This window comes from Leguminivora glycinivorella, chromosome 5, assembly GCF_023078275.1.
Source record: "Leguminivora glycinivorella isolate SPB_JAAS2020 chromosome 5, LegGlyc_1.1, whole genome shotgun sequence".
NCBI lineage: Eukaryota > Metazoa > Arthropoda > Insecta > Lepidoptera > Tortricidae > Leguminivora > Leguminivora glycinivorella.
In genome coordinates, this window is record NC_062975.1 from 24980232 (window position 1) to 25250936 (window position 270705).

The window sequence follows — 270705 nt, forward strand, 5'->3', positions numbered from 1 at the left end:
TCTATTCATTATACATACTCGTATTATAACCAAAACAAGAAACCGCCAACATTGCACTGTTGCACTTGTTAAAAAGTATCAAATTTTGCTAGATTTGAAATAAAACTATGGAAACGGATTAAATCGCGTATAATGAATTTAAAATTAATGAATTTAAATTTTGCTAGATTTATTGCCAAATCCTACGTATTTTTATAAAAAGGTAATATCCATAATAAATCACAAGTACCTAAAACTTATACTCTGTACTTTCAGGTTCATTCAACCTAAGTACTTAAAAAAACTAAAACAAAACAATGACATATTTTTTTTAAAACTTGATAACAATAAGTCCGTTTCCACACTTTCCGATCTGATATCGGATGTCGGGCCGATATCCCATACATTTAAGCCGCCATCTTGGATTTTGGCCTTTGAAGTCCTTCCGACATCCGATATCGGATCGGATAATGTGAAAACGCACTAAGAGTTCAGACTCTAGTTTCTTAGATACCTAAATTAATTGTATTTGACCTGAAAAACCTACTTTAAAAACAGTACTTATAAGTAAATCGTGCCTAGATATTTTACTTAGTGTAGAAGTACCTACTTAATACTAATTATAACTTTACACGTAATATTATCATAGTGAGCAAAAAAAAGCGAACGCGAAGGTCCTTTCTCATTTAGTTCTTAATAATTGCTTATTCTATGACTGTCTTTCTGAAGTGTGTACCAGTCTTCTTAGCCTAGAATTTACATAATTATTAGTTATTCTTTACTGAACTAGAGTTTACTTTTACAATTCCATTACTTTTACCCTTAAGATAACTCTGCCTATAAAACTGTCCAAAGAGCACAGTCATTAATGCTACATTGGACACGAAATATATTGTATGTGCCATGGACAACGGACACTCTGACACCAGATCAGCAGCTATGGAGTAGATTATGAAGAAGATGAATTGTACCTGAAAAAGAAAATATAATATTACTTTTAGATTTGACGACCGGTCTGGCCTAGAGTGCGTGCGTAGGGCCTTCCTGCTAAGCCGAGGATCTAGGTACAAATCACATTTATTTGTGTACCTATTTCTGCTTTCTGACGTATTTGTGTGATAGACAAACGATTTTTATCGGCTTGTTAACTTTAGTGAACGTTTATGAATAACCTTACTCGTTACTTGGTATTGGTAGACATTCCGCGAATTCACACGAAGCGCCTTGCTTCTTCTGTTCTTATGCGCACTGTTAAGGAGTGGAATTCCTTGCCGGCGGCTATATTTCCGAGCTCATATAACCCGGCAATCTTCAAATCGAGAGTGAACCAGGCACCTTCTGGGCGAGCTCACTCCATCGTAGGCCACGTCTTTGGCTATGGCTAGTCTATGGCCAAGAGTAACCCGTTTGTGCCATTATCTGGGTAAAGGGACCTTATATTGTCGATGGCGCTTACGGGGTTATGAGCAATGTTTGTGTACAAATACGACGCCGCGGGACGTAAGCGCCATCGACAATAAGCTCCCTTTACCCAGATAACGTCACATTTATAATAAAAAACCGGCCAAGAGCGTGTCGGGCCACGCTCAGTGTAGGGTTCCGTAGTTTTCCGTATTTTTCTCAAAAACTACTGAACCTATCAAGTTCAAAACAATTTTCCTAGAAAGTTTTTATAAAGTTCTACTTTTGTGATTTTTTTCATATTTTTTAAACATATGGTTCAAAAGTTAGAGGGGGGGGGACGCACTTTTTTTTTCTTTACGAGCGATTATTTCCGAAAATATTAATATAAAAACGATCTTAGTAAACACTTATTCATTTTTAAATACCTATCCAACAATATATCACACGTTGGGGTTGGAATGAAAAAAAATATCAGCCCCCACTTTACATGTAGGGGGGGTACCCTAATAAAACATTTTTTTCCATTTTTTATTTTTGCACTTTGTTGGCGTGATTGATATACATATTGGTACCAAATGTCAGCTTTCTAGTGCTAACGGTTACTGAGATTATCCGCGGACGGACGGACGGACGGACGGACGGACGGACGGACGGACAGACAGACATGGCGAAACTATAAGGGTTCCTAGTTGACTACGGAACCCTAAAAAGAGGTTACTTAAGTATTTATTTTACTCACCAACTGCAACGAAGTAATATACTTCTTCCACGTCAAATATTTCGCCACTCCAGGTCCCATAGCCGTTAATGTATAATAGCCATACATGACCACATGCACGGCGGAGTTCACCAGCCGTATAATAGTGGTCACGTGGGAGGGGTGGTATTTGAACGGGAAGTAGCTGACCACCATACCAGTGTGGTGATATACGTGGAGGAAGGAAATCTGGTTGTTCTTCTTTCGGAGAACGAAGAAGACGGTGTCGAGAAGCTCGGAGACTTTGGCGAAGAAGTATAGACGGTTGCCGATGTAAACCTAGAATAAGGAAAAGAAAATCACTGTCATATTTTAACGTCACATTGACGTCTAGAAATAGTTATTTGTTTTACTAAGGGTCAAAGTTGTTGTTCAACCGGCAGGTGCCAATAGGCAAGACGTGTAAAAAAAACTAATTAGTCTGTCAGTTAGATTATCAAAGAATTTTAGACACATATTTTTTCTTTTTTCTCGTAAACGAAAAATGACGACGGTACAGTGCGGTGAAGTTTCGCGTGACGTCACGCCTAGGTACAATTTTACTTAGAAGTGACGTCACAAGCCCCCACTCCGGAACTTTGATGCTCTATATCTTAGTATATTTTCATTAATTAGAAAAAGCGAAAAATATGTGTTCAGTATTTTTGGACGATCTAACTGACGGAATAAACAGAATGCCATTTTTTATGTAGTCGTCAGCCCTATACTACCCCCAAATCCCCGGCACTCCCAGCAAGCGAAAGATTCCAATATTAAGAAGTGGAATCTGGAGCGTTTTTGTCACAGCTACAACACTTTTTTCTTTCACCATAAAGTGGCGCTGTAACTTGAGGATTTTCGTGGCTTTTCAAATCATCAAATAATCAAATAAATCGTTTTAGGGCCCCCCTCTCACAGCGTCTCGTGAGCGTAGCGGCGGGCCAATGGTACACTGAGAGAAATTTACATTGTGAATTTAACAAGTTCGACTTGTTGCGGTTTATCCGTTTGAATCAGCCAAACGTATGTTTAAAACAATATGTGTCAGGTTGTTTTTATAAAATCGACTTGTTGATTCAAATATATTGCCGATTCAAATGACAAGTAGCTTGTTTGAACCAAAGAGCACGTAGGCGCTATTTTAACCAAAAAACTTGTTGAACGAACATGAAAACTGGTTGTATTTTCTCTCAGTGTATGGCAAAGCCAAAGGACGTCGACGCAGCGTCTTTGTCCATACAGTTGGTCCGACGCTGCGCTCGCGAGACGCTAAGAGGGAGCCCTTAGGTACTCACTAATTTCCAATGGTCTTCAATGTACATGTGACATTTTCTGGGCAACAAGCCGGTCTCCAAGACTTCTCGCAAGCACTAGAAAAAAAAACATTTTTTCTTGTGAATTGAAATAAACAAACACATTATAGGAGGCAGAATTCATTAAAAACTTATATTGACCGGGATCGGGATTATCGGGAGCTCGAAAAAAATCGAAAAGGTAATCACGGTCTATATCCCGGTCAATATAAGTCTAATGAAAATAACCGTGATTCATCCAAAACTCTCATTAAAAGCTGTTTAGTTACCTACATTAATACCTATCCAATCCTATCTTAAATTTAACACCTTATAAAACAAAGTCCTCCGCCGTATCTGTTAGTGTGTCTGCGTGTGTGTTCGCAATAACCACTAATATCCAACTCAAAAACCACTGAACGGATGCTCATGCGGCTTTCACCATTAAATATTTTTTTTATATTATTAACAAAGATTACTTATACAGTTTCTAATCTTTTCGCCAAACTTACGCTTAACGGCAAAATGAAGCACTCATTTTTAAAGTTAGTAAAATTCTTGAAGAAGAGGAGGAGATTTTGTGTGAATTGGTTGAAATAAGACTATATTTCAAAATCGAGTCGTACGAAGTCCTGCAGGCTGAGAGCTTTCTTCTAAAACGCTGCCCAAAACGTTTGTGCGCTATATTAAACAATGTATGGCGAAATTATGTCTATCAAAGATGTACAGGAATGTCCGGAATGGCATATATCTATCTTTTAAGGATAACTTATGCCTCCTATAGGTGAAAGCAAAGCGCATCGTCTCCGTTGGCTAGGTCACCTTGAAAGGATAAGTGAAAATCGGGCAGTCAAAAGAGCCTACTTGGGAAGACCGGATGGACGCCGTCCTGCCTGGTCACCCAAAATATCGTTGGGCGAATAGAGTGGAGGTAGACCTCCGTGAACTCGACGTCGGCGAAAGCTGGCGCGAACCGCTCAGGATCGAGCAATGTAGGAGGCCAAAACTCATTTTGGGTTATCGCGCCAGCCATGTAAGTAAGTACACTACCGTCAAAAAGTTTAAGACCAAACACGATATATGCAAATAATCAACATTTCATGAAGTTCCTATGAGAAATGAGAATATTACTTTTCAGTACCTACAACCGACAAAATAAAGCGTATAACAATTTTTAAAAAGGGATCATAATAAGAAATAAAAGCTAAACGTTTTTCTCATCGAAAAATCCTCCTCGACGCTTTTTCACTTCCGAGCAGATTCTTGGCATTCTTGCTATAAGTTTGTGTAGCGTTTCTTGGCTAATGGATTTCCACTCGTATTGCAGTATCTCCCAATAGAGCTGTTGCAGATGTCGGACATTGTCTTCGGACTCTACGGTCGAGTTCATCCCATAAAAGTTCGATCGGGTTAAGGTCTGGGGATTGCGGTGGCCAAATCATATTTTTTAACACACCTTGGCGTTCTTTATTGACTGTGTAGCTTCTACAGATCTTTGCTGAGTGTTTGGGATCGTTGTCTTCTTGCAGAACAAATGGGTTGCTGATCAATATAATAAGATTACGTTGTTTTCTATTGATTACAAATTTAGTTTGATGATTTTTAGAAAGGAATGACACTGAACATTGTGTTTGGTCTTAAACTTTTTGACGGTAGTGTAAGTACTATAATCAGTTTTTACCCGACTACGGCAACGCAAAAGGAGGGTTATGATTTTGACCGGTATGTATGTGGGTATGTATGTATGTATGTATGTATGTTCATCTGTTCCCTCATAACTTCTAAAGTACTCATTAGAATTTGACAAACGATACGTCATTCGAATTGTCTTAATCGTCCGCTGGTTATAGGCTATATGACGTCACCGAAAAGGAAACATGGCGCCCTCTAGAGGTCATAAAGTAACGAAGCAAAAAAATAAAATGAAGTTAGGATGACATGTTGTATATCATTTGAAAGGTCTTGATTAGCACATTTCAAATATGTATATATTATTAGCTTTTATTCCCAGCTTTACTTGATTACACCTGATAATTCATTGATTTCTCGGAAAAATTGACTATTTGCAAATCCGCAACGCCGACTGCGTTTACACAAGAAGGCTTTTGCCAAATAAACAAATTTGCCTGCTTTGTATATTAATTTTATTAAAGATTTGCAATATTTTTTCGACCTAAAGCTCAATTTCGTACAGCAAATTGTCATGATAAGAACTAGATGAAGTTTGACGCTGTTTTGACATTCTGACGTGTATCATAGACTGCAGGAAACCCTAGACGAATGGTATGTTACGTCATCGTGCCAGAATGACTTTCTACTACGACCATATATTATTGAAAGCTAGTTAATCATCTAAAGTTATTATAATTTTCACAAAGAGAGAAAATACGGTACCACGATACTGATTGCCAGCTATAACTGTCTCTATCAGTATACGGTATGCTTTATGAGGTTGTACATACCGTAGACGCGGTCCTAAATCTACTTAACGAGTCCTTACAGAGTTACGTCCTAAACCAACTTAAAGAGGCCTTCGGCGCCCTCATAGGCTCATATTTAATGTGTCACGCAGTCCTAAGCTCTAACTTAAAGTGTCAGGCGAAGCCCGGCGCACGCGCACCTAAGCCGGGCGCCTTCGGCGCCCTCTAACTTAAAGTGTCGGGCGAAGCCCGACGCACTCGTGCCAAGCCGGGCGCCGAAGGCGCCTCTAACTTAAAGTGTCGGGCGAAGCCCGACGCACTCACTCCCAAGCCGGGCGCCTTCGGCGCCCTCTAACTTAGTGTCGGGCGAAGCCCGACGCACGCGGTCCTAAGCCGGGCGCCGAAGGCGCCCTCAAATTTAAAGTGTCAGGGAAAGCCCGACGCACGCGGTCCTAAGCCGGGCGCCGAAGGCGCCCTCTAACTTAAAGTGTCGGATGAAGCCCTACGCACTCGCTTCCAAGCCGGGCGCCTTGGGCGCCCTCTAACTTAAAGTGTCGGGCGAAGCCCGACGCACTCGCTCCAAAGCCGGGCGCCTTCGGCGCCCTATAACTTAAAGTGTCGGGCGAAGCCCGACGCACGCGGTCCTAAGTCGGGCGCCGAAGGCGCCCTCAAACTTAAAGTGTCAGGGAAAGCCCGACGCACGCGGTTCTAAGCTGGGCGCCGAAGGCGCCCTGAAACTTAAAGTGTCGGGCGAAGCCCGACGCACTCGCTCCCAAGCCGGGCGCCTTCGGCGCCCTCTAACTTAAAGTGTCGGGCGAAGCCCGACGCACGCGGTCTAAGCCGGGCGCCGAAGGCGCCCTCAAACTTAAAGTGTCAGGGAAAGCCCGACGCACGCGGTCCTAAGCCGGGCGCCGAAGGCGCCTCTAACTTAAAGTGTCGGGTGAAGCCCTACGCACTCGCTTCCAAGCCGGGCGCCTTCGGCGCCCTCTAACTTAAAGTGTCGGGCGAAGCCCGACGCACGCGGTCTAAGCCGGGCGCCAAAGGCGCCCTCAAACTTAAAGTGTCGGGCGTAGCCCGACGCACGCGCTCCTAAGCCGGGCGCCTTCGACACCCTATAACTTAAAGTGGCGGGCAAAGCCCGACGCACGCGGTACTGAGCTGGGCGCTAAAGGCGCCCTCCATCCTAAAGAGTCGGGCGAAGCCCGACGCACTCGCTTCCAAGCCGGGCGCCTTCGGCGCCCTCTAACTTAAAGTGTCGGGCGAAGCCCGACGCACTCGCTGCCAAGCCGGGTGCCTTCGGCGCCCTCTAACTTAAAGTGTCGGGCGAAGCCCGACGCACGCGGTCCTAAGCCGTGCGCCGAAGGCGCCCTCTAACTTAAAGTGTCGGGTGAAGCCCTACGCACTCGCTTCCAAGCCGGGCGCCTTCGGCGCCCTCTAACTTAAAGTGTCGCACGCGGTCTAAGCCGGGCGCCAAAGGCGCCCTCAAACTTAAAGTGTCGGGCGTAGCCCGACGCACGCGCTCCTAAGCTGGGCGCCTTCGACACCCTATAACTTAAAGTGGCGGGCAAAGCCCGACGCACGCGGTCCTGAGCTGGGCGCTAAAGGCGCCCTCCATCCTAAAGAGTCGGGCGAAGCCCGACGCACTCGCTCCCAAGCCGGGCGCCTTCGGCGCCCTCTAACTTAAAGTGTCGGGCGAAGCCCGACGCACGCGGTCCTAAGTCGGGCGCCGAAGGCGCCTCAAACTTAAAGTGTCAGGGAAAGCCCGACGCACGCGGTCCTAAGCCGGGCGCCGAAGGCGCCCTGAAACTTAAAGTGTCGGGCGAAGCCCGACGCACTCGCTCCCAAGCCGGGCGCCTTCGGCGCCCTCTAACTTAAAGTGTCGGGCGAAGCCCGACGCACGCGGTCCTAAGCCGGGCGCCGAAGGCGCCCTCAAACTTAAAGTGTCAGGGAAAGCCCGACGCACGCGGTCCTAAGCCGGGCGCCGAAGGCGCCCTCTAACTTAAAGTGTCGGGTGAAGCCCTACGCACTCGCTTCCAACCCGGGCGCCTTCGGCGCCCTCTAACTTAAAGTGTCGGGCGAAGCCCGACGCACGCGGTCTAAGCCGGGCGCCAAAGGCGCCCTCAAACTTAAAGTGTCGGGCGTAGCCCGACGCACGCGCTCCTAAGCCGGGCGCCTTCGACACCCTATAACTTAAAGTGGCGGGCAAAGCCCGACGCACGCGGTCCTGAGCTGGGCGCTAAAGGCGCCCTCCATCCTAAAGAGTCGGGCGAAGCCCGACGCACTCGCTTCCAAGCCGGGCGCCTTCGGCGCCCTCTAACTTAAAGTGTCAGGCGAAGCCCGACGCACGCGGTCCTAAGCCGGGCGCCGAAGGCGCCCTCAAACTTAAAGTGTCAGGGAAAGCCCGACGCACGCGGTCCTAAGCCGGGCGCCGAAGGCGCCCTCTAACTTAAAGTGTCGGGTGAAGCCCTACGCACTCGCTTCCAAGCCGGGCGCCTTCGGCGCCTTCTAACTTAAAGTGTCGGGCGAAGCCCGACGCACGCGGTCTAAGCCGGGCGCCTTCGGCGCCCTCTAACTTAAAGTGTCGGGCGAAGCCCGATGCACTCGCTGCCAAGCCGGGTGCCTTCGGCGCCCTCTAACTTAAAGTGTCGGGCGAAGCCCGACGCACGCGGTCCTAAGCCGGGCGCAGAAGGCGCCCTCAAACTTAAAGTGTCGGGCGTAGCCCGACGCACGCGCTCCTAAGCCGGGCGCCTTCGACACCCTATAACTTAAAGTGGCGGGCAAAGCCCGACGCACGCGGTCCTGAGCTGGGCGCCAAAGGCGCCCTCCATCCTAAAGAGTCGGGCGAAGCCCGACGCACTCGCTCTCAAGCCGGGCACCGAAGGCGCCCTCAAACTTAAAGTGTCGGGCGAAGCCCGACGCACTCGCTCCCAAGCCGGGCGCCTTCGGCGCCCTCTAACTAAAAGTGTCGGGCGAGGCCCGACGCACGCGGTCCTAAGCCAGGCGCCTTCGGTGCCCTCTAACTTACAGTGTCGGGCGAAGTCCGACGCACGCGGTCCTAAACCGGGCGCCTTCGGCGCCCTCAAACTTAAAGTGTCGGCCTGTCGGGCTTCGCCCGACGCACGCGGTCTTAAGCCGGCCGCCTTCAGCGCCCTTATATTTAATAAATAAAATGTAACCCCAAAGTAAGTCAAATAAAAAATAAGTTCAAAAACTAAAACCCGACTACTATAAGTAAAATGTGCTCTAAAAAGTATGAAACAAGATAGAATTACTTTATGAAATTATCATGCATGATATTCACAGATGTGTATTCTTTTCAATACGTTAATTCAATGTTATAATAAGTTTGTAAATTTTAAATATACTTGCAAAGATGCCGAAGATAACCGTGGTCGTATGCCACTTATGTACTTACCTTTATAATTGTGGCATACGACCACGGTTATCTTCGGCATCTCTGCAAGTATATTTAAAATTTACAAACTTATTATAACATTGAATTAACGTATTGAAAAGAATACACATCTGTGAATATCATGCATGATAATTTCATAAAGTAATTCTATCTTGTTTCATACTTTTTAGAGCACATTTTACTTATAGTAGTCGGGTTTTAGTTTTTGAACTTATTTTTTATTAATTACTCCCCTAGCGAAGTCGGGGCGGGTCCCTAATTAGGAAAAAGTAACAGTACTTACAAATAAGATTAAATACATCGATATGAAGACTTGCATAGCATTGTAGATCAGTAAAGGGCCAGTCAGTTTGTAAGCTGGTCGCTTCTTCATGTACGCTGGTCCAATGAGGAGCACAAATGCCAAATATGCCAATATCAGAATAACAGCCAATGAGAATTCACCGTCTCTCCACCCTGAATTGAAAAGAAATAATCATAAAATTTATATACGTAAGGAAAGAGTTTTTACTCCATACATCAGTACCTAAATGCAAGTTATTTGTAGTGACATGTAGCGTCATCCACGCGTCAATCATGCGTCAATTAGCGTAAATTATCAGTACTTACAGTACAGATATTAGGTACCTACGTAAGCAGGTTCAACCTTTCGCGTAATGTCGTCGATCTCAGACGGTTTAAATCGCAAAATGACTAATGTATATTAATTATATATCACTATTAGTCTTCATCGCAAACGGCCTAGAACACAAATAGATCACTTTTTATATTACCTAATTGCGATGTAGACTAATAGCGGTATAATTTAAGTCATTTTGCATTCTAGACTACGAATAAATACGATAACTACGAATAAATTAGATGACCAACTGTTCAAGTGCCCGACAAATTGGAAAATTTTATAAATAAAAGCGAGGATAGATAGTAAGTAACTTACATTGACTCGTGTCTAAGGTCCTTATCTCCATGTTGATTAAATACCTAAAAAAAAATGGTTATAATATTATTCATCATACTCGCAAAGGCGCGAGGCGTAAGAATAAAACACTTCAAATTCTCGCGTTTTTACACAATTTTAGAGTCACACACGGGTCGAACGCCATAAAATAACATTTTCCCCTCACTAGCTCGGAAACACGTGTTTTATCCTTCAATGCCAGCGGGTAAAAACGCATTTTATCCACTAGTAGATAAAGTAATTTGACCTTGAATATAATCAAATTTTCTGATTTGATGAAGATGATTTACCACCTGTGGAACTACTGAAAGCAGTGATATACTCGTTTTTTTCGTTGTTCTTTCCTCGCTATAGTGAGGGGAAAAGTTTTGTGTTACACACGGGTGCAAATGTATTTTACTTCTCGTGTGTTGAAAATACAACTTTGCACCCTTATATAACAAATAACAATTTTTTACCTTTTTCCAACGTTTCCCAGGTTGCACTAGCCGTGGTCGCGGAAGACCTGGCCAAAAAAAACGATGTAAAAGGTAAAAAAATGTTATTTTATGGCGTTCTACCCGTGTGTGATTTAAAAAAGGCGTTAGAATATTGCAAACTGAAATGAGAAATGAGAAATGAGAAATAATAAAGAGTACTATCGTACAGTATGGCCACTCCCGCTCCCCGCTGAAAGTGCCGCCCACCCCCTCTCGGTTACCTCACAGTTACCGCCTGTCAAAAACGCGAACAGTCGACCTGTCATATTTCACTCATACAAGCATAATACGCGTTCACCTACACGAGCTTAGACTGTGTGCTAGGAACGCGCCTCTTTCAATATATTAAATTTGATCGCCAGTGTCCGAGGTGCGCTATACAGGGTGTAACAAAAATGGTGGTGATCCGTTTAAGGGCGTATTCAGTATCGTATTCTCATCAGGAAAAAGTAGGATAAAAATTTTTTTTCGCAAAAAATTTTTTTATCTTTGTATGGAGATTCGACCGATTCGCGCGGCCCGGCTCATACAAAAGTGAAAATTTTTTTAGCGAAAAAAAAATTTTTCTTCTACTTTTTCCTGATAAGAATACGATACTGAGTACGCCCTTAAACGGATCACCACCATTTTTGTTACACTCTGTAAGCAGAGATCGGATTTTTGTGCGTCATCTCATACTAAAAGTCATTAAAATGACGTAAGTCACTAAGAATGTCGCAAATCCGTCCGATCTCTGGCTATAAGTCATCTTCTAGCGTGCTAGGTCACCTGGGGCCTATTGCATAACAATTTACAACTCATATTACAAACGGTAGTCCCCCTCCAATTCATTTTATAAGAAAGAGAGTTCCACTTGTAATACAAGTTGTAAATTGTTATGCAATAGGCCCCAGGTCATATGTGACTTAAGCACCTTTTTTCGTGAAACGACACATATGGTTGCTATCAATTCCCTTATGAACGATCCTTATGAACAATTAACCTTAACAAATGACACCAGACTGAGTGTTATTGTTAAAAAGCTAAATGTAAGAATAAATTACAAAAAAATGTAATACAATGTAATGTTTTGTGTATTGTTAAAGAACGTGTACGTACAGGCCCCGCAGCCGAATGGCATTTCTGCAACGCGAAACGAAAACGAAACGCCGCGAAAGGTAGTCTGGCTCTGTCGCGCCATTACGCAAGAGCGATAGAGACAGACGAGCGTTTCGTTTCGTGAGCGTTTGTGCCATTCGGCTATGTACCCTGTAGATACTGGCTTTGACCGCTGACTTTAAAAAATACGGTGTTGATAACCCCGGCTTGCAACAGTTGAGGAGTGTCTTTTCAAAAGGGCTTATTTCCACTTTGAACTTTTTTTGGGAAATCGAGAAAAACATAATTCCACGGTATTGATTTTGATAAGATAAGATAAGATAAGATATAATTTATTGTATAACTGTGTACAAAGATATTTACAATACTACAATTTGAGAACCAACAGTTTATCCATCACGGACGTACATGTAATATAATTGAAATTGATATTTAATTTGCAAAATTGTAATATTGTAAGTTGACGTTAATGCTATGATTACATCAAACGTAACATGTGTACCTAAATAAATATTTAATTACCATATGTTTTTGAGAATTAAGCACTTTTGATGCGAACTTTTGGGAATTACGCCCTTTGATGTGTCCTTGTAGCGTAAATGTTATTATTTTAAAATAGTTTTATTTTATTTTTGGATTTTGTATTAACGTTAGTTGATATCAATTTTGTTGTACTACATACATTGGTTTATCCACATAAATAATCATTACACATTTTTCAAAATGTGTTCTAAACTTTGATGTTAATCTTTTTTTTAAAGATCAAAGCGAGACTTTTTGAACGTTTATCTCAAAACAACGCGCAATTTTCTATACTAAGAAAAACTGCATTCATAGTTTAAAAAAAAGTAAAAATCAAATCAACCTTCAAATCAAGAGTGAACAGGCATCTTCTGGGCGAGCTCACTCCATCGTAGGCCACGTCTTTGCCTTTGGCTAGTCTGTGGCCAAGAGTAAGCCCATTTATAATAATAAAAAAAAATGGAAACAAGCCCTTTTGAAAAGACACTCCTCAGTTATGACGTGACTGCACAAACAATCCAGCACATGCAGCCCGGCAAACTAACCTAAACACAAAATTAAAATTTTGAAAAACCCCCGACATAGTAGACAGATTTTCATGAAACATGGCTAAGAACACTCCCGACTAATTCAGCTTTCAAACAAAAAAAACCTAATCGAAATCGGTTCATCCGTTTAGAACTAGAATTTCCTTATACTTAAGCTACAACGTTGCACCTACATTTTTCGCGAAAATTTCGGAATTATTTCTAAGGAAATACAATTTTTTTTTTACACAAATGCAATGCGCTCTGTCCATCTATCACGGATATGTACACTCTTGGTTTGATATTGATAGTTTACTGTGGGGCCATAGCTTTGACACTCACGATTTCTTATTAACACCAAAATATCCAAAATAGAAAATATTTCACAGAACGACAGTTACAACTCTGATTTTTAGATCAGGTACGAAATAGCACCTAATACTTACAACAATCAATATTTCCTTTAGACAACAAGGGTGATATAATAATATTAATAATTATTATATTTACAATTATTACGCACTCGTCGCACGTATTGAAATACACCATTTGAAATAACAGCAAAGATCACTTTGAGTATCTAAAAGTACCTAAATATTATGTGACGATATGTACATTGAGACAATACACAAGAAAGCGTGTTTACACAGTTTTGCGTTTACGTAAAAATATTGTGTTAACGTGTAACAAGCAAGCAATGATAAAAGGTTAAATAAGATTTTCATACAAAATTTACATAAGTATTTTGTGCACATGTTATGCATGACGTGACAGTTTGATAGAGCTGCCATTGAAGGTATCTGGGGGCACGGTAGCGCCCTTCGCCAAGAGCCAAGCGAATCACAAGAGCACTACCAAGGATTATTTATATAGGAGTGACGACCGGTCTGGCGCAGTCGGTAGTGACCCTGCCTGCTACGCCGCGGTCCTGGGTTCGAATCCCGGTAAGGGCATTTATTTGTGTGATGAGCACAGATATTTGTTCCTGAGTCATGGATGTTTTCTATGTATATAAGTATTTATATATTATATATATCATTGTCTGAGTAATAATAAATAAATATAAATAAATATTATAGGACATTCATACACAGATTGACTGAGGTCCACACGGTAAGCTCAAGAAGGCTTGTGTTGTGGGTACTCGAGTACCCACAACACAAGCTTTCTTGAGCGTGGGTACTCGAGTACCCACAACACAAGCCTTCTTGAGCTTACCTTGTGGGCCTCAGTCAATCTGTGTAAGAATGTCCTATAATATTTATTTATTATTTACAGTCTCCATACTAAGAATCATACCTCATTTTTTAGCGCGACTTATTAAATGCTATCATAACTACACTGATGAGGCCTACAAATTTATTTTCTTCAAGATGTGTATAGACGTGATATTATGATATTAAAATAAAGAAGCATGTCATTTTTACGTCTAAAAAATAAAAACACGCAAAATATTTCGGGAAAATAGGCTGCGAACAGTGCCATCTAGTTTTAAGATTAAGAAACCCATACATTTCTGGGGTACGCTTTTTTGTATGGGCTTTGTTTGTCCCGTATTATGTGGTCATTGCCACTACCTACCTTTTTCTCGAAGTGTTTCTCCCTCTTTGCCTAGCCACATCCCACATCCCATTTCACTTGGGGGTCGGCTCTCTTCGTCAATATTCACCATACTCTTCGGATTTGCGTCATCGCGTCATTGACTTTAATGGCTTTCTTTAGGCACAGAATAATAAAGAGTACTATCGTACGTAATGGCCACTCCCGCTCGAAAACGCGAACAGTCGACCTGTCATCTCACTCATATAAGCATGGTACGCGTTCACCTACACGAGCTTACAATGTTTGCTAGGAACGCGCCTCTTTCATATATTTAATCGCCAGTGTCCGAGGTACGCTTTAGGTCATCCTCCTCCTCCTTCATGTGATCCTCGGATCTCCTCATTACGTGTCGTGCGACGAATCCCTTTCTTGAAGATGAAAGGTATGTACTTAAATATTAGTAACTACACACACAACTAGAAAATTCTAAACGTTTGAACTTCACCCCTAGCTATCGCTAGTATTTTATATTATATTTGGGACACCTTTACACAGACCAATCTAGCCCCAAACTAAGCAAAGATTCTACTATGGGTGCTAGGCGATGATATACATACTTAATACTTATATAGATAAATACATACTTATATACATAGAAAACATCCATGACTCAGGAACAAATATCTGTGTTCATCACACAAATGACTGACCTTACCGGGATTCGAACCCAGGACTTCGGCTTAGCAGGCAGGGTCACTACCGACTACGCCAGATCGGTCGTACAAGGTAGAGTTTTTTTCATTAAAGAGAGGATTTTTCATTAAATTTATCATTATTTCCAACGCTTCAGTCGTGATGAAGTAAGATTACCGCCTGCAATACCGGACCGGTTAGAAAATGTGTCAATTTTAAAATTTGATATTTTATTGTATCGTCTTGGCAACATTTTACACGAACATGTTTATGGTGACATTTTAATTTGCTTTTAATCAAAGACCTGTATAACTTCGTAAGACTCTATTCTATCTCTATTCTCATTGCTTTTAATGTAATGAAGTATTGACAGTATTCCAACCTCCTCTATAACGACCTCCTTTTGACGTTTTAGATCAGAAATTATGAGAAATGCGTTGGATTAGCTATGAAGAATAGAGGTATTGGCAGGGTGCAAAGCGGGTGGAGGGGGTCAAATCCATATTGCAGTAAACATTTTCATATCGTTTTTGAGATAAATGTAATATGGGCCTAGTAAAATTTGTTATGGTGAATTGTAATTACTCCAAGAAAAATAGCGACTAAATTCTAGCAATTTCCAAGACCGTGGTGGAAAGTGGAAACGTAACCACCGTTAAAGTGGATAATTACCGTAAGAAGAAAAGTATCATCTAACCTCTGAAGTTGTACTCTTTAATACTTTGACAATTTCGTATGACATTTCAAACAAGACGTTAATGTGACAAGGTCAAGGAGATAAGAAGATTAGCGGTGAATAGTAAAGCCTGTGTGCGTAGCCGAATGCACAAACGCTCACGATAATAACCCTTTCGTAGCTATCTATCTCTATCGCCCTTGCGTATTGGCGCGACAGAGAGACTACATTTCTGCGGCGTTTCGTTTTCGTTTCGCGTCGCAGAAATTCCATTCGGCTACGGCACCTGATTAGCAATTTGTTACCGTTTGTTCACTTTGTCCATACAAAGAATATAATTTTTCGTGAGTATACCTGTCGTGTAACGTATTATAAAACGTAAAAAAGTCATGATTGATAATCTTGTATCTAATTTATACAATTTACAAAACATAAACTTCCATAAACTAACACTTTAACTCGACAGTCAAGTGCAAAAATTTTATCGCAAAAATCGTCTAATAAATGGGCCATTTTTTTTTCAAAGTTGGACAACCCCACTTTTTTTTTAGATTTGGAAATTTGTATGTCGATGTAGAGAACAAATCAAATTTTTCTCAGAATTGCGAGCTTTTTCAATCCTAATAGGAGAAAAAAATGTCCCGAGGTTTTTTTCCCATTCCATTACCAATTTTTCATACATTTTGTATGGCGGTAACGGAATGGAAGGTTCGGAAAAATGTATGGAAATATTGGGACATCTTTTTTTTCTCCTATCAGGATGTGATTCTGAGTATGAATCGCGTAAAAAATACCCATGTTACAAAAAAGTGGGGTGGACAACTTTGAAAAAAAGGGTCTAAATATGGTAATATGTACTATTACGTTCTTATTACACCGAACTAAGATGCTATGGGACATATTTTTAGGGTTCCGTAGTCAACTAGGAACCCTTATAGTTTCGCCATGTCTGTCTGTCCGTCCGTCCGTCCGTCCGTCCGCGGATAATCTCAGTAACCGTTAGCACTAGAAAGCTGAAATTTGGTACCAATATGTATATCAATCACGCCAACAAAGTGCACAAATAAAAAATGGAAAGTATTCTTTTATTAGGGTACCCCCCCTACATGTAAAGTGGGGGCTGATATTTTTTTTCATTCCAACCCCAACGTGTGATATATTTTTGGATAGGTATTTAAAAATTAATAAAGGTTTACTAAGATCGTTTTTTGATAATATTAATATTTTCGGAAATAATCGCTCCTAAAGGAAAAAAAAGTGCGTCCCCCCCCCTCTAACTTTTGAACCATAAGTTTAAAAAATATGAAAAAAATCACAAAAGTAGAACTTTATAAAGACTTTCTAGGAAAATTGTTTTGAACTTGATAGGTTCAGTAGTTTTTGAGAAAAATACGGAAAACTACGGAACCCTACACTGAGCGTGGCCCGACACGCTCTTGGCCGCTTTTTGAGTAAGATTTTTACACCCATATTTTTACAGTATTTTCATAATATTTATGATTTCTTACAATCCATAATAATACTAATAAACTTGGCTTGGGCCTTTTATAATTTGTTTATTGTTTTTGTATTGTTTTGTAAGTAAGTAGTTTTGTATTTTACGCGTAGGTATAACCATATTATAAATAACATAATCTAAGATTGAAAATGAATTAAAAAAAGAATTGTCCTTAAGTAATGGTTCTATACAACAAATAAGTTTATTTTTAATTACTTATCCATACTAATATTATAAATGGGAAAGTGTGTGTGTCTGTTTGTTTCTCCGTTTTTCACGGCAAAACGGAGCGACGAATTGACGTGATTTTTTAAGTGGAGATAGTTGAAGGGATGGTGAGTGACATAGGTTATTTTTTGTCTCTTTTTAACGCGAGCGAAGTCGCGGGCAAAAGCTAGTGTTCAGATAAAGTATTTTTTTAAAGAAAAGTTATTCTTTAAAAATTTATTCTTGCTATTCAGTGCCCCAAAAGTCATTGTGTGCGATCATGGAAAACAGTTTACGTCGCACTTATTTAAAGGTTTAGCTTTATCACACGGTGTGAAGATTAGGTACACGCCGCACTGTGACCCGCAGAGCAATCCGACGGAAAGGGTAAATCGTGTGGTGGTGACAATGATTTCCTTGAACCTACATAACGTCAACAACCAGTGGCAGCGACTGGCCGAAGACCGACCCACGTGGCGCCGTGTTGACGGTCAATCCAAGCACGACAATGCCTGGTTATCCTCCTTGAATGATAAACGCATGAGGAGTCACGAGCAGGCCTCTAACCCCCGCCCCGCCCATCTGGGGGAGCATACACCTGCCGTGTGTGTGGACGAGGGATCCTCTCTCGAATTGGGCTATACAGCCACGAACGTAAGTGTCGCAAGGATGCTGCTTGAATCATCTGTTATAGATGCAAAGGCCAGTTATTACATAACGTCAAACAAGCGTAACAAAGTGGCACGTTGTGGTACCTAGTTATAGTTAATTTAAATACAAAATCAGCAGTCTAAACAAACAAACATAAAAAACAATGGTCATTGAAATTTGTGGGCGTTTCGCAAAAAATCTATTTGCCTAGACAGTGTTTCACCTTGACTTTATGTAGATTTTTCTTTTTGTAAACCTTATACGGCTAATACATTGAATCAGACATAGAGGTAGAATTAATAAGTTACACTTAGGGTTGGAAATAGAAAAACAAACAAATTTGAATTGTGAAAAAACCTAGCATTCGTTGTTTTTTTTTTTCTGAATAAATAGTACAAAGGCTTATTTCGTAGAACAAATTACATAATAATTATTATGGAGAAGGATAACCAGTGATACAAAAATTAATTTTTAGATCAGTTTTTCCTTATTTCTGTGCTCGATCCTGAGCTGAAACTTGTCGCAATGCTTCATCATGATGTCGAACTTGAGCCGCAGCGGGCGCGCGAGCTCCTCGGCTGACACGCCAGATGGCGGCAGCAGCGCGTAGCGCCGGAGCAGGTTGGTCAGGTTCGTCTTGTCGACATTATGGCGTAGTTTGCACCTGCAACGATAATACCTACTAGTTAAAATATTATAAAAACTCTAATTTATTCTACAACATAGTATGTCAATTATTAATATAATATCTGATTAGAAACGATCATCGTAAAACTTAAAAGTCGCACAAAAACTTACAGGTACTTTATTATGTCCCATTATCAGACACTGGCCCAGTAATAGACACAATTAGTATTCAGCAATTGTGCAAGTACTTTGTAGCACATCATGAATGCACGGATAAGGCTAAAAAAACTGAATATTATTCTATTGAGCGACAAATGTATCAAATGGATAAATGAAATTGTTGAGGCAAATAAAAGGCTTATGTAATATTTTAGTCATCGTATACGGTTTTAGCAGAGTATTGAGGTTACATCAACTCAGCCAATCGATTAAATAACACAATCTTATCCCATCTTAAAGGCCGGCAACGCACCTCCAACACCTCTGGTGTTTCGGGTGTCCATGGGCGGCGGTGATCGCTTACCATCAGGCGACCTGTCTGCTCGTTTGCCTCCTATCCCATAAAAAAAAAATGAGAAAATCAAGTGCATGCAAGTTCTCGCACCGTCTAAAAGGGTGCGAACATACCGATACAGTTTCGTAGCGAGTAGCTGAAGGGCGCGAACTGCGCGGGGTGCCGCAGGGGCGCCAGGAAGCGCTCCGGGCGGAAATGCTCCGCGTCGGGACCCCAGTACCGCGCGTTGCGGTGCGTGCCCCAGAAGTGGAGCGCAACTCCTGTGCCCGGCACTAAAGTCGTCCCGTTAGCTGTAAACACAACTAAGGGTTAGGAAGATCTGCTCGAAGCCACTTCCCTATCGAGAGACTCAAGCGCAACTTCAAGCAGATATACCTACATTCACGTGCGACAACGAACGTCACGAAAAATGGTCCGATACTGAGATGTATCTTTTAACTCATCTCGCTCGAATCTAGAGCAGAGTCCAACTGGGGAAGTACCTCCGCCTTACAGAAAACCACACCCAAATAGCACTAGACCCTACTCATAGTGTTGTGTTCCTGCCGGTGCTCAACGAGGGTGCGGTGTAATGGTGACAGAAGGACCTACGTACGGAACTAATTTGTTCCGTCTATTGTCCTTTGAGTCGTCGGCAACCCGAACCCTCCTTAGAATTTGTCCTCTCCTTTTTGCTGTGTACTTAACTCAGCAAAAAGGAGTGTACAAGTTTCTAATGGGTTGACAAAGCGTATGTGACACTCCCCGAGTTGCAGGCGACCACTTTCCATCAGGCGGACCGTATGCTAGTTTGCCACCGACATAGTATAAAAAGAACAGACTAATAATTTTAGTGCTTACGGTAGTAGATTGTAGTAAATAGGTAGTTGCCGGAAACATATTTTAGAGTAGTATATACTAATATAAAATGATAAGTAAGACTATCCACAAACATCTCGTCCATTAAATACAAAAGCGACACAACTCAAAAAAAATCAAAATTGTTTTTATTGCAAAAACGATATTATCACGTGGCATAAAGACACCTGTCGATTTGTCGTCAGAAACTACCAAAATCATGCAGGTGCCCTTTTTGCACTATCACGCCTTCGTGACTAACTTCAGTGCTAAACGGCCATATTGTCATTTACTTCTCGGCCGTCGACCCGATCGCACGAAAGTTTTGTGAAAAAGGGCCATAAAACAAAATAAAACGTGATTTTATTCAGAAATATATAAGCAAAAGTGCCATATTTGTAGATATATGTCTGTACGTACGAAGTACAATGGTCTCGTGAACATCCCTCACGACGACCGGCGCTGGTGGGTACAGTCGCAAGGTCTCCTTTATCACCATTTCTAGGTACCTCAGCTTTGGTAGGTCTCGCCAGGTAACAGGCCGGTCGGAGTCGCCGAACACTTCCCTCAATCTGGAAAAAAAAAACATGTTGTATGTAATACGTGGGCCATTTTTTTTTTTCAAAGTTATCTACCCCACTTTTTTTGGATTTGGAAATGTTTATGTGCTTTCCACTCAGAATCGCGAGCTCTTTCCATCCTAATAGGAGAAAAAAAGTGTCCCAAGGTTTTTTCCCATTCCGTTACCATTTTTTCATACATTTTGTATGGCGGTAACGGAACGGAAGGTTTGAAAAATCTATTGAAACCTTGGGACATTTTTTTTTCTCCTATCAGGATCGAAAGAGCTCGCGATTCTGAGTATGAATCGCGTAAAAAATACCCATGTTACAAAAAAGTGGGGTGGACAACTTTGAAAAAAATGACCCACGTGCTTCCAGGGGCTTACTAAATGGTAATGGTTTAATAGAAAAGTATAATTCGTGGGTCGACGGTGTGAGTGAGGTTGATGCATTCTGGCTTACTGGCCACATTTGTGTACGGTTTTGTTTATAGTTATTAGTTTATTTAGAATAACGTTTGAATGTTTTTTTTTTTAATATACAGAATTCTGGATTGATTCATTTCCACAATGGTCTCTTGAATAAACACATGTCTTCTCAATTAAACATGGTGTTAGAAGTGGCATGTTTAATTGAGAAGACCGTTTTATAAAGACATTCAATATATTTAAAAAGTATACCTGCCTACCATTCAAACGTTTTAAATACCCCCTTTTTAATAAAAAAAATATTTGACAATGACAAGTGATATGACATGACATCTGACAACTGCTCATACCAGCCGGCGTATCATGCTGCCAATTTTATCACTTATCCACGTGAATAAGACATCTGTCACTCTCACACAGACATACTTGCTAAAGCGTGACGGATGCTTTATCCACGTGGATAAGTGATAAAATTGGCACCATGATACGCCGGCAGATGATAGGCTAAAGTGTGGCAAGGAAAGTTATTCTGTGGCAAATCTAAATTGATAGCGTCAATGTATGGATGGTGTTGATAGAAGTAGTTACATAGTGCAACTTACTCATCATACACCTTCTCTTGAACCCTGGGGTGTCTGGACAGCATGAGAGCAGTGAACGCAGTGCCGACAGCGGACGTGTCGGTGCCAGCCGACACTATCGACAGTATCTCCTCGCGGAGCTCGACGTCCGAGTAAAGGGCTTCTTCGGAGGACTCGATCATCTTGTCCAGGAAGGTTTTACGCTCTGTGACAGTTTGAAAAATTGTATATTCTAGTACAGGTCAATTCACAAGAGCTGGCACGAATGGAACGAATGTTTGAATGAAAATATGCATGTGTGTGACAGATTAACCAATAAAATGGTGGCTCTTGACAGTTACGAGGTTACGACTGTATACCAATACAGGTGTCACTCACACAATCAAAGTTTCGTTCATTTCATTCGTGCCAGCTTTCGTGAATCGACCTGTACTATGTATTTTTAATCTAATAGTATGTGAGCATCAGGAATGTACGTATTTGGCAAAATGCAATATAGACATGTAAATTTTTAAATTTTATAAATTGTGGGTAGATATAATATTGTCTACATTAAGCAGCAACATCTGCTTAATGTATTATCTTAATTTTACTTGTTTTATTCTTTACTTCCAATTTAATTTAGTTTACTCACCATGCTGAGATGTCTCGCGAAGATGTTTTCTTTTAGCTCGTAATGTCTAAAATATAACAATAAAAGAACCTACAAATTGATATCAATCAAATATCGTGCATTTCGTTATTAGCCGTACCAGTATTCTTAGGGAAAAAATTTAAAGCGAACATATTTGATTCTTATTTTTTTTAAATCGTATCATGAATAACTTATTATTTCCAAGTCATATTATAAGTATTTATATTTTCAAGAGATGACTGAAATATTTGATGAGACTCAGGTAAAATCGACCGTTATTACTCAAATCTTTAAAAAAAAACCGACTGTAGCGCGTCGAGATGCAAGATAGCTAAAATTACATCATTAAGATATTTTCTGAAGTCAGTGTATTGAGTGTAGGTACAGTCAGCCAAGCAAGTGGTTTACCACTTTTCGACTCTATTTCAAACTCATAAGGTCGAAAAGTGGTAAACCACTTTTTTGGCTGACTGTACAGTACCTATACTGAATTGGCCTCATTATGTAAAGTGTAGCGGTATCAATGTTGGACACTATAAGCTTACGACCGTTACGTGTACCAGTAGTGGATCATTCTTTATGCAATAACGATTATTAGGTACATTCAGTTATGAATTTATTCATGCAATAAGTACATAAATAATATTTATATAACCATTACTTTCCTTTACATTACAAAATCGTTAAAATAAATAATAAAGAGTATCAAAAAATGTTAATGAATAGGTATACATAATAGAGAGTCTCAGAGTTAACTTTTTGTGATTGTATCGCACGATCCAAAAACTTAAGAAATGTATACTTACCTCATCAAAAAAGTCGTAAAAATATTTTTTTTTATCTTCATAAATCTTATACATTGATGTTAGTCGGAAGATCCAATCCCAATACAACCAGGGTGACAGGATTCGTTTCGCAAGGATGTGAGTGATGGTGTCAAATGCGGTAATAAAAGGGTGGTTTTGATGCTTCTGCGCATTTAATTCGATGCCGAGGACTGTCTCTGAAAATTTATACCTCAATGCAATTTTTTTATTGTTTAGAGTTAGGTACAACTAGGGAACAAATCAAATTATTTTATTGAATATTTTTCGATTTGTTCTTTTTTCAAGTAGTCACACTACTATATATAAATTATAAATTTAAATAGATATCATACACGAAAGAAAAAACGACAGGGCCCACTGGCGGCCGAGCCGGGAATCGAACGCCTGGCCAGGCGGGCGGGTGGTCTAGTGGTGAGGACGTTAGCCGCGTAAGCTGAAGACACGGGTTCGATTCCCGGCTCGGCCGCCAGTGGGCCCTGTCGTTTTTTCTTTCGTGTATGATATCTATTTAAATTTATAGAGTTAGGTACTTATTAATAAATAAAAATGTAAAAATAAAATTGCCATCAAATACGTATCGATGTCTGTTGTTCAAAGTTGACATATATTTATACTTGATGGCGTATTATTTTTGTGGCGGCATTATTCAAATCACTTTTTAGGACGATACGATACAGGTCAATTCTCCATACAAACGCTCTCGACTATTTTCTCCCTGGTTTTTGAAGATAGAGCAATGAGTTTTTCAACCCAGATTATTATTATTTTTATCTGTGTCGGACCGTTTTGATTTTTTTGCTATTTTTATTTTAAAAGACGCTAGAGCCAATCAAAAATTTCTTAAAACGGCCTTTTTTAATATGGCTCAAAAAAAGGTGTGATACTCAAGATCGGTAACAATTAGCCAAAAAATCTAAACGGTCTGACACAGATTATTTCATTGTTATTCAGATTCTTAAATTTCGTCTAGTTATAAATCTAGTTAATAACACTAGTATATTTAACTGGGATTCCCAAATTGAAAGGGGGATTCCTTAAACTTTCATGAAAACAGTTATTACAGGCATCTTTATACAATATTGTTCGATCTTTAGTTTTATTCTCTCTTTTACTTTTTTGTTCTACTTTTTATTTTATTTACACCGTCGATGTTCTTATTTCTTATGATCGGGATACGTAGATAGGGAGGAGTAGAGTTGTGCCGTTCCCGAGAACATTCTCCCGCTTGTATGGGAAATGTTCTCTTAGGAGAATATTCTCCATAGTCAAATGAGAACGTTCTCGAGAACGGCACAACTCTAGGGAGGAGTACCCTGCAGTGGGACACTCAAGGCTAATATAAATGACTAGCTTTTGCCCGCGGCTTCGCTCGCGTTAGAAAGAGACAAAAAGTAGCCTATGTCACTCTGCATTCCTTCAACTACCGCCATTTAAAAAATTACGTCATTCGTCTCTCCGTTTTGCCGTGAAAGACGGACAAACAAACAGATACACACACTTTCCCATTTATAATAATACATATTAGTATGGATATAAAGTAACGGACCCAATCATGGACAGTTTAAGATAAAATTTTGCCTATTTTTGATATTTCACTGATACATGTAAAAATTCTACCGATAAGCGTGTTAAAACTTGAATATCTTATCCTTCTTTTACATTTCAAGCGTATTGCAGAATAGATACTCCTATTGGTTTCTTCATAGTTAGTCAATTTTATATACTCGAAATAAAATTAGATTGGGTTATTTTAACATAGGATTGTTTCTTGTAAATTTTGGTTTCGTAAATTGATCCTTGTCCATCATAGGAGGTACGAAGTTTTCCGGTTCCAGTTATGGACATTCGCAAAATAACACTATTTCTTCATATCTTTGGAGTAACAAACTAGTTTTATACCTTATCTTATGGTTAATGCAGTAAGTAAAACTCATTCAAGTTTACACCGAGTATTATTTTATTAATTTAGCAACATTACTAAGAATTCGTCCAGATATTTTTTTCAGTACACTGATGACTTTTATCTTGCCGCCAAATCATTTAGAAATAACCAAACTAAATGAAACTTTAAAATTAAGCAGCTCTATGACTCTTGTTTATGATACAATGCCGTCAGTTTTTAGAAACTAAGTACTCATTTTTAAGGATGTGTGTTTTTTGTCCATAATGGCATCACCGTCCATTATAGATAGGGTATTTTACATTACACTTTACTTTATGTCCTTTATGTCGTATGTCAGGCGTCTTACCACAAATAGAGTCAAAAGTGTAAGTTGTGACATAGTCCCAAAAGGAAAAGTTGCCACGGCCCGCTTTATCACTCAGTTTCTCCGTCATTATAATGCTCTGTTTGTCAAATATCGGCACGAACTCTTGGAGATTTTTTATATTGAATGTAGGAGCCATGACTTTGCGACGTGCACGCCAGATTTTACCTGCAAGTGAATGTTTTTTGTACCATACACATTAAATACTTATCACAATAAAAAAGCCTAAACTGATCGCACAGAAGATCTTCTGCATCCTATATATAAACTTACCTATTAGGCAGATTTGTTTATTATGGTGACATGACTGTATATATACTTACACACATATATATTATATTCACAAAACATAATGTACATGGGTACAAACAACAATGGGTAAACTTTAACACACACACACACACACGCACGCACGCACGCACGCACGCACGCACGCACGCACGCACGCACGCACGCACGCACGCACGCACGCACGCACGCACGCACGCACGCACGCACGCACGCACGCACGCACGCACGCACGCACGCACGCACGCACGCACGCACACACACACACACACACACACACTCGTTTGTATATTACCGTTTTACTTTGGCTTATTTTTCTTTAATTTCTAACTTTTGTATCAATTGGCAACTAATAATGTCTCTTATTACATAATGTTTTAGACATAATTATGGAAGAAATTGATACTTGTAGCACAGGTTCTCCTATTGCAAGTATCAAAGTCTCATGATTTTGTGTATCGTTTAACTATTCTATTGTAAAATAGTTGTTAAGTGATTTAAGACCAATAAAATACTTATGTATGACTTCAAAGATTGTTCTGAAAATTCCCCTTTTATCTACGTACTTTCTCTAAGAAAATTCGGTCAAGGGTCTGGGTCTGTTACCTGGGGCAAATATGAGTCCGTTGCCAAGCAAAAGACGAATGAACTTCATAGTGGCGTGGTCTTTCTCAAGGCATGTCTTCGACAGCAGCTCCAGTGTCTCAGGGTCTGTGATTACTGACAACAACAACTGCATGATTAGTAAATAATACAGTTTCCATAGTTTTATTTCATGAGTAGGTAACTATCGCGGTAACCGAAGACAATAATAATAAGTTCAGAAAAAAGACATGTGAACCTTATACATGTTTTCAAACCGTCAAACTTTGTTATAAATTGAAATAGATATCATACACGAAAGAAAAAACGACAAAGCCCACTGGTGGCCGAGCCGGGAATCGAACCCGGGTCTTCAGCTTACGCGGCTAACGTCATTACCACTAGACCACCAGCGGAAATATTCAATAAAATAATTTGATTCGTTCCCTAGTTGCGTCAAACTTTGTGTCAAAATTCAGGAAACAGTGTGTATTTCACGAAAGTAACATTAGAAAACTATTGAAAAAGTAAGTGCATAGTCGTAGGAAAAGTAGGCGTATACAACGTTGTTTAACTCAGTCAAAGGATACCTAATAATGGTACTTATCTTTATTTTTTAAATCTGCTTCGTCTCAAATTGTTCCCCACGCCACTCACCTTTTTGGACCTTTCTTAACCACCGGTTGCATAAAATACTATTAGGGCTCATTTAGACGGTACGAGAACTCGCATACGAGTTTTATTACATTGCGGTATTTGATGGCTGTGCAAAACTGTATGTAAAACAGCCCGCAAAGTAACTAAAATCGCATGCGAGTTCGCGCTCCATCTAAAAGGCCTATTATACAAATAACATTTATACGCATATGACGATGAACATAGGTAATGGACGTATAGAGTCTTCTTACCGACGTATAATTTTGGACCCATCCAGACACTACAGATGCCGCCATGTTGAAGGGACGCATTTCCTATATACATTAATGAGTTCATTCGGTCTGAAAAGGTAATAATTTTATTCGTAAAAGCACATACAATAATATTCAAGACTCAAGTAACCCAAAATTATGCAGTGTGTTGCCAACAAGTGGGCTTTTTTAAAGGAACGTAATCTTACATAGTTATTTAACTTAACCATGGCCTTAATTTAAAGGTGATTTAAAGAATAATTAAAAGAATTGACTTTAAGCTTTCTAACAAAAATTGTATTGCCAGCAATTAGGGATTGCAATCCGGTCCGGCGGATCCGGTAATCCGGCCGGATCCGGTGCTTTTTTCATGCTACCGGATCCGGTGAAATTCGCCGGATCCGGTAATGACACTCAGTATGTTAAAATAGTGCAAAAAAAATAAATTTATGCCAACATTTGCACGTTGCTCAACAGGGGATTGCAATACGGTCTGATTCCCAATCAAAAAATAATTTAGTACGTATGTTCTTTCCATTACAAGGCCGTTTGCAAGTCAAATATTGTACTTTCTGTCTTTGAATCCGTAGTAAAATCTGTGCAATTGCTTGTTTGGATGCAAAATGTGGAGTGGTGACAAAAAGCCATAAGAAAAAAACTTCTCGTTAACATGTCCCCAACGTTTTCTGGCCAAACACCCATTGGTGAGGAAGCGACACAAAAATGAACATTGATAGCACACTATTCGAAGAGGGTAACGGAAGAACGCAACCATTGCTTTCGGCTGGAAACCGCAAAACGAAAGCCGTGGCTCCGGGCGCTCTGTAAACTCATGAATGCGGTGCGTTGGGGATGAACTACGAGCGACCGCGTCGAGCTGGAGCGAGGCCACGAGGGTCGAGGGTGAAGATAGGAAGGCGTGGCGCGAGATCGTGAAGGCGCTTTGCACCTCTGTGGTGACGTAGGACAACAACAACAACAGGTTTTCAGCATACATTTTTATACAGACTGAGAAAAGGTTAACGCTGACTTTTAATAATTATGCTTAATATATGATACCGTAAACCGGGGTTACTTTGAGCAATTTCAGACTTTGACACTATTTTTTGACGACCCATTATATACTTAAAAATATGAAATTAAAATATAATAATCGGATTTTTCTCTTCTATAAGCCTGCCAAATATAAAAAAAATAGGATCTACAGTTTTTACGAAAAAAATAAAAATAACGCGATCAAAGTTATATTGTGAATGGGGTTACTTTGCAACCCCTACTTTTTTACTGGTAATCTAAAGTAAACCCGCTAAAAAGCTAATAAAAAATAAAAAAATAAAAATCGGTCAAGTACTTTTTGAGTTATACATATTTTAAGTGTATGGGGTGACTTTGATAACATACCAAATGATACAAATTATAAATTTTGAGCCATTTATTATATTATTTGCCAGGAATAACATAAAAACATTACTTATAGGTACAGATATATTATCTTTAATATCTGATATCTGACAACAGCAGCCTTACCACGATCTTTTTAAAAACGATTCAAACGCAGAGCAGTTCAGTTTAGGTGCCTAAACTGAGCGTCTCAATTTGCTACCATGACCTCCAATGTTCAGAGTCGAAACTGAACCGCGTACAAGTGAATGAAAGACCGATATTGTCTCTGGTCCGCAACTGAATCGGTTTGACAAGAAAATGATGACGCTATAGGAATCGTATAAATCTATCTCGTTTTCCCCTTGTGACGCTTGATCGTTCGAAAACCAGGAACGATTTGTAGTTAACTTACTAATTTTAAATTTAATTTTGTCCTTATAACTGGAAAAGGAAACATGTAAATGTAAAATTCATAATAATTGCAATGTTTTTTGTAAGATTTCGTATCTATTTCAGCAAAAATATAAATAAATGAAAAAAAAATATAATGACAGTTCGTTAAAGCTTATGTTTAGAACGTCGCGCCCTTGACTAGTAGGTAATAATAAAGTTTTTGTTTAAATGTATTTGAAGTGCTGTGCTCGGCTATAGGACTCGCAGTGTTTGGATGATATTTTAACAAATACGTAAGTCATTGGTATTTGTAGGTAGCTCACTCGTGTCTAAATTTAATGTATATCGCTAAGTTATGCTGGACCTAGTTGATTCCTTAGCCATCCTAGTTCTAGGCATAGTTTGTCGCAAGTGTTAACATGACTCCTTGCCTACCGACTAAAAAAGGATCAGACATTTTCTCGTTCCTTTCGATTTGCGTTTTTGCGAAAGTTGCGAGATCATAGGGCACTCTAAAAATGTAAAAACGTGTAGTTAGTTGGAATAGTTGGTCCGTAAATATTACCAAATATTACTAAACAAAATCATAAAATTTTATTTTTGTTATCGAATCGGTAAGGATCGAAAAACCAAAATAATAAATTAATCAGGTGATGAAACCAGCTTTAATTATATTTTCCATCTCCTACTCCTTATAAAAAACACAAAACTATTTAGTATCGCCAGTGTTACAACAAAGCGATTCAGAATAATGCGGTAACTGAGTAACTTTTTATGAACCGCTAAATTTGACATTCCTGCGATTCAGTTTAGGCTCAAGTGGCATGTCATGGTACGAAATACACTTGAGATGAGTGAATGAAACGGCTGGGACGCTTATCGCTCGCTCGGTCGAAATTTGATCGCAATAACAATGTCGTGGTAGGAAATAGCGACGCAGTTCAGTTTAGGTCCTAAACTGAATCGCGTTAAGAGATCGTGGTAAGGCCCCAGATATGTCATAATCAGCCTTTTTTATAAATCAACATACTGTTTTAGAAAAAATAGGTACTGAACCCAAAATATTGTCGCTTCTTTGGTATGTACTGGATACGTCCGATTAAAAAAAATATTATGATTCTTAGATATCCTAAATCTTAGATTAAGATTAGGTTTCTTTTACAATAGCTTACACACATTTTGGTCACAAACATAATCAGCTTTTTCTAAAAATCAAATAACAAATAACAACAGCAATGTAACTTTCTTCTTTGCATGTGATATCTGTTGCGCGTGGATATGGCTCAGGATTCAGCTCGTAGCCTCAGGAACGGGATCAGCAGCAAATAATGTAGACGACGCCTTTTATGATTTTATATGAGTTTAATCTTAAGAAGTACATTAGGTACAGAAAAATATATTTAAAAAAAATTAGAATAAAAAAGGCACGTATGCGTGCGTCTAATTGTGAGGTCAGTAGCGAATCCTGGCGTGGGGTCCGATCTCTTATCTCCTCTTCGTAGCAACACCCTGGACCAATCACAGGGCGCGTACATGACGTGATATGGGCGCTGATTGGCTCCCGATGATGCGATATGTGTACGGTAGGCTGCATAAGTTGCGCAGGTACACTCTCCCACATAAGTTGCATTGACATACTCCCGGCCTTGGAAACTGGTGGTTTACAAAACGTCTTGAATAGATGGCGCAGCGTGGCTAAGAGTCTGGCTGAAGAAGCGGACACAATTTGGAGAAAGCGCGCCTTACAGTTCCTCCTGAGGGCACCCTTACGTCGGCCACTCTCGAGACGCCGTCCTTGCCCGGATACGTTTTGGCGATGCGGCCTAAACTCCATTTAAGCGGGGGAGTGTTGTCTTCTTTTATGATGACGAGCGTGTTTTCTTTGAGGTCATCAGACTGGAACCTCCATTTCGATCGGGTTTGTAACTCCGTCACGTACTCTCGGGACCAACGACTCCAGAAATGCTGGCGAAGCTGCTCGACTCTCTGGTAACGCGTTAGCCGATGCTCAGGAACGTCGCTCAGGCTAGCGAACACAGGTGCGGTTAGCGGACGACCAATCAAGAAATGCCCTGGACTAAGCGGTAAAAAATCGTTGGGATCCGATGACATAGGAGTAAGTGGCCTGGAATTAAGCAAGGCCTCGATTTCGATCAAGGTCGTGCTTAAATATTCGAAGGTCAAATGTGCGTTGCCTACAACGCGTCGCAAATGGTATTTACAACTTTTAATACCTGCTTCGTACATTCCACCAAAATGACTGGCATATGGAGGATTCATGCGAAATTTAATTTTTTGAGATATGGCGTACTCTTGTATAGCGCCAGATATACTTGAAAGAAATTTTTCAAAATCATTCATTAGTCCGACAAAGTTTTTTCCGTTATCGCTTATTATTTTAATAGGTTTACCTCTACGCGATATAAAACGCTTTAATGCTAATAAGTAACCATCAGACGTGAGGTCACTGACCAGTTCAATGTGAATCGCGCGCGTCACTAAACATACGAATAAACAAATATATGATTTTATTAATTTCGCGCCCCTACCTTTGCGATTCAAAATAAGCACTGGACCACCGTAGTCCACGCCGCAGTATATGAACGGATACCCTGGTTCCAAACGCTCGCGAGGCAGATTACCCATGATAGGCGTCAACGTTTGACCTTGCATGCGCTTGCACGTGACGCAATCGTGCACAATCTTCCGAGCTAAGTTTCTAGCACCTACTGGCCACCAGGTTTCCTTTATGTTAAACAACAACAGCTGAGGCGGCGCGTGCAACAGTCGCTTGTGTTCATAACGAAATAATAACACGGCTAAATAATGTTTACATGAAATTAAAATGGGGTGTTTTTTCTGATAGGTAAACAGGCTAGCATTATCTAAACGGCCGCCTACTCTTAGCACATTCCTTTTGTCAAGAAATAAATTTAATTTAGTTAGGCTTGCACCGTGTTTATTAGTTAACATCTGTTCACGTAATAAGCAAGTAAACACGTCCCGGTATGACTCATACTGCGCCAGCCTGGCTAGCAACAGAACGGATTCATTCAATTCATCGATACTTAATGACCCAGTTTTTTTTTTTTCAACTTTATTTCGCGCATTATAAATGAATCTCAAAACGTACGCCGCGGTGCGCTGTAAACGATTGAATTGAGAAAATCTATGGAAAGGAAAACATCCCTCATTCTCATTATTTTGTACACAAAAAAGTGTGACATTAGCCTTCAACTCCGGTAAATCGTCATTATTTTGATCACTTAGTGAATCAGAGTTAGGTACAAAATTAATATCGTGAAGAAAATCTGGGCCCTGTCCCCAAAATGTAGAAGACCACAGCGAATTTAATGGCCGAGATCGTGAAATCAAGTCCGCGGGGTTATCCTCACTTCTCACGTGGTGCCAGGGATGATTTTGCGTTAATTCTTGTATTTCGGCCACCCTATTTTGCACAAACGTTTTAAGTAAGTTAGGTGGAGTGCGTAACCAACCTAACACGATTGTCGAATCGGACCAAAATATGACTTTATTAAACCGACTGCGAAGTGAGCTATCTATTTTTGAATAAAGTCGTGCTCCAACTAGGGCTGCACATAATTCTAATTTTGGCAAGGTCACGGGTTTGATTGGAGTAACTTTCCCCTTCGCGCATAATAACCTGACGGTGACACTGTTGTCGTTATCAATAGTGCGAACATATGCGCAAGCACCGTACGCGGTTATGGAACTATCGCAAAATATATGTAACTCTAAATGCATAGGGTTGTCGCTTAAGACGTAACGCGGAATACGAATTGATTTTAAATTCGAAAGATCAGCGACAAACCGTGTCCATATTTTAGCGATGTCGCTTGGGACCGGGGTGTCCCATTCGACTTTCAAAAGCCACAATTTTTGTAAAAGAATTTTCGCGATCATGATAATAGGGCTGAGCAAGCCGAGCGGGTCATAGACTTGAGACGAAACCGATAAGATAATGCGCTTTGCTATCGGCTTTGAATTTGTTTCGATTCTAGTGTGATAAAATAATTCATCAGAGCGGTTATACCATCCTAACCCTAACGTTTTATTTTGTACGTTATCACCTAACGATAACTCTTTCGACGAGTCTATCGATTCGGAAAATTCATCGAAATCGAAATTGAAAATCCATTTACGCAATGGAAAACAACCCGACTGCAACACCCTGACGACCTTTGTGCAGATTTGCTTTAATGTATCTTTATTAGGGTTGCCACAAATAAGGTCGTCAACGTAAAAATCTTCATTAATTACGCGGGCTATTTCAGGGTCACCACACTCTGACCCTAACTGCTTAAGGCACCTACAACTTAAAAACGGGGCGGAATTCGTGCCGTAAGTTACAGTTTTTAATTGATATACTTGTAGGGGGTCAGACGGATTTTCTCGCCAAAGGATTAATTGCAAGTCGCGTTGCTTTTCATCGATTAATACCTGGCGATACATTTTTTCAATGTCCGCGCACGCCACGTACTTGTTTTCCCTAAAGCGCATAAGTATGGATAACAAATCACCCTGTATCGGAGCGCCTACACATTGCAAATCATTTAGTGAAAATCCCGATGTGGAAACACAACTACAGTCAAAAACCACTCTCAGACGTGTAGTGGTGGCGTGTTCACGAAACACGCCAAAATGTGGCGTAAAGTAGTGTGGCGTCCCATACGAATCTATTGGCGCCATGTGACCCAAGTCGCAATATTCCTTGATAAAGTCACTATACATCTTTTTATAATTCGGATAACGTTCTAACCGTTTCTCTAATGCGTAAAATCTATTTTCGGCTTGTTTGCGCGAATCGCCTAAAATATCAGGTGATTTTTTAAAGGGAATGCATACACAGAACCTACCATCGTCGAGTCGTTTGGTGGTTTGCGTGAATAATTCCTCACAGATACGTTCTTCCTCACTGCGCGGTTTGTTAACCCGTTGACTTATCGGCGTGTCTTCGAGTTCCCAAAACTTACGTAACTGCTCATCTATAGAAACTTGCGGACTGTCTATAGTTTGCAAAAAATTACATACAACGTGAGTGTTATTTGTATTTTTGCGCGTATTGCAAGGATTGTGCGTACGCCCGGATACGAACCAGCCAAAATGCGAATTTTGCATGACCGCGCCGTTACCTAGGCGAATAATACCTTCTTGAACCACGTCCCAATACCTATCTGCACCTATGATTAGGTCTATCGGTTTCTTTTCATGGAAATTGGGATCCGCGAGTACGATTCCGTCCGGTATATCGAATTGTTCTTTGCGCATATTAACGTATGGCCGCGGGGGGGTTACGCGTGGTAATACCAAACACTTAACGCGCGTAGAAAAAGTGCTAGTTAAGGATTTGATGCTAATATCACAGAATCGCGTGTGCTGTGATATCGGCACCACCCCGACCCCATACAAGCTTCGAGTGGACTGTATAACGCGCGTATTTAATTTATCGCATAATGATTGAGATATAATGCACCGTTCGCTTCCATTATCGAGAAGCGCGCATGCCTTCGTAATTATACCTAAATCGTCGACTATTTCAATGAGAGCGGTTGTCAACAAAACCGGTTCATCGAAATCATCGACTGATGCCTGTGCGCATTGGACATCTGTGTTTAAAGATACATGACCGCTGTCAATGTGTGCGTGATTAGTTATGGAATAACTACTCGATTTACCTGTGGAGGTATGGGGCTCATTAGGCTTATTTTGGCTTGCCTTAGACGTGCCAGGACAGCTGTTCGTATTGATAACATTAACTTCGTCGCGATGAATAATTGAGTTATGTTTTTTGTCGCATTTCCTGCACGGCCCATACCTACACAAATCAGCTGTATGACCAGTTCGCAAGCAATTTTCGCAAAGATTTTTATCACTTACTAATTGCAAACGATCTTTCATATTCAGATCCAGAAACGACTGACATGAATATAAAGGATGTTTCTCACTACACATCGGACATAATTTAAATTGTTTTTTAAATGGTGTTTTCACCTGCGGTTTTTCCGTCGCGACGTTGCAGTGCACCTTTGGAGTATAATTGCTATTTGTATACTTTTTTGAGTCTTGCGAATTGGTCTTACTGTGCGTTACGATTAAAGTTTCAAGCATGTCTGCCCTGCCTCTTAAAAATGATAATAAATCGTCGATAGTTAATTTTGACTCAATTGAATCCGCCGACAAGGAACCTTTATGTTGCTCCCACTCTCGCTCAGTGGTGGAATCTAATTTCGAAACGATCATATAAATTAATAAAGTATCCCACGAGTCTACAGGCTCCTTTAGGGCTTTAAGAGCGCGAATGTTTTTCAACACGTTATCTACAAGTTTCCGTAGCAACACCGGTGATTCCTTTTGCAACGTTTGCATTGAGAATAAAGCCTTTACGTGGTTATGAATAAGTAAGCGGTTATTATTATACCTATTCAACAATAACTCCCATGCGATATTGTAATTAAGGTAACTGTACCATATTACGGGAACTTAAGACGTTTCCTACTTTAAGTGAGGATTGAAACAAAAATGCGAGGTTTCTAGTCGTGTGACTTATTTTATTTTGAGGATAAGTCTTCTACGATTGATTTAAGACACTATTTTGCATCGTGACTTCTAATTTATAGAAATTACCGTTGTTTTACTAAACCCTTAGTTTGCCCATTATTCCGGGGTACAATTTTGGTATGGCTTTAATTCCGGGAGTCGTTGTACATTATTACGGGATATCTTTAAAGTCCACTTTGTTGAAGCATAATGTAAAGAAACGAATTAAAAATATTGTTTACATAAATATATAATGCACATATCGTTTTGATAAATGCTTATACAGAGTGTATTTTTTATTATTGGCAATATTTTGGTGAGCTGGAATGGGAAGGGAAATATGATATTTTACGGTATAACGATTATATGATATAACGACAGGGTGTTATAAGTTTCACTGTCTGTCTGTCTAAGGCATCGCTTTCGAATGGATGAACCGATTTTGATTAGTTTTTTCGTTTGAAAGAGCTGAATTAATCGAGAGTGTTCTTCTTAGCCATGTTTAATGAAATCGGTTTAAATAGGTACTATTTTATATTTATATATGTCTATCCTATTATGTATTGTCCTCATGTAAATTTTAGCTTTCAAGTACTAATGATGATTGAGCTAAATCGTAGACGGACAGACTAACTGACGGACAAACCAATATGCGGTATAAAGATTTTTAGCTAACTAAGGAAGTTTAAAAACATAATATCCGGGTCTCTGTACCTTATTTTATGAGTTTATATATTTTAATATACTTTATATAAGTATACCGGAATAAGATACACTCATATAAAGTCGTGTACTTAATTACGGCAGTCAAAAAAGGGCTATATTAAAACATAAACAAGATTTTTTTCTTAGTATATTGGGAGATTATATAACAATTACACTTAAAACATTTAAATAAATAAACTTTGTGCTTTAATTTTATGAAATAAAACAAATTTAATGTTGATGCCACAGTCCAATATTTCGCACGTATTACTCAATGAGTATACATTTCGTATTCAATTATGAGATTAAAATCTAAAAAATATATGTACCGTAATTATGTCACTATAATCTGTAATCTTTACTTAATGTATATACATCAAATATATAAATATACTTAACCGTAAATATTAATAGGACATAAAAACATTACGGACTGTGTTTCCGTTATTCCGTGATACTCCCGCAATTATGTACACCTCGTCAAAATGGTGTACATTATTCCGGGAGCGGGCATTTTAATAAAAATATGTTTTAAATTAACTTGAAAAGATGATATAAATGTCTTTTAATAACTATAAGACAATTATGATACAAATTTAATATCAATAAACTTACCATCATCACAGCAAACCCTTACGAAGTTCCGCTGCCGCGTTAAGCTCACCGTCAAACACGCCCATAGAAACCACTGCGTGGTTGCGACTGACGCATTTGAAGGTACCTCATGGCTTCAAAAGATAAGATAAATATCCGAAAATCGACTTTTTCGGTTCTATTTGATCTATAGTTAATTAAATACTGCATTAACTTAAGATTTTACTGATAGTTTCCTTATTTTGCGACAAAAACCAAAGTATCCCGGAATAATGTACCACATTTTACTATCCCGGAATAGTGTACAGATACCTTATCGGTAGAAAATTCAATTGAGTCTATAACTAATTGCGCGCTTCCAGTAAGTGACGATTTAAGATAATGAAATTTTTGAATATCTGAAATTTCTTGCGAATTGTGTACTAATGACGAAAATGTATCTCGAAAGGCGATCCAGTGCTCATGTGAACCGTCAAAGCTAGGCATGAAATTGTAGGTAATTTTACCGATTTTAATGCGTTTGAGGATTTATCGGAATCGATTTTAACCTCGTCTTTCACTAACTTTTCAGCTTGGGCCATTATACTATAATACTCGGCTTCAAACTCGTCTCGCGCGTCGAGTTGAGCGTCTAGATCGGTTTCGGGAAGAACATCTTCGATTTTAGATTGAATATTATTAAATTCCGTATATAAGCCCGTCGCGCCTTGAGTGCGTAGCCTAACTTCAGCCATTTGATTAACGGATAAACCTTTGTCGAACGTTTCTATATATTTTATAAATTTAGTGAGTCTACCTTTAACAGAACCTCTCTTTTTAATAAGATCTTTTAACACCTTATCTTCCGCCATGTCGGTAGAATGTAAGAAGCTAGGTACTTACAGTTATCCGGGTTAGGTATTCTCGCCGCAGCTGCCAACGATGCAGCTACCAGCCTGGCGACCTTTGCGTGTGTAGGCAGATCACAAAGACGTTCGCGTTTAGGCACTGGAATTGAAATACGAACACGTGTATCACAACTATAATGAGACAGGGCCGCTAATCTTGATTGATTCGCCTCACCAGAGCACTGTGTAGCTGCCGATGGCTATCTTGCCGATTGCGTTACTCTGGCCAAGTATCCTGGAGTAGGTATGCCACGTCGCTGGTTGCATCCGGCTCGAAGGACCAAAATATGTTGCGCGTAGATATGGCTCAGGATTCAGCTCGTAGCCTCAGGAACGGGATCAGCAGCAAATAATGTAGACGACGCCTTTTATGATTTTATATGAGTTTAATCTTAAGAAGTACATTAGGTACAGAAAAATATATTTAAAAAAAAATTAGAATAAAAAAGGCACGTATGCGTGCGTCTAATTGTGAGGTCAGTAGCGAATCCTGGCGTGGGGTCCGATCTCTTATCTCCTCTTCGTAGCAACACCCTGGACCAATCACAGGGCGCGTACATGACGTGATATGGGCGCTGATTGGCTCCCGATGATGCGATATGTGTACGGTAGGCTGCATAAGTTGCGCAGGTACACTCTCCCACATAAGTTGCATTGACAATATCCTATAATTATGGTACTTACCTATTATATAAATTAGGTAGGAACAACATTAAAAATCGAAAACATAACCTTGGAAGGTATTGGGTTGGTAAGAAAGTAATGAGCGATCGATTGAATTCCACATAAAATTTTTGAGAGAGTTCTAGAATCTTCTATGGTCGAAAGTATATAAAGGGCGAGTCGCACAGTTTCTCGTCAGTCATTCACTAGCTGTCGCCGAGCTAATATAAGGAAGAAAATGGACGAATTAAAAGTGCATGTAAGGCATTGCTTACTATATGAATTTCAGTCTGGCCATTCAGCCGCCGAAGCAGTGCGTAATATATGTCAGCGTGTTGCTCCTGAAGTTGTGTCTGAGGCCACGGCGAAACGATGGTTCCAGCGGTTTCGTAGTGGCGACTTTTCATTATCAGATCAACCTAAGTCTGGTCGACCGGTGATGATTGATGTAGCCAAATTAAAAACCTTAATTAAAGGAGATCCGAGGCTAACGATTCGTACTCTTGCTACCGAGTTAGGCTGCTCTCATGTCACCATAGAAACACATTTACACGAGTTGGGAAAAAACTACAAATACAGTGTTTGGATACCGCACGAACTTGATAGACATCAACTAAACCGCCGTGCCGATATCTGCATACAACTTCTGTCTTTTCGCCGCACATTCAACTGGTTGGACCATCTTATCACTGGAGATGAAAAATGGGTCTTATATATAAATCACACACGCAAACGTCAGTGGCTAGCTCCAAACGAAAAAGGAATAGAGGCACCAAAAACAGAGCCTCACCCGAAAAAAGTTATGCTGTCCGTTTGGTGGGATATTCATGGTATTATTCACTGGGAACTCCTACCAAGTGGAATGACTGTTACCGCATCAGTATACTGTAATCAGCTTGAAAATTTAAACCAAAAAATCTGTCAGAATCGTCCACAGCATGCTAAAGTTTTTTTCTTACACGACAATGCTCGCCCACACATTGCAAAAGTGACTCGGCTAAAGCTATTGGAGCTAGGTTGGAAAGTGATACCTCATCCACCGTACTCTCCAGACTTGGCACCTACGGATTACGCATTGTTCAGATTGCTAAGCAATGCCTTGAATAAAAAAAAGTTCGATGATCAAGCCCATCTACGACAGTACATAGCTGAGTTTTTTTAATCTAAACCTAAGAACTTCTTCACCGATGCTATTCATTCTTTACCAGAACGATGGAGACAAGTAGTAGATAACGAAGGCCGTTATATTTTTGATAAATGATTAAAATAATAAATTAAATAAAAATTACAATATTGGTTATAATTCGCTCATTACTTTCTTACCAACCCAATATTATAAACTCTAACAAACTACATTTCTAAAATGTCGATGAAATATCATCAAAATGAACTTCAACAACGGTTTCGACATCTTCATCAGCCTTAATTGATTTTGGTCGAGGTAAAAATGCAATTATGTCAGTCTCATCTATCTCTGATATGTGTCCTATTACTCTCTTAAACCTTTTTTTGGTTTGCCATGCCTTTGATAATTCGATCAATCTAACCACGTAGAAGTGATCAAAGACACCCCAACCCATGGATTCCCCGATAGCGTGCACGTGTGTCGGTTGTTGAACTGAGGTTATTTTTTTTAACTTCACGAATAAACACTGATTAACCTGAGACACCGTGAAAATCACGTCTATTTATTAAAGATACAATTACAGTCAAAGTTTTTCACGCAATCAAATTAAGAAGAAAAGCGTACTTACCATAAATTTTTTTTTTCTTACTGAAATAACAAGTATAAATGTGCACCCGGTCAGTATGTGGTGGAGCAACTATCAGAGTCGACATTAAACAAAAAAGAACTCCTTAGACGTTTTTCAATTCGGTTAAACGAGGACTTTAGTATCGGAAGGAAATTGTTATCAAAGTCGACCCACAAATCAAAGTAACCCCGGTTTACGGTAGTGACACTATTATTTTTTTGTTCTTCTTTGCATTTTAGTAAAGTTAACTGTAAAATAACACAATACATTATAAACTGAAATATATGTCATACACGAAAGAAAAAACGACAAGGCCCAGAGCCGAGCCGAAAATATTTAATTAAATAATTTGATTTGTTCCCTAGTTGAACACAATTCATTTTTTTTAAGTGGTCTCATAATGCATGTAGTTATGTCATAATATCCGTTCTTAATCGTACCTATCTTTAAAGGTCTAGGTGTGCTGTAAAAGGTTACACTAAAAATAATTTTGTTATCCTATGAAAGTTTCAAAAGAACGAAAGAATTTGATTTGCGACTGATTATTATAGTAAAATTTACTTGTTACCTGGTAAATATATGTTGATTTCTATGCTTTAAACTGTTGGTTTATTAATCGTGAACCAAAATGCCTACATACTTCTCATATAATGCTGAAAAACGGTACTAATTTGGTACTTTTAACCTTCAAGGCCAATCCGGCCGGATCCGGCCGGATCCGCCGGATTAGGGCCTGAATCCGGCCGGATCCGGCCGGATTGGAAATCAGACCGGATATCAATCCCTACCAGCAATGTACAGCACACACACTTGTCAAGTGAGGGCATAGACATAGACATAGAATGGCTTTATGACAATGACAGCTCATAATTATGAGCGATGTGAATAATGACAATTAAAGTGCACGCGTTACTTTGAATGTTGGGATTTTGGAAAGTTATTTTTCAGTTAATTTAAATAGGTAACGATGATTTGCTGATATGCGCAAACGATTGCTAAATGACTGTATTATTGGTTTTAATAAAGGTCCGGGTGGTGGTAACACACTGTATAAACTAGTAACTCTAGTAAGAACTAACTAACTAAAATAATAACATTAAAACTAAAATGTGTCGCTTAACTTCAAACTCGGGTCCAAAATCCATTCTGCTTTTCAGTTGATAATGTATAAAAATATATATCTGAAAAAATATCAACCTTATAGCAGAATGGATTTACCCGAGTTTGAAGTTAAGCGACACAAATAATAGTTATTTGTTATACAAGGGTGCAAAGTTGTATTTTAACGCCGAGTGTGGAATTGAAAAACGAGCAAGTCAAAGGATTCTATAGTTGAACCACGAGCGAAGCGAGTGGTTCGAAAATAGAATCCTGAACTTGCGAGTTTTTTAACACACGAGAAGTAAAATACATTTGCACCCGAGTGTAACACAAAACTTTTCCCCTCACTGTAGCGAGGAGACTACAACGCAAAAAATGCGTTTATCACTACTTCCAGTAGTTCCAACAGGTGGTAAATCATCTTTATTACTAGATTCACCTACTTTTATCAATTTTAAAGCAGTTAATTTGACTTTATTCAAGGTCAAATTACTTTACCCACTAGTGGATAGAATGCGTTTTTACCCGCTGATATTAAAAGACAAAACACGTGTTTACAAGCTAGTGAGGGGAAAAATACAATAATTTTAACTGTAAAATTCCAGTGAGACAAAACATATTTCATAAGATAACATTAAAAGTTTGCACTAGATTTAACTACCTACTTACTGAAAGTTAATTTCTGGTTTGTTGTTTAGGTACATATTTTTGGTTACTAAACATGTTTATATGAAATTACTAAAAATGTTTTTTACACAGACACTTTACTCACCAGTCTCACCATACTTTTAGAAACTTGACTGGTATCTATGTTAAAATGTTGTTAATACACCCTGTTTTAATTGAATTCCGTTAACTTTAAGGGAATAGGTTCTTTAGATCAAATACAATTAATTTCTCTAAGAAACAAGCGTCTTAACTTTTACGGTTATCGAGTTATTAAAAAAATTAAGATAATTACTGAACACGTGTGTGACAGCCTTTACAAATTTCTAATGTTATTTGTTTTGACATGTGTCGTCAATCACTTGACACTAACTTGAATTTAATTCTTAAGGGTCTCTCACAATAATATATTCATTTATTAAGTACCTAAGTATGAAAACGATGAAAAAAATTTTTTTTGCGAATTTCATTAAAACTGATATACAGGATGGTTCCTGATAATGAACCTAACGACGTATCGAATTTAACGGAAAACAAAAAAAAACACGGTGTATAATTCAGCATAAACAGCTACCTAATTTTTAATACATAACAGGTGTATATAAACAGCTACCAAATTTTTAATACAAATAATACTACGCTTTGACTATAACAGTTATCACAGAATACTTCAGTTAATGTATAATTCCCATAATTGGGTCATCGTCCATTATAGGGGCTCCCTAGGTTAGATGTTAGATGTAAACTTTTTTAGAAAAACTTTCCAAAAAAGTCCTTTTGCGGGGTGCCCTCTATTTCGCCTATCATTAATTCGCATAATTTGAATTCGCATAACAGATTTGGCATAACATAATTGTTCATAACATTGAATAAGCATAATATTAAAAATGCATAATTCTTATTTCGCATAACAATGAATCTGCATAATTGAAATTTGCATACTATTATTTCGTATAACTTTAATTATCCTAAAATGAATTGCCATACTTACTAACTGTATGGAGCAAGCGATTGGATCAATCAGGGGCTGATTTTCCAATTTCGAGCGCTCGATTTTGAGTGTTTAATTTTATACTGTCTCATTTATTAAGCATGAAAAAAATAGGGGTAAGTAAGGTACAGCGGGGCAAATCTCGAGTGGGCGGCAAATGTAACTGTGGTCAATTTCTTCCATGTTTTACAATGTTTGCATTATTAAAAAAAACTGTTTATTTTTAAAAAACATACATGCATTTATGAACTTATCTGCTAATCTTAAATTAAAAAGATTATTTGAGTTAAGGAGTCTTTATTTTATTTATACATTAGGTACTTATTAAGTTTTTTCGTTTTTCATAAGTGTTTTTCAGAAAATAGAGTGTCTACCAGTTATGTAGTAAGCGTGTTCAGTGGGTACATGTAATAATGGAATAATGGAAATAGTGTAATAATGGAAAAAATGGATTAGTTACAACTGCCTTTTAGTCTAGATTTGCCCCGCTGTACCTTACTAAAGAAATTGAAAATGGATAGTATTTAAATAATATTATTTCATCGTTCAGATTTTCGCAGATCGCGCGTGCCAATACCCGAGCAAGCGGAAGATTCCAATATTGAACCGCGAACGTAGCAAGTGGTTCAAAAAGTGGAATCTTGAGCGTTGCGAGGGTTTCAAGGCACATTAACCTTCGTACGACACGTTAAACATTGCCACCGAGTTTGAAACACAAAATTTTTCACCACCCCAACACGAACAAAATACTGACTATAAAACATCAAACTAAATCAAATCCATCGATTTCTTCAATATTTATGATTCAAAATCATCATTTATATTTAGGTAAAATTCTATCAGCTAGCTTAAGATATCAAGTTAAAATTTGTATGAAATTACTTTGCACTCTTGTGGATAAAATGCAATTTTGCTATCTGTTTTCGAACAGAAAAGTAAGCCGTTACCCGTTAGTGTGGTGAAAATATAATTTTCTTGTATGCCATTTAAACATTCTACGAAACAAAGTTATGCTTATTATACTTATACCAATTCATCGTTATAACAATCTACATTATGCGCATTAGCATTATACGAAATCTGTTATGCGAAATAATGATATGCGTATTAAACGTTATGCGTAATAAACGGTATGCCAATTCATATTAGGAGTATTCAGTTATGCGAATTAATATAGACCCCCTTTTGCGTCCATAAAAATGGGCAGTTAATAATAATAATTACTTACTTCACTAGGTACATTAGGGCCCCCCACCACTCGAACATCTCTCGAGCGTACCGTCGGGCCAACTTTATGGAAAAAGACGCCGCGTTGACGTCGCGCCGACGCGGCGTCAGGACCATACAGTTGGCCCGACGCTACGCTCGCGAGACGCTATATTTATAGATGTGGGGGGCCCTTAACTACGAATAGTTATTTAAATCATTTTAGTTTAATTGGTGATCTTTTTGTAAGTTCTCCTAAACTTGTTATTTTCAAAATTTTGTGTTTATATCTTGATAATTTTTGCCGTCTTTAATTTTGTGGTAATTATTTTGCTCATGATAAGACTAAAATCTATGCCATCAATCACGAACATATCAAACATAGGCTAAAAGTTGCCATGACAAATAAGTTCAAAATATCTCAATGTTGAAATGAAGAGGCACACTGACATTTTATCCCGCCAGGCGGCGCCTGCGCAAGTGCCTAGGCATGTCGCGGCTTAAGATATGTCTTTACCTTCATCTGTTCCCCTAAAGATGTACCCGTGTCCGATGAGAGGGTAGCTGGTCTTGCCGAGTGGGTACTTGGCGTAGACCTGGTGCAACCCTCGCCGCTGCCGGTGACGCCGGTAGACCGCCAGGGCCGCCGCGCTCACGAGGAGGACCCACCACAACATGCCGAGGTTGGCGCTAGAAGTTTGGGCAATGATCTGAGGGACGGTTGTTTTGTCTCGGGTAAAAATGGATCACTTTATGCCCTTGTTGTACAATTTACTATTTTTATAGAAATGCTCAGGTAATTTCGAAAGGGGAATCTTGATGTGATGAAAATAATGGTGATTTTTATGCGACTTTTGAAATTAGACGACTTTCGGAATTACCCTAACACATCTTACGTGTTTTGTTATTTTTTCTCACTTGTAAAGTTACTGTAGATAGTGTCTATAGTACCAGTGTCTATCGCCAACTACCTTAACTGCAATATGTGAGTGTGCACGCGAAAACGTCCCACTTTGTCGATTGCTATAAAGCCGCTTTGTCAGTTTATTCATATAAAGATACAAGTCAATCTCGCCTTAATGGTAACCGACAAAGTGGGACGTTTTACTAAACACACTCACATATTGTTTCGTATTATACTTACCTCAGTTGTTTGTTACAATGTAAGATTATAATAACGTATTAAGGTTAAGGTTCGTAAACTTTAAGGATCGGTCTAGGGTTGCTTGGGTGAGCCTTAAACGCGTTAGATTACTATTAATTACTACTACATATACAGGATGTATTGTGATTAGGGTTCAGTGACGGCAGCTACCAGAGCCCGGCGCCCTGCTCGCGAAAACGGCCTTAGGAGTTTTCTTTATTATTTATTTGGATTTATTTGGCGTTGGAGGCGTTACGGGAGAGTAGTGAAAGCCGTGACTATCCAGTATAGAATCCTTTATTAAAGTAAAAGATTTCCCTTATATACTTATGTAAGTTCTTTGTTCATGTGCAGTCACGTGTAAGATTGACCCTGATAAAGACAATAAAATTATAATTAAATGATAAATTAAAATTAAATCATTTTTTTTTAAAGATACCTATGTTTATTGTTTATAATTATAATTAAATGAATAATAATGAATGCAGTAACAATCAGCCAATTAGAGAGTAGTAAGGGGCATCGCAGCGCGCTCTGAATGTCGGGCCTTGCCCGACTCTTGTGGGGCGCGGAGCGCGCTCTGAATGTCGGGCGAAACGTTTTAGTGTGAAGGCGCCCTAAATCTCAAGCGAATTTCGGGCTTCGCTCGACTCATTGGAACATAATAAGGAGACACGCTCAAAGGGTTTTATGATAGATGGCGCCACCCTATTAGTCCATTGCACTTGCATTGTACAGATAATGAATTTCATACGTGAGAGCGAGAAGATGATGTTTTTTCTCTCTCACACATATGAACGACAGTGACATGCCTAGACACTTGCACAGGCGCAGCCTGGCGGGATAAAATGTCAGTGTGCCTCCTCATTATGAGAGACCCATTTTTACGAATTTGAAATCATAAATGAATGGAACCACCATTTTTAATGTATTTGTTTTTGAGCCGATATTTATGAAAATTACTTAGTATCTGACGACCCGAGAGGCGCTTGGAATTTTGCTCGGAATTAATTGCAATTTTACTTTTTTTTTTTAATGGCATCGCGCTCCTGGCGCATTCAGCCAGCCGAGTAAAACGGGGAAACGGAATTAAGGATTTAGAAAAAAAACGGGACGGAGGAAATTTTGAAAAAGGATCAGGAAAAGGTAACATATTACAAGTTAAAGTGATATTATGACATAAAATAAACGAATATAATGATTTAAATATATATGGAGAGGAATCAGTAATAATCAGGAGTGCTGTAATGGAAGTGGGAAACGGAACTTTTAGAAGTGACAGTTGACTTAACAATGTAGTACGGTCATATAAGTTACAAGAAAAAAATATGTGATTAAGATCAGCGGGGTCAGCTCTGCTCCACAAATACATGCAGAGCTGTCCACGCGACCTTGCAGTTTTAGGTGTTCCGGTGTATATACGTGGCCCAATCTCATTCTTATCAACATACTAGTAGCTGGTTTTGGCAATGATATTTTAGCAAACCAAGGTCTGGCAGGAATTGATTTTGAATGCTCCGATAATGTAATGCAGCAGCACCCGCACCAGATGTCCATAATTTTGTACAATCCTTTCGTAAAAATAATTTGGGTAGAGCTAACAGGTCTTCAGCAACATTCATATATGGAAACATGTCACCACAACGAATAGCATCTCGTGCTAAGTCATCTACCCGTTCATTGCCTCTAATCCCTCTATGTCATGGCAATGGATACTATGTACCCTTAATTGATTGTGACATTTTAACAGAAGGTTACGAATTTGGTAAATTATTGGGTTATGAGATTTGGATTTAAAAGGAAATTTAGCTATAGCCTGAATTGAACTTAGAGAATCTGAGAATATTATAGTTTTGTTGAGATGCATTATAATGATGAATTCTATTGCTTTCAGGATTCCAAAACACTCACCACTGAACACAGAGGATTCTGGAGGCAATTTTATTTTTTGATAAATATTAGATTGGGTGTGAAGTATACCAATGCCAACACAACCATTAGCTGATGGTGATGTCTTAGAAGCGTCTGTGTACCTATATGTGATGAGCACCTAGACCATCATCATCATCATCATTCGCCTGCCCTTATCCCATTCATTTGGGGTCGGCGCAGCATGTCTTCCGCTTCCATACCTCCCTATCATCCGTCATTTCATCATTCACTTGCTTTCGCTTCATATCATCTCTCACGCAATCCATCCACCTTTTCCTCGGTTTTCCTCTCCCGTTACTTCCTTCCACACTCATTCGCAATGCCTTTCTCGTCACATGACTTTCATCCCTTCGCATCACATGCCCATACCATGCCAGACGATTAGCTCTTACTTTTTCTACTATCGGTGCAACTTTCAGGCTTCCTCTTATATACTCATTTTTTATCTTATCCATCCTTGTCACGCCACACATCCATCTTAACATTCTCATCTCTGTTACATGCAATCTCTTTTCATCCATCACCTTTAGGGCCCAGCACTCTGATCCATACATGACGACAGGTCTGATGATGGATTTATAAATTTTACCCTTCAATCGAAGAGGCATCCGGGCGTCGCAAATAGTTCCCGTAACCTGTCGCCATTTCATCCACCCTGTGCTAATCCGGTTTTTCACGTCCCGATCGATATCGCCATCGCACTGTACGAGCGAGCCAAGGTACTTGAAGTCGGAGCAGACCGGCAATAAAGTGCCATCGAGTTCTATGGCAGCAAAACTAGAGAGACCGCCGAAATCACAGAACACCTAGACCATCTGTACCAATGAATTCAAGAAATTGAAGATTTTGTTCAACATCATTCTTAGAGACACCAATATCTTGGAGAACTGACGGAACAAATGTCAGAGTTTCATATTCATACTTGAATATGGGAAGAGTGGAAGAGCTAATAGTGGGAGCTGAAATAGATTTCAGTTTTTGAAAACTTTTTATTAGACATGAGGGATTTTTGTGTTTCCAATAGTTGGATGAATATATTTGAAGAAGGAGGTTAGACAGGATACACCAGAGTTGATGGTTAGAAAATTGAGAACAGCGGAAAATAAATCTATCACAGAGATATTGGCGACGTAAACGAAGTGGAGGCTCAACACACTCTACTTGCATTGCATTAATAGGACTTGACTTCATGGCACCACAAATAATTCTCAGTGCTTTTGATTGTATGCGATCTAGTTTTTGGAAGCCAGCTACATATCCTGGCTCTAACAAAAATGTACCATAATCTAAAATACTTCTTATTAAGGCGTTATACATTAGTTTCATGCAGAAACGATGTGAACCCCACCAAACTCCAGAAACACACCCAAGGATGTTAATATTATTTTCACATTTAGAAACTATGTACTCACAATGTGGGAGGCCTGTTAATTTACTATCTCAGATTACACCAAGAAATTTAGTTTTATCTTTTACTAGAATAGAACAGTTGTCAAATTGTACATTGATTGGAGGAGGAAATAGTTTTCTGGTGAATAAAACTACAACACTTTTAGAAACAGAAAGCTCTAAACCATTAGAATCTAGACTTATATTGACCGGGATTGTCCGGGATATAGACCGTGATTACCTTTTTGATTTTTGTCGAGCTCCCGATATTTCGACGCAGTTGCATGCATCATGATCACGGAAAACTCAAACAACAAACACAACAAAAATTAAAAAGGTAATCACGGTCTATATCCCGGTCAATATAAGTCTAATGAAAATAACCGTGAATCATTCAAAACTCTCATTAGAATCTAGCCATGACTTCAAGATACTTAACGAACAGGTGATGGATCTACTGGCATATTCAGGAGAAAGATTTGGTGAGTAAAGTAATAAGTCATCTGCATACTGTAAGACCCTAACTGTACCATTTGAAGACAACTCTAAGTCAGATGTATAAATATTATATAACAGCGGACTTAATACCGATCCTTGTGGAAGTCCTCTCCCACTAAACGAGATATTTTATTGGTATCATTTATTAGTAGACTAATGGACCGTTCAGATAAAAGGTTTATTACAAAGTTACTTAACATTATTGGAATGCCTAACTTAATAAGCTTTTCTTGTAACACTGAAACCAGAACATTATCATAGGCAGCGCTTATGTCAAGAAATGCAGCTACTACTGACTCATTTTTAGAAAAAGCCAATCGAATGTCTGCAACTAATATAGCCAAACTATCATAGGTAGATCTACCTTTACGAAATCCAAATTGACTATAGGATAATAATTGTTTTTTTTTTAACGAAAAATTCTAGTTTGTTTTTAATTAAATGTTCTGCTATTTTTGCAAATACTGATGAAAGTGCTATAGGGCGATAGGAAGAAACCTCTGATGCTGGTTTGTTAGGTTTTAAAATTGGAATAACTATTTGGGACCTCCATGAATCTAGGACTACACCAGACTGTACAACTGAATTTATTATGCTAAGGTAATAAGAAAGTATGCCATCGCTGGCATTAACCAAAAACGAATAAGGAATTCCATCTTCACCAGGAGCACTATCTTTTAAATGACTTAGTACACCTTTTAATTCCTCTATTTTAAAGGGACAATTAAAGTTGGAATGTAAACAACGACCGACGACCGGTCTGGCGCAGTCGGTAGTGACCCTGGCTGCTACGCCGCGGTCCCGGGTTCGAATCCCGGTAAGGGCATTTATTTCTGTGACGAGCACAGATATTTGTTCCTGAGTCATGGATGTTTTCTATGTATATAAGTATTTATATATTATATATATCGTTGTCTGAGTACCCACAACACAAGCCTTCTTGAGCTTACTGTGGGCCTCAGTCAATCTGTGTAAGAATGTCCTATAATATTTATTTATTTATTTAAACAAGGATTGTATAAAAAAGTAGCAGGTTGATAGACATATTTTTCAGGGATTGAGGAAGGAGCTAGTCTATCTATAAATTGTTGAGCAAGATTATCAGGCAATGAACGTCTGAGGCCATTCAACGAAAACGTCGTAATAATGTAAAATTGATAGTTTTAGTCGGCAAAATGCTACACTTTCCGTCATCTAAAAGACTTATTAAGTTCAGGATTCGATTAGGACATCTTCTTAACTTACATGTTGTGAGACTGGATTTTTAAAAACTAACTCACTTAATTAATTATGATTTTTTTTCTGGTGCATGTTTAGGAAAACCCGCGAAAAGTGCTGACTTAGTCCGTCTAATTTGTAAAATTTGGATAGTTTTGAATGCTTTAAGTGGTAAATTTGTATTATGTATATCCTGTACTACAATCTTCTGAGACTACTTCTTTGTTATAAGGCTTTAGAATAGAGTCATCATCATCATCATTCGCCTGCCCTTATCCCATTCATTTGGGGTCGGCGCAGCATGTCTTCCGCTTCCATACCTCCCTATCATCCGTCATCTCATCATTCACTTGCTTTCGCTTCATATCATCTCTCACGCAATCCATCCACCTTTTCCGCGGTTTTCCTCTCCCGGCTTTAGAATAGAGTAAATGAGGATATGATGAATCCAATTTGTTTCAGAAATCACCTCAGAATAAGTGTCAATTTCTTCGAAAACTTACGTGTTTTTGAAGTAGTTTTAATATAAAAATAATCTGCAACGCTTACTCAAACAGATTTTATGCAAAAGATTTCTATTAATTGCAATTTAATATTTTTGACGATTTTTTAAAAATGCCTCCTTATTACCGGTTACGCGCGCTTGCGATGTCAGTACCGCGGCAGAGCTTGTAGAGGCAGGACGTATGTCAGTCCGCTCCGCACGCGGCTCGACGATCGCGAAGTTATTTTGTCATTGTGTGCGGCACCCGCCGTATCCAAAACCGCACTTGTGTGCGTGTTTGGCTGTACTGATGCATGTATACTGCGACCACAGATTTCGGGAGATAGGTCATGCCGGGCGATTTGTATAGAATACGCCTGTCGCAAGGTCTGCGCAACCCACACAAAGCACCAGTAATTGTAAAGATAATGCACGCACACACACTTGTAGCTGGACGCTCCTACTGCGCAATACACGCGCATCATTTCAATGGTTGTGTACATGCGAACGATAACGCCGTGGCTTGCGTGGGCGACGGTCGCGCGATGGTCGCGCGACGGCGATGCGACGCATACGAAATCAAACCTTATCGATATGGAAGTATGAGACGCGACGGCGACGGTCGCGCGACGATCGCGCGACCGTCGCCCACGCAAGACACGGCGTAAGCGAGCGCGATCGCGCACGCACACAACGATAAATAGCGGGAACGCCTCGCCTCGTTTCCGAGAAAAATGTCTCACTGAGTGAATCGTTTTGTACACCGTACATTGCGGCGCAAAACACTACACTGTTTACAATATGCTCCTTGTGTAGCCGCAATGTATAATTAACGTTTTAAAGCACAAGCAAACGTAAGGTTACATGGTACAACTCGGAGTATTACGTTGAATTCGTGTTTTATGTGAAATAAAAGGAAATAAATAGTATTTACCTATGAAATGTTATCCTATCGGCTTGGAAATTATTCAGGTCACTGCGATGTTTGCAAGTTATTATTGCATACTTCGGCATTTTGGATAAAACTCGTTTTTCGTCGGTGAACAGCGCGCGTCTACACTCGATGACAGCGGACGGCGAACTGGCGGCGGTGTAGGCCCAATGGGCCTACATCTGCGACCAGGCCGCGCGCGGCTTGTCCCCTCTATAGAATTTTTTCCTCTGAGACTGCGACCGAAAACTTTGATCCTTGGGTTGACGACTTTGGTAATTAACTTGACTAATATTTTTAGTAAGTATTATTTATTATTGAATATCATTTTAGGTTACTGACTCGTCTCAACAAAATCTTTGACAATAGATGGTACTCAGGATCTGATGATGAAGTCAGATGGTAGTCATGAGTTCTCATCAACCAGGTCTTGAAACCATTTCGTGTTTGGGCTCGTTTGATTTGCCTCAACAAGATCTTTGACAATAGGTGATGGTACCCAGGATCTGATGATGAAGCCGGAAGGTAGTCAACAGAATTCATCAACCAGGTCTTGAAACCACTCCGTGTTTGGGCTCGTTTGGTTCGTCTCAACAAGATCTTTGACAAGAGATGGTACCCAGGATCTGATGGTGAAGCCGGAAGGTAGTCAAGAGTATTCAACAACCAGGTCTTGAAACTCTTCTGAGTTTGGGCTCGTTTGATTCGTCTCAACAAGATCTTTGACAAAAGATGGTACCCAGGATCTGATGATGAAGCTGGAAGGTAGTCAAGAGTATTCAACGACCAGGTCTTGAAACCACTTCGTGTTTGGGTTCGTTTGATTCGTCTCAACAAGATCTTTGACAAGAGATGGTAATCACTCTTTTATACTCTGGCGCATCCACTGTCTCAGTGTGTCACCAGTCAATTAAAGCAGGTAGGCGTAGCGTAGAGTTGTATTTCCTTACAAAAAACTAATACATAGATGTGGACCTTCCTGTGCTCCATGCAATTAAAACAACATGATATTTAAAAACCGGCCAAGAGCGTGTCGGGCCACGCTTAGTGTAGGGTTCCGTAGTTTTCCATATTTTTCAAAAACTACAGAACCTATCAAGTTCAAAACAGTTTTCCTAGAAAGTTTATAAAGTTCTACTTTTGTGATTTTTTAAATATTTTTTAAATATACATAATTATGGTTAAAAAGTTATAGGGGCCGGGCACACTTTTTTTTCCTTTAGGAGCGATTATTCCCGAAAATATTAATATTATCAAAAAACGATTTCAGTAATTCATTTTTAAATACCTATCCAACAATAAATCACACGTTAGGGTTGAAATGAAAAAAAAAATCACTCCCTACTTTACGTGTAGTTTTTTTCCACTTTTTATTTTTGCACTTTTTCGACGTGACTGATATACATATTGGTACCAAATTTCAGCTCTCTAGTTCTAACGGTCACTGAGATTATCCGCGGACGGACGCACGGACGGAGGGACAGACAGACAGACATGGCGAAACTATAAGGGTTCCTAGTTGACTACGAAACCCTAAAAACACATTTTAAATATAAAAAAAACTACTTAAAATTAAAGAAAACCGATCTTAGTTCCATTATATATATGTACCTAGAAAACATCATCATCTTCCTTGCGTTATCCCGGCATTTGCCACGGCTCATGGGAGCCTGCGGTCCGCTTTGACAACTAATCCCAAGATTTGGCGTAGGCACTAGTTTTTACGAAAGCGACTGCCATCTGACCTTTCAACCCAAAGGGTAAACTAGACCTTATTGGAATTAGTCCGGTTTCCTCACGATGTTTTCCTTCACCGAAAAGAACCTAGAAAACATATCATATACAAAATGAAATAAAACTAAGAAAACGGATTATATTCATTATACGCGATATAACCTGATTTCATAAATTTATTTCATGAGTAACTATCGCGGTGACAGAAGACAATATTATATACACAATTTATTATATTATAAAAGTTTTTTAATTTATTTCTTCCAAGGCTACACACGTTTTAATAGAAAAAACTGTGATAAGTTTAATAATTAAACTAAAAGGTCAAGTATTTATGCACGAAATCATGTATGCAAATATGTAATATATATGGTGGTGTTTTTACGCAAGTATCAATAATGGTTAGTCCGCAACGCTACTGACGGCGTGGCGGTACCGACCATGAATGCTATCCCTTTCGCTCTAGCCGCACGTAAGGTTGGTTCGAAGAGGATCGCACGCTATGTCTGTACCGCAGGCTACAATCGTTATGCATCTGGTTATAGTGTGCGTCTGCACACAGGCGCACGCCAGCGCCGCCGGCGTCGAAATGCGAGCAAGCAGATGAAGCAGATTTTTTGAAAGCGCTCTTAAAAGCGTGTCTGAATCTTTTTATATTATTTCAAACTACGGAAGGCTTTACATTAGGGTTAAGGGATTCGCAAAAACGTCTCCAACCCTCATATTTTTTTTTTCGTAGGATTTTCTTAGTGTCACGAGCAACTTGCATACAAATGAAGAGAAAAATTATATACAATTTCCTGATCTACACTATTTAAATTAAAATTATTTTCACGAGAAACTAAAAATGAGACCGACGCGTTTCACGTTTCCCGCGCTTTTTTTTAGGGTTCCGTAGTCAACTAGGAACCCTTATAGTTTCGCCATGTCTGTCTGTCCGTCCGTCCGTCCGTCCGTCCGTCCGTCCGTCCGTCCGTCCGTCCGTCCGTCCGTCCGCGGATAATCTCAGTAACCGTAAGTACTAGAAAGCTGAAATTTGGTACCAATATGTATATCAATCACGCCAACAAAGTGCAAAAATAAAAAATGGAAAAAAATGTTTTATTAGGGTACCCCCCCCTACATGTAAAGTGGGGGCTGATATTTTTTTCATTCCAACCCCAACGTGTGATATATTGTTGAATAGGTATTTAAAAATGAATAAGGGTTTACTAAGATCGTTTTTTGATATTATTAATATTTTCGGAAATAATCGCTCCTAAAGGAAAAAAAAGTGCGCCCCCCCTCTAACTTTTGAACCATAATGTTTAAAAAATATGAAAAAAATCACAAAAGTAGAACTTTATAAATACTTTATAGGAAAATTGTTTTGAACTTGATAGGTTCAGTAGTTTTTGAGAAAAATACGAAAAACTACGGAACCCTACACTGAGCGTGGCCCGACACGCTCTTGGCCGGTTTTTCTAATTGCAAATTTGACACTACCGCCGCTGCAAATAGGTTTTTAACCCTTAATTTGGCAGAGTCCGGTGGGACGGACAGGTGATAAAAAAAAATATTTCGCTTTTTAGGTAGAATTTTATTTAATTTAACATATGGAAAGAGACTCTTTTATGATACATGCTTTGTATAAAAATACTATTTGACCACTGTCAACACTCGTTTGACAGTTACTCGTCAAGATGGCACCGCATCAGAAGTCAACTGTTTTTAGCAAAATATGTATGCGTTTTTCTTTTGGTTTTTGTAAGAACAGGGTATTTCTGTTGTATAAATAATAAAATATATTACATAATAGTTGCAAGTGGTTATGTTTTCAATTAATTTCTCAATTTCTAATACTCATAATCATCATCTAAACAAGTTGTCCGCCGCACCGGACAGTGCCAAATATATACTAAATACGATTTGTCCGCCGTGGCGGACTATGCCAATGTTGCGGTGACACGTGTTGTAACAAATTATTATATTGTTTTGTTTATTATTTTGATTTTCTTGTTTTGGTGGCCTGCTTTTATGCTTAGATTTTTTATTTAATCCAACAGCGTGTGGTGCTGGAACAAGCAGTTAAAATTTTGGCACTTTTAGGTATACGTAGTGCGCGGATATCGTGAATGTTACATGTCGCGCGAGGGGCAATAAACATTAAAGAAAACCGGGTAGATCAAAATTTATAATTTCTTTGTCTGCCCCGAACATTGATATAATTAATTTCAGGTAGTTTTGTGTTATTTACATCTTCGACGACATTTTGCTGGGACATAACTGTCACATCAGTCTCTCGTGATCACGGCCTGTGCAACCTGGCCAAAAAGTCGGAAAAAAGTTAAAATAATGATATTTGACTATAAATATGTGTCAGTTTGATTTTCATACAAAATTATTATATTTGTTAATTTTTAAAATAAATATATGTTAAGAAATACTTGTTTATTTTAAATGACCGTATGTTTGGCAGTGTCCGCCTCAGCGGACATATTAATAGGCTAGTTTCCTACTAGTCAAATCAGCTCCTTTTTAAGAACTGTCAAAACGATTTGCTAATATGGAATTACTATGAAATACTGAGGAGTGACGTCACGGTCAATTCATTTACTTTATATCTTTCTGTTTGACTTATTAAATATAAAATTATGTTTAAACATAAATACTGTCCATGTTTTTCTTCTAATTATGTGGTGCTTTATTTCGTGCACTGCATAAAATAATTTATTTTTATTATAGGAAACTAGCCAATTTATCCCAATATTTGGCAGAGTCCGCTGTGGCGGACATATTTTTTTTCCAAAACTAATAAATCTAGATTTTTTTAAATATTTTTCGGACGCTTTAAAAACACCTGTTATTCAATATATGAAGTAAAATCGGAAAATTTTTGTCACCAGAGTCTCTGCCAAATTAAGGGTTAACGGGCTTTAAAAATGGTATTCCAATATAAGTAATTAAAAATGATTTCTGTGTTATTATTATATTTTTAAATAAGAAATATTATTAAAATAAATAAACATTTAAGCCGCAGCAGCTTGTCACTTGCTTGTCATCGAATCGACATTACAATAGTTAACCAAAAGTAAAATACTCTTTAAAGCTGTCAAAACGCTAATCGCTTTTCGGTGGAAGTTAATTTTTACACTTTTAGGTTTTCTTCGGACTTTTCAGTATCGCTTTATTTCTAAAATTACAGATATGATTGCTCAGCATCTTCTGTAACCTTCTCTATACCAGAATTGTCTTTTTCATTAATATATCACCATGGACGGTATGTTACTTACACCAGTTTTAAATTTGCATGTTTGAGGTAAAAACCTTTATTAAATCTTATTATATTTTAATTACAGGCCCTTCTGCTAAGAAATCTAACTCGCTTGAAACGCTGGTTATACAAAATATAACAAACGTTAACGATTTGAAGGCAAAATTGAGCGATATCATCAAGCAGGGAAAAAACTACGATTACGATGTTTCAAATTGCCTTACAGCGTTATTAAAGAACAGTGACCACGAAATTGTGACATTGGCAGTGCAGGCGATCTCTGAGTTAGCGAAATGTGAAGATAAAAGGGAAACATTTGCTAAGAAAGATGTGATAGAACCTATAATGGACATACTAAGTAAGGATATAACTTTGGACAGACTTGAGCTTGTCAAGCAGTGCTGTCGAGCTCTCGGCAACCTGTGTTGTGACTGCGACACATCGCGGAAGCTAGTCCTTGACCACGGTGTCAACATACTAACAAAACTGCTTAAAACAACTTTGGACAACTCAAATTTAAGTGAAATTAAAATCTTTACATGCAAAACACTGTTGAATTATGCCATTGGTGGGCAACAGTTTACTGAGTCTCTAGTGGAGAGCGGTTTAATAGAGCTGATGCAGCGGATCCTGGCTGTGGAGTTGGCGGGAGAGGACATGGACGATGACCTGGTGTCCACAGTGCTGCTTATCCTCAGCGTGGTGAACGATAACACTCCGGAGTTTCTGTTCAGTGAGGAAGTGAACTTGTTGGTGCTAAGAGTGCTGCGGGAGACGGTTAACATGGAGATTTCTGAATTGTGCTTAGACCACTTGCTCTTGCAGGCTGAACATGGTAAGTTGTAAATTGTAATACTATTAAAATAACTTTTTACTTATACATATAAGTACAAGTCAATAAGTTCTTGATAAAAATGTTTTCATGATGTTATCAGGTAAGGCCAGTAACACAAGCATATTATTAAAGAGAATGTAGTCCTCAAAAGTGACATTTAACATACGAAAATGAACCCAGTTTTTGGTAAAAAAATGTTTGGAGTTATATCTACTTATGGATAGAGATATTTATTTTCAGTATTTATTTTCTTTCTTAGGCTAGGTATTTTTATAATATGATTATAAAAGTAAAATACAAAACCACATACAAAACAATACAAAATATATAAACACATTATAAATACCCTACATTGTATATTACTGACTCTGTAACTGTGTCACTTTTGTTTCCTTTATGTACAATAAAGCTTATACATACATACATACATTATAAAAAACCTAACCTAGGGTGCCGCCAGCAGCGGGGCAGGGCCCAAGCTGCCGGTGGTTAGGGCTGCAGAGAGAGGAACTGTCAAACTATCCACGCTGTGTCCAAGATCACCGCCTTCTGCATCTGGCCCTTGATCCAGCCACCTAGCGAGAGTCTCTTAAGATGTTGGTCGAGACTCTTCGCTATGAGACGGTTTGCTGAAACGACTATCGGAACAATGATCGTTGATTCAACATCCCACATGGCGGTTATCTCGTGAGCCAAGTCTAGGTACTTACTGGACTTGTCCTTCTCGGCTTTCACGAGATTCTCATCATGGGGGATGGTGATGTCAACGAGCACTGCCCGGCGTTGCGATCGATCTATTATCAGAATGTCAGGCTTATTGGCTACAATATTTATTTTATTATTATTATTTGTATGTCTTTTGTTTATCTCGGGACCATGGGGTCCCAGACATTTGGAAGGCGTGCGTGGGGCCGAAGCCAACAGCGCAGAGGCCCTTTAAGACAATTTAATCTAAAAGGTGATGTGACACCGACCGACGCACCTGCCTTGATCATATGGCCAGTGAAGGCAAGCCGGAGGGCGGGGCCTAACCGACTCTCAGGGGCGTGGGACCCAAGGGACGCCACTTCCCATTCAGCTCGCCACAAGCTGCCCTGGGGGTTGTTTATTATTATTATTATTTATTAATCAGGCAGGCAGTTGTAACAACTGACGAGGCAACTTTTCATAGAATCTCAAGAGACAAAAAAGTCACCAGTGGGCACACCTTTAATAAAATTGTCAAGAGCTTCCATTATATTGGTGAAGTTCAGTTTATAATTGAAGAAGTTTTGACACACATCATTCTTCAAAAAAGGAGTGTACAAGTTTCTAATGGGTCGGCAACGCGCATGTGACACCCCTTGAGTTGCAGGCGTCCATAGGTTACGGTGACCGCTTTCCGTCGACCGTATACCTGTTTGCCACCGACGTGGTATAAAAAAAAAAAGCATACAAATTTTCATTCACTCAAATTTGTTCCTTTTGTGCCAGTTTTTATGAATTGACTTTATCCTCGTAACGCCCACCATACAACATTTTTGCTAAGGAATTTTCATTCTAGTTGTACTTCAAATTGAGTTGAGTTTCATTTGTTCGAAAAATTTTAGAAACAAAAGAAATTATACTTTATTTGTTTACATGAAAGGTAAAATTCCATTGAAGCCAAATGTACATCTGATTGTACATTTGAATCAAGAGATCAAGAGGATATAGTGAATTGATTTGATAGTGACCCAACCCAAATGATGTTATAAATTATATTCAAAATTCACTTTCCCAGAGTCAGTAAAGACGCTCCTGGCCCGTCAAGAGTGCATACAACATGTGTGTTCCCGCCTGGAAGCTCTGCTGCGGAGGCAGGCTTCAAGAGAACTCCGGGCTTCGGACTCCGAGGTGGATGCGTTGGTCAAACAGGCCTGCGATCTATTAGTACTTGTTCTTACAGGAGGTTAGTGTGACTTTAGATGTATTTTATTTATTTATTTGACTTTGACGACCGGTCTGGCCTAGCGGGTAGTGACCTAGTGACCCTGCCTGCTGAGCCGCGGTCCTGGGTTCGAATCCCGGTTTGGGCATTTATTTGTGTGATGAGCACAGATATTTGTTCCTGAGTCATGGACGTTTTTCTATGTAAGTATTTGTATAAATATTATGTATATCGTTGTCTGAGTACCCACAACACAAGCCTTCTTGAGCTTACCGTGGGGCTCATTCAATCTGTGTAAGAAAGTCCTACAAAAAAGAAAGCAGGCAGGCAGTTGTAGTAACTGATAGTCTGTATCCAGTTGTCTGCAGAGGTTTCTGTCTGTCTGTGTCTGTGTGTGTCTGTGCCATCGTAGCTCCCAAACGGATGAACCAACTTTGATTTAGTTTTTTGTTTGAAAGCTGAATTAGTCGGGAGTGTTCTTAGCCATGTTTCATGAAAATCTGTCCACTATGTCGGGATTTTTTTTTTCCAGACGAAGCCATGCACCTCCTATACGACAGCGGGCACGGCGCTGTGTACGAGACCACGGTCCGGTGGCTCGAAGCCCCCAATCCGCACCTGCTGAGCGCGGCCGTACTTGCCATCGGCAACTTTGCTAGGCAGGACGATTACTGCGCCGCTATCATGGATACGCATATATTTGATAAGTTGCTCGGTAAGATTTAATGTAATGGTTCGGCATGAACGATCACCAGATATTTGATATCCGGTCTTAGGCACTGGTCCCACCGCGAGCTAGTAAACTATGAGCTATCGGCTATAAAAACTAACAAAAGACAATCACTCCCGTGCAAATAAAAGAGACACGGCGATGTTTATAGTTACTCGGCCAGCGGTGAGGTATTAATATCGCCGTGTCTCTTTTATTTGCACGGGAGTGATTATATTTTGTTTGTTTTTATAGCCGATAGCTCTTAGTTTATTAACTCGCGGTGGGACCAGTGCATTAAGTCTTTACATAAGTAGAATAAATTCCATAAATACAACGGATAGTGGTTTGGCCGGATACCGTATAACGAATATTCGGCAGGAGAGACCACCGGATATTCGGCATCCGGCCTTAGGTTTTTACTTTAAACCTAATTGGAATAAATTCGATGGCCGGACTGACTTGTACAGTCACCAGCAATAACATGTTACTCTTTGAAAGGCCGCAAAAATATGACACGCTTTTAAGGCCCTACACATACAGGGTGGCCCAAAAATACGTTGAGAAACGTTTGTATAATTATTTTTTTATGTTCTTACACGAATGATTGTCCTACACATTAAAATGTGAAACCTTAATAATTTTTGACCAATAAATCGAATTGTCTTCAAAATATCCTCCTTTGGCTTTGAAGTACAAACGCAAATATTAGAACAAAATATTAACGATATGCCGCTGCACCTCTAGTATGACTTTCGTCTAACTTAACAATAAACGGCTAGCCCGTTTTAAGATTGATTACAAAACTATCCATACTAATATTAAAAATGGGAAAGTGTATGTGTCTGTTTGTTTGTCCGTCTTTCACGGAAAAACGGAGCGGTGAATTGACGTGATTTTTTAAGTGGAGATAGTTGAAGGGACGGAGAGTGACATAGGCTAGTTTTTGTCTCTTTCTAACCCCCCACTTGCCTGAAATGGGGGATGGAAGTTTGTATTGAGCATTCCGCGATTTTCTAATTTAACGCGAGCGAGGCCGCGGGAAAAAGCTAGTAATTTATAGTTTTAAGTTAGGTGAATTTGCGTAAGTAGGCTGACGTATAGAGCCTATGAATCTGGAAAAATAGTTATTTGTTATACAAGGGGGCAAAGTTGTATTTTACCGCCGAGTATGGAATTGAAAAACGAGCAAGTGAAAGGATTCTATAGTCGAACCACGAGCGAAGGCGAGTGGTTCGAGAATAGAATCCTGAACTTGCGAGTTTTTTAACACACGAGTAGTAAAATACATTTGCACCCGAGTGTAACACAAAACTTTTCCCCTCACTATAGCGAGGAAACTACAACGCAAAAAATGCGTTTATCACTGCTTCCAGTAGTTCCACAGGTGGTAAATCATCTTTATTACTAGATTCACCCACTTTTATAAATTTTAAAGCAGTTATTTGACTTTATTCAAGGTCAAATTACTTTACCCACTAGTGGATAAAATGCGTTTTTACCCGCTGGTATTAAAGGACAAAACACGTGTTTCCGAGCTAGTGAGGGGAAAATGTCTTTAAACAATTAGTCTACATTGCAAACCTAGCTAAATGGACATGAATGCTGTTGAAATATCCATGGGGAATGTAGAAATATACAATATAGGGCCTATAATATATAGGCCCAAAAATATTTACGGTAACTTTGATATTTTGGTTTATTTCAACATTACCCCATTCTTCTGTCAACGTAATTTTGGGCCACCCTGTAAGACCGTGTCGCAATACATTTTGTACCATAGGAGGCTAAACTTTTCTTTGTTTCAGACATATTCGAGACACACCACAAACTCGGCCTGGAGCTGAAGCAAGGCGTCACACACTCCATCGACTTGGCCACGGCGACGAAAGTACAGCACGCGGCTTTGTCTGCGCTCAGGAACTTGACCGTCTCAGCCGCTAACAAAAAAGCCGCTGCTAGCAAGGGAAGGTAAGGCAGAGCAGTACATAATACCAACCCTCGTGGCCTAGGGTTTGTATTCTGTATGTAAAGTTGAAATTAAAAGAAGACCGAGATGAAGTATCTATTGAAGTAAAGTGCTTCAAGCATTCTGTCTACTTGGACACTAAGACAACACCTGGCTTTGTCTGCGCTTAGAAATTGAACCGTCTGGGCCGCAGAACTTCATAATTTGGGACTCTGTCTTGCAATTTGGTTCTAAGTATGTGTCTTAGACATCTCAGATGATAGGTATCCAGCTTTTTTATATCAAGTAGATACGTTTGAAAATTCTTCCTAGAATTTTTCTGTTTGGCTTTACAGAATTTGATCTTATCAAATTTTCCAAGAGAACGCTCTTGAACAAATTTTGTTGTAAATTTATTTTGCTCCACAAAAGCTACCTGCTAGATTTTTCTCAGAAGTGAAACTGCGACAGTCTACAGTAATAGAAAAAGGCTACTTTTGTAAACTGAGAAGGTACTCTTAAACTGGATAAGGTACAGCGGGTCAGAATTGTTTTTGTTTTTCAGAGCGGCGCCGGTGTTGCTAGGCGCCCTACCGAGCGTGGAAGACCACCACGTGGCCTACAAACTGATCGCTGCGCTCAGGATGCTGGTTGACGGACAAGGTACGATTCTTATTTTATATTAATGAATGAAGAAATAACCTAACCACAAAATTAAAATTTTGAAATAACCCCCGACCGCGACATAGTAGACCGATTTTCATGAAACATGGCTAAGAACACTCCCGACTAACTCAGCTTTTATACAAAAAAAAACTAAATCTTAATCGGTTCATCCGTTCGGGAGCTACGATGCCACAGACAGACAGACAAACACGTCAAACTTATTAACACCCCTTCGTTTTTGCGTCGGGGGTAAAAAAAGGGAATTAAATGATCAGCCGTTTTTAAAAGTGATCTGCAAAAAAAATCTGCCATTTAATCATTTGGGCAGTATACAAATAATAGGCCGGCAATAAAAAAAAATCAAGCTACAACTCGTGTTCAGCAAATAATTCACAAACGGTCAATAATTCACAAATAATCAATATTGATCTGCATTTCTGCTATGTTATCGGCTTAATAAATAGTTGATCTGCAAAATAATTATTTGGTCAGCAACATTTAAGAATTGGTCTGCACCAAAAAAAAATCGTTAAGCAGTTTAATTATGCAGTCTGCATATTAAAGGAACGGTCATCTGATTAAATAAGTTGGGTTACGTTTTATTTGATAAATCGGCAAAATGGCATGTGGAGCGAAATTAGCCCACGTGACACGATCGACGTGAATTGTGCGCGCGCATTTCATTCTATTTAGTAACAGCAGAACTCATTTATGGTCGATATCGGTCGGTCTAGAACTCAAAATTACCGCTTTTTAGGGTTCCGTAGTCAACTAGGAACCCTTATAGTTTCGCCATGTCTGTCTGTCCGTCCGTCCGTCCGTCCGTCCGTCCGTCCGTCCGTCCGTCCGTCCGTCCGTCCGTCCGTCCGTCCGTCCGTCCGTCCGTCCGTCCGTCCGTCCGTCCGTCCGTCCGTCCGCGGATAATATCAGTAACCGTAAGCACTAGAAAGTTGAAATTTGGTACCAATATGTATATCAATCACGCCAACAAAGTGCAAAAATAAAAAATGGAAAAAAATGTTTTTTTAGGGTGGCTCCTACATGTAAAGTGGGGGCTGATTTTTTTTTCATTCCAACCCCAACGTGTGATATATTGTTGGATAGGTATTTAAAAATGAAAAAGGGTTTACTAAAATCGTTTTTTGATAATATGAATATTTTCGGAAATAATCGCTTCTAAAGGAAAAAAAAGTGCGCCCCCCCCCCCTCTAACTTTTGAACCATAAGTTTGAAAAATATGAAAAAAATTACAAAAGTAGAACTTTATAAAGACTTTCTAGGAAAATTGTTTTGAACTTGATAGGTTCAGTAGTTTTTGAGAAAATTACGGAAAACTACGGAACCCTACACTGAGCGTGGCCCGACACGCTCTTGGCCGGTTTTTTATAGTTAATATCATTTTTATAAGTAAATTGAAATGAATAGAAGAATATGGTGTGGGCAGACGGTGTAGCGCGGCAGTTAGCTAGCGACCGGGCGGCGCTGGCGGGTGTTGCTCGCTGGGGCGCCAGCGAGCACGCGGGCGCGGCCGGCGAGGCGCCGCGCCTGCTCGCGTGGAGCGCCAAGCTGCTGCCGCAGCCGCAGCACTGGAGGAACTATGTCGAGGCGAGTACATAACTTTTTTTTTTAAATAATAAATGGGCTTACTCTTGGACACAGACTATAGTCATACTAGTTATGAAAAAAAAGCTGCACTTTTGGATGGAAGCAAGCCGCTTTGCATGGTAATGAAATTTTTATATCCTCGTAAAAAAATGTTTATAATGATGTCTATTACCTATGCATACTTTTAACTGTAAGAAAAATATAATGTTTCTGACTTTCAGGCTAAGGAATTTATAAGCGACCATATAAACAAACTAAGCCAACTTTGACAACTTCCATCTTAAAAACTACTGATTCGATTTCGATTCGGTTTTTAGTTAATAATCATGCATTTATTTGTCTTTAATTTTAAAAAATCATATATCGAAATTATACACCGTGTCTACCGTTTTTTGCGGTTATTCAGTGTGATACGAAAATTAAGGTATTTTTTTAAAAAATCTTACATTTTTTTTCAAATTTTTTTCAATATTTTTTTTTAAGTTACATAAAGCAATAACTTTCAAATGAAACATGTTTTGTCAAAATCGGACGACGTACAAAAAAATGAGATTTTTTTTTCGGTTTTCGTAACCGACTTCGCTACGCTCGTCGTTCTAAGGGATGAAATTATAATATCCTCGGAATTTTTAATTTTATTTTGATGTGTACTGTTACTATGTATTTTTCTGTGTCAGAAAAACATATTATTTCTGACTTTCTGGCAAAGGAATTTCAAAGTGGCCATATAAAGCGATCTTTCCCAACTTTGGCAACTTGTATCTTAAAAAAATGCTCATCTGATTTCGATGCGGTCTTGAGTTTTCAACTAAAAATTTATCTGTCTTCGATTAAAAAAAACTCGTATATCGACATTGTACATTTTGTCTGTCATTCTTTGAAGTTATTCAGTGCGAGACGTAAATTTACTTTTTTTATTTTTTTCTTACTTTTCTTTCAAATTTTTTTTCTTTGTATTTTTTTTAATTACACAAATCAATACCTTTCATTTGAGATACGTTTTGTCAAAATCGGACGATACAATAAAAAGATAGAATTTTTTTAATTTTCATAAAACACCTCGCTACGCTCGGCTTCCTAAGGGATGGAATTTCGATATCCTCGGAAAAAATCGTTTACTATGATGTCTACTATCACCATGCAAAGCGGCTTGCTTTCATCCAAAAGTGCAGCTTTTGGCCAAAAATTCTCCATAACAAGTATGACTACTAGCCAAAGGCAAAGACGTGGCCTACGATGGAATGAGCTCGCCCAGAAGATGCCTGTTCACTCTTGATTTTTACTTCATATTTTTATTATTTTTTCCCCTCACTAGCTCGGAAACACGTGTTTTGTCCTTTAATACCAGCGGGTAAAAACGCATTTTATCCACTAGTGGGTAAAGTAATTTGACTTTGAATAAAGTCTAATTAACTGCTTTAAAATTGATAAAAGTAGGTGAATCTAGTAATAAAGATGATTTAACACCTATGGAAATACTGGAAGCAGTGATAAACGCATTTTTTTCGTTGTAGTTTCCTCGCTATAGTGAAGGGAAAAGTTTTGTGTTACACTCGGGTGCAAATGTATTTTACTTCTCGTGTGTTAAAAAAACTCGCAACTATATTCAACTATAGAATCCTTTCATTTGCTCGTTTTTCAATTCCACACTCGGCGTTAAAATACAACTTTGCCCCCTTGTATAACAAATAACTATTCTACTCCCGAACTGTTGTTCGTAATTTCCAGGGTCGTGCATAGATCTTCAAAACCCTACATTAGGCCGGCAACAGACAGTCTTAAAAATTCATAATCTTAAAAAAGATTTGTATGCAGATTTGTCAGTGTTAGTTTGCATACAATCTTTTCTAAGATTATGAATTTTTAAGACTGTCTGTTGCCGGCCTAAAAGTCTATTCCCCTCAGCCAGCCCTCGCTGGCTTCCCGCGCACCCACGTAATAAATTGAAAAAGCATTGTTTGTCTGTAACTATGGCAACGCATTGTTATAACGTTACTGGGCGGGTGCCGGGGCGCCGGCGGGCGCAGATCATTCCTCATTTTCTCAAGGATGAAACTTTGGGTTAATGTAGAATTCGTATCGACGTTTAATGTCTGCATAGTACAGTCAAGTGTAAAAATATGGGTGTACACATCTTACTCAAAAATATGTCCTATAGCATCTTAGTCCGGTGTAATAAGAGCGTAGTACCATATTTATGAGACGATTATTTCAATACGTATTTTTGCACTTGACTACCTACCTGGTTCGACCCGTCGTCGACCAATCTTTTGCTATAAGGTTTTTTTTAAACGTTAACTTTTCTTATATTCTCAAGGCTGATTTTTATATATTATTTATTTTATTTTATTTATTTATTTATTTAATTCAAGCAGGCAGTTGAAAAAACAACTGATATGGCCTGTATCCTGATATCTTTTCCTAGGTTTATCTCATATTATTATGTTTGTCTAATTTGTTCTTAAAACTGTTGATGTTGGGTGCTGAGACTACTTCCTCTGGTAGCTTGTTCCAAGGCGTGACTACTCTGTTAGCAAAGAAGTGTCTATGTGGGTTGTTTGACATGCAGATTGTTAGAAAATACTGCTAGGAATTGATAATCATCATTTCCTAACCATTGGTCGCAGCTTGAGAAATTAGGGTAAGTTAGACAGACTATCAAGCGCCTGGTAAAAGTTACGGCCGGCGGAATTGATCTGGAAATCATGATTATCAAATTCTTACAGTATCTCCTATTCTTCTTCTAACTTAAAGGACCAGCCACGACATTGGTCTAAGCGCGACAGCGGTGAGCGGCAGCTATACGTACGAATGAAAAGTCCCATCGCTGTGTCTCGCTTCAATGTATGGCCGCCGCTCCCCGCTGTCGCGCTTAGACCAATGTCGTGGCTGAACCGTAAGAGCTGTGCTCTTGTCGGTGGAGCAATCTCCAACTCGTTCGGTTCTCTGCCAACTTCTTCACCTTCTGGTATAATTATGGTAGTGATAATTATTTTTATTTGTTTTTTTTTTTGTGGAAATCTCACCGACCTCATTTTACTAATATCTCGCCTACCTTATCTAATAAAATATTTTATATCTGCACTCAATGTACACCTCTCATGTTACTCGTAACTTATAATTTTTCCATTATATAAAAAAAGTCCGTTTGATGTTGTCTATACAATACAAGTTATAAAGGAAATCCTGTACACTAGCATAAGATAAAATTGCTTTGTATCGCTGTTGGTTTTCTCAATAAAATAAACAAATAAATTATGGTATCAGAAGGTACAGTCAACCAATTGGAACCGGAAAGAATTTTAGACACCTATTTTTTCTTTTTTCTCGTAAACGAAAAATGACGACGGTACAGTGCGTTGAAGTTTCGCGTGACGCTACGCCTAAGTAAAATTTTTACTTAGAAGTGACGTCACAAGCCCCCACTCCGGAACTTTGATGCTCTATATCTTTGTATTTTTTCATTAATTAGAAAAAGCGAAAAATATATGTGTTCAGTATTTTTAGACGATCTAACTAACGGACTAAATAGAATGCCATTTTTTTTAATGTACTCGTCATCCCTATTGACAATACCATATAAATATAAAAAGATCATTCCATTCCATACATTAAAATGCGACCGCCTAAGAACGCGCATACACTACACCACACATAGATGGCACCACAAAAAATGCCTTGTTGCCATCGATTATTTGTAGATTGGTGTCACTTTCGAGCCATAAATCTATGTCAAAAGTGACACTTAACGCCACCTACAAGTATAATCGAAAGCTACAAGACATTTTTTTTGTGGCGCCATCTATGTGTGGTGTAGTGTATGCGCATTTTAATGTATGGGATGGTATAATCTTCTCATATTTAATTTATGACTACAGACAGCATGAGACAGGGCCTAAATCGGGAGCTCCTGGATTCAGGTTGGCGTCGCCTAGCACCTAGCTAAATTGATCTGTGTAAGGTGTCTCCCAATATTTATTTATTACTAGGCTTCGCTCGCGTTAGAAAGAGACAAAAAGTAGCCTATGTCACTCTCTATCCCTCCAACTATCTCCACTTAAAAAATCACGACAATTCGTCTCTCCGTTTTGCCGTGAAGGACGGACAAACAAACAGACACACACACTTTCCCATTTATAATATTAGTATGGATTATTTACAGGTCGACGGCTGCCTATCCTGCCTAGTCAACATGCTGATTGCGTCCCACTCTGTCATGCAGAACGAAGCCATCCTCGCGCTCACTCTGCTCTCAATCCACTGCCTCAAGGACAAACCGGACATCGACATCGAAAACACCTTCATCGCCCGCCTCCTGAAGTCAGAAATAGGTAAGCACGTGTCCGTACTACTCGAGACTAACTGCGCGAAAATGCCCATTCAAGTTGTAGAGAATCTGCTGGCGTTCTTGGACGTGACTAGTAAAGTGAATCAGTTAGCGCTTGATTTTAAAGACGCTAAAGTCGGTGAAGGGCTGCTGAAGCTGATGGATGCGCGGAAGGATTTGAGCGATGATTTGAAAAGTTGCGTGTCGAACGTCATGGCGGCCCTGGCTGACAAGCAAACGTAAATAAGCATTTATTCGTTATACTCACGGATTTTGTTGACTGGCAGTGTTATTAAATATGGGTTTTGTTGATTGGAAGTGTTATTAAATATGATTTTAGACAAAATATTATGTAAGGTCAATACGGGCTACTAATGTGTGCTTGTAACATGTTATAATATTGTTACTACCACAGATGTCATATATACCATAGATCAAGCAAACGTATCTACTTAGCGTGTCAAATGAACTCAGTGAAATCCACTGAGTTGTCCGTCTTTACTCGCAGCTTGCAGCTTTCGGGCGTCAATTTTTGTAAGTTGAAGTCAACCAAAACATAAAAAATGCCTCGTTACGTGATATTCAATTGCAACAACACAAAAATTATGAACAATCAAGAGCCTGAGACATATTTAAAATTACAGGCAAGAATCAACTTCAGTACAAAATTTGACACGCTCGGCCCCTATACAAATATATGAATTTGTTTCTTCTATCTAAATTAAGTTCTGTGGTTACTACTTTGAAAAAATCTCGTAACTCACACAGCTTCTCAAAGTTGAAACACAGTAACCCCCTATGCACCTCCTATATAGTTACTATTACTACATTTGTATTTTCAAAGACAGAAGAAGATACGAGTTTTTTTCAAAGTTAGTGACGATATGTTTTGTGCTACGAGTAAATGTGTCACATGGAAATATGTACGTTTTAACATCCATATCGAATGTAGGACCGACATCCTATAGGTATAATTATGTGAGTGTGCACGGGAAAACGTCCCAATTTGACGACTGCTATAAAGCTTTGTCAGTTTATTCATATAAAGATACAAGTAAATCTCGTCTTAATGGTAACCGACAGAGGGACTGAAATCGTTCCTACATCCAATATCGGATCGGGTAATGCAAAAACGCTCTAAGTGCGTCTGACCTTTCTACTCATTGCCACAGCTCATTCAAAACCTTTTTTTCCAAAATAAATAAATTTAATGTATTTCCTACTCAGAATCACTAGCTCTTTCGATCCTACTAGGTAAAAGAAGCGCCCCAAATTTAATTTTTATACTTCGTTACCATTTTTCAAACACTTTGTACAGCGGTTACAAAGTGGAAATTATGCAAAATAATAGAAAATTTTGGGACCATTTTTTTGTCTCTTGTTTTTTGTCCTGAATGAAGAGGGCTCGGGATTCTACGTAGGAAAAACATAAAATATACCTACCTTATAAAAAATATTTTTGGTGAATCGCTCTCGCGATCGCGATCGAGGTCACACATTTTGATCATTGTTTAAACTGGCCAAAGTCTCACAGTACTCCGTATGGCATACTCGTATAAACCATACTGTTTTTACTATGCACGTGTTTATGCCGCAATTGACTATGGGTACATCCTTTGGGGTACCACTTGTTTCAAATGTCAGTGTTATTTTGCATTTTTCGAAGACTTGTGTGAAAGTAACAAGTAAGTTACCATGTCGAACTATTGTTTATTTATTGCTATTATTATTCTTGGTATAATTAGTTATTCTTGTTATACAAGTTGTAAGAAATCTAGTCATAATTATGGATTGTTTTATCTTGAGAATGATTTTCTGAAATATATTAGTGGACACGGCACTTGATATAAATTTTATAAAGTAAAGTTTTGTAGTTCACGTGTTAAGGTATTTCGAGTAACTTTTTTGTTTAGATACATTAACCCTTAAATGCATAGTGTATATATGCTTCATGTATTTTTGACTGTATTGACGGCATGCCAAAAGTCAAATTTGATTAAATCTTTGTCAAGTCCATGCATTTAAGGGTTAAAGTAGACTTCGAATTTGAAATACATTCACTTTTATTACACATTAATAGAACATATTCTAAAACTTGATCTATGACACTTTTTAATATGCATTGTAATGTAACAAGTATTTTATAAGATAAGACAAAGAACAATTTACTCGTAAGGATAGAGGTAAATTACCATTCCACTTTACTATGCACATAGGTACATATTAAATATTACTGTAATTTAACTTCAAACCCAATTTTTAATGTTTAAAATAGTTCTGCTTTATAGTGTAATTATAATATATAAATTATATTTTAATTTACGAGTTGATGTAACTTAAAATAAATACTGCTTTTTACGAAAAATCTTGTCAAGAAAAGATAAGTATCCTTGTGAGACCCAACGTGCATTATAAAATACATTCCATTTGGATATTAACAATAATTCAAGTTCAAATATTTAATTTTCAATTTAGAAACCTAATTTTAATTTAAAAAATTAAAAATACCTAGTAAAAAATTGCACAGTGGGCTTTGCGAGCTTAAAAAAACATGCAACAGTATATATAATTAAATCACATGACACGTCTAATTCATGAAAGTTTTGAGTTGCAGCAACTCTGTAAAAAAAATGTACATTTAATAAAAAGGTACAAAATATTGAGCTTATAATCTGAATATTGTACATATAAGCATAAAAGTGTAGACTTTTCTAAAAAAACCGACGATCCCTTTTTAATACATATTCGATACTGTCAACCGGGGTGATTAGAGCTGGCCAAGGTGAATAGAGACAACGTTTTGTACAATAATAATAACAGGCCTTTGCATCTATAACAGATTATTCAAGCAGCATCCTTGCGACACAAGTTCGTGGCTGTATACTTGTATAGCCCAATTCGAGAGAGGATCCCTCGTCCGCACACACGGCAAATGTAAGCTCCCCCACATGGGCGGGGGTTAAAGACCTACTCTTGACGCCTATCGAATGAAGCGGACTCGTTAACCTCAATCCGGCTGGGAGAGGTTGCAGATGCAAAGAGACCGGTTGGACGGCCAATGCTGCGCTTTAAAGATTGCGTGAAGCGTTACATGGTCACATTTGATATTCCATGCAACCAGTAGCAGCGACTGGCCGAAGACCGACCCACGTGGCGCCGTGTTGTCCATGACGGTCAATCCAAGCACGACAATGCCTGGTTCTCCTTGAATGAATAGGGTATAGGCATGATGAAAACGACTATCTTTTACGGGCAATTTAAACGCGGCCATTTTGGTGCGCTCGATCGAGTCTTATCTGACGTCACACGTACGCCCGTACATACGAGTGGGAGCGAAAAAAGAATAACATGATTTACATGAGTAACATGACGTCACGTTGCGTTTTGACAATTTGTGCGGGAATTCAAAAATCCCACTTTATTTAATTTCACTATTAAATTACTAAAAATTTCAAAAGTATTTTGTGAACGTATGTTTTTTAGCTATAAAGCTTAAAAATTTTAAAAAATGTGCCATTTTGGAGTTACGTGCATATTACAATTGTGGCATATTGCAATTTAAATATAATTTACTTACCGAAAATCAAACGTCTTCAGTGCGTGACAGAGTGGCTCTGATTGTCACAAATACACGTAATCTTACGGGCATGTCCAACACTAATGCGAGTGGCCGCCTTTGGAACTAATGTGACACCACCACTTACCATCAGGTGTGATCGTGGTCAAACATCTACCTATTCATACTAAAAAAAAATACAATTCAAAATGGAAATGCCGACAAAATGGGGGCATCACCAGTCGTGCACTTGGCAAATAAGTGTAAGTAACGCGCGAAATCTCTAATCGCTAATTCTATTTGTTAAGATATTTTCAGGTATTAACATTTTAAGTCATATCCCTACTCACCCCAGTCAGCTCTATTCACCCCGGTCGAACTTTTTTTTATTAAAGTCAGCACGCTAAGCGTTGATAACTTAGTACATTAACCCGTCGATTCCTATCTCGTTCGCTCCTGTATAATTATATTGCTCTCTTGCTTGCAATGGCATTGACCGTTGGGATTATGAGCTAATTAACAATATGTTCGAAGAGGAAAAAGTTTTTTTTAATATAAAATACTGTACAAAATCAGAGTTGCACAGTACAGCGACTCGTAAATTTAAGTATGAAGAACCATACAAATCGACAGCAATACAGATAAAATACTCAAAGTACAATATTATTAAATAATGCATTGTATTTCTATTGGCAAAGATTCATTTATTGTATAAGATGTAGAAGAAAATATTAACTACATACATATAATTACATCAAACTGAACGAAATATTATGATTCAAAATCATCATTTGAAAGTCAATTCTACCAGGTAGCTTGGGCATCAAGTTAAAATTTGTATGAAATTACTTTGCACTCTTGTGGATAAAATGCAACTTTGTCATTAGTTTTTGTGTGGTGAAAAATAATGTGCCGTTCTGATGTTCTCAAGTACATTTTAAATAACTACTGAACGTCACATACTCATATGCCATACCAATTCGAGGGCCACTGCTTTACATCTTACTACAATAAATATATCTTTGTCTACAATAAATATATCTAATTAAGTCGGCTTTATATGGCACTTTTTCAATTAATATTGCATTATATAGTGATACACTTAATTGATTAGTATTAAGAATAGTGGCTATTGAAAGCGAAATAAAATGATTGTATTAAAACTACTGCTTAGGGCGAGCAACGACCAAATAAGTTAGGTACAGACACATAATCTACACGTATACAAACAACAGTGTACCTGAACTAGATATGCAACGGATAGTGGCCCCATAATCGGCTGACAAGTCTTCCGGATATCCGGTATCGGCCGCCGAAATTTCCGGTCTACAGTTTTTACCATTTTTTACATTAAGGAAATTCGTCGCGAATGCAAAGCATACCTTAGGAAAGTCGTTGCTTAGTTTTAAAGACTACACAAAGAGGAACATTTTTCATAAATTCATATTGACCACCAACACTGGGAGAGGGTCGCAGAGCAACGAACGGAGTGTCGCAAATGCGTTGTGGAGGGTCGCAGAATTTGTGATGAGACAGTTTGCTGCACTTGCTGGTAAGAGACAGAAGCGAGGCGTTTCAACTTCTCTTGCCAGTCCTGCGGTAGACTATGACGGTCTCGCATCAGTCTATTAAGTCACCAAAAAAGTTGCCTTTCGAATGGTACACCGTAAACCGTCTGCAATAGACGTTAAGGCCAATGAGATGAAAGAAATTCCATGGCGCACGGGCGCGAAAGTTGCTGCAGGTTGCAAGGTGTTTCGAATCGACTCGAAGTTGTAGGCACTTTGAGTATGTTAGGCACTTTCAGACAGATAGGTGTCACTCAGTGTCAAAAGTGCCTGGCATCCGTTGGCTCGTCGGGTCGATGACATCCGAAAAATTGCGGGTCACAACTGGATGAGACTAGCCCTGGACCGGGAGGAGTGGCGTACTAGAAGAGAGGCCTATGCTCAGCAGTGGGCGATAAAGGGCTGATATGATTGTCTTTTTTTTATACCACATCGGTGGCAAACAGGTATACGGTCCGCCTGATGGAAAGCGGTCACGGTAACCTATGGACGCCTGCAACTAAAGGGGTGTCCCGTGCGCGTTGCGGACCCATTAGAAACTTGTACACTCCTGTCTTGAAGAACTCCATACTGTAGTTCATCGGGAATACCTCGGCAGGGAGCTCATTCCACGGCCGGAGCGTCCGCGGGAGGAAATTCCTCTGAAACCGCACGGTACGCGACCATTTAGGTTGCAAGGTAAAAAAAAATTAAACTGTTTATTTCTATAAATAATTACAAATAACATGTTTTTTCTTAACTACTAATCTTAACTAATAAAGATTTGAAGAGGTGTGTGGATGAGCTCCCTGTCGATGGCGAGTCTATTTCATTCGTGCCAGTTTTCGTGAAACAATCTGTGTAGGTGCATATGTATATAGATAATCAAATTTACTAAACATATTGTGTCTTTTTGCCTAGCTTAATATTGGTGGGTGATCAGCCTTAAGATAATATTTAGTAAATTTTGTGTATTCGTGTTAAGATTTAGAAATCCCAATAGTGCACTTATAGGTTGAAACGAAGCTTTGATATACACTAGTTATTTAATAACTTAGTCTTTAACTATTAATTATAATATTTAAACGGTTTTGCGCACCATTAATATTAGTCCAAAAGTGTAGTGAGACATTAAATTGTACGCAATAATTTAATGAGTGAACATTTTCATGCGAAATTGTTGCCATGTTTTTGTTTTATTACATTAAAAATGTGACAGTTACGAAGATAGTGGCGCCCTCTTCTATGTTTTCAAATGTTGTCGCGCTGTAGATGGTTCAATACAGATATATTGTATCAGCAAGTAAAAGAAAATATTAAGGCAATATGTGGCACTTATACACACAGTGAACCACAGAGGAACTTAGAAATACTATGCCCTAAACAGTTTTTTGAATTTTTCCCTGCAGATTCGTTTTATCGAGGTTCCTCTGCAAATTGTAAGTCTACTCATAAATTAAATATAACAAGATCATACCATCCCATACATTAAAATGCGACCGCCTAAGACCGCGCTTACACTCCACCACACATAGATGGCGCCACAAAAAAAATGACTTGTAGCTTTCGATTATACTTGTAGATGGCGTTAAGTGTCACTTTTGACATAGATTTACGGCTCGGAATTGACACTTAATGCCAATCTTTAAATAATCGGTGGCAACAAGGCATTTTTTGTGGCGCCATCTATGTGTGGTGGAGTGTAAGCGCGTTCGTAGGCGGTCGCATTTTAATGTATGGGATGGTATGATCTTGTTATATTTAATTTATGGTCTACTTTAATTTCAGTTACGTCACAATGATTAGGCACACTGACATTTTATCCCGCCAGGCGGCGCCTGTGCAAATGCCTAGGCACGACACTGTCATTCATATGTGAGAGAGAGAAAAAACATATCATCTTCTCGCTCTCACGTATGAAATTCTTTATCTGTGCAATGCAAGTGCAATGGACTAATAGGGTGGCGCCATCTGTCATAACCTTTTAGTGTGCCTCCTGTCTTCTTAAAAATTAGTTTTTTTAACCGACTTCCAAATCGCAAAAGGAGTTTATCAATTCCTCTAAAGCCTGTCTAGAGGGCGCTGTTATTTTAATGTATGCGGTGACAGTTCGGAAAAGTATGAAGAAAATAGTTCTAATGAAATTCCGCAAGATGGCGCGTAGTCATATACATGTATTTCTGGTCATGTTTTCATGTTTTTTTTTTTTTTTAACCTGATTTTAATTTTTGGCAGATATGTAGGTACATATGTCTCATTTTACCAAAACCTAGTTCTGATGATGAGATCCTGGAGATTTTGTATTTCCATCACATAATCAAAGCTTTACATTAAACACGTAAAATAATTAACAGTGTTCGGTTTTTTGGATTCACCCTCGCGGGATATCAAGTAAAAAAGTTAATATTGATACGACGAAATTATCTCTAAGGAATTTTTTACTCTTACATGGCAACCAGTTGAGACAAAAACTTCGATTATGAAATCGCATGTTATAAGTAAGGCCTATTACGTTATGTACTATTTTTAGTTTAAGAGATTTTGTATTTCCATCACATAATCAAAGCTTTACATTAAACACGTAAAATAATTAACAGTGTTCGGTTTTTTGGATTCACCCTCGCGGGATATCAAGTAAAAAAGTTAATATTGATACGACGAAATTATCTCTAAGGAATTTTTTACTCTTACATGGCAACCAGTTGAGACAAAAACTTCGATTATGAAATCGCATGTTATAAGTAAGGCCTATTACGTTATGTACTATTTTTAGTTTAAGTTTATAATGTTAATGTTGTTGCTTTATATTTTTGGTTGAGCAATAAAATCATTTGGCATTGTGGACATTGTACATATTTTTTTGCCTTTTCTAACAACATTAAGCCCGGATTCCCGGGGCATATCCATACTAACATAATGATTGAGGTCGTTCACCCCATATCGAATCCAAAAAAACCGATCACTGATAATTAATTAGCCTCTCCAAAAAATTTGGAATTTTTCCTAAAAATTATTTATTGTTAGATGACTGGACCAAGCGCAAATTCATTGGAAATTATAAAATTGGGAATAGGTGCATTGTTATACCTAAAGCCGTGGCTTGCGTGGGCGACGGTCGCGCGATGGTCGCGCGACGGCGATGCGACGCATACGAAATCAAACCTTATCGATATGGAAGTATGAGATGCGACGGCGACGGTCGCGCGACCGTCGCCCACGCAAGACACGGCGTTAAATCTAGAAAACCCGCTGGAATAAAAACCATTCAGAAATTACTCATTCGTTTCATTTACTCTCAGCCCAGCATACTACAATTATATTTTTTACATTTGACTTTTAGAATACCGAAGGGCATATTATATACGACCTTCAAGAATAGACCCTACAGTCCCTACACCCATCTTTAGGACCGGCAAAGAGGGCTCAGCAATCGCTTACCTACCATCAGGCGACCTGTTTGCTCATTTGCCTTCTGTAACATAGTATATGCATATGCGTTATCCCGGCATTCACCGCGGCTCATGGGAGCCTGGGCTCTGCTTTGAGAACTAATCCCAAGATTTGGCGTAGGCGCTAGTTTTACGAAAGCGACTGTCTGGAATTGGTCCCTTCTTGTCTCAGGCGAAAAAAACAAGATATTTTTCAAGACTGAATCAAAGACGACGTTCGAAGCTAGCCAGACTTAACATTATACATCAAAATATTGCAGGACTAAGAAATAATACTGACATGTTAATTATTAATATAAATGACTTGTATAAAAAACAAGTTTCTCCAAGCCAAGCCAAGCTCCATGCAAGAGAACAATCTCACTCCTAACGGCCCAGCCACGACATTGGTCTAAGCGCGACAGCGGTGAGCGGCAGCCATACGTGCGAATGAAAAGTCCCATCGCTGTGTCTCGCTCCAATGTATGGCCGCCGCTCACCGCTGTCGTGGCTGAGCCGTAAGGATGCCGAAGACCGGGCGAAGTGGAGAAGTCTGAGCAGGGAACGTAGCCGAATGGCACAAACGCTCACGAAACGAAACGCTCGTAGATATCTATCTCTATCGTTCGTGCGTATTGGCGCGACAGAGCCAGACTGTCTTTCGCGGCGTTTCGTTTTCGTTTCGCGTCGCAGAAATGCCTTTCGGCTACGGCACCAGGAAAGCGGACCCTGGCGCTAGGCTGGGAAAACGGTATACTGTTCGTCGGTCGACTCGTTAATTTTTCGTCTGGTTCCTAAATTTGTACGATTCTGCTTTCGTCCGCCATTCTTCATTCGTCAACTTAGTCTGCAGTACTGATGTGCCGACGGAAAGTTTTCAAAATTCTGAAATGTTCATATAGGTAGGAAAAGTTCGGAAACTTTCTATACTTTGTATGGACAATTGTATGGATGGAAACTTTCCATTTCATAAATGTAAATTCCCTTTATATTTCGTGAAAGTTTCATGAATTTTTCAAGACATTTAAGATTTTTTTGGAAAGTTTCCGCAACTTGCACATCCTTAGTCTGCAGTCATTATCGTCTTTGACCGTAAAGAGTTGTTGGCCTTTTTCTTATTTCGACTCAATCGTTTTTCGTCATTTCGTATTTGGTCGTAGTCTAAATTTGTACCGACCTAAGACTGCGAAAAAACACGAAAAACGTAGATTTAACAGCGAACATACCGGAAGGAGATTATGACGAATGAAGAACGAGACGGATTAAGATAAAGATGAACAACGAAATTGACCGTAGTTGAGAAAAATTATAGACGACGACGGTACAGTCAGCCAAGAAAGTGGTTTACTACTTTTCGACTGTATTTCAAACACGAAAAGTATGGTAGTAAACCACTTTTTTGGCTGACTGTAGGAACCTGTAAAACATCGATGTACGATTACCGTGCAAAGTGGGAAATCGTGGATTACTTATTACTAACTCCCTTCAGCCATGTCTTAATTTATCGCCACTCGCTTCCGTCTTTACCCGTACTTGTATCGTAATTAACTAATTTACATATTTGAACTTGAATACGTATCACTATTTGAACAATGATTACTTGTGAACTACGAACTTTTGTTAGAGGTACATGTGGGTGTTTCTGATATTTTATTTTACAACTTCGGCCAAATTCAAATTACTAAATAACGAAACGAAAGCTTCACTTTTCACACTGGAGATATATATATCCGATCCATTATACCATTAGGTACATTATGTATACCCGGGTATTTGGGTACCCGGGTCTGATCGGAAGGAGGGGAGGTAATTGTTATTTTCATGACACCAACTGGTAAAGGCTCTCTTGAGTCTTCGAACGGTGTGGTGAAAAATTGTGCCTTGAAACCTTCGCAACGCTCAAGATTCCACTTTTTATATTGGAATATTTCGCTAGTTCGGGTATCAATATTTGCACGTGCAGTATACCTACAACAACTTTGCCCCCTTGTAGATAAATTAATAGTTATTTGTTATACAAGGGGGCAAAGTTGTATTTTAACACACGAGAAGTAAAATACATTTGCACCCGAGTGTAACACAAAACTTTTCCCCTCACTATAGCGAGGAAACTACAACGCAAAAAATGCGTTTATCACTGCTTCCAGTAGTTCCACAGGTGGTAAATACTACTACTTACTAGATTCACCTACTTTTATCAATTTTAAAACAGTTAATTTGACTTTATTCAAGGTCAAATTAATTTACCCACTAGTGGATAAAATGCGTTTTTACCCGCTGGTATTAAAGGACAAAACACGTGTTTCCGAGCTAGTGAGGGGGAAATTACTTTATAGTATAGTATATTAGTAATTGTTTTACATGGGACAAAGTTGCGGGAGTAGGCGAAAGACTACATTTTTAATTTATAGTACGGTTTTGGGTGCCATATCTTTACTTATGCATAAAAGCGATTTTGGCTATATACTTGACAATTGACATCTAGAAGGTGGGGTTTTAAACAAGGGTTTTATACAAGGGGGCGAAGTTGTATTTTAACGCCGAGTGTGGAATTGAAAAACGAGCAAGTGAAAGAATTCTATAGTTAAACCGCGAGCGAAGCGAGTGGTTCGAGAATAGAATCCTGAACTTAGCGAGTTTTTCAATACACGAGAAGTAATAGTTATTTGTTTTACAAGGGGGCAAAGTTGTTGTTTAACCGCACGTGCCAATATTGATACCCGAGCAAGCGAATGATTCCAATATTGAACCGCGAGCGTAGCGAGTGGTTCAAAAAGTGGAATCTTGAGCGTTGCGAGGGTTTCAAGGCACGTAGGTTAAACAAACTTTGCTACCGAGTGAAACACAAAATTTTTCACCACACCAACACCAACAAAATACTTGAAAATACTGACTATAAAACATCAAACTAAATCAAGTCCATCAATCTATTCAATATTTTTGATTCAAAATCATCATTTATAGGTAAATTCTACCAGTCAGCTTTAGATATCGAGTTAAAATTTGTATGAAATTACTTTGCACTCTTGTGGATAAAATGCAATTTTGTTATCTGTTTTCGAATAGCAAAGTAAGCCTTTACCAGTTGGTGTGGTGAAAAATACATTTACACCCGTGTGTAACACAAAACTTTTCCCCTCACTACAGCGAGGAAACTAGAACGCAAAAAATGCGTTTATCACTGCTTCCAGTAGTTCTACAGGTGGTAAATCATCTTCATTACCTACTAAATTCACCTACTTTTGTCAATTTTAAAACAGTTTATTTGACTATGTTCAAAGTCAAATTACTTTACCCACTAGTGGATAAAATGCGTTTTTACCCGCTGGCATTAAAGAATAAAACACGTATTTCCGAGCTAGTGAGGGGAAAAGAAATTTTGCACGATCCTGTAAATGACGAATAAAAGAGGGTATAAAATATACCGGGTGTGGTGTCCCTAAAGACAACGCCAAAATGAAAAGGGATGACTTTTTCCTCGGTTCCTGAGGGTCACGACCACATGAGGTCGTTATTTTGCGCACCAAAGCTCTCCATTGAGTACGGTTTCTGCAGTCCTAATAATAGGCGCCTGTGTGTCAATACCTGGCAGGTTTTCTTAACGCTGTCGACCCAGCGGGCTGGTGAATGGCCACTCCCCGTCCTCTATCCATGGTCCTCCAACCATAGTACGTTTCTCAAGGTTTTCCGGCTCCCGTCTGGCCACGTGTCCAAAGTCGTACAGGATTCGCTAGAGGCAAAAATCAGACAAGCGGCAGTGAATTTTAAGTTCCGCCAGGATCGACGCATTGGTTCGGCGCGCCGTCCGTGGAATAGGCAACATCTTGCGCCAACACCACATCCCAAATGCGTCGATTTTGCTTCGAGTACTCTCCTTCAGAGTCCAGGGTTGCGAATGCGAACCATACGAATATAGAAAAGACCGGGGTACGCATTGACAATGAAAAGAGATGATAGGACATCTCAAGCGAATTTGACCTTAATGAAAATGTAATGGTTTTTGAGTTATTGGCCGTTTATACTCGTGGTTAATAAAACGTAAAGAAAAAAAATCCACATTGCGCTTTTGATTCACCCAAGTAGCTATTTATCCGCGTTCATTGTTTACGATACACGAAATATGTTACTATGTATCATTACTAATGTACTCTCAGTACAAGCGATACTGATTTCGGTTCGTTTGAACAAGATTACTTTTAGTACGCTTGCGAAGCCGAGGGAAAAGCTAGTGCGGTAAGTAAAACTCATTCAAGTTTACATCATTTTTAATAGTTATTTGTTATACAAGGGGGCAAAGAGTCTAACACAAAACTTTTCCCCTCACTATAGCGAGGAAACTACAACGCAAAAAATGCGTTTATCACTGCTTCCAGTAGTTCCACAGGTAGTAAATCATCTTTATTACTAGATTCACCTACTTTTATCAATTTTAAAGCAGTTAATTTGACTTTATTCAAGGTCAAATTACTTTACCCACTAATGGATAAAATGCGTTTTTACCCGCTGGTATTAAAGGACAAAACACGTGTTTCCGAGCTAGTGAGGGGAAAAAATTATTTAATAGGTACATGAACTCACGTCTCTTAGCATCTTTCCTAAGAAATCGTCCTGATATTTTTTTTAGTACCTAAGCTTTAAGCTTGCACCCAAATCCCCGAATTAAATGAATTTAATGAAACGTAAAACTTAAGCAGCTCTATAACCGTTTCATAAAGTACAATGCTGTCAGTGTTTTGAAACTAGTTTTAGATACTTATTTTTAAGAACTTGTTTTTTTTGTCCATTAGTCACTTTTCCGAAATTTGCACTAAACATTTGGCGGTAATTTAAACTTTTATAAAGCCAGCCCAAAATGAGTAGGTATCCAATCCCAAAAGACGTTTTGACCCACCATGCCAAAGACGTGGCCCACACATGGTCTCGAGCAATATTATTTTCCCCTCACCAGCTCGGAAACACGTGTTTTGTCCTTTAATACCAGCGGGTAAAAACGCATTTTATCCACTAGTGGGTAAAGTAATTTGACCTTGAATAAAGTCAAATTAACTGCTTTAAGATTGATAAAAGTAGGTGAATCTAGTAATAAAGATGATTTACCACCTGTGGAACTACTGAAAGCAGTGATAAACGCATTTTTTGCGTTGTAGTTTCCTCGCTATAGTGAGGGGAAAAGTTTTGTGTTACACTCGGGTGCAAATGTATTTTACTTCTCGTGTGTTAAAAAACTCGCAAGTTCAGGATTCTATTCTCGAACCACTCGCTTCGCTCGTGGTTCAACTATAGAATCCTTTCACTTGCTCGTTTTTCAATTCCACACTCGGCGTTAAAATACAACTTTGCCCCCTTGTATAACAAATAACTATTCCTTTATTCATTTTAATTCTTAGGCTAGGATTTTTTTATAATATGATTATAAAAGTAAAATACAAAACCACAAACAAAACAATACAAAATATATAAACACATTATAAAAAACCTAACCTAGGGTGCCGCCAGCAGCGGGGCAGGGCCCAAGCTGCCGGTGGTTAGGGCTGCAGAGAGAGGAACCGTCGGACTATCCGCGCTGTGTCCAAGATCACCGCCTTCTGCATCTGACCCTTGATCCAACCACCTAGCGAGAGTCTCTCGAGATGTTGGTCGAGACTCTTCGTCGAACATAATAATATTATTATTATTATGCTGAGGCGGGACCCTTTCATTTCGTTTATCATGAATACATGCTTTGTACTGCATTGCATTGTATTGTATTGTTTTTGTTGTGTTTTTAACTATCAAATCATATAATACCCTGTAGATAGGTTAGGAAATGTGTTAAGCAAGCCCTCTCTCAGTAACAGTGAACATTACAGGTCATTGAGCTCAAACTCCTAGCGCAAACCTCGGCATGTTGTGGTGGGTCCTCCTCGTGAGCGCGGTGGCCCTGGCGGTCTACCGGCGCCACCGGCAGCGGCGAGGGTTCCACCAGGTCTACGCCAAGTACCCGCTGGGGAAACCCAGCTACCCTCTCATTGGACATGGGTACATATTTAGGGGCACAGATGAAGGTAAATTTCTTAAGTACCTAACTACCTATTCATTTTGGGTGTAATAAAAATGTCATATTAAAATTACAGACTACCACGAAAATAATTGTTGAAACTAGCGCTAAGTAGGTATACCTATTCATTTAAAGATATTGATATGTCTATATAAATGAAACACACACGTCCGGTCAGTTAAACATTTATTGCGAGACTGGGTGGCCTGCAGAGAGCGCACCGCGACATAACAGTAAACAAGTATATAGGTACATACATTACACTACTCTCTTCTAAAACTTAAGTGACTACGCACCCATAATGGACGACGTCCCAATCATGGAATATTTACATTTTGTAGTTATTATATTTTATTTGTTTATATCTGTGTTGTGTTCTGTTAAAATAACGACAACCAAAATGTTCGTAAATTTCTAGTAGGAACCTCATATTCTTTTGAGAAAATAAATGTCTTTAACCCGATATCTTAAAATATTAACCTATATAATATGAATTTGGTCAGTTATATTCAATAATTACGTTATTAATTTATTTATGTAAGTATAACAAACTGTTAATATTTTGATATTTTTAGACCGAATGAACTCACTGATAAACCTAGGGACTGTATCACTGCAACATGGCGGTCTTGGTTGTTTTTGGCTGGCTTCTAAACTATACGTTGGTAAGAATACATCAATTAACCTTACATTGTTTTGCTTCGATGTTTTGTGATTTAAACATGTTTTTTTTAATATTAGAAAAGGAGTAAGGCTTGATAATTAACGTTTCAAATAAAAATTCACTTAATTCTCTATGGTTGCCAGTAATCACAGACCCTGAGGCGCTGGAGCTGCTGTCGAAGACATGTCTCGAGAAAGATGACGACATGGTGAAATTCATTCGGCTTATACTTGGAAATGGGCTCATATTCGCTCCTGGTAAATATTTTCAAGTCCATTCATACAAACTCTCGTTAATAGACCAGTGTGCGTAGCCGAATGCACAAACGCTCACGATAATATCTCTTTCGTAGCTATCTATCTCTATCGCTCTGGTGCGACAGAGACATACTACATTTTCGCATCGCAGAAGTGCCATTTGGCTACAGGGTCTGTACTTAGAAGTATTGTTTTCATACGGATTACCCTCTGATAATAGGGATGACGACTACATAAAAAATGGCATTCTGTTTAGTCCGTCAGTTAGATCGTCCAAAAATACTGAACACATGTTTTTCCCTTTTTAATTAATGAAAAAATACAAAGCTATAGAGCATCAAAGTTCCGGAGTGGGGGCTTGTGACGTCACTTCTAAGTAAAAATTGTACCTAAGCGTGACGTCATGCGAAACTTCAACGCACTGTATCGTCGTCATTTTTCGTTTATGAGAAAAAAAATACTTGTCTAAAATTCTTTGATAATCTAACTGACGGACTAATTAGTTTTTTTTAGTCGTCTTGCCTATTCAACTTACAGGAAAAATTTGGCGAGGTCGTCGCAAAATCATGGCTCCCACGTTCAACATGAAGAATCTCCAGAACTTTGTGGCTGTTTTTGACAAGCAAAGCGTTATTATGACTGAGAAACTGCACGCGAGAGCTGGCAGCGGTGATTTTTACTTTTGGGACTATATCACGACTTACACCTTTGACTCTATCTGCGGTAAGTTACTTTACCTCAGTATTATGAAATCTCAAATCAGTGTTAGTACTTCTAGAAATACATTGTCGAACGTCACAAAAATAGTTATTTTCCCCTCACTAGCTCGGAAACACGTGTTTTGTCCTTTAATACCAGCGGGTAAAAACGCATTTTATCCACTAGTGGGTAAAGTAATTTGACCTTGAATAAAGTCAAATTAACTGCTTTAAAATTGATAAAAGTAGGTGAATCTAGTAATAAAGATGATTTACCACCTGTGGAACTACTGGAAGCAGTGATAAACGCATTTTTTGCGTTGTAGTTTCCTCGCTATAGTGAGGGGAAAAGTTTTGTGTTACACTCGGGTGCAAATGTATTTTACTTCTCGTGTGTTAAAAAACTCGCAAGTTCAGGATTCTATTCTCGAACCACTCGCTTCGCTCGTGGTTCAACTATAGAATCCTTTCACTTGCTCGTTTTTCAATTCCACACTCGGCGTTAAAATACTACTTTGCCCCCTTGTATAACAAATAACTATTGTTATACAAGGGGGCAAAGTAGTATTTTAACGCAACGACGCGTACAACGGGGCAAAATTGAAAAACGAGCTAGTGAAAGGATTCTATAGTTGAACCACGGGCGAAGCAAGTGGTTAGAGAATAGAATCCTGAACTTGCGAGATTTTTTTTACACACGAGAAGTAAAATACATTTGCACCCGAGTGTAACACAAAACTAATCCCCTCACTATAGCGAGGAAACTACAACGCAAAAAATACGTTTATCACTGCTTCCAGTAGTTCCACAGGTGGTAAATCATCTTTGTTACTAGATTCACCTACTTTTATCAATTTTAAAGCAGTTAATTTGACTTTAATCAAGGTCAAATTAAAAGTAATGGGTAAAGACCCACTAGTGGATAAAATGCGTTTTTACCCGCTGGTATTAAAGGAGGAAACACGTGTTTCCGAGCTAGTGAGGGGAAAAAGTATAAATTTTTTGGTTATTACATTTTTGTTTTCTATTGTTAACTAAGTATCCAAATTCCAAATCATTAATACCATTCTGGTGTAAACATAAGTGCATTACTTTAGATACCTAGGTATCTGCATTTGTGAGTGTGCACGGGAAAACGTCCCACTTTGTCGATTGCTATAAAGCTGCTTTGTCAGTTTATTCATATAAGGAAACAAGCAAATCTCGCCTAATGGTAACCGACAAAGTGGGACTACTACTAAACCCACTCACATTTTTCCTTTTGTATTATTTCAGAGACAGTTCTCGGGGTTGAATTAAATGCTCAGGAGCACCTGCAGCACCCTTTTATTACCGCGTTTGACGTCTGCTCCCAGGTCCTCGCAAAGCGAATGCTGTCACCCTGGCTGTACTGGGATTGGGTCTTTAAACGGACGTCTCATTTTAAGCTATTTGAGCAGTGGAAAAAAAACGCTTATGACTTTTTTGATGAGGTAGGCACTTTTGAAATGAGCGCCAAAAGATTCACTCTATCTATCTATCTATCTATAGCAGCCTTTAAAGCGCCCGTCTTCGGACATAGGCCTCCTCTCCATTCCTCCATGCTTGTCGGTCCATTGCCATCCGCATCCACATACTACATAAAATACTACTTATCTTTTTTTATAATATGGGCTTACTCATGGCCACAGACTGGCTGAGGCGAAGACGTAGCTTACGGTGGAGCGAGCTGACCCAAAAGTTGCTTAGTCACCTTTGAGTTGAAGGTTGCGAAGTTATATGAGCTAAGAAATACAGACGCCAGCAAAAAAATCCGCTCTATAAAAAACATCCAAAAAATATATTTTGAAGGGTTGTGTTATAGATACTAATGGTAGTTTCAATTTGTATTGTAACAATGTACTTAATTAGAATATTTATAATTGACCGTAGTGTCCATTACTCGAGCATAATATTAGCTTTAACCTGTCCAACACCACACCACATTGGTACCGCTACAATTCATATTAATTTAATCCATTTTTATCAATTCATATCATTTTTATTTGTTTTAGACATTACGAAATAAAAGAAAACAATTAGAAAGCGGGGCGGTTCAGTCTGGTAAGTGACAAATAATTAAAGAAAGAAAATGCATTGTATTCATACTGTATTGTTTTATACTACGTTTTTGGCAAACAAACTTGCGGCCAGCTTGATGGTAGCCAGCTAGATGGCAGCACTATTCGTAGTCTATACAACTCCACAGTCCAGAGATGGCAGAGGTGCGCGTTGCCGACCTGTACATTCGGCGCCCTCGTTCACCGTACATACTTGTGTATTTTCATTTGTCTTGTGTTCAAGAGAATGTTCATTGTTCATCTTAGGGCATTTTAAGAATTTGGGACCCAAAATTAGCGTAAGTCGATAACAAAAATTAACTCGCTGTCAGTTTTGTGACGATAGTTAAGCATGAAATTTCAATAAAAATATTGTTTTTGTATTAAGTACATAAACTTTAAGCAGTAATCTACATTCAGAACGTAAAAAAAGTTAATTTTTAGATAGATTTTATGCTTAATTGTCGTCACAAAACTGACAGCGAGTTAATTTTTGTTAACAACTTACGCTAATTTTAGGTCCTCAATTCTGAAAATGCTCATTATCAGGGAGCGTACTTTTCATGCCGATGACATTAATCTGACGTCACGCTCCGTATAGGATGATCCCAAATAGTTTTATTGTATATTATTAATCATTAGTCGTCAATCATTTTAATCGTATACAAATTACTTCAAATACAGTAGTCCATTTACATGTGGCATAAATAATACCTACTTGAAATGTGAAACGTGAATAAAATTATTTGATTTGTTTTTATAAATAAATTTAATTAAATAGTATTGTTAACAACACATTACAAGAAATACGTAGAAAAGAGAATTTATCTCTAACGTAAAGCACACCATCCTCCTTGCATTCATTACCATGCAAAGAAATTCATAACTTAAAATGATTGATGACTAATGATTGATAATTAACAATAAAACAATTTGTGATCACCCTATATGGAGCGTGACGTCAAATTGATGTCATCGGCACGAAAAGTACGCTCCCTGCTTATTATCTAAGATAGTATTTAACCAGGTAGCAATACTTCATTTTAAGATTTTGATAAACGATAAATTTAGAACATGTGACGAATCACTAATGTTTTTACGTATCACAGACCGTAAAACCTTCCTGGATATGATGATCGAGTCCTCCGAACAAGCTCGATACTCGGACGTCGAGCTCCGCGAGGAGATTCTGTCGATAGTGTCGGCCGGCACCGACACGTCCGCTGTCGGCACTGCGTTCACTGCTCTCATGCTGTCCAGACACCCCAGGGTACAGGAGAAGGTGTATGATGAGTAAGTTACACTATTATATGCACATGCTTTTGTATATATCGAAATGGCGTTAATGTTTTTACTGTTAGTTATCTGGTAGTGGCAGAATAACAGCACCTCTGTGCCTCGAGGCCCTCTGGCACAGACATTAGCTGAGCCACTTACCGTTTCAATTAGTTTGTAAGCATGCCTGTGTACTTTTATAATGTACCTGTGTTCAAACTTTTGAATAAACGTCTTTATTATTATTTATTATTCTCTTTATTTCTTTTAAGTCTTCTAAGTCTCAATTATTATTATTGTATCAAAACTACTAAGAGAGACGCAGCCTTTTTCTAGGTAGCAGTGGCGTGGCGTGAAAATTTTCGTTGGAATTTTCGGCATCTGTTTTATATGGACTGCTACAGATCCTGGAGAATTTTAGGGAACCCGCTGGGAATCGAGTTGTATCGACGCTACGCCACTGCTAGCTTTCCACTTTGGATCGCATGTCTTTCCTTTCCATACTTTTAGCGCATCACCTCCTCCTTTACTTATTACTAGCTTTTACCCGCGGCTTCGCTCGCGTTAGAAAGAGACAAAAAGTAGCCTATGTCACTCTCCATCCCTTCAACTATCTCCACCTTAATAAATTACATCAATTCGTCGATCCGTTGTGCCGTGAAAGACGGACAAACAAACAGACGCACACACTTTCCCATTTATAATATTACTATGGATTGTCATTTGTTAGCACTTGGGAGTAAGTACATATGATATTGTTTTTACCAGATTGAAGGAAGTTTTCGGCGACTCCAACCGACCAGTTACCTGGCAAGATCTACCAAAGCTAAATTACCTCGAAGCCGTGATAAAGGAGACCCTTCGACTGTACCCACCAGCACCCGTTGTCGTGAGGGATGTTCACGAGGCCGTTGTACTGCGTACGTACAGACAGATTTTTCGTTGCAGCTACCGTACCTACTTAAAGTTGCGCTTGAGTCGTTTGATTGCTAAGTGGTCTGGGGTTTCGAGCCGGTCTTCTTAACCAGGGTGTCCACTTTCTGGAAAGTCAGGGAAAGTCAGGGAAAAGTCAGGGAAGCTCATAGTGGTCATGGAAAGTCAGGGAAAGTCAGGGAAATTATTTGGAGGTCAGGGAAAAATTTGGCACCAAGAAAAAAATTAAAAAGTATTGAAATAATAATATGATTTCTTGGGTTGGCCATATCCATGACAGCAAAGATGGACTTTTTATGACATCCTCCATCCCAGTGATTGCTAATGAGGGATATGTTCATGCTCTAGCTGACCTTAATTTATACGGCCCAAAATCGTAATTGCGGAAAATCCAGGTTTTTCTATTTACATTGCATGCCCCACCCTCATATTCCAAAATGGCGAGGGGGTCGGGAATAAATTCAATTATTGTGATTCAGATTAACTGGAAAGTTGCACCACAATGTTACATTCATAAGGTATTATGTGCTTTTGCCAGGGCAACTTGAAAACGATAAAGACAAACTTAAAGGCATGTATTGGAAAAACACCTAAATGGGCATCCCGACACTGACAACAGAGAAAAAATTTCGCGCTCGCTTCGCTCGCGTTTACTATTTCTACATAATAGGTAGTATATTTTACTTACTTACTTACTCAATACTTCGCGCTCACTACACTCGAAATCTTGTTTTCATTTCAAGCCTGCTTTCCTGTCTCTGTCTTGATAGACTAGGTACTCCATTTTGTTTGTACATAATAACTACTACCAGTCCCAGGGGCGTATAAAAAAGGGGAAAAATTTTCGCGCTCGCTGCGTTCGCGCGATATTTTTTTCTAGCGTATTACATCCAAGGACGCCGAAACTCAAACTTGCTCTACCCTGATGTCCCTGTTAGAGTGCACAGACCGGCACTGGTACAGCCAAAAGTAAATGGCGATAACTACCAACTATAGATTTCGTTAATGTTAGTTTTATAAAACCAGAAATTAAAGTTTAATAGCTAACATAAAGGTAAATAACCGTAGGTACAGTACAGTATGAACTGCCTTACAAATTTTAATAGTTCGTACTTTAGAAAACAAACATATTCCAGAAAAAAATTGACTTTGACAGACGGACGAGTGATCCTATAAGGGTTTTTTTTCCTTTTTGAGGTACAAAACCCTAAAAAAAACTGCTTTTTTTAGTTGTTTTTATTCAAGACAAAAAAAAAACGTTTTTCTGCTACCCTGAGCAAAATTTGTAAAAATGTCGTCAAATAATGAAAATTTGGTCAGGGAAATTTTCTTTAATGGTCATGGAAAGTCAGGGAAAAGTCAGGGAATTTTTTTTGGGTTTAGTAGTGGACACCCTGCTTAACCCTTAGTTGTGTCTGCAGCGAACGGGACGACATTGGCGCCGGGCACAGGTCTCATGCTCCACTTCTGGGGCACGCACCGCAATGCGCGGTACTGGGGCCCCGATGCGGAGCAGTTCCGCCCGGAGCGCTTCCTGTCGCCCCTGCGTCACCCCGCGCAGTTCGCGCCCTTCAGCTACTCGCTACGAAACTGTATTGGTATGTTTGGGCTCATTTAGACCACATTATAAGACCCAGAACCACAGAATTAGATTTAGATAGAAGAAACGAGTTCATTTATTTGTATGGCGGCCGAGCGTGTCAGATTTTGTACTGAAGTTGTTACTTGCCTGTGATTTTAAATATGTCTCAGGCCCTTGAGTGTTGATAAGTTTTATGTTGTTGCAATTAAATATCATGTAACGAGGCCTTTTTAATGTTTTTGTTGACTTCAACTTACAAAAATTGACGCCCGAAAGCTGCAAGCTGCGATTAAAGACGGACAACTCAGTGGATTTCACTGAGTTCATTTGACACGCTAAGTAGATACGTTTGCTTGATCTATGGTTTATATGACATCTGTGCCCAGAACGCAATATAAGCTAAATTAATAACTCTTCTAATAAGCGTACTTCGTGCGGTATGTACATACGACGTCTACGTATACAATACCTTAGTCTGGACCGGTCTGGCGCAGTCGGTAGTGACCCTGCCTGCTGCGCCGCGGTCTCGGGTTCGAATCCCGGTAAGGGCATTTATTTATGTGATGAGCACAGATATATTAGTTCGTGAGTCGTGGGTGTTTTCCATGTATATAAGTATTTATATATTATATATATCGTTGTCTGAGTACCCACAACACAAGCCTTCCTGAGCTTACCGTAGGCCTCAGTCAATCTGTGTAAGAATGTCCTATAATATTTATTTATTTATTTTATTTTATTTATAATACCTGAAAGCGGATGGAAATGAACGAGAATGGATCATTCTCATCCGTTTACGTGTGTAAAAAAAATATATTTGCGTAAGTAAAAAAAAAATTCAGCAAATAGGCCACAGGGGCACTTTTACACGGCACGCATACATGCATACCGCGCGGCGGACGTTTATTAGAAGAGATATTACTTACTGGTTTTATCACATGGCGTTTATTCAATCGATCGGCTGAGTTGATGTTACCCCATCTTGGTCTAAAATGTATTGCTTTACCTACCACCCACACCTTGACAATTTCTTTTGTTTGTCCATTTGTCACATCAGTTCTGTTGCTTAAAATACAAACATATTCATATTTTTTTATATTAATACTAAGAACACCAGACTGCTAAATATGTATTGTGTCCATTACTATACCTGTGTCTAATTGTGGGGCAAAATACGTTGGTAAAGGTTTTATAAGTGTTCAAAAACCATTGTATTTTTTTATTACTAATATCAATGATATTTATGCTAGCCAGATTAAGAAGAAATGAAGGTATTCCTTTAAGGAATGTTTATATCATTCATCTTTTCTTACTTAACAATAAACTTTTGATCTCTACCAACGCCATCTATCGTTACAGGTGCAAACTACGCCATAATGTCGACAAAGACGAACCTGTCCAACCTGCTCCGGCGCTACGCGCTGCTGCCGCCATCTGGCGTGTCGGCCGAGGAGCTCGCGCGCCCGCTGCGGCTCAAGTTCGACATCATGATGAAGCATTGCGACAAGTTTCAGCTCAGGCTCGAGCACAGAAATAAGGAAAGCAACGAATCATGATCATAATAGTGTGTTTATTTCTAAGAATATACCAAGTGCTAGTCGGACTCGCCCACCGAGGGTTCCGTACAAATTTTAAATAGTTAAAATAATCTCGTTTTTCAGATAACTCTAAAGACTGTATATTATGTTTATGTATGTACTAAGTATAATGATGAGCATGATTGTGTACAGCGCCATCTCTTGGTGAATTCGCTATCTATATTGCGCGACCTGTATAGAATGTTGGGTTTTCAGGGATAATTTTTTATAATGTTAACCGATTTCGGCAGTTTTTATTTTATTTGAAAAAAAGATATTTTACGTAAAATCTCGTATTCATTTCAAGAACGGTATACATCCGCAAGGGTGGGTAAATCGAAAGTAAAAATCTGAAAGTTTTTTGTTAATTAAAAAAAAGTTTCCAAAATACAGACATGATTTTATTTTTCCTGTAATATATGGGATAAAACCAATGTTTCGTAAAATTTTATATTTTCCTTCAAAATTATTTTTTTCCGCAATGAAACAATTATAAAAAATAGTTTTGATATTACAATTTGAGCTTTTTCTAACGATACCCCACTTGCCTCCAGGACCACCAAGTTGAATTCCTAAAATGTTGGATTTGCAAAAAGTTGAATTTGCAGGATGTTGAATGTTAAAATGTTGAATTTGCATTATGTTGAGTTCTTTTTATGTCCAAATTGCATAAAGTTGAATTTGCAGCTTGTTGAATCCTAAAATGTTGAATTTGCAGAAAGTTGACTTTGCGGTATGGTGAACCCTAAAATGTTGAATTTCCATAAGATTAAATTCGCAGTAGGTACCTACAGGGTATAGCAAAGGTCCCGAGTGATACTTTAACAGCTGATAGGGTTACTAATGACCCTAAGTGTGATACAAGTGAAAAAATTTCGTAGTTCGAAAAAAATGAGTTTCGATTTTTTCCGCTTAAATAGCAATCAGGGTATTGGTCTTGTCGGCTGTTGAAGTAAGGTGCATTGGGGTAATTTCGAACGTAGTCTAATTTTGAAAGTCACATAAAAATCACCATTATTTCCCTCATATCAAGATTCCCCTTTCGAAATTACCCGAGCATTTCTGTATGTCGAAATTATCTCAAAGCAACCTATTGACTTTTATTTATTTATTTATTTATTTAAACTTTATTGCACAAATTATCAATAAAAAGTACAAATGGCGGACTTAACGCCTTAAGGCATTCTCTACCAGTCAACCATTGGGCAAAACAGAGATAGTTAGTTTGGTGCACAATATTATAAAGCCAGTATGAGATTGTAATGATTAAATACAAGTCGATACCTACTATTATAAAATAAACATACACAAATACAATAAATAAACCTACATATATATTAGTATAATACAAATATATAAATAAAATACACATACATAAATAAATAAATGTACCTAGTGCGAGACATCAAGTAGACTTTAATTTCGAATGTTTGCAAATAAGTGCTTACGCAACTTGCTTTTAAAAGAGAGTTTACTCTGAGCTTGCCTGATAGGCAGAGGGAGGGAGGGAGGGACTTTTGTTACATGCTATATAGTTTCAGGGCATATTTAAGTCCCAAGACTCCACTGATGAGCCTTTTCGAAGCATAATGCCTTAAAATTTTGTTCCCCGTTACAGCAATGGGTTAAATACAGTCTGAAGACTGAAATTCATGACCATCAAAGGTACATTTTTTTCTCCTATTAGGACCAAAAAGCTCGCGATTCTGAGTAGAAATCATATTAAAAAATACCCATGTTAAAAAAAGATTCCAGGAATATAAACTTGAGTTCCTAAAATGTTGAAATCCCAAAATGTTGAAAGTATACATTTTGAGAATTCAACTTTTTGATATTTCAACGTTATGAGAATTCAACATTTTGCGAAACTGAAAAAAATCAACATTCTGGGAAAGTCAACGTTTCGGGATTTCAACATTTTAGGAATTCAACCTGGTGGTCCGGGAGGCCCACTTGACCTAGTAAATTGACATTTACAGTTTGCCCCCTTTTCATTTTGGCCAATTGCTATAATTGATATTAATAAATTTAAAAAAGATATACCTTCAGCTTGTAGAGGTTAACAATGTTCATAACTATTCCAAATTTCAAATCGATGGCATAAGTATCGAGATATTTAGAAATGTGACAGACAGACAGACAGACGGATAGAGCGGCGCCATAAGGGTTTCTTTTGTACCTTTTTGGTACGGAACCCTAAAAATACAAATACAAAAAAATCATAAATATTTGTTGGTAAACGAATGTATTTTCCTTATACGAGTTTGTCGCTCTAAAGTCTAAAGTTATAAAGAAAGTAGTATTTTTCATCCATTATTGGAGCTGGAAAACTGCACACCTTCTGTGATGGAACAAGAATAAATAAATATATAAATATTGGGGATACCTTACACAGATCAACATAGCCCCAAACTAAGCAAAGCTTGTACTATGGGTGCTAAGCGACGATATACATACTTAAATAGATAATTACATACTTATATACATAGAAAACATCCATGACTCAGGAACAAATATCTGTGCTCATCACACAAATAAATGCTCTTAGCAGGCAGGGTCACTACCGACTGAGCGGTCGTCAAGAAAAAATGTAGGTACGATCAACAATTTACAAGGAACATTAACAAATTCAATTTGGGGTTGTTGGAATTGTCTCGAAAGTTAATGTTATTAGTAGTCTTTACAAGTAAAATATTTATTTGCCGAAAACATATTTCATATTCAATTACTGGGGGTCCATTACTGGAGATTTGACGTCCATGACTGGAGAAAAAACACCTAGTATTAATTTGTATAATTATATAAGAAACTAAGACTAAACGCTAGCTAATGTCTAAAATAGGCCCTTGCGGCATTGTACCAAGGATACTGGCGACATTTCCTCGCTGAATCGCAATGCTGATACGTTGTGCGAGGAAGTCGCCAGCTCTTCGGTCACCAGTTACCTCAACCAGATGCTTCGCGATTTCTGTGAACAACTTGTTCGCGCTGGGACCCCATGGACCTAGAGTTTCTACGCCAAAAGGTACAAAAATGTATTCTTTGCCAAGACTTTTGTATTTATTACGTTTCATAATTTCGGCACTTTCTGCCGCTGCGCCCGCTTTTATCTTGGTCCGTTGGAGGTGAGACGGTGCCAATGTGTCTACGCAGGTAGCATCCCACGCTAACATTCGTCCCATACTATAAAATTTATAGTATGGGACGAATTATAGTATAAATTATTAGCGACTAGTTTCAATCTCATTTCTATCGGATTACCGTCCATTAGCCCAAGTGTTATATTAAGATTAAAAGGCACAAAATATTGTAATTAATATGTGTAATTTCCTGACTTATTAACCTAAAAGAGGTTCAATGAGATTCTTATTACCAGTAAGTGTGTTGAAAAATAAACTACAAAGTGCATACAAATAATCGGAACGTCTAAATTACATACAAAAGTTTCTCGTGCAGGAAAAAACCGGCCAAGAGCGTGTCGGGCCACGCTCAGTGTAGGGTTCCGTAGTTTTCCGTATTTTTCTCAAAAACTACTGAACCTATCAAGTTCAATACAATTTTCCTAGAAAGTCTTTATAAAGTTCTACTTTTGTGATTTTTTTCATATTTTTTAAACATATGGTTCAAAAGTTAGAGGGGGGGACGCACTTTTTTTTCCTTTAGGAGCGATTATTTCCGAAAATATAAATATTATCAAAAAACGATCTTAGTAAACCCTTATTCATTTTTAAATAATCACACGTTGGGGTTGGAATGAAAAAAAATATCAGCCCCCACTTTACATGTAGGGGGGGTACCCTAATAAAACATTTTTTCCATTTTTTATTTTTGCACTTTGTTGGCGTGATTGATATACATATTGGTACCAAATTTCAGCTTTCTAGTGCTAACGGTTACTGAGATTATCCGCGGACGGACGGACGGACGGACGGACGGACGGACGGACGGACGGACGGACGGACACCAAAGAAAAAGCGATTAAGGCCACTGGTGGCGAAGCCGGGAATAGAACCTGGGTCTCCAGCTATCGCGGCTGATGTGCTCAATCCACTACACCACCCCGACCGTTTTCTTTGGTGTATGTTATCTAAATATTTCAGTTTATAATTCATATATAGTAGTGTTACTAGTAAAAAACAAGTAAGTAGGTTATGTTCAGTGTCTTTTGTGTAGGTATATTTTTACTTTGGTTAGTAAAAAAATATAATAAAATAATTTGATTTGTTCCCTATATCGATAGTTTATTATTTAGTTAAGTTATTTTAGGCAAATCTTCTTTGCACGTCTATTCATACTACCAAATACTACAATATAAGTACCTACCATAGATGTCATATATACCATAGATCAAGCAAATGTATCTACTTAGCGTGTCAAATGAACTCAGTGAAATCCACTGAGTTGTCCGTCTTTGATCGCAGCTTGCAGCTTTCGGGCGTAAATTTTTGTAAGTTGAAGTCAATATAAACATTAAAAATGCCTCGTTACGTGATATTTAATTGATACAACACAAAAATTATGAACACTCAAGGGCCTGAGACATATTTAAAATCACAGGCAAGTAACAACTTCAGTACAAAATCTGACACGCTCGGCCGCCATACAAATAGATGAACTTGTTTCTTCTACGTAAATCTAATTCTGTGGTACCTACTGAACTGTCACCGCATGGTAGGTACCAGAATAGCAGCGCCATCTTGACAATAGTCATATAGGCATTTCTGGATGGGCTTTACGCCATTTGTACCTACCTACTTTTTTCTTGTGCAATAAAGATTAAAGAAATAAATAAATATATAAGCACAGAAACTCAAAGAATGGTTTTAAATGGTGGAATGGTTGGTTGGATTGTGTGTGTTTTATATTTAGATCGAGTGCAAAATGAGTATGTTTTTTTTTTCAATAATTTGAGCAAATAGCAATGTAAAATATTTTAAACAGTAAAAAGATGGACGTAACTAAACGCAAAAACGTGATGGTCACTTGACAAACTGTTTTTGAGGTGTCACTTCTAAAATTGGCATATTCCTGGCACTGGTGTCTAGCATTTTATTAGTTGGAAGTGGCAATACTGAACGTTAAGCATTTAACGCTGCTCGGTTACCTCACAGTTACCGCCTGTCAAAAACGCGAACAGTCAACCTGTCATATCTCACTCATAAAAGTATGGTACGTGTTCACCTACACGAGCTTAGACTGTGTGCTGGGAACGCGCTTCTTTCATATATTTGATCGCCAGTGTCCGAGGTGTGCCAAGGGTGTGTAAGTCATAACATACCTATTACATTTCGGTATGTATACTCGTATCCACAGTGTATAGATGGTTGAAGCAAACACGAACTAGAACGTAAAAAACCGGCCAAGAGCGTGTCGGGCCACGCTCAGTGTAGGGTTCCGTAGTTTTTCGTATTTTTCTCAAAAACTACTAAACCGATCAAGTTGAAAACAATTTTCCTAGAAAGTCTTTATAAAGTTCTACTTTTGTGATTTTTTTCATATTTTTCAAACTATGGTTCAAAAGTTAGAGGGGGAGACACACTTTTTTCCTTTAGGAGCGATTATTTCCACAACTATTAATATTATCAAAAAACGATTTTAGTAAACCCTTATTCATTTTTAAATACCTATCCAACAATATATTACACGTTAGGGTTGGAATGAAAAAAAATATCAGTCCCCACTTTACATGTAGGGGGGTACCCTAACAAAACATTTTTTTTTTCACTTTTTATTTTACCACTTTGTCGGCTAGTGCTTAGTGCTAACGGTCACTAAGATTATCCGCGGACGGACGGACGGACAGACAGACATGGTGAAACTATAAGGGTTCCTAGTTGACTACGGAACCCTAAAAAGCAAACTTCATACCTACGTTATGTTTGTTTCTAAATTATGACTAATTTATAAATCAACGTAGCCCATTGTTTAGAACATGGTTTCAGCAAGGTGAAAAGTGTATACGTCGTGGTTAGTTTATGTGTTATTTTATTATTATGACGCCTACGAATTCTATAAAAATCGGATAACAATGTTTTTTTTAGTTTAGTTTTTGAGTCGGCTGGTTCCTGGTGCGCCGAAGCCAAGGATTTTCTGAAGGCCCTGTGGGTAAACGCTTGCGGGATAGGGGTTGTGATCCTAGATCGGGTTCATACCTGCAGGGTTAGCAACTTAGCACATGATTGTCGCGAGAGTATGTCGCCGCGAGATAGACTACCCGTCCTTATGTTATTAATACAGTTAGAAGAAGACGTGTCAATCTATCTCGCGGCGACATACTGCTACTGCTAGGCCTACTGGTACAACGTATAGGTAATTAGGTATCTTTGGCTATGCGGCGCGGCATCGCCGCGGCTGGTATTTTTGGGACGTTTGTTCCGGGTAGGTACTGACCGGGTTAGGATAATAAGGTTTTTATTAAGTGTATTGTATGTTATGGTAATGTTTTATATTGACGAAACCTTAGGTGGATGAACACTCTGTTATATGACGAAGCTTGCACTGTGGATCTGGACGTATGTATTTTTAAATTATTTCTTTTGATGAATAAAGCATTTTCTTTGTAAGTCGGTACGTTTTTTATGTTCTTTACTAACCACCGTTAAGACATTCGCCCGTAGAAGATTTACACACTGTATGTCTTTGCCACAAGCAAAACAAGTGGCTCGTCGCAATGATTAAAGCATCAATTGCTTGCTCCAGTAATTGTGGTAATTAGTTATATTCGGTTCCCGCGGGTTCGAAGCGGTTCTTAGGCCGCTCGAATAGTGTTGTCGCTTAGTCACATATTATTAAGTTAGCCGCACGTGCCAATATTGATACCCGAGCAAGCGAAAGATTCCAATATTGAACCGCGAGCGTAGCGAGTGGTTCAAAAAGTGGAATTTTGAGCACTGCGAGGGTTTCAAAGCACGAAGGTTAAACAAAATTCGCCACCGAGTGAAACACAAAATTTTTCACCACACCAACACGATCAAAATACTAACTTTAAAACATCAAACTAAATCACATCCATCAATCTATTCAATATTTATGATTCAAAATCATCATTGGTAAATTCTACCAGTCGGCTTATGACATCAAGTTACAATTTGTATGAAATTACTTTGCACTCTTGTGGATAAAATGCAATTTTGCTATCTGTTTTCGAATAGCACAGTAAGCCAGTTGGAGTGGTGAAAAGTCATTTATTTCTGGCCAGGTTTTATATCATGAAATTCTTGCTCTCCTGCTGAGAGTGCTGAGTCTGCAGATACCCTAGCAATAACATTCTATAAAGTACAGGGTGTTTAATGTATTAAGTACATTACATCTTGAATGATTATTTGTACTCATAGGTGTATTTGGCATTGGCATTTATCACATACCTAGTTTGTGGTTTGCTTAGTAGGTATACAGCGCGTAAACCTAATAAGGGCGATAAATGAAACAAGGCATATAATTCAATATTGTTATCATCAATTAAGAGGTGTTTTTGAGTTACTCTTAATTTTTAGCCCATAATTAATTTTTGAAAAATTTCCCAGCAGCAATGTACTGTAAACGTGGTTGCGATGACAATCAATGACAACTGTCAACGAGCGTTTAACGCGAGTGTGTTTGCATTACGTTGCGGGCCGAATTAATTTGTATGGATAAAAAAAATATTTCAATTTTAAGTAAAAGTTATCTAATTCCATTTTTTATGTCCTATACTCACCACCGTCAAGAGGTTCGCCCGTTTACACCCTGTATAGGAAATTAAACACTTCTTTTATTATTTGATTGCCGATTTTTTGTGTTACCACGTATGTTGTGGTACATTTTAATGTTAAATACGTATAATGAGGAGGCACACTCAAAAATTATGACAGATGGTGCCACCTTATTAGTCCATTGCACAGATAAAGAATTTCACACGTGAGAGCTAGAAGAAGTTTTTTTCTCTCACACATTATGAATGACAGTGACATGCCTAGACGCTTGCACAGGCGCCGCCTGGCGGGATAAAATATCAGTGTGTCTCCTCTTTACGTCACGCACCACCTCAACTAGTATATTTATGTACACATGTAAGTGATATCGATATCGGACGTAGGACCTATATCTTATGTATCAAAGTCGTCATCTTTGATTTTAGCAATTGATATCCTTCCTACATCCGATATCGGATTGAATAATAATATTGTGAAAACGCTCTAAAGTAAAAGTACCAAGTAATAGTAGATGGGGATCCATTACTGGAGCACTGATGACCAAGACTGGAGGAAATACACCTTGTCTTAATTTGTTAACTATGAGGAAACCAATAGCAGTATCTATTCTGCAATAAGCTCGAAATGTAAAAGATGGATAGGATAAGTTTTAACACGCTTACTTAGCGGTAGAATGATTGCATGTATCAGTGAAATATCAAAAATAGGCAAAATTTTATCTTAAACTATCCATGATTGGTACCGTCACCCTACATACAAAACAATCAATTTAAATTCCATTGAAAAAAATGTCAACGTATTTTTAAACTTCGAACGAATTATTTCCCAACGCCCTGTATCAACATTCCGAATCACCACATCTCAAGCGAGAAACTGCCATATCTCAATGTAGTAGTGTTTTGAATACGACAGATAATTAAGAAAATATTGAATTGCCCTCTATGATATCGGCAGTTGTGTTTATGTACCTTCAAATGTTTTTAATTTTCGAACTCGGTGGTTATCGGTCAAGTATTGTGCTATCTTTTTTTTTAATTATCCATATTAGTGCAAAGGTGTAGTGCAGTGAGTGACATGTATTTGTGTGGTATATCGGATTTTTTTAGACGCCGGCATATTTCTATAGAACGGGTGAGTTTGTTTTAAATAATACGTAAAACGTATTTTAGCGAACAGTTTTTTAAAGTGCGATTCGTAGAATGTCAGTCAGAGATTGATTGGTTACGGGACATTAATAAAAGAAGAGTATATTTTTAAATGTATTGTTTAATAAAAGATAAAATCACTCATTTTTACACAAGACCCCGTTGGTAAAACCTTGAGGTTTGTGTGCCACGGGGGAGTTAGGTTTAGGTATACACGAGTGTCTATGTATATCTTGGTATCTATCTAACACTAGTCAGGATTATTTGATTAAATAATTTCGAACATTTCTCCAGTGATTCGTAATCTACTTAATAGGCCTCGGCTTGACTTCGGCCCGAAATTTTGAAAAGTTTTCCTGTCAATCGAAGAAAACCTCAAATTATTTATTTTTTATTTGTTTGAATTCACTAGTTTTGTTTTGTGGGGTACGGTACCTGAGCTAAGATTCTTTAGGTACGTATCTGAGTTAACATTTCTCAGTATAAAGCCAAATTTTATAAATAATTTAAGAACGAACATGTAATCTATCTCTAGGTATTATATACAAGCCTGAGTCCTGACTGGCTGACAAATCAACGTACAGCATAAACATTGTTTTTAAAGAAGAGTATGACATTTGACATATCACAGTATAAAAAAGAGTACTATCGTACAGTATGGCCACTCCCGCTCCCCGCTGAAAGTGCCGCCCACCCCCTCTCGGTTACCTCCCAGTTACCGCTACTGTCATATTTCACTCATACAAGCATAGTACGCGTTCACCTACACGAGTTAAGACTGTGTGCTAGGAATGCACCTTTTTCAATATATTTGATCGCCAGTGTCCAAGGTGTGACATTATGTTAACTAGGAATCCCTTATAGTCTTATATACAACGTATTGACATCTTAATTTGAATTTGAAATATTTTTTTATTTATTATATCGCTTTTTTTTACTTTCTTATCGATTTTTTATTTATTGTTTCATGATTAATATTATTTTGTATACATACGACGATCTTTTTGTGAATTTTAGCCTAGGAACCATCCGATCTTGCTACTACTGGGAAAATAACTTAATTCTATAACAGTACTTTTTATGTCACCAAAAATTAAGTTTGGTAATTTGAAATAGTATTTTTAGTTAAGCCACCAAAATTTGTGACAAAAAACGTATAATAGAATAAAAAAAATATTATTTTAATTCACTAAAAATCAGGCGAAAATGGAATCAGGACTTTTGTTTTAAATTCGACTACTTTAATTTATGACCTTTATAACACATTAAGAAACCACCTATTTTTGTGAATGATACTTCGTAGTAGCAAAAAGCGGACTAATTAAATCAGTTATGACACAAGCAATAAAAGGACAAGTGAAGTTATGGTTGTTTTGTATATACATTATATGTTGAAACACTATGAAAACTGAAACCACCCCAAAAACAAGACGGATGTTCAATATTTTACTAGCTCGGAATAACATTCACGGCAAAAATTACATAAGCAAAAAAATTGGAACAGACTTTTCGTTAGGATCATAATAAAGAAGAATAAAAATTAATCCACCTTTAAATGCTCGCCAAGAAGCGCTAAAACCACATACGTACGTACTGAAATAAGTATTTTCATATTCTTCTTACCTACAAACTCTCCACCATTGACGATGTAATTTCCTGCATTATTTCAAAAGTGACTCATGTGTTCAACCGCATTTTCATTACATCATGGTATAATAATATATTTCGTCGCCACTACTATCGCTTAAATAGCTCAGGTTGTACTAGCGTAACGTAAAATGACGGACGGTTTTGATGTCGTGGGTTCGATCCCCGGCAGTCGAAATGAACTTTTTTTGGTTTTTATTTTTATTTTATTTTTCTTTTACCGCCTTTTTACCCCCTTTATTTAAAATATTGTTTTTTTTTTGTTGTATATAACATTTTATTTAATGCTGTGAGTAATTTAGGTACAGTCAAGATATTTAATTCCCTAGCCATTTTAAAATGTTATTAGACACATGTAGAGATGGGTCGTGGGTAAATACCCAATCTAGCCACCCAGGTATTTACCCGGTAAATACCTATCTACCCGGTATTTACCCGTATCTACCCAAATTGACGGGTAGATTCATTTCATGTTGCACATGCTGATTTGTGTTAAAATGGAGATAAATACTAAGTTAGTGGTTGTAATTATTATACACAATTCAAAACGAAACTGTTCAGTCAAATATACAATAAAGATTACAGGAGTTTTAATGTATATTTTTAAAAATAATTAAAAAAATATGTTTTACGTGTGCTTTTTAGATTGCATTAAATAGTCGTATTTATACGATAAAGATAAACTTCCTAATACTGGTTGGAGGGGGTTATGGTGGGGTTAGGGGGGGTAAAATGTATTTTTTTCATATTTCATGGAAACTATCATGAATATCGAAAAGTTTTGTATGTACGAACTAAAGTAGACAAAATTTCCTACAAAAAAGTTTATATACATTTTTGTCATAAAATATACTATGTATGAGTTATGAGCTTCAAAAAGAGTTTTTTAAAATATTTTTATTTACATATTTTCATTTACAGTTTTAATTTATCAGACTTATAATTTATATTAAAAGCATTTTAAATTATTTCCGTGTGTCAGAGAATGATATTACACCATTTTTATAGTTGGGAAGATACATTAAAATCACATTTTATCTCATAGCAACCTATTCGTTCTCAATTTGAATAAACATTATGTGTAGAATTACAAAGACTGACTTAAATTAATCTATTTTAGCCCAAAACACCATTTAAAACGTCAAATTTAGAAGAAAAATGAAAATACCCGCGTATTTACCCGCGGGTAGGTAAATATCGGGTATTTACCCGGTAAATACCCACCGTCGGGTATTTACCTGGGTAGTTACCCATCTCTAGACACATGTAATGCAATAAGGTCGAAAACTGTATTTCAGTATTAATATTGATTGAAGGTAACCTAAGGTTCAACATCGTTCCTCCCCGCAACCGCAATACTCTGTCTTAGCTAACCATCGCTAGACGTTATGCCCTTGTAATAAGGATTACAAATGTACAGTGACAGTTGTCTCTCTATAGTAATCTCTTTAACACTGGTCACACGTGCGAGAGGGACACCAGCCCCAACTTTGACCCTCTCATGTGGATACACTTTTACTATCCTAATAAGAACGTTTTTCTGCACCGGTGATAAAGTTCAATTTATTATGGCAAAAAAGTGTGAGCTCAGTCCCTATTGAAAGTCCATGGTAATGGTATGACTCAATGAAAAATTGGCTAAATAGTAATCTGAAAATAAGCAAAAAGGGTAGAATATATTTCTATAGGTTATTTCGTTGGATTACATTACAAAATGAATGTATAATACATTATAATACTCGTTGTAATTGTATAGATTTATAGTATTTTATGCAACAGGCGTTTAAAGGAGGTCAAAAAAGACGAGTGGCGTGGGTAACTATTTGAGGCGAAGCCGAAAATTGTTATTGAGACGACACGAGTATTTTTTGACCCAGTTAAACACCGTTGCATACAATACTTTTTCTACGACCATGCACTTAGTTTTTAATAGTTTTCTTGAATAACTTTCGTGAAATTCACACTGCTTCCTGTATTTTGACGCAAAGGTTTGCACTGTCAGCTCAGCTGCCCAAAGCCTTTCCGCGCACTCGCGCAGTGTCGTTATAAGGCGTTGCCATGGTTACAGAGCCAAACAATGCGTTTTCAGTTTTTTCGATACTGCGCGCATGCGCGGAAAGCCGGCGGACACTGGCTTTGGGGAATAGACCTTTATGTAGGGTTTTAAAGATCTATGCACGACCGTGTAAATGACGTATAACAGTTCGGGAGTAGAAAAAATAAATAATTTTATTAGTTCAAATTAATGACCGTCAAGGAACAAAAACTAATTGAGTCGCTATTAGACCGTTTTCACATTATCCGATCCAATAACGGATGTCGGAAGGATATCAATAGATGAATCCAAGATTCCGCCTGTAATGTATGGGATATCGGTCCGACATCCGATATCGGATCGGATAATGCGAAAACGCACTTTGGTCTACATTTTACACTTTTGAAAACCAAGATTAATTAGAGTCTGTTGTATGGTCGGTATGTAGTGTAAATAAAAAGTCGAAAAGTAGTAGGTTCTTTCTATACTTTTTGCTATGTATTTTATATTTCAATAGGCAGGCTTCTGTCTGTACCCATATTACAGTACTTTCAATATGTGCTATCCTATAATTAAATTCGGACACTCGCGTAGACACTTCTAATATAATTTGAATGGCATTATTACCAACATTAAATCTCCTTTTGAAAATAAATTTTAAAGAATATCCCACTATCAGATCAGAGCCACTGGTATTTAATTTAAAACAAATGCCTATAATAAATAAATCCGATTAACCTTTGGGTTGTCTGCTGTCGAATTTAATTATTTTCATAGAAAATATTTTTATTTGTATCCTTCCAGCTCGAGATTCTTGGAAGCCCTGTAAATTTTTCTCTGTGACAACAAGATATGACATGTCAGGAAATTTACACATACATACATTACATAGTACATTTATTGTAATAAACGTAGTACAAGTGACCAAGATAAAGATGATACAGTAGGGTATTTTTAAAGTTTATGTAATGAAGAAGTAAAATTGCGGCCTTTTTTAGGTATTTCTATTTATGAAATAAATTGGAAATATCTAACAGCAGCGGCTGGTCCATACAAGCCGATTCCCACCGGCTTGCCTAAAATTGATTACCTACTAGTAAAGTACCTAATGTTAAGATAGGTTTCTTTTTGCTCAGTGTTGCCTAGCAGAAATTTTCACCAGCCGCCACTGATATCTAATACCTACATACTTATTATATATTGGTAGCGGCTCCATTCGTTCAATATTCGTTCGCAATTCATTTTGACATTTAAGTCATTTGAGCATATTATGACAAAAGGTATTTTGATAAAGAGTTTTTAGTGTGTCGCAGTTCCATTTGCAATTTTGATACTTAGGTCTTTATACACTAAGTTGGTTATGTTATAGCATGAACGATTTTTTCCTAAGCAGATAAGAAGTTAACGTTATTAGCATCAACAAGAATGTTATAAATGTAATTGAGACCCAGCTTTTTAAAACATTTTTGTTATGAATTGTGCGTCCTTGTATGTAATGTCATTGCAGTAGCTTGTACTTATCAACTTATAATATAAATAAAACATAAAAAAATGAATTAAAAAAGCTGTAATATCTACGGCCTACATATGCGACGACTGAGATTTGAACCCGTGACCTGTGGCTTGTAAGTCTATCGATAATCGCCGGGGCTATACCTGGCCGTGACATATGGGTCGAAATTAGACTTTGCATAGCTTTCGCGTGTTTGTGACAAGCGTTGCTTCAACGATTCTGAAGAATGGAAGAATACATTTCACAAGATGACGGAGATCTGTCAAATGGTAGAAGAGAAAAACGTGAGATAGATGTATGTACTGACAAGTATATACTCTTTTCGACGACTGTCAAATCGCATGCCTAAAATAAATATGTAATTTTTTAAATTACTTTGAACTTTATTATCGGTGGAAAACGTCTGTTTTTAATCTACCTAAAATATTACTTATGTAGAAATAGGCATGTAATGAGGAGGAACACTCAAAGGATACGACAGATGGCGCCACCCTATTAGTCCGTGAGACGTGAGAGCGAGAAGCTGATAATTATGTTTTTTTTTTTCACTCTCTCACATATGAATGACAGTGACATGCCTAGACTCTTGCATAGGCGCCGCCTGGCGGGGTAAAATGTCAGTGTACCTCCTCATTTACGTTAATGTGTAATAGAAGAACAGAATAAAAAGCATGCGACACGGCTCATCACCTACTCTCGGCCCAGCGCCACTGGCGTGGTGGTTTGCCATATGGATTCCTAAATGTAAGACACTAAGGTCCAAACCAAACCACGCAAAAATGTAAATATATTATTAAATAAAGGTCAAACTTATTGGTTGGATTATCATGCTGTTAATATTGTTAAATAGGGACAGTAAAAGTCAACCTCGTACTATTATCTGTTCCTAATTTGCCCGGTCAAATATTTAGATTTTTTTATTTCCATATAAATATATTGGTGGTTTTTATATGCTAAATATCTGAAATATTATGTGCTATTCATTTCTGCTTAAAAATATCTGTTGTTATATTTGCTCTAGAGCACGTTAGAAAAAATTCAAAAATTCTATATCATTAAAAAAAGTCTTATTTCCCGTCATATATTTAGGTGGCTTCGGGTTGTAAACCTTAAAACTGATTTTTTTTACATGTGTCCACCATTAAATTACTGTGAGGTATTTTGCTGAAAGAAAACGCTTATTTTTTGGGCGTAGTTTTTTTTAATATCTTCCATTCCAAACTATTGGTGGATTCGAAAATATAGGTTTTTTAAATTGCGATTAAACGCTGTATATGAAAAAAAACTACTGTTGTAGAATTATTTTCAAAAATATCGCACCGTTCTTAGGCTATTTGTGCTATTTTTAAGTTAAAATATCTTATAACTTTCAATAAGAAATAAAGAAAATCTAATCTAAACCGTTGTGTTTGCATAGGTACAACTTATGCCATCTTTGTATTTAGGTCTAATTTTATTAAGCAACAAAAATCTATAAAGAGATCATCAGACATTGTGTTTCTGAGAATTAATTAGAACAAGGCGAAATCGAATTGGTAATAATAATATTTTCTGGATCTATTCATGATTACGATCAACTTTTACTATGGGACTTAACGAATTCGGCAGAAAAATAGGCGAGACGACTAAAAACTAATTAGTCCGTCAGTTAGATTATCAAAGAATTTTAAACACGTATTTTTTTCTTTTTTCTCGTAAACGCAAAATGACGACGGTACAGTGCGTTAAAATTTCGTGTGACGTCACGCCTAGGTACAATTTTTATTTAGAAGTGACGTCACAAGCCCCCACTCCGGTACTTTGATGCTCTATATCTTTGTATTTTTTCATTAATTAGAAAAAGCGAAAAACATGTGTTCAGTATTTTTCGCCGATCTAACAGAATAAGACTATAAACAGAATACTATTTTTTATGTAGTCGTCATCCCTATATCGTGTTCATTAATATGTATGCAAATTGCAAGGGAGCTGTATAGAGAAATGGATACATATTAATGAATCAAAGTTGGTTTCATAATTTGTATGGAGATGTAGATTTTGAAGTGATGTTTTCGAAGATGGTCCCATAGTAAAAGTTCGCTGTAGTCATGAGTAGATCCAATAGGTAAATATTATTTTGTATTACCAATATGATTTCACCTAGTGGTTTGAAATCGCTTCTATTCTTTATTCTCATGTTTGCTGCCGCCAGCCCATTACATATAACGACGCGAAATATTAATATCGTCCAAACCTGTGTCACTGAATTATAGCACGAGAGTCGTAATGCGAACTGCTAAGGAATGGAACATGCTCCCCTCATCTGTATTCCCGGACGAATACAATCTGGGTGTATTCAAGTCAAGAGTGAATAGGCTATTATTGAACCAGTGAGCTACAACCTCGGCCTTGTCCTCAACTCGTCACTTTCCATCAGGTGCGACTAAGGTTTATAATAATAATAAAAAAATACACACCTTATTTTCTCGAGGGATTTTTTTTGCCTACTCTTTCTTTTCTCGCGAAATATAAACGAATCTCAGTTTTGAGGTTACGGTAGTATTACCTATTTGAAAAAATTTAGATTCATATTTAACCCCCGACGCAAAAACGAGGGGGTGTTATAAGTTTGACGTGTCTGTCTGTCTCTCTGTCTGTCTGTTTGTCTGTCTGTCTGTCTGTCTGTGTGTGTGTCTGTCTGTGGCATCGTAGCTCCCGAACGGATGAACCGATTTAGATTTAGTTTTTTTTTGTCTGAAAGCTCGGTTAGTCGGGAGTGTTCATAGCCATGTTTCATGAAAATTTGTCTACTATGTCGCGGTCGGGGGTTTTTTCAAAATTTTAATTATTCTGCTCAGTGTGCGTAGCCGCGCACAAACGCTCACGCATAATACCTCCTTCGTAGCTATCTATCTCTATCGCTCTTGCCTATTGGCGCGATAGAGCTAGACTGCATTTCTGTCGGCATCTGGCGCCGCAGAAATGCCATTCGACTCGCTTTATTCCATACATAAAGCGTTTTGATAGCGTAGCGTCAGCGGAGCGCAACGATAGCGGTGCGCCGGACGAACGCTGGCGTTTCGCTCGCAATCCGCGCTCTTTAGTTCCCGCCGGCGTCCGCTGGGCGCAACGCCAGCGTTAGTCCGGCGCACCGCTATCAATGAGCTCCGCTGATGCTCCGCTAACGCTCCGCCTACGCTCTCAAAACGCGCATGTGTGGCCGAGCTTTAAGTCCGTTTTCGCATTATCCGATCCGATTCCGGATGTCGGAAGGATTTCAATGGAAAAAAATCCAAGATGGCGCCTGTAATGTATGGGATATCGGTCCGACATCCGATATCGGATCGGATAATGTGAAAACGGACTAACACCACACTTCCACAGTATGCAGTCCTAATCATGAGATGACGGGTGATAGCCCTATATGGAAAAGAAAGACATTCTGTGACGATCCCTAATATCCCTATAGTGACTGGGACAACGGCAAACGAATAATAATGATGATTAATTATAAGATAAGATAACATTTAAGTACCTTTGGAAAGTTAAACAATAGGCGAGACGACAAAAAAAAAACTAATTAGTCCGTCAATTAGATTATCAATAGTATTTTATACAATCGTGATATAATACAAAGCTTTTCAGTCGAGTACCATATAATTATATCACTATTGTATACAATACTTTTTCTATGTGTCATCATCTTCATCATCAATGAACGAAAAATATCATCATTCAAGTTAAAATTAATGTTAATAGAGTCGTTCACCGTTGTATCAACATCGAATTACCTGGCAACTAACTGTTAGTAATAACCGTCTTTGATTGGTCGATAACGGGATAGATAATTTAAAAAAATGTGTTTCAAATGCAGAAAAAATTGCCAGGTATCGCAAATTAGTATAGAACTTATATGAAGTTCTATTTTTGAATTTTTTTCAGTTACCTAAAGTGAAGCGTAATGAAATATTATTAACTAAGTGTCAAAGACTATCCAATACTGAAAAGTCAGCACGTATAGTTTAGTCTGTGGTGTCCTAATTGATAGATTAAAGTCGACGAGTAGAAAAAGAATATTTGACACGTACGTTTTCTTTTTTCTCGTAAACGAAAAATGAAGACGGTATAGTGCGTTGAAGTTTCGCGTGAAGTCACGCCTAGGTACAATTTTTACTTAGAAGTGACGTCACATGCCCTCACTCCGGAACTTTGATGCTCTATACCTTTGTATTTTTTCATTAATTAGAAGAAAGCGAAAAATATGTGTTCAGTATTTTTGAACGCTCATAACTGACGGAATAAACTGAATGCCATTTCTTTATGTAGTCGTCATCCCTATTGTAACAGTTCTTGCAATAGGCTAGTTTCCTATTAGTCAAATCAGCATTTTTTAGGAACTGTCAAAACGAGTTGCTAATATGGAATTAACTATGAAATACTGAGGAGTGACGTCACGGTCAATTCATTTACCTACTTTATATCTTTCTCTTTGACTTATTAAATACAAATTATGTTTAAACATAACTACTGTCCATATTTTTCTTCTAATTATGTGGTGCTTTATTTCATTCACTGCATAAAATATTTTATTTTAAGTATAGGAAACTAGCCTATTCCAATAAAAAATCCGTAGACATTCAAGAGACCGGCTCCCGCGTCCCGTTCCTATTTTAAATGTCAGATAGATAATTGCACAAGCGCTGGCGACGGCTCAAAACTTTCATTCGAACACTTTACACCGCGCTGAGTTCGCGTTTTAACCCGTAATCGCGATTTCACTCAAAACTCAGTGTAAGGCTCACCTAGACGTTAATAGGGTTAACGTTCGCGTTCTTTTTTATTCAACGCCGAAACTTTGCTCGATTCGCGCATTCGCAAAGTCTTCGCGCGTAGTTTTCGTTGCGTTGAAAGGTGACATTTTGCGTGCGTGCGGCGTACACGCTGCGTTAGTGTTTGTGTGGATTGTGTGATGGTTTAGTGTAGATTGGAAAATGGAAAGGAGAAGGTGATTAGAAGAGATTCATACAGAGATTTAGATTCATGTCTCATTTAAATGATAAGAGATATAAAATATACATTTTTGTTTATGTCTAGATCAATCCGGATTATTTTTAGTTTGAGAATAGTCATTCTTACAATTTTTAAATTTGATAACGGCTGAGAATTTGATGACTTAAAACCCCTTGGGACTTTTTTGAATCTCAGTCTGTGTATGACATAAAAGTACTAACCGTGCATAGCTATGCTTACCTATGAGTTAAGTCTGAATTGACTTAGCTTGAACTGAACATATGAAAATACTTCGTTATGATTTTAATTATCTTTTGTCGTTAGGCAAATTTTCATATCTTAAAATTAAGAATTAGTTTAAATACTTATTTATCTGAATGTTATCTTAAAAAAACACAAGATCATTAATTTCGTGTTTGTAAACCTATAAATGAAATGATAAATATACAAATGAATGTCAATAATAGTTAACTATAGTCTGTGTCTCTAGGTATTCAGATAAATATAAACAAAATCTACCCTCACTTCGAAAATATGGTTAAAGACCACTCAGTGACAGATCTACGTGGTTTTCTATTTACTTGGTTAACCCACAAATATTTTAACTACCTAACTAACTTACTTACATAACAAATATATGAAATAACAATACGATGCCAACACCCCCCTGTCATATTTAATATACCTACATCGTGCAACATTAAGCGATTGTTTTCCACCCAAATTACACAATGTTTTCACCACGCTTGCAATATAAAAATATGTAAAAAGATAAATATCAAAGTTGATTACGGACACGAGAAATTTCTTAATTTCCTAATAAAAATGCATTTTTCTATAACTTTCGCGGCGCCTGTGTTGCATTTACACACTTACTGAGCAAGTGTAATAAAAAATAACTTGACGTCTCCATAATATATCTAAAAATAAATCTGTAGATTATTATCGTATGAGACTTTGTCATAATTAACCGTATAAACAAACAAGCATGTTTGCGTTCAAGCATAAGCAATTATGAGTAATTTACGATACGGCTGTCTCGCGCACATCTGTTTGAAATGAAAAATAAACATTTCGACATTTTCCTACTAAAAATGATTGCATCGTTAATATTGATAATCTTAGCGTAACTAAACTAAGTGCCATTTCTGGAGAATCTTAGCGTAACTAAACTAAGTGCCATTTCTGGAGATAGTGCCTATTACAAATGAAACTACTACACTAACTACTACACTAAGTGCCAAAATAAGGTCATGCTTAATCCTTGCTTGAAGTGATTAATTATATTATGGAACCTGTCTTCTGAAATAAATGTTTTTTTTATTTTTATTAATTAAGTATCGCAAACACAACGATTAATACTACTGCAGCTGCTGCTAAAAGTGCTGAAATGTTATTCGATAGCTTTGTAGTACTTTTTACTACATTGACAATTATTACAAAACTTAATCAGTAAAAATCGTCAATTAAGATGTTACATTCAGTGTAATTTTTTACAATAATTTGTTAATATTCCACGCTTCTAAAATCTCCAATCATATCTACCTAAAAACTTGATACATGCTAGTTACTAAAGTGCCAAATGCCTCTTTAAACCGTAATATAAAACTAAATCAGAAAAAGCTTTACTTAAGATATCAGGTTTAGTGTCAATTTGTAAGAAATAATTACAAAAAATTCACGCTAATAAACTCTTCAATCTTCTCGATCTAAGTTCTAAGTAGGCACCTAACACATAACACATAACCTAAGCTACGGTTTAACACAGCTCCGTTTATAGTGTCACTAGGCATCATAAGCGCCGCTAAGCTAACAAAAGTGCCGCTAACCTAACAAAAGTGCCAAATGTTTCGACGCTCGCAACGCTCATCCGCGGTGCGAGCGCCGATTTACCTGACGTGTCCGGCTATGGTCTCGGCAGGAGTCTCCGGGCTTCGCTCTCAGCTATTATTAACAAAACAAATCAATACAAAGCGTGGATATTCTTCGGATTATTTTAAGTCGCCTTTACATTAAGAACTAAGTAACAAATCAAAATATAACTGAATACACGCAAGTACTAAAGTGCCACTAGGCTAACAAAAGTGTCAAATGCCGCTTCAAATTGTATTATAAAACTAAATCAGCAAATAGCTTTAGTTAAGATGTCAGGTTTTGTGTCAACGTGTAACCAATAATTACAAAAAAATCACGCTATTGAACTCTTCAATCTTCTTTATCTAAGTTCTAAGTAACAAATAACCAACGGTTTAACACGCGCAAGTGCCACAAGGCTAAACAAAAGCGCCCCTAAGCTAACAAAAGTGCCGCTAACCTAACAAAAGTGCGAAATGTTTCGACCGACGCTCATCCGCGGTGCGAGCGCCGATTTACCTGACGTGTCCGGCTATGGTCTCTGCAGAAGTCGCCGGGCTTCGCTCTCGGCGGAGCAGCGCCGCAAGCTGTCCATGATCCGGACAGCCAGCATCCCGAGCCCGCTGACCCCGTGAGTCACATTTACCATTTGGTACCCTGCCCGAGAAAATGCTGTTCACAGGTATAGATTTCCTTTCATTTTAACTACCTTAGGGTGTGTACTAATTGTGTGGTTATCGAACTTTTTCATATAAGGATCTTTGCTTATAATATGCAACTGATCCTACTCACGTGTCGTCATTTTTAAAGGATAATTCAAGCAAATATCGAATTAGTGCATCTTGTAACGATGTCACCGAGTTACTGACCTATTAATTTAGCCAGTATATCTCAAATTCATAGTTTTAAATAGCTTATGCTATTATGTAAGTAATATCAAAACATTTGTCATTTACATACAGACTTACATGATTTACATTCATTCGCAACTTTTGGTTGTTCGGCATGCAAATTTTCTTAGATTTTTTCGTATTAGGAATGTTAGTAAAAAGTACGAGTATTTTTTTTTAATTATAAATGGGCTTACTCTTGGCCACAGACTAGCCAAAGGCAAAGACGTGGCCTACGATGAAGTGAGCTACGAGTGGGTGGTTTGTACGAGTATATTGTAGTAAATGTTAAATAAAAGACGTTGATATATTTCAATTATAAATATTTCAATTCAACTATGTTTAACAGTTCGATTTGAACTAAAAAACACAATTTTACATCATAAACTAAGTTTAGTGCCGTGTTAAATGCCAATAGAGAAAAGTGTTGCAGCACTAAACTAACAACAGTGCCAAGGGTCTCCCCACATTTATCGACGCAAAATCTTCAAAATCCGACAAAAAGTGTCCTTCATTTAAAAGTTATACGAATGATTATTTTTCCATGTAAAGTGTTGTTTATTGACCGGTTGTCACCCATGTCTGTACTGCGGTCGCAGACTAAACATTTTACATCGCAATTGTGTTGCCGATTTAGAAATAGACGGTCACACTATTTCAGGGACTATTAACGCAGACTTGTGATTAACGGTCATAGAGGCCGATTCTGATTCATAAATTTTGTTAAAAGTTTGATCTTTTGTGCGCTTTCACATTGGATCCGATATCGGATGTAGGACTCACCTGTAGCGCGGCATTTTGAGTGTGTCATGACCGCCACATAGTAACATCGATGGCCATGTTTAATGGATTTGTATTATCCGGATCCTATGAGTCCTCGGATCCGGATCTCAAATTCAACGGATATCCGGATAATTCGGATATCCGGATATCCGGATCTCAAACCCTATTAGCACATGATTGGCAATTTGGCACGACAGTATGTAGGTATATTCTGATTGTATCAATGACATAATGTCTATCTCGCGGCGACATTATACCGTTCTAATAATGTGCCCTGCTAATGCTGGAGAGACTAGACGTAGATCTCATGTTTTTAGGGTTCCGTAGTCAACTAAGAACCCTTATAGTTTCGCCACAGAATATATAATAGTACAAGTACAGAAGGCCCACTGCTTTGAAGTTCACGAAATGCCGCCTTTTTAAATGCCTACAAAATGATTACAAAGAAACGAGCCGCACGTGCGCAGCGTCGGACGTTAGGGTTGCCTATGGATTAAAAAATAATAATACTCAAATAAAATGTTATGTTATTATATTCAAGTCTTGGGTACTTTCTAGGTATATATACAGTATTTATATATTTTTGTTTAAGTCCCAACGTCACAAGTCTGATTGAACGTTTCCGTGGGGCATAAATGACATAGTCAATAGTAGATCTGTGTAATATTGTCCTATTTTATTCATGATGTTTATTTAACTAAGCATTATTAGCCATTCCACACGCGGATATCGCATATGAACCTTTAAAAAAACTCGCGACGTATAGTAACAATAGGAAGTGCGAACGTGCGTTCCGTGAGAATTCGAGCCACCCCTGATTAGGCCGCGAACTCGCGGCCGCCCGCATGTACTTGTAGCGCGGCTATGGAATCGCGGAGTGAGCCGCCCCTGGTTTCGCCATGTCTGCCTGTCTGTCCGTTCATCCGCGGATAATCTTAGTGACCGTTAGGACTGGAAAGCTGAAATTTGGTACCAATATGTATATCAATCATGCCGACAAAGTGGTAAAATAAAAAGTGAAAAAAAAAAGGTTTTATTAGGGGAAACTACGGAACCCTACACTGAAGGCCACGCTCTTGGCCGGTTTTTGTATACTAGACACCGATCAATCGGACGTCTGACTTATTTTTAGGGTTCCGTAGTCAACTAGGAACCCTTATAGTTTCGCCATGTCTGTCTGTCCGTCCGTCCGTCCGTCCGTCCGTCCGTCCGTCCGTCCGTCCGTCCGTCCGCGGATAATCTCAGTAACCGTTAGCACTAGAAAGCTGAAATTTGGTACCAATATGTATATAAATCACGCCAACAAAGTGCAAAAATAAAAAATGGAAAAAAATGTTTTATTAGGGTACCCCCCCTACATGTAAAGTGGGGGCTGATATTTTTTTTCATTCCAACCCCAACGTGTGATATATTGTTGGATAGGTATTTAAAAATGAATAAGGGTTTACTAAGATCGTTTTTTGATAATATTTATATTTTCGGAAATAATCGCTCCTAAAGGAAAAAAAAGTGCGTCCCCCCCCCTCTAACTTTTGAACCATAGGTTTAAAAAATATGAAAAAAATCACAAAAGTAGAACTTTATGAAGACTTTCTAGGAAAATTGTTTTGAACTTGATAGGTTCAGTAGTTTTTGAGAAAAATAAGGAAAACTACGGAACCCTACACTGAGCGTGGCCCGACACGTTCTTGGCCGGTTTTTCAGTCCCGTTTGATATGTCAAACACTGTCTCACGGCTATTCTATTGTTTACCAGTTTTACCACTGAGGTCGGCGCACGCGTCACTCGCTAAATCTGTCCAACGCACTAACTATAATGCACCTTATTCGAACGAAATACAGCACACTAGTACAATGGTAGTAAAGTTAACTTATTAAATATAGATACGGACAAAGCGCTAAAAATTATGTATACACCGCTTTTACGTTAAGACGTAACAGGAAGGGTCAATTCTCCATAAAAACGCTCTCGACTATTGCCTCCCTGGTTTTTGAAGATCTAGCAATGATTTATAGATTATTATTATTTTTATTTGTCGGACCGTTTTGATTTATTTGATATTCTTATTTTTAAAGACGCTAGAGCCCATCAAACATTTCCAAAAACGGCTTTATTGATTACGGCGCAAAAAAGGTGTGGTACCTATTAAAAATTGGTAACAATAAGCCAAAAAAAAAACTAAACGGTCCGACACAGATTATTTCGTCGTTATTCAGATTCTCAAATTTCGTTACGACTTATAAAGTTTTGAAGGAGGAAACAGTCGAGAGCGCTCAATTTTAAAGATTTTTCGCAATATCTTTTAACTGAGTTGTTCTTAATAGACCCAACTCTTCGATAAATCTAGTTAACTAAAATTCCCAAATCCTTTAATTTTACGCTCCTGTTTCGCCTTAACCCTTAAATGCATGGTGATGTATATATGCATCATATATTTGATGGCCTGTGGCTCAATATGTAGCTATCCAAAATCGCATTTATAGCTTAATTATTATTCAGTATTTCTTTGCCATCACGGAACAATGGTATTCCGGACCTTTGGGAGGCGTGCGCGGGGCCGAAGCCAACACGTAGAGGCCCTTTCGACACTTTAATGAAATGTAAGGGGTACACCGAGCGGATGTTGCCCTTGCCCGTATCATGGGACACACGCAGAGGCAACACCCGCCAGGGTGTAAGGACTATTTGAGAGTTAATGGAATCTAAAATGAACTTATTCAGTATTTATTATTATTTAATAAAATTAAAACATATAGTGATTTACTATTTATTATTTAAGGATAAAGATGAAATGGCGAAAAAGTGTGAAAAAACAGGATGATGGCGATTTTTAGTATGTGATTTAGGCAGATTTTTTCGGAGTTAGTAATTAGTTTATGTTTAAACATTTTATCATGGGGGTTTCACAAATAGTGAACCTTTCTAATAGTAGTAAAACTTACCAATATTTATATATTTATATAAATAAGTTTTGGCCTATTTAACTTCTAACACTGATTTAGTATTAAAATCGGTATTCAATATTTTTTTAATTATTTTTCCCAGAAAACCGTTGTCTATCACATATATTAATATCTCTTTAAAAGAAAAAACCATGCATTTAAGGGTTAAGGTTGTGGATACATAATTTTGGCGCTTTGTCCGCATCTATATTTAGAACTTTGACTGTTGATCGAGTTAGCCTAGCAAGTCCTGCAACGTTGTATTGTTTGATTGTTACGATTTGATGGTTTGGTGTGGTGTACGTCAGAGCTGCAGAGGTATTTAATTTAGGTTAGGTACTATTACGCCGTGTCTTGCGTGGGCGACGGTCGCGCGACCGTCGCCGTCGCGTCTCATACTTCCATATCGATAAGGTTTGATTTCGTACGCGTCGCATCGCCGTCGCGCGACCGTCGCCCACGCAGGCCACGGCGTTATAGTAAAGGGAATTAAATTAATACAGGGTGGTCAAGAAATACGTGCATAAACAATTAAATTAAATTTGTTATAAATAGCTACTTTTTAATTTTACAACATTAGTTACCTTACATTATCGCTCGTTGTATCATATTTACGATACAAGTGCGTAAAAAAGGAAGTTCGAAACGAGTGGCGATAAATTAAAACACGGCAGATGGTATTTTTTAGGCACTAGTGCGAGAAGTGGTTAATTATATGCCAGGTTGAAACTTCGGAGGGCCACCTGTACTGAAAAACGTCGTACGATACACATGCGAAAAGGAAATACTGCCTTTTTTACGCACTTGTATCCTAGTGTGGTATTATTGTACAGATGGAGTTATTTTTACGCACTAGTGCGAGAAGTGGTTCATTTGAAACAACGACCTATTTACATATCCTATTAAAAAAATTAAAAAATCCGATGACACTTCCTTTCAGCTAACTCTGTTTTTTATATCTTTCTAAGAAACAATATGCTAAAGAGACAAGCATAATTTGTATCTGTACACTTTTCAGCCGTAGGTATAACAGGCGGATCTCTAAATCACCTGGTGCGTGGGAGTGGGAACACTTAATAATATTAAACTAGCAAAGAAGATACAGCGATAAAAAATGTAAAAAAAAATGAGAGCGAGTAAAATTAAGTTTCTAAATTTTTTACATTTTACTTTTAATGTGGAAGTACTACTAGTACTAAAACTGCTCCAATACTCGTCATCATAGCTAATATTATAGAGTAGGGTAGGGATACATTTTATGTTACATAGTCTCCTGTCACTGGTGTAGGGAATCTAGCCTTCATTACATAGCTTAATTTCGTCTTTCTGGAAAGCGACATTATGTTACCTTTAACATAAAAATGTCACGTACATACCTTTTGCCTAATTGTAACATTGGTCTATTAAAATTTTATTTTCTTTGTAGCACACTACACGGACTCACAAACTACTTACTATTAAAAAAAACTTATATTGGCAAGCGTTATTTCCGTAGAACCCCTGTTGCACATTAATTCCTGTGAATATATCTGTTTATCTCATACTAATAACAAAGTATATTTAGTTGTGTTATAGTTTAATGAAACTGCGGAGCGACTATTTCTCTCTTAGCGTTTTAATTTGTCAGTGCGCTAGCTGATCTATTAATCTGTCAATAGTGGGTGTATTAATAGGTATGTATTCGTAATTCAATTTGTATCCAGAGCAATATTAAGTAATCAGTTAATGTAGTAAGTAAAATATACTTTATTGCACCATTATTACATGTAAAATTATACAGAATGTTAAGGGAAAGGAAGGGGACGGTTATGTAGAAAACTATATTACAATTGGTTGTGATGGATGTAAAGAAAGATGGTTTCCGTTTGAGGTTTCATAAAAAATGACTTGCAACTATTCGTCGTAGGTACATGTTTTCGAACATAATATTGCATATTGCAGTATTGTCGATAAACTTCATCGGTCGACGTGTCATTAGTTACCTACTCTTTACTTAGTGGAGATTTCAGACAGAAAGAAAAGTGAGTTTACTTATATAATTAAGTTCAAATACAAAATTTTGCTCTGCATTCTAGTTGCCTGTTAAATCAATGTGTTTCCATTAACTGGAAGAGATCCCTATCAGGGATAACTTCGCCTTTATAATTTCTTCTTCTTCTTTCTTTATATTTGATGTCTTGAATATTCTATGTTGGTGGTACAGTCGACTACAAAGAGATGTATCCACTTTTTCAACTTACTGCATTGTAATAAGGTGAAAAAATGGATACATCTCTTTGTAGTCGACTGTACAATAGAGCTAGCTTACTCATAAATCAAGCAATTAATTTCGATTTATTTCGATACTTCAAGCAAATAATTTCGATTGATCTTTAGCGTTTTATTTTATCAGTGCACTTGCTTCCGCTGATTTATCTGTGAACGGGTGGGCGGTCCACTTCAGGTAATTGTGTAAAGCTATATTTAGCGTAGGTACTTCTTATTGTGTGTGATATTTTTAACCTGTTATGTAATTATCAATGCATACGTATCAGATCTACGCACGGTTAGCAACTTTACCGACTACTTTAGTCGACTGGCGGCAGCCTAAGCCGTGCAGTCCACATGGCTTATGACCGCGTTCAATGGAGACACGCTAGCTACTTGTGGTCGCGAATTTAGGGAACGAGGAAGAAAAAGAACTTTAGTTAGACACAGATATTATACATTATTGTCCTATTGCGACCCTAAGTAGGTTTCGCCGAATACCGTAGTAACTCAGAATTTTTTTGGCAGATTTCACAATCGTCCACATCGTATTGCAAGAAAATCAGAGTGACATAGGCTACTTTTTGTCTCTTTCTAATGCTAGCGAAGCCACAAAAGCTAATCCATACTAATATTATAAATAGGAAAGTGTGTGTGTCTGTTTGTTTGTCCGTCTTTCACGGCAAAACGGAGAGACGAATTGACGTGATTTTATAAGTGGAAATAGTTGAAGGGATGGAGAGTGACATAGGCTACTTTTTGTCTCTTTCGAACGCTAGCGAAGCCGCGGAAAAAAGCTAATAAGTAATAATCCACACCGCGTGCGACCCGTTTACTTTACTATCGTGTTTACAAACATTGAACGCGAACATTTATTGTACAATTAGCCATTCTGCGCTGCCAAGTCTATTTTAAGATCTGTTTAAAGTAATTTAAGAATTATCGCGAATTGCTGAAAACAATAAGTTTGAAAACAAGTCTTACAATATAGGAATAAGAATAGGAAAACATTTTTTCCCCTCACTAGCTCGGAAACACGTGTTTTGTCCTTAAATACCAGCGGGTAAAAACGCATTTTATCCACTAGTGGGTAAAGTAATTTGACCTTGAATAAAGTCAAATTAACTGCTTTAAAATTGATAAAAGTACTTAGGTGAATCTAGTAATAAAGATGATTTACCACCTGTGGAACTACTGGAAGCAGTGATAAACGCATTTTTTTGCGTTGTAGTTTCCTCGCTATAGTGAGGGGAAAAGTTTTGTGTTACACTCGGGTGCAAATGTATTTTACTTCTCGTGTGTTAAAAAACTCGCAAGTATACAACTTTGCCCCCTTGTATAACAAATAACTATTTCTACTCCCGTACTGTTATTCGTGAGTTACAAGGTCGTGCATAGAACTTTAAAACCATAAAAGATGTCAAGACAAGTCTATCTAGTCTATACCCTGAAAACATTTTGTAGCAGTAGCACATTATAGCTGTTAAAGTTCTGTAATACATTGCTACCAACTTAACAAACCACTCACTTCATCGTAGAAAATTAAAATATTGTATGAAATACATTGTTGCCAACCTTAGAATGTCAGATAAAGCCTGGCATTCGCAGAGTCGAGTCTCGTTCGTTTTCTGCTGCGTTCATTGGCGACGCGTCGAATCGCATTCAAATGTATGAGAACTCGATTCGACGCGGCTCGATTCGTCTTAGTGGCCAGGTTTCAGAGAACCATACCATAGACAGTTTTATTTTCATGTTTGCACTCAAACTGCATATTCAAAATGGTGGGTGGTCCACTAGATAACTAAGATGCCTAAAAGTAGGTATCTGTTGAATTTATAATTTTCTTTCAAAGTAAGTGCTTGGTCGTAGAAAAAGTATTGTATGCAACGGTGTTTAACTGAGTCAAAAAATGCTCGTGGCGTCTTTATTAACAATTTTCGGCTTCGCCTCAAATTGTTACCCACGCCACTCACCTTTTTTGACCTTTTTTAACCACCAGTTGCATAAAATACTATATTGACACACAAATAAAAATTGAACATTTAGACAAATATCCTAACCATAAAATAGAAACTTTGAAAAAACCCCCGACCGCGACATAGTGGACCGATTTTTATGAAACATGGCTAAGAACACTCAGCAACTAACTCAGCTTTCAAACAAAAACAAACGAAATCGAAATCGGTTCATCCGTTCGGGAGCTACGATGCCACAGACAGACACACACACCACACATAGCCAGGCAGACGAACAGACAGACAGACACGTCAAACTTATAACACCCCGTCGTTTTTGTGTCGGGGCCGGGGGTTAAAAATAAGATGAACAATTTGCACGCGTGTCAAAAGGAACGGACTCAGCATGTTATGCTGCGCAGCCATTTTATTACAAACAAAGCCTGACGCCGCGTCGCCGTCGGCGCGTCGTTGTCGCAACCAGTGTTGTCACATACAATTTGAACAAAATGGTAGACCAGGGTGAAAAAATAGGTAGAAACTGGTAGAATTAGAAACGAAAAATAGGTAGATCTACCTGTTTTAATACCATCTAAGGTAAGTCCAGTTTTAATGATTAAAAATGCTTCTAAACTATTAAAAATATATTTATTGGTTTACTTGGTGAGTTCTTTATGGTGTTTATACATGTTTTTGTTAAAATATTTTAAACACAAGCTAGCGTCTCCGAGAGCTGCCACTGTCAGGCTGTCAGAAGTGTCAGTGTCATGTCATTGTCAAATGACATTGTCACTGTCACTACCAGGCTGTCAGTGTCAAAACTGACAAACATCAAGATTTTCAAGCTGACAGCCACAGATTATTCACTAAACACGTTCCGATTTAAGTAAAATGCTGTAATTATAAGACAGGTAAAACTTAATTTCGTAACACGCATGGAGAATTTTCTACAATAGTAATATTTTAGAAAATAGGTAGATTTAGGACCGAAATAGGTAGACAGGTAGACGGGAGGCAAAATAGGTAGATCTACCTATAAATAGGTAGATGTGACAACACTGGTCGCAACGTCGACGTGGCGTCTTTTTCCACACAGCTGGCCCGACGCTATGCTCGCGAGACGCTAGATGTGAGGGGACCAACCTGTCATACGTGGTTCACGGTTCATGGTTCCATGAAATTGCAATGAAAAAATCATTATAGTTTCTATATCTGTAGACATCATCATACTCCTTGCGTTATCCCGTCATCTGCCACGGCTCATGGGAGCCTGGGGTCCGCATTGACAACTAATCCCAAGATTTGGCGTAGGCACTAGTTTTACGAAAGCGACTGCCATCTGACCTTCCAACCCGAAGGGTAACTAGGCCTTATTGGAATTAGTCCGGTTTCCTCACGATGTTTTCCTTCACCGAAAAGCGCCTGGCAAATATCAAATGACACTTCACACATAAGTTGAGAAAAACTCAGTTCGAACCCGCGTCCTCCGGATCGAAATTCGCACGCTCTTACCGCTAGGCCACCAGCGCTTATCATACATCTGTAGACATTACAGGTACAATTAAAATTACGCTCTCTATTTCCATCCCACCTTCTGCGGCCATCAAAGCCAGTTAAATGAATATAAAACATCTTCATATGCGCCGTCCTGGCGAGCGTTTCCTTTTTAACCCGCGGAGAGCAGTAGAATACCTGCTAGATTAAATGGGAGACCAGAATGGCAACTATTCAGCATACTACCAAGGTATACAGATAAACCAGAGATAAGACCTGTGGCCCGTTTCTCGAAAGGTACAAGCCTTGTATTACAAGTGCGCGAACTGTCAAATCGTATGGGTTGTCATGGAAACACACTTGTAATACAAGGCTTGTACCTTTCGAGAAACGGGCCCCTGGTGCCGTAGCCGAATAGCCTTTCTACGACACGAAACGAAAACGAAACGCCGCGAAAGGTAGTCTAGCTCTGTCGCGCCAATACGCACGAGCGATAGAGATAGATATCTACGAGCGTTTCGTTGCGTGAGCGTTTTTGCCATTCGGCTGCGTACCCTGAGTTGCTTACGTGGTGGCTTGCGTGGACGACGGTCGCCGCGCCGTCGCGTCGCATCACATCGATAGGTATGTTAATAGTTATTTGTTATGTAAGGCTGCAAAGTTGTATTTTAACGCCGAGTGTGGAATTGAAAAACGAGCAAGTGAAAGGATTCTATAGTTGAACCATGGGCGAAGCGAGTGGTTCGAGAATAGAATCCTGAACTTGGCGAGTTTTTCAACACACCAGAAGTAAAATACATTAGCAGCCGTATGTAACACAAAAATTTTCCCCTCATAGCGAGGAAAGTACAACGCACAAAACACGTTTATCACTGCTTTCCATAGTTCCACAGGTGTTAAATCATCTTTATCAGTAGATTCATCCACTTTTACAAAAAACCGGCCAAGAGCGTGTCGGGCCACGCTCAGTGTAGGGTTCCGTAGTTTTCCGTATTTTTCTCAAAAACTACTGAACCTATCAAGTTCAAAACAATTTTCCTAGAAAGTCTTTATAAAGTTCTACTTTTGTGATTTTTTTTATATTTTTTAAACATATGGTTCAAAAGTTAGAGGGGGGGGGGACGCACTTTTTTTTCCTTTAGGAGCGATTATTTCCGAAAATATTAATATTATCAAAAAACAATCTTAGTAAACCCTTATTCATTTTTAAATACCTATCCAACAATATATCACACGTTGGGGTTGGAATGAAAAAAAAATCAGCCCCCACTTTACATGTAGGGGGGTACCCTAATAAAACATTTTTTTCCATTTTTTATTTTTGCACTTTGTTGGCGTGATTGATATACATATTGGTACCAAATTTCAGCTTTCTAGTGCTAACGATTACTGAGATTATCCGCGGACGGACGGACGGACGGACGGACAGACAGACATGGCGAAACTATAAGGGTTCCTAGTTGACTACGGAACCCTAAAAAAGCAGAAATATTCAAGGAAAATTACTTTATCCACTAGTGGATAAAATGCGTTTTTACCCTCTGGCATAAGAGTATAAAACATGCGTTTCCGATCTAGTCAGGGGAAAAATCATGTTCTATCTGTATGGAAATATCTTAGGGGTAAGACACTTCCATAGAGATCGAACACTGATCGAAGGTTTGGTTCCGTCGCGCCGCGTCGCGTCGCATCGTGTCCATCGTGTCCACGCAAACCACGTACTCCCGTTCCATAATATAATATACTATCGATACGTCTAATAATTCTATAACAGATTATTAATAAGTTACTAACGTAACAAATCCTTCACTTGCCCGCAAAACGACAAATATCTACGCTTTATTTAACTAATACTTTAGATTCAGATTCAGATTCAATAGTTTATTCATGGTAACCACAATTATTTACATAAGTAGTTTCATAATTACAAAAAAAATAAGCCAAGAAAAAAAAAGTATGTCTGGTTTACCACGAAATGGTCCTGCCTCAGCATAAATGCTGAGCCAGGGGCCAGCGCTGATCTTCCGGCGAGACCGGTTTGTGGGCCACGAACGCAGCTGTACGGCCTGCCCTTCAGAGATATCTGAACGCGAACTTTAATAACGTTACTGCGCAAAACTCGGAAGATTAGTAGGTACCTACTAATCTTTCGAGTACCTACTACGACGTCAACGCGCGTGGCGCCCCTCGGCACTTGTTACCTCGAGGCAACTGCTAGCGATAACTAACCTAACCTACCGCGCGATCGCGAGCGGGTGACGTAGGGCTGGCTCAATGTATGATAGCAAAGACATGTATAACTCCGTATAGACAGATAAAGTCTAAGAAAAAAACATACCTCAGTACCATAGAGAAAAAGGCTGTACCTAGATGGCATTACACCTTTGGGGTACGCTCAGCTAGATGGCGCTAATATTAATATTTGACATTTTAACACATATCAAGCTAAGAATATGGGCCAAATTGTCAAAACTGAGGTTCAAAAGTTTTATGCCTGTGTCAAGAGATGGCAGTCTATGCACTGTGATTACACATTTTACTTCGACGGTAACTCTCTATAATACTCAATCTTCTTTGATGATAGACATAATGTATAGTACCATTCAGAGATGTTGTGTGAAGAAATATTGCAAGTAGACCGTTACGCCTCAACAATGACACGGACTGTAAAGTCCCAGTCTGTGCCAACTGGTCTACCCCCGAGTATAATTGCGCGTCTATTCCTGGCGAGACGCAACAATTGCAGTGGGTGTGCGCGCGCGCAGATATAGCTGTCCTGCAGACTATGATTATGTCTTCATCTTTTGTTGACAAATTCTGGACTTCATTATAAAGAGTTAGTAGTCCATTTTCACATTATTCGATCCGATATCGGAAGTCGGAAGGATTTCAATGGAAAAAATCCAAGATGGCGCCTGTAATGTATGGGATATCGGTCCGACATCCGATATCGGATCGCATAATGTGAAAACGCACTTAAGGACAAAAAACTAGGAATAGTCAGTTAGGTGTCTCGTTGTTAAAAGATACGAATAGAATATATTAGCATAATTATGGTTAGCATTTATAATTTTGTATTATTTTTATGTTCTACCATATGGATGGAATACAGTGTACCAACATTTTAGGAGACAGTATTGTTGGAGGATTCCACGAGAAAGTCGCTTACGACATGCTTTTGCCTTGTATGGCATATCAAATCCGTAAAGCTCGAGAAAATTCTGCCAATTGTGTACGAGCCGGGGTTCAAACCCACGACCTCCGGAGCGAAAGTCGCACGCTCTTACCGCTAGGCCACCAGCGCGTTCTTCGTCATCCTCATTGAAAAGATTCTGACGTCAGTGATCTATTTTCTCGGCCTATTCGAAACTCGTAGACGGTTTCCCGTCCGTCATATCTTTTATTGTCAACATCAGAAGATTTCTTTTCTTTATAGTTTGGCACAATAACGTTGCGAAAACTGTTGTTAGATACAGGGTGGTTACAGTACCATTAGTACCTAAACTGATTTTTTTTAGGGTGAGTTTATCATTATACTTGTTAATTTTATTATATTACTAGCTTTTGCCCGCGGCCTCGCTCGCGTCAGAAAGAGACAAAAAGTAGCCTATGTCACTCTCCATCCCTTCAACTATCTCCACTTAAAAAATCACGTCAATTCGTCGCTCCGTTTTGCCGTGAAAGACGGACAAACAAACAGACACACACTTTCCCATTTATAATATTATTGTAGTATGGATCAATCAACCTTGAAATTGCGAAACCTTCATAGAATTTTCCGAAAACCATGAATGTAACATATTGGTATGAAACATATTTGTGATTTGATTTTCAATGAGATTATTTTTTTTTTTACGCAAAAATTGCCAAATAACAAATATCCACTCCACTCCATAAAAATGAAATAAATTGACAAATATTCACTATCTTTATATAAACACTTGTGAAGGGAAAACCAAGGCACGGTGCGGGACGTGGGTGACGTCATTTCCAAACTCAAATGGAATTGGGCGGGGCATGTTGACAGGCAGAGTGATGGCAGGTGGACCAAAATGTTGACCGAATGGTGGCCGCTATCGGATGTAAGAAGCGCCTGGCATCCGATGGCTCGTTGGGTGGACGACATTCGAAAAACTGCGGGGCACTTCTGGATGAGATTAGCCCAGGACCGGGATAAGTGGCGTACACGAAGGGAGGCCTATGCTCAGCAGCGGGCGATTAATGGCTGAAATGATGATGATGATGTGTAGGGGAAAAAAGTGGGAGACCGTATGAATTTCTTACAACGTCGTCAGAAAGTGCAAGATTAGCGTTTTTTTTAGGGTTCCGTACCAAAAGATTGAAATTCTTCTGTAGTTTAAAAATAAATGATACATGTGTCCAAATGCATGTCGACCATGTCCAGATTAGGGTACCGTAGTTACACATTTGTCTCAGTAGAAATACATACAGTGTTGAACGGGGAGTACCTATTAGTAGTAAGCGTCAGCTTATTGTCAGCTTATTGTAATAAGTACAAGAAAGTGATTTCAAGCCTCGTTTGCAAAAAAAAAAAATCTAACAAAAAAAGAAACTATAAAGCTACCTACGTACTTACATAATTTTTGTAAGAAGTACATTGTTGATAGAGGTTAAATTGACTATTGATGGTAAATCATTCCCGAAAGAGATATGTAAGTGTCGTTACTTAATATTGTTTAATAACTGATCACACATTGTTGATTGTTATCGAATGTTTATTTTGTACAAATAAATATGTACAAAATAAACATTGTTTGTGTTTCCCGTGTGGTGACGGGATAAGAATTTAACCACCCCCTTTCTTCCCGTGGGTGTCGTAGAAGTCGACTGTGGGATATGATATGGGTTAAATTGTGGCGTAGGCGAGAGGCTGGCAACCTGTCACTGCAATGTCACAATTTTGATTTCTTTCAACCCCTTTTTGCCAAGAGTGGCACTGAAACTTAGTTCATGTGCTCTGCCTACCCCTTTATGGGATACAGGCGTGATTATATGTATGTATGTATATGTATGAACAAATTTTTTATCAGTTTGTCAATATTCAACCTTGCTAATCAAGTCTTTTTGAGAGAAATATTGTCTTTGTATAAAACCTTACTATAAAATCCTGTCTCTTAGTATAAAACCCGGAGTTCTTAAAAATAAAAAAAATTAGATTCTCACTAATTTGAACATGCACTGTCATCAGAATGATATTTGAATTATGTTATTTTTATATAGAAATTGTGTACATTTACTTAAAGAGACTGGAAAAGTACGAGCGAATTGTCCTGTATATATAGACATCAGTTAACCCTTAATTAAATAGGCAGGGGGCAAATATTTAGCAGCAGTCTAAATTATTTATCAAATTCGTTGAGTTCAATTTTGAATAATTTTTGACATTCTTCTGCCCTAGTTTTATCTTTCCTTATAAGTGCGAAAAAGTGAGATAACTGAGCGAGGGAGCGTAAGCGACAAACATCTTGTCTACGCAGCCTGCTTTCCTATTTTCCGTAAACACGTTATGTGTCGCCATCTCTCGGCAATCTCTGAAGTCACGAGTGACGATAAACTCGGGAAGATTATCGTCGGCTGAAGCTGAACACAAATATGTTTTCAGTACTCGCCTGAAACTGTTTCGTTTTAGTTTTGCGTTTCGACGCCAGGTGGCAGTGGTTTCATGGCAATTGTAAGCAATCTTATGTTTTTTAAAGTGTCCTATTTTCGGAACTTCTGAATTATTTGTGATTTAAATTATATTACAAGCGGATTTTTTCTGTCTAGGAGGGATCAATGTGACATTTTCTTCCTTGCCAGGAGGGAAAAAATGTGAACTTTTCTGTTTAAGAAAACATATTTCATGGTAATTTTTTTAGACTAAGTAATGTTTTGGAACATAACATTTTTCTCATAGATAGTTGATGTGAAAAGCAGTAGGGCCAGTAGGTGCAGTCAACCAATTGATGGAACCCTAGGCCACTGTAGAATTTTAAAGCATGTAATTTGACTACTGAGCCTGTGTGGTGACGGGTTAAGAATTTCACCACCCCATTTCTTCCCGTGGGTGTCGTAGAAGGCGACTATGGGATACGGGTTAAATTGTGGCGTAGGCGAGAGGCTGGCAACCTGTCACTGCAATGTCACAGTTTCGTTTTCTTTCAACCCCTTATTTGCCAAGAGTGGCACTGCAGGTTTAGTAGTTTCATGTGTTCTGCCTACCCCTTTATGGGATACAGGCGTGATTGTATGTATGTATGTAATTTGACTATATTCAAGGTCAAATTACTTTACCCACTAGTGGATAAAATGCGTTTTTACCCGCTGGCATTAAAGGATAAAACACGTGCTTACGAGCTAGTGAGGGGAAAAATAAAAGACTGTTCAAAATTTGCATAGTGACTTTTGAGATCATAATGAACAACTTTTATTATAGGACCAATGCTGAAATCAGGAAATAGTACATTTCGATACAAGTGCCTAAAAAGATAGTTCGAAAGGAGTGGCGATAAATTAAAATACGACCGAAAGGGAGTCTAAATCGACTCGAGTTACAAATTTCCTTTCGCACGTGTATCGCGTGTGTTTTTCAGTGGTATGGCCCTCCAAAGTTTCGACCTGACATATAATGAACCACTTCTCGCACTAGTGCGTAAAAATACATAATCTGTACTGAAAAGTGGCTGTTCCATAGAAATGAGCTGCATCAAGACATTCGAAACAAAATGTATGAAACAACTTAATTTTTTGCGATTTTTGGATTGGTCCCATAATAAATCGTGTTCATTATGACCTCAAAAGTCACGGTACAAAGTTTGGTCGATCCTTTTTGGGGTTCCGTAGTCAACTAGGAACCCTTATAGTTTCACCATGTCTGTCTGTCCGTCCGTCCGTCCGTCCGTCCGTCCGTCCGCGGATAATCTCAGTAACCGTTAGCACTAGAAAGCTGAAATTTGGTACCAATATGTATATCAATTACGCCAACAAAGTGCAAAAATAAAAATTCGAAAAAAATGTTTTATTAGGGTACCCCCCCTACATGCAAAGTGGGGGCTGATATTTTTTCCATTCCAACCCCTACGTGTGATATATTGTTAGATAGGTATTTAAAATGAATAGGGATTTACTAAGACCGTTTTTTGATAATATTAATATTTTCCGAAAAAATCGCTCCTAAAGGAAAAAAAAGTGCGCCCCCCCCCCCCTCTAACTTTTGAACCATATGTTTAAAAAATATGAAAAAAATCACAAAAGTAGAACTTTGACTTTCTAGGAAAATTGTTTTGAACTTAATAGGTTCAGTAGTTTTTGAGAAAAATACGGAAAACTACGGAACCCTACACTGAGCGTAGCCCGACACGCTCTTGGCCGGTTTTTTATTTCTTCCTGTATAGTGACCTATATCAAACCTATGATAGGATACGCATTAGGCAGGTAAGTGCGGGCATGCCGGTCGTGGGTTCAATTGGCCAGTAATTAGGTCGCCGCTAATTGTAAGACTTCCTTCCACTTGTCCGCCTACCCTCTGATCTGATATTCAGTTTACTATCAGGGGCGGCTCACTCCGCGATCCTATCGCCGCGCTACAAGTATATCCTGGCGGCCGCGAGTTCGCGGCCTACTCAGGGGTGGCGCGCATTCTCGCGGAATGCACGTTCGCACTTTCTATTGTTACTTTACGACGCGAGGTTTTTTTAAGCGATGTCTGCGGGTGGAATGGCTAATAATACTTAGTTAAGTAAGTAAGTAAGTAAACACTTTATTGTACAGAAAAATAATACAGCACATAATATTTAAAATAAAAAGTTTCAGTACAAAGGCGAACTTATCCTTGTTAAATAGACATATTGAATAAAATAAATACCAAAAGACATTCTTATACAGATCTACTACTGATTAAGTCCCACGGAAAAGTTCAATAAGGCTTGTGATGTTGGAACCTTGAACAAAAATATATAAATACAGCGTATATACATAGAAAGTACTCAAGACTTGAATATAATAGTATAACATTTAATGTGAGTATTAATTCGTTTGGATCCATTGGTAACCCTATCACCGGACGCCGCGCACGTGCGGCTCGTTTCTTTGTAAGAATGTTGTAGGTATTTAAAAAGGCGGCATTTCGGAAACATCAAAGCAGTGGGCCTTCTGTACTTGTACTATTATATATTCTGTGTTACTATTATAACAGGAAACTTCTGGAAAATCAGGATGCGCCATAGAAAATATCTACACGGTCATCACCCTCCTTGCGTTATCCCGGCATTTGCCACGGCTCATGGGAGCCTGGGGTCCGCTTTAACAACTAATCCCAAGATTTGGCGTAGGCACCAGTTTTTACGAAAGCAACTGCCATCTGACTTTCCAACCCGAAGGGACCTTAGACCTTATTGGAATTAGTCCGGTTTCCTTTCCTCACAATGTTTTCCTTCACCGAAAAGCGACTGGCAAATATCAAATGACATTTCGCACATAAATTCCGAAAAACTCATTGGTGCGAGCCGGGGTTCGAACCCTCGACCTCCGGAACGAAAGTCGCACGTACTTACCGCTAGGCTACCAGCTACACGGTGAAACCACAAAAATTTTTTTGGAAAAACCTCCGACATAGCGGACCGATTTTCATGAAACATGGCTGGGCGTTTTCCAAATTAATTCCCGAATATCGAATTTCACCAGATCTGGACGTGTTTGGGCTCATTCTTCTCAGAATCACGAGCTGATTCGAACCACTAAAGTTTAGGATAATATGTTATTACGTTATTAGGTAAATGTTTTAATGACGAACATTGGTTTTATTTGTTTGAAAGCGGGAATATAACCCCTGATTACTATTTAGCCTCCGCCACACATAAATCGTTTTGATAGCGTAGCGTTAGCGGAGCGCAATGATAGCGGTGTGCCGAGGGAACGCTGGCGTTCCTCTCGCAATCCGCTCACAATCCGCGCTCGTTAGTTCCCGCCGGCGTCCGCTGGGCGCAACGCCAGCGTTCGTCCGGCGCACCGCTATCGTTGCGCTCCGCTACCGCACCGCCTACGCTATCAAAACGCGCATGTGTGGCGGAGCTTTTAGGGTTTGGTTTCTAGGAGGCAAGGTATCCTTTATCTTCCTCGGTACTCAAAACTTTCTCTTATTTTTTACCTTCCCATGTTTAAAGTAGGTAATAGACTAGACCTATCGCGTAGGTATATAATGTTAGAATGGATAGGTACTTTTAGTTTACTTTCTTCAAAAGGACTTTTATAAGTAGGTACTTACCATCTATAAAAAATACGCTACGAAATCTACATTGGGTTTTACGTGTAGGTCAATTTTGTGTAAGTAATAATGTTAGAATGGATAAGTACTTTTAGTTTATTTCTTCAAAGGGACTTTTATAAGTACTTACAATCTATAAAAAATACGCTACGAAATCTACATTGGGTTTTGCATGTAGATAAATTTTGTGTATGTAATATATTTTCTGTCGATCCTTGCACACATACCTAACTGTTAACTGTTAAACGCATTTAATTTAATATGTTGCTGTCGATAACGTATTCCCATTTCTAACAAACTACTTTTTATTTTTATACTTGAACATACGTTTGACCTACAACCTAAACGCGAACTCTCTAAATTAATTGTTGAGCGCTCGGCAGAAAGGTCAAAACGGTTAAGTTCCACCTCAAAGGCTGAAAGCCTAGCTTCAGAATAACTGGTCCTCTAGCCAAGATTGTGATGCTTACTAACAAACCTTGTTTGCCACCATGTGGTATAATAGTTATTTGTTATACAAGGGGGCAACATTGTATTTTAACGCAGAGTGTGGAATTGAAAAACGAGCAAGTGAAAGGATTCTATAGTTGAACCACGAGCGAAGCGAGTGGTTAGAGAATAGAATCCTGAACTTGCGAGTTTTTTAACACACGAGAAGTAAAATACATTTGCACCCGAGTGTAACACAAAACTTTTCCCCTCACTATAGCGAGGAAACTACAACGCAAAAAATGCGTTTATCACTGCTTCCAGTAGTTCCGCAGGTGGTAAATCATCTTTATTACTAGATTCACCTACTTTTATCAATTTTAAAGCAGTTAATTTGACTTTATTCAAGGTCAAATTACTTTACCCACTAGTGGATAAAATGCGTTTTTACCCGCTGGTATTAAAGGACAAAACACGTGTTTCCGAGCTAGTGAGGGGAAAAAAAAAGATATGGACCTTCTTATGTAAATAATATACAGGGCGGAAATAGTCGAGAGCGATTGTACGGAGAATTGACCCCTCCTGTGTCGTCTTAAAGTACACGAGTTTTCGTAGCTTAACATTTGACGTGATTACGAAATTTCCTCATTGAGCTATTTGGCTTTGACGGACTCTTATACACAAACACAAAAAAAAACTTACTAAATATCGACATCTTATTCAAATATCTCTGACCAATTATTTATTTAGACATCACAATCGAATTACAAGTCATTTTTACAAAAATACAGGGGATACAAAATGATATTGGGGATGGAGTCGCCAGTAAAGCATAGAAATGCTTGTGTCGGGAGACGTCGATCACCCTGAAGTAGGTACAATAACATTATACATTATTTCTTTAGCATAGATTTTTAAGCTCATCTTATTAAAATGTTTACAGAGTAGAATTTTTAATGCATGCTATGTTAATCTGTAATTGGTGGCGCAATCACAATTAAGTTGTAAAATTTTTGTTTCTTTATGTTAAGTTATTGTTGCCACTGTTGGTGAACCCTTCAACAAACAAAAATTTTGGAAAAACCCCCGACCGCGACATAGTAGACCGATTTTCATGAAACATGGCTAAGAACACTCCCGACTAACTCAGCTTTCAGACAAAAAAATCTAAATCGGTTCATCCGTTCGGGAGCTACGATGCCACAGACAGATACACAGACAGACAGACAAACAGATAGACAGACAGACAGACAAACACACAGACAGACACGTCAAACTTAAAACACCCGACTTTAAATTGATTGGTTTGTTCTAATTGTCGTTTTTGCGTCGGGGGTTAAAAATAAAAAAAATTGCCCGTAATCCAAGACCACCCGGTATAAGTATGTTTAGTTTAATATAAACAATAAGTGGGTTAGTAGTGACCCGAACGAATTCGGTTTTATTAAACACATCGGATACGGATACCGATATATTCACAGTAATACCTATGTGGATATACGGTGATTAGGCGCGACGTACACTGCGCGATAAAAACGCGAAGAAAGTGTTAATTAACCCCCGACGCAAAAACAACGGGGTGTTATAAGTTTGACGTGTCTGTCTGTCTGTCTGTCTCTCTGTCTGTGGCATCGTAGCTCCCGAACGGATAAACCGATTTATATTTAGTTTTTCGAGTTCCGTAGTCAACTAGGAACCCTTATACGGAAAAGCTGAAATTTGGTAGCAATATGTATATCAATCACGCCGACAAAGTAGTAAAATAAAAAATAAAAAAAAAATGTTTTGTTAGGGTACCCCCCCTACATGTAAAGTGGGGACTGATTTTTTTTTTCATTCCAACCCCAACATGTGATATATTGTTGGATAGGTATTTAAAAATGAATAAGGGTTTACAAAAATCGTTTTTTGATAATATTAATATTTTCGGAAATAATCGCTCTACTAAAGGAAAAAAAAGTGTGTCCCCCTTCTAACTTTTGAACCATATGTTTAAAAAATATGAAAAAAATCACAAAAGTAGAACTTTATAAAGACTTTCTAGGAAAATTGTTTTCAACTTGATAGGTTTAGTGGTTTTTGAGAAAAATACGGAAAACTACGGAACCCTACACTGAGCGTGGCCCGACACGCTCTTGGCCGGTTTTTTTTAAAGCTGAGTTGCTCGGGAGTGTTTTTAGTTTTTAGCCATGTTTCATGAAATTCGGTCCACTATGTCGGGGTTTTTTCAAAATTTTAATTTTGTGATTAGGTCATTCAGACTATTCAGAGGCTGAAAGCGCTTGTGGAGTAAGACCATGTGACTTTAATACGTAGGTCGCGAGTTGAAGCCGCGGCTCGTAATACCAATGAGTTTTCGGAGCTTACGTAAAATTTGCCATTTGACAGTGGCCGCTTATTTAAAAAATAGTGGCTGTGCCAATTTTCAGGGTTAGATGCCAAGGCGGACCTGAGTATCTGCTAATATATGTAGGTCAGAATTTATTCAAGCACCCATAACATAAGATAAACTCATGCCTGTATTCTCAAAAAGGACAGAGCACTAAGCAACTTCTCAAATTTCAGTGCCACTGCTGTTAGCATAAAGTGGTTGAAAAAAAAATTTTTGGGGTTCTGGTGATAAATACTTTCAAATGTTGGATTATGTTATCAATTCGTCTGTATATTTTTTAATGTTTGTTATTCGATATCTCCGTCATTTCTGAACCAATTTTGAAATTTGGATGATTCTGAAGTACTTACAGATGAGAATGATTATCAGAACGGAACTCTAACCAGAGGCGGCTCACTCTTCATCAGCAGTTCCACTGCACCAAATGTCACTGTTCTGGACTTAAGTGCATGCTGTTCTTATAAAAATACCAAAGTCACTATAAGTGTGCCGTTAGATTTGAGGAGTTCCGTTCTGACCATCATCAGTAGTTCCACTGCACCAAATGTCACTGTTCTGGACGTAAGTGTATGCTGTTCTTATAAAAATACCAAAGTCACTATAAGTGTGCCGTTCAGATTTGAGGAGTTCCATTCTGACCATCATCAGGAGTTCCACTGCACCAAATGTCACTGTTCCGTACGTAAATGCATGCTGTTCCTGATATGATCGATCTTCGACACTCAAGGGAGGAAAAAGGGTTGGTGGTGGGAAAAGGCTTCTGCCTATTGGGCATCTATTAAAGAGGAACCTCGACACGAAAAGAAGAATACAAAAATCGAAGTAGACTTGTAACAAGAATGCCGAAATTGAACATCTAACAGCCGAACCGAATATAGGTATATAGGCATCTCCTCTGGCTTGGCCATCTTATAAGGATGTGTGAGAATAGGGCAGTCAAGAGGGCCTATCTGGGATGTTTCATTTCATTTATTTGTTGTAGTCATGTACGATAAAATTAGGATGTTACATAATAAGGTACAAGTAAGGCCATGACACCCTGGAAGGGCATGCAACAGAAACTTAAAACTAGACTAAAAGCTAAACTTTAGGTATTATTATATAATAACAATTAATTTAATGATTTAATTTGATTACATTCAATAAATACAATTCATTTAATATTCTAATATTATTTGAAAGATTATGGTATGCTATCCAAACTATTGTCATTAAGGAAATCCTTAACCGAGTAATAGCATTTATCAATTAGTAATTTTTTAAATTTGCTTTTAAATAATTCATTTCTAGGTTCTAATTTGATTGTGTTAGGAATTTTTATTAAATATCAAAATGCATTTATATTGGGGACTATTTTTACACATTTCTAAATTAGTTTTTGGTAAAAGGAGTTTATTCCTGTATTGCGGTCTAGTATTTTCCTTATCTTTGTCCAATCATGTCCAACTGGACGCCATCCTGCTGGCCATCCTAAATATCGTTGGGCGGATAGAGTAGAGGCAGATCTCCGTGAACTCGACGTTGTAAGGGCTGGCGAGATGTCGCTCTGGACCGCGTAAAATGACGTGCTCTTGTGTTGGAGGCCAAAGACTTACTTTGTGTCGTAGCGCCAATAAAGTAATTAACAATAATTTGAACAAATAAATAAATAAATATTATAGGACATTCTTACACAGATTGACTGAGGCCCACGGTAAGCTCAAGAAGGCTTGTGTTGAGGGTACTCAGACAATGATATATATAATGGGTTCCCTCTATTTGGCATACCTAACTTTAATTGTCCGAAACGATTTTCGCATAACAGACTTCGCATAATCGATTTTCGCCGAATGTTAATTTGGCAGAAAACTTATTTATCATAATCGAAAATAATACGAATAACACATTGTCCGAAAATAAGTTCGCATAATTCTGTTTACGCCGATTGTTTTTATGAATAAAATTAATTCGCATAATTGTATTTGGCATATTTCTTAAAATCAGAATATCCACCCATACTAAATGCTGTTAAGAGAGTCGGTTTGGTTAGGTTAGAACTGCGACCTCAACAAATAAAACATTTTGTCAAGAATTTCGGTTAGGTTAGGTTAGAACTGAAACATTAATAGAGTAGTATTACCTATGATAAAAATTCTGCGTAGTAAATTTCCACTAAACCATGTTATGCAGAAATAATTTATGCATAAAAACCATTCGGCGAATAACCTTTATGCATGAAATATATTCGGACAAACAAAAATATGCCTAGACAAATTATGCGTAACTATACTATGCCATAACAGATTATGCGAAAGGTGAATTATGCCAATATAGATTATGCCAAAAAGAATTCTCGATTGTAAAATTATGCCAAAACAAGGGGAACCATATATAATATATAAATACTTATATACATAGAAAACATCCATGACTCAGGAACAAATATCTGTGCTCATCACACAAATAAATGCCCATACCGGGATTCGAACCCGGGACCGCGGCGTAGCAGGCAGGGTCACTACCGACTGCGCCAGACCGGTCTTCAAACAAGCGTTTTTCACGGCTTGTGTGCGCACGCCGCGCCTCCGTCTCACGCCATCCCACCGCCTTGCTCACTGCACTCCCAGCGCGCCGCTCGGACGGTCTGTAAGGTGCTTTATAATAGTATTTGTATACCAGTTTGTTGCAAGTTCAGTGACGATATGCCTGACCAGGAAGATAAGGGTATTCAGGTGAGTGAGATTTTTTTCCAATTAGTTTTTAAGTTTTTCTCTTTTGCGCCTGATAGATTTTTTTGTTATACGCAAATACGAATTAGTATTAATAAATAGTTTTATTAATTATAGATTTTTTTGTTATACGCAAATACGAATTAGTATTAATAAATAGTTTTATTAAGTTTACAGTGACAATAAAATAAATAGATATTGGGGGACACCTTACACAGATAAACCTAGTCCCAAACTAAAATTTGCTTATATAAAAAGTTTACATATTTATTTACTTTTAGTTTTGCGTAAAAACGAAAGGAAACTACATATTACCCTGTAACTCAGGAGCTCAACTTTGGCCTAGTTTTAGTATTTTAGACATTTGTTTTTAAAATTTAGACATTACTACTTAGCAACTTTTGCGCTGGTGGCCCAGCGGTAAGGGCGTGCAACTTTCACTCCAGAGGTCGTTGGTTCGAACCCCGGCTCGTACCAATGAGTTTTTCGGAACTTATGTGCGAAATGTCATTTGATATTTAAATACCAGTCTCTTTTCTACTAACTAATAATTCCAATAAGGCCTAGTTACCCTTCGGGTTGGAAGGTCAGATGGCAGTCGCTTTCGTAAAACTAATGCCTATGCCAAATCTTGGGATTAGTTGTCAAAGCGGACCCCAGGATTTTGATCGAAGTCCTTCTCAGTTATTTGGTTGTTCAGGAACTTCTCAACTATTACGTCATTAACGTACTTGTGTGAAAAATGATGTGCTAAAACTATACCGTTTACGTTGTATTTGAAACTTTCTTCGCTGCGGAGGTAAAAAATCATAACTGCGTCTTATCTGTTGAGCCCGTCGTTATTAAGCCAGAGGACTTCGCTTGATGGGCTCTTAAATTCATTTCAATCGTTAAAATAAGTAGTACGAAGTAGTGCGAAAAGATTTGCTTTCGTATTGTTACTGAAACGTAAGATAAGATAAGATAAGATAAGATAATTCTTTATTTGATAATTTATTTGGTAATACGAACGTGTCATGCTATTTCAGCCAGTCTCAGTACAATTGTTTTTATAGCGTTAAGGAATATTTATTTGACTCGTGAAGCTTATTATAATTGTTAATAATTCCGATTTACTACTTTTAATTTATTATTTATTGTAAACCTTTGACATTTAAAATCATTTTAGTTTATTTAGAAATTTAGAACTTGCAGGACACCTAATTAATTTGTAGTTTGTTTATTCAATGCGCATGAGATAAATTATTTAATATTAAAATGTTAAAAATTTGCACGCCTACATGCAGGTTGAATATGCATGGAATACTTAGCCATAAGACCTACCTTGTTACCATATTCAAGCAAATAAAGATATTTCATTTCATTTCATACAAGATGTACTGACATTGACTGAACTATTAGCATGACAAATACGAGCGTTTCCGGAAAAATGCGAAAGAAACCCTTTTCTCAGGTTTAAAGCATGTTCGTTAGTATACCCAAAATATTATCTTTGTACGGAAAATATAACGAACGTATCGCTTCAAGTGTTTTTAAAAATAAGCAATTTACTTAATAAATTTCAAAAAAATCGACAACTACTTATGTAAATCATCATAGTGCGAGAAATTACCTTATAAAACTACTTATCAAATATCTGGCTTTGGTAGCTAGAAGTACCTAAAGATTTTCTTTTCAAATATTCAAAATTTCAGTTTTGTGTTCCTCCAATGTTAATTGGATGCTGATCCGCAATAATGTGTTAATAATTACATGCATTTTGCAATAAGATGTCAACTCAAAAATTTGACGGTTAAAGTTGACATTTTACTGAAAAATTCATGGCGGATAACACATTATTGCGGATCAGCATCCAATTATGAATTATATAGTTGTCTTACAAACTTATTGTTTCTTTGTTTTCATTCACCCTATTTCAGCTTTATATTCCGTTACTTTTTGTGTTAGAAAAAAATTAAAAATTGAATTGCGTTCAAAAATTTTACAGGATGCTCTTCGTTGGTTCAACTTTCTTCTCCACAAATCCTCTACGCGAGATTTTGGCATTTTAAAAAACGTTACTGCGCCTTTTCACTTAATCTGTCAGTACTGCGTCGTTCGGTTACCGAAATTGACGTTGACAGGTTAATTTACTCTGAGTGACAATTTACGGTCCCGGTTTTGTTTACTAACAAACGGTGACTCAGATTTGGTTCATCTGAAAATAGAATGGAAGTAGACGTTTAACTCATTAAATAAAATGTAAAATAAATAAATATTGGGGACACCTTACACAGATCAACTTAGCCCCAAACTAAGCAAAGCTTGTACTACGGGTGCTAAGCGACGATATACAGTATACTTAAATAGATAAATACATACCTATATACATAGGAAACATCCATGACTCAGGAATTGTGGCAATGTTAGGATTCATACTCCTGCCAGCTAGCCAAAAGGACAATCGACACTGATCGAACTGCAGTCTGGCTCTGTCGCGTCAATACGGGGTGCGTATCGATCGATATAACTTTTTTTGATATATTTTTAGTCGTTATAACGATCATTTGATATAATTATTGAATCATATAACAACAAATAATATACTAACAAATTGTATAATTCTTTTTTAATATAATGATCATTTTATCGAATAACATTTATTATAACATACTTTGAGTATAATGCTTATTTCCGATAATAAATAAATTGTATAACACAAATTCTTTCTAAAGCACAGTTAGAATAACAAAAAAAATACAATAAATTAAATCCATCACTTACTAGAAAAGTAAATTAGGTTAGAACTGTGACCCCTACACACAACGCGCTGCTACCAGAAAATAGGTTAGGTTAGGTTAGAACTGTGACTCTTAAACATAGGTACTGCTATCAGAAAAGTAGGTTAGGTTAGGTTAGAACTGTGATCCCTTCAAAAAATAATAAAATTAATTCATGAAATGTTTTATACTGTTTGCTAGTTATATTATACTAGTCGTATATCAATAGATAGTTATACCATATAACGGTTGTTATAAATAAGTGTTATACAAAATAATGATTATACAAAATAAAAGTAGATATTTTGTGGTTATACCAAATGTTAATTATGTCAAATGAGTAATTATATCCTTTAAATATATACCAAATGTTGTTATATTAAATGTTACTATACCATAAAAAGTTATACCAATCATTACACACCCGTCAATACGCAATAGCGATAGAGATAGATAGCTACGAAACATATTATCGTGAGCGTTTGAGCATTTGGCTACATACCCTGTTATCCCTTAGCTCTCAGAACAATCATTGACTTTCCACGATTTGACTTATTTTATACCTACAATCTTACATATGTACATACATACATTAAACTATCTTGGTATTATATGTATTCAACTTTTGGTACTGCGTTGTTAGGTTACCGAAATTGACGTTGACAGGTTAATTTACTCTGAGTGACAATTTACGGTCCCAGTTTTGTTTACTAACAAACGGTGACTCAGATTTGGTTCATCCGAAAATAGAATGGAAGTAGACGTTTAACTCATTGTGGCAATCAGGGCTTACGTTCAAAATTATATTATGTGTTTACGCTCTTTTTACCCCCGACGCAAAAACGACAGGGTGTTATAAGTTTGACGTGTCTGTCTGTCTGTATGTCTGTTTGTCTGTCTTACTGTCTGTCTGTCTGTGTGTCTGTCTGTCTGTCTGTTTGTCTTTCTGTCTGTGTGTGTGTGTGTCTGATAGATAGAAGTTGCCTTGCGTTCAGTTTTTAGCCCCCGCCACAAAAACGACAGGGTGTTAAAGTTTGACGTGTCTGTCTGTTTGTGTTTGTCTGTATCTCTGTGTGTGTGTGTCTGTCTGTGGCATCGGAGCTCTCGAACGGATGAACCGATTTAGATTTAGTTTTTTTGTCTGAAAGCTGAGTTAGTCGGGAGTGTTGTTAGCCATGTTTCATGAAAATCGGTCTACTGGTTTTTTCAAAATTTTAATTTTGTGGTTAGGTCACAGAATATATAATAGTACAAGTACAGAAGGCTCACTCCTTTGATGTTCACAAAATGCCGCCATTCTAATTTCTTACCTACATTAACAAACGGACCGCACGCGAGCAGCCGATATTGAATTTTATTGCGTCGCGCGAAGGTCGTCACCACTGCATGGGCCGCGAACTCGCGGCCACCGACATGTACTTGTAGCGCGGCGATAGAATCGCGGAGTGAACCGCCCCTGGTTAGGTTATCTCCAAGGTTTTTGGGTCGTATCTCTCTAAAAATAAGTAAGTAAGTAAATATTATTTATTGCATCATTTCAGCATTTTACATGTAAATAAATATACAGAATGTTGAGTGAGAGTATATATAACTAGGTAACAACAGGCGGTCTTATCGCTAAAAAGCGGTCTCTTCCAGACAACCTTAGGGTAGCTGGAAAAACGGAATAGAAACAAAAGCTAACAGGCAGTACAAGAACAAAACATATAGAGAAAGACCAACACAAACACATACATATACAGGGTGGAAAAATCGAATGCCACATGGATGGCAACTACCTTAAATATTGTAAATAGCACATTTTGTGTAAGGGAGACTTTCCTTTGTTTTTGAAAACAATAAATTCTGAATTTAAGGATTTATGAAAAATCGCTTGCCTCAGTCGGGACTCGAACCGGTCAAATGTGACAAAAAATAACGTGCCATATTTTATGATGCAGATTGAAAGGGTTACTGATAAGGTTCATTTTTCTCTAAATAACAAATACAATCAGAATAACGGAAGGCCATGAAAATTTGGCACATTATTTGGCACGTTATTTTTTGTCACATTTGACCGGTTCGAGTCCCGACTGAGGCAAGCGATTTTTCATAAATCCTTAAATTCAGAATTTATTGTTTTCAAAAACAAAGGAAAGTCTCCCTTACACAAAATGTGCTATTTACAATATTTAAGGTAGTTGCCATCCATGTGGCATTCGATTTTTCCACCCTGTATACCGAATACCATGTTTTCGTTGAAGATATAACACACATTTTTTTATTCTTAGGAAAGTACTTTTCTTGTACTTTCCGACCAATATTACCTTCGAACCCGCAGGAAAAGAGCATACTCCATTCTTAAAGGCCGGCAACGCACCCACAACCGTTCTGGTGTTTCGGGTGTTAATGGGCGGCGGTGATCGCTTACCATCAGGCCTTGTACTCCATCGATTATTTGTAGATTGGCGTTAAGTGTCACTTTAGAGCCATAAATCTATGTCAAAAGTGACACTTAACGCCATCTACAAGACATTTTTTTTGTGGTGCCATCTATGTGTGGTGTAGTGTATGCGCGTTCTTAGGCGGTCGCATTTTAATGTATGGGATGGCATGATCTTCTTATACCAACTGTTTGTTTGTTCATCGCCATATGTTTTGTCTTGAAAAAAAAATCTGGTTAAGCTAAGATATGGTGGTGACGTGAAATTCGCGAAACCGTCAACACAAACGCAATAATTCTTTCATTGCCCTTCAGATTAAATGTCAGTATGTTTGTCCTTTCCTTCTATTTTAAGAACGGCGTACCATTTTTCTTCACCTAAAGGGTACCTACGCGGTTGCAATAGCGATAACATTTAAGTGTTATGTGAGAGATGATATTTGGCTTGCTCTTTCATAAGCTTATCGTCCCATCCATATTCTTCTTACCTAAGGCCGTTTTCACATTATCCGATCCGATATCGGATGTAGGAAGGATGTAAAATGTAAGATTTATGCGCTTCCAGGTCTTTATTTATGTATTTGATAGATCATTATTACTAAAAAACGATATAAAACGCAAATATTGCGGATTTAATGCAGATGGCACTTTCCTACAACAGTTTTTGTACGAGGCACCATCGAACTGCCGATATCGGCAGGACGCTTCCGACATTTTTGGCATGCCGGACCCCCTGCCAGCTGTCGGCCGATAATATTTGTATGTGTGCGTATATAATGTAGGTATACGTTTGTAGTAGTGTGCGTGACAAAAATGGCGTCTATTAAACAGCTGTTAATGATGAATTTCTGTTGAAAAAAAAAAAATTGTAATTCATCGGTCCGAATTGCGGATACTAATTTTTTCATATTTTAGTAGATACTTAGTTAGTTAAATGTAAAATTATTTATTTTACCTGCAACATTTGAGTATTTTTATGCTCGTTATTTTAATTGTATAATAAAATATTTTAAATGTAGTGCTTATAATTATTAAATATAAAACTTTATAAAAATATTTTTTGATACAAAATCATACTTCATTGATTTGGAACAATGCGTTTTATCGGACCGACATCCGACACTATCGGAAGCGTTTATCGGGTGTAGGATGTCGGTCCTACATCCGATATCGGATCGGATAATGTGAAAACGGCCTAATAGCAAAGAGGATCGAGTATTATAGAGAATTACTGTCAAAGTAAAATGTGTAATCACAGTGCATAGACTGCCATCTCTCGACGCAAGCTTAAAACGTTTGAACCTCAGTTTTGACAATTTGACCTATAGTGTTAGCTTGATATGTGTTAAAATGTCAAATACTAATATTAGCGCCATCTAGCCGAGCGTTCCCCAAAGGTGTAACGCCATCTAGGCCACCATACCTTTTTCTCTAGGGCTTTAAGGTACGTTTCTTTCTTAGACTTTATCCGTCTATACAGAGTAACATAATTGTCTTTGCTAATTAGTCTAAGATACGGCTTGAGAATTTCTATCGTCATCTGTTATCTCTTTGGATTAGGTACTTATTGCAAATCGGTAATAGATTAGATTTAGATTTCTTTATTTCATGATAAAAATTACACTATAAATTTGTTACATGCCAAAGTTATGTTTATCTTCTCATCATGATCGTCAAAAATTACATTATGAATTGAAAATAATAAAATGAATAGTTTCTCCCAATAAGGATCGCCATGCGATAATTGCGATGTATTTTATTTTTATCTTTCGGTTAGTAGTATTAATTAACATAGTATTTATTTTATTTAGGTACACTACCTCTAGTAGTAATTATGTCATAATAAAGCAGTCTAAATGCGACATATATTAGCTTTTATTGGCACCAAACATTGGAACCTAATCATGAAAGAAATTTATCAGGATGCTATAAGAACACCACCGCTACCATCCGGCGCCGAGCTTGCTCCTGTCTTTTATTTGTAAATATTTCTATGTAATGTACATATATTTATTCCGTGTTAGATCAAGTTTAGACGTTGAAGTTCTTTTTATGTTTTTATACAAATGTAGTACTGGTTTTATGAATAAATAATTGTTTCAAGAACACCATAAGTAACTAGGTCAAATGTTGCTGACCTAAAATATATAAATATCACCTAGTTCCGTCTCGTCTGTGAACTGCCGCAGTAAAACATATTTTTAAAGTATTCCAGCAATGTTTATGGAGTACGTGAAACAGCTCCGCCGTGCTGAAATAATATAATAATATTTGTTTCGGAGCGCTTAAAAATAGTTCCTCCACGTGGATGGGGAACGTTTTTTTACATAAGTACATACAATCACGCCTGTATCCCATAAAGGGGTAGGCAGAGCATAATGAAACCTCAAATTTCAGTGCCACTCTTGGCAAATAAGGGGTTGAAAGAAAACGAAATTGTGACATTGCAGACAACACAGACACAGAGTGACAGGTTGCCAGCTACTCGCTTATGTTGTTGTTGTTGTTGTTGTATGTCCTAAGGCACCCCATAGGTGCATAGGGCCTCCACAAGATCCTTCCACGCCTTTCTATCTTGAGCCACCACCTTGGCCTCGTTCCAGCTCAGTCCATATTCCCTCAGCTCGTTCTCAACGCTCCGTCTCCAGGTGTGTACGGGGCGTTTGCGGGCCCTCTTTCCTCCTTGAGGCCGCCACTCAAACGCGATACTGGCGCTGTTGGTAGCTCCTCTTCGAAGGGTATGACCGATCCATCTCCATTTCCGCAGAGCCACTTCCTGGGCAATCGAAGGTTGTCAGCACATACTACACAGATCCTCATTTCTTATAGTACTCGCTTATGCCACAATATAAACCATAACAGTCGACGTCTACGACACCCACGGGAAGAATGGGGGTGATGAAATGTTTAACTCGTCATCACTCATCACACGGGCACAAATGTGACATAAATAATATAATATTTGTTTCGGGGTGTGTATGCGTGTGTCGCATGTGTGTGTGTGTGTGTGTGTAAAATAGTTGCCACGAGTATAAGGGACCGTTTTTATAATCGAATAAAACTTAGTTATTATATCAAAGTTTGGGAACCTTAAAGTTTTCGGACTCTTCGGTGGGTGGATAAAATTTGGTTGTTTGGTAAACAAATGTGACGTAAATAATACAGGGTGAAATGAAAAGGACCGTTTAAACTTCATAATTCATTTATTGCATTTGTAATCATGTGTTACACAAGGTCTTACAATAGGCTATTTACAGCAAAAGATCACATGAACCGGATGAACCCTGTTAGGGTATACAGCAATATATTACTTAACTAAGACTAAAACTATAATTATTTACATAACATGGATTTTTAAATAACATGCATTTTAAGCAACATTACACGGACATGTAGCGGCAAAAATTATTTTGAAATTGATAAAATTTATTGGTATACATTTTAATTCAATTTAATTTATAGACTTTAGAGGTCATAATGAACAACTTTTATTATAGGACCAATACTGCAATCGCGAAAAAAAAAATTCCAGATTCATAGAAATGAGCGACGTCATAACAGTCAGAATGTATGGAACAACCAAATTTTTTTTGCGATTTCATCTAGCAAAAAATGTATTTTGATATCCAGCTTAGTGCTAAAAAAAAAAATGTAGATTCTGTTAACCTAGGGAAGAGCGGGGCCTCCCAACACAGGCAACTCCTTGCTTACCGGGCGGCTCCATCCCCTCCCCTAAATTATGACCATGTGTTTAAAGAAATAAAGAATTTTTGTATTTTGTATTTTTTTGTATCTTTGGTCCCATTCCCATAATAAAAGTTGTTCATTATGACCTCAAAAGAGTTATTATGCAAAGTTTGAACGGGCCTCTTTATTTCACCTCCCCCCCCCCTCTTTTTATTTCCTTTTTACTGGGTATTTCACACAGCAAAAGGGAATGTACAAGTTTCTAATGGGGTGGCAACGCGCATGTGACACTCTTTGAGTTGCAGGCGACCATAGGTTACGGTGGCCGCTTTCCATCAGGCGGGCCGTACGCTTGTTCGCCACCGACGTAGTATTAAAAAAAACCGTGTATTATATTTGTTTCGGAGTGCGTAAAAATAGTTACCACGAGTATGGGAAACGTTTTTGTAGAAAAAACTTAGTTATAATAAAGTTTGGGGACCTCAAAAGACATACATAATGTATAATGTTGTTTACCAAACTTGTATAGTTTGAGATCTGGAAGAAGTTGTTGAAACATTATATGACATTAAATCTTTTATTATTAATGGTTGTTTCTCAGTCCTTCTAACAGGACGTATGCAAATTTAAGAGTTTTATGGTATATTTATTAATATTTACCTATACTTTCATGTTACTTTGAACTTAGGTTAACAATGAAATTCACCTTTGCCAATTCATCAAGTACTTAAATATGATATGTTGATAGCATTCCACTAGGAAGCGACCATTAAATCAATTTTTTGGAACAATTTCCCTCAAATTGGCTGTAGACAGTGCGGGCCGCGGGTGATGAAAATTATATACACGCAAGGTTCTATATACAGTTTATTTACAAGTCACAGGTTAGGCACAATTCACAATATATATTTACACAGATTTACAATATGGAATAACTTTTTGCAAGACGAAAACTAAACAAAAATCAACATAAAGTGCTGCGTAGCAGTATATCGCTAGAGAAGAATTTTGACAACTAAAAAAAAAGAAAAACTATAATCGGCCGCCGCGCACACGGCCAGTGCGCGCGCTGCCGACGAACCTCCCTGGTGCTTGGCAGACCAAGGAGGCCGACGCTGAGCCTGTCGCTTACACATCCCACCCCAGTGCTGGCTCAGCACTCATTACCTACTGGGATTCGTGCAACACGTGTTGCGGAACGCCTCAACAAACCCGATTTCGTCTAGCTCAACCATGCGCACACGACCGTCTGCTCCCGGGAACACTTGACTTACCACTTAATACAGGTGAGCTGGACGACGTGCCGAGGAGAAAATGATTTGGCGTCAAAGCCTCATCACTTCCAGGTTCAACAGGGACGTGAGTCAAGGGCCTACAGTTCACAATATTCTCTGCCTCGGCTATAAGAGTGCTCAAAGTTTCATCTTTAGGCGCTCTTTCCCTTAAAATAACCTTTAGTGAAGTATTTCCACTGCGCGCCAATCTTTCCCGTGTCCCACCCCAATGGGGACTAGCGGATGGAATAAATATGCACCGGATTCCATTCTTCGCAGCTTCTCTCTTCAAGACATCGTCATCTAATTCTTGTTTGGCTATCTTCAACTTCGAATTAGCGCCCCGCACATTAGGATCAGAGTATAAACATCGCGGCCAACCTCTTCGAGCTGCCATCCGCTGAAGAACCATTATCCGTTCAAAGCTCTCGGGTAAGTTACAACTGTCGTTCTTACAAGGTAATCCTACTTGCCACTTACCGTTGATGAGCGTCGCAGTTTGCTCAAGCTTTGCCTGGGCGGCCACGTCGTCGCTGTTCTGTCCTAGCTTACCTGCTACACCCATGGCCTCTATACTAAAAGAGCGCCTCACCATCTCGTGCAACTCGTGGAGGCCGAGTTTCGATTCAGCCACAGGTGCACTGGTCAAGAGCAGCGTCGTGTGTACATGCGATGTTGAGCTTTTTACACGTGGGACCCGCACTGGACCATGGACAGCCCAGCCTAGGGGTGTTCGGGTAGCTAACGGCTCATTACGTTTTCCTACACATACCTCTAGAGGAATAAACAAGTGACAGTTATCTTGCCCTATTAACACTTCGGGCTTCAAATCAACATTTTGTGACAACTTATTTTTAAGTGATCTTAGATGTGAGTACTTATCTAAGTCTATATGGGATACACTTTGTTGTGGCAAGTCTAAATCTAATACACCACGGGCCTTAATGCTATGCACTTTACCATTTTGACTAAGAGCGCTATGACAAAAAAAGGCGATATATTGTAAAATGCACAATATTTATCGACAAAATTGTACACTTTACTCATACTAAAAGACAGTGAAAGTACTTGTTTCAGTTAGAACATCTTATTAACTGTCGGTTAAATAAAAAACATATGAAAAAAAAAGCTTTTTCAATTAGTAATGATTGTTTTTCTGATGCTCGTTTAGGAAAAACCGCGTGAAGCACAGAATTCGGAGCTCTTATTATCTACAATTTTATAAGATCACTCTCATAAATGAGGTAAATTTAAGTTCCAAATATCTTGTACTTAAGGCCCATTAAACAATATTTATCATTAAATCCTTTGAAATTGAGAAATTGAAAGTAAAACGAACTCAATTTTGTCTTGAAAATACATCGAAACAAGTGATCATTTCTCCGAAAATCTACATGTTATCGAAGTTATTTTAGTATATAAATAATCTGCACAATGTGCTTAAACTGCTGTTATCCATTTGTCGTTATAATATTTTATCATGATTTTTTGCCAATTTTTTGAAATCTAGCCTTCCTGTCGCTATTTTACCGGCGACGGACGCCTGCGATTTCAGTGCCGCGCCGGAGCTCGAGGAGGTAAGACGTATGTCGCTTTGGTCTCCGAGTTTTCATCGCAAACGTCGAGAATATTTATTGTTGTGTGGGTCGGACGCCTTGTTTCTACACGGGCTATCCTCGCATTGTGTGTGTGTAAACAGCGACCAACGAATTTGATCCTAGATCCGTAAATATTTGCTTTTGTAATACTTTGTTATGTTTAAATGTTAAAGTATTACAACGTTGTGATGATAAAAATGTGAAAATTACAATACGGTCAAGATGATAAGACACATCAAGATGGTACTCGGGATCTGATGATGGAGCCAGAAGGTGGTCACCAGTACCAGTGAACCATGTAAGTAAACGACTTCGTGTTTAGGCTCGTTGGGTTCGTCTCAACAAGACCTTTGACAAGAGGTGGTACTCAGGGTCTGATGATGGAGCCAGATGGTGGTCACCAGTACCAATGAACCATATAACTAAACCCAGAGATGGGGAAATCGTAATCGATTCCGGATTACACGATTACTTGATTTTACTTTGTAATCTGACACTACTGGGTGTCAGATTACTTGTAATGTAATCAAGTGAAACGGTAAATTACCATTACATGTAAAGGAATCACTAATCATCTATACAATCATTACTATTACCAATAATTCGGAATCATAGTCGATTCAAAATAACTGAAATTATTGACTTGATTACTTTCAGATTACGAATATGTAGTACCTCAGATTGCTGACTGTCACTTTGACACAAAAGTCGTCATGGGTGTCGTAAAATAGGTTTTAGGAGGTGCTGATTCCAAAATTAATGACTAATGTTCAATCTGACATTGCTGACTGTCACTCTGACACAAAAGTCGTCATGGGTGTCGTAAAATAGGTTTTAGGGGGTGCTGATTCCAAAATGAATGACCAATTTGGAATCTGACATTGCTGACTGTCACTTTGACACAAAAGTCGTCATGGGTGTCGTAAAATAGGTTTTAGGGGTGCTGATTCCAAAATTAATGACCAATGTGGAATCTGACATTGCTGACTGTCACTTTGACACAAAAGTCGTCATGGGTGTCGTAAAATAGGTTTTAGGAGGTGCTGATTCCAAAATTAATGACTAATGTTCAATCTGACATTGCTGACTGTCACTCTGACACAAAAGTCGTCATGGGTGTCGTAAAATAGGTTTTAGGGGTGCTGATTCCAAAATTAATGACCAATTTGGAATCTGACATTGCTGACTGTCACTTTGACACAAAAGTCGTCATGGGTGTCGTAAAATAGGTTTTAGGGGTGCTGATTCCAAAATTAGTGACCAATTTGGAATCTGACATTGCTGACTGTCACTTTGACACAAAAGTCGTCATGGGTGTCGTCAAATAGGTATCCGGAGGTGTTTGAAAACTAATGACCAATTTGGAATCTGACACTGTTGACTGTCACTTTGACACAAAAGTGATCATGGGTGTCTTCAAATAGGTTTTCATGGGTACTGATCTCAATATTAATGATCAATTTGGAATCTGACATTGCTGACTGTCACTTTGACATAAAAGTCGTTATGGGTGTCGTCAAATAGGTTTCCTTTCCAGGGGTACTGTGCAATGTCAGGTTCCAAATCGGTCATTACTTTTTAAATCATTTCATTAATTTTGGAATCAGTGCCCCCTAAAAACTATTTGACTACACCCATGATTCCTTTTGTGTCAAAATTACAATTAGCACTGTGAGATTCCAAAATAGTCGTTAATTTTGTAATCAGCACCCCCGGAAACCTTTTTGAAGACACCCATGACGACTTTTGTGTCAAAGTGACAGTCAGCAATGTCAAGATTCCAAATCGGTCATTAATTTTCAAATCAGCACCTCCGGAAACCTATTTGACGACACCCATGACGACTTTTGTGTCAAAGTGACAGTCAGCAATGTTAGATTCCACATTAGTCATTATTTTTGGAATCAGCACCCCCTAAAACCTATTTTACGACACCCATGATGACTTTTGTGTCAAAGTGACAGTCAGCAATGTTAGATTCCACATTGGTCATTAATTTTGGAATCAGCACCCCCTAAAACCAATTTTACGACACCCATGACGACTTTTGTGTCAAAGTGACAGTCAGCAATGTCAGATTCCACATTGTTCATTAATTTTGGAATCAGCACCCCCGCAAACCTATTTGACGACACCCATGACGACTTTTGTGTCAAAGTGACAGTCAGCAATATCAGATTCTACATTGGTCATTAATTTTGGAATCAGCACCCCCTAAAACCTATTTTACGACACCCATGACGACTTTTGTGTCAAAGTGACAGTCAGCAATGTCAGATTCCACATTGTTCATTAATTTTGGAATCAGCACCCCCGCAAACCTATTTGACGACACCCATGACGACTTTTGTGTCAAAGTGACAGTCAGCAATGTCAGATTCCACATTGGCCATTAATTTTGGAATCAGCACCCCTAAAACCTATTTTACGACACCCATGACGACTTTTGTGTCAAAGTGACAGTCAGCAATGTCAGATTCCAAATCGGTCATTAATTTTTAAATCAGCACACCCGAAAACCTATACTCGTGGTATATGCACTTGAAATGTGAAAGTGAAAATGCTAGAATGACATGTAAACCACGAAGTTGTATAGTCATATTGTTCATTGGTATTGGTGACCACCATCTGGCTCCATCATCAGACCCTGAGCACCACCTTGAAGTAATTAGAATTGTATTTGTCTTATTTTATCATCATATTAATATAATTATACTTTACTCTAATACTTATCATATAACAAAAGCAAATATTTGGGATGGGATCTACTTTTATAATTATTACTTTAATTTTAAATTTTAACATAATTGATATTATTTCGCGCTATATTCTCGTATTTTCGTACAAAATAATGTTTATTAGAAACCAAAAGTTTATATCGAGATAGTAGATTGTGGTTGTTATCAAAATTCTATAGAAAGGATCAAGATTGTTTTGTCCATTATTGTAGTGCGAGCGAGTGATAAGACGTGCTAGAAAGGGTCGGCATATTGGGCTCGCGCGGCGGGTAAAATACCTAATTTCGCCCGACGCCGAAATGTTATAACGCTCTTAATATCGAACACTGTAGCGTCATGCACTGAGTTGTCACCTTTCCACGCACCGCGTACGAGCATTGACTCATGACGCCCGCGCAGCCCGGCGCGGTCGGCGAGCTCGCGACTGACCATCGTCACCGAAGATCCATCATCAATGAAGGCATTCACATTGAAAACGCCTTTAGGGCCGTGAAACTGTATCGGAACTACCTTTAAAAACACAGTGGTGTCGGCCGTCTTCACATGGTTCACGGTCTCTTCGGTAGGTGTAGCAGTCGACGCCGACGCCGTCGTTGAAGTTGCGGTCGACTCCGTGCTTGGCGGAGTATCACTGTTGCGCCCAATAAAATGCAGCAACCGATGATGTTCGCCGCCACAGTTGTCTACGTCACATACAGGAGCGGAGCAGGATTCGGCCCCATGACAAGCTATCAAACATTTGAAGCAAACATTGTTACGTTTCACACATCGCCAGCGATCCTTACGAAGCGCCTTCATGAATTTCTTACACTCGGTCAGATTATGTGCCATTTTGTGACAATAGTGACAGTTTACGCTAGCCACCCGGCTGTCCGATTGCACTAGTACAGCTTGCGGCCGAGGAACATGTTTAGTACTATTGTGTTGCGTAGTATTCATAGTGCACATTAAACTTGCGTTCGCCGTGGCCGATATTTTTTCCGCTTCTAGGCTAAGAAACTCAGACAATATCTCCAATCGCGGTTTTATGCCAGCCTTTATCGGTATAAAACTGTAATCGGACCACTTTGAAATCAGCACTGGCGGTAGTTTAGACAGTACGATTGATGAGACAGTCACATCATGCATGTAAACTTCGCGGCCGACTGCGCGTATCGCTTCAGTAAAGTTTTGTATCTTCACAGAAAAGGAAACTATGTCATTGTGATACTCGGGCGATACTGGGCGAAGTTTCTTTATGTCGTGCATCAATTTATATAAAATAGTATCAGCATTACCGAATTGTAGTTCCAATGTCGCGATGAGCTTGTCGGGCGAGGAAGCACTGATTAAAAGAGCTGACACAGCATCTTTTGCGGCACCGCGTAGACACTTCCTCAGCCTCCACATGTTCTCAGCCGGACTGAAACCGCACACCTCTGTGGACTCAATATATGCTTGTTTAAACTGCAGCCACTCCATCGGGTCTCCTGAGAACACGGGCAGGTCTCGCGAAGTGCTGATTCTGCTTAGTAGGCTGGCATTCGGTTTATTATTAGCAGAGGCGACGGCTAAGTCTTTGATAGCGCTCGCTAGTATCGCGACACTGTCAGTAGTGACCACCGCCGACTGGCGGTCATTAGGTTGCTGTATGTTACTTACAGAGGCGGCGGCTACGTTGTCATTTGTGCTCGCAGACGACTTATTACCGGCAGGAGTAACGGCGACACACGCCGGGCGGCGCAGCTCGACCGAGTTATTCCCATGAGCGTGGTCTTGCTGCTCCTCATACAGTTCCTGCTGCGGTTGTTCGTGTTTGTCGAGCCATTCGTTGACGTCGCTAATAGAGGCCGCTTGTGATCGTCTACTACAGTTTTCTTCATCTAACTCTGCTAAGTCTGCCTGTAACTGTTTATCGATGAGCTGCAACTGAATAGCGGCCCTTTGTTTCGCTGCCTCGAGCTCGAGCCGCTTGCGCCTGCTCTCAATGGAGGACGATACAGAAACAGACTTCCTTATGCTACGCGACGATGGTTGTTTAGTTTCGGTTTCCATATTAAATGTACTGTGTAATATCGGTACCTGGACTTGTTGTTCGAGCTCCTTACGCGCAACAGAACGCGTTTTCATCACTGCGGCTGGTGGCGTTCTTAACATTGGGTTCCGGTTCGAAGTTGACCACTTTGTAGACAGTGCGGGCCGCGGGTGATGAAAATTATATACACGCAAGGTTCTATATACAGTTTATTTACAAGTCACAGGTTAGGCACAATTCACAATATATATTTACACAGATTTACAATATGGAATAACTTTTTGCAAGACGAAAACTAAACAAAAATCAACATAAAGTGCTGCGTAGCAGTATATCGCTAGAGAAGAATTTTGACAACTAAAAAAAAAAAGAAAAACTATAATCGGCCGCCGCGCACACGGCCAGTGCGCGCGCTGCCGACGAACCTCCCTGGTGCTTGGCAGACCAAGGAGGCCGACGCTGAGCCTGTCGCTTACATTGGCCTAATCAATTAAGTTCAATAAACCTTCTATTTTGATTAGTTGACAAAAATTATATCAACAGACATAAGGGAGGTGAGAGAATAATCTTGTTGTAATCAACAACAGTATTGTTCCGTTTTATCTATTTTAAATATCTACATTTTTTTTTATTTGGCATCGCTTATTGCCTTTCTACTTAAGCTCCCCATTTTTAATAAAATACAATAATTTTATTTCGGAAAATTATTGTGGTCGTCGATGTGTTTAGATGCATAACAATATATGAAAAGGAAGAAGCTTTGCTCTGCTTTAGCCTACCCTACCTCCCACGAACGCTCCGGTTGTGGAATTTCCCAGCCGAGGTATTCCCGATGAACTATATAAGGTCCTAATTTATTAGTTGCAGATATTTTAACACATGATACTTTACATTAAAATAATTAACTTTAAATATAAATTAAGAAATCTTTTCATGTAACTTTTTTGATTTCATTTTCCTAACAAAAAAAATAATTATAATTTCGTCTAAAAAAAATGATCATGTGCATTATCAGTATTATCACATGTTACAATAACACTGTCTGTCATGTCGACAATTGTTTGTTGTAAATGTCGTAAAGGTTCGGCGGGAAAACTGCACATGTCATTGAAGTGGCCAGTTACAGTTAAGTGGTACGTAAAAGAGGTACTAGAATCTGTTCAATGAGTTTTCATTTAATAATCACATAAACAGGGTGTTTTTACGTAGCAAATTTGTTTTTCCGTTTTCTCTAAAAAAACATCGTAAAAGCTATAATGTTTCACGGTTTAATATACTCCAGAGACCGAGTACTATCAGCTGTAAAAATATCTGCATCTAATAAATTAGGACCTTATATACAGTATGGGGTACTTCAAAAAAGGAGTGTACAAGTTTCTAATGGGTCGGCAACGCGCATGTGACACCCCTTGAGTTGCAGCCGTCCATATTACGATGACCGCTTTCCATCAGGCGGGCCGTATACCTGTTTGCCACCTACAATACCTACATTGTATTAAAAAAAAACCGACGAGGTTAAATATATATACGGTCATTAAAGTAGATGTTTTATTCAATTAATATTTTATAGTCCGAGGTACGATTATGGATCGAACCATAGATTAAATATAAGAAGATCATACCATCCCATACATTAAAATGCGACCGCCTAAGAACGCGCATACACTACACCACACATAGATGGCGCCACAAAAAAATGTCTTGTAGCTTTCGATTATACTTGTAGGTGGCGTTAAGTGTCACTTTTGACATAGATTTATTGCTCAAAACTAAAGTGACACAACGCCAATCTACAAATAATCGATGGCAACAAGGCATTTTTTGTGGTGCCATCTATGTGTGGTGTAGTGTATGTGCGTTCATAGACGGTCGCATTTTAGTAATGTATGGGATGGTATGTTCTTATATTTAATCTATGATCGAACCCAAAATAGGTCGTCAAGTATTCTAATAATCTTTCATCATATGACGCAGTTGGAGTTCTCGACTTACGTCGGCTTGTTGACAGTTGTTGACGGCTGGTTACGACTCCGATTATAGGTTCTGTTTAATAGGGCATTGGCTTACTTACTAGTAAATAGTAAACTAGTTGGTAGTAGGGTTAAAACAATTTTCATCACACTCGCACACTAAATGTGCTATTGCACGCAGGCGGGGCGGGAATTATAGAAAAATCGTTCTCCCTAGGGAGTTATGAAATTTCTAGTACCGTATTTAACTTATTTTTTAAATCGCAAGTATGGTGAAAAACATCATGTTAAACTTCGGGCGTAAGAATATTACAAACTCAAATATTTAAATCGATCCAGCAGGGCAGGCCTTCGCGATTCAACTTACTCTCGTTACATAAGTAAATAGTTTTTTTTACTTAAATAGGCATACGTAGTTACGTACAGCCTTTTTTAAGACATAGGAAATAGTAATGACGAAGTGTTTTCTTTTATTTCTGTTACACGCGTGTTTTAATGAATATTTAAGTCACCGCAGCTGTTGCGTACAATCATGTAAACATGGGCCTTCAAACAGTAATTACTGGTAGTAAAAGTGTCTGCAAATGAAATTTTAATTATAACACAAACTAGGAATAGCCTATTTTATTATTTAAATGACAAATAAGCAACTTCCTACGAAATGTCAAAACTAGTTATGGATTTATCAGGACAAAATAGGTATATGTGGTGCAACGTCTATTAATAGTTATTTGTTATACAAGGGGGCAAAGTTGTATTTTAACGCCGAGTGTGGAATTGAAAAACGAGCAAGTGAAAGGATTCTATAGTTGAACCACGAGCGAAGCGAGTGGTTCGAGAATAGAATCCTGAACTTGCGAGTTTTTTAACACACGAGAAGTAAAATACATTTGCACCCGAGTGTAACACAAAACTTTTCCCCTCACTATAGCGAGGAAACTACAACGCAAAAAATGTGTTTATCACTGCTTCCAGTAGTTCCACAGGTGGTAAATCATCTTTATTACTAGATTCACCTACTTTTATCAATTTTAAAGCAGTTAATTTGACTTTATTCAAGGTCAAATTACTTTACCCACTAGTGGATAAAATGCGTTTTTACCCGCTGGTATTAAAGGACAAAACACGTGTTTCCGAGCTAGTGAGGGGAAAATAAATTTTTCCTTACTCCTTCTTTTACTCCTTAACGAAATTTAAACCAAAACGTTATATTTTACCACTTCTAATACTTGCAAAGCCCAAGTTCTACCAAAAAATGTCAATATTAGCTGTAGGTACTAAAGACGTAAAACGTAATACACGGTAATTTTAACATTATTATATATTTCCTTAGAATTTTTAAAAAAATCTTAAAAAATGTCTGACTTCATATACAATTTTTAGCTTTCTAGGCACTTATTTGTTATTATTGTGATTAATATAGAGTAGGGATAGTTTTTATGTTTACTAACAAATCTATGGAATTACTCCTGCAATGAACTTTTTCATTTCATAAATAGTTATATAACGTATTCCCAAAAAGTACTTTTCTCTGTGAGTAAATGTAAATTGACTATTTCCTTCTTAAATTTGCAAAAAACTAAGTCCTGCTAACAAATGTTTTTCTACTACTTATATTTGCAAAAAAACTCCTAAGAATTGTCAACAGTAGCAGTGCTAGAGACGTCTACGTCAATAAGTCGGTCAATATTATGTTCCAGTATTGACCGAATGGTTAGCTCAGCCAGAAATAGCTGTTGTGTTCCTAGCCAGAACACTGGATAATTGCGGTTTTAATGTTTGTTGTTTTGGGGTATACCTATACCTATATGAGTGCAGTTTATTGGTAATAGTTAAATATTTAGAACAAATACGTTTTGAACTTCGTGTGGCCTTCATTAAATGTTCACGATTAAGTTAAATCTTTGAAATGTTTTGATTTTAAATAATTTGCAATTATTACAAAATTCGTTTACCTTTAGTACCGTTAGTACCTTTTATGATATGCGTATTGTCTAAATTTAGTTAACATTATAATCTAAATCAGCCTTTATAAGCACTTCATTTAGTAACATGATATAAAAAAGTAAATAATAAATGAGGTGGTATAGTGGTATTTTAAGTTCCTAATATCAAAGACATATATAACTCTGTATAGACAGATAAAGTCTTAAGAAAAAAACGTACCTCAGTACCATACAGAAAAAGGTTCGGTGGTCTAGATGGCATTACACCTTTGGGGTATGCTCAGCTAGATGGCGCTAATATTAATATTTGACATTTTAACACATATCAAGCTAAGAATATGGGCCAAATTGTCACAACTGAGGTTCAAAAGTTCTAAGCCTGTGTCCAGAGATGGCAGTCTATGCACTGTGATCTGTGATTACACATTTTACTTCGACAGTAACTCTCTATAATACTCGATCCTCTTTGCTAATATTAACTGGATTATTCTTAACTTACTTTAAAAGTTTTTTCCCTTTTTTGTACTTTTGCACATTTACGGTAAACATACATAAATAATCACATTTCCGATAAACTGAACGCAAGGTAACCTGTTTGAGTACAACGCCCAGTTAAATCGGTAAGATTAAACAAAGTTTGTTATTATTATAACATTAAACACTAATTGTGGCGTCCGGGAGCTTATAATTCAAGTTGTTTGTAAACCGACTATTACTGTAAGTGTGAAAATAACAGTACATATTAAAATGCAATTCAAATCAAAGACATTCAAAGTAGAGAGGTATTAATTGTGGTAGTAAAGCGGATGTTTTTGTTGACAATGTGATATTATTTACTTTTCCCCTCATTAGCTCGGAAACACGTGTTTTGTCCATTAATACCAGCGGGTAAAAACGCATTTTATCCACTAGTGGGTAAAGTAATTTGACCTTGAATAAAGTCAAATTAACTGCTTCAAAATTGATATAAGTAGGTGAATCTAGTAATAAAGATGATTTACCACCTGTGGAAGCAGTTATAAACGCATTTTTTGCGTTGTAGTTTCCTCGCTATAGTGAGGGGAAAAGTTTTGTGTTACACTCGGGTGCAAATGTATTTTACTTCTCGTGTGTTAAAAAACTCGCAAGATCAGGATTCTATTCTCGAACCACTCGCTTCGCTCGTGGTTCAACTATAGAATCCTTTCACTTGCTCGTTTTTCAATTCCACACTCGGCGTTAAAATACAACTTTGTCCCTTTGTATAACAAATAACTATTTCCTCCCGTGGGCGTCGTATAGAAGTCGACCGTGGGTATCATTGTGGTGTGAGCGCTGGGCTGGCTTCCTGTCACAGTATCACAATTTTTGTTTTTAATTGATGTTTTCTTTTAACTTAACTTTTAACCCCCTAAATTACAATTAATTTAAAAAATATTTACAAGAAACATAAGCTAAGCAAGCTGCATGCTTGTGCTCTGCCTACTCCATTTGGGAATACAGGAGTGAATATATCCATACTTAATATTATAAATGGGAAAGAGTGTGTGTGTGTGTGTCTGTTTGTTTGTCCGTCTTTCCCGACAAAACGGAGCGACGAATTGGCGTGATTTTTTAAGTGGAGGTAGTTGAAGGTGACACTTCTTTTTACGTCTCTTTCTAACCACCCAATTCCCTAAAATGGGGGGTGGAAGTTTGTAAGGAGCATTTTGCAATTTAACGCAACCGAAGCCGCGGGCAAAAGATAGTGCATGTATACAGTGTGTTACCTTACCACCACCCGGACTTTTATTCAATCCAATAATAATATACAGTCAGTTAGCAATCGTTTGCGCATAATAATATATCAGCAAATCATAGTTATTTAAATTAACTGAACAATTATTTTTCCGAAATTCCAACATTCAAACACTTAATTGTCATTACTCACATCGCTCATACATGGCTCATACTTATGAGCGTGTGAATTCACTTTACAAGTGTGTGTGCTGTACATTGCTGGCAATAGTTTTTTGTTACAAAGTTTATAAAGTCATTTTTTTTTATTAATTAAATTAATTGCTTGGTTGAGTTAGATAAATATGTAAGATTGTTTACGTTCCTTTTAAAAAAAGGCCACTTGGTGGTTAACAGTGGTATGTAGGTTAGGGTGGAGCGAAAAAACACTTTTCTGGAATTAGCAAACCTAATAGTTATCAATCAATGCCCCCTAGTCTATGAAGCCTTTGTGCAAACTTTCAGATAAAAAAAAATTTCGGCAATATTATGTTTAGTATATGTTATTGATACATATCATTATTATACATATCATAACAAAATTGAAGGTTTGCCAAAGAGCCATGGAGCGCAACATGCTTGGGGTGAAAAGGATTGACCGGGTCCGAAACACTACGTTGCGCGCCAAGACAGGCATTGTCGACGTTGGGGTCAAAACCGCCAGGTTGAAGTGGGACTGGGCAGGCCATGTACGGCGTATGCATCCACAGCGGTGGGCTAAGCTAACTACGGAGTGGGTGCCAAAACGAAAACGCCCGAGGGGTCGGCCCGGAAAGAGATGGCGGGATGACCTGGACTCCTTTCTTAACAACTGGACGGATGCTGCACTTAATCGGGAGGATTGGAAATCTAGGGGGGAGGCCTTTGCCCAGCAGTGGGACACTAGGTAGGCTACTGAAAAAAAAAAAATAATTATGGGAAACTACAAAAAGTTGCGAAAATAGCGTCAAGAATCGCCAAAGTTTGTCTAATTTCAGTACATTCGCCAAAATAGCCGCTAAAATACTGAAAATTGGCGATTTTTAACGCTATTTTCGCAATTTTTGGTAGTTTCTTGTATTAATATGTATCAATAATGTATACTGAACATAATACTGCCGAAAAATATTTATCTCAAAGTTGAATTTTCAGGTTTGTATGAGATTTTCAAAATTTCAAACCTAATGCGGAGGCAGAAGATGTTGATTTAAAAACCTGAAAATTTGCAAAGGCTTCATAGACTAAGGGCACAGTATATAAAGAGTACTATCGTACAGTATGGCCACTCCCGCTCCCCGCTGAACGCCGCCCACCCCCTCTCGGTTACCTCACAGTTACCGCCTGTCAAAAACGCGAACAGTCAACCTGTCAGATCTCACTCATACAAGCATGGTACGTGTTCACCTGCACGAGCTTAGACTGTGTGCTAGGAACGCGCCTCTTTCATATATTTGATCGCCAGTGTCCGAGATGTGCTAAGGGGCATTGATTGATTTGATAACTATTAGGTTTGCTAATTCCAGAAAAGTGTTTTGTCGCTCCACCCTAATGTAGGTATGTCTATTATACATATTATACACACATTACACACAGTTAGAGTTGCACACGTACCTACTTATTGTAGGTCTGATTGTATGAACCTACCGCTGATTTCCCGCGGGCCCTTTCCACGTTCTGTGCTGACATCTGACGTTTCCCTTTCACGTTTCCTGAATTGGAATGTACGGTTAAATAAGTAATCTTTATTAACAATGTAATACGTAATAGTATTTTATACAATCGTGATATAATACAAAGCTTTTCAGTTGAGTACCATGTTTAGGCCACGAAGCTTGCTGAGTGGCCTAATAGTACGGTACGAGAGTGAAAAAGTTAATAATATCACTATTGTATACAATACTTTTTCTATGAGTCATCATTTTCATCATATCATCATTCAAGTTAAAATTAATGTTAATAGCGTCGTTCACCGTTGTATCAACATCGCATTACCTAGCAACCAATTGTTTATAATAACCGTCTCTGATTGGTCGGTAACGCGATAGAGTAAAAAAAAATGTGTTTCAGATGCAGAAAAATTTGCCAGGTATCGCAAATTAGTATAGAAATTGTATGAAGTTCTATTTTTGAAATTATTACAGTTAACTAAAGTTAACTATAATGAGATATTATAGTTGAGTCGGAACTGCCATAGAGTATCAAACACTGAAAAGTTAGTAGTTATAGTTTAGTCTGTAGTGTCCTAATTGACAGATTGAAGTCGACGAGTAGAAAAAATAACATAATAATAAAACACTTATTAAAACTTACAAATAAAAATTTGGCCTAGGCCGTGTTCGTTAGATAAGGAGCCCAGAAGGCTGGCCGCGCCGCGTTGCCCTGCTGGATAGCAATGCTGATGCGCTGGGCAAAATATTTGGGGATTTTCGCGAAAAAATTAAAAACTTTTTTTTTTCTACAATAGGTTAATGTTTTTCCTACTGAGTCATGAGCCCTTTCGATCCTATTAGGTAAAAACCGGCCAAGAGCGTGTCGGGCCACGCTCAGTGTAGGGTTCCGTAGTTTTCCGTATTTTTCTCAAAAACTACTGAACCTATCAAGTTCAAAACAATTTTCCTAGAAAGTCTTTATAAAGTTCTACTTTTGTGATTTTTTTCATATTTTTTAAACTTATGGTTCAAAAGTTAGAGGGGGGGGGGACGCACTTTTTTTTCCTTTAGGAGCGATTATTTCCGAAAATATTAATATTATCAAAAAACGATCTTAAAAAACCCTTATTCATTTTTAAATACCTATCCAACAATATATCACACGTTGGGGTTGGAATGAAAAAAAATATCAGCCCCCACTTTACATGTAGGGGGGGTACCCTAATAAAACATTTTTTTCCATTTTTTATTTTTGCACTTTGTTGGCGTGATTGATATACATATTGGCACCAAATTTCAGCTTTCTAGTGCTAACGGTTACTGAGATTATCCGCGGACGGACGGACGGACGGACAGACAGACATGGCGAAACTATAAGGGTTCCTAGTTGACTACGGAACCCTAAAAAGGGTGGAGTACGGGCCCTGTGGCACGCGTTACAGAAATCTCTCGTACCCCGAATGCGGGCCCTATAGACAAATGAAATTGCGCCATAACGCAAGCGTTTGTCACCTTGCTTATGCCGGCAGAGCGTTTGCGCACTTCACCCACATTTCTCACCCAACGGTTGATTACATTCACTAATTGTGTTTTTCTAAAAGCATTATTCAGACGCCATTAGTGTTGATGGCAATAACCTAGCCTTAGTTAGACTATAACCCGTTGTAATAAGGCTTAAATTTAAACAAGTCGGTGATACACTGGGCTATTTCTGTGGGCGGTAAACATCGTCGATTGAACTTGGACCGTTTGCAAAAAGTACATTGTAATGTTTCTCATGGGAACAAAATAATTGTTTACGGATACGTTGCTTAAATATACATAAAATTTGTTTGTGCTACAAACGTGAGACAAATGACATATTTTTTTTATACTACGTCGGTAGCAAACTAGCAATTGCTCGCGTGATGGTCAGCGGTCATTGTAGCCATGGCTCACTGATGCCTGTAACTTCAGAAACGCAAAGACGGAATCAACCTTGCAGGCTGGCGAAGTGACGTAGTCAATAGACCCAACCTATTGGGATTAGTCCAGTTTCCTCACGATGTTTTCCTTTACTGAAAAGCGACTGGCAAATATCATAAGTTCCGAAAACCAGTAACGGTAACGGTATATTGATACGAGCATTTTGCCACGATTCATGGTAGCCTGGGGCCCGTGACAGCTAATCCCAAGATTTTGCGTAGCCACTAGTTTTACGAAAGCGACTGCCATCTGACCTTCCAACCCTCAGGTTAAACTAGGCCTTATTAGTCCGGTGGTCCACCAAAAAGCGACTGGAAAAATATCAAATGGCATTTCGTACATATGTCAGAAAAAATCGAGTCGGGATTCGAACTTGCGACTTCCAGAATGAAAGTCACAAAAGTTTAAATTTAAGAGTATCAGTGATATAATCCCCGTATAGCGCCTAAACCTATAGCTTCTGAAGCGCAGTTGCATCGCTAAAAATAGCCGAGCGATTTTAAACGCCTTACCTCGGGACCCCTCACAGCGTTTAATGGAACGTTACTCCTACCGCACTGATAGTGCATGTCCGTTCAGAATAGATGTCCACTTTTTAAATACAATACAATAAAAATACTCTTTTCACCACACTAACTGGTAAAGGCCCTCTTGATTCTTTGAAAATATATAGACAAAATTGCATTTAATTGTTATTATTATTATTTGTGTCGGGCTCGGGCCACGCTCAGTGTAGGGTTCCGTAGTTTCTCGTATTGTTTTCAAAAACTGTTCAATCTATCATGTTCAAAATATTTTTGTTAAATGTCTTTATAAAGTTCTACTTTTGTGATTTTTTTCATATTTTTAAAACTTATGGTTCAAAAGTTAGAAGCGGGGGACGCATTTTTTTAAACTTTTGGAGCGATTAGTTCCGAAAATATTAAGAATATCAAAAAATTATTTTAGTAAACCCCTATTCATTTTTAAATACCGATGCTGCAATATATCACGCGACAGGATTGAAATGAAAAAAAAACACCCCCCACTTTACGTGTTACCAAAATAAAACATTTTTTTCACTTTTTATTTTTGCACTTTGTCGGCGTGGTTGATATACATATTGGTACCAAGTTTCAGCTTTCTAGTGCTAACGGTCACTGAGATTATCCGCGGACGAACGGACGGACGGACGAACATGACGAAACTATAAGGGTTCCTAGTTGACTACGGAACCCTAAAAACGACATAGGATAGTTTCAATTATCATGTATCCGACGAAATAGCGGCCAGTATCTATAAATAGCCGAGCGATGTTATACGCCCAGACCCCTTACCATTTTAATGGCTATTCCTAACTCTGCAGTAATAGTGCATCTCCGTTAGTTCAGAATAGGCGTTGAGTGGGCGAACTAACCTAGCCAACGTCACAATCGCTGAAGGATGTCTCTCTCTCCCTATTGCTCTTCTATAGTGGCGCGACAGAGCCAGACTGCGTTTTGCTCACCACGCGTCAACGACTGAAGACATTTTTTCTGTGGCGCCATCTATGTCTGGCGTAGTTTTTTTTTTTTTTTAATCCTGTATCTTCTGATTCCAGTCCCCGCGAATGATACGGGCGGCTGAATTCAAATAATGTCTGGCGTAGTATATGTGCGTTCTTAATGCGTTTTCACATTATCCGATCCGATATCGGATGTCGGACCGATATCCTATACATTACAGGCGCCATCTTGGAGTTTTTCTATTGAAATCCTTCCGACATCCGATATCGGATCGGATAATGTGAAAACGGCCTTAGGCGGACGCATTTTAATGTATGGGATGGTATGATCTTATATTTAATCTATAGTCTCGTTTTATTTGGTTGCGGTAATTGTGGTTTTCTTTTCAATTTTGTTCGGCGCGGTGCAAAGTGGTCTTGGCTAAGCCCTCATCCATGTTGATTGCCAGATCAATTGGCGCGAGGTGAAGGTCGACCCTCATCGAAATTCTAGCGTAGTTGATTGTTATGTTTACATTCGGTAAATTCTGTTTCTAATCTAACTATAGCGAATACCAAAAAAATCAGTGTCCATTTTAGGATTACGTCCGATTTCATCCAAAAATCGAAGGCCTTTAAGACGATACAGGAGGGGTCAATTATCCATACGAACGCTCTCGGCTTTTTCCTCTCTGGTTTTTGAAGATAGAGCAGTGATTTTTTCAACACAGATTTTTATTATTTTTATCTGTGCCGGACCGTTTTGATTTTTTTATTATTTTTAAAGACGCTAGAGCCAATCAAAAATTTCCAAAAACGGCCTTTTTCATTATGGCGCAAAAAAAGGTGTGATACTCAAGATTGGTAACAATTAGCCAAAAAAACTAAACGGTCCGACACAGATTATTTCATTGTTATTCAGATTCTCATCGTTCCGATTGACTGAGTTTTAGAGGAGGAAACAGTCGAGAGCGGAACCTCGATTTTAAAGATTTTTTCGCAATAATCTTTTAACCGAGTTGTTCTTAATGGACAATTTTTTTTTTATAAATCTGGTTAATAACACTAGTATATTTTAACTAAAATTCTCAAATTGAAAATGCTAAAATGGAAAGGGGCCCTTTCCATTTTAGCATTTTCGCTTCTGTATCGTCTTAAAACATGGATTCTACACTAGCAAGGTATTTGACTGGTAGACATGTGCTATGCAACTTTTGGGAGGTGACAATTGCTTTTGCATGATTTGATTCATTGCTCATGGGAGCCTGGAGTCCGCTGTGACAACTAAACCCGAGATTTGGCGTAGGCACTAGTTTTACGAAAGCGACCACCATCTGACCTTCCAACCCAAAGGGTAACTAGGGGAATTAGTCCGGTTTCCTCACGATTTTTGCACACAGGAAAACCTACCGAAGAAGTCATTGGTAAGAGCCGGGGTTCGAACTCCCGACCGATCAAACGTCGTACCGTACGAGTACACTACCTACCCTACCTCTAGCCCCCCACATCTAGCGGCGTCAGGCTTTGCCATACAGTTGGCCCGACGCTACGCTCGCGAGACGATAGATGTGACCCTAAAAGTTTCCGAACTGTCTAAATAATAATAATTAAAATGAAAATGAAATATTTATTTTTCAAGTAGGCATATTACAATGCGCATATGAACGTCAAACAAAGCTACGCCGGCTCTAACCCTACGCCTCAGCCTCGAGAAGATTTCAGTCCCCCCTCAGTTGGGAGGGGGGTATCCACTATGGGACCGGCAAGAAACTCGGCGGGCCACTTCTTTTCAAAACATTACATCTTATAATTAACATGCATTAAATAACAACATTACTACCACAGAATATATAATAGTACAAGTACAGAAGGCCCACTACTTTGATGTTCACGAAATGCCGCCTTTTAAATGCCTACAAAATTCTAACAAAGAAACGAGCCGCACGTGCGCAGCTCCGGACGATAGGGTTGCCTATGGATTAAAACGAATTAGTACTCAGATAAAATGTTATACTATCATATGATATTCCAGTCTTGGGTACATTCTAGATATATATACAGTATTTATATATTTTTGTTTAAGTCCCGACATCACAAGCCTTATTGAACTTTTACGTGGGACTTAATCAATATTAGATGTGTAAGATTGTCCTATTTTATTCATGATGTCTATTTAACTAAGCATTATTAGCCATTCACACGCGGACAATGCGGACATCGCCTATAAAACTTAAAAAAAATCGCGACGTAAAGTAACTATAGAAAGTGCGAACGTGCGTTCCGTGCGTTCCCTGATTAGGCCGCGAACTCGCGGCCGCCGGCATGTACTTGTAGCGCGGCGATATAATCGCGGAGTGAGCCGCCCCTGTTACTACTACTATACAGGGTGTCCCAAGAATATGGGACATGAAGGGAAAGTACCTAAAATATCACAGATAGGATATATTGCTGAAAGAAGACTTTATTTTATTTTTAAAACTTAGTAAAACTGCATTTAAAGATTTTTTTTTTTTTTGAAAAATTGCATGGACAAAATTTAAGGCTAAGGAGTATGCTATGTAAAATGTTAAAATTCATGGTCTTCCTTTTATGTCCGACACTATGTTATTTAGAAAAAAATAATCCTTATGATGAAACGTATCGATCGGTATGACAAAATTACAGAATGATTTTTTTTTCTCGTGTAGCGGGTTTGATTCCCGGTTTAACCATGTAATTATTTAAAAATCTATGAATGCAGTTTTACTTAGTTTTAAAAATAAAATAAAGTCTTCTTTTAGCAAAATACCCTATCCACGATATTTAAAGTACTTTCCGTTCATGTCCCATAGTCTTGGGACACCCTGTATACATTACTACTAGACAACATTCCTACTTTAAAAATCAATATCTCTCAGAGATTTACCCAATCGGGCTTAAAATAACAAACAAAGGCCAATCAACGCGATGACCGGACGTCCTATATCCGTAATCCGGTTAGTGCTATGGTGGCAATACTGGCAATCCGCTTACGTCGCACTACGAACATGCGTATTAGGTAATCTCTTCTACCTACATAAAAACACACATACAAACATAGGTAAACTCATGCCTGTATTCCAAAAAAGGAATATTCGAGGAATATTGCCCGTGTGGTGCCGGGTTTAGAATTTCACCACCCCCTTTCTTCCCGTGGGTGTCGTAAAAGCCGACTGTGGGATATGGGTTAAAATTGTGGCGTAGGCGAGAGGCTGGCAACCTGTCACTGCAATGTCACAATTTTAGTTTTCTTTCAACCTCTTTTTTCTAAGAGTGGCACTGAAACTTGAGTAGTTCATGTGCTCTGCCTACCCCTGTATGGGATACGGGCGTGATTGTATGTATGTATGTATGTATGTATGTAATATTCGAGTAAGTAAATGAAACTGCTTAAGTTTAAGTGCTATTTAGTATTGTGGCTTGCGTGGAAGACAGGCGCGACGAAATCAAACGTTCGATCTCTATGGAAGTGTCTTCGGTGGGCGACATCGATGAAATTTGATGATAGGCAATGTGGGCTTGTACCTAATGCAAATAATGTTGTACAGATGTAGTGCAAAAAGATTTGCCTTCGTATTGAACTGTTACGGAAACGTACGAACGTGTCATGCTATTTCAGTCTGTCTCAGTACAAGAAGATGTACTGACATTGACTGAACTACCATGACAAATACGAACGTTTCCGGAAAAACACGAAGGAAACCCTTTTCGCACTACAACTGTAGATACTTATTGAAAGTACTAGGGTATGATTCAGATACCGCCAAACATAATTTTAAATGGCATTTCGATTCTGACTGAATAATTTTGTTAAGGTTACGACCGAATTTTGACACGACATATGACTAAACGTGCTCTCTTTTGTTTCAGAAATATGTCGTCAGTACGGACAGGAGTGGAGACATACATGTTCATGTTCAGGTAAGTTTAAACAACTGGAGTCGGTCCAAGTTAAATCTGCAGCGAGTTGCACAAGGTCTGGAAGTGTTATTAAACCCTGGTTTTCTATGAAATAAAAAAAAATTAGAGACACCTTACACAGATCAATTTAGCCCCGGTCTAAGCAAAGCTTGTACTATGGGTGCTAAGCGACGATGACTAATTATGACGTTGAAACGGTTGAAAGTTACAATTCTACACTTTGGCACAGAATATTTAATAGATATAGATATAGATATAGATGTTTATTGGTAAAATATTCACATTTACACGTCAATTATTTACATACAATGATTATTTAGAAAAAAAAAAAAAATCACATTTCACATTGGGTATTCTAAGTAATGCAGACACACATATTACATTAGTAGGTACACGATCCAGTCAATGACCCGTAGGTATCAAGGAACTCATCCAAAGTATAGCAAGCCATTTCGAGTAGGATGGATTTTAGTTTGCGGACAAATATTGCATCGCTAGAAGCTTGCTTTATGTCATCATGCAGTACATTGTAAAGTCTGATACCCATTACATGCACAGACTTTCTAGTTTTTGCGAGGCGGCACGCTGGCACGACCAGCTGGTTACGCCTGCGCGTCACGCTGCCCCTGAGTTGGCTATGAGTGGGGATCAGATGAAGGTTTTGTCTGACATATTTGCATGCTTCGATTATGTACACACTTGGCAACGTAAGTATTTTACAACTTCTAAAAAGTTCCCTAGCTGGATGGTCAAGCGGTTTTCTAGTTAGAATGCGAAGGGCACGCTTTTGTAATTTGAACATTCTCTCACGGTCCGCAGCAGTACCCCATAGGTCGACACCGTAGGTTAATATAGAATGGAAGTACCCATAGTAGGCACTCTTTCGGTTCTCCTCGGACAGACTGTGAGTTAGCCTAGACAAAGCGAAGCACGCAGATGCGAGACGTTTACACGTCATGTCTATATGGGGTGCCCACGTCAGTCCTGAATCAATTACAAAACCCAAGTATTTAACTTCATGTACGTGTGGTACTGGAGTATTGTTTAAAACAATATTCGGAGTATTTTCATTTCTTCTTAATTGGAAGTACATTATGTTTGTCTTATCCACATTCAAAAGCATGCCATTAGCACTGAACCAATCAGATATCTTTTTTGCTGTTTGAGCTAGTTTTATTTCTAAGCTAGGGAAATCGTCGGCTGCAGTTATTACACACGTGTCGTCGGCAAACATAACGTACTCCGCGTCATCGGAAGCGGCAGTGATGTCATTCACAAGGACCAAAAACAGGTTATTTCCCATCGTTGATCCCTGTGGGACAGCACTGTCCCCCAGTTGTTCAAGGTCAGAGCAAAAAGATTTTACGTAAGTGGATTGTTTTCGCTCCCCAAGGAAGGACCTTAATATCTCGAGGAAGGATCCATTTATGCCATACCGCGATAGCTTTGCGAGAAGCAGTGCGTGGTCGACTGTTTCGAAGGCGCGCGACAGGTCGCAGAATACAGCTGCGACATGTCGCCCGGCCTCGAGGTGGGCAGTCACCCGCCGCACCACGTCTCGCGCCGCGTCCGCAGTCGACCGCCAATAGTACAAGTACAGAAAGCCCACTGCTTTGATGTTCACGAAATACCGCCTTTTAAATACCTACAAAATTCTAACAAAGAAACGAGCCGCAAAGCGCAGCGTCGGACGATAGGGTTGCCTATGTCTTAAAACGATTTAATACTCAGATAAAATGTTATACGATTATATTCGTCTTAAGAACTTTCAAGGTATTTTGTATATTTTTGTTGAAGTCCCAACATCAAAACAGCCTTATTGAACTTTTCCGTGGGACTTAATCAATATAGACATCATGAATAAAATAGGACAATATGTGTAATATTGTTGTTCATTTAACTAAGCATTATCAGCCACTCACACGCGGACATCGCATATGAACCTTAAAAAAACACGCGACGTAAAGTAACAATAAAAAGTGCTAACGTGAGTTCCGTGAAAACGCGCGCCACCCCTGATTAGGCCGCGAACTCGCGGCCGCCAGCATGTACTTGTAGCGCGGCAATAGAATCGCGGAGTGAGCTGACTTTGGGCTATTTAGAGGTAGTATCTACCTGCAGGGGTAACTCGTAGTTGGGGAGTTTATTGAGAAACCTTTAATTTTTTGACCAAAGCATGAAACTTGGCACAATTGTTCCTTATATCAAAATAAGCCGATTAAGATCGGGAGCCTTCGGGAGCCTCCCCCCTGGGGCCCGGGAGGGGGGGTCAAAGTACCGCTTCACCCGGCTTGGTTTGAAAAATTCTAACTTACCCCGTTTAGTTAATAGGTCATGTTTGGTATCGTTTTCGAGTAAATCAATAACGTAGAATTCGTTTTCAGTACTAAAATTATCATTTAATGGTAAATAAAATAAAAAAAATTAAAAAATTTGAAATTTTCATCCATGATTTACAAATTCAAGTCATCATAAATGACAAACTGTTTGCTTTTTCTATAAATAAAAAATATGACATGATAGCCTATTTAATATAGATTATAAAAAATATAACTTTTATCCACCTTTACTAACGTTAAGTTCCACAAAAAAATTACTTTAAGACGCGCGGCGTCGGTACGCCGCGAGCGTAATTTTAAAATGCCTTTATTTTAGAAACTCTATTAGACCCCGTTTAGGTCATGTTTGATATCGTTTTCGAGTAAATCAATAACGTAGAATTCATTTTTGGTACTAAAATTATAATTTAATGGTAAGTAAAATTAAAAAAAATTTAAAAATTTGAAATTTTCATCCATGATTTACAAATTCAAGTCATCATAAATGACAAACTGTTTGCTTTTTCTATAAATAAAAAATATGATAAGAAAGCCTATTTAATATAGATTATAAAAAATATAACTTTTATTCACCTTCACAAACGTTAAGTTCCACTAAAAAATTACTTTAAGACGCGCGGCGTCGGGACGCCGCGAGCGTAATTTTAAAATACCTCTATTTTAAAAACTCTATTAGACCCGGTTTAGCTATTAGGTCATGTTTGATATAGTTTTCGAGTAAATTAATAACAAAGAATTTATTTTTGGTACTACAATTATAATTTAATTGTAAATAAATTAAAAAAAAATCATCTATAATTTGCAAATTCAAGTCAACAAAAATGTCAACCGTTTGCTTTTTCTCTTATTAGTGGGGACGTTTATCGACAAAAAGAGGCCAAACCTTCTTTTTCTTGACCAAAGCATGAAACTTGGCACAGTTGTTCCTTATATAAAAATAAGCCGATTAAGATCGGGAGCCTTCGGGAGCCTCCCCCCTGGGGCTCGGGAGGGGGGGTCAAAGTACCGCTTCACCCGGCTTGCTTTGAAAAATTCTAACATAGCCCGTTTAGTTCATAGGTCATGTTTGGTATCGTTTTCGAGTAAATCAATAACGTAGAATTCATTTTTGGTACTAAAATTATGATTTAATGGTAAATAAAATAAAAAAAAATTTAAAGTTTTAAATTTTCATCTACGATTTACAAATTCAAGTCATCATAAATGTCAAACTGTTTGCTTTTTATACAAATAAAAAATATGATATGAAAGCCTATTTAATATAGGTTATGAATAATATAACTTTTACCCACCTTTACTAACGTTAAGTTTCATAAAAAAAAACTTTAAGCCGCGCGGCGTCGGGACGCCGCGAGCGTAATTTTAAAATACCTTTATTTTAAAAAACTCTATTAGAACCCATTTAGCTATTAGGTCATATTTAGTACCGTTTTCGAGTAAATTAATAACGTAGAATTTAGTTTTGTTACTAAAATGACCATTTAATGTTAAATGAAATAAAAATAAAAATAAATCATTTTCTGTGAGTTGCAAATTCAAGTCACGATAAATGTCAAACGGTTTGCTTTTTCTATAAATATAAAAATATGATATTAAAGCCTATTCACAAAGGATAGTACGCGTTCACCTACGCGAGCTTAGACTGTCTGCGGGGAACGCGCCTCTTTCATATATTTGATCGCCAGTGTCAGAGGTGTGTTAATGCATAAATAGAAAAAGATTCATTGTTATTGACGTGTCGACAACGGCAACACTCGGGTCGGACCACACGATCTAAAGACTGACTGTACCTGTTATTTATTCATTGTAGTGAATCCTGAAAGAAATTTATATAATAGTATTTTATACAATCGTGATATAATACAAAACTTTTCAGTCGAGTACCATGTGTAGTACGGTACGAGAGTGAAAAGCTTAATTATATCACTATTGTATACAATACTTTTTCTACGAGTCATCATCTTCATCATCAATGGACGGAAATATCACCATTCATGCAAGTTAAAATTAATGTCAATAGAGTCGTTCACCGTTGTATCAACATCGAATTACCTAGCAACCAATTGTTTGTAATAACCGTCTCTGATTGGCCGATAACGCGACAGATAAAAAAAATGTGTTTCAGATGCAGGAAAATTTGCCAGGTATCGCAAATTAGTATAGAAATTGTATGAAGTTCTATTTTTAAAATATTATAGTTAACTAAAGTCCATTATAATGAGCTTATTATAATTGAGTCGGAACTGCCATAGAGTATCCAACACTGAAAAGTTAGCACTTATAGTTTAGTCTGTGGTGTCCTAATTGACAGATTACTCATACTCATACTCATACTATACATTCCCTTCACAAAAACATAGCTGGGTACATATGGAACTGCATAAAAAAGGCTCTACCCTCTTTATGCAGTTGCATCGGTTTTTGCAACCTGATTTACATTTACATCTTGTAACTTCTAAGCAGTGTTGTCTGACCAGTGTGGCACCCATTCGTCTCCTTCTTCCTTCCATCCCCAAGAAGACGGACTTGGCAAATTTTGGTGTGGCACCAACGCCAACGCCTGACTCCAAACAAGAACGCCCTGAGTCCCATTTCTCAAAACTGAAAGTTACAAGTTACAAGCGGAAGTCTCTTTCCAACTTGTCATATTAGACATTGACAACCAGTTGAAAACTGTAACTTGTAGCTTCGAGAAATGGGCCCCTGGTACACTGTGCGCAGTATATGCTGATCCAAGGCAGCCTCTGAAGGAGGTATGTTCTCCAATTGTCGATCTTTTTTGGTACCTAAAGAGGTAGGTACTTCGACCACTCATTCACCGTTGCGCAACGACTTGGTCTGAAACAATATGTGCATTATCATTTTAGAGTCTACAACTATCAAATTACAACTTTTTGGTGGATCACGTAACCTTCAGTATTACCCACTTACGTTACGTATCATAGAAAATTATTACAAACTTTAGTAGAATCTGATTTGCCTCTGATATTGCTCTATCTTGTAATAGTTTGACACCTTGAGTGGCCTGGCTAAGCTTCAAAGCCAAAAGAAAACGTTTCTAGATTAGACATAGTATGGGATAGGTACGATAAACGCAGCTTGAAACGATCAACAAGGGAGAAACATGGCCACCCAAGGCTTCAAACTATTACGAGATGGAGCAATATCATAGATAGGCTAATCAGATTCTACTAAAGTTTGTAATTATTTTGTATGATAGGTAAGTGTGTAATAGTGAAGGTGATCCACCAAAATGTTGTAATTTGATAGTTGCAGAATCTGTTTAAATAAAATGACAATGCACATATTGTTTCAGATCAAGGGTCCTTACGCAACAGTGAATGAGTGCCGGAAGAACCTCTTTACTAGAAAAGATCGACACTTGGAGAACATACCTCCTTCCGAGGCTGCCTTACTTCATCATATACTGCCATTTGTCTAAGACTGGGGCTAAAGACATGCCAACCACACCCTTGCTGCCGACGCATTAGGACACCACGGACTCCACTGTCAGTCTATTGCTGGCCGAATTTTGTGACACACTGCACTTAACGATTTAATCCGCAAGGCTCTCGGCACAGCGAACATGCCGACAACCCTCGAACCTGTCGGCTTGTCAGCAGCAGACGGAAAGCGGCCTGATGGTTGCTTGCTTTTGCCTTGGTTTCTGGGACGACCCTTGGCGTGGGGCGTGACCTGTGTGGATACTTTGGCTCCGTCCAACGTCTAACGCTCGGCCCAGAAACCAGAGACTGCTGCTGCAAAACGCCCAGTTTAAACGCGCAAATATGCATTTTTAAAAAACAACTACATATTTGCGGCAATTGCATTTGAAACATTTGGACCATGGTCATCAGACACCAAGCAGTTCGGGAAGGAAGTTTCCACCAAACTTGTCTGGGCGTTTGGTGACATATAGTTGGGGAGTTTATTGAGAAACCTTTAATTTTTTGACCAAAGCATGAAACTTGGCACAATTGTTCCTTATATCAAAATAAGCCGATTAAGATCGGGAGCCTTCGGGAGCCTCCCCCCTGGGGCCCGGGAGGGGGGGTCAAAGTACCGCTTCACCCGGCTTGGTTTGAAAAATTCTAACTTACCCCGTTTAGTTAATAGGTCATGTTTGGTATCGTTTTCGAGTAAATCAATAACGTAGAATTCGTTTTCAGTACTAAAATTATCATTTAATGGTAAATAAAATAAAAAAAATTAAAAAATTTGAAATTTTCATCCATGATTTACAAATTCAAGTCATCATAAATGACAAACTGTTTGCTTTTTCTATAAATAAAAAATATGACATGATAGCCTATTTAATATAGATTATAAAAAATATAACTTTTATCCACCTTTACTAACGTTAAGTTCCACAAAAAAATTACTTTAAGACGCGCGGCGTCGGTACGCCGCGAGCGTAATTTTAAAATGCCTTTATTTTAGAAACTCTATTAGACCCCGTTTAGGTCATGTTTGATATCGTTTTCGAGTAAATCAATAACGTAGAATTCATTTTTGGTACTAAAATTATAATTTAATGGTAAGTAAAATTAAAAAAAATTTAAAAATTTGAAATTTTCATCCATGATTTACAAATTCAAGTCATCATAAATGACAAACTGTTTGCTTTTTCTATAAATAAAAAATATGATAAGAAAGCCTATTTAATATAGATTATAAAAAATATAACTTTTATTCACCTTCACAAACGTTAAGTTCCACTAAAAAATTACTTTAAGACGCGCGGCGTCGGGACGCCGCGAGCGTAATTTTAAAATACCTCTATTTTAAAAACTCTATTAGACCCGGTTTAGCTATTAGGTCATGTTTGATATAGTTTTCGAGTAAATTAATAACAAAGAATTTATTTTTGGTACTACAATTATAATTTAATTGTAAATAAATTAAAAAAAAATAATCTATAATTTGCAAATTCAAGTCAACAAAAATGTCAACCGTTTGCTTTTTCTCTTATGTCACCAAACGCCCAGACAAGTTTGGTGGAAACTTCCTTCCCGAACTGCTTGGTGTCTGATGACCATGGTCCAAATGTTTCAAATGCAATTGCCGCAAATATGTAGTTGTTTTTTAAAAATGCATATTTGCGCGTTTAAACTGGGCGTTTTGCAGCAGCAGTCTCTGGTTTCTGGGCCGAGCGTTAGACGTTGGACGGAGCCAAAGTATCCACACAGGTCACGCCCCACGCCAAGGGTCGTCCCAGAAACCAAGGCAAAAGCAAGCAACCATCAGGCCGCTTTCCGTCTGCTGCTGACAAGCCGACAGGTTCGAGGGTTGTCGGCATGTTCGCTGTGCCGAGAGCCTTGCGGATTAAATCGTTAAGTGCAGTGTGTCACAAAATTCGGCCAGCAATAGACTGACAGTGGAGTCCGTGGTGTCCTAATGCGTCGGCAGCAAGGGTGTGGTTGGCATGTCTTTAGCCCCAGTCTTAGACAAATGGCAGTATATGATGAAGTAAGGCAGCCTCGGAAGGAGGTATGTTCTCCAAGTGTCGATCTTTTCTAGTAAAGAGGTTCTTCCGGCACTCATTCACTGTTGCGTAAGGACCCTTGATCTGAAACAATATGTGCATTGTCATTTTATTTAAACAGATTCTGCAACTATCAAATTACAACATTTTGGTGGATCACCTTCACTATTACACACTTACCTATCATACAAAATAATTACAAACTTTAGTAGAATCTGATTAGCCTATCTATGATATTGCTCCATCTCGTAATAGTTTGAAGCCTTGGGTGGCCATGTTTCTCCCTTGTTGATCGTTTCAAGCTGCGTTTATCGTACCTATCCCATACTATGTCTAATCTAGAAACGTTTTCTTTTGGCTTTGAAGCTTAGCCAGGCCACTCAAGGTGTCAAACTATTACAAGATAGAGCAATATCAGAGGCAAATCAGATTCTACTAAAGTTTGTAATAATTTTCTATGATACGTAACGTAAGTGGGTAATACTGAAGGTTACGTGATCCACCAAAAAGTTGTAATTTGATAGTTGTAGACTCTAAAATGATAATGCACATATTGTTTCAGACCAAGTCGTTGCGCAACGGTGAATGAGTGGTCGAAGTACCTACCTCTTTAGGTACCAAAAAAGATCGACAATTGGAGAACATACCTCCTTCAGAGGCTGCCTTGGATCAGCATATACTGCGCACAGTGTACCAGGGGCCCATTTCTCGAAGCTACAAGTTACAGTTTTCAACTGGTTGTCAATGTCTAATATGACAAGTTGGAAAGAGACTTCCGCTTGTAACTTGTAACTTTCAGTTTTGAGAAATGGGACTCAGGGCGTTCTTGTTTGGAGTCAGGCGTTGGCGTTGGTGCCACACCAAAATTTGCCAAGTCCGTCTTCTTGGGGATGGAAGGAAGAAGGAGACGAATGGGTGCCACACTGGTCAGACAACACTGCTTAGAAGTTACAAGATGTAAATGTAAATCAGGTTGCAAAAACCGATGCAACTGCATAAAGAGGGTAGAGCCTTTTTTATGCAGTTCCATATGTACCCAGCTATGTTTTTGTGAAGGGAATGTATAGTATGAGTATGAGTATGAGTAATCTGTCAATTAGGACACCACAGACTAAACTATAAGTGCTAACTTTTCAGTGTTGGATACTCTATGGCAGTTCCGACTCAATTATAATAAGCTCATTATAATGGACTTTAGTTAACTATAATATTTTAAAAATAGAACTTCATACAATTTCTATACTAATTTGCGATACCTGGCAAATTTTCCTGCATCTGAAACACATTTTTTTTATCTGTCGCGTTATCGGCCAATCAGAGACGGTTATTACAAACAATTGGTTGCTAGGTAATTCGATGTTGATACAACGGTGAACGACTCTATTGACATTAATTTTAACTTGCATGAATGGTGATATTTCCGTCCATTGATGATGAAGATGATGACTCGTAGAAAAAGTATTGTATACAATAGTGATATAATTAAGCTTTTCACTCTCGTACCGTACTACACATGGTACTCGACTGAAAAGTTTTGTATTATATCACGATTGTATAAAATACTATTATATAAATTTCTTTCAGGATTCACTACAATGAATAAATAACAGGTACAGTCAGTCTTTAGATCGTGTGGTCCGACCCGAGTGTTGCCGTTGTCGACACGTCAATAACAATGAATCTTTTTCTATTTATGCATTAACACACCTCTGACACTGGCGATCAAATATATGAAAGAGGCGCGTTCCCCGCAGACAGTCTAAGCTCGCGTAGGTGAACGCGTACTATCCTTTGTGAATAGGCTTTAATATCATATTTTTATATTTATAGAAAAAGCAAACCGTTTGACATTTATCGTGACTTGAATTTGCAACTCACAGAAAATGATTTATTTTTATTTTTATTTCATTTAACATTAAATGGTCATTTTAGTAACAAAACTAAATTCTACGTTATTAATTTACTCGAAAACGGTACTAAATATGACCTAATAGCTAAATGGGTTCTAATAGAGTTTTTTAAAATAAAGGTATTTTAAAATTACGCTCGCGGCGTCCCGACGCCGCGCGGCTTAAAGTTTTTTTTTATGAAACTTAACGTTAGTAAAGGTGGGTAAAAGTTATATTATTCATAACCTATATTAAATAGGCTTTCATATCATATTTTTTATTTGTATAAAAAGCAAACAGTTTGACATTTATGATGACTTGAATTTGTAAATCGTAGATGAAAATTTAAAACTTTAAATTTTTTTTTATTTTATTTACCATTAAATCATAATTTTAGTACCAAAAATGAATTCTACGTTATTGATTTACTCGAAAACGATACCAAACATGACCTATGAACTAAACGGGCTATGTTAGAATTTTTCAAAGCAAGCCGGGTGAAGCGGTACTTTGACCCCCCCTCCCGAGCCCCAGGGGGGAGGCTCCCGAAGGCTCCCGATCTTAATCGGCTTATTTTTATATAAGGAACAACTGTGCCAAGTTTCATGCTTTGGTCAAGAAAAAGAAGGTTTGGCCTCTTTTTGTCGATAAACGTCCCCACTATCGGATAGACTCTAATTCTCAACAATCACTGTGCATCAATCGTTGACGCCAGACGCCGATTGAACCGCAGGCTGGCTCCGTGGCGCCAATACAGAGCGATAGAGATAGCTATGTTCTGCATTTGGCTCCGTACCCACTATACCCAGTACATATTGTTGTGTCTGAGTGGAGAGCACTGCAACGTATAGCGACAACCTATAGCGCTATGGTGGTCACGACCCTCAGTCATGAGGTTTCGACACTTTCGACGAAGAAGAAAAGTCCAGTCAACCATATGGAACCCTAGGCCACTCTACAACCATGTCAAAATGACAAGCAGTAAGAGATTTCTTACAACCTGATTTATAACGTCACTACGACATAGTTCTACCTCTACAGTGGCCTAGGGTTCCAATTGGTTGACTGTACATATCGTTCAGACGTATGCACCTGGCTGAAACCGGTTACATCCAGAGAACGTCGATAAAACGGCCATAAATAATAATTCCTCTCCACTGGAGTCGGCAGCGGCATTTCAGTTATTGCCGATCTATTAATATACCTACCTAGTATTAATATGTGACTTGGCATCACAATTTAAGGCTCCAGTACACTATGTCCTGTGATGGGCCACGCTTTGCAATGCGCAATTGTAGGCCACGATCACTTGGTGTTCACACAGTGGCGCATGTCTCATTGCTGGCTGGCAAACCACTTGCGATAGACATAGAAGTAATTACGGCTGTGGCTATTATTTATAAACTGTTTACAAGTATTACAGGTAGGGCTCCCGGTCGCGTCCGTGTTTCGTGTACCCGTTGCCGGGTATCCGTTCCCGTGTTACACGAATCCGGATTTCTGGCCCGTTTGGAACGGGTAATTAGGGACCGTGTAATTAAAGTCCGGGTACCCGTGTAGTCCGTGTGTCCGGATCGACGGACTCTAAAAACCCGCGGGTCCGATCCGTTCTCGACGTATAGTGATGCTTGATGATCGTTCGCGTTCTTGGTTCAAGCGAATATGAAAATCAGTTTAAAGAACCAAAAATGATAAAACCTTAATAACTAAAACGAGAAAGGGACAGCGGAGCAATTGTGACTGGGGGACAAATTTTAACTACTCGATTTTTTTCCATGTTTTACATTTTAGGTTTTATTATATAGGGCACGCGTTTTCAATGGCCTAAATTATTATGATGTCAGAAAGCATGAAACTTGGTATGCACATAGCTTTGACGTTCATAAGAATAAATAGAAGTAGAAACACGCCGAGGCGAATTATGGACCTATAGGAATAGGAATACGTTTGTAATATTTGTATTGAATATCACCATATTATCTAATCTGTACGAGTAGCCTACAACGTAACGGGAACAAGTACAAAAAATATAGTTAACACGTTATTGATCAAAATAAAACGAGTATGTATAAAACCAATTCGTATTCGTTCGCTAAATTAATATAAATTTTAAATTTCACCTATTTTTTAAATACAAACCGGCACGGCAATAAGTCGATCGGTCCGTCGGCTCGGCCGCCTCGTGTGTTCAATACCCGAACGGTGCCGAAGTCCGTGCGTCCGGCCGTCCGGCCCCGAACGCCGATTCGGCACTACATGGGCACTACACGCGCGAACGGCACTACACGGGAACGGACTTCGGCGGGTTCGGGTAGTTCGGACGCTTAGCACCGCCGGGGCTAAGGGGCCGGGCGCACGGATCGGCGGGTAGTAACGAATATCCAGAGCCCTAATTACAGGCTCAGATTGATATAAATCAATAAACTTTAAAAGTTTCTTCATTGCTCCACGGTACTGATATCTTGGGCGATCAAAAATTCTAGTTCTAGCAACAAAAAAGTGCACAATCCCGGTCAGGCGGTCGGTGACAAACTAAACAATGGCCGATTGTGTGAACACCACAGGCCACGCTACGCCACGATTCCTTTGAAGTGTGCCCAAAAAACCGACAACTCCCCGATTGCGCACCACGATTGACAATTGTCCGCCATCATACACCATTACCCCCTGTACACAATGGCGATGGCCTGTAGTGGGCCAGCATGGGCCATTGTGTACTGGAGCCTTAAGAGGTACTCTTTAGGCATGTTACATTCTTCTTCGATACCTACCTGTTTTAGATTCAAAAGAGGAGGCACACTCAAAGGTTATGACAGATGGCGCCACCGTATTAGTCCATACATGAGAGCGAGACGATATGTTTTCTCTCTCTCTCACATATGAATGACAGTGACATGCTAGACACTTGCACAGGCGCCGCCTTGCGGGATAAAATGTCAGTGTGCCTCCTCATTCAGGTTCAATAGTTGATTCATGGTAAACATATAATTATCTACATAAGTTTTACATAAAATTCTGAAACTATATTTTTAACACAAAATGTTAGAAGTTTTAAGATTAGCTAACTTTAAGATATTGTACAAAATATTAGCTTAAGTATAGCTAATTAATTTCTTTAAACAAAGACACAGTCAAGTTCGAATCAAACCCCCTCTAAAATATATATAGCTATATATAGCGTGTTATTTTATATGCCTAGTACTATTGACATTTTAAATAATTTAAATTTTACCTAACCATTGACATGTAACCAAATGTTACCAATAAATTTTCATTTTCAAATAAATTATCGAACCAACGAAGATTGAGAGCAAAACAGTTATTTTCAAAGCGGTCAAGTTCACGGCCAGTTATTCTTGCATTTAGTTTTGGAACCTGCGCCGAACTGGGTGGCTAGCCGAATGGCACAATCGCTCACGAAACGCTCACGAAACGAAGCGCTAGTAGATATCTATCTCTATCGCGCTTGCTTATTGGCGCGACAGAGCCAGCGGCGTATCGCTTTCGTTTTGCGTCGGAGAAATGCCATTCGGCTACGGGGCCTGATATTCATATTCATATTAATTTATTTCGTAAATGCACAGATACATTACACGTCAACAGTTACAGTTCATATATACAAATTCAAAATTTGGAATAATAATTAAATTTTAAATTTTTAAATTAAATTAAGAAATCATACAATAATAAAATAATAAGAATAACAATTGGATACGTAATTAGTAATTACATAAATATTTAAATGACACAAAATTCTTGTACATCGTAGAATGCAATTTTGATTAACCATTTCTTCAATTATTTATAAAAACAAATACTTATCATTTTCTAAATTTTGAATGTCATTTGGAATACAATTGTAGATATGTCTGAAGGCGACTTTACAGTCTTTGGGTGGGAAAACATCTAGCAAAGCTTTAATGCTCTGTTCTCTGTTTCTTGTTACTTGTACATGCTTACGTACGTATTGTGAATGTCACGAATGTCTTTTATCTTATCTTTATCACCATCGAGCCGAATGCCGCATGTTATGAATGAGAAACCGCTCGTTATTAGGAAAATGCTTTTGTGTCGAAGATTTGAAAGCGTTCTTAGGTACGCATGTTTATATAAAGTCGCCGTCAATAGAATTTGTGAACAATGTAAACAAACCTTGTAGTCAAAATGTCTTTAATTTCCATTCTAACTCAGCTGATACTGGCTAAATCCATGTGTTATTTAATTTTTAACAAGCATAAACTTCTGCTAACGATTCTAAACATTTTTATATTAAAGGAAAAATTGGAAAAATTTACGCTTTCGGCGGGACAACGGCGTAATTTTTTCCAATTTTTCCATGTGTTATTTAATTAATTCATCTCACATTCTGATCCTCAACCTTTAAAATGATAAAATTGTGCAAAAATATTGATATTTTATATAATGGTTGTTTACATTGTTGACAATTTCTATTGACAGCGATTTTACTAACGAGCGATTTCTCATACATGACGCCTCGTTGCTTATTGTTGTTTTCATCCATTACATTGCGGACTACGAATATCGAAGTCTACTTTTAACTACTTCCTTTCTTTTCAAGCGCCTGGGCAAAATGAATAGCAAAGTCCCAGGAATATCTTTCAATTTATTAACAATGTAAAAGGAGTTATAATTTTTAACCAAACCGAAATTACACTGTGCAAACTACTAGGCGTAGGTTTCAAAAAATCATAATTAGGTATACTTATTGAAATAATTTTCTCATGCCGCAATACAGGGAACCATTCCAAGGCACTCTCAGGTACGTTTAAAGTAGACTTGCTAAAATAACGCACGCTATTACCAGCCAGAAAAGTCGCCATCAAAGATAATCAAATATTTTTCTAATTATAGATCAATCTGTACAGTTTTTTTTTTTATAAATACTTATCATCTGTTTTGTAACGTTGTTTGATCCGATTTCTAAGACCAAGTTGGCTATACATTTACTACGCCGTATGAGTTGGTCACAGAAAAGCGTACAGACTACCCATATCCTTCTACGCACATGTAGTGACGGGAAGACATCAATTTAGGCTCACGAGAAAATTGGTTGGAAAACGTGAACGTAAGACCCGTAGTAGCTTGACTAGCTTGGTTTGCAATAGGAATTTAGGAGTATCAATGTAGGTAGCTGTAGTCTATTTATTACCAAACTATAATAGAGTTCATTGGGACATGTTTTGCTAGGCAGAGTGATGGCAGGTGGAGTAAAATATTAACGAAATGGTGGCCGCTTATCTGCTGTAAGAAGAAGAACCGCTTGGCATCTGTTGGGTAGTTGGGTGGACGACTTCCGGAAGGTTGCGGGTCACAACTGGATGAGACTAGCTCAGGACAGGGAGAAGTGGCGTACTAGAAAAGAGGCCTATGCTCAGGTGTAGGCGTTAAAGGGTTGATATGATGATGATGATGTTATTTTCTGAGGATTTAACCAAGAATTAGTTGTCCACAACTCTATCTCTTGTTTCTCTCACACTTCCACTTTAGAGAGGGACGAAACTTGGGTTGGTCTGACTCTACGATGCGACCCGTTTTGATTTCTATTAAAGTAATAGTTTTTAACAAGATTTTGTATACGGTTTCAGGGCGACTTGAGCCAGCAGGACAAAAGATGTGTGTTCCTCACTGTACACGATCTTGGAACCAACCGTAAGTACCGATTAATCACCTAAACCACCTTTTATAAAATTTTTGAATTCAAGGAAAAATAAAAATAAAACATACCTCCGGTAGGATTCGAACCTACGACCTATTGAAACGCCGATCAAATATGTTTATAAAGATATGTTTTTGCTTGATGAACATTAGTTTTCCATTTAGTTGTTTACATAATTATAGTAACCATAATAAGAGTGGTGTTTGATGCTACTAAAAATCGCTTTCTCTAGCATTGAGTCTGAGCAAGTCATCGTCCTCCTTGCGTTATCCCGGCATTTGCCACGGCTCATGGGGAGCCTGGGGTCCGCTTTTACAACTAATCCCAAGATTTGGCGTAGGCACTAGTTTTTTTACGAAAGCGACTGCTATCTGACCCTCCATCCTGAAGGGTAACTAAGACCTTGTTGGAATTAGTCCGGTTTCCCAACGATGTTTTCCTTCACCGAAAAGCGATTGGCAAATATCTAATGACGTTTCGCACTGATTCTGAGCAAGTATGAAAGAGATAGGTATACGTAATGTAACTGCAGTAGTGTTTTCGGCATTAGGCTTGTTTCCTACTAGTCAAATCAGCTTCTTTTTAAGAACTGTCAAAACGATTTGCTAATATGGAGTTACTATGAAATACTGAGGAGTGACGTCACGATCAATTCATTTACTTTATATCTTTCTCTTTGACTTATTAAATAGAAATTATGTTGTAACAAAACTACTGTCCATATTTTTGTTCTAATTATGTGGTGCTTTATTTCGTGCACTGCATAAAATATTTTATTTTAAGTATAGGAAACTAGCCTATTTTCCAGTTGCTATTCGGCGAAGGAAAACAACCTGAAAGAAAGATCGCACTAATCTCCATTAGACTTCTCAAGGCCATTAATTTGTTAGTCTGTTAAACAAAGCGTAGTACTGTTGACGAATCAGCGATCGATAGAACAATTCGGCAATTTCCGCTTCATGTAAGAAAAACAAATCCGTGCAAATGAAAATCCGTGTCTGTCTGTGTGTTACCTAACCCGTCACGTTTAACCTGTTGGAAAGGTGCAGAGATAGTTTAAGTTCAGCAGAAGGACACAGGATTTTTAAGAGATCATGATTTCAGATGGTTAATAGTTGTCTTACGCACAATTATTGGTAACTTCCACCATCTGAAATTATGATCTCTTAAAAATCCTGTGTCCTTCTGCTGAACTTAAACTATCTCTGCACCTTTCCAACAGGTTAAACGTGACGGGTTAGGTAACACACAGACAGACACACCTTCATATTTATAGGTATTATGTGTGTTTAAATTGCCCTGTTCCAGATTCATCCATGGTGGACTTCGTAAGCATGCCGGCCATGACCGAGATAAAAGAACGCTCCTGCTTCATCCACGTGGACGTCCCGGGACATGAGGAGAACTCTCCCGACCTGCCTGACTCGTAAGTTAAAGCTCCAAGTCCTGGAATAGTCTTGGTATCAATTATAATAACTAGACTTAGGGCCAGTTGCATCAATCACATTTGACGTCATCGTCAAGCAGCAGACGTCTACGGAACTTCCCATACAATAAAATTTAACGAACGCTTTAACGGTGACAGACGGTTTGGTGCAACCGGCCCTTAGCCTTCACACTTTACGTGGAGAAGTGCTGGACCCACCTGCCACGAGAGTTCACCCTTAAAATTTCACACGAGTTTAAAGTCGTGGAAAACTCTACACACAAACACAAATCTAAGTTACAGAAAATCATAATAAGTAGGAATACTTGTAACTATGACCTGCTATGACGGTTTATTTGGACGCTTCCGAGCGTAGTCCGTCCACAATCTAGGCGAAATTCTTTATAGATGCGATTTCGATGTTTTTGACAAATAACCATCAGTATTTTCTCTCCCACTAATGTCATCTATGTCTTCTGCAGGTACCAGTTCCCGTCCCTCCAAACTCTAGGCGAGGACCTGATCACAGTCCTGGACTTCCTCCACGTTCGCTACGCTGTCGGCCTCGGCGAAGGCGCAGGAGCCAACGTGCTGGCTCGCTGCGGCCTCGCACACCCCCGCAGACTCTTAGGTATAGTTTCCTATACGCAAGATGATCACAGTCTTAAATGTCCTCCAAACTCTTAAGTGCAGTTATCTACATGCGAGATGATCACAGTCCTGAAGGAACATAGAATAGAATAGAATAGAAAACGTTTATTTGGTGAAAATATACAAGTAAAACAACAATAGCCTTAATCTACAAACATCCTCCATGCTACGTTGTAGGATGCAGCGAATGCGTCGGATATACCTTCAGCAACTTTAAGGTATAGCTTCTTACAGCAGCACCAAAATGACAGTATGACGTTCTAGATTCTCTCACGGCCCAGCCACGACATTGGTCTAAGCGCGATGAGCGGTGAGCGGCAGCCATACGTGCGAATGAAAAGTCCAATCGCTGTTTCTCGCTCCAATGTATGGCCGCCGCTCACCGCTGTCGCGCTTATACCAATGTCGTGGCTGAGCCGTCAAGGTCAACTGTAGGAATAGCACACTGAGGTGGAAATAAATTTGCTACAGCTTCTTGCCGATAGCTCCTTAAAACTTAAGAATCCTAAATATATTAAACATATCTATCCACTGATCGACCAAAGGGTTCCAGCTTAAAAATATAAAAATAATACCCAGGCTAGCCTAACTGAACTCCGCTTGAAAGGTTCAGAGCCGCCGCACACGATCGTGGTAAATAGAAATTCTCTTCCAAGCAAGACTGAATTGGCTTTTATTAAATTGGTCATATGTCAGGCCTTTTCTTCGCTTTCTGATTCTGTATTTTTATGCTTTCTCCAGGCCTCATCCTCGTCAACTGCACAGCATCGACTTCCTCAGTCGCCGACGCCTTCAGGTCCCGGTTCTCCCGTTGGAGGGGCACCGACATCTCTCAATCAGAGGAGGACTTCCTCATCTACCACAAGTTTGGACACGTGAGTTTACAGAGTGAGCTGTTTGACTATCGCTACAAGGTATCTTCTTTTCCTTTTTCTGCTAATGTTACTAATGGGATGGTTGGGTAAAGAGGGAGTGGCTTGTGTTTTATCTTAACTCTAAGTACAGACCAACGGACTGGGAAATAATTCTTGAATGCATACAGATAATCCAAAGAAAATGATTTGTTCAGAAACGTCTATAAACAGCGCTATTAAGAGCTAAAAGTGGTTGGTAGATCAACAAGCTTAGATCTCAGGAAGAGCACAACCGGTCTAACTGAAATATCAATCATTGACGTTAGACGCTGATCAAAACGCAGTCTGGCTCTATCGCGCCAATGCAGAAGAGCGAGAGATATAGCTACTACTACGATAAAATGTTATACTCGCGCATTTGGCTACATACTCCTAGTGTTGCCAGGGTCCAAAACGCTTTTACCTGACTGTTCTTTTACGGGTTCCCTCTATTTGGCATAACTTTAAGTGTCAGAAACGATTTTCGCCGAATTTTAATTTGGCAGAAAACTTATTTGTCATAATCTTTTTTTTTTACTCATCATTTTTTTACTCTTGCTTTAAAGAGACCTGGATTGTACTCATGTGGAAACACAGACTCAGGCAGGGCATTCCACTCCTTGGCGGTTCGCAAAATTAATCTAAAATATTACGAATATTACTTTGTCCGAAAATAAGTTCGCATAATTCTGTTTACGCCGATTGTTTTTATGAATAAAATTAATTCGCATAATTGTATTTGGCATATTTCTTAAAATCAGAATATCCACCCATACTAAATGCTGTCAAGAGAGTCGGTTTGGTTAGGTTAGAACTGCGACCTCAACAAAATACAACATTTTGTCACGAATTTCGGTTAGATTAGGTTAGAACTGCAACATTAATGTGATGATGATAAAAATTCTGCGTGGAAAATTTCGAGTACACCATGTTATGCAGAAATAATTTAGGCATAAAAACCATTCAATATATTTTTATGCATAAAGGTTATTCGCCAACCTTTATGCATGAAATATATTCGGACAAACAAAAATATGCCTAGACAAATTATGCGTAACTATACTATGCTATAACAGATTAAGCGAAAGGTGAATGATGTCAATATAGATTATGCTAAAAATAATTCTTGATTGTAAAATTAGATTATGCCAAAACAAGGGGAACCGTTCTTTTACTCGTAGTTGCCTCGCATTCGTATTTTAATTGTAAAGCATCTCAGATTCTGTTTCATTATTCGCTTTATCCATTACCTGCATACATAAATACTAACTTACTAACAAAATGAATTGGCTTTCTTTGTTTGCTTCTTATTTATTTACTTGTAAATCTTGTAATACCGACTCGATGTTGACTTTGTGTGTTGTGTTTCATTTTTCAATTGTAGTTTTGTTGTTTTTATAGTGTTAACTTTATTACATAATTATACTGAGCTGCTGCATCGATTATTTACATATCGACAGATTTGTTAGCCTGACAAATTAGTATGGTGCTCTGGCTTTTTTCAATTATTCTTTACTCTTAAATGAATATAACCCTCATTGTCATAAAATGTTTCAGCTTAATAAACAACTTTAATATTATTTATTGTTTTTTTTTTTTGTTTTTAGCTGAAAGATCTCAAATCTTACCTTCCATTCGCTGTTTTTAACCTTCCTAAAGAGCGTTATATTTTTTTTTTTTCACCCAACAGCAAATCCAGAGCGATTCTTGCGAGGCGACCGAACGCGAACGAATGTTGCTCGACTATCGTTCGCGCCTGCGCGGCAACCTTAACACGCACAACATCAAGCAGTATGTGCGCGCCTTTATAAAGTAAGTGTAATGTTAGAGCGACACAGATACACTAATTAGAAAGAGATGAACGAATAGTCAGCTAGCTGATTAAACTATAAAATTATTATAGTATGGTTACTCCACTTACTCCATATTTGAATTTGACATGAGAACTAAACGTAGTGAAATATTCTGTTTCATGGCTGTACATAACAATATTTTGGATATAGAGAACCTCCGTTCCGACCAACGTAAGTATTAAATAATGGGCCTGTATCCCATAAAGGTGTAATCAGAACACATGAAACTACTAAAGCTTCAGTGCCACTTTTGGCAAATAAGGGGTTGAAAGAAAAATAAACTGTGACATTGCAGTGACAGGTTGCTAGCCTCTCGCCTACGCCACAATTTAACCCGTATCCCATAGTCGCCTTCTACGACACCCACGGGAAGAAAGGGGGTGGTGAAATTCTCACTAACATTTCTGTTTGATATGAAACTAAATTAACGTTATTTCCAGCCGCAAAGACCTGGTGCTCCGCGGATGCCAGCCCGACATCCTACTCATCACGGGCCTCCTCAGCCCCTACTCCGGAGTCGTGGAGAAGATGTACAAGGAGCTGGACAAGGACAAGGTCACCATCCTCAAGGTCGAGAAGGTCGGAGACGTGCTGGCTGAGGCGGTGAGTGTCTCCGTCTCTATCTGATGAACAGCTGTGTGGGGAGAGTGGCAGAGACAGCGCTAGTGTGCCGTATGACACGAGGGCTTAGATGACTCTTAATAGTCTTATCCTAGTCTCTTCGGGCATAAAAGCAGATCTCTAATAGTACCATAATTATGCCCTTTGGACAAAAAACAGCTCTAATAGTGTGTGTGCCATATGCCACGAGGGCATAAGGACAGCACCAATAGTGTCATATGCCCTTCGGGCATAACAACAGCTTGGTTGGTGCCATATGCCACGAGGGCATAAGGACAGCTCTAAGAGTGTCTAAGAGTGCCTCAGTCAATCTGTGTAAGAATGTCCTTATAATATTTATTTATTTATTTATAAGCTTGGGTGGTGCCATATGACCTTCGGGCATACAGGTGGTCGTGACAGAGCCCTAGTAAGTATCTCCGTCTCTGTCTAACACATGCCGGTACCTGAAGTCCATGAGTGGCCTTGGTGCTGGTGCAGTACATCCTACTCATCACGGGCCTCCTCAGCCCCTACTCCGGAGTCGTGGAGAAGATGTACAAGGAGCTGGACAAGGACAAGGTCACCATCCTCAAGGTCGAGAAGGTCGGATACGTGCTGGCTGAGGCAGTGAGTGTCTCCGTCTCTGTCTGATGAACAGCTGTGTGGGGAGAGTGGCAGAGACAGCGCTAGTGTGCCGTGTGCCACGAGGGCTTAGAGGACTCTAATAGTCTCATATGCCCTTCGGCCATAAATTCTAATATGCCATATGCCCTTCGGACAAAAAAATTGCTCATTCTCAGCTTGGATGTTGCCATATGCCACGAGGGCATATGGACTGCTCCAATAGTGTCATATGCCCTTCGGGCATAAAAACAGTTTGAGTGGTGCCATATGCCCTTTTTGCTGTGTTAAGTACACAGCAAAAAATAGTGTACAAGTTCTAAGGAGGGTTTGGGTTGCCAACGACTCCAAGGACAATAGACGGAACAAATTAGTTCCGTAAGTCCTTCCGTCACCGCACCTTCGTTGAGCTCTGGCAGCCTTACTCACCGGCAGGAACACAACAGTAGGGTCTGCTATTTGGCTGTGGTTTTCTGTAAGGTGGCGTAATTTCCTTACTGTCCTGTGCTGGTGGCCTAGCGGTAAGAAATAACGTGCAACTTTCAATCCGGATGTCGCGGGTTCGATCCCCGTCTCGTACGAAAGAATTTTGGAAACCTAGTTCGAAATGTCATTTGATATTTGCCAGTCGCTTTTCGGTGAAGGAAAACATCGTGAGGAAACCGGACTTATTCCTGTAATGGCTGGCTAGTTACCCTTCGGGTTGGAAGGTCAGATGGCAGTCGCTTTCGTAAAACTAGTACATACGCCAAATCTTGGGATTAGTTTTCAAAGCTGACCGCAGGCTCTCATGAGCCGCGGCAAATACCGGGATAATAGGCTACTTCATCCTTTTTTAAAGTCTATCTTATATGTTTAAGTACTGTTCAATTAACCGGAATAAAATATTACCAGAGGGCGGAATTGCTCATGGCAAAAATCAAACGTCAATAGAGTTGGAATGTTAAATTTTATCGACATTTTCAGCTATCGATAAATTCAGTCTCCTTTTACATTTCTGACTTTAAACCTCTTTGATTAGCTATTCGACCATTTGATTTTGACCTCTTTGATTAGATTAAAAGTAAATTGTATGACATATAATTACAATTACCATTTCTGTCACTAGTCCTTTTGAAACTAATTCACGTTTGAAAAAAATGGTTAATCCAAAACGAAAAACAGTCAACAAATGGATAAAGAAGTATCCTTGTCGAACTTACGTCGAAAACAACTCAACAATATACTGATAATTTCAGTGTAATCGATATTCGATAGAATTTAACGTTCCAACTCTATTGACGTTTGATTTTTGCCATGAGCAATTCCGCCCTCTGAATATTACCATATTTTAGTATGACCTAAAAACAGCAAAAAATATTTTTAAAGTATACTTTTACGTAATCAGGCAAAAACAACACAGTCATGTTAATCTATAGATTATAAATATTTGCGTCAGGTCATTCTATTCGAAAACGACATTTTCTGACTTTTTAAGTATGAAGGCATGAAGTTCAAAATGACAGTGATTGTTTGACATTAGAGATGGGTAGTGGGTAAAAACCCGCGGGTAAATACCGGGTTTTTACCCAAAGCACCCGTATTTACCCTTTTACACCCGAATGAGTGGGTAAAAACTTTTTAGAATGTAAAACGTATTTGAATTAAGGTTTTCGTTATTATTTTACTTTGATTTATTTCGTATAACATTCTTTGATTAAAATGAAGTAAAAATACTATCTGAATTCTTACTTAATTGAAATTTAGTCTCCAGGTGCTGGGCAAAGTTAGATGATAGTGTAATAATGTGCTAACTCGAAGCTTTACTAATGCTTTTAGAAGACTTAGACTACAAGTCGAATAAGTAGAACAGAACAGGAACAGTAAAACAAACAGTCGATAGTGTTTAAATTATTATTTATTAGGTAAGTACAAAATAAATGTCATTTATAAAATAAAGAAATTGTTTAAGATATAGGTAATTGAAACATACCTCATCAAGAAATTAAGAATCACGAAAAAACCATACAGAAAAAAAAGGCGCATGGTTTAATAAAAACAATAAAATTGTACTTGTATCGCTGATCCAAGATCGATTTCACTGGCAAGTGGCAAATATCCATAAAAGTCCAATAGATAACGTTAGCGTAAGTCACAGAAAAACTACTTCAAAGTCCATAAACAAAACAAGTGTCGAAGTACGACGTGATGTGATACATTAAGTAAAACGGGAGCAAGTAGTTGTGTGCAAGTCAGATGACAAATAGCAACTGACCTCTCTTGCGGGATCCTATAGAGATTTTTTTTGCAAGTTGAGAGAATCCTAGCTACCCGCCTTCTGATTGGCTGCTAGGTATGCTAGAAGTAGACGATCCAATAACAATAGGTGTCAATTTTAAATAACATGCGGTTCAACGCAGCTGTTTGATAAAATGTAGACGATTTTTTTACAATATAAGTGCAGTTTTAATACCAGGTGGTCTAATGATCGGTATTTTGTTTGATATCCGACTCTTTATGATTGTTCTGTACATTTTTCAATAGATAGTCTTCTATTACTACAATAATATCAGTATAAACTAAGTTTCTAATCATATAGAAGTCATCCTATATGATTTTTATAATAAAAATATCATTCGTGTCGCTTAGAATTATTCAAATATAACCATTTAATAATAACAAATAACGTGATGAAAAGATAAGTGAAGGAAAAAGGAAGGAATTCGTAATAGTTTTTACCCACCCAATCGGGTATTTATGGGTATTTACTGGGTACTTTGGGTAAATACCCGGTATTTACCCACCCCTACCCATCTCTGTTTGACATGCAATAAGGTTCGAATTCGATGACGTCAGTACATCGTTGACAGCGTTTTCGGTGGCCAAAATAAATAAAAAATTAGACACATTTTTAATCGAAAATACGTAGTCATCATACACTTTTAATACCCAAAATCTATAAATATAGTTGTTTTATGTCAAATACTACATAAGACAATAGCCTATGCCAGGATGATGATTTATTTTAGGTATTATAGGCAATTATAGGTACAATGATGAGATTGATGTCTTTGTCTAGAAATTGGCAGTTGATTCTTTGATTACAGATGTCGCCACTTCCTTCGGAATGTTACAATTGTAGGGTAGAATGATTGCTTAATAACTACTATATCTCTTAGGTAGTAGGTAAACAGCAAGGATATAATACCCGGACAGACAAAACAGACAAAGCCCATTAAAAAAAAAGCTCTGTTTCGCAGCCTGGAGGTGGCCAAAAACATATTTTCCCCAAATATTTTTGCGTTTTTATTTTTATAAGAACATAAATCCATTAGAAACTTGTACACTCCTTTTTGAAGAACCCCATACTGTAGTTCATAGTAGCACCTACTTAGAGTACTTAGTATTTTCTAGTGGTTTCTACGCTACGGTATTAGCTCATTAGTAATCACCATGATCCCATGCAATTTGTTCTCAATTCAACGCTATAAAGTTATTGTATAATTACTGAAATTGTATACACGTGTATACATACAAAGTATTGTAAATGTTCGCAAGAAAAAGGAAAAAGGTTTTTTACTATTATTATTTATGGCTTACTCCTGGCCACAGACTAGCCGAGGCGAAGACGTGGCCTACTGTCTGACCAAAAAGAGTATAAATTAAAAAGTGGCAACATCGTAGTGTCGTAAAGGGATGTACTGCACACTCTTTTTTATCCTTTTTCCATATTTGTATACAGCATGTGTGATGAGAAACATTGTGAGTAACTCGGGGCGTAAGAATATTGCTAACTCGAGTCTTTACATCGCTCCGGCAAGCCATCGCGATTTAACTTACTCACGATAGCAATATTTCACTTTCCCCCTATACTACGTTGTACAATGTGTATGTTATAAAACTTCTTACACAGCAATGGGGACATCATGCGTGACCATTTGTCCATACAAACGTAGTCACTATTTTATTTCAGATATTTTGACCAAATTAGGAGGTAATTTTTTCTTTTTTTAAATACGTACCTATAAAATTATACCGTATACCTATCTATTTTATAAGACCCTGTACCAGTGTACCCACTTAATCATTTTGGTTTATCCCTATTGGTAGATAATTAATACCTTAATACCTTACCATTAATACCTTAAGTAATATTAACTAAGCCCTTTTGTACCTACTGTATAAAAAAGAATAATAGTTATTTGTTATACAAGGGGGCAAAGCTGTATTTTAACGCCGAGTGTGGAATTGAAAAACGAGCAAGTGAAAGGATTATATAGTTGAAAAATTCGAGAATAGAATCCTGAACTTGCGAGTTTTTTAACACACGAGAAGTAAAATACTTTTGCACCCGAGTGTAACACAAAACTTTTCCCCTCACTACAGCGAGGAAACTACAACGCAAAAAATGCGTTTATCACTGCTTCCAGTAGTTCCACAGGTGGTACAAATTAACTGCTTTAAAATTGATAAAAGTAGGTGAATCTAGTAATAAAGATGATTATCTTTATTACTAGATTCACCTACTTTTATCAATTTTAAAGCAGTTAATTTGACTTTATTCAAGGTCAAATTACTTTACCCACTAGTGGATAAAATGCGTTTTTATCCGCTGGTATTAAAGGACAAAACACGTGTTTCCGAGCTAGTGAGGGGAAAATATTTTTTGCATATTAGTAAGTTTACGTAAAATCACCTACTTTACCGTCGCGTCGGGTCAATGTACCTTCGTAAATTATGCATAATTTTAAATCGCAAACAATGTGCTTTGCTTTTACAAAACGAAGCAAAAATAAATATTGCGATAAATAATATAACACAATTGAGTAAAATGATAATTCTAGATTCTTAGTATTCTTACTGAAAATTATAATTTCAAAAACAAATGTCAGAGTATAATTTTGGAAAATTAATTATGCAATATGAATTTAAATTAGTTTTTGTTTGTAAACAACTTTACTGTAAGTACCTACAATTTTAATTTAATTTAGGGAACCACATGCTAACAAAAATATAATTTTTTTAGTACTTGAAATTTTAAAAACCAAAAAACAAGATAGGACTGGTATTAACTAGTTAATGTTTCCATCAGAGTTGTTAACTTTTATATTTTTTTCCACCGGAAACAAAAACTTTTGCTAACATACGAGTATGTGTGACCCACAAGTAGTTTCGTTGTGGAAGGCACAGTTTTTGCTATCAAAAAGTAAATACATACTGCAAAAAAAACATGTAAACGCTTAAGATCATGTTATTTATTAAAATTTCGGGGTTTAGACTCGTTTCTATTCTACAAATTATATTTAGGCCGACTCAATACAATTGGATAAGACTGTACTTATTAAAATTTAATAAATCGACAAAAAAATCTGTCCGACGTTACCTAATTAAATATTACATTGTCTCAAGTTCACAGCCGTTGACCCGCCGATTACATACTCTCGTTGATACCTCCTCCACATTGACTGCAAGTTGCAGCCTTTGCAGTCCCGCAGTGCACTCGCGGTTGACATGGCGTTCACTCTCGCGGCCTTCGCCCTCCTCGCGGCCTTATACCTCTACCGGATTTACCACAAATCCACCAACGGAATATGCACAACCCTAAAAACTCTAGAAGGAAAAACTGCCATCGTCACAGGAGGAACCACCGGCATGGGACTCGAAATAGCCAAAGATTTCACAAGAAGAGGTGCAAGAGTCATCATCGCCTGCCCGTTTGAAGAAGAAGGGTTGAACGCACAAAAAATAATTCAAGAAAAAACTGGAGTAAAACCAGTTTTTAAACTCCTCGATCTAGGCTCTTTAGAGTCAGTTAGATCATTCGCAGGAGATATCTTAAAGACTGAAGATAGATTGGATTTGTTGATAAACAACGCGGGTGTCGGAGTGCCGAAGAATTTCGAAACCAATGATGGTATGAACTTTATAATGCAAGTTAATTATTACGGGCACTTTTTGTTGACGATACTTCTGCTGCCACTTTTGAAGAAGACTGGAACGGCTTTTGAGCCGGCGAGGGTAGTGAATACATCGTCTATGCTGCATGTTTTTGGGAGGGTCGATCTAAACACAAGTAAATCAGGTATCAACTGGCTTCCGTTCATCAGTTACTGTAACAGCAAGTTCAGTATGATACCATTCTCGAGGGAGCTTACAAGGAGGTTGAAAGGAGCTCATGTTGTGATCAACAGTGTAGATCCTGGAGCAGTGGGGACAGGGATCTACTATAGTGGTGGTCTGCTATTTGGAGCAGTTTTAAGATACTGGACAATCTTCTTTAATAAGACGCCTAAAGAAGGCGCTCAAACGGCATTGCACGTTGCTCTAGATGTTAGAACGGGACAGACAAGTGGGGAGTTCTTTAAAGACTGCCAGCAAGCTCGAGCCATACCGACGGCGTATAGATACAAGACTTCGAAGGTGCTGTGGGAGGAATCTGTAAGACTGGTCAGATTAACTGAGGAGGAACTGGACAAGTGTTTGAATTAAACTACAAATAAATATGAAAAAGTGAGTAGGTATCTGCTACGTATTGTAAGTACCTAGGTATAATTTCTGAACTAAGTTGTCGCGTCTTCCGCGTGGGAGATTATTTATTTAAAATTTTATCGCACGTCAAATCAAATACAGTGAAAACGAGGAACGGTATTCCTTACCAGTCAACTTCATGACCAAACATAGTGTAAGGTACAGCGGGGCAAATATCGACTGGGAGACAATTATAATTTTTCCATGTTTTACAATGTATGCATTACTAGCTTTTGCCCGCGGCTTCGCTCGCGTTAAAGTCGAAAATTGCGGAATGCTCCATACAAACTTCCACCCCCCATTTTAGGGAAGAGGGGTGTTAGAAAGAGACAAAAAGTAGCCTATGTCACTCTCCATCCTTTCAACTATCTGCAATTAAAAAATCACGTCCAGTCATCGCTCCGTTTTGTCGTGAAAGACGGACAAACAAACAGACACACACACTTTCCCATTTATAATATTAGTATGGATTAAATAGAGTGTCAACCGGTCATATATGGCACGCGTGTTTAGTGGATACATGTGGAACTCAACTTAACAGTGTAATAATGGAAAAAATGGATCAGTTACAATTGCCCCCCAGTCGATATTTGCCCCGCTGTACCTTACACAGTTTTAGTGTGGGGTATGTAAAGAACACTAAACCTTCGTTTACATTATTCGCTGTTATTAAAATTGTCAAATATGCCATAGATTTTTTTTTCAGACAGTTAAGGTCAAAGACATAATCAAGGATGAATCACAAAATTCACAAAAGTCATTTTACTTTACATTAAATAACATGAAAATAAACACAAAATTTAATGTTCAATTGTGACCTCTGAACCTAATACAAATTTCTACAGTGCGTCTTTCACGAACGCGTGTCTTGATTCGTATTGAAATACCAATAAAAGTCAGATTTGTCAAATTCGCCCGTCATTGTAAATGTGGCACGACCTAGGTATACATAGTTACTACAATATGTTATATACTGCGATCTTAAATTTTCTTAGTAACTATTTTACATTCGGTGTTTTAACCTTTTAAATGGGTTCAATGACTATTATAGCAAACTGATTAAAGCAGGTCGACGAGAGCAATTGATATAACATCTATCGCAGGTGTATGGTTTTTAGAAAAAAAATACGAATTCAAGAAAACTGACTATGCCATTATGTTTTCTATAGTGGACCTAACTACCGGGTGCCCGGTAATTAATGGACAACCTTTTAACCACCAAGAAGGCACCTTATACTGGTCCAGAAAATCGACATTAAGGTTTAGTAAAAGTCGCCTGGTTTTCGAGATTTTCACACTTTTTTAAAATTTTAGGTAGTATTAAAGTTTTAAAAAGTGTGAAAATCTCGAAAACTAGGCGGTTTTTACTAAAGTTTAACGTCGATTTGCTGGACCAGTATAAGGCCCTCTTGGTGGTTAAAAGGTTGTCCATTAATTTACCGGGCACCCTGTATATGCTGAAACGAAATTCAATAAAAACACAGTGTATATCTGATGGCGCCTGTACAGTCGCGTCAAATATATCGAAACGGCCGGGGCGCGCAGAAATATCTGAATAGGTACGCCTTATCGCCTTGACAATAGAGGCGTGTTCAGATATTTATGAGCATCCTGACCGCTCCGATAGATCTGACAGCGCCTGTATACACGGTGTAACATGAAAAAATAATTTTAACAGCGTATTCCTCATCATATTTAGAAGAGTAAAATGTCATATAAAATTTTCTGCATTTCGCATACTTTCAGAGTTATAAGCATTTAAAAAAAATTACAATTACTTATTATTTCTCAGAAGAAAACGCTATTTTGATGGCGATGATGCCGTTGTCGGACATAATCTAAGTAACAATCTTCGTTGATAGATGTCAAAAAATAACTAGTAATAGTAACTCATTGCAGAAAAATATTTTTTTTAGAAAAAATGTTTTTATTTTTTATTTTAGGTGCCTGCCAGTTGTACGAATAACATTTACTTTTGCAGTGAAAATACATAAAAAAAAGAAAAAATTACAAAACAAATTTTTTTCTCGTAATTTGCTTGACGTCATATAGAATGTTATCTTTATTTTGCCCTCCGAAATGTTCCACCGTGTATATACCGTGAATAAAATAAACGTTGTTTATCTGTTCGCTAGACGTTGGGCCGCGAATCGCGCCGCTAAAGATTGACCTCAAATCGGCAGTAATTACGCAATCGTTGCATAATGCATCGGAAACAGCTGAGGCCGGCTCTAAAATGCCGTTGGTTTATTTTTTAAGTGTTACGTTGCTCTAACAAAGCAACAAAATATCTATGACATGCATATTTTTGTAACTAGTTAGTTTTATAATGTTAATTTTAACCCATATATGCCCAAGGGGTTTGTTACTCCCTCCTTGGAATTGTCAGAATAGGCGAGACGACTAAAAAAAAACTAATTAGTCCGTCAGTTAGATTATCAAAGAATTTTAGACACATACTCATACTCATACTCATACTCATTTATTTATAAAGCCATTTTACACGTCAAGATTTGGTTTAAAAAAACAATATTCATACAACAATAATACTTTAGGAAATAAATAGACAGAGGATTGAGATTACAAAAATTAGGCGATATTCACATTAAAAATGTACAATAATATTTTTCTAATTAGGTAACAAAAATTCGTCATAAGTGTAGAACGGGTGCTCGACCAGCCAATTTTTTAAACGATACTTAAAGTTCGACACACTAGGCGCTTCAACCACATATTGCGGCAGTTTATTATAGACGGCAGGGCCCATCACATGTGTTAATTTGTTGGATTTTGCCAATTTACGGTCGATACCTACTAACTTTCCAGCATTTCGAGTGTTGTACTTAGAACACATGTTAGTTTTGTATGCTGCCAAGTTCTCTCTTACATAAATGGCTACCTGCATGATAACTATTGCAGGCAGTGTGAGGATTCTTAGTTTTTTAAAGAGTTCTTTGGCCGGAGTGTCTACAGGTACTTGAGCAACGATACAACGAACATATTTTTTCTTTTTTCTCGTAAACAAAAAATGACGACGGTACAGTGCGTTGAAGGTTCGCGTGACGTCACGCCTAGGTAAAATTTTTACTTAGAAGTGACGTCACAAGCCCCCACTCCGGAACTTTGATGCTTCTATATCTTTGTATTTTTTCATTAATTAGAAAAAGCGAAAAATATGTGTTCAGTATTTTTGGACGATCTAACTGACGGACTAAACAGAATGCCATTTTTTTATGTAGTCGTCATCCTTATTTTCTACTAGTAGAACAAAAGTTGCTCATGGGCAGCCTTAAGTACAAACATTATTTTACCCAAAACGTTTTCTAGTTGCCTATAAAAAAAAATCAGTCGAATTGAAAACCTCCTCCTTTTTTTGAAGTCGGTTAAAAATATGACCCAATCTTTCTTATATCTGACTTCTCTGTGTGCGAGCTATATTTTGTTAAATATTTTTTTCTGTTTCCAGCCAGCAAAAGTGGCGCAGTCTCTCCTGCTCTTCTGCCAAGGCCAGGGTCTTCTCACCTCCCTACCCCCACCGGGAGTCGAACGCCGCATGTCCCGCGCCATGTCCATGGAGGAATACGACAAGCCCAACATTCGACGGCTCTCGCTGACTCCTAGTGTGTCTGAGTCCCCACCACCGAGGAAACTGTAAGGAGTAGGTGTTTTTCCCTCTCTTTTTCCCACTTGGGGTTAAGTTTATGTTCCTCTTCTAACAAGGCCAGGGTCTCATCCCTCCCCCCACCATTCGAACGCTGAATGTCTTGCGCCATGTCCATGGAGGAATATAACCAGCCTGGTATTCGACGGTTCTCGCAGACTCCTAGTGTGTCTGAGTCCCCACCACCGAGGAAACTGTAAGGAGTAGGTATTTTCACCTCCCTTTTCCCACTTGGGCTTAAGTTTATGTTCCTCTTCTAACAAGGCCAGGGTCTCATCCCTCCCCCACCAGGAATTGAGCACCGCATGTTTCGCGCTGTAGGAAGTTGCGAGGATTTGTATATTTACTGTTAGTAAACTTCAGAGGCCATGTTTTTACGATCCCCTACTCTGTAAACTATTTTTTGCTTTCATTTTAACTTCACCGTGCTTGGAAGTCGTGACAAACGCTAACCTCAGGGTTGGACACTGCATTTTTTGACAAAAACGCCAAGACGATAGGATATTATCGTAAATAATTCACACTGTTGACCAAGAAATGCGGTGGAGGTTCATAGTTTTCAAGTCATGTGAGATACGGGGGCACAATTTCGACATGGAGATATGGTAAAACTAATCGTTTGTTTTCCATGTTTTAAAATTGCATTATTAAAAAGTGTACACTGGTCACTTGGTCAGGGGCACACGTCTTGGTCTTGGTATTATACACGTTTATTGGATACATAATTATGGTGAAACTCAAATTACTAGTGTAAAAAATGGACAAAATTCGAATTGAAATTAACCCCCAGCCGAAATTCTCCCCCTGTACAGTCAACCAATTGGAACACTAGGCCACTGTAGAACTATGTCATAGTGATGTTACAAATCAGATAGTAAGAAATCTCTTACTGCTTTTCATTTTGACATGGTTGTAGAGTTGCCTAGGGTTCCAATTGGTTGACTGTACCTTATGAAAGTAATAATTTGTCAGAAGCCGACGTTTTAGTAAACGCCTGTGTATTTTTATTAGCAATATGTTTTAAGTCTCTTTAAACTTAATACTAGCAGTAGCAGGCGCTACAACAAAATGGAAAATTTCAGTTACCCATAAGTATGTACATGTAAATTTGTTTTATAATTTTGTTAATGATACCTATAATATAATATTTTAAAGCCCATTTTATTGCTTACTTATTATATGTACGATGGTATGCGAGACATATCGTCAACATAGTATTTTGTACTGTCCACAATTTAAATAAGGTAACAGACCCAATCATGGACAGTTTAAGGAAAATTTTCGCCTGTTTTTGATATTTCACTCATAAATGTGAAAATTCTACCGCTAAGCGTGTTAAATCTTGAATGTCCTATCCTTCTTTTACATTTCAAGCGTATTGCAGAATGGATACTCCTAATAGTTTCTTCATACTTAACAAATTAAAACTAGGTGTTTTTTCTCCAATTATGGACGGCAGTTCTCCAGTAATGGATCCCCCATTATGGACAGTGAAATAAGTTTAAAATTTTACTTTTAAAGCCAACTGATACTCAATGAGTCAATTTTATATACCATAAATACAATTAGTTTGAGTTATTTCAACATAGCATTGTTTCTTGTAAATTTTGGTTTTGAAAATTGTTCCTTGTCCATCATAGGAGGTAGGCAGTTTTTAGGTTCCAGTAATGAACACTCGCAAAATAACGCCATTTCTTTATATCTTTGGAGCAACAAACTAGTATGATTTATACCTTATCTCATGCTTAATGCAGTAAGTAAAACGCATTCAAGTTTACACCGAGTATTATTTTTTTATTATTTTATACAAGATTTCAACTCTCTTAGCTACACTACTAAGAATTCGTCTTGATATTTTTTTCAGTAAACTGATGAATTTTATCTTGTCGCCAAATCCTTCAGAAATAACCAAATTAATTGAAACTTCAAAGTGAAACAGCTCTACAACTCTAGTTTATGGTACATAGCCGTCAGTTTATAAAAAATAATTGTAGATACTTATTTTTAAGGATTTGTGTTTTTTTGTCCATAATGGCATCACCGTCCATTATGGGCTATTTCACCTTATGTTTAATATGTAAAATTGTTGGTAGCCAAAGATGGATATAGTAAATTTCAATGTAATGTTATCGTTATTTAGGTATACTCTTGGGTCGACAAGTTCTTTTTTCGTCTCGTTCCTAAATTTGTCCGATTCTGCTTTTGTCAGCCATTCTTCATTCGTCAACTTAGTCTGCAGTCATTATCGTCTTTTATTTCGACTCAATCGTTTTTCGTCATTTCGTATTTGGTCATATTCTAAGTTGGTACCGAACTAAGACTACGAAAAACAGATTTAATAGCGAAAGAAGATTATGACGAGTAAAGAACGAGACGGATTAAGATATAGATGAACAACGAAATTGACCGTAGTTTAGAAAGACCATCGATGATCGTGACGAATAAAGAATGGCTGATGAAAGCAGAATCGGAAAAATTTAGGAACGTGCCGAATAAAGAACGTGTCTACCCAAGAGTATACCGTTATTTATGTAGTTATGATAATTTAATTGTCATATCATATCAGAGGAAATCTATGCCGGTTTAAAAATATAATTATTATTAATTAAATGTTGATGCACTCTTTACAAGGTAAAATTGTACAAATCATAAAATAGTGTAGATAACATACTCGTATATTTATAAATGTGTAACTTGAACTTACGGCCTCTGTATCGACGCCCCAGCCTGCCAAGGACCTATTGACCAATATGACGGAAAATTTCGCCGATTCGGTCGAAATCCAGGTAGCTTAGTTGGCAGAGCGCTGGAGTATATATCCACAGGCCATGAGTTCAAGTTTACACAAGAGGCTATCAAAATAGCTTACTTCTAGTTAATCTACATAATTGCATTAACAATGTGTAAATAGGCATGGGAGGCAAGCATGGCCGCGCGATAAATGTAATATAACCACAAAATTAAAAATTTTGATAAACCCCTGACATGTGGACCGATTTTCATGAAACATGGCTAAGAACACTCCCGACTTACACAGCTTTAAAAAAAAACTAAAACTAAATCGGTTCATCCGTTCGGGAGCTACGATGCCACAGACAGCCACACACACACACAGACAGACACGTCAAACTTATAACACCACGTCGTTTTTGCGTCGGAGGTTAAAAATCAGGCCCTCCCTTTCGCACTATTTATTAGTGCATGTTAAGGACGGCCTGATGTTTTATCGTTTATCTCGCGACCATGCTATCGGTGCTGTATTCAAATTGAAATACTAAAAGCAAATAGAATATAACATAACCACAAAATTAAAATTTTGAAAAAACCCCCGACCGCGACATAGTGGATCGATTTTCATGAAACATGGCTAAGAACACTCCCGACTAACTCAGCTTTCAAACAAAAAAAAAACTAAATCTAAATCGGTTCATCCGTTCGGGAGCTACGATGCCACAGACAGACAGACACACACACAGACAGACAGACAAACAGACAGACAGACAGACAAACAGACAAACAGACAAACAGACAAACAGACAGACAGACAGACAGACAGACACGTCAAACTTATAACACCCCGTCGTTTTTGCGTCGGGGGTTAAATATATAATACATAAATTTAACTACTAGAAATCTAATGTTATATTTATTTACCTACGTTAAGGAGAGATTTGTTTATAACTTATAAAATATTGTAAGAATATATTTTGTGCAATTTAAATGTATTGTGTAGGTATTTTAATGATAATATATGTTAATGTGTATTTTGTGAAAAATATACGTTTGATTCAATGTTGTTATATTATTACTTTCATACCTACAGGTACTTCGCCAAAACGACCTATTCTCTGTAGTCTTACCGCGTAGTTTTACCAGTTGAACCATTGGGAATTTTCTTCCCAATAGACTTATTGATTGTAAGACTTTGCTTTTTTGTACTAAACCAGACGCGACAACTGTTTCGACGGAGCCCCGCTGTGCGGGGGCTACTATTTCTAGATTGTTTATCTTTCGAGCATCTTAGGTACCTGACAAACCTAACCTACCTATTGCCTAGCCCTTACTATCAGCACATCTCGGACACTGGCGATCAAATATATGACAGAGGCGCGTTCCTAGCACACATTCTAAGCTCGTGTAGGTGAACGCGTACTATGCTTGTATGAGTGAGATATGACAGGTTGACTGTTCGCGTTTTTGACAGTCGGTAACTGTGAGGTAACCGAGAAGGGGTGGGCGGCGCTTTCAGCGGGTAGCGGAAGTGGCCATACTGTACGATAGTACTCTTATTATACTGTGCTATCAGTAAGTCTATTGGGAAGAAAATTACCAGTGGTTCAACTGGTAAAACTACGCGGTAAGACTTAGTGCGTTTTCACATTATCCGATCCGATATCGGATGTCGGACCGATATCCCATACATTACAGGCGCCATCTTGGATTTTTTCCATTGAAATCCTTCCGACATCCGATATCGGATCGGATAATGTGAAAACGGTCTAAGAGCCTACAATAACAAAGCGTAAGCGATTGTGACGTTGGCTAGAGTACTCTGAGACTGGCCTCTTGCCATGGCACTGATGTAAACAAGAAAATGGTAATTGTTCTGCTGCGATTGTTTTCTTTGATTCGGTACATTGGTTATATTCGATCGTTTTCATGGATGATTCAACGTTTGTATTGTCAAAAATATGGTATACTCTTGGGTCGACACGTTCGTTTTTCGTCACGATCCCAAATTTGTCCGATTCTGCTTTCGTCAGCCATTCTTCATTCGTCAGCTTAGACTGCAGTCATTATCGTCTTTGATCATAATGAGTTGTTGACCTTTTTCTTATTTCGACTCATTGTTTTTCGTCATTTCGTATTTGGTCATATTCTAAGTTTGTACCGACTTAAGACTACGAAAAAACACGAAAAACATAGATTTAAAAGCGAACATGACGAAAGAAGGTAATGACGAGTAATAAACGAGATGGATTAAGATAGAGATGAACAACTAAATTGAACCGTATTTGAGAAAGACCATCGACGATCGTGACGAAAAAAGAATGGCTGACGAAAGCAGAATTTGACAAATTTAGGAACGTGACGAAAAACGATCGTGTCAACCCAAGAGTATACCAAAAATATGGCAAAATAAATCCTATCAAAAACAATAGTAGTTAGGATTGCGTTACAAAGAAGCAATATCACTATACCTAGATATTTTTCTGGCACGAACGAAGTGTTTGAAGTGTGAAGATATTTAGTTCATCGATAACTTGCATTATAATATGTCATTAATTATTATAATTATGTCATGCGTGGCACCGAATCTTGAGTAGTTTCATGTGCTCTGCCTACCCCGTTTAACCCTTTACCAGGCGAAGGTATGTATTCCTCCCACACCTTATATCGGTTACCGTAGTCAGGTTTTAACTCTAAACCTCCTACAAAATATTTTGTGAATCCCTGAAAATAGTATTTTTCTCAAACATGCAATGAAATATTGTCTTTACGTTCCTTAAAATGGGCTGGGAAGTATCGCTTTTTGGGCGCAACAACTCGAGAGGACTGTAAAGGGATTTCATATTATTTTTTAGGCCTAGGCCTGCAAAGTAACTTTTTTTTATAAAATATTGTCCTTTAGAGCATTTTTTTTTTATTTCATTGTATGTTTGAGAAAAGCACTATACATGCCTCGGCGTGAAAACGGATTCCCGGCCTCGTATCCCTATCCGGCCTCGCTCGCACGCTCGCTCGGCCGTATATACCCACTTGGCCGGAAATCCTCATTTTCCCGGCCTCTGATGTAATGTACTATTATGATCTACATTCACAACACGCTTCTAAATCGCGTAATATATCTTTTGCAGAAAGTTGCTCCTTTCTGCAATTTTCTTTAAAGAATATTAAAGTGTTCTCCCAAAATGCTTACGAAATTTGTTTGATACGACTAAAATATTGTAAACTCATGACTATAATAAAATTAAGGGGATAAATCACTACCATGGATGGGACTTGAACTCACGGCTTCCGGATAGAAACTCGAGGGCTCTACCAACTGAGCCACCAAAAGCTCATCCCTAGTTTCTAGCGAATCTTTCAGCTTTCTACTATATAAATCAATGGTACCCCTAGCGTCATTTATCTATCATAGCTATCAATCTAGAGGCCGTGAGTTCAAGTCCCGCCCATGGTAGTGATTTTTTTCCCCTGAAATTCATTCTGAGTTTATAATATTTTAGTACTATCAAACCGACGATTTCGTAAGCATTTAAGGAGAAAACTTGTCATTCATTAAAGAAAATTGCAGAAAGGAGCAACTTTCGTGACGGATTGCGCGAAAACTATAAGCCCTAGCACTAAAGTGTTTATGAGAGATTTGTAGTAAATTCATTAAGGATTACTTCGTTCCTACACGCTTTTTCTGTATCTTCATCGGTTTTGTCAGAAATCGAGAAAAATCGCATTTTCGGCTCTTTAACCCTTAATTTGGCAGAGACTCTGGTGACATAAATTTTCAGATTTTACTTAATATTTTGAATAACAGGTGTTTTTAAAGCGTCCGAAAAATATTTAAAAAAATCTAGATTTATTAGTTTTGGAAAAAAAATATGTCCGCCACAGCGGACTCTGCCAAATATTGGGATAAATTAATATGTCCGCTGAGGCGGACACTGCCAAACATACGGTCATTTAAAATAAACAAGTATTTCTTAACATATATTTATTTTAAAAATTAACAAATAAAATAATTTTGTATGAAAATCAAACTGACACATATTTATAGTCAAATATCATTATTTTAACTTTTTTCCGACTTTTTGGCCAGGTTGCACAGGCCGTGATCACGACAGACTGATGTGACAGTGATGTCCCAGCAAAATGTCGTCGAAGATGTAAACAACACAAAACTACCCGAAATTAGTTATATCAATGTTCGGGGCAGACAAAGAAATTATAAATTTTGATCTACCCGGTTTTCTTTAATGTTTATTGCCCCTCGCGCGACATGTAACATTCACAATATCCGCGCACTACGTATACCTAAAAGTGCCAAAATTTTAACTGCTTGGTCCAGCACCACACGCTGTTGGATTAAATAAAAAATCTTAGCATAAAAGCAGGCCACCAAAACAAGAAAATCAAAATAATAAACAAAACAATATAATAATTTGTTACAACACGTGTCACCGCAACATTGGCATAGTCCGCCACGGCGGACAAATCGTATTTAGTATATATTTGGCACTGTCCGGTGCGGCGGACAACTTGTTTAGATGATGATTATGAGTATTAGAAATTGAGAAATAAATTGAAAACATAACCACTTGCAACTATTATGTAATATATTTTATTATTTATACAACAGAAATACCCTGTTCTTACAAAAACCAAAAGAAAAACGCATAAATATTTTGCTAAAAACAGTTGACTTCTGATGCGGTGCCATCTTGACGAGTAACTGTCAAACGAGTGTTGACAGTGGTCAAATAGTATTTTTATACAAAGCATGTATCATAAAAGAGTCTCTTTCCATATGTTAAATTAAATAAAATTCTACCTAAAAAGCGAAATATTTTTTTATCACCTGTCCGTCCCACCGGACTTTGCCAAATTAAGGGTTAAGGGGGGGTAGAGGGGTGACGCAGAGGGGGGAGGGGTGGGGAGGGTTGATGAAAAATAACTTCGGCCTATAATCTACATATCCCAATTTAAAAAAAATCTTCCATTAATTATGCCAAAATTTTCATACATCACTTTCCAGGAGCAACGTACTAAAGGGTAATACTAGTAGTATATAAATAACTTATTTTGACATTGTTGATCCAAACTAATATTTTTGATAAAAATATATGTAATAGAGTATAAAACGGCGATTATTATATGAAAATATAGTAGGTGTCGCTAACTCGTATGTGGTAAAAAAAAATATTTAAAACAAATTTTTAAAAAAATGTACTTAACAAAAAGTCAGGAAGTAATTTTTTTTTAATTTATGTATCCCTAATATTTCTATAAACTATCCAAAGAACAAGTCAATCGGATACGCGGTTTTAAAGAAAAAAATAAAAAACTAAATTTCTTTTTTTTTAATTTTTTTCGTAAACGGAAATAATTTGAGGCATAATATCCAGTAGTAGTAGTACATGTAGTAACAATACGAATAATCCTGCATATCAATATTTCGTGAGCGTCAGAATGGCGGGTGTATATCAAGCAATCCTGGTGTGGTATACGTCAGGAGTTAGTGCTAGCAATGTGCCAAATGTGCGCCAAAATTCGAGCAATGTGCTCTTTGAACTCCAGAGATATTTAAGAAATTAAAGACACCCGCCATTCTGACGTCAGGTTGGCGGGTGTACTTCCAGTTCTAGCTAATGGCTGCCTACTTAAGGGTGAAAGTACTGCCTAAGGTTAGTGCTCGCAATGTGCTTCCACATGTATGAAACACAAACTAATTTAGAGAGCCGTTGAAGAGTAATATGGGATTAAATAAATATATCTATAACGCCTGCTGAAATAAAATAGCAATGTTCATTGCCTGCAATGCAGCATTAACATGCAGGCGCTTTTCACAAAAAAGTGACACTTACATCAGCTAAGGGTGAAGTCACATCTATCAGCATCGAGCCGCATTTTGTGTCATGAGAAATCGCTCGTTAGTTGCGTAACTACGCATGTTCATACCAACGAGTGTACGCACACATGCTTCCATCTTTCCGTGCGCAAACGTTTTCATACCAACGAGCGATTTCTCATACATAAAGAGAGACCCTTAAGAATAACATTCAAGTTATTCCCGGCCGTTTTATTAAGAGTCCTGTGACATATTGAATGACGTTTCTTCTAGTGATGCCAAAGTATCGATACTTATAATTTTTTTATGTATATGGCAATGATTGTGTATAAACCAGCCAAGTCAGTTAAAACGGTCTTCATTAAATAATAAACTTATTTACTATTTTGACCCGAATTCATGTCTACTTTCAATTTACAAACATACATAGAATATAGGAATCGTACTACTGATTACATATTTCAAATTTAAATAATATTTTTGAATAATGGATTTCTATCAAATTTTATCACTATACATATATAAAAAGTGAAAGTTTATTTGTTTATTTACATGTTTTAATTTAACTTGTATTAATTTTACTCCGGTCACATCTGTTATCGAACTTATTGTATCGTTTTATTATGGGTCCTGTGACACATTTTTGTTAATAAACCTCGTAAGGACGTCTGGTCACACCGATGCGTCTTAAGGCCTTAAAAATATATAGTTAACGTTTTTACGTTAGAGCTCAAGATTTAAGTAATATCAATTATACAGGGTGGCCCATTCAAATCGGTCAGTATGGGAAAGTCTGAAACTATAAGACATACGAAGATTTGTTCTTAGGAACCATGTCACCGATTTTGATAAAAAGAAAAACTGCATTCATACAATTAAAAAAAACCGGCCAAGAGCGTGTCGGGCCACGCTCAGTGTAGGGTTCCGTAGTTTTCCGTATTTTTCTCAAAAACTACTGAACCTATCAAGTTCAAAACAATTTTCCTAGAAAGTCTTTATAAAGTTCTACTTTTGTGATTTTTTTCATATTTTTTAAACATATGGTTCAAAAGTTAGAGGGGGGGGGGACGCACTCTTTTTTCCTTTAGAAGCGATTATTTCCGAAAATATTAATATTATCAAAAAACGATCTTAGTAAACCCTTATTCATTTTTAAATACCTATCCAACAATATATCACACGTTGGGGTTGGAATGAAAAAAAAAATCAGCCCCCACTTTACATGTAGGGGGGGTACCTTAATAAAACATTTTTTTCCATTTTTGATTTTTGCACTTTGTTGGCGTGATTGATATACATATTGGTACCAAATTTCAGCTTTCTAGTGCTTACGGTTACTGAGATTATCCGCGGACGGACGGACGGACGGACGGACAGACAGACATGGCGAAACTATAAGGGTTCCTAGTTGACTACGGAACCCTAAAAAAAGTGTACCCAGCTGGGGAATCGAACCCGGTTGTTTTGAAAAAATAAACTTACACTATTTCTATTCAGATATCGTTTGTGTAGGTCTTAAGCAGTAAATATCTCTAAGAAACATAATGTCTAAAATGAATAAAATGCATTTTTTTCACATACTTTAATTTATCATAGTAGGTGTTCAAAGTGACCACCGTTACAATATTCTGCAAGTTCACTTCATCTTTACAACAGTGTACAAAAATAGCTATTAACACCGTTGAAGACCTAAAAGTAGCCATAGAGTCAACTTTAACGCAGATTTACCACATGAAGATACAAAATGCAATAGTAAGATCGTTACCTAGACGTGTTGAATATTGTATTGAAAAAGACGGTGGTCACTTTGAACACCTACTATGATAAATTAAAGTATGTGAAAAAAATGCATTTTATTTATTTTAGACATTATGTTTCTTAGAGATATTTACTGCTTAAGACCTACACAAACGATATCTGAATAGAAATAGTGTAAGTTTATTTTTTCAAAACAACCGGGTTCGATTCCCCAGCTGGGTACACTTTTTTTTTAATTGTATGAATGCAGTTTTTCTTTTTATCAAAATCGGTGACATGGTTCCTAAGAACAAATCTTCGTATGTCTTATAGTTTCAGACTTTCCCATACTGACCGATTTGAATGGGCCACCCTGTATAGCGAATTATTTAGTTTTACTAAATATAAATTAGGTATGTTATAATTTGATATGAACTCGCGTGGTAACGTCTGACAAAAGTTACTTCGTTGGGTTAGCATCGACTGGAGAGGTCGTTTATCGATACAATAAGTTCGATAACAGACGACACGTGAGCGGAGTAAAATTAATACAAGTTAAATTATAAGCGCGTTACAAAAAACGGAGAAAATAAAAAGCAAAAAATAATAATCCTTTGAATTCAGATTTCTTATCGGATTGCAATAATCTAAACATCCAAATTATAAAAAAATCAATTATTTTCATAGTCGGTGCCAGCCCTGTTCCTCGCCTTGCTATTGCCTGATTGCCCCACCCAACCATACGCAGGCTGGCCCCGACTCCAAAAATAATTGATTTGTTTATAATTTGGATGTTTAGATTATTATTTTTTGCTTTTTAGTAACGGAGAAACTATTCTCCGTTTTTTATAACGCGCTTATTTTTGAAGGTGGTTTTTTTTTAATTTAAGTTTAATCATTTCTTGATTTTTAGTGGTTCCTTATCAGTCCGAATATGCGTACAGTAGTGAAAGAATCATCCTTTAACTCCTAACTGTTGAGGAGTTCACCTTCTATCATCAGCTCAGCCACGTAAAATTATTACCATCAGGCGTAAATACTGGTTTACCTTTGAAAAATACACTAAAAACATTACATGTGCTTATAACATTTGAAGAGTTCCCTCGATTTCTCTAAGATCCCATCATCAGACCCTGACTTGGTGCCAATGAGACCATCTCGAGGTTATACCCGTTCGATAAAAAAAAAACATTTTGAAAATCGGTTCACAATTCTCGGAGATATCGAGTAACATACATACAAAAAAAAAAAAAAAAAAAAATCACTCGAATTGAGAACCTCCTCCTTTTTTTGAAGTCGGTTAAAAACATGTAAATAAACAAATAAATTACTTAACTTTCCCTTTTTATACTTTTTATATATGTATAGCGATAAAATTTGATAGAAATCCATTATTCAAAAATATTATTTAAATTTGAAATATGTAATCAGTAGTACGATTCCTATATTCTATATATGTTTGTAAATTGACAGTAGACATGAATTCGGGTCAAAATAGTAAATAAGTTTATTATTTAATGAAGACCGTTTTAACTGACTTGGCTGGTTTATACACAATCATTGCCATATACATAAAAAAATTATAAGTATCGATTCTTTGGCATCACTACAAGAAACATCATTCAATATGTCACAGGACCCTTAATAAAACGGCCGGGAATAACTTGAATGTTATTCTTAAGGGTCTCTCTTTTTATGTAGAAATCGCTCGTTGGTATGAAAACGTTTGGGCACGGAAAGATGGAAGCATGCGTGCGTACACTCGTTAGTATGAACATGCGTAGTTACGCAACTAATGAGCGATTTCTCATGACACAAAATGCGGCTCGATGCTGCTAGATGTGACTTCACCCTTAGCTAATATAAGTATCACTTTTTTGTGAAAAGCGCCTGCATGTTAATACTGCATTGCAGGCAATGAACATTGCTATTTTATTTCAGCAGGCGTTATAGATATATTTATTCAATCCCATATTACTCTTCAACGGCTCTCTAAATTAGTTTGTGTTTCATACATGTGGAAGCACATTGCGAGCACTAACCTTAGGCAGTACTTTCACCCTTGAGTAGGCAGCCATTAGCTAGAACTGGAAGTACACCCGCCAACCTGACGTCAGAATGGCGGGTGTCTTTAATTTCTTAAATATCTCTGGAGTTCAAAGAGCACATTGCTCGAATTTTGGCGCACATTTGGCACATTGCTAGCACTAACTCCTGACGTATACCACACCAGGATTGCTTGATGTACACCCGCCATTCTGACGCTCACAATATTTCATATTTAGCCAGGGGCAATTTTACCATGGCAGTCCGGCCAGGCCCTTTTAATTAATTTATTTCGTGAAGGAACAATTACCACATTACTACAATATAAATTAACAATTTCAATATACGCTAAAAAATATACCATGTTATAATAAATGTCACATGTTTGAAAATAAATGGACAATAATATTTTAATAGTTTCCATAATTTCTTACAATGATTATTAGATTTTAGATTTTTATTAGGGGCAATTAATAATCTTATGTAAGGCTATTGATCACAATAAAAGGATCGTCTATGTTTTATTTTGTCAAGCACTAACAACTTTACGTTCGTGCTAGAAAAATACCTAGCCTTTAAATATCACTTATTTACAGCGCGGGCGTAGATTGAATCCCGAACGAAGCAAAGTTCCATACTTAATGGAATTCTGAGCGTAGCGAAGAATTCTAAAATATATCCTGAGCGTAGAGAGGGATCTAGAATACAATCCTGAACATAGTGATTGAAATGTTAACGCCCAAGGTGGAAATAATTTTGCTACCATTTTGCACATACTGCTTCACATGTGTGATACTATACAGCACGACCACGGATGATTTTATTAATTTTGATGCGGTACAAATTCACGAAAAAAATTGTACTTTTTTGTACTGACGTTTAAAAAAAATGTTCCCTTATGATTTTGGAGTTTCGACATAGGGCCCGGGGTCGTGCTAGGTAGGTACTCCCTGGCACGACCACACTATATTTAATGAGATTTTAAATTTCTGTTGCAGTACAAATTCACGAAAAAAAATGTACTTTTTTGTACTTACCTTTTAAAAAAAAATACCCTCATGGTTTCGGAGTTTTGACATGGGGTGTGGTCGTGCTAGATAGGTGGTACTTCCTGGCACGACCACACTATATTTATGTTTAATTTGATGGTCAAATGAATACTAAACAAGTGTTTTGAAATTGTACTATGTAAATTACTTCAAAAACTTAGTGCGGTCGTGCCAGGGAGTACCTATCGAGCACGACCACAACCCATGTCGAAACTCCGAAACCATGAGGGTACTTTTTATAAAAAGGTAAGTACAGAAAAGTACATTTTTTTCGTGAATTTGTACCACTACAGAAATTAAAAAAATCATTAAATATAGTGTGGTCGTGCCAGGAAGTACCACCTATCTAGCACGACCACACCCCATGTCAAAACTCTGAAACCATGAGGGTATTTTTTTTTTAAAGGTAAGTACAAAAAAGTACATTTTTTTCGTGAATTTGTACTGCAACAGAAATATAAATCTCATTAAATATAGTGTGGTCGTGCCAGGGAGTACCTACCTAGCACGACCACGGGCCCTATGTCGAAACTCCAAAATCATGAGGGTACATTTTTTTTAAACGTCAGTACAAAAAAGTACATTTTTTTTCGTGAATTTGTACCGCATCAGAATTAATAAAATCATCCGTGGTCGTGCTGTATAGTATCACACCTTCACATCACCTATGAGGAAATTACAAAATATTCGCGCAAAAGTCAAAATTTACGTTACAAATTATATGTGCAACCTGTTTTCGTTAATAATACTAGTGAATATTTTATACTGGAAACATAAACTGCGACGTTGCTCCCTCTTAACAGGGAAGAAAGTTAAGTAGGCAACCTTTCCGAATGGGTGATGTGAAAAGGTTAATTAAGCGTTGAGATAAATCTCAAAATAGACACGAAATTAAACAGGCAGATAAAACTGAACGATTTAATAGACAAGCACATCAGACGGTCACTAAAAACTTTTTAAATATTTTAAAACATCAACGTACAAATTACACTTACAAACATTACACTTACAATATTAGTCACACCACAAAACCATCAACGAATCCAAATAAATACTTCAAAGTGAGGCTTCTCCGTCCAGCATTTGCTAAAAAATTTAAAGAAAAACGCCAAAAAAACTTAACTAAAACTGTCGCAAGATTGCTCGACGGAGAACAGCAAGCAGCGAGGGAGATCCACTCTGACACGCGCTTCTATTACAAAATTGTACAAAAATGAACTTAAGGGTTTCCCCAAACCTATCGACGCGGACTTGGCCCTAGCTCGAGTATGCATGTTCATATTAACGAGCGATTTTGGGTCAGCGAAGGCTGATTCCGCGTCGATAGGTGGGAAACCCTAACACGCAGGGTATAGGGATCAGTCTCTCCGCGCCTACTGCAGACATTTTCGGACCTTTAAACAATTTCAGAGTTCTGCTATAATCAATATTGTCAAAAAAAATCTGGCCGTGGTTTTAGGGCGTCCGCTTCGGCGCTGTGACGTCACCATTCTAAAGTCAAAACTATAGAAACTATACCCGCGTGCCAACGGCATAGGTGAAAGGTCGCGCAGAAACTTAACGCGGTGGTGTTGTGGTGTCAGAAGACGCTTTTTGTCCGTTCCGATCTAGAAAATGCACCTTTGTCTTAAGCCATTTACTAAGGATACTTATTTTTGCAACAGGGACAGATATTATCAATTTTCTCCGTCCCTTAAACGCATAATAAGAGCTTTAGTGAATGGCATGCTACGCCAGCAGCACATTCTCCAGATCCCAACTGACTTTAAGGTCGCAAAATCTGGAAAGCGACCTTGGGATGTAGTTCATGTAGTCAGGGTCATAGCTCATCATCTCCCGGGAGGTCCGAAGTCTCGATAGCGACCTCGTCGTAATCTCTCTCCAGGGTAGCCAGGTCTTCGCGAGCTTCGGAGAATTCCCCTTCTTCCATACCCTCGCCGACGTACCTGGAAGAGGAGTTTGCTAATGAAATACTGGATGGAATTATTTCTTGAAACTGCTTTCTGGGCTTTTCGCCAAGTTAATGAAGTATCTGTGTAATAAGCCTGAGTGGACGCTCGTAGCGGAGCGTTCATGTCGCTCGTTCTACACCGGCCACTACTGTCGTTAGTTGGGCATTCACATACATACATTCTAATACTAAGGATGAGAATTACCAGTGTACGAATACTCTTGCAAAACATCTACTGTCTCCTGTCGTCCAGTTGCTCACCACCGGCCACTACTGTTGTTCAATAGCTAGACCTGGGCTCACTCACCAGTGTACAAACGCCCGCTTGCAGAACATGAGGTCGAACTTGTGGTCAAGCTTGCCCCACGCCTCGGCGATGGCAGTGGTGTTGCTCAGCATGGAGGCTGCCCGCTTCACTTGCGCGAGGTCGCCACCAGCGACCACTGTTGGAGGCTGGTAGTTGATGCCCACCTGGAAACCAAACTAAGTTTTACGTAGGATTCATAGAACAAACGAGGGCAAGATGCATTGCGATCGAAATTCTTGCTTTGTTGTAATTTTGAGTTAGAATTATGACTATTTCAATTAATCTTTCTTATCGACCACCGACACGCCAAGGGTAAAAAAAAGGTAAATATCATACTTTTAAAAACAGAGTTTTAATTACCTTGAATCCAGTGGGACACCAGTCCACAAATCTGATGCCAGCCCGCCCCTTCATGGCGGCTATGGCTGCATTCACGTCCTGCATTGACAGAAAAAAAAATTAATTTCAAATTAAAGGATTAATACTGAAAACAAATAGCCTAAACAATGCTTATTAGAGTTTTAGGTCTATGTAGGCTGGTTATGTGCTTTTTTTTTAGACGGTGCAAAGTGCAATAGTAATGGACAGATCATAGCTACCTATACCTAGGTTTGCAAGAAAAATCTAATAGAGCATTCAGATGGGAGACGCCTCGTCTATAATTTTTCTAACCCATCTTTACAAGGGAAGGGCACGTCAAATGTATAGGCTAATTATTATCTAGACTAGACCTAATTCTATACAAAAAGTATGACAATTGGCCGAGGTTTTTGGTAGAAGCGTAAGCTGTGAATGGCGCCTCCCCTCTGAAGAGCGAAGCTCCTAAGCGCGTTCTGCGAATCCTTTTAAAACACACATTGGAATGACCCCTAGTTTGATAGTCAACTAACCTTAGGAACAACGTCTCCTCGGTACAGCAGACAGCACGCCATGTACTTCCCGTTCTGCGGGTCGCACTTCACCATCTGATTCTGTGGCTCGAACAGCTCTGACGTGATCTCAGAAACCGACATGCCTTCGTGGTATGCCTAAGAAAAACAGTAGTTGGAGTACATAGGTGAAATAACTGGTAAAAGTGCCAAACTTCAAGGAAATTCTGTAACTAATACAACCAAACCTTGCCATTTATGCCTGTCCATTTATTTGAAAAAATCCCCATCTTCGATTTTTCCCGGTTTTGGGAGACAACTGACCAGTTATCATGCCATTGCCAATGAGGTCTGCCAGATCCAATTTGACTCGTGGGGGTCCCACTCCGTGGTTCTACAACTCATTCGGTATGCGGTCAAACATGGCCAACCCCGTCAAATTTTAATTAGGACGCTATTCGAGCTACATCAGTCTGCTAACCAGTGTAATTTTCCGGATTCGATCCCTTACTTTCACACCTATGTGACATGTTGCATAGCTCTTTGACAAAACCTGCGTTTGGACTTCCTCTGTTGAAGATCAAGTGATGAAATTAGCATTTAGGCAGTTACAATATTCATAAATCAAACATACCTTGTCAGCGGAAACGACGGGAGCATACGCGGCGAGAGGGAAGTGTATACGTGGGTAGGGAACGAGGTTGGTCTGGAACTCTGTCAGGTCCACATTGAGCGCGCCGTCGAACCGGAGCGACGCTGTGATCGAGGATACCACCTGATAACGGTAAAAACAATTAGGTAACAGTATGAATTGATATCGCTGGAGCGACGAAGCCTGATGTTCACTTGTTAGGAAAATATTATTTTTGGGTGACTCAAGGCCGGTTCACACGTATTAAGTTGTCAAGTAATTAACTAAAATTTAACTTAATTTTAAGCGACTTAATTTTAAGTAAGCGTTTACACGTCGTAAACAGCTAAGCTCTTTAGTCATCCTGAAATGGACGATCAACAGCGCGTTCAAGTCATTCATTCAGTAATTACATTCGTATTCAGCGAGGTTGTAGACGAACTGAAGGATGAAATAGACAGGGAAACGAGAGCACCCACAAGACTGGGTGAGAAACTGGATAAGCAGAAGGAATGAATATGGCGCTAGTGCAACTTTGTTTAACATAATTATTTTTCAATAAACTTCACTGTAGTGTCTTCCGACCACTTCGACATTTTTCAAAAAAGATAACTCACGAACATACGATCGCAACCGCTCCGCCAAACTTATACAATTAACTAATATTTAACTAAATCATGCCTGTCCAAACGTATCAAGTGGTAGTTCACGCCCACCTACTTAACCGAAAAATAGACAAAATTCTAATTTACTTGCTTAATTGCACGCTAAATATTAACTTGTAACTTATTACTAAATTGATTGTTTACACGCTTTAAGTCGCTTAAAATTAAGTTAAATTTTAGTTAATTACTTGACAACTTAATACGTGTGAACCGGCCTTTAGACGAAAATAAGTATCCAGTAATATACCATACCACCTATTTAGGTGACTTAGATGAAAATAAGTATCCAGTAATATACTATACCACCTATTTAGTGCTGATTTCGTCGGCACTTTGGTTCTAATACATATTACCATTGAAACATAACTACAACAGCTGGGGCCCATTTCTTGAAGCTACAAGTTACAATTTACAAGTGATAGTCAATGTCTAATATGACAAGTTGGAAGAGACTTTCGCTAGTAACTTGTAACTTTTAGTTTTGAGAAATGGGCCCCTGGTCAAGTAATACCTGTGAAATAAGTCTGTTGAGGTTCGCATACGAAGGTCGCTCAATGGACAGCCGTCGACGGCAGATCTCATAGATAGCTTCATTGTCGACCATGAAAGCGCAGTCCGAGTGAGAGATGGTGGCGTGAGTGGTCAGCACGGCGTTGTATGGCTCGACTACTGCCGTTGAAACCTGGAAGGAAATTTAAATGAATCCAAATCATATAAGTCTAAGGGTCCACTGAAAATCAACGTCGTGGCACTATGTGCTCCGACACATGCTGAGTGGCATCCTTTTTGGAACAACAATCTCTACATCTTTCACTTATGCGACTGCCAAGATGTAACGTATTGTTTCGAATAAATTTTATTTCATTTCATAATTTTATTTCATTTCAATACAGGGTTGAGGCTGGAGCGAGGCCACGAGGGTCTCCAAAGATATGAAGGCGTGGCGCGAGCTTGTGAAGGTTTTTTGCACCTCAGGGTGTAAGAATTCGTGTCTTAAGGACTACATCAACAATCCAATACAATTTGCTACTGAAGACAGTCAAGCAAGCCAAATTTGAAGAACTGTTGGGACAACGAAGATATCGTCCTATAGAAAATATGGATTTCCTTCATTTATTGACAAGATTTGCATGACCGTGTAACTGGAACTTTCAGGTCTTTGAAATATAGATTTTTAAATTTGGAGGCAGTAAAATGGTAAGCAAAATAAATCTTAGAAAACGCCCAAGACTACATCAACAGCCACGTTTTCGAAAAGGTAAAAAAATTAGGCTAGGCTAAATAAGTATATGACTGACCTGTGGGGCAGGGTATATAGCGAACTCCAGTTTGCTCTTCTTGCCGAACTCGTCAGAGAGATTTTCCATCAGCAATGAGGTGAAACCAGAACCAGTACCACCACCGAAGGAGTGGAACACGAAGAAACCCTGTCAACAAGAAGATACGTAGTTTAAGATTTGTGAAGGTTTAATGGATAAATAGTTCTTGGGTATTACTCTTGGGTCGTCTAGGTCGTTTTTCGTCTCGTTCCAAAATTTGTCCGATTCTGCTCTCGTCAGCCATTCTTTATTCGTCACGATCGTCGATGGTCTTTCTCATCTACGGTCAAATTTGTTGTTCATCTGTATCTTAATCCGTCTCGTTCTTTTCATATTCTTCTTTCGGCATGTTCGCTGTTAAATCTATGTTTTTCGTGTTCTTTCATAGTCTTACGTCGGTACCAAATGTACCAATACGAAATGACGAAAAACGATTGAGTCAAAATAAGAAAAAGGCCAACAACTCATTATGATCAAAGACGATAATGACTGCAGACAAAGTCGACGAATGAAGAATGGCTGACGAAAGCAGAATTGGACAAATTTAGGAACGTGACGAAAAACGAACGAGACGATCCAAATAGGAAAAGTTGTGTCCGTTTGGATCTAGATATTTTTTTCAAAAACTACCTAATACCAGTAATTTACAGAAAAAAACTCTCTTTCGCTTACATTTTTCTTAGTCTTCCAGTTACGTACTTATGTGTGCATCATAGCTTCTCATCTTGATCTCTTCGTTTGTGTAAAAAATGCCTAAAAACTACCTGTAACCCAGTAAACTGGACAGCCAGCTTTTTTATCATTGTGGAAGGCAACGGGTTTCAAGATTTGGCGTTCTGTGGGTTAAATTCTTCCTCCTTCAGAGCAGAGAGAGCAGGAGGAATAAGTTTTACCTGTAGGCCGGTACATTGGTCAGCCAACTTCCTTATTCTTTCCATGACGGGTAGCAGAATTTCGCGGCCCGTGGAGTAATGTCCGCGTGCATAGTTGTTAGCTGCGTCTTCTTTTCCGGTGATCAGCTGCTCAGGGTGGTAGAGCTGGCGGTAGTCGCCGGAACGGATCTCATCTGAAACATATGTGTAGAAGTTTTCAATAAAAAATATTAGCAATAAGTAATTCACGAACAACTGCCACTTCGGCTAGGCCATCTGAATATCTAATGATCTCATTCATAAGAGCAAGACACTATACGGCGATTCTTACTGGCTTCTGCGATCTCTATTCTTACCAATGACAGTAGGTTGAAGATCCACCATCACCACTCTTGGCACCATCGTCCCCCGATCCGCCTCGGAAAAGAAGGAAACCTCGGCTCAGCCTCGTAAGCCGGCACCGTCCCGTCAGGTTTTGATGCCATACCAAGCAGTCCAATTACTAACCAAAAGACTTCGCCTATGGCCTCGTTGACAGAGTCTTTGACTGTTATCCTCATGGAAAGTCTCTGATACACATAAGTGTCAATGGAAAGTTTGCTGATAGCCAGCTACTTATATGTATGATGATCCTCTAAGGTTTTAGAACTTTAACTTACCGATGACTGTGGGTTCAAGATCCACCATCACTACCCGTGGTACCATCTTTCCCCGATCCGCTTCAGAGAAGAACGAGTTGAAGCAGGAGTCTTAAGACCTGGGGTCAGCCTTGCAGGCCGACAGCGTCCCATCAGGTATGATACCATACCAAGCACTCCAGTAAGCTAACCAATGTCCTTGTTGACAGATTCCGACTGTTATCCTCAAGTGTCTGGTAAACAGAATTGTCAAAGAAAAGCTTGCTGAGAGCAAGCTACCTACCTCTGATGATCCTGAAAGGCTTCTAGAACTTACCTATGACTGTGGGTTCAAGATCCACCATCACAACCCGTGGTACCATCTTCCCTCGATCAGCCTCCGAGAAGAACGTGTTGAAGCAGGAGTCTGAAGACCTGGGGTCAGCCTCGCAGGCCGGCAGCGTGCCGTCGGGCCTGATGCCGTGCTCGAGGCAGTACAGCTGCCAGCAGGCCACACCCATTTGCACTCCCGCCTGCCCGACGTGGACCGATATGCATTCCCTCTGCTCGCGTGCAAAGACGGTTACACGTATTTTACTCGCTTTAATAAACTGGTTAAATCGGTAGAAAAGGGGCATTGGCAATTAGAATAGCATTGGAATTAAAGCCTGACCTGGGACCCATTTCGCAAAACTGAAAGCTAGAAGTTACAAGCGGAATCTTCTTTCCAACTTGTCATATTAGACATTGACTACCCCTTGTAAATTATAAGTTGTAGCTTCGAGGAATGGGCCCCAGAAATGACTATTATCTAGAGGGCGCTGTTGTTTTGATGTATGCGGTGACTTCAGTTTAGTATGAAGAAAATAGTCCTAATGAAATTCCGCAACATGGCGCGTAGTTATATATTTCTGGTCAGGCCCCGTAGCCGAATGGCATTTCTGCGACGCGAAACGAAAACGAAACGCCGCGAAAGGTAGTCTGGCTCTGTCGCGCCAATACGCAAGAGCGATAGAGATAGATATCTACGAGCGTTTCGTTTCGTGAGCGTTTGTGCCATTCGGCTACGCACCCAGGCTTTCCATGGCAGAAAACAGTAAATTTTGACATCATTTTTAGATGTCAGTTAATGTCAAAAAAATTGCATTTCTTTTGGAAAACACTTAAAACTTTCCCGAGTTTATGCACGGATGAAAGTAATATCGACCCTATATAATCGTAATAAATAGATAGGTACATAATGAAACGACCATGATATCGTTTTGTTAGTGATCCGATTGTCTTGTTTTTTCTTCCAAAAGTAATTACGAACTTACACAGATTATCCCAGAAACTAAATCCTAGTTCATCAGGTATCCACGATGGCTATATATACCTACTACAAAGTAACCATATAAGTTATAAACTTAAGGTTTGTAAAACACTATAAAAATAATAGAAAATATGATAGATGAGAGATATGAGAAATACGGTAGGTATCTATGTAAGGAGGAACTTTATACCTACACAATCACACAAATTTGGAGAAAAATACATAAGATACTTACCATGGTTAATACTTAAAATTTTGTTAGATCCTGTGTAAAACACTATAAAAATGTAGAAATAAACAAATATCCTACAAAAATTTTAAAACGGACTGAAATTTTGAAAAAAAAATGCGGATCTGTCCCGCCTGATGGGCTGCTCGGAGTCACTGTTTTGTTTTTTTTTGTTCCGCGTTCAAATTTATCAAAACGTATGTACAAATTTGTTAGTTGCCAGTTTTTATTGAAAGAGGTTTGAAACATTCGATGTAGGTTGTATACTGCACAAGTTTGTGTGAAGGTGGTTTAAAAATGTGATGTAAAATATACAACGTGTTCATCAAAATTTATTGTAACTTAAAATACATTATTTTTCAAGTTTAATTGTGACTAAGGTAAAGTGGAATGTTTGAAAATGTTATTGATAATATAACTTTTGTGTAGCCGTCATATTTTTTATTTGGTTAGTACACTTTGATAGTTAATTTCTGGAAGTTAACATTTATAGGAGGTAGGCACCTACATAATTTTATTTCTAACCACAAATATATTTTTTTCTACGAATGATATGATAATATCTATGCCTGGCGCCACCGACCGCCGTTATGCCGTATGCCTGTTTGCCACCGACGTGGTATAAAAAAAAACTATTTACCAAAACAATACCTAACATCCCTTGTCAAACTATTTCTATTTGCCTCTAAAGTTTAGAGGGGTGGCAAGTGGCACAAGTGGTAGGGGCGACTATAGGGTCGCAGGATCGATGCCCAGCGCTGGTCTTGTATTCATAATGGTCTAGTTAGGTTAGAGAGCGCGAGTGCGTCGAGCTTTTTGATAAACCAATGTTATTTGAAGTAAATTGAGACATATACACGGTGTTTTTTTAAAACCCGGTCTTATTGAGAGAGCGAGTAGTAACGGGATCAAACCTCTGTTATAGCGAAAATATTGACTATCCTACTCTTTCTACGACAGATGGCGCCGCTATAGTTGTCACTGTCAAATCACATGTATTTTTCGAAGATCTAGTTTTTACTTCTGTACCTACTTACATCGGTTGCATAAGCGCTGGTAGCCTAGCGGTAAATACGCGTGAAATGACATTTGATATTTGCCAGTCGCTTTTCGGTGAAGGAAAACATCGTGAGGAAACCGGACTAATTCTAATAAGGTCTAGTTTACCCTTCGGGTTGGAAGGTCAAATGGCAGTCGCTTTCGTAAAAACTAGTGCCTACGCCAAATCTTGGGATTAGTTGTCAAAGCGGACCCCAGGCTCCCATGAGCCGTGGCAAATGCCGGGATAACGCAAGGAGAATGATGACTTACATCGGTTGCAGAGGAACTATTTTAACCCCCGACGCAAAAACGACGGGGTGTTATAAGTTTGACGTGTCTGTCTGTGTGTGTGTGTCTGTCTGTCTGTTTGTCTGTCTGTCTGTGTGTGTATCTGTCTGTGGCATCGTAGCTCCCGAACGGATGAACCTATTTAGATTTAGTTTTTTTTTGTCCGAAAGCTGAGTTAGTCGGGAGTGTTCTTAGCCATGTTTCATGAAAATCGGTCGACTATGTCGCGGTCGGGGGTTTTTCCAAAATTTTAATTTTGTGGTTAGGTTATTAACCTCTCAGTATGCTGATCATTGCTTGAATTTCCGAATTTAAACGAAAAAGCGATAGAGAAGAAAAGCGGTAGGTGCATGTACCGTAATGATCCCTGTGTCAAAAGTAAGGTTTTTTTCTAAATAAATAGATATAATCTGACATCAAAGTCAAGTGAATGCCGTGGAAATGAGAGCGTTAAGAAGCATGGCTGGTGTGAAGTTGAGTGAAAGGATCAGAAATAGCGTGATAAGAGAAATGTGGAGTGGATGTACATGTGGTGACAAATATTGAGATGGGTATGTTAAGGTGGTTCGGGCATGTAGAGAGGATGGATGAGAGGAGAGTAACGAAGAAAGAGTGGAAGGGTCAGTTTGAAGTGGAAGACCTAGGCGAACTTTTTTTGTTCAAATCGGGGAAATATTGCAAAAAGGCAAGGTCAGAAGTACTCGAAACCGACGAGCGTGTATGAGAAACGTTATGAAATTGTGTGAAGCGAAAGTGATTTGTCAGGATCGTAGTAAATGGAAATCCGTGATATCTGCCTACCCCTCTGGGAAACAGGCGTGATTGTATGTATGTATGTATAATCTGTTACTCTGTAAAACCAGTAAAATATCGTTGTAAATTATAGACATTGCTGGAATTGAACCCCTGCTTATTGCAATTGCTGCAGCGATTGGAATATTACCCTGCCGCCTATTGACCCTCTTCTCGATTTTTTTTGTTAATTTAGTAGAGCTTATTTTGTTACAATAAAGTTTACAATTGGTCAGCTTGTTGAGGTGACTACTGATGTATGTACTTCTGTTCTCGTACGTGAGGGTAATGTATTGGTAGATTGGAATTCGTTTGAATAAATTATTTTTGGAAAAATAATCTCTCATTGATATTATTTATGAAAAGACTATACTTTGTTATAAGTAGGTAACTGTTGTATAAGTACTAAGTGATATTAATTGCCATCGTTACTGGATAAATAAATTAATTTCTATACATAAGAAAATGCTTTTTCCTAGCGTTATCAGGGTATTTTCACGGGGTATTTCACCGGCCCAAAAGAGCCAGAGATTCTCTTTGGCAACAAAACAGGTTTTACAATAATTTTTAAGAAAAAAAAAACCGCCTTCCTTTGGGGTTCTGGTGATAAATACTTTCAAATGTTGGATTATGTTATCAATTCGTCTGTATATTTTTTAATTTTAGTTATTCGATATCTCCGTCATTTCTGAACCAATTTTGAAATTTGGATGATTCTGAAGTACTTACAGATGAGAATGATTATCAGAACGGAACTCTAACCAGGGGCGGCTCACTCTTCATCAGCAGTTCCACTGCACCAAATGTCACTGTTCTGGACGTAAGTGCATGCTGTTCTTATAAAAATACCAAAGTCACTATAAGTGTGCCGTTCAGATTTGAGGAGTTCCGTTCTGACCGTCATCAGCAGTTCCACTGCACCAAATGTCACTGTTCTGGACGTAAGTGCATGCTGTTCTTATAAAAATACCAAAGTCACCATATGTATGCCTTTCAGATTTGAGTAGTTCCCTCGGTTTCTCCAGGATCCCATCATCAGAACTGGGTTCTGAGAAAAATGGGACCAATCTGTATGCATATACATTCAATCAAAAAAAAATATTTCAAAAAAAACATTCAGTCGAATTGAGAACCTCCTCCTTTTTTGAAGTCGGTTAAAAATCGGTCCAGTAACGACTGAGATATCGAGGAACAAACATTAAAAAAAAAATACAGACGAATTGAGAACCCTTTCCCTAGAGATTTGGAAGGCGGTTAAAAACAGGTGAAGACAGGTAGGTAGTCATGACGAAAAACTTGAGATCTTTTTAAAAATTTTATGATAAAATCCGTTGCAGGTCTTTAATATTTTAGTAGCTAAAGTTACACGGTGTATATTCGTATTTATTGTACAAGCAAGCCGACACACAAATCAAACCGGCACATATAAATCAAGTACGCTCCTCTTTATCGCCTAATCATCAGCGTGACATAGTCATTGTAAATCATTGTAAACGCTTTTATTCACTAAATAAGAACCACCTATGACACAAAATTTGCATACAGAAACCAAATAAAAAACCAAATTTTAGACCTTGTAACCATTGGATAGAATTGAATTAATTTTACGGAGTAACTGTCGCTTGTCCCTAAAAAGTTTTTTTAAGTGTGGATTATTTAGAATATTTAATTGTGGCATTGTATCGTATTGTGTGGCATTGCGCGGTGGCTAGAGTAAATACGCGTGTAGCAATCGATTCGTTGCGCAAAGCTAACATGCGTGGTCAGTTTTGTGATTTATAATGTGGGTTTGTTTGACAACATTCAGAATTTACATACGAAATGTGGAATTTTAATAATTTTGTCACTACAAAATTAAAATTTTGAAATAACCCCCGTCCGCGACATAGTAGACCGATTTTCATGAAACATGGCTAAGAACACTCCCGACTAACTCAGCTTTAAGACAAAAAAAAAACGAAGTCTAAGTCGGTTCATCCGTTCGGGAGTTACGATGCCACACACAGACACACACACAGACAGACAGACAAACAGACAGACACGTCCAACTTATAACAACCCGTCGTTTTTGCGTCGGGGGTTAAAAAAGATACAAAACTGCATAAGCACTAAGACTACTGCGTAAGTGATTCACCATTAACACTTTCGAAACCGGGCTCTACGCGGCGCTACGACATTTTCGCTACATACGGGTTTCCCCATGTAATCGGCTACGCTTCTACGAGCGGTGTGCCCGACAGTCGGGTTCTTGGTAGCGAAAGTGTTAAATGAACTAATAGTATAATATGCATCAAAATATGAAATATACATAGTTCATTGATAATTTGGTTCCAAGAATTTTAGTAAGTAAGTAGTCTTATACCCACTAAATACTAAGTACTAATACATAATACGAAATTCACTATGTAAATTGTTTATTAAATTAAACATAATAAAATTAAAGTAATAATTATACAAAGTAAACTATCATATAAATACATTATCATAAATTTAAAGTAAGTACAAATAACAAACATAAAGCAACACTACAAATATAAAATAAAACTATAAAAATTTATTTTCCGTAGCAACGTCGTAGTAAGATCATCCAATTCAGTTAATTTTGGTGCGGAATCGGTCTATTTCTTTCCCTTTCCCTTTGCTTCTTTCCCTCCCTTCTTCCCCTTCTCTGGCACGGGTTCAGGTACGGGCTCAGGCTCGGGCTCGGGCGGCGGCGTCGGCGGCAGCTCCCGCTCAGGCCACTTCCTCCTCATGTACTCCGCCATCGACGCGATGTCGATCGTCTTTGCCCCCTTCTTTGAAGTAGGACCCGGGAAAGTGCAACCCAACTCCGCCACGAGCCCGTCGTCTAACTCAATCCCAGCGGCTTTAAGCGCATCTGTAAAATCCTTCATTTCCAATAGTTTATTCCCATCCTTCAATAACTGGTAAGTCACTAGTGCTATATCCACCTTACGTCTCTTGGGCTTCTTGCATATATACTCCACTCGGTTCAAAGTCGTCTCTCTCGGGTCTGGACCCGTCGCCTTGTACGATCCTTCCAAATATCCGTAAGTTACTTCCACATTTTTCTTATTTGGTGACTTCTTCATAGCCTGTAAAATCTTTATAAATTTTGGCTTTACGCTAATGCCATCCATATAAAGCTTCTGTATTTTAACCGCTTTGGCTTGTAGTTTATTTATAAATAGATAAGAATCCGTCGCGCTAATTGGGTTGTATGAAACGTTGTAAGTTATCATTTTCTTGGTTTTTGCCATCGATGCAACCAGCTCAATGGCGACATCTGTGCTCGATAGCTTGTTATTGCTTATGTCTAAATGTTGCAAATTCTTTGCCCTGAAAATTTGTTTGATGCCTGCGGCTGTTTTGGTGCCGCTCAAACTGTTCCATGATAAATTAATATATTTAAGCAAATCGCTGTTTCCTAATTCGTTGAGTAGATTGCAGAGACCGGAGGGAAAAGAATAAAGAAAGTTACGGGATAGGTCTAAGTGTGTTATCTTGTTGTTCCACTCCAACGCCTCAGAGAGGGTATGTGCACTTTTTCCGCTGATGCCATTGTTGGACAAGTTGAGTTCGCGGACATCAGCTCGGGAGAATATAGCTCCAGCGAGGTGATCAGTGCCGGCATCGCCCATCTGATTCCGACTAAGATTGAGCACCTTCAAAGCTCTGTTCGTCGGCAGTCCTGCGCACAGCCTGAGAGCTCCACTCGGCCCAATCCTACATCCCGAGAGATTCAATTCAGTTAAAATCCTATTACTGGTCAGCATCTCACCTAAATGGAAGCAGGCGTCGTCGTTCAAAAAGTTGTCGGTCAGGTCGATGGTGGTGAGCGTTGTATTGTTGACAAGACTTTTAGCCATAGCTTGGATGCCGTTAGGGTTTACACAATAATAGCTCAGGTCTGCCTTGTCTTCGAGGAGCGCTCTATGGAAAATTCTGACTGGGGTCTGATTCATCTGTTTGCATAAAGTTAAGTAGAGTTCTTGGCCGTCATCAGGGTAGATAGGTTTAGGCGGTGGTCCTAACAGGGCTTGTGATATACCGGGGTCGTGGACGCAGGGGTAGTTGTAGTAGACGTGTCGGAACACGTCGCTGTCGGACTGGGAGACGTACGCGGCGCATATTTCTCCACTCCCGGGGTCGTAAAGACCCTGTTCGTACAGCACTTTCTTCGGATTAGGAACTTCTAAAGAGATTTCAAGTGAAGACCATTCCGACATGGAAGGTTCCACGGATTCCTCCTCCTCGTGGACTTTTAATTCCAGGACTTCCACCGTCTCACAAGATCCGGTGTTGGACATGATGGTGAAATAATTAAAAGAGTCTTTCTTACACAAAAATAAACATAAAATCAGAAACTAAATCTCGTAAAAAAACATGACAGTGAAAAAATTATATTATAAAAGTTCTACCCAATCTAGCGTTGCCAAAATAAGTGCAGAACCTACACAAAGGTTTCATTTCATAAAGGATCAATGAGACCTATGGTTTACAAAAAATATAGCCCCCAAAATCTAAATCCTTTGATTTAAAGGCTCTTTAGCCTTGAATTGGCCTTGAATCACTGATTGATTTTGGGGGCTATATTTTTTGTAAACCCTAGGTCTCATTGATCCTTTATGAAATGAAACCTTTGTGTAGGTTCTGCACTTATTTTGGCAACGCTAGATTGGGTAGAACTTTTATAATATAATTTTTTCACTGTCATGTTTTTTACGAGATTTAGTTTCTGATTTTATGTTTATTTTTGTGTGCGTTTTGATCTAAATTATACACTTTTAAATGAAAAAACTCTTAATAGACCTAGAACTGTGACTGTCGTATGGTAAACATTTTAGAGTATTATCGCATTTTCGATTACTATTTTGATGCTCAATACTTCTAGATCCCAATCTAAAAGTACAAGCTTTATTTCACCTCCAAAAGCTCATATTCAACATGAAATAATTCAAATTTTCACAAAAGCTGCGCTCGCACCGATCTGACAAATGGCGACACGTGAAGGGGAGATGGCAGATAGTGTCAGATAGCCTGTCGGATGAGATACGGCTCCACAATGATCGCTAATGTGCCCGATACCATCTCAGAGGGGATTAAATGGAGTATTTAATAATAATTACTGGGCGAGATGCCATTTGGATGATTTCGATGAAAATGCCAACAAATGCCTAGATCATGCAATTCACGATGACGAACAGATTTTTCAAAACAAAAGTATACATTAATTACATTACATCACAATCTACATGAGGACGCCAAACATACAGTCTTCTTTTAAATTTCTACACTTTTTTGCCAAAACTGGCGGTGGCAAAAACTACAGGATGCCTTTTGCGTTGGGGCTTAAACTGTAAAAATCGCTACATATTTTGATTTTTGTGCTCAAACTTAACCAATATTGTGTTAGTTATATAAATAGAAGATAATAAAACCTGCAATGCATTTTAATTTCGCTTAGCACATTTAATGACTGTTTTGGAGTAAGATATAGGTACAGATATGGCACTGCTCACTGCTACCGCGTATATCGATATTATTCGATAGTTATTTTTATTTTATTTACTCAAAGCACATCAAACGCAAATCCACCATTGACACGCGTTATAACTACGTCACTAAATCACAAACGAAATAAAGTCAACCGTCTCTTTTGTGCTTCTACAAACTTACACTTACACTTCCCTAAACCACTACCAACTGCATCCCCTTTCATTTCTATATGAGCTTTTAAGACTTCTGTTGTTTTTCAACCGCAAAGTTAAGTTGGTTTTTAAATTCGATTGTGAAGTTTTAAAAGGTCGTAAATGTTTCGTATTTTGCATGATTATGGGACGTTTTTGGCTGACAGGGTAATACGTCACCTGGTGTTGGAGCTATTGTGTGCACCCTCGTTCTCTCCCTACTCCCTAAAGATTTAATTACTGTAGTTTGTGATCGGCCGCTACTGCTGTTAAGGGAAAAGTTTAGTTTATGTATTTTTGGCCTATAAAAGTTTTGGATTGTAAAGGATTTTTGCAATTCGATGTGGCTGGTATTTAGTATCAAAGAAAATCACTTATTCCCTATACTGTTTCTCTTGACCCGAGAAAATTTGCTACACTTATTTTCACCAAATCACCACACGACCTTATCTAAAACTTTTGGCTTGGTGTGGCTGTGGTTGAGATTCAATAGTTTATGGTTGGACTCACATACATTTTTTTTAAACTGTTACCTAAAGGATTGAAATTTTCAGTTAGTACTTCAGTCAGGTTAAAATCCATCCTCCTCCTGTACCTAATAATGTGCTTTTAAGTAAACTATTTCAAATATTTAAATTAGTAAGGTATAATAGATATAGTTGAGTAATATTATTGAACTCCCCATCGGCACACAAACCTCCTCAAGGTTTTGCCAACGATGGGTCTTGTGTAAAAAAAAGTGTAAATTTTGTTTTATTATTCAATAAATTAAAAAAAAAACTTACTTTGTAGCCTGAGTAAAATGTTACCCTGTAGATTTATAAGCAAGTACGCGATCTAAAATTGCCTATGTCAAAATACTCAAAATACAATTTCAATGAGTTATTTTTTTAATTAGACATTTTAAACCCTACTTAAATAGTCATCGGATCTCCTTGAAAACTAAATAGGTAGGTATAAACTTCTCAAATTATCATAGAGATTTAATATTCTCTTTCTACATACTGCCGTCTAAATGAATATCGAATGAAACCAAATCTACATCATCCCTAATCCTAGATCCACGGGGAGTGATCATGAATATCAAACGCGTAGTGCTTTTTATTAGGGTTGCCAACTTGCCATTTTTTAACCGTCATTGTAAGTACTTTAGTAACCGATCGAAAAGAAGCGTTTTAATTGCCGTTTAAATCTGAAATATTCTAATAGCTCAAGTAGAATATAACGCCATTAAATCTAACTGTATCATAAAATTTATTTGTTAAATAATTATATTTCTAAGACGTTGGATTAAACGTAGGCACACCTCGGACACTGGCGATCAAATATATGAAAGAGGACCGTTCCTAGCACACAGTCTATGCTCGTGTAGGTAAACGCGTACTATGCTTGTATGAGTGACATATGACAGGTCGACTGTTCGCGTTTTTGACAGGCGGTAACTGTGAGGTAACCGAGAGGGGGTGGGCGGCACTTTCAGAGGGGAGCGGGAGTGGTCATACTGTACGATAGTACTCTTTATTATACTGTGACGTAGGTCTACTTGAAAAGCTGAAATAGAAATAAGTATACATAATTATGGGGGAACTGTAAAACGACTAGGTGTATACAAAAAATAAATCAGCAGAAATGGACATGCTTTGCTCCCTGTTCTTTTTAGAAACCTCCAAATACTAAGTTAGCTGATGCAGCTCTGAAGTCTATATAGGCTACGGTGACTGCTAACTATCGAGTCCACTTTTTTGTCGTGTTATAAAAACAAAAATGTACAACCCTATTCCAGAGTAGTGATGTACCTTGGGGTCCTAGTTATCTGATCCGGATTAAACCAGTAAAAAGCGGTAATTATTCTGCCCGGGCGGGTCGAATGGGATTTTTCGCAGAGCCCACACCTCGGGCATTGTGCGTTGTATTTTGTCACTGGCCTGCGTGATTCGGATTTGCCTGGTTTGATGCGTTTTTTAGAAAAAATAATGGTTTTTGAGGAAGAGCACAGATGTTAATGTTAAACCGATGTGAATGATAGGCACTATACTAGATATACGCTACTCTTAGTGGAGTTCCAAAAGCTCACAAGTCACAAGTTAAATGAAATGACTTCTTTTTTAACCCCCGACGCAAAAACGACGGGGTATTAAGTTTGACATGTCTGTCTGTATATATATCTGTCTGCCTGTCTGTGTGTGTGTCTGTCTGCGGCATCATAGCTCCCAAACGGATGAACCGATTTCGATTTAGTTTTTTTTGTTTGAAAGCTGAGTTAGTCGGGAGTGTCTTAGCCATGTTTCATGAAAATCGGTCCACTATGTCGCGGTCGGGGGTTTTTTCGAAATTTTAATTTTGTGGTTAGGTTATATGTTATGCAAACATTTTCTAATGATTGTTTAAAATGGGAGGTAAATTGTAAGATATTTTTTTTGTAGCATCGCGGGACGAACGCAATAGGTAGGTATTTTTTGACCCAATTCAAAATCCACCCTGTATAAATAATAGACACAAATACAATCATTTCCTAACTTTTTATGTAAAAAATATGTCTATAACAAGAACAATCAGAATAACTCACATAACTTGACACAGTGACATTACTGACATTTGTTGTAGTGACGCATATCGGTAAACAATATTTGCATAATTGATTACAACCAATTATTTAAAATTATAAAATGTGTGTTAAACGCTAAAACATATCAATGTGTAAATCATCAATTCATCATGTAAAATGTCTTTCACTCAGAGCTTTGAGGTGTCAACCAGCATATTCAACCATAACAGTCTTTCCACTCGACGCAGCGCGCAGTCCATGGGCGCAGTCTCGAGTTTTAAAGTTTCTGTAAGTTTATTTACTAACTCAGAATTCAGATTCAAGGGGTAACTGCAGCCAGGGTGCGCCAAAGTTCATATAAAATTGGTATATAGATTATTGGTAGTCCGAAAATGTTTCTCATACAATTTTACATTATAACGATCATTATTTATAACAATTTTATGTTAATAACTATCGTAACTTCGAATGACTTATGTTCATAATGTCATTCATCATAAATACATTTTATACTAATGTTAATGTTTATATATACTTATTAATCATAACGATTGCGAGTAATATAATTTATGGTTATATTATTGTTAACAAAACAGAAATCACATGTGTCAGTCAGTCCAGTTAGGTGCGACGACGAGCGTAGCGAGGAGGAGCGTGTTAGGTTGACCGTGAGCAAACCAGAAACGACTTTTTAATGTAAATTTTTCATAGAACTTCCCCAACACTTTTTAAATAATTTTATGATGAATGATTTTCTTAAACACAAAATTATGAATGTTATTAAATATTTGTATAGAATTTATGATTAAATTTTTTCGGCTAAATGATTATTATGAACAGTGATAGTAGTACTACTGGTAATAATGAAACAAAATTATGATAAGTAAAATTATGAGAAATGATCATTCGGAGCACAAATCGGTATAAACAATAATTTTATAACAAATAATTTTATATGAGCCAATATGGACCCCTGCAGCCAGCATATCCTACTGCAAGGGCTAGGAAGGGGAAAGTATAGGGGGCAGGAGAAGTTAATACGAAGTAGCAGTGTAAACTCTCGTGACTCTGATGGGCAGCGAGTCGTTGGATATATATTATGTCTGCGTCACATCTCACCAGCTAAGACTCGAACGCTGAATTATACAAAGTACGTTTGACGACCGGTCTGGCTCAGTCGGTAGTGACCCTGCCTGCTAAGCCGCGGTCCTGGGTTCGAATCCCGGTAAGGGCATTTATTTCAACACAGATATTTGTTCCCGGTCATGGATATGTTTTCTAACTATTAATTTGGCTAATTAGCTGTTAGTATAGTATATCAATCTCAAATAAAGTGGTATTGATGTAACAGGCGTGTAACGTAGACAAGTGCATAACGCGTGTAAGTGCGAAAGCGTGAAGACGCGTGTCGCGAATTATTAGGCCTTGTTACGGCCCAGCCACGACATTGGTCTAACCGCGACAGCGGCGAGCGGCGGCCATACATTGAACTTGACTTTTCATTCGCACGTATGGCTGCCGCTCGCCGCTGCCGCGCTTAGACCAATGTCGTGGCTGGGCCGTTAGCCATCTGACACACAGTGGACAAACAAAGAAACGGGCATTTTCGCGAAAAAAGATTCAATTTTTTTTTTCTGAAACAGTTAAAAATGTTTTTCCTGCTCAGAATCACGAGCCCCTTCCATCCTACTAGGCGAAAAAAAGCGTCCCAAAATTAATTCTTCCACTTCGTAACCATTTTTCAAACAGTAATTAGTACAGAGGTTAAAAAGTGGAAAATATACAAATAATAAAACATTTTGGGACCATTTTTTGTCTCTTGTTTTTGTCCTAGATCGAAAGGGCTCGTGATTCTGAGTAGGAAAAACATAAAATTTACCTACCTTAGAAAAAATATTTTTGGTGATTCTACTCGCGAAAATACCCAAGTATAACTTTGTCAATTTATATATTTCTTGCCAAATTTCCTATTAGGTCTTGCTGTAAATTCACTGATTTTTTTATTCGATATTTACTTACTTCTGTGACGCAGCGACCCGAAATCGTACCTTTCTTAGTCTCTGAAGAATGCTCCAAGCTTATTTAATGGATCGATAGCTAAAACCTAATAACAGACTAAATTTAATTGCGAAAGACATGTTACCAATCGCTTTATGCCTGTTTCTTGGAGTTTCGTGAACTTTTATACCGTAAAATGTTTTCATCACTTTGCTTAGTTTTTTTATTATTTTTTAGTAATTATTTAACAGATGTTGTTATCATAAATGAATATCAAAATTATCAAATGAAGTGATATCGCCCAGGCGTGTAACATAACGCCCGGCACGTGTAAAACCCCGCTTGCTGAAGTGCGAACGCGTGTCGTCGCGTGCCGCGAATTACGACGTGTTAAGCCGTCTGACCCGCTGTGAACAAACAAATATTGAAAATTAATACAGTAATAAAATAGTAGGTACATTACGATACAAGTGCGTAAAAAACGAAGTTCCTTTTCGCACGTATATCGTACGACGTTTTTCAGTACAGATGGCCCTCCGAAGTTTCGACCTGACATATAATGAACCACTTCTCGAACTAGTGCGTAAAAAAACGACCATCTGTACTGAAAAATATCTTTTAGTTTCCATGAAAGTTAAAGAAAAAAATCCGTAGCAATTTTTCGCGGATTAAGTCGCAATTTCAGGGCTAACCTGGAAAAAACCGGGAAAAGAGGGCAAGATCGCCCACGCACCATCAGGAGAAGCACAGTTGGAAAAAGAGGCGGCATCAGTTGGCCACGGAAACAGTATAATAAAGAGTACTATCGTACAGTATCGCTCCCCGCTGAAAGTGCCACCCACCCGCTCGGTTACCTCTCAGTTACCGTCTGTCAAAAACGCGAACAGCCGACCCTGTCGTATTTCACTCATACAAGCGTAGTACGCGTTCGCCTACACGAGCTTAATAGACTGTGTGCTAAGAACGCGCCTCTTTCATATATTTGATCGCCAGTGTCCGAGGTGTGCCACGGCTGAGTGAAGCCGGAAGAGGCCGCGCTGGATTGCGAAAAATGGAAATCCCTTCTGAGAGCCCTATGTCACTGTCCCTGATGAGGGATAACAGGACATCATCATCATCATCAAGTCGCAATTTAGCCCAAGCTGGAGCGACCCAAAGCCCCGGGAAACAAATCTTAGGCCGTTTTCACATTATCCGATCCGATATCGGATGTCGGAAGGATTTCTATAGAAAGAATCCAAGATAGCGCCTGTAATGTATGGGATATCGGTCCGACATCCGATATCGGATCGGATAATGTGAAAACGCACTTAGAGATGCCTCCGTGCTAGAGCTTTCTTTGTCTCGTAGCAAGAGACATTTGACTGATAGCACTACGTAGATGAACCACAAATTAAAGTAGTATTGATTGAGCACTTTGTATCTTCTTTTCTTTTGCGCACTGCCAAGGAGTGGAATTCGCGGCTATATTCCCGAGCTCTTATAACATGATATAACCCGACAAATCAAGAGTGAACAGGCATCTTCGGGGCGAGCTCACTCCATCGTAGGCCACGTCTTTGCCTTTAGCTAGTCTGTGGCCGTAAGCCCATTTATAATTTAAAAAAAAATAGGTGCAATGTTTTCTACATCACAAGTAAATACGTTACTTAATTATTTTGTGACACCTCTTATCACCTTCTGCAGCTGACTATACCAGCCAAATGTTTCTATTCTAATACCACGGTAATTAAGTGTGTGTACTACAATAAATACTTACAAATATCCGTAAAAATGAGCTAATATTTAACCAATTAGCGCTGGACGGGCGTGAAATTGCCAATGATTGCATTCGATGCGCCCGCGCCGCGGCTTGTTTGTGTGTTTATAAGCTTGCATTGTGGCTTAGGATCGGTAAGGGAAAATGATGGTTATACAGTATGTAACATAATTGCCGAAGATAAATCCTACGGCTTATACATTACCTTCTATAGTACCTTTAATTTTCATGGTGTTTATTTAAAAAAAAAAGGAAGTGGTATTCGTAACCGCTATTCGATACCGGTTATGCTCTTAAATGGATCACCAGCATTAATGTTACACCCTGTATGAAGCTTTTAATTACGACTGAGTCATTTTAGCAAGATTACACTTTTTAACCCTTTTACCGCCGTAGTCCGATATATAAGACAAACAAAATCCAGCTCAATTCGCAGAGGTCTGATAAAAAGCCAAATTTTCGTATAACTTTGTACCACCCTCGTGACACGGGCACGGCTAAAAGGTAAAAGCGGTTAAAAAGGTAAAAAACAATACGACAATTCCTTTTTCTTACTTTAAAAAAAGTAGTCAGATCTCAGAAAATGCAAAATAAGTTTCTCTATTTTTTGTTTTCTTTGGCTCCCCCGGATCGGACTTAAAAAAAGGACTTACCTACATATTGACCTTTTCCATGTTTTACCTACTATTTTTCCTTATACCTTAAACACTATAATAATCAAAAAATGCATTTAATAATAGTACTTTCTAGCCGGTGTCAAACCGTTTGCCCTTATCGCCATCTGCCACTTGCACAATGGCATGCATTCACTGCGTTTTTATCGAAAAAGTGCGTTTTCGGTGAAAGGGCTCTTTATCGGGAAATTGTGCGGTAAGTGGGGTGAGTTTTTTTTTTGATATTTTTTATTTTGATCGATTGGGGCTTTGTACGTTAAGTTGAGGTGGCGGTTATAACAAAATTTAAGCATGTTGAATAAGAAAATCGTCATTACTTTAATAAGTGTGAATAATATTTTTTTTAATTCAGTACTTACTTTTATTTGTCATTTACAGGGTTGTGCACAGATCTTTAAACCCCCCCTACCACAGAATACATATTAATACAAGCCCCTACATAATAGGTAGATGTCAAGAGAAGTCTATCCATACTAATATTATAAATGGGAAAGTGTGTGTATCTGTTTGTTTGTCCGTCTTTCACGTCAAAACGGAGCGAGGAATCGACGTGATTTTTTAAGTGGAGATAGTTGAAGGGATTGGAGAGTGACATAGGCTACTTTTTGTCTCTTTCTAACGCGAGCGAAGCCGCGAGCAAAAGCTAGTAATATATATATTCGTTTCCCCAAAAACGCATTTGCACATGACATTACTACCAACTTACAACCCAGAAAACTCAAACTGTCAAAATTCACGGACCAGTGTGTATAATTTAATAAAAGTTGTTCTAGAAAAGTTAGAAAACTATTAAAAAAGTAAATGCATGGTCTTAGAAAAAGTATTAGTACCTATGCAATGCAACGTCAAATGCAAAGTCAAAAAATACTCACAGCATCTTTATTAACAACTTTCGGCTTGGCCTCAAATTTTTACCCACGGCACTCGCCTGTTTTAACCTCTCTTAAACACCGCTTGCATAAAATACTATTTTGATAATACTCATTTTTTTTCCCAGGCCTGATCATGTAACCATCAACTTTTTTCCGAAACTACTTATATTTGCAAATAGTCTAAAATGGCCTAAATCCACACTTGAGTTTCCGCATGCACTTTTGTCACTTTTGTCACCTACACGGGACGGTTCAAGTGGGATAATGTGTCAATTACACGGCGTTTAAAAAGCCGTGAGCATTTATAGGGTTAATTTGGTCGTGTGAAAGTTTATTTAGGACTTTTTGAGTGGGCTTGTGGTTTTTGCGAGCGGTGTTCGTGGGAAATATTTGGCGTGATTTGGCATAACATTAAATTTGTGTGTTTGGTAAAACGTCCCACTTTGTCGCTTTGTCGTTTTTAAATTTGTATGGCAAAATTGCTGATGTCACATAGGAAAATAGTACTAGCACTAATGAATTGTTATGTATACCCAATTATGAGCGCAATTGTACTTACTTTCTTTGTAATTTTCTCCGACCGTCCTTAGTCTGGGATCGGTCTGAAAACCAGCGCCGGGCATCTTGTCCCGGCGCACGCTGAGACCGAAACCCTTTGCCCAATACAAAAAAATTATCACTTTACTCACTATAATAATAGATATAACTCATCTGTAATAGTTTTTAATAATTGCATGTATTGTATGTATAAGGCAATAAACCTTTCTTATTCTTATTCTTATACTAATAAGACGAGAGTCGCTTGTATCTTTATATGAATAAAAATAAAAATAAAATAAATAAATAAATATTAGGGACACCTTACACAGATCAATTTAGCCCCAAACTAAGCAAAGTTTGTACTATGGGTGCTAAGCGACGATATACATACTTAAATAGATGACTCAGGAACAAATATCTGTGCTCATCACACAAATAAATTTAATGCCCTTACCGGGATTCGAACCCAGGACCGCGGCTCAACAGGCAGGGTCACTACCGACTGAGCCAGACTGGTCGTCAATAAACTGACAAAGCATCTTTATAGCAATCGACAAAGTGGGACGTTTTACTAAACACACTCACAAATGTATGTGTTTATATGTATGTCTACAAAAAGTAGCCCCAATATACTCGTAAATAATATTGAGTGTCCATTTCGCAAAGCATAAATTCTATTATGAAAAAATGTGCGCTGCATTAAGACTTTTTCAGGTTGACTGCGTAAAATAACTCAGGCCCCGTAGCCGAATGGCGTTTCTGCGACGCGAAACGCCACAGAAACGCCACAGATACGCCGCAGAAAGGTAGTCGCTCTGTTGCGCCAATGCGCAAGAGCGATAGAAATAGATACGAAAGAGACATTATCGTGAGCGTTTCGTGAGCGTTTGTGCACTCAGCTACGCACACAGTTTACTATTTAGATAACCTAACCACAAAATTAAAATTTTGAAAAAACCCCCGACGGCGACATAGTAGACATAGCTAAGAACACTCCCGACTAACTCAGCTTTCAGACAAAAAAAACTAAATCTAAATTGGTTCATCCGTTCGGGAGTTCCGATGCCACAGACAGACACATACACAGACAAACAAACAGAAAGACAGTCACGTCAAACTTATAACACCCCGTCGTTTTTGTGTTGGGGTTTAAAAATTAAAATTTTGAAAAAACCCCCGACACTCGACAGCGACATAGTGGACAGATTTTTATGAAACATGGCTAAGAACACTCGCGACTAACTCAGCTTTCAAACAAAAAAAACTAAATCGAAATTGGTTCATCCGTTCGGGAGCTACGATGCCACAGACAGACACACACACAGACAGACAAACAGACAAACAGACAGACAGACAGACAGACGGACAGACAGACAGACAGACACGTCAAACTTATAACACCCCTTCGTTTTTGCGTCGTGGGTTAAAAAGAATAAGTACAACATTAGATATTTGTAGACTTTCGAACATGTAGGTAACCTAAACGCGATTTGCTAAACTTCTATTTTGATTCTGTTTTCATCTTCAATGTAAGCTGAAATTTCTTTCAGTAGGTAAAGAATTTTCATTTTATTCTCCACAATGCCTATTGCCTAGGTGGCCTAGAGTCTGTTCGGAAAGAGAGAGCTCGCAACAAAAAACTCAAGCCCATCGGATCAACTATAAACCAATTAAACAACTACTTCCACTTCACACGTGTCATAATACCCATAATATAGTCATAAATATCAGCACGTGCCTACTAACCATTTAACCACTCATTAGTATCATACTCGTATCACTCCATCTTTAAAGACCAATCGAGAAGCGTTACCACGGCACGCGTCTCGCACGCGCCTCGCACGCGGCAGAATGGCCGCCATGTTTTTTAAACAAATACGCTTAAGTGGGCCATTTTTAACCCCCGACGCAAAAACGACGCGATGTTTGTTTGTCTGTCTGTCTGTCTGTCTGTCTGTGTGTGTGTGTGTGTCTGTCTGTCTGTGGCATCGTAGCTCCCGAACGGATGAACCGATTTATATTTAGTTTTTTTTTTGAAAGCTGATTTAGTATTTATAATATAAACAGAAAAAAAAATGTCAGTATTGTCGCAAATACAGAGTGTAACAAAAATGGTGGTGATCCGTTTAAGGGCGTACTCAGTATCGTATTCTTATCAGGAAAAAGTAGAAGGAAATTTTTTTTTCGCTAAAAAAATTTTTACTTTTGTATGAGCCGGGCCGCGCGAATCGGTTTTTTTGCGAAAAAAAAATTTTATCCTACTTTTTCCTGATGAGAATACGATACTGAATACGCCCTTAAACGGATCACCACCATTTTTGTTACACCCTGTATAATTTTAATTTTTGAAACTACTGGTAAATTATGTATTTTTTATTTTGAACTGTGATTTATTTATTTTAATTGTACTGTTATTTTAATTGGACCATATGTTGTCTGCAATAAACGGATTTATTATTTATTATTATTAGTCGGGAGTGTTCCAAGCCATGTCTCATGAAAATCGGTCCACTATGTCGAATCGGTCGAAACGGGGCCTCCTTTCCATTATAGTATTTTCGCTCCTGTGACGTCATAACTTTTGAGTAATTAGGTATGTAAGTACACAAACGTGAGTTACGCGAGTTACAAAAGTTTTGTCGAGCAAATGTAGTGATTTTACTGAATTTCCTTCGAGATTGTGTCTGAGTGACTTGAACTCGAACCTAACCGAGAGTTCTCGAATAAATCTCGCCGCAATAAAATAAAAACATGCCGAATTGACACGTTTTTTAACAAGTTAGCTAACCAGAGCCCATAATAATCATGGAGGTACCTAGATAGATAGACAGATAGATAGATAGAATACTCTTTATTGGCACACCTCAGCAAAAGATACAGAAAAAATATACAGTGGAGACAAAACAAATGATTATAAATAGAGGCAGACAACAGGCGGTTTTATCGCTAAAGAGCAATCTATACCAGACAACCTTTGGGTAGCGGAAATAAAATACATAATCAAAAAGAGTAGGTGCTTCAAAATAAAAAAAACATAATTATTCCAATTTCCAACACACAAATTGAATAAACATACACATATAAGAGAGTATAAATAGACTAAAAATATAAATAGATAATGATAAAGATTTCACAAATTTTTACATTGTGTATTAATTAAAGTGCAGATGTGCTCTCGAGTGACGTCACTGTTATCTCCACAAACAAACTACAACGCTACAGTTATTTTTCAATCAATCTCGAGTACATAATACAAAGTACCAAATGTTACAACGTTTGGTGGCCACCCTACATTCGAAAAACAGTCACTATAATATTTAAAGCTTGTAATAATACGAGTGAGTCTCGTTTGAATCAGCTTCGAGTTACATTGGTAACGCTTTTGTGTGAAACTGTTGAAATTTAGACCTTACACTTTTCAGTTATTGTCGAAATTGCTTTGTAGCATTAGTGTAGCGTGTGTAAAGGTTTCAAGTGTTTACGCTTGGCGTGAAGACAAACAAAATACTGTACAGTCTAGTTGTAAATATAGATACGGACAAAGTGCCATAAGTATGTATCCACAACCTTAACACGTAAGCAATAAAGACGTGTATACATATCTTGGGCACTTTGTCCGTATAGATTCAAGTAGCTTGACTGTGAAGGAGCCACACATGCAAGTTTGGTACAAAACAAGTTGCACATTTGGCTTTTGAAAATATTTTAAAGGTTTTACTTTATTTAGGCATTGTACAATTTTTTTTTTGAAGGTCACAAAAGGAAAATGTGTTGGTTAAAGTATAAGTACTTTAGGTACAATACCTACCTATACATATTTTTATAACAGTTATAGGATAGGATAGGTCTATATCTTATCGAGTTTTAAATCGATCTACATAGCTATGACTATGCTTTATAGCTGTCTTTGCGAAAACGACCATTGTTAAGTATTTAATGTACCTATACACGGTGTTTCCGGTATCACTCAAAACCTCAGACTCCCCAACTGATTTTTATTTTTTTAAACTCATCTAGGGTATTCATCTTTTAATCTGATCGTTACTTTTTTTTAAATTGAATTTTTAATTTTCTGTACAGCTCTACTTGACTTTTAGCTCTACACTCAATAAAATAATTGCTAACTACCATCATAAACCATAAGACTATTTATTTGTGTACGTTACTGCAACGACATAAGGTTTACCAATAGACAGCTAAGATGTCACTGTAAAACACTTTAAAGCTTTGTCACAGTAAACTTCAAATTGGACAGGTAATCGCAGTAAGCAAATAAACTCAATATTCAAAATGACAAGGTTGTAATTAGGTACGAGTTCAATTTGTTATGACTTTATGATAAACATTAAGATTAAACTGACAAACAACGTCAAACTAGTAGCGGAAAAAATAAACGTCCAAGTAACCGGCCAGTATTAATACCCCTAAATACTGAAAAAAGGTAAACAACCTCTAGCAATGCGATATACACAATGTTGTATTACGAGTACAATAGAATGGGCACGTAAAAAATAATTAATAATACTAATTTAAATAAAAATATTACCCCCATCAAGATATAGCTCAATCGATTCTACTCTCGATTCTGAACAAACTGTTTTCAGGTTTTTAGTGTTAAGTGAAACACGGTGTATATATTTTCCGAGCAATTTTCGGCGTTGGTCGCCCAAATTTTTTTTTTTTTTTTTTTTTCCTTTTACCTCCAACATGATCGGAGACTGTGTTAAGCTATTTGCATTCATTCCAGTTCTCGCTATTTTTCTGCTCGCACATTCATGCTTCATACTGATCTTTCATTCATTCTTCATCTTTCGTACTTATCTGAGTGGGAGCTCTCAGCTACACTACTTATCTAATTTATTCTTTATTTATTTATTCGTTTGGGGGAAAGGAATTTACACTTTTCTTTATTTTATTTACATTACATCTTTATATCTTTGTTTTATTATTACAGGGAATTTTCTATTTTAGCACTGCATTTTATCTATCTCTCTCTCCCAAATATTGGATCAGGTAAGGTAATATTGGATCAGGTAAAAATTATCTTTAACCAGTGCGTGTTCGCTTATTATGGTGCTCCCACACTGGGCTAGTATAAGCGTAATATAACATGGTATGACAGGGACAGCGCTGTCCCAGTCACACCATGTTATATAACATTTATAACAGCCAGTGTGGGGGTACCATTAGTAATATGACAAGCACAAAATAAAATAAAATCAGTAAACGCAGTAAATCTCTAGCAATTTGTGTGCCGTCGATTCATCTGGGATTAGTGGCAGGGGGAGCTAACAGTTATGAATATTGCGGTATTTATGGCTGGAATTATAACTATTTACATTATTGATAAAATCGATAGCTAATATGTGGATGCATTTCGGTTTTGGACCCCTAATTTGCAACTGGTTATTTTACGAAGTTGTTGGTTTTGGCCCCCGTTTCCTGGTACCGTAGCCGAATGGCGTTTCTGCGACGCGAAACGAAAATGAAACGCCGCGAAAGGTAGTCTGGCTCTGTCTGTAGAGATAGATATCTACGAGCGTTTCGTTTCGTGAGCGTTTCGTGAGCGTTTGTGCCATTCGGTTCGGCTACGCACCCTGTTATTTTACTCAGTTGCAAACTCTTAGCTTCGCGTGGAGACGGGCTCTTAAGCCTTTTTTCTAATACTTTAATATAGCTTCCGTTCCGTTTCCGTCCTTTGTGGGTCACTCAAAAATGAACAAGTGTAGATATATTTTCTTTCACAAGAATGAGTGTGTGGTGGACGTTGTAGTCGTTGTAGAAGTTGACCGTGGGATATGGTTTCAATTGTGGTATGGGCGGATTATACTCTGTCAACCAAGTCTGTCAGTAAATAAGAACAAAGAAAACTATATGCATCCTTTTCTTTAGGGTGCTAGAGAAAAGGCTACCTGATACTTTTCTTAGTTCTTATTTACTGACAAACTTGTTTGACAGAATATAGCTAACAACCTCTGTCACTGCAATAAGTTCAATATGTATATATCTCAATTTCCTTCTCGTTCAATCTCCTGCTAAATTCTAAGTGCGACGCGGAAACTTTTGCAGTTTCAGGTGCTCTAATGTCCTTTTTGGAAATACAGGTGTAAAGTTTCCTATGTAGTCTATTGGGATTTGGCCAATATTCTCTAGTTTTTGATGCTGACTACAATCACCTACATAGTTTTTCCTTGCTTATTACCGTCGGTTATTAGCCTGCGGGGAAACACCGGCCTACAAAAACATAATCAAAACGACATAAAATTAACCAACCCCATTAAAACGCCCCAAAATAGGATCACTTTTAAAAAACTAAAACCAACAAACTGCCTCCGTCACAAACTTACAATTTTGCTGTCCATATCGCTACCAACACACAAGATAAAACTACCCTAATATAAACTCTAAAACTTCCGTTATAAAGTCTTATCTAATACCACATTCTTCGATGTTCGTTTCGTCATGTAAAAACAAAAACGCATCAAGTCAATTCGAAATTATACTCAAATTCAAACTCTAACATATTACTGATAAAGTCAAAATATATTTGTCGTTCTTTTTTTCTGGCGCCATTTTGATTTTACGCTTATTCTAGTTCCATTTTTTGTCCGTACGGGTGGTAAAATGGTAAAGTCCTCCTATTCGTTTAGCGGACTCAGCAAATACGCGGATGAGTTTAAACAAGACGGACAAACAGACAGACAATGACTCAATTAGCCCGAGGCTGGACCGGCATGTGTTTTAGTTTGTTAGCTTTTTGTATGGTCAATATTTTATTGGGGTGGTATTTTTATTAGGAGTTTATTGAATGAGCTTAAAATTTGTGTTTAAAATGAGTTCTACTGTTTTATACTCGATTTTTAGTGGTTTTATCGGTTACAGAGAGTGTCTATATTATGATATTGATATTTCAGTATGCTTAGGTAATACAACTGATAAAAAATGTAAGTAAATCCTAATTGGGAAAAATCCTCGGGGAAAGAAACTTTCTTTGTCCGTAATGAGAAACTAAATTTTCCAGTACTTACAAACATAGGTATCTATAGATTATTTATTTTTTCCTGGACTTTATGAAACTAGACAAGTTTAAAGAAAGTTTTTTTACCTACCAACCTAAAATTGTATATCTGTGTGCGTGTCAAACTTACTATTATTTGTACTAAATTGTACTATTTATATGTAGTAACATCAACCTTATAATATGAGTGGAGAGCCAGCGAAGGCTCAGTCTAAGTTACTAAAGAAAAATTATCAAAATACACTTGTTCCAACTTCCAACAGTCGGTACTACCGAAATATTTGCCAAGTATTATTATTATTTTCCGAGGGGACCAAATGCGAAGGATTAGCCACCATCGAACCCGACACTAACCACGAGGGGCATTTAATTACATTTGGCAAGGTTGATGTGACGACGCGATTTCAGTATACCCATTTGTATGTACAAATTTTGGGCTCTGCCATCAACATAATCAGCAGGACTTTCAGATTAAAAGCTAGCCATACACGTACGGATCTGCCCGGCAGATGTGCCCGGCGGGCACATCCGTCCGTGTGTGGCGAGAAATAGACACGGATTTGCCCGCCGGGTACCCGTCCGCTGCCCGTGCTCAAAACCAACGGACCGGGCACGGGCCGGGCAGATCCGTTGGCTGCCCGCGAGTGTGTAGCACGGATCCGCCGGATCGCACCTTAGTTAATAGCAAGGATATCAAATACTATGTAAACTCTACGAATTAATACGTGCAGCTTGGTGCCAAAGTTGGCAACATGCGATACTAGCGCTCCTAGCGGCATGAGTTGATCAAAATAGTTTAGTTCATACAGTATAAAATTTAAAAAAGTCACACATTCTTATTTTTTTGTTTTATTCCGTCTAAAAATGTTAAAGTAGATCAAGTAATCGCATGTTCTATTTTAATTTACTAAAATAAAAGTTTGACAAACTACTTTGAACAACTCGTACCGCTAGATGGCGCTAGTAAAATTGTTGCCGCTCCATTGTATGGGAAACGTCAGAAGCTGCACGTATTAACTCTAGAGTTTATATAGTATTTGAGGATATGTCCGCCGGGCAAGTCGCGGATTAGATCCGAGCCTTGCCCGGCGGACCAATCCGTACGTGTATGGCTAGCTATTGACGCTACGTGCCGAACTGGCGATCGCAACGCAGTCTGGCTCTGTCGAGCTGCTACTACTACTACAGAAGGAAGAGCTAGTTGAAGAAGCGTTTTAAGCGATTGTGACGTTGGCTACCCTAGGCTGGCACAATGATGGTCGTGAAAGTATCTTGCCCACGAGACACTATATCCCTCAAGTGCTTGGCGTGATGAGGTCTTATCATTATCACTCATGTCTACATACTCTGGTATCACAACGTGTTTTCAAGTCTGAAAGTGTTTGGCATAGTGAAAACTGAGAAACTTGCAGAACATAATTAATTTATTTCGTAAGTCCAGACAGAAGTTTAGCGGCACAAATACAATTTGGATAGGGACTTCCGTATTATGATATTTTATCGATATCGATAAATTGTCATTTCCTATGACAGTGTCAATAGTTATGATATAACAATGTGCTACGCTACGCTGTTGCTATAACATACATTTTAACTACCTATATTCGTCGATTGAATCATAGGTATTCTGACAAAAAAAAATGACCTTGTGGCATGACCCATTATTCAAATAAACAAAATATGAGCTAATGTTAAAAACAATCAAAACAAAACGGAAATGGAAATATCCTCAATATCCTGTGACGAATGATAAATTAAATGTCGTTCCCTATTAGTGTGCACATGTGAAAATAAATCTGTGACGAAACGAAACCGATAGACCGTGACGAATGTACTCATTATTTGATAATTATATGCTTTGATTTGATTGACATGACATATTTATAATTTGTAGATTTTACTATTCTCTGTGCCCGTATGGAATCCATTTTTAAATAGACGGGCTATTTGTTCATTATAAATAAGATTATAATTTTAGAGCGTATGTACCTATGCTGCAGAATATTTATCTACATATTATATTTTTCACAGTGGAGCATTCCACAGACTCTCGTACAAAATTAAAGTCTTATTAAATTTATTATTTCGTGAATTTGTATTAAATTATATTGTGCTGCCATTTCTATACAATAATAATGTTAATATGTAATTATCGTCTCTTATATATATGTTGCTGAATTTTCTACTCTTTTTCACAGTACTCAAAAGGTTAGCTGGAAGAAATATGTATTGTGAGTTTTTCTTTTACTATGAGTAAATTTCTGACAGTTACTACTTCTGCTACATACACATGCATCTTGTCCATTTAGAAAATGTAGAAATGCATTTATTAATCGAAAAAAAACTCCTTTTATTAATATTTTGTATTTAAATTGTTGATGTATCAATGATTTTTTGTGGCTCTCTAAAGTAATAGGTACTTAGATAAAACTACTAAAACACTGGTCACCTTTTGATCGATCAGTCTACCGTTACCATCGAATCATAAATATTATTATTACTAATGTAATACTATAACACCCAAATCATTGGAGCAAGCAACAAAATAGGCCGTAACGAATTTCCAAAGCAAACATTACTTTTCGCAACTCAATTCTACGGGTGCCCTATTACCCCCTATGACAACTATAATTTTACTCTTAACTTCCTCTTAAATCAAAGAAATAAAGTTGATTTTTCTGTACTAAAACTGTATAAATAACTTAGCTCGGCTGTCACAAAAACCACTTTATATTTAGTCTCACGATTTTCCTTAAATCGAACAGACAGGGTTGATTTTCGTTTATTCCAGCGGTATTTATTCCGGTAGGGTTGTCAAAAGATCTTTAACAATGCGCGAGCGCATTTGGGGTGCGCTCCCATTCACAAGTTTTCGCTCTTTAGCGCGCTTTGTTTCACATTTGATTTATATTCATACCCGCTTGTACTGTGAGCGGTAAATCAACTATGAACTTCGTTTATTTTTTTTATGCTCTAGACTTGAACTATCATTATTTATGCCACTTGATACTTATTCTCTTTTAGGTTTCTGTCGCAATAAATATGGGTAAAATAAAAAAAAATGTTGTAGAAAATATTTATTACAAAAATTTTGCAAAACATGACTAGACTATATACTCTTTGGTAAAACGCTGCATGGTACATTTTTATTGTCTAAAGAACATCACAATATTCTTGTTCCCTATAAATTTTATCCTAAATATTATTTATCAAAATATATCTCTATGAAAACCTTCCAAATTCTATGTAGCATTCATAAGTTTCCAATATTTAGTATTTTGTATTTAATTTTTAAATCTAAAAATAATGGTCAAATCCTAGTAGTAGTAATCTCTATGACTTGTAAGGTTTTCATGGTCACAATTTATTTACTTATACTAGAAAATTCATTAAAAATATATTCTGTACACAGATGACTAGAAATCACAACCGTTTAAATTTGAGCGTTTACAATGCTTGGCCTATTATAAAAGTTCCTATACATTCTTTGGTCATTGTTATAATAATTATTCTGATAATTATTATATTCACTTATTCTATTATAATCCCACTCATTATGTCCATATACATTTGTATATTCTCCATAATTCGCTGCATAACTTTCAGTCTTTGTGTATCTTTTATTCTTCGCCGCCGTATCAAAGGCATTTTTGAATATTTCGTAATTCTTTTGATTGAAATATTCATCTGTGTTGCCAACATCGTGCATATTCTCGCCATTAGTAATGCAAGGTATATAAGGTTTTTGGTAGAAATAGTTTTGTTGGTTAGGGTCATCGGCATAGCTTGATGGGTGGGTGAAGAAGCCACTGCCTGTCGTAGATGTGATACAGTTGCCTCCTTTATTGTTAACAGAGACTGTCACGTTTCCCACATTTATGAGAACACCTTCAGAAGTCTGCATAAAGTTGCAACCATTCGGAAAAGGTTTACTATAACCCTGGAAGCTTCTGTAACTCCCATCACTGTTAAATTCATCAGTCTTGTTATTCAAAGAAAATATATCTCTGAATGCATCTCTTGCGATTTTCTCATGAGCTGAATTGAAGTTTTCAAGCTTATCACAATTTGAATTGAAATTGTCTGTCGTTGCTTGTCCGGAGTTAATATTGTCTAAAGATTCCAATGTTTGGCTTAAAGCGAAGATGTAATTGTGAGCGAACCTCAAAGTTTCTATCTTAGTTAACTTTGTGTCTTCAGGAAAAGTTGGAAGCACACATCTGAGTCTATCAAGAGCTTCATTTAGCATGTGCATCCGATTTCGTTCTCTATCGTTGGCCTTCATTCTTCTACTTCTCTTTATCCTCATCAACTGCGTCGGACTTTTGCATCTTGATATTCTGTTCTTTCCGTTCGCGTATTTCCTCTTCGGCTTGTTCGGGTCTTTTGGTTTCCGTTCTTTCTTAATTGGCGTTGATGTCACTGCAGTTTGTAAATTATCTTCAAAAGCTTTGACATCTTCGATTTGGTTTTGGAAAGGGAACTCGTAGGATTCGCTGAATAGTTTTCTTCGTACTTCTGATTTGATCGGAGTGACGCAGATTCCCGTGTCTGAGGTGTTGTGTTTCAAGGGGGTGGTCGTGGTGGAGGTAGCGTAGGAGTCATTGTGTGACCTTTCGAAGCCTGAGTCGTTGCTACAGATGCTGTCGTTGAAATCGCAGTAATCATCGAAGTTGGTAAACATTTTGAAGTGTACCTGAAACAGAAGAACAAAGTATAAATAATTTCTTTGTCATCTTTAAGTAAGAAAGAAAACTTAGGAATACAAACAACCCGAAACTAGCAGGGCTTTGTTATGAGTACAGCAAGGAAATATTGTAACCCAGTCGTCAGGAAGGTTATTTTAAAACGCATAACTAGAAGCCATTTGATCCTAAATTAAAACATACATGAAATGGTCGCCTATTCCAACAAACAACCTAAAACTAAGACCAACAAGACACCCTTCTTGACTTTGTCTAATTGCAATTAAAACAAATGCTATACGCCAGCAATCAGCCCATTACTCCCCCATGTTTGGAAAGCAATTTTCTTGTCCCGACAGGTGACCAGTGCGTGACCAAGTCGCAACAGTTGAACTTTATCACTTCCTACTTCCGGTGTGTGATTTCCGGCTGAGGGGTTGGTTTTGGTTGACTCTTAAATATCGCTAATTTAATGTTATAATTTCCGCTCTAGTTCAAAAATTGCTCGTGTAGGGTTTTATTTCCTGTACCATGAATTCCTCTATGTAATCAAGTATAATTTGTAAATTCTTAGGTTGCCTTTTAGTATCTTATGATGTGTTATTGTTTATATTTTTTGTTTCATTAGTTCAGCTTGATTGCACTGCATAACTGCATTGTTGCATTAAACGCATAGAATCAGGAAAATATTTAATAGTGCTTTTAATCTTCAGATGAATCCTGCTTGAATGCCTGTTGGTACCTCTAATAATATGATCTAAGAATTCGTAGGTAATTTAAAAGGAAGCTCGAAGTTTCGGGGAAAGGTAAGAAAGAGAATGATATTTCTAGCGTATTTATCTAATGTCCTTACAGTAAAATTGTCATCAAATATAAGCGGAGTTGTGTACTTATCCATAATATTAAAGTCTCAAATACCTAAAAGTCAAAGTGATCAGATATTATTGAGCATATAAGTCACTCCGATATTATCTGATGGGACACCTGTCCGTCCTGCACGCGACACACACGTGTCCCGACCAGAGCGTGACGAAGTTAATGATCATGCGATTAACAAAGAGACAATCAAATATATCAAAGCAGCCAAGAAATTTGCAAATATTTCTTTATATCAGTTATTTAGATTTAGTATTCATTTTTGTGTATTTATTTAGCTTGGCTGCTTTCCGAGCCACATCGACAATTTTTGTCTTGGAGCGCGACGTAGTGTTCCGGATACGATCCATTAATTTTACGCCTAAATAATATGCTGCGCTCCATAGCTCGCTGGCAAACCCCGAGTTTGTGCACCGTAGGTGAGAATTGGAAGTATGCACATGACCATGAGTCTCCGCTTGAGTGACAATGGGAGATCACCTTTCATCAGATGTTTTATGGACCAATAGCTCCTCCAGGCGTTTTCAGTCCGTCGTTCGACTTTCTTCTCTTGTCGCGCCTGGAAGGAAGCTAGTTGGCCCAAGTGAATATACTCCTGGACATGTGCAACAGATTCTCCGTTTATCTCAATCCTACACGGGGTGCTACATCTTATAATGCAGGCAGGTAGTTGAATACAAGATCTGATACAACTGATATGGCCTGTATCCTGATATGTTCTTCCTTTAGTTTTATCTCATCTTATTATGTTTATCTAATTTGTTCTTAAAACTGTTGATGTTGGGTAATGTGACTAATTCCTCTGGTAGCTTGTTTAATATCAAGACGTTATTCAAATGTTCAAATATATCTGCGCACTGTAGTAGCCGATCTAATATATCTGACGGCACACCTGTTGGTCCGACACGCGACGTACACGTGTCCAGAGCGTGACGAAGTTAATGATCATGCGATTATGATGGGGGGGCAATTGAATAAACATTTTAAGCTTTTTAGTTTTTCTCTGCTTGTTTTGTGTATTCAATGATTTACATATGGTTGTCTTGCGATGGTACTTTGTTTTTTAACCGAAGCAAAGAGTTGGAGATTTTGTTTGATGCTAATATCTATTTCAAACGGGTGGACCGTTTGCTACAATGCGATTTTGGGTATGTAAAGAGCGTCGAGTGTCCTTCTGTTTATATGTTTTTTTTAATATTTTTGATTAAAAATTGTATTGAATTTAAAGACAAAGGTAACTTAATTTATCTTTAATTTAATTTGAGGTAACTAAAAGGGGAAACTTATTTTTTTTATTAACAGTTATACTATCTCATTACCTAATGCTTTTATTGGACGTTTGTTATAACAATATGATAATGGAAGGTATTCCTTCCTTGGTTTATTAACCAAGCGAAATAATTAAAATTAAATTAAAACTAATTTTCAATTACTTTCTCCTCGCGACAGAGTGTAAAAAGTTTCATTATTTCACTTAATAAGCTTAACAAGCTTTAAAAATCTGTTAGCTTTTCTTGTAAGACTTTATTTACAAAGTTTTAGCCGACTACAACTCCACAGGTGTTCCTATGCGCCAGAATCTCTACTTAAATATACATAAGAGCATTTTCAGAATTTGGGTCCCCCCAATTACCAAAAGTTGTTAACAAAAATTAACTCACTGTCAGTTTTGTGACTATAATTTAGCATAAAATCTGTCTAAAAATGTACTTTTTTCACATTCTGAATGTAGATTACCGCTTAAAGTTTATGTAATTAACACAAAAACCATATTTTTATTGAAATTTCATGCTTAATTATCGTCACAAAACTGACAGTGAGTTAATTTTTGTTAACAACTTTCGCTAATTGGGAGGTCCCAAATTATAAAAATGCCCATAAAAACAAGTCAACTTACTTCTCAAACTCAGCTCACATCCAAATTAAACCACAAAATGACATCAAACTACACATCTATTCCCAAGTCAAGTTTTCCAAGTCACACACTCGCGGTATCCCTGGGTTCCATGGTTCGCACAGTGGTGCGACCGACGCACTGTGCGCGCTTGCGGGCGACGCCCCGTTATAAGGGGCTGGACACGCCCCACGCGGTGTAGGGTCAAGTTGGATTTCAAAATGTCATATTTAAATAAGAATAGTATAGATTTATAGATATTGTAAAGAAAAAGTTCTAATATGGGAAATTGGTAACTTACTTACAGAAAGTAAGTTAAACTAAAACCTACGACAAATCTTGGGATTAGTTGTCAAAACGGACCCCAGACTCCCTTGAACCGTGTCAAAATGCCGGGATAACGCAAGGAGGATGATGACTTAAATAAAGTAAGCCCAGAATACCAATACATCAGAATCGAAAGCCTCCTTTTGATATCTTGAAGTCGGTTAAACACTAATTTGGTTAGATTTTTCTTCGTATATGTTCGTCCCACTTGTTTTGCCGGTCCTGCAGAACACATACTTACGTCAATTAAAGTACAATCCCCTAACTTTGGCGGTTTTTTTCACAAACAGAAGCCAATAAAAATGCAGTTTTTTATCACATGCTCCATTCTCCAAGTACATTCAATTCATTGTATTGTAATTCAAATTTTAGTTAGGTACTGTCATTTTCGTCCTTTTATAAAATATGAGAAATTCCTCATATATAATGTGAAAAGTTTTAGGATTTTTCCGACAGCACATCAGTACCTTTTGCTTCGTATTTTCCCGGAAACGTTCGTATTTGTCATGCTACTTCAGACATTGTCAGTACTGTTGAGTTCATAAATATGTGTACACTTTTTCACATTTCAACGAGTTAAGGTGACGAATGTACTTCTTGTACGAAGAAAAAGCTTTTCGCACTATGTGTACCTATACCAAAACAAAGTAGGTATACATACATTTATCCACCTTGCGCCTTCACACTATGATTTCTCTAATGGTTTAATAGCCTGTGAAACGTAACTTTTTTTATTGCAACCCTTTTATTGACACGCAATAAATTATATCAATATTTGATCAGACACGGATCCAGGTCATTTTTTATTGATCTTTATTGGCGTGTGGGCACATCTGTTACGAGATTTGCTTTGAATGTGACCATTAGGAGAAAAGTCAAGCAGACAATACGGATTTTTTTGAAATTTTGAATGTGTAATGTCAAACCCAATGATGCCTTGAAGAAACAAAAAACCATTAGGTACCTAAGATATCCAATGGTTTGTTTTTTTTTATTTGTCAATAAAAGTTTGGGTATCTTTAAAATAAATAAATAAACATTAATCAAAATAAGCGATCAGAAGCATACTCTATTTTAATCGCAGTTTAACAACGGATGCTTTTATCTGTCCGACAGTTTTACTCGTCTAGAGATCGCAATTTTTCAACCGTTTTGACAGTTTTTCGTGTCATTGGGTCAACAGGTCTCATCATTATTTTATTTGATCAAGATTTCGATTGTAATCAATCAAAAATCAATCAAAATCAAAAATTATTTATTTGTTCAAAAAGTACAATTAATACAGTGGCTGGTGTCTCCTTTTAAGTTATTTACAAAATAACTTGTGCTAGGAGGCACCGCTCTTCCATTTACGTAGTATTACTAAGTATTACTAAGTTTCTATAATATAAACCTGAGCGCATGCGTACGTGTGTGTGTGTGTGTGTGTGTGTGTGTGTGTGTGTGTGTGTGTGTGTGTGTGTGTGCGCGCGCGCGCGTGTGTGTGTGTGTGTGTGTGTGTGTGCGTGTGTGTGTGTGTGTGTGTGTGTGTGCGTGCGTGTGTGTGTGTGTGTGTGGTGAGGCTACACTACGTATCCTAGTAGGTCTTCCACCTGTTCATAATTTTTACATTCTATCCAAGTAGTTATCTTCTTTTTTACATGATATTGAGGCTTAGGGTATATATCTAATTCTTTGTTTAAAGTATTGTATAAATGTGCTGATTGTTTATTGTATTGTCTACTGGCAAAAGTGGTGTGGGTTTTTGGAACTTGCATTACAATGTCTCTCCTCCGCTTTATCATAAGGTTACTGTCGAAAGTTGTAGTTTTATGTTTTCTCAGAACACAGGTTAGTACATATAATTTCCTAACACTAAGCAAGTTACATAGTTGGTAAAGCTTGTCAGTCGAGAACGACATCTTCTTGAAGTACATAATTTTGAGGAGACTTCGCTGCGCTCTCTCTACATCAATGAAGCGTGTCTTAGCGGCGCCTCCCCAAACGGGTAAACAATAAGTTATTACGGACTGAACCAACGATATGTATATTTCTTTTAAAAGGTCTCTACTATAGCCTTGCGGACTCGGGGTAGTTCTTGGCACCACATGTCTCAAGTTCTTAAAGATCCAATTAAGCTTTCGTAGTCGTAAAATAACATATTCGAGGTGTTGGTACCAAGAAAGTCCTCGATCCACGAAGACACCCAGATATTTAGTGCTGTCAACTTTTGATATAGTAGGACATGTTTGCTGGCAGCAATTTTGTACCTTTTTACAGCAGCTGTGTATTTTAATGTCAAAGTTTTTATGGGGTTGTGTGTTGTTGTATATACTGTGGCATATATAATTTGTTTTATCAGTGTTCAACGTGAGGATATTGTTTCTTAGCCATTCATTAATCATTTCTAAACCAGACTCTGCAAATTTTTGAGTGTCCTCCCAAGAAGTACCAGTGAAGACGACGGCGGTGTCGTCGGCATATGAGAATATTTTTGCATGAGGGATCTTCATATCGCACAAGTCGTTGATATAAACTAGGAATAGCGTTGGACCAAGCACCGAGCCTTGGGGCACTCCGTACGTCACTTCTTCATCTTCACTGGTACAACTGAGGTCTCCCAACTTCACCCTCTGTTTCCTATTTCTTAAATAGTCCTGGAGTAGACGTAGGGGAATACCTCTGAACCCTATCCTTTCCAATTTGTGTAAGAGTATGGGGACAGAGACGGTGTCAAAAGCTTTTTTTAAATCTAAATACACAGACATACATTTAGACCCTTTATCAAGATGTTCGACTATTATTGAGGTTAGAGCAGATACAGCATCTTCAGTAGATCTACCAGGTCTGAATCCGTATTGAGATTGTGATAGTAGGTTGAATTTATTTAAATAATTGAGCATTCTGCGATTTAGTAACTTCTCTAATATTTTTGATATTGCTGGTAGTACCGATATAGGTCTGTAGTTATTGACATCGTCTCTGTCTCCATTTTTATAAATCGGTGTAATGATTGATTGTTTGAGTGGAGCCGGAAAGATTCCTTTGTCGAAACAAAGATTGACTAAATGCGTAATTATTGGAATCACCACTGGTTTTGCAATTGCACAAAGTATTAAAAATAAACGCTAAATTTACCGCTCAAGGAACAGAGTTACTACTGTTTTTTTTTCTTTTTAATTTGCCCTATTTAACTATTTAATGTGAACATAATATATTATATCATATAACCAATAAGTCACACATTCCTCACCACGGTGTAGTAAAGCATTGTAGCAAAAAGGTTACCGTCACAGTTCATTGACAATTTCTCGCCGAATTCTGACAAATCGCGTCATGTCGCGTTTACCGATAGGGTTAAAACGTTAACAATTTTATGGTCTGTTAGTATCAATACTTCTACTGTACAGAAAAAAAAAACTTGTTTCCGTATGTTAGGTATATTATAATGTAGGTTTTTACCGCTAGGCTACCCAGGATGCATACTAGTAGTATTGTTTTTTTTTTTAATATACTAAGGTAGTTCTTGCTAAAACAGGCTTAAAATAACTAATAACACATTTAACATATGATTTTTTTTTGTAAAGATAATGTAGTTTAGGAGTATACCTAAACCTGCTAGCATTGTCCCGTTAAGCAAGCAGAACTTGCGGTAACATTGCTCAATGCTACACCTGGGAGCTTGAAACTTACAATTGCAAGCTTGTAACGTTAGAGCAATGTTTGAGCTATATTGATGTTAAACGCTTTCGGCCGCGCTGTAGATAAACCCTGTAAGTTTCCCAGATCGGAATTTTACAACTTTCTATAACTTTGAATAGCAATGTTGCTGATACATTGAAATATAAACTTACTAGAAAGTTATGACGAAAACTTTTAAGAAGTTCATTTTTGTACATTGCAACAATAGCACATATGCAACTTGTGCGTAACTTACACGCTATTCATTACGGCAAGGTTACATTTGTAATAAACCAAAAAGTTTGAAATTGTATGTTATATAAATTTTTCACTGGCACCTTTTAATAAGTTACAAATGTAACATTGCTTTAACAACTCTAGTGAAGTTCCTTGCAAGTTACACTTGTAATGTACCTAAAAGTAGCGCTCATAATGTTTCTGGTATATAACCATTTGGTATGTTGTGTCAATAAATCACTGGCAACTTACTAGTTTAGTCAAAAAATAATATTGCTAGAACTTGCTAATTGCACGTCATGAGAAAGTAACTCGTGAATCGTTCGCACAACATTTCATAGGGATATTGCAGGGAAATTAATTTTTGTGGTTGATAGGACGTCGCAAATACAAATGCACGCAAGGTGCTCTGCGAGCTGCGTGCGGACCGCAGCGAGCCTGGGCGGGCGGGCGGGCTCGCCCAGGCTCGCTGCTGTTCGTGTGCAGCTTAATAACTAGAAACAAATAAAGTCAAACTTTAAAAATACCACACACAAAAATCATTGATGTTTATAAAACAAAAACATGGATATACAGCCAACATAATTTATTTCATTTTTTTCTTTTAACCCTTCAGACCAAACCAGCACCATACTAATGTACAATGATAATACTTATTTATACTAATGGTGTTACATATTTGAATTGACAATGACATATCTATTATAATACACACAAACACATTTTAAAACAGTGTGCGTGAATACTACTACTATTATTTAGTGCCTAAAAAATCGAAAAAATCAAGGTTTTGTTCTCCACTGTTTCGTTCTCCAAAACCTAACCAATCGTAATCAAATGTTTAAATCTGGATGATAATGATTGTCTGTGTCGGACTGTTTAGTTTTTTGGACAGTCGATGTCAGATTTGAATAGGTACCACGCCTATCTTTGCAGCTGTGTCAAAATAAAATCAAAAGAAGCAAAACAGTCAGACACAATATGAAGTATTGGTAAAAGGGACATTCCACGAGAATGTCCTGTACAAAATACAATTATTCTAATACTTCTGACAACGCTAAGAAAGCGATTTTGTGCCTGACCATCTTTCATGACTTAAGAGTATTTTCTCGAGCTTCACTGACTTGATTGGAATAGCTGCCTTATATACGTATTTCGTAAAGGATATTCTCGTGGAATGCACTAAAAACCAAGCTCTAACTTAAAAAAACCAATGAAAGATACAGTCGAGAATATTTGTATGAAGAAATTACTATTCCTGTTTCCTCTTAACTAATACGCACATAAGTTTTCATGAAAACATGTTTTTTAAATCATAAATACAAAATACAAACATTTATTCAGCAAGTAGGCCACAAGGGCTCTTATACACGTCACTAGCCACAGCACATGAAATATACATAATAATATGTTTAAACTTTCAGACTGAAATACATGATAAACATTTACATTACATAACATGAAAAACATTCAGATATAAATAAATACAACAGCCAATACCTGGGTACACTTTAAATTGAAGTCTAGTCTCGATGGAGTTTTAATAAGCTTTATAGTCAGTGATCGGAATAGGCAGAGTACATTTACCTACACTTGGTAGAACATATAAAAAGTAGATTTCCTTACGACATTTTTTTTTTTTTTGCGTAACTAACGTCCCGGGAACCTACCGTAATTAATATAGTTCTAAATAGGTCAAAATACACTGCAAACTGACCTAACTCGAAAATAAAATATTAAAAAAAAACGTTAAACTAATGTCCACTAACTTTTTAACAGATAAATAGTTAATTAAAGAAATTTAAAAACCGTGACGAGTGGCGGAAAACAGGGTAGCACGCCCAACTTTTAACTGCCTGTTGGGGGAAATAATTCGTGTATAAGCGAATTTTGGCATAGTTGTAGAGAATGGTGTCTTAATTCACGTACTCAAAGTACTCTTGGGTCGGGGTGGTAATGGTAGTATGGAGGGGAAAAGACGGACAATAATAGTACATTGTACTAACGAGAGTAAGTTGGCTTGCTGGAGCGATTTAAAGAGTCGAGTTAGTAATATTCATACTTCCCGAGTAACGCACAATGTTTTTCATCACACTTGCATTATAAAAAAAAATCTTCCCTGTCCATCTTTTCCTATCCATATTCCATGATCCCAGATAAAAAGTGAACATATTTTTCTTTGTAGAGAATTTTCTGAAGATTACTTGTGTCTTGAAACATTTTTTGCTACGTGGCACAGTTTAAGAAGTATTCACTAAAAACTAAAAAAAAGGGACTTTTTCCACTCCCCCTCTACCCGTTATCTCCACCCAAACCCCCGAGTACTTTGAGAATGTGGATTAAGACACCATTCCCTACAATTATACCAAAATTCGCTTATACACGAATTAATTCCGATGAGGTAGGCTTCGTTGAGTGTGCTAGGGGAGGCCTTTGCTCAGCTGTGGGACACAATATAGGCTGTTAAAATAGTATCTTACGACGTTTTTCAGTACAGATGAGCCTCCGAACGAGACTTCGGAGTCCGAAGTTTCGACCTGGCATATAATGAACCACTTCTCGCACTAGTGCGTAAAAAAACCACCATCTGTACTGAAAAAATAGTTAATTGTTTTACAAGGGGGCAAAGTTATTGTTTAACTGCACGTGCCAATATTGATACTCGAGCAAGCGAAAGATTCCAATATGGCAAAATAGTACATTACGATACAAGTGCGTAAAAAAGGAAGTTCGAAACGAGTAGCGATAAATTAAAACACGACCGAAGGGAGTGTTTTAAATCGACACGAGTTACGAATTTCCTTTTCGCACGTGTATCGTACGACGTTTTTCAGTACAGATGAGCCTCCGAAGTTTAGACCTGGCGTATAATGAACCACTTCTCGCACTAGTGCGTAAAAAAAAACACCATCTGTACTGAAAAAATACTATCGCAAGGAAGTCATTTCGTTTAAAAATAAATATATCTACTCTGCCTATTCCGATTGCTTATAGTACAAGAACTTATTTAGTTAAAAATAGAATAACTAAGGAACTTATAAATTTGGTCTTCTAGTAAAATTTACCGTGTAACAACATGCACTGTCGTCTGTCTAACACAGTCCGTTCTCTATTGGGAAAAGGTGAATTTTTGAGTAGGGCATTGGCGTTTGGTATGGGTATTATACACGTCCTCCCGAGTCAAACAAGACCGGTAGCCACTTTGAACTCCGTGTCCGAAGGGGGAGAGGGGGTCAAAGTATGGAGCTCCTGCTGCTCAGAAAAAATTCTGGCCGATTAGTTTGAGCTTTTGAGTCAATTTTAGTGTCAGTTTTATGTAACTACTTTTTTAGGGTTCCATAGCAAAATATAGCACAATATTTAATATAATGAATTTTTAGTAGCCACGAAATGCAAACAAATCCTCATATTTCCATATTTTTATACTAATCATGATTTTTAAAAAATATTTTTAAAAAGCCTATTTTATTAGTAATCTTTGATGATTCTAATATTTGATGTAAAAAAAATACTGAAAGTACTGCAACGATCGCCATCGCAGCATAGGGGACAGCATAAAGATTTTTAATAATCATTATACTGCGCCCCGAGTGTTACCCACGATCAAGAAGAAGCGACGTGTTAACTTAGGGTATATCTTACTTCCTCCATACTTAATTTTATAAATAATATTTGTTAAGGCACTTGGGCGTGGCGTGAGGAAGTAACAAACACAGTATGCTCACAAACTTTTGCCTTAATAATATTACTGTGATTTTTAATCTTCTTCAATTTAAAAATGAAGCGAACAGTTTACATAAAAATGACACCAAACTTGACTCGAAAGTTCAAAACTAATAGGCCAGAATTTTTTATCTGAGTACCGGGAGCTCCATACTTTTACCCTTTCGGACACGGAGTTCAAAGTGGCTACCGGTCCTCTTTGACTCAAGAGGATGTATATAATACTCATACCAAACACCATGTCTGTACTCCAATATCTCTCCATACAAGCATGCCCAATAGAGAATGGACAAAACAGTACAAACTGACGTCTCTTGAGTTGGGTCTCAGCAGCGTGTTGAAACCATTACATGTCTCGAAACTTTCCTCCGTTACATTTGGAAATGTCTGCCTTACAGCACCTGTAAAATTTATAAAATGTTAGGAAACCTTTAGATATATTATTTTAAATCAATTTGGACTAAACGCATATGAATAAGTCTTTTGCAAAAACGTCTTTTTTGGCACAAGCTTTTTTATTGCCGACTGTACCTTTCTTTCAACAGTTGTCTACTGCTCTCCGAGATGTTTCTAAAAACCCCTTTTACTCGATGGGGATACGACGTTTCATAACAAAGTTCCTATGACCACCTTTCTGCTCCATCATCAGATCAGCTCCATGATACCATAATATTGCATTGTCACATGATTTACATATGCATGCAAAATTTCAGCTCAATCGGAAACCGGGAAGTGGGTCAAATTTAGCTTCTACGTTTTGACCCAAACTAACACACTAACAAGGCAAGTTGAATAAAAGCTTGTAATAAAAGATGGACATTGCCCTTTATGAAGGGTTCATAAGTACTTACGTTTTAGAACATTCGTCAGTATTAGGGTAGATGATGAAATTGTTTTTTCCCTGTCCAGAAGTCATCCCACAAGATTGGTTCCAAACAGCAATTGATGCAGTCCCGTTCCTTGCCTCCTTCTGTTTGCCTTAGCATATCCTAAAAAGAGAAAAGAGAGTCAGTGTTATTCAATCCATAATTACTTCAGCAGAAACGGGCGAATATTTTGATATCTTTAATTCATGCATTCAGGTTTACCGAGCGGTTTAACTTCAAAAAATTAGAGACCTTTTCATAATCTCCGAAATTTTCCGATTGTATCTGATCTCCGCTAGAGGCTCAAATTCTCAGCAAATCGGAGAAAAATCTCTGAACTGACAACACTGGTCGTGCTATAATTACGTTACAGTGCTGTCAGCATAACAAAAACTCCTTGACGTTTCGTTTCGATTGACGGAATATGTGAAACCATGTAACTCATTTTCAGATTTTACACTCTAGAAAGTTAAAAAGTATTTAAAGTGCATATTTTACCATCACATTGTATTTAGTATCGATTCACTTTAAATGTATATTCTTTCTACAACAATTATTAATGACACAAAAATACTTTTTAAAATATATTATGAAATTTTATGTGGATCAAAACGTAACTCAAAATGTAGTGATTATACAGATCTGTCAGTGTCAGTTTGAATTGTCAGTTTGCATACAAATCTTTTCTAAGATTATGCATTGACTGTCTGTTGCCGGCCTATAAATTCTCTTTGATGTCCTGAGAGGAAAACCTGCCCGACCCGACAACCCAGAACAGAGCGTCCTGGCGCCGTAGAATTAGGATAGCCGACCCTAGCCCTACATGAAGTGGAAAGAATCAAAGAACAAGAAGAAGACTTGTTTCAGTATTGGTAAATTCACCATTCTGGAAAGCTAAAGAAACACCTGTTGTTTGTCCACCAAAGAAAACCGTACGTAAGTATAAACCATATTCTTTCTTTTAGTATGAATTGTTTATATTGCTAAATACCAGTGCCCTGTTTATCAAAACTTACAAGCCTTGTATTACAAGCATTTTGCCTATAAAAATATTCATTATTACAAGAATGTGTTTATCAAAACTTCACTTGTAGACTACAAGTTACAAGTGACGTTTTTAATTTTACAAGTATATTTTTACACGTGTATTCGTGATTTTGTTTATCAAAATATTACTTGTAAGTTACAACTTGTAAAAAATGACTCAAAAACCTTAGAGTGTCCGGAGACTCTCTATTCTGTATTACAAGTTCACAAGTGTCGGTTGGTTGGTGTTTTTAATTAGATTTTCTTTCAAATTGTGGCTAAATCATTCGAGTGGCCACGGAACTTAGATTTATAAGAGTCATGTTCATACTAATAAATATAGTGGATAATGTTAGAAGGGAGCAAAATTACATATTCACAGCGAGAGCGTAAATTGAATCCTGAGCATAGCGAGGGATTCAAGAGTTAACACAAGGTGGAAATAATTTTGCTACCATGTGCAGATTTCCACATCACTTATGAGTGATGGTTGACTGGTAGAGCCGTTAGGCATTAAGTCCGCCATTTGTACATTTTTGTTTTGTTTGTGCAAGAAAGTTTAAATAAATAAATAAATGTATAATAAATGTAATAAATACGCACCTAACCGACACTTTTTTATACTTTATATTATGTACAAACTTTTTTCGTTTTGTTAATATTTTATACTGACAACATGAAGTCCTTGAAGGAAAAGTTCAACTTTCCCTAGAGTGATGTGAAAACCTCATTAAAAAAATCCGCTTGTAACGAATAGAATTTGTCGAATTATATCAATTAAGCTCATACGTGACTATGTCAAAAATGTAAATGGCCATGTGCAGGAAAATTTCGTACGATACACGTTCTTTCGTTTTGTTTCGTTCTCTTCACACAAGGGAATTCGTATTTTTTTTGATATGTCAGGCACAGACGTTATATATACTATTCAGCCATGTATTTAACTAGACTACAACCACTTAAAAACAAAAAGAAGTGACATGACGGGGAAAGAATATGGTAGCGGTACGAGTACATGAATTTGATTTTAGAATTTACAATTAAAAATTTACAAGTGTGTAATTTTACAAATCTTGTAATTTTTTTTGATAAACGCAATTTACACGTACTTGTGAAAATTTGCTTGTAATGTGTAACTTGTGAACTTGTAGACTTGTAAGTTTTGATAAACAGGGCACAGGGGCCCGTTTCTCGAAAGACGGGCCACAGGTCTAATAATATAATAATTATTTATTGTTACTTAATCTACCTCTTCTATTTTGCAGTGGATCCTCCCATCATTTGAAGGAAGCAAGTTCTGAGACAGAAGCAAGAGCACATAATTATAAAAGTACAAGTACAGAAGGCTCTGCACTGTCATCAACCTGTCAACGGACTGCATGCAACTTTGAGTTCTATTGTGCAGGGAGACGGTCATCAAACTCTAAGCCAGGACTTGCGGCTGCCGGAATGTATGAAAGAAAAGTTGAGTGAGCCTCCCTGGCAAGAGTATATTTGTAATAATCAGGTAGAACCATCACAAACAGAAGACTTCAAATTCAGTACCATCATTGTTCAACCACAGGATCTATATAAATTTATAAGGGCATGTGGGCCTTAGAGAAAGAGTTGTTAATGTGAAGACTAAATAAATTCAACAAATAAAATCTCAACTATAATACTGTCTTTGGTACACCCGCTACCATCACGTCCAATAGTGAAAGTGCAGTTCAGTGTAAGCAAAGACAGTGTACAAGATATACCACTCACCTATGGCATTAGTGTTACTAGACTACATTAATACATAAAGACTATTTTTCTAAAGTTGTCCAAAAATTTTATTAAAAAGGTGTCGGAACGCCTTATTGGTGTCTCGGGGGACCAAAGAGCCGGTTCCTTCTTTGCTCAGAGGTTGAGTCTGGCGGTGCAAAGGGGAAACGCCGCAAGCATTCTTGGGTCTATGCCGGAGGCAGGGGATCTGAGGGGGGTTTTTTATATTTAGTTATAACCTGCTTGTGTTAGTTTTAGTCTTTAGGGTTTTAAGATTTAATTATAAGATTAGATATATTGTTCGTAGTTGTTCTTGAATAAGCAGTGTTTGTGTGTCTGACTAACGAAAATATAAATTCATATTCTAAACGTCTAAACTTGTGTATAGCTCTGTGTTGTCTTAATAAATCCTATTGGAAACACTGTTGTTGTTCTGATTAGCCAGGCCTGAACATTACACTTCACCATCTTATAAGAGTGCCGACTATTGGGAACCTGAACCTAAATGACAGTAAGGGTCACTTGCACCACCGAAAATCCGAGGTTAACCTTAACCCACCATTTTATATGGAATTTGACAGTCCACTAACCTTGACTTAAGCAGGTGGTACAAGTGGCCCTAAGGGAACGCCATCACACAATGAAGCTAGGAATATATTGCGCTGACGTCCGCGATCGCACGTGCACGACCGACAACCGATAGTTTGCACAATTCAATCTAGGAACATACTACGCGGACGTCCGTCGTAAATCGACCGCGGACGGGGATCTGGACTGCACAATGAATATACACTTAACCGTGCAAACTATCGGTCGACGGACGTGGACATGGCATTGAGCGCATGGACGTCCGATCGAAATCTGGCTCGCTGGATGTTTTGGTGACCGTGCACACTGATCGGTCGCGGTCGCGGTCGATTTACGACGGACGTCCGCGTAGTATGCTCCTAGCTTCAGTGTATATTCATGAAGCTAGGAACACACTACGCGGACGTCCGTCGTAAATCGACCGCGGACGAGGATCTGGACAATGAATATACACCTCACCCAGCAAACTATCGGTCGACGGACGTGGACGTGGCCTTGAGCGCATGGACGTCCGATCGAAATCTGGATGTTTTGTTCCGTGCACACTGATCGGTCGCGGTCGCGGTCGATTTACGACGGACGTCCGCGTAGTATGTTCCTAGCTTTATCCAGATCGCGTCCGCGGTAGAGACCCATAATATGTTCCTAGCTTTACCAGTTCCACAATATAATATATAATATTATGTGGTCTGTACGTGGCTTGGCCCGAACCCCACTGATGTACACGCCGCTATGGTGGGGAGGCAAGTATGGTCGCGCGATAAATGATAAAAAACATCATCGTTTATCGCTCGACTATACTTAATGCCTGCCAGGGAGCACACGTAAGGCCGTTTTCACATTATCCGATCCGAATATCGGATGTCGGAAGGATTTTAATGGAAAAAATCCAAGATGTCGCCAGTAATGAATGGAATAGCGGTTCAATACATCCGATATCGGAATGGATAATGTGAAAACGCACTAACGTCGTTATACTCGTACCTACAGCGTCAAGCTACGCGGACATACTACGCGGACGTCCGTCGTAAATCGACCGCGACCGCGACCGATCAGTGTGCACGGAACAAAACATCCAGCGAGCCAGATTTCGATCGGACGTCCATGCGCTCAAGGCCACGTCCACGTCCGTCGACCGATAGTTTGCACGGTTATGTGTAATTTCATTGTCCAGATTCCCGTCCGCGGTCGATTTACGACGGACGTCCGCGTAGTATGTTCCTAGCTTCACCCTCGGATTAGGCTGGTTTTACGTCACGCGGGCCGACCGCGCGGAGCGATCCGCACTGGATTTATAATAATAAATAATATAATAAATTCTTTATTTGCAAAAAATATGGTACAACAAGGTGACAATGGTAAGGTTCCTGTACAGTGACATATTTTGCTGGTTAGGCATGCAAAATGTGGTCTTAATCTAAAATACATTGCTTGTATAAGTGGACAAGACATAGGTTGGGTAGGTACTTAAAACTATAACTATACTAACATTATTACTATTATTAAGCTTGTAGAAACTCATTAATAGAGTAAAACACTTGTTTTTTCAGCCATATATATAAATTGAATTTAAATTGTTTCAGAGGCAGGGGCTTAAGATTTTCAGGAAGTGCATTAAATATTTGCATACATAAATAATAACTATTTTTTGTAAAAAGGGAACTGTTTGGGATGAAATCTAGTACAAGTTTATCCGGAAATCGTGTGTTTCTTTGGTAAACATCAATGGCCTTTTTGAATAAATCTGGGTTCTTTTTTACAAAAATGGCTGCCTCGTATATATACATGGATGGTAGTGTCACAATTTCATGTTTTTCAAATAAGGGTTTACATGAATCCCACGGAAGTACCCCACACATTGTTCTTAAACATCTTTTTTGTGCTACAAATGCCCTATTTACATCACTGCAATTTCCCCATAGAAGGAGGCCATACCTTAAATTGGACGCTATGTATCCGTGATATGCCATAAGGAGTGTGCTCCATGTTGAAATGCTACGCAGTCTTCTAAGAACATATGTGAATCTAACTAGTTTATCGCACACAGTATCCACTTGATTTTTCCAATTGCAGTGTTTATCAATAGTAATGCCTAAAAATTTAGCTGTGTTAAGTTAACACTGTTAACTTCAGGGAGCGGTTTAGACTTAGAGTGGCATGGACCGGGTCCGCGCGGACGACAACATCATCATATAAATTGGTCGCGATCCGCGCGGACGGGCCGCGTGAGACTAGTAAACTGCATGCTGGGGATGAATCACAGAACTAAATTCTGTGGGATGAATCTATTGAGTGGTTCGTGATGGAGTCGTTGGATATCCAACATAGGTCTTTCAAAACGTATAGGGGTTTCGAAATGAAATTCGTCCTTGATGTAACTTACCCTTAATACCTACCCACCGAGCAGTAAAAAAACAATCTGAAAAATCTAATATACTTAGCTTAAAACATCTATTGTGTTTATAATTTGCCCTGATGTTATGCTATTTTGATACGGGTAATATTTATAGATTCTAAAATAAATTCATTAAAGGAAATATCAATTTGTGATAACGCAGCAAAATTATAAAAAATATATTTAAAACGGTCAATGACTGTAATATTGATGTTAAATGTTTAATAAACGTTATTATTTAAAATTGGTGCAACATTGAGAAATTAATTCTTAAAAAAAAACAATTGCTGTGACATTGTATTTATAATTACCTGTAATGTTACAAAATAAATATACCGGTTATATCAAAAGGTTTTATTGAAGTAAATCTTAATTTGTGATATTGCAGCAACTGCATAAAACCAATATTTCAAGTGGTCAATTGCAGTAATATTGATTTTGAACATTTGGGAAACTTTAAGTTTAGACATTTAAGTAACATTGAAAACTTGATGTTTAAAAGTTAATGTTGCTGTAACGTTGCATATGTAATATAGCTAATACCTTGTTGCAGCAATGTAATAAATGAACATTTAAATAACTTGTGATCAAAACATCCTTGCAATATTATAATATTAGTTTTCATTTGTCATGTTACAATAATATAGCACTACTAATTTTCTGAAAGTTTCAAATTACCAATAAGTTGAATGTTGTTGTCATATTTCTCCGACCTTACATTCTAAACTTACAAATGTGAGGTATGTAAACTTACTGCAAGTTATTGTAAGTTTCATGCTCAGTGGGGTAGTACCGTTAATTGCTAAAGTATAAATTATTTCCAAGTAAGTATATTTTTTTCCCCTTTTTGCCAACAGTGGCACTGAAACTTAGTATTAATGTGTTCTACCTACCCCTTTATGGGATACAGGCATGATTATATGTATATGTATAAATTTTTTCAGTTTTTATAGATATTTTATATTTTCAAAATTACTCCACTTACCTACAGTACTTCAACGCTCCCTACGCTAATTATGCCAACAACAACGCCAAATCGTCTAAAAACCCACATACAATATCATATAATTAGAAATGTTTATTGTCGTTGCATTTTATTATATAATTACATAACTATTAAGCATTCATTTAATTATTTCCAAAATAGTAAAGCTATCTCAAATAATTTTGGTTTCGAATTTGGGCAAGTACTCCAAACTCAACCCTGCAACTGCTCCAATCTGAAAATATGAGTCGCCGTTTAAAATAATAAATGAAAGCTTGGGGTGTGTCCGTTTAGTTACTTTGCGCCGCCACGCTCGAGAGCCCATGAATGCATTACGACATGTGTAGCAGTTGAAGGGTTAGTAGCCAAATAGTGTTGAGAAAAGAGAAAAATATCGATGTTTATCATTTAATTTGCAAGGTTAATGTACTAAATGTATATTTTTATACTACATCGGTAGCAAACAATCGTAAAGCTTGATAGTATGTTGTCTCAAAGGTATGTGTACGCCAGCAGCACTATATTTATAACATACGTGTTGCCGAACTAACACCCTGCACCCTAGCACGTAGTATCTTTGCAGCTTTTTTTAGTTTCTTGTATAATCTCTAGTAGGTATCAGGTCAGAAGATGTAAATTCAAAACTCCAAAATATTGAATAAAGGTCTTTGTTTTAACTGTGTAACCATAATTATAAAGTCTGTAATTTAATTTCGGTCATAATAAAAAAAGAAAATACTTTAAAGCTCCTTTTTACTGACAAACTACATTCTATTTATTTCAATAAATATTGTAGCAGTAGCATACAATCAACAATAATATATTTTCGATAAATTTCATTCTTTTGTTGATGATACAGAGATAGAGAGGAGCAAGTTTATCGATAATGTATCCCAGCACTATCCTTCAACCCTGCGCGCGCGCCCCACTGCCACCACCGAGCATAATTCTGCGGACTCGGCGGCGCAAGCGATTATTTGCTTGTTTCAAGCTTATCAACTTATTCAGTTTTGTTTAATTAAAGGTTTTAGAGAGCTTTGCTTTAGGTCTTCATGAAACTGTCCGAATACGAAATGTATTTTTATAATGCTTGTGATTTACTTCATAATTTAATTAACTTATGAGGCTTATGACTGACAAGTATTTTTATTAAAGGAAAACATTGAGAAATAGGCGGCCGCCTAGCTTGCTGCTGTTGTGGGTTCGAGTCCCGCCGGAAGCGAAGTTTTTTTTTCTATTTTACGTTACTTAATATAAATTAAGGATAGCAGTAACTTACTAATACAATATGGAAATTTATT

At 38.0% G+C, this 270705-nt stretch overlaps 6 protein-coding genes across 16 annotated transcripts; 2 read left to right on the top strand and 4 right to left on the bottom strand.

Moving 5' to 3' along the window:
• Positions 1-270: 270 nt before the first annotated feature.
• LOC125226290 (elongation of very long chain fatty acids protein 7-like) lies at positions 271-13482 on the bottom strand. The gene is made up of 6 exons (XM_048130227.1): positions 13277-13482; positions 10184-10227; positions 9530-9702; positions 3415-3489; positions 2123-2419; positions 271-950 (listed from the first exon to the last, which is right to left on the bottom strand). Exons 2-6 carry the CDS (start codon positions 10212-10214, stop codon positions 747-749), a joined length of 780 nt encoding a protein of 259 aa, XP_047986184.1. The 5' UTR covers positions 10215-10227; positions 13277-13482; the 3' UTR covers positions 271-746.
• A 4960-nt stretch (positions 13483-18442) lies between these two features.
• LOC125226373 (cytochrome P450 4d2-like) lies at positions 18443-40143 on the bottom strand. Its single transcript, XM_048130342.1, is given in 11 exon segments — positions 18443-18738; positions 18741-18761; positions 19352-19528; positions 20496-20647; positions 21669-21852; positions 22282-22327; positions 23088-23284; positions 25358-25543; positions 26270-26383; positions 27154-27243; positions 40091-40143. Coding segments are annotated over 10 exon segments (1332 nt in total). The 5' UTR covers positions 27239-27243; positions 40091-40143; the 3' UTR covers positions 18443-18568.
• A 16351-nt stretch (positions 40144-56494) lies between these two features.
• Positions 56495-83169, top strand: LOC125226292 (rap1 GTPase-GDP dissociation stimulator 1-B). Of its 3 annotated transcripts, XM_048130230.1 has the most exons (9): positions 56495-56643; positions 56723-57472; positions 59235-59402; positions 59914-60096; positions 61899-62061; positions 62604-62701; positions 64149-64309; positions 68472-68640; positions 83017-83158. In XM_048130230.1, the coding sequence occupies exons 1-9, from the start codon at positions 56637-56639 to the stop codon at positions 83022-83024; spliced, it is 1707 nt and encodes a 568-aa protein (XP_047986187.1). In that variant the 5' UTR covers positions 56495-56636; the 3' UTR covers positions 83025-83158. The 3 variants fall into 3 exon arrangements, with proteins under 3 accessions (XP_047986187.1, XP_047986188.1, XP_047986186.1); XM_048130231.1 differs by lacking the exon at positions 64149-64309 and having other exon boundaries at positions 83017-83169; XM_048130229.1 differs by lacking the exon at positions 83017-83158 and having other exon boundaries at positions 68472-68928.
• Positions 83170-100989: 17820 nt separating this feature from the next.
• LOC125226119 (uncharacterized protein ZK1073.1) lies at positions 100990-202246 on the top strand. Of its 7 annotated transcripts, XM_048129988.1 has the most exons (10): positions 100990-101090; positions 169351-169401; positions 184721-184784; positions 186100-186217; positions 186700-186848; positions 187610-187782; positions 189452-189573; positions 190055-190091; positions 190719-190844; positions 200812-202246. In XM_048129988.1, the coding sequence occupies exons 1-10, from the start codon at positions 101034-101036 to the stop codon at positions 200998-201000; spliced, it is 1086 nt and encodes a 361-aa protein (XP_047985945.1). In that variant the 5' UTR covers positions 100990-101033; the 3' UTR covers positions 201001-202246. The 7 variants fall into 7 exon arrangements, with proteins under 7 accessions (XP_047985945.1, XP_047985944.1, XP_047985947.1 ...); XM_048129987.1 differs by lacking the exon at positions 190719-190844 and having other exon boundaries at positions 100992-101090; positions 190055-190217; XM_048129990.1 differs by lacking the exon at positions 190719-190844 and having other exon boundaries at positions 100993-101090; positions 187610-187743; positions 190055-190217.
• Positions 202247-215308: 13062 nt separating this feature from the next.
• LOC125226405 (tubulin alpha chain-like) lies at positions 215309-223322 on the bottom strand. Of its 3 annotated transcripts, none has more exons than XM_048130382.1 (10): positions 223183-223322; positions 221973-222198; positions 221040-221212; positions 220126-220254; positions 219339-219509; positions 218166-218306; positions 217553-217690; positions 217023-217100; positions 216663-216826; positions 215309-216350 (listed from the first exon to the last, which is right to left on the bottom strand). In XM_048130382.1, the coding sequence occupies exons 1-10, from the start codon at positions 223183-223185 to the stop codon at positions 216224-216226; spliced, it is 1350 nt and encodes a 449-aa protein (XP_047986339.1). In that variant the 5' UTR covers positions 223186-223322; the 3' UTR covers positions 215309-216223. The 3 variants fall into 3 exon arrangements, with proteins under 3 accessions (XP_047986339.1, XP_047986338.1, XP_047986340.1); XM_048130381.1 differs by having other exon boundaries at positions 221973-222201; XM_048130383.1 differs by lacking the exon at positions 215309-216350 and having other exon boundaries at positions 216659-216826; positions 221973-222201.
• Positions 223323-249731: 26409 nt separating this feature from the next.
• LOC125226636 (basic helix-loop-helix neural transcription factor TAP) lies at positions 249732-253954 on the bottom strand. The gene is made up of 2 exons (XM_048130670.1): positions 253852-253954; positions 249732-251089 (listed from the first exon to the last, which is right to left on the bottom strand). The coding sequence occupies exon 2, from the start codon at positions 251075-251077 to the stop codon at positions 249827-249829; it is 1251 nt and encodes a 416-aa protein (XP_047986627.1). The 5' UTR covers positions 251078-251089; positions 253852-253954; the 3' UTR covers positions 249732-249826.
• Between the last annotated feature and the right edge of the window lie 16751 nt (positions 253955-270705).

Excerpts from the sequence above, each read along its gene's own strand:
- LOC125226290 (XM_048130227.1), bottom strand. The coding sequence starts at position 10,214 with ATGGAGATAAGGACCTTAGACACGAGTCAAT. Across the intron at positions 9,703-10,183 it reads GACCTTAGACACGAGTCAAT|GGTGGAGAGACGGTGAATTC; the intron begins GTAAGTTACTTA and ends TTTTCAATTCAG. Across the intron at positions 951-2,122 it reads ATATTACTTCGTTGCAGTTG|GTACAATTCATCTTCTTCAT; the intron begins GTGAGTAAAATA and ends TTTCTTTTTCAG.
- LOC125226292 (XM_048130229.1), top strand. Across the intron at positions 57,473-59,234 it reads GCTCTTGCAGGCTGAACATG|AGTCAGTAAAGACGCTCCTG; the intron begins GTAAGTTGTAAA and ends TCACTTTCCCAG. Across the intron at positions 60,097-61,898 it reads TATATTTGATAAGTTGCTCG|ACATATTCGAGACACACCAC; the intron begins GTAAGATTTAAT and ends TCTTTGTTTCAG.
- LOC125226119 (XM_048129988.1), top strand. The coding sequence starts at position 101,034 with ATGTATTTGTGTGGTATATCGGATTTTTTTAGACGCCGGCATATTTCT. Across the intron at positions 187,783-189,451 it reads TGTTTGACTATCGCTACAAG|CAAATCCAGAGCGATTCTTG; the intron begins GTATCTTCTTTT and ends TTCACCCAACAG. Across the intron at positions 189,574-190,054 it reads TATGTGCGCGCCTTTATAAA|CCGCAAAGACCTGGTGCTCC; the intron begins GTAAGTGTAATG and ends CGTTATTTCCAG.
- LOC125226405 (XM_048130381.1), bottom strand. Across the intron at positions 220,255-221,039 it reads ACCAATGTACCGGCCTACAG|GGTTTCTTCGTGTTCCACTC; the intron begins GTAAAACTTATT and ends TCTTGTTGACAG. Across the intron at positions 216,351-216,662 it reads AAGCGGGCGTTTGTACACTG|GTACGTCGGCGAGGGTATGG; the intron begins GTGAGTGAGCCC and ends CTCCTCTTCCAG.
- LOC125226636 (XM_048130670.1), bottom strand. The coding sequence starts at position 251,077 with ATGTTTACCAACTTCGATGATTACTGCGATTTCAACGACAGCATCTGT.